This window comes from Chiroxiphia lanceolata, chromosome 3 (genome assembly GCF_009829145.1).
Source record: "Chiroxiphia lanceolata isolate bChiLan1 chromosome 3, bChiLan1.pri, whole genome shotgun sequence".
In the NCBI taxonomy this organism is placed as follows: Eukaryota; Metazoa; Chordata; class Aves; order Passeriformes; family Pipridae; genus Chiroxiphia; species Chiroxiphia lanceolata.
In genome coordinates, this window is record NC_045639.1 from 98530886 (window position 1) to 98792790 (window position 261905).

A 261905-nucleotide genomic window follows, 5' to 3' on the forward strand; every position below is an offset into this window, starting at 1 on the left:
ATGAGCAGATGGAGCAAGATGATACAAAAGGATCAGAAGACACCCATTTGCAGAGTCTCTCAAAGAAACTAAACTGCCACACATTACAAGGAAATGTTCTCACATACACAAATTATTTTTTAAATGATGGGGGAAAACAATCAGGAATAAAAGGCCAGTTACACGTGGACAAATTTCAGTAAGACAGTCTCCGGGGAGCTACAATAGCGCCTGCACTGCTCAATATACATGTAAATGGCCTGTATTAGATCACTGATAGTGACAAAGCTTCAGGATGAGATAGGTTCACTAACCCTACAACAAAGGCTTTTAAAAGATCTCCAGTCTTCAGCAAACAGGCTGTCAGCTGAACTCAACACTGACAAATGCAAAATCATCAGCATGGGAAAACCAGCACTAACATGTTAAAGGGTTATGTATTAACTGCTATTGCTCAGGAACAGGGCATAAGGAGCCTTTCTGAGCCAGGTCCAGCATAAAGTTCTGCCTGACAGAGGCCAAAACCAAAAGTTTAGAGAGAAGATTGAAAAGGCAGTTAATGGTCCTTTCCCAGTATATTCTCCCATCTTCTGACAATCTGTGATGCCTGAACATCCTGAACCAGCAACATTCCCTCAGTTGTTTAATAGCCATTGATCAATTTTTCTTTCATGGATTTAATTATTTTTTTTTTAATCCATGTAAATTTGTGGTATTTGCGCTATGCTGTAGCAACAAGTTCCTCAGCGAAATAGTGCATTTTATGAAAAGAAATTATGACAGTTCTCTGAAAATTACAGCTCAGTGGCCTGCAGTCATCAAATGAAGAAGCTGCTACTAAAAAGGGAATTAATTGGAAAAGCGTAGCAAGTAAAACAGGAAACATCATAAAGCTGCTGTGCTGATATGTGGTATGCCTGCATTTTGATCTCTGGACCCTGTACTGGTCATCCCAAGGAAGGTAACTTGGAGCCTGTAAAAGAAGAATGTAGGGCAACAGAAAGATTACCATATGGGAACTCTTTTATAGGGGGATGTTTTAAATAAAATAAGATACTCCAGCTTGTAAAGAAATAAGGAAAGAATATATCAGAGCAGTTTGAAAAGGAAGAATTCAAATATATCAGAGCAGTTTGAAAAGGAGTGAGAAACATCTCTTCGGTTTCTGAAAGTTTTCAGTTTTCACTTCTCCTAGGTAACATCCATAGAGATTAGATTTTTTTTTTTAGATTTTTCAAGAGGAGCTAGAATAAGAGAAAGACAAAGCTGCAAGTAGTTGCCTTTGACACTTCAGGTTTTACTGCAGGTGTGCTGGTGCATCCCTGCCCCCCACCCCAGGGCTGCACTTTGATCTGAGAAACGCTCTTTAGGCTTTGGCCTTGACAGCACCCGGTCTGAGCTCCTCCCAGCTTATCAGAAACACTGTCTGTTTCCAGGAGTTAAGTGTGGTCTAATGAGTTCCTTGCTTTTTTAATGAACAGCATTGGAAACTTTTTTTTTGTTTGAATAACAATCCAAGTGAAGTAATATTTTTTGTGCTCACACTTTGAAAGTGTGAGCACAAAAAAGTGCAGCTGAGATGAAAGGTTATTATGATTAAAGCTCACTCTCTTGTGACCCTATAAACAGCAGTCCAAGCAACACCAGTTGAGCTCTCCTGGGCTGCAGTGGGCTGCAACCACAGTCTCCCTCTGAGTGGGACACCTCTGAGAGTTAGCAACTCTCATGTTCTCTATCTCTTGGAGGATCCAGACCGACGAATCCTGGGCTGACATCTCACTCCTCAAGACTCAATCCTTTGCCCATTGAGAAGAATGTAAAAATATTCCAAGTGAATATTTCATGGAACGTGAGAGAAATTTTTCATAGCTACCTTGTACAGACTCTTCATGTCTGTGTGCATATGCTACAACAAATGTGCTAGGGATTCTGGTTTCCTAAATTCTTAATTACTTTAGATTTATAAGTAAGTTACTGCTATAGTACAGGAAATCATACATGGATCTTTTGTTAAGTGTTGCCAGGCCTTTTTGTCCTTACCCTTTCTGTGCTTTTGTCTTTCCTTCCTCTCCCCCTGTCTGCAGACTCCACATAGATAGTCTTGTGTTTATTTTGGTTCAGACTGATATTGATTTTAGATTTCTGAGTGCTTTTTCTTGGTATATTTTAACTGTCTAGTAAGTAGTAGAGTGAACCTTGCCAAGAACTCTGTCACGCTGTGCTTTTACTTAAACCTGCATTTGCTGATACCTTTGCTGGTGATTTTTGAGCGACCTTAAACCATTCATTTCATGACAGCAGGAACTGGGAAAAGTGGAAAGAAATCCCAGCTGTAGTTTCTGTTATTCCAGGAAGTTCACAGTGAGACACCTTCTGTGGCCTTAACAGTGTTTGAGACAGGCAACTGTGCTCTTTAAGTTCTTACATCCTGCCTGAGCAGGGAGGTTGGACCAGATGACCCATTATGGTCCCTTCCAAGCTGACCCATTCTATGATTTTGTTAAACCAATGCAATTTGCATTTTTTTATATGGCAGTTTATTTCAAAGAATTTGTACAGAGCTCAGTTCTACAACGGAGTATTTCCTGCCCTTGTTTTTTAGAGAACACCCTCTTGACCCTTTAGGAAGAGAAAGGGGGTTGGGAAGTGGAAAATGAAATACCCATATAGAACTGTGCTATTAAATAAGGACTTTCTGAAACATCTCTATAATTCACCTGTCCTTTAAACAAACAAATATTCAGAGAAGAATTACCTAAAGAATACTGTACATTAGTGTGATGTAGCAAGAGAAATGCTTATATATTTGAAGAATTTTTTTCAGTGTAAATTTAGTATTAAAGAGGTGTGTTTCTGAATCATTGCCATATCGAAAGCCCAAAGCACTTGTGTGTAAACAAAAGGGTTTTTTCTGCCCTTGCTAATTTAAATTGCAAATACATTTAGAATCTCTCTATAAGAGTGCAATATGGTCAGTAAAATACATAAGGAAACATTTGATCAGGATATGACTTAAAGATGTGTATGATGTGAATGTTGCGCATAATTTCTGATGTGTATCATGTGTGTGATGTATGATTGTGACTCTTCTCCAAAAGCTTACTCTAGTAAGTGTTACTTACTCCAGTCTCATTATGCTTTTCAAAATGATAAAGATTTGTGTTCAACAAAGAATTTGATTTTTTTATTAACCAACTGCCAATTGACTGAAGGTCCTTTTCATATCTGTAAAGGTTAGATTCTCCCCATGTGTGTGTTGCAAGTTACAACCTATTTTTATGTTTCACTTTTAACCTGCTGTTACTTGGGAACTGAAAGAAAAAAAACTGCTGCAGATGAGCCAGAAATGGCAACTTTGAACACCGGCTGTCATTGAACAAGCTATTCATGTGCTAACATTATAGCAAAGCAAGTAAGAAGAGTACAAAGAGAATTTATAATGCCCAATTTCCATTAACTAAATCTTAAACTTTCTATACAAGTCTAAAACACAATCCTAAACTATGGCAACTCAGCACGCCTCTGAACCCTTCTCTGTATTACTTCATCCTGACTGTGTGTGTTAGGATGGGGATGGTCACCATCCCTCCACATGCCTTGACAGAAACACAGGTGTTTAAGTCAGAAGCAACCTCTGGTCCACCAAGGAAAGATCCACCAAATCCAATAGGATTGCAGGATACACATTCCAGAATCCTTGAAGAGCTGGCTCATGTAATCACAAAACCTCTCTCAATGACTTTTGAGCAGTCTTGGGAATCCAGAAAGGTCCCAGCTGACTGGAAGCTGGCAAATGTGCCAGAAGGACAAGAAGGAGGACCCCGGAAACTACAGGCCTGTCAGTCTCACTTCAGGAGTGCCTGGTAAAATTATGGAGATGATTCTGGGAAGTACTGAAAAACACCTGAAAGACAAGTCATTGGTCACTGTCAGAATGGCCTCATGAGAGGACAGTTCTGCTTATTAACCCACCCAGTTGATCAAGGGAAGTCAGTTTATGTAATCTTTCTGGATTTCAGTAAAGCTTTCTCTACTGTCTCTCACAGTATCCTTCTGGACAAAATATCCACCATAGAGCTGGATAAACACATCATGTGGTGGGTGAGCAATTGGCTTATCGGTCAGGCACAGAAGGTAATAGTGAGTGGAGGAACATCACACTGGAGACCTGTCACTAGTGGGGTTCCACAGAGCTCCATCTTAGGCCCTGTGCTCTTCAACATCTTCATAAATGACTTGGACATGGGACTGGAAGGGACACTAAGCAAGTTTGCAGATGACACAGAAGTGGGAGGAGCTGTTGACTTCCCTGAAAGCAGGGAGGCCCTGCAGAGAGACCTCAACAAATTAGAGGACTGGGCAATCACCAACCACATGAAGTTCAACAAGGGAAAGTGTTGGATTCTGCACCTGGGATGGGGCAACCCTGGATGTATGTACAGGCTGGGGAATGAGAGGCTGAAAGCAGTGCCACATAAAGGGAGCTGGGGGTCCTGGTCAATGGTAAGTTGAATATGAGTCTGCAGTGCCCTGGCAGCCAGGAGGGACAACTGTGTCCTGGGGGGCATCAGGCAAAGCATCACCAGCCAGTTGAGGGAGGGGATTGTCCCACTCTGCTCTGCACTGGTGCAGCCTCACTTTGAATATTGTGCAGTTTTGGGCACTACAATATAAGAAAGATATTAAGGCGTTAGAGAGTGTCCAAAGGAGGGCAACAAAGATGGTGAAGGGCCTTGAGGGAAAGCCTTATGAGGAGTGGCTGAGGTCACTTGGTCTGTTCAGCCTGGAGGAGACTGAGGGGAGACCTCATTGCAGTCTACAACTTCCTTGTGAGTGGAAGAAGAGGGACAGGCACTGATCTCTTCTCTGTGATGAACAGAACCTGAGGGAATGGCCTGAAGTTGTGTCAGGGGAGGATAAGGTTGACTATTAGAAAAAAATTTTTTCACTCAGAGGGTGGTTGGGCACTGGAACAGGCTCCCCAGGAAAGGGGTCACAGCACCAAGCCTGACAGAGTTCAAGAAGTGTTTGGATGATACTCTCAGGCACATGATGTAACTTGTGATGGTCCTGTGCAGGGCTAAGGGTTGGACTTGATAATCCTTGTGGGTCCTTTCCAACTCAGCATATTCTGTGATTCTGCATATCCAGCAGACGCCAGAGAGACGTGGAGATAACCAACCCCCTGAAGTTATTTCTACATAACAATTACTACGAAAAAAAAGTAGAAAAGAGTCAAGACTTCTGAAATCTGGAAAGTCTGAAGTTCCATCATATAGGGAGCCTACAAGAAAGATGGAGAGTATGTACAAGAGCATGTAGTGGCAGAGTAAGGGGAATGGCTTCAAACTGAAAGAGAGTAGGTTTAGATTAGATATTAGAACAAAATTCTTTACTGTGAGAGTGGTGAGGCACTGGAACAGGTTGCCCAGAGAAGTTTTGGATACCCTATCCCTACAAGTGCTCAAGGCCAGGTTGGATGGAGTGCTGAGCAACCTGGTCTAGTGGAAGGTGACCCTGCCCATGGCAGGAGGGTTGGAACTAGATGATCTTTAAGGTTCCTTCCAACCCAAGCCGTTCTATGATTTTCTTCTATGATAGTAGTGCTTATGGTAATGATAGTAGTGCTTATGGTACTAAGCATTAGAACAGATATTGCTGTAAATTGTACTAAATGATATCAAATACTTAAAGAACTGACCCATAGAGACATCAGCATTTCCTTCTGAAACTTCTTTTAGTGATTTCTCACATTATATAGCAATCTCTGTTTCTCTCACCCCCAGCCAACCTTTAAAAAGAAATCACTAGTTATATTTATCCTTCCTGTCATATAAAAAGACTAGTCAAATTACGATGGTCAAACAGGGTATCAAGACAATATTCCAATAAGTCACCAACAAAGAAATAGATAGAAAAGTAATGATGATTGGAATGGAGCCTACTATTTTTCAAAATAATTACAATGTTTTTGTTTTCAAGCAAAGTAGAGACAGTCATCTAACATATATGGACTTCAGTATCATGTGGGAATTTGTTCTATAAATTGAATATGTATGTCTGGATTGCTGTGAAGTCTGTAAAGTTGGTCAACACAATGATTTTACTTCACCCGCATTTTCTTCTACGTTCATTTGAAAGGGATGCTACCAAGCTTAAAAGAGAGAGGGAACAGAATTCACTAAGGGTAAATGTATTTTAATAAGAGAGATCCTATTTATTATATTCATAAATGGCTTTTAGAGGAGAAAAAAAAAGGAAGATAGTGATCATCAAATTTGCTGATTAAACAAAGGTAACAGACACCATGGAAGCAGAAGAGGACAAGGAGTGATGGCTGACTGGCATAGTAAAAAAGTATAACAAAATGTAGAAGACTAATAACAATTTTTGCCATTAGCCCATCAGATGGATGCAGCAAAGAAAGAGCAGGGTAGTGATATACTGATTGATCACAGAAGTATGAACCATCAGATGATGCATTTCCATTACCTGCAATCTACAGCCATATTATCTCTAGGCCTGATGTCCACCTTCCTTCTCATCCCAAACAAGCCCTGACAGTTGCAAACCCAGTGGAAGAGCACGGAGAGACCACACAGGTACTGCACCATATTACTTGGCACTCTTCAGAGACAGAAAGAGATATGGGACATAAATTCTCTCATGCAAGCTAAAACTGAAACCAAGGCTTCACTTCCTTAGCAAGTTCCACATCTGTAAGGCTCCTGCTCATAGAGGGTGAGGAGGGCAAAGTATCTGAAAAGCATCTTTGTAGATATTTTTTCTCAGGCAAGGACTACAACCTGTCAATAGCAGCACAAGATGTGAATAGCAATAGCAGCACAGATCCATCCTGTTTTGCTGCATTTGGCCTTTCACATCGTCTTGGATGCTGTGTGACATGAAGATATAGAAGCAGTCTCTGTGCTGAACAGTGCCTGCAGCAGTACACCCTCCCAGCACCTACCTCACTGTGATATGGGACTGTGACATGGGCATCCAATTAATCAATAGGAATCATTGAGTGCAGGAAGAACTATCATTTCAAGCTCAATTCTATCTGGCAGACCTAAGCTGGCAGTATACAGAGACGTATTCAGAGAATTCCCTCTTTTGTATGGTCCACAGTACCTGTAATATCCAATTTATACCAGTTTACAGAATAACCTCCTCATTACCATAGATAACAGAGATTGATGATCCTTATGAGTCCCTTCAACTCAGAATATTCTGCAAAATTTCTGTGATGGTATTGTTCAAAGGACATCAAACAGGGTTTGAACTTACTGAGAAGTTGAAAAGAATGAGCATGGCAAAATTTGAGACACGTGATGTTAGGATATTATTTATTTCTACAGTATTGCACAGCTTTCCTTACCAAATTTTGGAGAGCTTATTTATTCCTGGTTTACAACATACCAGAAAAAAATGCATCTTTTAGTGTATTTGATGACATTTATTTGACTGATGAACTGATAGCTGGATTGTAGTTTTTAATACCAAAATAATTTTAAAAATCTATAATTTCTAGTTTATCTGAAATGGGAAATATAGAGCTCATATTTCATTTGATAATCTCTCTACTGCAGTTACTGTACAGAAACAGCATGTGTTCCAAAAAAGAACAGTGAGCATCCATTTGAGGTCTCTGCAAAGGAGATGCAAAAGGTGTAATTCAAACTGCTATAAACCACTGAGATTGCTTTTCAAGAGGAAACTTCTTGTTCAAGGCTTTGCTTTCAACCTTAGTTTTTGTAAAGTGTTGAGATTCCTAAGTAGCTAAAGAGAATCCTGGCCCTTCTATCCAAAAATGTGTCGTCAGGGGTCACAGTCTCCAAAGATACATAAAACCCTAATGATTACACTTCAAGCTGTTTTAGGACACACGGATGCCAGATTAACAAAGACACACCAACTTCTATTCACAGGGATTCACAGTTGATAGTGTGGTTTGGTATTAAAAATAATGGACCTCTATGACAGTGTGTCAGATCATTTTACATGCACATTGAGCAAGGAGATTAAAGAGAGTTCCCACCTAACTAACTGGTTTTGAAACTCCTCTTTAAGGCTGTAGATTTCACAACCCATAACAATACTCCCATAATAAAACTCTTACATTAAGTAAACCTCATGGGAACTTTTTTTCTCTTTTGTCTTGATGTAGAGGGAGGAAAAAAAGCAGATTTGTCAAACCTGGAACATTTTGCAGAAATCTTTCATTTTATTAAAAAAATTCTTGACCTTAGGATAGACTTTCCGTTCTTGTGGCCCAGAACATTCCCTTCGGAATGGTGTGGGCACTCAAACACCACAGGCTTCATGGAATCCCACATCCAAGTCCCTGTGCTATCAGATCATACCTAACTGAACTTTTTGAACATAAAATACATAGCTACTAATTTAAAGCTAAACAAGACTGACAAGAAAGATTTGGAAATTACACACGGAAAAAACAGAGATACTTCAGAGGAATGTTCCTCTGTGGAAATATTATTCTAATTATCTCATAGTGAGGTGGTAAACACAGACCAATTTTTAAATGTGCATTTTATTCCACTTCAGCACCAGTGATAGAGTGGGTGATTAGATTAGGCTAGATTTTTAACCAGTAGCCATCTTACTGATGAGATGTCAGTCTTAGGTAGCGGGATTTTTACTCAGTTTTGAATATACTATTTACTTTAACAGTCAGTTTTAGATGTCACTCAAATGCTAGACGGGGAGTGGTAGTACAAGTTTAATTTATTTTTGAGGTATGCCACAGCTACCCTTATCAGAGAAAATTTAAGTCAGAATCACTTGTTTTTGTTTAGAAACAGAAGTCTGCTTAACTCTTTTAGGTTTTAGAAGGCAGAATAGCTTCCACTGACACCATTTAGTCTGTTTTTAATCCATAATAGGGTTTCATTTAAACCGTTTTACCATCATAACCTTACATTGTAATGGCTTCATAATGGCACTGTCAAAAAGGCCCTTATAGACTTGCTGTGAAATAGTTTTCCCATAATAACTTCATATCTCTGACTTCATTGTAATGATTTCATCATGAGGTCATGGACTAGCAATGAATCCCTTTTGCCATTGAAATCTTATCAGTTCCTCATTATAGCCTCAGTCACCACAGCATTGTCATAGGGCTCCACTGGATAACAATGAAACCATTTCCTTGTGATACATTAGGCTTAAATAACATTACCACCCTAATGATACAGTCAGAGGTTAGGAAAGAGTGAGCCATCCCCCTGCTCATTTCAGCATTGCAGTTCAGCTTTTGATTCCAGGGGCTGAAGGTGTGCAGTGTGGCTACTGAACTGCCGCCCCTTCTCTGTAATTAATGTGAATGGTGGCTACACATCCTGCAGGAGTAGCCAATTTTAAAAGAACGAAAATAGTAAAAGAGCTTCTTTACTTCTTCTGGGCCCCAATTCAGCAAACACTTAAGTTCATTCCTCTTGAACAACAAGTCTAAGTATGTGATTAATTTTAAACCTGAATTCAAATCTCCTTAACTCCAGTGAGATCTAAATACTTGGGCAGGTGCTTTCTAGTATGAAGAGAATGGCAATGTGAACATTGTCTGCAGCACTGAGCTCAAGTTCTCACACGTCAGACTTCTCGACCTAGCTGGTGCAAAACAAATGCTGAAAAGGGATGCAGGTTCAGAACTGCTACCAGGTTCAGTGGAACTACCAGACCCTACAGATGTGAGTTTACAGGGTGTGCCCTGCAAAAGCCTCAGCTCTCCCATCAAATCCACAGCCCCCCAGTCCCACAGCTCTCCAGGTCTACAGAATTTGTACCTACTCTGTTTATTCAGATTTTTTATGGCAGAATGAATACTCCTGGCACAACTTTAATCAAGCTGACCTAATGAAGCAGACTATTCGTTCTAGCCTCTGTTTTGGCAGAACAGTCTATGTTCAGGCTATGTTCTGCCAGACTCCTGAAATCCTCACTGTCATTTTCCCTTCCTTGTGGACTTGGAATAGTATGTTCTTGACAGACTTGCACTTTAGGCTACTGAAACCTTGAGTTACAATGATTCTGCAATGGTCTCACCACAAGTTCTACACTGATTGATGTCCCTTGTGCTGCCAACTGCCATTGCTCAAAAATCCTACCTTCGCATTACTCGCTAAAGACCAGGAAAACCAATTTCCAAGTTAAAACAGAAGTTATCCATGTTATCTGCTCCCTAAGAGAATAAAAAAGTAACCTAGGGGTGCTGCTGCATGTGAAAGCTCCTTATAGCTAAGAAGGAAAATTGGAACAATGTCATTGCCTTAACATATCCTCAGCTTCTTTAAAACTGATGACACAGAAGCTGAGCAATGAGGGTAAGCATGAGCTCAGCCATTCTTGACATTGCCTCTTTCAGTTTGACACAGATGTACTATTAATGGAACCTATAATGGTAAATATAGGCTAGATGTTTTTTCTTTTATTATTGCAGCCATTTCAAATGTTATTTTTCTAGGTGTATACATGACTATGCAAATATGTCCAGAATAACTGTGTAAATCTGTGAATGCCTTTACAACTGGCATCCGCCAAGAAGTTATAATCTGCAGAAAACAGGTGAATAGGAAACTTTTTAGTTAATTGCAAATTGAAAAATAAAACAGACTCAGATCAACTTAAACTATCCTTTTTTTTTTTAACTGCAAACTCTTACTCAACTCTTTTCTTAAAAAAAAAGATAAAGCGGATATCCTACCAAATACCCTTATTGTCCCTTTTGCAAGTTGCAAACTTCCTGAAAAAAACACAAATTCATTTGCCAAAACAGTGAGTCACACAGATCTTCCAGAATAAAAGAAGAAGCAAGAAACTTAATATTTTTCTTGCGGTTTACTATGATCTACTGGCCCACTTATAAAAAGATTATTTTAAATAAATTGTATGTAAATCCATAAAATAAACAAAGCCTCTTTTCATGAGCTCCAGTCAAATAATCTGAAAATAATCCCATGAAGATTTTATTTAGAAAGCTGGGTACCTTTCTGAAAAAACTACACACTGATGCAGACAAGTGACTTTTAGTTACAAAGGTGTATCTACATGGTTTTAATATTTATATTGACTCTATAGATAATAAACTTAACTCTACCTTAATATTCAATAACAATAGCCAATACTCTTCATCACCACATGAAAATGATCTCCCTGGGCCAGCATCTACTTAATATAAACTCTTATTAAACCCAGTTACATTTGGCTGCATAGCTTTAAATATATATGGTTTAAATCTTCTCCACTATAATTTAGAGTCAAGGGACATATATATATACAAGTCAAAATGGCTATTACAGAAATGTTATCAGCAATGCCTAAAAAATTGGACAAATTAAGTCTGAAGTGCAAAATCCTTCTGATCTAAGTGAAAAGCACTTTCTCTTTTTAACTGTACACAGTTGTATTAACTCAGGTGCTAGCATTCTTTACCTCTGCCATTTCTATGGTTCAATATATTTTTGAACAACAACAGAAAGAATATAGCCCCAGCTGAAAAAAATCTGGAATGTTAAGGTTCAAAATAATGCAAGAGGCCCAAAATCCGGAAGAAGTAAAATGCATTTAAAATGGGGACTACAAATTCTGTAATATTTCCACATCTAGAGAGAATATAGAGCGCTGCTAGACAACAGCATCACCCAAAGAATATTACACAAATGACTTTACAGATAAAGCACCTGCACTGAGACTTCATACCTGCCTTTTCTACCCACTCCATTTTATTAGCAAATTGCGGGGGGGAGCAGGGGGACAGGAGAGGAGAAATGACCTGTAGGCCAGAGTACGGGAATAACTAGATAAAGAATAGTTAGATAAGCAAGACATCTTTAAATAAGCTGCATTTTTGCAGCAGGTTTAGGAAATTCCAGTGCCTTCCTTAGAGTGCCTGCAGGGAGTATCACTTGTGTGTAATTTTCCTTGAGTGTTTACTATCTCTGAGCAAAGCACGCAAGACTTACGAGCATCTCCAGGTTACTAATTTCTCAACCAGCAGAAGTTGCCACTGGGAAGTGCCCTTTGATATCACCAAGCAATGCTCTGAAAAAGCACATTCCAGAAACAGAAAATATTGGAGATGGTGTCAGTAGCTGACATAATAGTCCTGGAGGAATGATATACCAAAGCTCTGTTTCAATTTGAGCTAAGCTACCAGTGAATCCAATATAAAGAATCCAATATAAACAGGCATATCAAACATGCTTTAGCAGCCTAGAAGCACAAACTTCTCAGTTTTTCAGGGACAGCATATATCTTAAATCATGTAGTACTTTTAAAAATCTCAACTAAATGGACTTACTAGAGGTTTATATTGAGGTTAGATTTGTTGGTTTTGTTTTGGTTTTGTGCTTGCATTTTGTGGGGTTTTTTTCAAGCATAGGCCAAAGAAAGAACTGTTTTCTTAAATACAACCCCAAATATGTTTTATGCTTTTCCACTCTTCTGTCCATATATGTGTACTTCAGCACATTAAGTGTGGTCCTTTACTGCAAAATCGAATGAACTGTGTATAAAGTCATACCACAATGAATTGGAAAAGAGTTTACTGACCATATAGAAGTAGCTTATGGGGGAAAACTGACACTGTTGCAGGGATTTTGAGCTCCATATTGCATGTATGCACAGCCACCCTTAATTCTGCACCTTTTACTGAGAAAAGTATCACAGGGAGGAACAGACGCTGCAAACCAAACCCTCCATATCTCCCTTTAAGCTTAAGTAAAGACATGAATTTACTTTCCAAAATTCACATCTAAGCAGCTCCAGTTCTGGCAGGTTCTTCTATTCCATGATGGGTCACCTATTTCCTTTCTTCACCTCTGATTTCAGCACCCACTGGGATGAGATGTAGTGGACATGAGCAGAGGTTGCAAGGACAAAGTATGCTATGTGTGAGATAATTAAAAATATTCTCTCCTGTCTTTTCCACCTCAAACAATCCTCAACCTCCATTTTACAGACACTCAGTAACTATCTCTGCTCTGCTCAAAAAGATTGTTCAGTGCGTCCCTGCTGGGTGACCAAATGTGGTGCTATCTCACACATCTGAGAAGAAGCAACTTGAGGCATACATACCTTTCTCCTATTTTAGAAAGCAAAAAAAGCTGGAGGGGAAAAAAGTGAAAACTCTCCCTGGGCTGAAATTGCAGATCAGATCCCTTATCTTTACTGTGTATGCCATGTGAATGCAAATCGTTACTAGTAAAAGAGCGATCACCAAAAAGATCCCACCCCACCATAATATCTTAAGAGAAAATATAAATATTAGACAGAGTTGCCAAATCCCCACTGACATGTGGCTTTGCAATTTCTGTGAAGTCATGAAGTTTACCTTCTGGAAGGTAAGTGTTAATTACAGTATGCAGACAAAAACTAATGACTGGTTTTGGAGTTAATGTTCCATTCGAAAAGGATTGCTGTTGTTATCAACCACATCAAGCAATTAATGGCACCCATAATGCTTAAAAAATTAACAGTGGCAGCATAGCTGAATGACTGTTTTGAAAAACTGGTCATTCCTTGGATATTAATGAGCAATTTTCTGTCAGAGTGCAGGATGCACTCTAGTAGAAAACTGACAAAAGAGGCACTATCCTCAGGGGATTATTTTAACAATCCATTTTGTTGCACATATTTAAAAGGAAATTTGGTAGATATTGCTGCCATTCCAGAAGTATATTCTCATTTATTTTTCCCTTTAAACATTATAAGCCAGTATATGACAAGTTACACTAGACTGGATATCTAGAATCTAAACCAACTAATTACAGGAGAATAACCAACAAGGTATAAACCACTGCATAAGGATTTTTTTCCAACTGCTTTCATTTAGCTTTGTTAGACAAATAAGTATCAGCTTTGTAGGCAGTCAGATTTCACTTAAATCAGTCACAATTGATTAATGTGAACTGTTTCACTATTTTTGCTTAAGTATCTCTAAGCTGGTACTCTGTTTTAAAGTAAAAAGTTTCAGAAGACACGAGTCTGATTAAACAAATTTAATTAGAACTATAATGAGTGTGATTATTACCAGAAAGTTGAAGTGTGATTTTTAATAACATCCATATATTCTTTATGTTAAAAATTGCCCTACCTTAAATCTTTCATTTTTTCTAACCCAAAACTTAGCCGAAATTCTATTTTGTTTTCCCATTTATCAATTTAGTCATTGACTTACACCTGCACAGAGTAAGACTGATCAGGTGTGTAGCATCCAATGTAGACTTAGCATCTATCTCGGTTCACACTGATATTTCATATGAAAAAGCTGGCTGTGTACCACAGCTTGTGGGCTTACAGTTTAGGTCCAAGTCTGTCTCTTTTTTTGCCTGAGGGCTGCTCCTGCTCCTACCTTATTTCTCTCACACAGCTCAGCGAGTTCATCAGCTACAGCTCTCCAGTCCACTTCTAATAAAATTATACATTACCACCAAGGGCATCCTCTGTGGGCCTGGAAGAGACTGGCATATATAACCAGTTTATAGGTAGGAGGGAAAAAAGTTTTGGAGAGAAAATATTGCAGATTGATTTGTGTTGCACAGAAGTCTGCACAAACTAAGCTTCTCTTCCAGAGGCTGCAGAATTGTTACAGCTGTCCAGGATGTACCCTTGAGCAGATCCCATCCTGCCAATGAGCCCAGGCAACAGGTGAAACAGCAAACAACTCGCTTCTGGAGAAAAGGGAGCAAAGGTTGAAAAGGTGAAACAAAAAAGTCAGGACTCATTCCCTCAGATAAAATTCTGCAATGGTCTAAGCTTTCCTGAGAGTCATCAGAAGGGTGAAAAAAAATTAAAGCATATGGGAGCCAGGTAAGTTTTAACAAGGATGTTCAGGGCAACTTGGGTAAATGATTTTCTTTTCAAAGGACCTTTCTGAAAACAAGTAATTTTTCGTTCTTTCATTCAGAATTTACACATTGCAGTCTCTAAAAGTAACCAAGTGCAGGGTCCCTGAGAGCGCGTTTCTGAATAGGCTCCCTCCACCCCTCGTCTTGGCTGCCATGGCTTTAGCTGCAAGGCTTGGCAGTGGTCCACAGCTTTGTCCCAGTGTTCTGCCGGCTGTTCTCCAGCATGTGGTCTATTCATTTTTTCCCCAGCTGTTACTCAGCCAGGGAGACTGTGCTCTCTCCCAGCTACAGAACAGGGAATCAAATTTTCTTATTAAAGGGGCATGAGGAGCAGAGGGGAAGTGGGCAGGTATTCACATCAACCTTAGATGTCCCAAGCTGAGCGGTGGTACAGAAGCTCAGACTCACTGAATAGTCAGTCAAGCCATCAGAGGGTGACTCAAACTCTTTGGTGTGGAGCACTGTTTAGGAGTATGTGACAGTCAACCTCCTTCCCTCCCTGCTATTTTTCCAACTTATTTTATCCTTCACATTTTTCTTTCTTCAGGTTGTTCTGGAGGCTCCAATGACTCTTCTCGAGCTTAGATTCCTTATGCATTAAATTACATATTGCCTATGCCAAAATGTGTGCTCCTGGTAGAACTTAAAGGGACTTTTTGTGTCTTTCAGTAGTGGGTAACGTCAAATGACCAGAAATAAAAAATTGACTCACCTCTCCTTGAATTGTTGGGATGTGATTTGACTAAATAGTCAAGCTCAAGCCATGCAGAAATAGCGTTGCAAACTTATCAGACCTTACCTAAGAATTGCCTTAAGTTCTCTGCAAATAAGGACCAACTAGTTAAAATGCGTAAGACCATTCGACATGCGGAAAAGGTGCATTAAAAGACTGTCACTGGTCCACATCTCAGAAAACAAATGGAATAAGACTCCAAAGAAGAAAAGACTGGGGATGAGTTGAAGAAGAAGAAAAGGCTGGTGCAGCAGGGAAACCAGATCAAGTCTGGAGTAAAGGCGATTTTTACAAACTCCCAGTAAGGAAACAATTATCTACGTGGAAGAGAGTGTAACAAACAGATAACATACAAATACCAAAAATTATGTTTCGCCATTGTTTCTGCCTGTCAAAAACTTCCTACCACAACTTCTGTGTCAGTTTTCCACCAGGAGTTCTCACCAGGATTTTCCCACTGGAGTTTTCCTGCCAAAAGATCCTGGTATTGTTCATGGTTATCATATCTCTGTGAACATCTGAATAAGGCTACATGCCAAGAAACCACACACACCCTCCTTTGAATACTATAAAAGATGAACAGAAATTTGGGAAGAGCAGGGAAAGAGGAGTGAGAAAGAGAGTTGGCTATAACAGCTAAAAATCTCTTCTCCGCCTCGCCCTCACCTTTTCTTCTGCCGTAAGCTGCCTGCCCGAGACTGGACCTCTGCCGTCTTGAAGTGGACCGAGACCCACCGTGCCACTTGCATGAGTTTTTCCACCCTGACCATATTTCTGAGGGCCGAGAGGTGCAGACCTAGACCTCCGCACGGCCTGGGGCCGCCCGGTGTGAGCGGGCTCACGGGCTCACGGAGTGTGAGCGGCGAAGCCACATCCTGGCTGCATTCCAGAGAACTAAGATCCCCTGCAGCTAAAGAGATAACATCACATCGAAGGCGGCAGAGACCGGAGAAAAAAAAAGGCAAAACACTGCTTCTCTCCCCCCCCCCCCTTCCCCCGCAGACCAGCTCGGATACAAACGTAGTTTTTTTTTTGGTGGTATCTTTTCTTCTCTTCAAAAGTAATCTTAGCATTTTCCAACCTTTTCTTATTTTTTCCTCTTTCTCTTTGTATCTCTTAGCAATTAATAAAAACAGTTTTGGTATCAACAGATAACTTGCATGAGTTTTAATTTTGCTCAAGGGAATATTCGAATCTAAAAATTCTTTCTGCAATATTTAAGCAGATCGTAACAGACAGATATTTCAAGGCTTATACACTTGGCAGCTTGCTGCCCAATGACCAAGACTAGTAGCTACTGGAGTTGGAGCCTTTTTCCAACCAAGAACCTTATTGATTGTTTTCAGTTCCTTCTAAATAAAATAAAACAAAATGTGATCAAACACAAATAGCCAACTTAAAAAAAAAAAAAAGGCAAAATTTGCACACAGAGATGAATAGGGTGCTGAGCTAAGGAAGAGAAATTACAAGTAAAAGAACAAACCTCCTCCCTCTCTCAGCCATATAGGCAGAAAACAGAGGGTTCTAAAGTATAAAAACATCAAGAGACATTTTCATTTAGCACACTTTCCATGTCTTTTTTGTCTGGGACAGTGTTTTAAGCAAACTTGTACTTTAAGTAAACTTGTACTTCTACTCTTAAATTTTTCACGTGTAAATCTGTCTTGGGTTGTACATGGCAGAGGTTGAATGGGAATCAAAGGAAAAGCCCCTAGTATCTCCCTGCAATTCCAGCTGAGATGACCCAGGATTTAACAGTACAATAGTTTTTCTAGCACTTCTTATACTGATTACTTGGAAATGTTCCCACTCTTGCTGCTGTTGCTTCAGTAACAGTCACAAAGATAGTGGCAGTCTGTGACTTAGATTCTGCTACTTCTTTCTACCATAGATTAATCTTCAGTAGGTCCTCAGTATCTTGCCCAGTGTAACTTCCAGGTCATCAGATTATATTGGGTATTTTTCTTTTTTCCTTCCTCTTTCTGTTACAGGATTCACCAATTCTGACTCCAGACTTTCAACTGAAAGACAGAGCAACCCCAAAGTTTGTGGATGGGGTTCATGGAACACTAGGGAACAACTGCAAATTCTTGGTAGATGGTCAACTGCCAGACTGCCCCTTTGCTGCAGTTTTCAGAATTTACACCAACCCCTATCTCTTTTGTCCTGAACTAAATTGAAGCCCCTTTACCATCCACATACATTTGTGTGCTGTCACTGAATACATGACACTAGGCTTTGCTTTGAGAGTTCAGAGAGATAAAACAAAAATATAAGAATAAGAGAACAGGACAGGTCTGTGTGAGTTAAAGTGGCAGTGAATAAAGCAATAACTCCAGATTTGAGTGCATGCACTGAAAGGACACTTTGCTCTAGTTTTCGTTATTACAAGACAGCAAGACCAGAAGAGCAGTGACCAGTAGAAAGTCAGTGGGGAGGAAAAAAATCTTCTCCTTAGAGTGGTAGAATACTTTATATTGCAAGAATCACATCGGGGTCATGATTCAATAGATAAGGGGTTGTTAATAAAAAGTGTGCTGACCTTTTCAGAGGTGTCTTGAAACCCTTGGCAGAATGCACAGGGACAAATTTTGCCCAGGTCCCTACTTACTGAATTAGGAATCATGGCCTCATATTCAAGATGGTCCAGAGGACAACACAAAACATTTTGCTATGAAATACTCCGTGGGACTAAATCACATCAATTACTTTAATCAAAAAGTCCTTTCTTTCCCCCTGTCCTCTCTGTCACTCTTTTTCTTTTCTTCCCTCCTCTGCCTCATTTGCTGCTCATGTTCTTTTGGATTTTCTACTCAAGAACTCAGGCTTCCAACTCAGCTTTCTAAATTGGATGGCATAGATAAGATACTTCAGTATATGCTTATGTGTGCCTAATGCTCAGACTAATTTTGTCTTTCCTTCAGAGGTGAAAAAATTCATTCCCATCCTCTACCTATGAATATTATCATGACTGACTTAACAGTGTTCTGGTCAGCAAACACCAACTATAAACAGATTTTTTTTCTTTTTAAATTTCTGGGCTGAGACAGATTCTGCTGGTCAGATATGAAGCAGAGCATCTGAAACGAGGATTTAAATGGTAACCATACCCAAACACATATGCATGTAGTCTCTGGTGCAGGAGGAAGGAAAAGGGTGAGAAATTCTCAGATATAAAATAGAATTGGAGAAACAAGATGAGTTTCACTCACATGCCCACTACAAAGTAGATAGGCTAGAACTGTTCTTAAAGCACAGCACAGACTTTATCCTATAGCTGTGTCTGAGCAAATATGCCAATTTTCAGTGGACAAACAGGCAAGGATTTAAGGGGATGTGAATAGCAGGGTGGGATTTGGGGTAAATCTCAGATAAGAATGAGGATTTCACCTACTATGGAGGCATATCCATATGAACCATTGAGATTTCTCCCCTGCTGTACTTCGTTATGGCTCCACTCCTTTTCAAACACAATTAAATCTAACTACCCAAAGTGGACCAAGACTATGGAAGTCTCACTGAAATTAGTCAAGACTTTTTCAAGTAATTCCACTGGTCTTAGTGAATCTGTCTGCAGGAGCACGTGTTTGTTAGCAAGAGAAGGGATTTCATAATCTGAACTCTACTTATTGAAAATCAATCTGCTGCCAGGATTATTAGAATCCCTGCACTGAGGATACAGGACAACATTGGACCCTGGAAAATCCATTTCAGTTACAGAAACAACAAATATGCAAGTTCACAGGAGATATGTGAACCAACACAAAGGTTCCTTTGACCTCTTTCAGACCCAACCACTGTATCTTAGATAGTGGTTCAAAACTTTCAAACTTGTGTATCTAAATTTGGGGGCATATTTCCTGATTTTTCCTTGTAAGCTAATCAATTAAATTTATTATCACCTCTCTAACCTTCTCCCTGTATATCCAGATACGATGGATTAGTGGGATGGGGGAGACCTCCAGGCCTTAGGCTGCTAGCCCATTACCTGCGAGGTGAATACCCTTCCCCCCTGCCCCCCGGCACGTGGCCCTGCGACCCCGCAAGGAGCTCACACAGACCACCAGGGAGCAACGGACGAAAGAGGAAGTTTATTGTGGGGTAGGGGTTTATAAGGCTTTCAGGAGGGTCAAAAAGGGACCAATCACAAGTTCAGGGTCACACAGAAAAAACCATCAGGTAAAGGGTCAACAGCCAATAGGAAGGGGTTAACAAGGACCAATAAGAAACACCTCAGGACACCTTCCCAGGACACTGTGTATGGGAGACAATAGCTTCACAGGGGGTGTCGGGAAGAGGGAGACAGTGACTCTGAAAAAAGGTAAAAGTCACTTTAAAACCTGTTTAAACCACCTTAAAAACTTCGGTTTCTATAACATTTGAACTGTTTTCATTTTCTTCACTAGTCCATCTCTGACAGGACTTCTTCCATCCTGCATATGGCAAATCCATTGCCACATTCAGAAATCTCAACAGTAAATATACGCAAATGATCTGGAATTCTGCTTCATGTCCAGCAGAATCCATCATGTCTATGAATCCCGTATATTTCTACTGAACTATCAAATATCTGGGTAGGAAAACACATTCAGCAACACTGCTTGCTTTCATGCTCTACTTACAACTGCAGTTTGCCACGGTCTGTCTATTTGCTGAGGTTTGCTAGAGATATTCTAGACTAGGAATCTCTGACATATCCCTGTTTTACTGTGCACCATAATAGTATGCTACTATATCAGCTCCCTCCCCTAGTTCTACCATTCCAACCCAATCTCTCAGGCTTTAAAACTACTCATTGAAGACCATCTTGCTCATGCTCCTCTGGAGAGATTTCACTTAACAGATTGCTTCTCAGTTTTATCAGAATGAGTACAAACACAGGCTATCTCAACCCAGCAGCCTAGGTGTTCCTTAAAGTACTAAATTATCTCTGTTGTCCACTGTATCAGCAGCCTGAGAGATAGCAGCCCTGAGAAAATGAGTCCATCTTGGTATAACTTGTTTCCGTGAACTCTTGGCTCCTTGTATTTTGAATTAAATTAAAATACACTGATTGATACTGGCATACTGGAAAAAATCAATATTTGACCCACATACCTTCAACAGTAACATGTTCAAGTGTTAGTGATTTCCTCTTGAGAGAACAGATTAGATTTTGTATTCATTTAGTCCAGAAATGACAATATTAATGGAATATAAATGTTAAGAGTTGAACCCACGAACGACAGGTAGATCAGCAATAAAGTTCATGTCCTTGCTTTCTGTCAGATGTTAAGAGTCTGAGAGCACGTAACCACAAACCAGCAAGCATGGAGTTCAGCACAACTAACAAGCAATAATTGGTCTATCAAGTGAACCGGGAGAAGATATAGAAGTACTTCTTGGGCTAAACAAGTAAATTATGGTAGAACGATCCCTCCCTGACTGCCACATCATGTTGAAAATACAGGAGGAAACAAATACATCACAAGAGAGGGAGGATGGAGGTACAGATGACCACAGTGTGGAGAGACAGAAACAAGTCCATCCTTCAGTAAGGCTCTACAAAAGTTCTTCACCCCCTTTGCCTTGCTCTTCATGCTGTTTTGTCTTTGTCAGGAATTGTCGTCCTTTTCCTGGTGCCATTCTTCCTCTTTTTTTTCCCTATTACCAAAGCACACAGTCTAACAAACTCCACACGTGAATATGGAGTTTGGAGCACATATTTTTCTTCTATTGCTTTTGCATATTCAAAAAAAGGAGTTGAGTTTGGAGCTTCGGATTTTGAGTATTCAGCCCAAGTGGAATATGGATTCACATAGCATGTGATAGATCTACAATTTATATGCTTTCTCTGCCCGATACAGTCTCTCTCTCTGAAGCCTAATATGTATTCTATCACAGCTTTGATAGAAGACAGTGAGGGAAACCTGGTCTGCAACAGGAGCAGGTGCATGATTAGGGCTCTTGTTTTACCTGGTGTGCATCTCTAACTCAACCCAGAGACCAAGTCAGTCCCAGTCATCACTTTTCACACTCACAAATTGAAATATGTTAAATTTTGATTTAGATAAAGAACGTAATTTTCATTTTTTAAAGAAATTTAAAAATTAATGACCAGCTCTATTCACAGGAAGAACATAAAGGTAAATTAACTGTTCCTTTTTGGAATCTTGTCTGTTAGAGAAAAGATTAGTATAGATATCAACCTCAATGTTTTTTTTTCCCTAAAAATCCTCTGTGGTTGGCTGATGTGCTAGAGAATTGAGAACATCAGCCCATTACAAAGAGTTAAAATGGTCTTGAAGTAATAGTCTATCACACTGGTGAGAAAATCAGCCCATTATAAAGAGTTAAAATGGTCTTGAAGTAATAGTCTATCACACTGGTTTTGTTATCAGAATTACTTCACTAAATGTAAGTGATTACTTTACAAGTGATTAGTAAACTTTTCTAACATAATTAAATAAAGTCAAATTTCTTAAAAAGTTTAAGTTCTTCAAATCAAAGGTAGGCACAGACATCTTGTGAACTTCTACCCAGGCTGCTTCATTGAGGATTTCCACAGAATCTAAATGCTATGTGTGTGTATATATATATATAAATGATTGCATATAAACAGAAACATACATTACTACACATTCTATACATTACTACATATAGTATAGTAATGTATAGGTATGTATATTTGTAACCTTTATGTCTTCTAAAATGTTAAGTTTGCTCACATACTTATGCTCTGTTCGAGAACCATCCTATCTGTGGTATCATCTAGCAAACACACATTAGTTTGTGTCCCCTATAAAATGCATCACTGAACACTTCTTTCTTTTACAGAGTGTTAGGCACACAAGAGCTATTATTAATTTGCCTTTCTTTGAGATTCAAAGCCTGGCTCTGCTGTGATATGTTAAGTGAGCTTGGTCAAGTCATCTCAGCTCTCTGTGCCACTGAAAAGGAGGAGAACGGCATCTTCCTGTACAAACCGCTTGATCAAAGCGGTGTACAACAATGGGAATTTGAAAGTCATTGTCATTGGAAAATAAATAAGCAAATTCCACTTAAATATTCATTTCTTTTCACAAGAGCTGCTCCTCACCCTTTCATATAATGGCATGAAGCTGAGTCAGGGGAGGTTCAGGTTGGATATCAGGAAAAGATTTTTCACCCATAAGGTGGTTGGGCACTGGAACAGATTCCTCAGGGAAGCAGTCACAGCACCGAGCCTGACAGAGTTTGAGAAGCATTTGGACAATATTTTCAGGACAATATTCTCAGGCAAATTCTCAGGCAGGACTCTTGGGTTGTCCTGCAAAGGGGCAGGAGTCGGACTTGATGATCCTGATGGGTTCCTTCCAATTCAGCATACTCTATGATTCTATATTTTGGACTGTATTGTAGTAGTGCAATCTTTGGCACAACTCAGATGGTTTTCCAAAACTCCTGAAGGCTTCTTTTCCCTACTGCTGGGGTGATTCTGGCTTCTATCTGCTTCTTGACATTGTTTTGTCACCCTGCCCATTGCAGTTCACGATGATAGAAAGCCTAGAGCAGCGGCATATAAATGCTATTGGTGAATAGATCCCACCAATATGCTTAAGTGCATCAGTAGATCAATGCCAAAGTATCAGCATCCTGGGGGATCACGTTCAGAAGGCTTTAATAATGCAGGAATACTGGAAGCCCATGGTGCAACTGATAACAGGAATGCCTTCACTGACATAAAACAGACACTTCTGCACAATAGAAAGCAAAGGGAAAGATTTTGTTGTGTCTAAAACTGTCCTCTGAGCAGTGCATTACTGAGCTTCCTTGTTTTTTTGAAAGTCTTTACTCTTTAGGTCACTACTGCTTCTGATGCATGACAAGTAATGAGTGATCAGCAACCTATCATTTGTATATCTGGATGAGAAATAGCATCTTTTACCTCTTGATAACTTCGGGATTTCAAGAACTGCATTTTAGGGACCTTTATTTTTTCTTTATTTTTCTATGTACTCCTTCATTGCTAACAGGTCAGTGATTTAAGGGGATCACAAACTGAAAAGGGAGGGACACCAATATTTTGTGTCCTCAAGGAGATCTGGAACCTTCTATGAGTGTAGCGCAGCATTCACACATGTGCTACTATTCTGAACAAAAAGAACGCAAAAGACCTATTTGCATGTTTGAAACCTTATGGTATCAATAAAGTGTAAAGATCTCTACAGTTCTAATGCAATAATATTGCAAGTAGCACTTGTATTGTTTTTGTGCAATGTCAGTTTTTTGGATATTCCTGTAGTGCTGTTGTACTTGCAGTGACAGGCAATATAACTTCCTCTTTAGGAGTCTCTGAGTAAAAAGACATCAATAGCACCAGTCTGGCTCAAAAGTACAAGGTCATTCAGATTTTTTCCAAATATATTCTTCACCGAGGGCAACCACAACCCCTTTGGTTGTTAAAACAGCAGTTCATCTCTTATGATATGTTAGAGCTACAGACATTTGCAGAAGGGAAAAAAAAAGACAACCTTATTATATTTACTTGCATGAAAATCACAAGTCTTTCCTTTATACTTCTAACGGATATTTTTTCAATTCGATTAAAGGAATTGCATTTAGTATCTGCATATTTATCAACTGTTGTCTGTTGTCCCCTGTTTTAGAGACAAGGTAAGTACTCAGGGTTACTCCTAATAGTCCATGGAATCTTTGCTACCAGCTCACAAAATTATGAAAACAAACTATGAAATAGTATTATGAATGCTAATTATGAAAAAACCACCTCTTACCTTGTTTTAAGCATGTTTGGGAATCAACAATAGTCCTTCTTTACTTTAGTTCTTCCATCTGTAAAACAGGAAAATGAAAATTACATCCTTTAACACAGGAACTCACTGAAGTTATGTTAATAAGCAGCTAAGAAGCATCAGGACACTTGGTAAAACTACCATAGAAAGTATTTCTACACTGACAATACCAGTATTTCTACATTCAGGATTAAGCTTGAATCTTGCAAAAGGAACAAAAGGGAAGGTCATGCCTCAAACAAAGAAAACTAAAGTAAATATCAAATTACTACTCATTTTCTAGGTACCAACCATTCAGGTGTTAAATTAGGCAGGGACTGTGACAAAAATTATGTGAGATCTTGCCATTAAAGGCACTTTTGAATGACATACAGTGAACGGGGTCACATTAAGATTGCAAAGATTTCTAGCATTTTCTATCATTTATACTTTTCCTTTTGCATCCAAAGGAAATCTTTCATAACGCTAAAGGATTGTTTTATTCCACTTTTATAATTTATTTCAGAGTCCAACACAGTCAACTTTCTTCCACTGATGGAGATCCCAACTCTTCACAGGAAGTCTCTAAGCTCTTACATCTCAAAGTTAGTTGAGAGTACTTTGATATTCTGTAATGCATGCTCATCATGTTTTTGTCATAGAACTGAAACAACTCTGAATCAACAGGTATAAATATATTCCATCATAACATTAATAATTCCAGCCAAATTGGGCTTTTGTACTCTATTAAACAAGCAAATATACTAATGACAAAAGAGGTACAAAGAGTAATTTAGTGGAAAATGAAACTCTATAGTCTATATTCTCAAAAACATTCTAGTTTCTACTTCTCAATGGAATAGTTTTGCAGGGATTTTGCACTTGAATAACTTGGAAATTTTCTGCCTTTAAATTTTTGTTTTTATTTTGTATTTTATTTTTGAATGAGTAACTCAGACTATGAGTCAGGAAGAGGACGTTTGAGAGCTAACATACTGTTTTCTGTATGCTGTGAAATCAACATGTGATCAAATATCTTTTGTATCGGTCACCAATTTCCTTTTTGTTTACCATAAACTTTCTGGAAGGACAGAGGGGAGAGGAAAGCAACCAGTCTTGTAAATAAATGCAAACTACCTTTAGAGGACAGAGGGAATTAGTTGCCTAGCACACATGGCAATCGGTTACTTCCTGAAGGATGGTGTTTCATGCATTGCCAAGAAATAAAATAGTATTGATTGTAAAATTATCTATCCCTGTTACTCTTACTGGTTCTTTACCAGGCTAACCCTTTCAACAAAAATGGTCTAATACATTCACAAGTATTTTAAAATTGAAGTTTCTTTTGCACCTCTGCTATCTGTCAATGTTCTGTTATTTTAACCATGGCTTATGTCAGTAGTTGAGGGTCTTGCAATCTTCTGTTTCTAACATCCAAGAGATAAAAATATTTCAATTTTATAGACCAGGCAATAAAATATATTGAGAAGACCAGAGGAGCAAAAGAGTTAGGTGCCCTACCACTCATGGAAAATCATAGACCAAAATTTGGCATTAGGCTTCTAAACAATGCATGGGCCAATGTTGTAGTCAGAAGTCACTTTGAGCTAGCAGAGGTTTGGCAAGCCCTGATAACTGCATGTCATGGTCCCTTTGCCTTCTCCTAGAGTAAAATCATCCTTTTCTCAAAAATTCGTTTGGAAGAGAGGTGTACAGCCTCTTCTGCCTCCCTTACTCCAATGTCAGTGGTTAAAGACTCCACTGGCCTGTGAGAACATACTTGTAGTTCCATTCTCTAATTGTGAGGAACTTGCAATTCCCAGTTAATTATTTTACTACAAGGCTGCCTACTGTTGAAATTGTGACTTTTTGATTGGCAAAATACAGAAGGAAATAGCAAGCATGAGCATGGCTGGTTAGGTGCAATCATAGGAGGAAAAGCTATGAACTATTTTCTGCTCCTCTGAACACTTAATACGTGAGACTTAAGTATTCATTGAATTCAGATAATATTTACTTAAGCCACTAGTCAATATTTTCCTCATTAAGGATGGCAGGATTTGACCCATTCCACAATCAGTCCAGTGGCACCATGTAAATAACATAGTTTTTAACTCACATTTTTCATACAGAAGGTTTCCTTAAGCAAATGGAATGAAATTTACAGATGCAGCACACATAATATTTAGATGTAATATTAGCTCTATCAGGAAGAAAAAATCCTGAAAGTTAACAAAAATTGATTGATGTTCCCAGACTGGATGTGTCTGTAATTTTTTGCACGATAGCAATATGGAATGTGTTAACTCCATGAACACCAGTGTCTCCTTTACAACTGCTGTTGCTATTCTAACCACATTATCAACCTCACACATGTTTACCTCAGGGATATTTAGCCAGCCATAATTGACTTTTGCACAAAAACAAAGCTGTAGGCAAGGTTTAATCCTTTTGGGCTTGCCTTCTCACTAAAATAAACAAGTATCTAAGAGAATTGTAACTAGATCAAGTATAAAATCAGAGCATGGGGTGAACCTGTTCAGTCTTTTTCAATTTTATAATTCTTAAAATTTTAATAATTAGGATTCTGGAAATTAACAATACCTTCTCATGTAAGATATTACAAATAAACAGACAACTCAGCTTTTCTACTTCCAATAACAGCAATTTCTCAATAATTAAATTGGTTATTTTACCATGTCAGACTCCTTCATGAAGGTGGAGTTTAAAAAAGCCTCACTGCTATACTAATATCACACTAAACTTCAGCTGATAAGGTTAGTGCCAGGTAGCACTGATTGCACATAAACTCTGGGTGAGATTAATTTTGCTTAATAGGGCAGGTGGTGTCATGGTTTAACCCCAGCTGTCAACTCAGCCCCACATAGCCATCCACTCCCTCTCCTGCCCAAGAGGATAGCAGAGAGAATCAGGAGGGCAAAAGTGAGCAAAGGCATGGGTTGAGATAAAGAGAGTTCAGTTGGTAAAGAAAAGCTGTGTATGCAAGCAAAGGCAGGAATTCATTCAGCACTTCCCATGCTCAGGCAGGTGTTCAGCCTGCCAGGAAACCAGGGCCCCATCACGCGTAACAGTGACTTGGGAAGACAAATGCCATCACTACAAATGTCCTCCTCTTCCTTCTCTTTACCCCAGCTCATATGGCTCCCCAAGTTCATATGGTGAACATGACTCCATATGGTCTGGGATATCCCTTGGGTCAGCGAGGGTTAGCTGTCCCCACTATGTTCCCTCCCAGCTCCTTGTGCACCCCCAGCCTCCTCACTAGTGGGTTGGGGTGAGAAGCAGAAAAGCTTTTGAGTGTGTGTAGGTGCTGCTCATCAGTAACAAAATCATCTCTGAATTATCAACACTATTTTGGTCACAAATCCAAAACACAGCCCCATACCAGCTACTGTGAAGAAAATTAACTCTGTTCCAGACAAAACCAGCATAGGTGGCTTAGACTGGTGTTCAGGAGATCCTTTCACCTGATGCTACCATGGAAAGAAAGCAGGCCTGCCCTGCTTTTACTCACACTCCCTATTCCCAGTCCTGCACAGATTTCTGTCTTGTCCTAATACCTACATTTGTATGAATATATGGCAAATTGTTCAGGGAGCTGATCTGGCTGAAAACCAGCCCTTTTCCCCTGAGCTTAGCTTTTGCACAGATCCACTCACCACACAGTGCATTCTCACACTTTGTGATGAGCACATGAAGAGGGGGAAAGACTCCAAGACTGCTGCTTCTGACAGCAGGGCCAGCTTAAACTAGTAATTCATCTTTGTCCTCAGATAGTTGGAAAGAAGATTATTCTGGAGTTGCATCTCTTTTCTTCACTGACAGCAAAAGAAGCTCAAAAAACTAGCTTGAGCTTAAATTTTTAATTGCAGATAGTTGAAGTGAGAGGGATCTCATCCATGAGCACAGCAATCCATACTAGGATAAAAATCTAAAACGAAGTCAGGTCAATCATCTTAAGTGTGGGTAAAGGCAATCAGCCCTAAGCTGTGCAATAGATAAGATTGTAGGACACTTGGGATAAAATTGTTGCTTCATAAAAATGAACAGCAAAACTTCCTGTTGATGTAGAGTGCATAAGAATTTAATTCTCCTGTCCTATGTTTGAGCTTGTTTTTATCCATTTCTTGGCTCTTAACAAATCAATTAATATATCTCTCCTTTCTCCAGCTGTAAAATGGACATTTCTGGGACTGTAGGTAAAATGCTTTCTAATAACATATATGAAGGAATTATTTAAGTGTTGAGTATATTATTATCTACTGACAAGTCATCTGCTCTGCTAGGAGAGCAATTACAGAAAATGTTCTATATATTTATATGCAGAAAAATCTAGATTTAAGTGAAAAGATTGAAGGGGGAGAAAGAGTGATTTCCTTAATTTACCCTTTCATATTTAAAACTTTGTATAAAAGCTTTTGTAAACAGTCTCTGACCTATGTTACGAATTCTATTCCCTGCGAGAAAAAAAAGAAACACTTAACACAAGCCATAAGCTTACTCAGGTATATGGATAACTTTCATCACTACAGTCAAGTAACTGGTCCAGCTGAATGCATATGTGGAAACAAGTAGCAGGTTTTAACCAAAGAATGATATTCTACACTTAAAGTGATAGAGTTTGATTTTCTAAATATAGCAATTTCAGGTGTTCCTAGCAGATATAATAATTTTAAACAAATGTGTTTGTGTGTTGGGAGGTGTTGTAATGAGTTAAGCATGATATCACTGTTTTACTCAAAAAACAACAATCATGGTATGAAAGCCTATAAAGAGTTCATAGATACTGTGGCCTTTTCCTATTTCACTTGTTTTCTTCTGAAAATCTATGAAGATGTCATTGACTATGAGATCTTTGAACTGGACGCCTTAAAGTATTACTGTAGCTTTGAAGAATGAAGAACAACTTTGCTTTATCATTAGTACATTGCACTCACAGACAGTTAGAGCAACTGAGTAGTCTTGGGAGAGGGAGCAAAATGCCAGTCTCACGAGAAGTCCATGACAAAACTCTGCCTCCCTTTAAGGAATTCAAACACTACTCAAAGCAAGACAGGAAAGGATCACAAACATCTGGATATGTAAGGCTGGAGATGACTGAAACTAAGATGGAAGCAATAAGAAGAGTAATAACAACTGAACTGTTGTTCAGAAATAGAAATCTTTTCTAAAGGATGTAAAGACATATGAGAAATCCAAAAAGTGTAGAAAAAGAGTTCAAAAAACTCTTGTTCAAAAAATTCTGTGAGTACAGAAATCCATAAGAATGTCAGCTTTAAAAAAATGTGCACCTTCAATATGTAGTTAGAGCTGAAAGCTCAAAAAAGTACAAAGCTGAGTCTGGTTACATGTTAGAAGAAAATCCATGTTTCTCTCATTGACTGTATTCTGTAGTGATGAGAATCTCAAACAACCATATTTGATGAATAAAAATAAGTGTTCTGTGAAACATATATCCACACACATTGTAATTTCTGTCATCAAATTATTTAGAGGACAGAATGGTTGGGGTTGGAAGGGACCTCTGGAGGTCACGTGGCCCAACCTTCCATTCACGAAGGGTCACCTAGAGCTGTTTGCCCTTGACCATGTCCAGATGGCTTTTGAGCATCTCTGAGGATAGAGCAGGGAATTTAATACCACAGCTCCATATCTGTCTCTACAGATACATTGCCATACCACAGAAAGATGAGGAGGACTTCTGAAATTTCCTCAAAATCTTTTTATAGACCTCAGAAAAATCTGGAGCATATTAAACCACAATGTCAAATGGTGTTGAGACAAGTTCTTTCATTAAGGGTGCAACAACCCCTTCTGCAGACGATGAGTCTGGGAATAGAATGCTGTAGGACATATGTCGGAAATGTGAATATAGCTCAGTTCAAACTCTTGTATAAAAATTAGACTAGGTGTATTGAAACTAGAGGGATTGAAAACACATACAGTTGAGCCTGCATTGAAACAAACACTTCATAGAAAATATAAAGAGTATATAAATACATGCATTAAAGTTAAATACCTTATTATTCATCACCAATTTTTAATACATCGAGATTTTTCTCATATACTTCTGTAGTTTCAGACAACTAGAAACACCTTTTGCTCAAATTCTTAAAAGACAGATTACTCCTATATTGGAGTGTTATAGGCCATCACCAGGCTAAAATCATTAAGAGGTGGTCACCTGTTTCATTATAGTGTTTCTAAAGCAGCCCAGAGTACTTGCAAAGCTAAAATTTGTTTTCTTGCATATGAAAAGATAAAAATCTTTTCACTGTATTTTAAATCACATGTGAAATCAAATTGCATTTTGAGAATATTAAATCAAGTCACAATTGGTTGTACAAGTTCTCATTCACCACTGTTATTTAGGAATGCAAACGCAGAAAGCAGCAATTTAACTAAGTAACATCTAAGATGTTTTGGGTTTCAAAACAATTCTACAGGTCAGTAGGTTAGTAAATTCAATGTAAGCTCTAAACAACATCAGAAATTCATGCTGGTTGTAGCACACAGTGGCAAGCAATGTAATGGAGTGGAGTACTCATTCTACTCAGCATCCTCCAGCAGAGTAAGCCAGGACACAATAGCATCTAGAACATCCTCTGGAGCAATCCACAAGGCTTCCTCAATACTCTACTGAAGTCTATCTGCTGCCATGCCCATCAGTTTATTAACAGCATTGAAACTGAGGACAGCATGGCAGCCAGTTATTTCATATCTTAGGGAAATACACTTTTTAATGAGTAAATTCTCCCCTCTCCAAACCTTTCCACTTCAATTATAACATTTGTATTTTGATCTCACATAACCTATTTTCCATGTAGGTTGTAAAATGTCTAGTCCATTGGGAACTATTCAATGTATAAATAAATAATCAATGTTCTGTATGCTACTGTGAAGGAACAAGATTCAGGATGGGAGAGGTTCCAGGTGTGGAGAAAAACATACAGCGATTGACAGGACTTTATTGTATGGACCTTACAGTTATTATATGGACTTTACTGCTATTATGTGGTTTCATTGTATCCACACTACACATTGCACAGCCTGGGCATGCCTGGGCTTGCCACGAGTTTGCCTGCTCCCTGCTTCCCCGCTCCCCTCTCTGATAGGCTGCAGAAGCTGCAGAGAGGAGACAGTTACCACTTGCCCTTTCCTTCCCCGGTTTCTCCCACGTTCCTCCCCCTTTGCCTGTGTCCCTATCCCGATTTGTTCCCCCGTTTGTCTGTCTCATGCTCCACCCCATGTTCTAGCCCTTTCCCCGCCTAAACCCATAAAACCTCTGGACACCTCAATAAAGTATCCCAGTTGCATCTCTACCTTTTCTCTAGACCCGTCTGTGCTGTGTCACGGCCCCATCTCCCCTCGGACCATGGCGTGCTACAATGTATGTCTGTTAATGACACCACAAATATATTAATCTCAACCATCTACTTATCAATGTTGTTGTCCATATCAACATGTCTGTAAAAAATTGCAATGGACAATGGCTGGCTAACCATTTAGGACAGAGCAAGGAGAAACCTGTAATTCAAGATTGTACCAGAATTTGTATAACTACAAGCTTCACAAAGAGGTAAGTCTCCTGCCTCTGCTTCTCTTTTAAATTTCTGCCATGTAGCATGATCAAGAGGTTATGCATCTGGTTTCCAGTTTTCCCATATGCTAGCCAGAGTTTATCCATTTTTTTTCTGGGGTGGCTGCAGGCCTTTCCCTCCCCATGTCCTTTATTCTACTTCCAGCTGCCCTGAACTCTGATTAGTAAGTTAGCAGTCTATGCTGCAATCGGTTTCCTAGCTCATTTCTACTCCTACAAAAAAAAAAAAATCTTATTATTTTTAAATTTTTTATTACCCAGATCAATACAATCAGAGTTCTGCATCTGTCTCGCCTCCACTCACCAAGCCAGCCAGTGTGGGGACCAGCTAGTTTCTCAGTAATGTTCCTCAGTAACGTTCATGCCAAGAGAGTGATTTTTTTCCCCCCACACTAAGTTCATCTTAATGACTTCCTCTGAGATGCCAGGGGTAGCCTTGCTTCCCTTTGCCACAACTCTCTGTGTCTGTCCTGCTTTATAAAATGATGCCTTCCAATTTTAGGCCCATATTTTTCCCACAAGTAGTGAATGCTCTGTTAATCCTTAGGAATGAGCCTCCCAAGAAGGCTGTAACTTCTATTTTAAGGAAGATTTCAGTCTGGGTGAATGAGTTTTATGACCACAGCTAGTACTATTTCTAATATGCCTTTGTTATCTAAGGTTTGGTAGAAGGTCATGGAGGTTTGAATTCTGGACCACCTTACCAGAAATCATCTGCCTGAAGAGTTTTCAACTACCCATCCTGTTAGAGAGATGACCCTGCATTACTCTGGGTGTTTTCTGGGTTTACAGAAGTCCTTATATCAGTAAGAGAATTTTCTGTTAATATTTCATGTACTTGTCAGACTTGACATACTTCCTTCATCTCCATGTGTTTAGAAGAGCTACATTTTTCATTATTCCAATACAAGATTCTGCCTAATACATGACAACACTGAGAAATACACTTCTAGGCATTCAACCCAATATTTACACTGCTTTTTGGGGAAACTGTATAACTATAAAACCAGCTGAAAAGAATCCATGGTGTGTCTACTCAAAGTATTCTGGAATAAAATCTCCTCTTCCTCTCTTCCAAAGAATCCTAATATTCAAAGAATCCTAATATTAAGATTGGGAAAATTTATTTAAGTGTTAAAGGCATGTCCCAACAAACAGTAAAATAATCAAATAAAATAAGTTTCATTTTTGTTAAACCATTGTCAAGATTACTTCCACTAATATGAAAACCAAATTCTGAAATTAGAGTTGAAATTTAATCAGGAATAGAGAGTATCATTTTCCCTGGGAAAAAATGTGCATTTTCAGTCCACACTAAGGAAGGGAGGAAGTAAAGTTAAGATACCTACAAAATAAAAGGAATCCCGTTTGAAACAAGAATCCTGGATTTGTAGAATCACCACAGTTTCTTAAAATTTGAGTCTGATTTTTCCCAACATCAGCTTATTCAATTAATTATAATTCCTTTCTTGTATAGTACATTTAAAATCACTTGATCTAAAAAATTCATAAAAATAATATTTTTAAAAATGTTGGTGTTAATATGCCAATAACATATCAAACATATTCTGTATGTTTTTGCTTGCTGTATTCCCAGATTGACTATAAGGCTATAAAGAGTAAATAGCTCACTTAATGTTCAGCTTTTCTTGTTTAAACTTGATGAGATTTGAATTATATTTTAAAGAAACTCCTTGGAAACCCTACAACTATCTAAAAAAAAAAAAGTACAATTCAATGTCTAATAAAAGGCAGAGCACTATTTCAAGTTTAGGAGATTAAATCTACTGGACATCTGAATCTAATCCGGTATTTACGTGATTAAAAAGGATACCCAGAAAAAACAAGCAATAATTTAGGTACATAACTTTCGATAGCAAAGTTTGAAAAATTACCTAAAAATCTATGTAAAAGGACGAAAAAAACTCCAATCAGTATGCATAAACTGTGGCTGCCTCTGATAGATGACTGCGATAAAATAAAGGCACCGAGTCAGGAGAGTATTTTTGCCCTGAGCTGCCCACTACCAAACTGAAAGCCCAGGGGGTAGCTTGAGGACCAGAAGGACAATTTTTTTCCATGTTATGCAATTATATTGTACAGGTATTCTCATATATGTTAATCTAGGATTAACAAGTAATTGATTTTGAGATAAAAAGGGGAGAGTTACCTCTAGAGTAGCACAAGATCATTGTTTACTGCATGTCACTGTGAGCACAGGTAAACACAGTTCAAAAAATTACTCTTCCAAAATCACCTAGAATCAATCTTTGAAATCATGTCACAGGGAAAAAATTTCTCACGAGCAACTAGACAGAATTTCCTCTGAGATTTATGTAATGAAAAGCAACAACTATACCTATCTTCACAAAAGTGTATGTCACCATACAGGAGAAACCCACATCTAATTATTCACCAGAAAATGGCCTCTCTGACATAAACAGGGAAAATTGTTTCATAAATCAATTTCGTGCTAACCTTCTAAACAAAAATGCACCACACATTTGAGATGCAATTATTTTGCCTTGTACATCACAGGATAAGGTGACTTGCTATTCAAGGGAAGGAGAGGTGAGAGTTGCTCTTTGTTCCCTGCATTGTACGTGATAGTCTATTATCAGAGAAATTATAAACATTCACAACAAATACATGGTCCTCGACCCTCATGCACAGGCTCATCTGCAATCCCTCCATGCAGCATTTCTTCACATCAGGGTCGGTGACAAGCTCAGCACCATCCCACAGCAGCAACTCTTGTCTGTGCCTTGTTTATCCCCCTCCCACTGAGCACACCACATAAATAATTTAGACCCAGCCTTTTTTGTTGTATATATGGGGTTAGTGGACATTTACATCTGCTTTCCAGAAGCTTCTGGAGTGAGGAGTACTTAAGTCAGAAGCCTATTTTATTAATATTTTTATATTGTATCATCTTCTTCAAATAGGAAAATAATCATAAGGATGAATCAGTGCATGCTTCTAAAGAAAGAATGATGCAAGCACTACTATTTATACTGTCCTAATACTGCTGCACTATTTTCCCCACTTCCTAAGATTGCATTAGGGAGTTTACAAAGAGTTACCTAAATGAAAAGCTCTTGCCTGGATTTCAGGGAGTAGTATGAAAAGACAACCATGAATGGGAGGTGGTAAGTCAAGATGGTTTTGGTCGAGAGAGTTAATTTTCTTCATAGTAGCTAGTATGGGGCTGTGTTTTGTATTTGAGACCAAAACACTGTTGATAAAAGAGATTTTTTTAGATATTGTTGAGCAGTGCTTGCACAGGGTCAAGGCCTTTTCTGCTCCTCATGCCACGCCGCCCCAGTGAGGAGGCTGGGGGTGCACAAGGAATTGGGAGGTGACAGGTGACACAGCCAGGACAGCTGACCCTAATTAACCAAAGGGATATTCCACACAATATGGCATTTAAAGCTAGAGGAAAGTAGGAGAAAGGTGGGAGATATTTGGAGTGATGGTATTTGACTTCACACGTCACCATTATGCATGATGGATCACTGCTTTCCTAGGGACAGGTGAACACTTGCCCATGGGAAGTGGTGAATAAATTTCTTGTTTTGCTTTACCTATTGAACTGTCATTAGCTCAACCCACGAATTTTCTCACTTTTACCCTTCTGATTCTCTCCCTCATCCCATCGGGGGAGTGAGTGAGTGGTTGTATGGGCCTGGGGTTAAATCATGACACAAACTAATGGCTTATGGCAATCACACCCTTCAAAGGGGTCTGTAATGCTCCTACTTCTACATGTTCAGTTTAGACACACTTGTTTTCTGTGAGTGTGCTCTAGTCATCAGTATCAATTTTGCCCCTTTACTGTACTTGTTTCTTTACATCATACAGAAATTTTCTTGGCTTGGCCACTCCCCATGACAGGGATGATTTGGCTGAAGTTATTTAAAACCTGATTTTCTCTCACAGTACCAGGAGCACACAAGAGTAAATTCTTGAGCTGTCCATGAACCCAAGTGCAGCAAGTCCAAAGCTGCCTTGGGAAGAGGCTGCTTTTTATCAACATCTTTTAGTCAACAGAAGTGAAATAAGCTGCAAGGAAGTGTTTTCTTGATGAGACGACTATAAATCAATAAATAAGGGATTAGAGGGATATTCAAAATGAAGGTGTCAACATGGGAGCACACAGACAAGTCAGCATGAATGAAGGAAGCTAGTGGTTTTACCGGAGATGAGACCATTTGCATAATACATCAGTTTATACTTTCATAAGGATAAACATAAAGATGAAAATGTATTTGCTTAAATCTGAGCTCATTAAATAGTAAATATCAAATTATTAATAGTTAGCTTAGGCAATCTTTGTGGGGGAGGGAATAAATTTACAAAATTACTTGGCTTTGCCCTGCCAAATCTGACACCGACACACTAACTAACAACTTCTTTACTTCATTACTAATTTTGGTTTTAAATCCTGAGGCCATGGTTTCTTTAGTGCAGTGTTGTGATAAATTCACCACTGATTTAAAATATACAAGTCTGCATCTGACTGTAATATTTACAAGTTATAATATTAATACTTTAAATGCTGATGATAAATTAATAAATACCATTGCTGGCATGAAATAGGTGAATGACAGGGGTCAAAATATATAAATTGTGGCCACTTCATCATCTCATGTCAAATCAAAAATCATTATGCTTTTCTCCATCACATCATCCTATTCCACTTTCATCTTCATATATATTATTTTTGCTTTTTTCTGGCACGTGACTTGCATTCAACTAAGTAATAGCACTCCAGATTTGGTAAGTGGTCTGCTCTAGTTTTACATCGCAGCACAATATGCCACATATTAGCAAACTAGACAATGATCTGGTTTACAGTGTATATTACTCTAAATGTAAAAACACTGCTCATAAATTGTATTTTTTTTTTATATCACTTAGTCTTCTACCACTATTACCTGACTTTAAAAACTGTAGCAATTACACAGTGAAAACAATTTGAAAGTTCACAGCATCCTGCAGGAGATTAGATATTGTAGTGCGCATCCTTAATTCTTTGCAGGATTCAGCAGGCTGCAAATCTGTCAGGGCAGAGTCTGTGGGGAAACTGTACTTTTCTCGGTTGTATATAATCCACATTATACAATGCGATAAGATATAAAATTGTCAGAAGAGTCCAGAGTTGTTCTTAGTTTAAAATTATATGTGCAAAGACAGGAAGACTAAAATAGAATTTGTACATTTTTGGAGCTGAAATTATATTGACAACATGATGCATCATACATTTTAAATCATCAGCTGTCATGGCTAATCTTATGCAGGTGCTGAACAGTAAGCATTTGTGCTAAAATAACAACAGATTGTATATCACCTCTGGTAAGTGTTGGTCTGTGCTTTTATCTAGACACAGTAAACAGAAATAAATAAAAAAATATACAGTATTGTGAACACTCACATGTAGATACAATTTTAAATAAACACTTGAAAATAAAACCTTAACAATACTGACTCCAGTAAATCAATAAAGAACTTTACAGATCCTGGACAGATGGTATTGTCCTACAATATTTCTTCAGAAAGTACACCAGCACAGCAACATCTCCAGATTTTGGCAAATGCGCATTGTGACAACATCATCAGTCCGGCTGTAATTCAGATTTCCCTCCTTTCACAACTTCTGTCCAAAATCCCTATCTTAAGTTTTTTTCTGTAGGATCATCTCTCACCCTCCTTGGAAACCTCTCAAACACGAAAGCCCACAGAACAGCTACCCTTTTGTACAGTGGGAAGACAGCTGGGGGTAACAATTAAAGGAAACTGAGAAGTTAGATTAATATTCTAATAGTAAGGACATTTTAGGGTAAAATGCAGCTGCTACTCCTTGATGGAATGTGGTTGGCAGCTCCACAATGATTCTTATACAACAGCAAGCACCCGCTAAGGGGGACAGAACAGAGGGTGGATTGGAGTGGAGCCACAGCAGCCAGGCTCTGTGGAAATCCTTACAGGGAGGGGAACTCAATGGTACTTTGCAACTGATAAACTGCACAGTACCTGTCAACCAAGGGAGGCAGGAGATGTCCTGCTTCTGAGCCAGCATTGATGGTGAAATCATTCTCCTCAGATGAACTTGGTTCATTAAAGCCTAACTGTAATATTAACGCACACCTCCATCCCAAAGTTACCTGCCTCCTCTGTCAGAAAAAGAACTTAAACCTTGAAATAATGGGAACCACATGACTAAATAGATCATTAGAGGTAACCAACTTGTTGACAGGTGATACGGCTGGGGGAGATATGTGTAAAACACACAGAGAATGGTGACAGTGCATTGGTTTTAGTGGAGTTAACATATGTTGCACTTCAAATATTGAGAATTTAATTAAAGCAAGAGTATGCTCTTTAAGAATGTATTCTTATCTAATCGTGACTATGCTCCAGTGCAGAGGCTTTTCAACTTCTTTTTAACATCACTGAACAACAGAACTTCTCTTCAATGTATTTATAGCTTGACAGATGTAAACTTTTAATTTGATGACTTCACATTTTTGGTCGTTATTTGAGAGCTAAAAGTGCAGAGGCCAAAAGGTGACAACTTCTTTTACGTGGTTATTACCTGCAGCTCATGCTGAGAAAGAGTCTTCAGAAACGCAAACTTTAGGGCCATACCTCACACCTGTCCCTAGGATAGTTGCTGCTGCTCCCTCCCACAGAAATTTCTCATGCTGTTAGTACAGTACATGATTTATAATATTGGAACCAAAAGAAAATCTCTACTTCTCACTCTTTCCTTTTAAATGTTTAATAGTGAATTCAGTGCTTGTCAAAATTACTGGAATCACAGCCCTTGTTCTGGCTGCAGGACTCACAGAAACCAGGAGCTTCCACACTCTACCCCACTCACTTTGACCAGGTGTAAGGAATGGCCACAGGAGTAGTTGCTTTTCAGGCTGGTCCAGGATAAGTGTTTATATTCCCTGCACTGAACACCTTTGCCTTGTTGCAGGTCAAGGAATTACAAACTCTCTCATCATTTAAGAACTAACCTCTGATTTCACAGAAAGCCATGATTGTTTGTCTGCTCATGTAATAGGACCAAGGTTTAGTCTTAATAGATTAAGCCACAATCGTTAACTCACTGACATCCATAACAGAAAAAACCAAAGGATGGTAAGGCCAAGTGGGTGATTTCTTACTTTGATTTATTCACTGGAAATAGGTTGGAGCTATCACAAGAGTGAAGGAAGTAGATTTGTATTTGTAGATCCCCATCAATCCCATTGCAGATGAAGCTGTGCTGGCTGCATAGGTTGCTGATTCCAGCCCCACCTGCCAGTCCCACTGCTGCAGCCCACCAGCTCCTCCAGCCTGCTGGCAGAAGGGTTTGGATGGCCATCTCCCCACCATTCCTGGCAGATCCAGCCAGATTAGCCGATACTCTTAGGTTATTTGGCTCATTTTAATCAAGATGTGTTTGGGAGCAACTACACCAGCAACTCGGCAGCAGGCCTGTGGCAGAGGCAGCCCTCACATCAGCAAAGGGAGAGAGTTACAGGTAGCTGGGGCTGCCTGGAGTCATCACCTCCTCAACTGGCCCCAGAGCACCTGGAAAAGGGTGCACAGGCACCAGGTGAGTCTCACTGGGTGAGCCCAGTTCAAACTTATTACTTCACAAGCAATCAAATAATCATCAGCTGATAACTACTTTTGGATATCGTGGATCTGACTGATTCAGACAAGAGACCAGAACTGAAACTCTCTGTAGTTGATAATCAAAGCTCTAAGCCAGCTAATTCCCTTCTGTTAACACTGCCTACGCTTGCACACATGCACATGTTTTCTCTCTTTTCCCTTTGTCTACCACCCTGAGCTGTAGCTGCAGATCTGAGACAGGGCAGGCTGAGCATTCTATATTCACTGCATTCACTCTGACATGCAGTGAGACCCACTTCTAGCTATTAGGCCCTAGAATATCACTGATGGTAGCAAAGTGAAAAGGTTGATGTTATATTTGTTGACCCAGGCAAGGCAAAAGTGCTTCTACAGTAAAAACCCTTACAATATGTAGCATCAATGAGCATAATATATATTATATTGGTAGGCTTATTCTGTTAAGATACAAGCACAGGGGCTCTTGTGTGTGTTCATAAAGCAGAGTGCTTAGCATAAAAAGATTCTGTTTGTGCATGAAGAAATGAGCCATTTTTTACTTTCCTGTGGCATTACAAATTCCAGCCCTGTCTACCCCTTTTTGGGTAGTAAATCACTGCTTCTTTAGCAAAGATTCAGATCCACAGGCTTTTGCAGCTCCCTTTCAAACTTTCAACAGCGTATTTAGACTGATCTTATAACAAAAGTTACATCATGTGGTAGCACACAAGTAACAATAGTATTATTTCTATATACCCAGAAGTTTTAGAAAAAAAATTATTTCTTTTAGAAGGATCCAAAATTCAGTCGCAAAAGTGAACAGCAGCCAAGAGCTCCCATAAGAAAAGAGGGGGCCTAGATGATGACTATTGAAGTCTCAGTTGTGGACAGTCTAGGTAACAAGTACAGAGCTTCAACTGCTAGGAAGAATTCAGGCACCTCTCCAAAGAATTTAATAAGGTAATCCACTCCCAATTAAATTAAACTTAAACTTGTACATGTGAGGAATCCAGATTCAATACCTTAATAGTAGCAAACTCTTGTGTTGATTTTTCCAGCTTCAGCTGAAGTTAATCAGAAAGCACTCAGACTTGGGTCCCAAGTCTCTTGACCTGCAGACACCAGCTGGAATGCCAGAAAAGCTTTCAGCCAGGAACGCAGGAAAATACAGAGTATCTTTTCAGCTATGCTAACACTAGCTTAAATCCAAGGAAAATCAGCTTGCACTATGGTTACAGTTGTAGAAAAGAACAGAGGAATCCATGAGGTCACTCCCAACTCAAAGTAATTTTATCTGTGCAAGCTTAAATTTACTTTGAGTCTGTGAGTGACTCACATATGCATGTGTCTATAGCTTTGCAGGATGAAGAGCAACAAGTGTGATTCTCCTTGATTAAAAGTAACATGCAGATTTATATAGACTTGTACAGGAATAAGGTAGTCCTAAGTTAGTAAATCAGACATTAAAATACTTGCAAAAGCAAAAGAAAAAGACTCATTTTTCAAGGAAACAGCTAAAATAGCTATAAAAATAGATCAAAAGTTACCAGCAGCTTTGTTAAATAGAAAGCATTTTTTGTTTAAGTATGGATGCATCCACTTCCAGCAACGTTTCCAAGAGCATTTAAGTGACTCAGGAACTTAAGGTCATTACATGCTTTTGAAAAACTTCTTATTCTAAATCAGATTGCACAAAAATGTGAGAAAGTTTTAAGGAATAGACAGAGAGACAGACATCCAAATGGGTTTCTTTTCTGCATTCCTTGCATGCAGCTTCTCCCTCTGTTAGCTACCTTTTTTACTCTCACTTTTTTTTGGAAATTAAAAAAAAAAAAAGAAAAAAGCAGTACTCAGACATGCAGCCTGGTTCAAAGCTCTGGTGGGTAGCAGGGAAATACTTTAGAGATCAGGTGAAATGAATTCAAGATGAGTGAAAATGGTCTTTGGTTCTGCTCTGCTACCTTTTACTGAAGATTCACTGCAGAGACGTGAATCATCTCAATCCATGCTGTGCTTCGCTTCTTGCAGGCATTTTTCACAGATTCCTCCTGCTTCTTTTGTCTCCTAGTGTCAGACACTGTGATTTACCATTGGTCACTGTGGCATTAAGGGTTTACTACCCCTTAGAACAAGTGTAAAGGAAAAGGAACCTGCTGCAAAATAAATAAATAACATAATGGTAGACACTTTGCAATAAGGAATAACAATTAGGTAATAAAAGGGAAAAAATGGGAAAGCACAGCTTCTGTTGACTTGGCTTACAGCTAAAAACCAACCTTTTTTTACTTTAGATCAACTAAAATCTCTGCTTAAAGTAAACTGAGAATACAATTACATTCAGGCAACTGGGCTCTTTGTCTTTTTAGAAATGAAACTCCTTCCTAGATAGAATGAACAATGAAACAGAAATAGGGTAAAAAAATATATTTTATGAACCCATTAATAATCAAAAAGATGTAATCGTACAAGACACTAATAGAAACCATTGTTTAGGGAAGAACACAAACAGTTGATGATAAAATGCTGGGTTTATAAAGTATATGAAACTTCAACTCACTTCTCCAAGTTACCCTCTCAAAAATAAATAAAAATCATTTATTGAATATAGTAACTGTGATTCTATTTAGAAAATCTAAATCACTGTTTTTTAGAGAATTTGGAAAACCTAGGAGTGGTACCTGCATTCTTTAATTTTACTCCTTCCTTCAGAGACTGTAACTAGTTTTTGTTTATGATAAAATAGATGGCAGAAAAAATGAGGAATATATGGGAGAAATACGCATATTTTGAAGTTATGTACTTTACCTGAAAAGGACTTTTGTCTTCTTCATCTATGTGTAACGGCCCAGATATCCCCTACATGTTATTAAATTTTAATGCTAATAGTATGCTAAGAAAAGTGTGTACCACTGTTGCTATAGACACTACAGCAGAGAATTAAAGTCACATTTGAAGATCTCCCCATTTTGTCCCAACACTTTGTAGCTGTGTTAAAACTCTAAGACGTGTCTCTGAAGTCTTTTAAACTCTCCAAAAAGACTGCAGCCAAACATGGAATGTGCAACGGTCTGAAAGGAGCCTTGAGTAAAATAAACTTAAAAGAAAAAAATAAAAAAACCCCAAACCAAAAAGAACACAGACAATTATTTGAGACTTTTTTTTTTTTAATTCTGTTGGACAATAAAACTAAAACTACAGATGATAGTAGTTTTAGTTCTGACAAATATCGTCACATTACTGGACTTTGTGATAGTGTTTAAAATATTTTCTGATGTTTCAAGGAAGCATATAAGTAACAAGAGCCAGTGCTCATTTGTCATTAATAAGATGGCTGTTATTTTCAGGGCAGTCATTGTGCATGTTATGGTTTTGAAGTATATTTCCTCAGAGATATTCTCCATAATGTCAAGTGAAGAAACGTTGGATGTATGAAAGCAGCCTTGTCTCCCTAGAACTTTTATCACTCGTGGTTTGGGCTCTTTAATAAGCATGAATGACCCAAAGATTTAGTTTATTCTCTACCTAAATTAGGGGAAGAGAAAACCCTTTTATTATATAATTACAAGGGATCTCTGAGAAGAGATGTTGTACTGAAAGCCAGTAACTTTTGTTGCTATCAGACCTATCCTTGGCATACTTTAGCATGATTCAAGAGAGCATCACCTAGCCAGAAATTTTTGAGGCAGCCTTTCTGTTTCAGAGCATGAGACTTATTCCTTTTTTTTTTCCTCTCTTTTTTTTTAAATCAGCATGGACACAAGCTGCTACGGGCAGATGCTCTCATGACCAAAGAACAGTCCTAGGCATATCCATTTTAGTAGTACAGCCATGGCCAGAGGCTCCTACACACCACAGCCAAGCCTTTCCTCTGAGACATCCTTCCTGGGAAGAGGCTGTGCTGTTCCTCCCAATAACCACTCATTTCTTTTTTTTCTGTGGACTACAGGAACTATTGCTGAAGGCTACCACTGCAGGTTCTGCTGTGGAGACAGATCTGAGCCTGTTGATCAGCCATTGAATATACTGTTCCTATTTTAGGTAATTTTCAAATTATTTCTGAACAGCAGGAAAAGAAGAAGATGGAGACTGCAACACATGGCACGTGTATATCCACTTTCAGTCCCCAGGACCCCCTTTGCAAATGAGATCTTGTACTTTATAGAGCATTGTTTTCCCAGTAGTAAACTATTTAAATGGATAACCACATTTAAGCTACTCCTGGGGAAGAGCCAATTTAAGAAAAACCATCCAGGAATTCACTGCAAATGAGATGCTGCCTCTCCAAAGACTCTCTTCCTTACCATCAGAGTGACAGGCTTGGGATTGGCTTCTAACAGAGAATACCAGAAAGTTGGGAATTTGCCCATTATAACTTAAAATTAAGATGGCTGGAACAATATAGTCAGAAGGGGGTTCCCCCCAGCCTCCCCCTCTCCGCCCCCCCCCAAAAAAAAAAAACCTATGTATCTTTCAGAGCAAATAAAAAACAGTAACTATATTATAAATAAAGTAGTGAAAGTTAGTACAGTCTTTCCTTATAAAATGGAACCATGTGACTAAGGTGCAATTCTTTGGAGCAGTTACCTATAAGGGATTCTTAGGGATTCCATACTGCATTTCAGTCACAGAGAAGTGGTTGGTGCCCCAAGCCAGTCAGTGTTTCAGAGCCATTTGGATAATGCCCTTAACATGTTTAACTGGTGGTCAGCCCTGAAGCCATCGTGCAGTTGGACTAAATGATCATTGTAGATCCCTTCCAACTGAAATATTCTATCCTGCATTTAGCTTTCAGGTTTATTTTTTAATATTTTTTATTAGACAAGCAATCATAATGCTGTTATTATCATTATATATATTTATACTGCAATTGAAGCCACCCATACAACTGCTATTGATTCAGTATCTGGAATTCTGGGATATCAGCTTTAAGATGTGGTGTGCATCCACAGTGGCATCTATTTGCAGGTCTTCTAAAGGCATTGAAACTTCTCATTCCACTGCATAACAAAAAGTATGCCCGGTTTTCACAAAACTTTTAAAGGGCACTAATTAGTCTGGCCAGGATCTGTCCGTTCAGCTGTTTGAATCATTACAATACAGAGGAAAATGCCATTTAACAGAATCCAAAAAATAGTTCCAAGGAGTAACTTGGCTTTTTACCTTGGGAGAACAAATGTAATGCTCATGGTGCAGTACCTAGAAACAATCAATATGTACTTATGCACAGAAAAGTTTCTCTCAGTGGTCATGCACACCCACAGTTGCAAAATGTATTTAGCCTGGAAGTGAACTGATGCATAAATATCTCTTAGCAACTTATAGAAAACTCTCTGTTACACGATGGTTTTCATCACCTCTGTAGGTCTTGCCCATTCACTCCAGTTTCCTCTTACTAAGTGTGCACAGGCGTTATGCTACACAAGAAATGAGAATACTCCAGGGGTGAGATGCCTCAAATTTGCCCGATGGCTTAACTTTCTGTTCTGGTTGTTTTAAATTCAAAAGTCAACCACAATGAATGTGTTTATTTTTGATGGATTCAGTAGTCATTACCATTGCATTCATCAATTTGAGGCATTTCAAGGGCACTGAAGTGTATTAATTGCAACAAGTTAAATCAGCAGTCATCTCTGGAATTATTTCTTTTCATTTTCTTTCTTGAACTAGCTGGCCTTGATGTCTTCAATTAAATCACTTGAATAGTATTTTATTGGTATTTTTAATTTATGCCACTATTCTGCTAGCATCCACCCATAAATGATCAGGGCTAATTTCCATGTGTGGACATTTGAGAAACACTCCTTTATTCTTTACTGTTTGCTCTCCAAAGAATGAAGGTGCTTCTGTAACAGTTTGCTAACTCTGGAAGCTTGCCAGCCTTACTACAATTTTCAACACCATTCATGTGAAGAAGAGTTGAGTATAGTGAATAACTGTAACTGGCTACAGGTCTATTCAGGAGATACACTGAGATTAAAGAAACTTGTAGGTCAAATGTAAGTAGTTCAAAGAGTCCTTAATTTTTGCACTTTTGAGGTTTTGATTACAGCTCCCTTATCTACCAAACTGAAACCCCACTTGGTACAAGAAAGAACTTCAAAAAGCAGAGCTCCTACTTGGCATAGATATTACATTTTTCCTTTCCTGGGCAACTACTGACCTGCTGGCCCTAGTGAAGAAATATTAATTATATTCCCACTTCTAATCACATCAAGGGGAAGGTCAAAACTTAAACAGTACTATGAACAGCTTTACACAAATCAAAGCCTCCATCTTTTAGAATCTGTTAAAAATCTTAAGTAGCAAATTCACAAAATCTGTTTTATTGTGGTGGGAACTCAGGAATGTTGCTATATCATGGCACATTATTTAAAAATCAAAAGAACATAATTTTACATATGGAGTGGAGTGCTTGTCTGCTGGTATACCATGACAATTAGCTAAGGATTCACCAGCCTGGCCAAAGTCAAGAGCCACCCTTGGAATTTAAGAACCTTTTTGATGTTGCCATTTGACTGACCTTTCTTGTCTTCTTAATGTCATGCAAGCCAGTGAACTGAAGAGTAAAGTTCAGCTAAATCCAAAACTGTTCTAAGAGCACTACACACGCACTTCCTTCAATTTGCTTTTCTTCCTGTGAAGCATGACGAATTACTAGAGCACTCTGAAGTTTACTGATGCAAAGCATTCACTTGGATTCTCTTCCAAATTTAAATGAACAGTATTCTTCTCTAGATCTTTACAACACTTGTAAGAAATTATGAAATTGCCACCCTCCTGATTTCTCTGAAATAAAGGTGAAACCAATTCAGAAATACACTTTTCAGTTCTCTGTGCTAAAGCCATTCAGCCTCTCCTGCCAATCACCAAGATTAAAACTTATTTCCAGACCTCCCACGTCACATATACTGTAATCACAGCTTATTCTTTGTACGATATGGCATTGGCAGAGATATAGACTAGTAGAAACAACCCTTCTATATGAACCTCCCCGGTTGGACACAAACCGGCGTGAGTACGGAAGCCGTCAGCCTAGTTGTCAGCATCACATTATGCCCAGACTAGTAAACCTTGTAGAGCAAACACTGGTTTTTTTTACTGATCATGTCTTTTGAAGTATCCTTCAGAGGATAAAGCCAAAATAACTGAGTAAGACTAGAGAAATTAGACAGTTGGCTACTCTTTCATTGGGACATAACAGCCAGATATTGGATTAAGCTATGTAAAACCCTCAAAATGAATTCTCAGTCTGCAATATTTTTGCTGATACTCTTCTGATTCAGACATTTTAGGAGTTCTGCAGCATGAAAACTGGTTTGCTTGTTGTTTATTTTTGCCTTTAACAGGCAGGCTCGCAGATGTGATACATGGAAAATGTGATCAAACTTACTGACTATCCCATGGGAATCTGTTCTTTTGACAGTTCAGCCAAGGCTAAAGTTTACAGTCACCAAAGCTGCAAAAGGCTCTAGTCAAACCTTGTAGGCCATGCTTTAAAAAATATGGTCAGCACTTAGTACTTACTTTGTATGTTTCTTTCCCTGCAGAACTCTAAGTCCTAAATGTTGCCAGATATACAAGTGTGCTAAACCTGCAATTGTCCAGCTATAGCAAGGGAATCAATCCTGCAACTCTGCTTTTATTCAAGCTTATTCAGCTTGCAGTCCACCAAGACCCACAGGTCTCTTTACCAGAGCTGTCCCCCAGCCTGTGCTGGAGGTGTTCTTACTTTCCAGGTACAGGGCTTTGCATTTGTCTTGATTGAGCTTCAAAAGGTTCCCATCTATAAGACCAGTGAAATTTCCAAAAAACTCCCTAATTCATGAAAACCAGTTCACATTTTTTTTTCCTTCCTTCTGGTTAAGCTCTTGCTAATGTTGCACGCTTTTTCAGTTTTCATAATTATAAATTCTTAATTTTGAAAAAAAAAACCACCAAACTTTAAAATAAGAATAATCAACCTGTTATTCCAAAACAGTATTTCAAATAAAACCAATTCCATATTTATAAACTTGCTCACAGCTATTGTGACCTTATGCTAAGACTCGTGTTTAAGGTGGAAAGAATGAGTGTGACCCAACTACCTGTACACAAAGAAGGGCAATGCCAAATATATTACGGTTCTTATTGTAGATATTTAAATTATTTAATTATAAGAAAAACAAACAGTCAGAAACTTTCCCCTTTCTCAGTTCTGCTGCAGCAATTTAAATAACAGTAAGTTAAAACAGAAGACAAAGTATCACCAAAAGGTTCCATCATAAAATTACATTTTCACTTGTTTGGGGCTTTAGTAAAATCATCCAAAATGTCACTGTTTTATTTCTGCTTTATCTGTCTATACTTGGGTATTTGGACTTAAAACTGAGTTCTTTTGTGAGGTTGGAGAAAACAGGGTGTGGGGTGATTCAGTCAAGATATTTTGTTCCAGCTAAAGAACTTCCGCTATACAGGAGCTACAATATAGTGAAATATTAATGTCAGCATATGAATATTCTGATATTTAAGTGAAAGACTCACATTCCATCTTCTCTTCCACCCTGAAATGAGTTTAACTCCCTGCCTGCTCTCCCCCAAAAAAACAAACAAAAAATACCCAGCCCCAAACTCTCATGCATGAAAATGTAACCATTTTAACAGGAGTTAGTAAAATGTTCCAGCTCCAACATAATTTGCTGGCAGGGTAGAGATAATCCCCAATATATCAGATAGGTTTGCAAACCCTCAGAAAGAACAAAAATAGGAGCCCCTGTCTCAGCCTAGGTGGGAATTGTAACTGATAGCATACTGGATAAGAAAAGAGGTGTTAATTATTCCTCCCCTCTTTGAAAGATGGTATCTGTCACCTTCGGAAAGCATATACACTACCTGTGTTTCCAGGGGAGAATTCATGGTTCAGAATAACAAAGTCCACTTTGGATTTAGGTTTTGTCAGCAATCGCAGTTCTGGGCCAGTATTGGAGATCTCAAGTACAGGTCACAGAGCAGTCTGTGCCCTTGCTGATGATCCCAGACAGTAAGGAGAAGCCATCCAGAGGAAGAGCTGCGCAGAAGTCCATGGGCTTCAGTAGTATTGTATTGACTCAAATACCAAGTTGTAGACAACTCAGATTGGATGCTCAAAATTAGCAACTTTAATGTCAACCATTTATCTCTATTCCTCTTTATAGAACGATAACAGTAGCAACCTTTCACATATGAAAAGACATTAATTCTTATTTGAAAGACACATGAAACACAACAATGATAAATACCACTGAAAAGACCCAGGGGAATTAACAATTCTCTCTCTATAACAAGACTTGTCTATCCAGCAATGAGTGAGGCCTAAGAACATGTAACAGGAAAAGTTTTCAATAGCTACAGGACTGGTGGTTCTCACTGACTGAGAAAAAAATGGCCACGACTATGTAATTAAACACTCTTATCAGGATGGACATACACACTGAAACAGATTTAGAACTGCACAGGCAACACTAATTATGAGTTTTCCTGACTTTGAAATGACAAATGGAGAACTAGATGAGCAGTTTAGTGTTCCTAAACTGGTTGCTTAGGGGATACATCCAGCTTGCATGCTGCTTCCATGCAAAGCAGATGTAGAAAAGATGTTTGGGAGAATAACAGGACCCCGCTGTTAAAAAGTATCTTCTTCTGCATATACAACCTATACACCAAAGCCTATATACTTTCCAGCTCAAAGCACCAATGCTAAGGGGAACCAGGCGAGTGGAGTCAGAGGCTCCAATATCTGAATGTGGTCAACGCGGCCTATAAGGAGTCCCTAATGCTAGCAAAACTGGGAAAACAGGACCACTGTGGAGAATATGTACACAACCAAAGTGTGGGGTGAGCTTTATGATGTACCTTGTTGAAATTCAACAAGACACCCCCTCTGTTAGGCTTTTAGAACTACACATTAATGATGTGGATCATGCTTTCCAGATCAAATTCCCTCCATCTGTATATTTACATACTTATTTCAGAATTACCCTGGTTAAAGCCACTAGTAGATATCAGTCACGAAATTGTTTCTACAAAGAATCTACTATTTGGATATTTTTTTAGCTGTAGTCTTCCCAAAGCTTTCCTGGCACCTCCTAGAATAGAGTACTGCATGTCTCTGGGTGACAGATCCTCCTTCATATCTCTCTAAAGTCCTGATGATTTTAGAAACTTTTCTTTTAGACAGTTTAGTTTATTCTATGACATTATGAACCATGCTATTCTTTCCCATACTGAACCTGATTCTCTATCAGCAAGATTAAACAGCTGTATAAACATCTCATTTTTCAAAGCTGTTTATTACCTTTATTCATTCTTATTTGATTTACAAACTGGAACTACTTCACCTGAATACTTTGGAGCAGGGTAACCACCTACTGCTGGTCAAGCTTCAAACAAGTCTTGGTCACCAGTCTGTTCTTGGGGCACACTATGCTAAGGTAGCCTTTAAAGACCGGCAGTTTTTATTAGCTTCATATCTCAAAAATTAATCATTTCATGCAGTCTTTTACATCACCTAGCTATCCTTACTCATTATCTAACTATATGTGTTAACCAGCATTTCTTATATGAAATAAAAACGTTATTCTGACACTGTGGTTACTGTCTCCTAGCAACAGAACTTCTTAATAAGGCACTTATTGTTTTCAGGGGTCTGTCATGAATACGTTAAATAGCCTTAATTTTCTGTATAGATTCCCTAACCTTATCAATCATTTTCTTTATAAGTTTGATGACCTATGAAAATGTTTTATTATTACCATAATACCACAATAACTTGATCTCTAAAATACAAATCTCTTTGTACTAATGTTTCATTTCAACACTGTACTTAAACTAAGTGGAAGAAAGTTATTTCTCACATTAACAGGGATTTCTGTTTTGCCAGTTTTATAACCATGAGTACAGGTTCTCTTAAGCATCTCTGTAAATTATTACAGTAGATCACAAATAAGCATATCCTAAAAAAGACAAGAGAGATTCATGTTGTACTAGTTATTTTCAAATAAAAACAATGATCTTTCTGACTTTGATCAAAACAAAAAACCTGGATGATTAAAGTGACAGCAGAAAAGAAAGGAAAGCAAAAATCTGAAAAAATAACAGGAAAAGCCTGAGTGAAATTACTTAGCAGTTTGTTTTAAATTTACCAGACATCTAGACTGCAAGGCTAAAGTAACAGGACACAATATAATTGGTATCTGATGGATTATTTCTCTCTTGTAAACTTTTCCTGTTCTTGTCAATCTTATAAAATTATACCTTCTCAGGGTAATTCGGGAAATCATGCAGAAATAAGTACAATTCAATTTTACTTCTAAAGACAAATCATTCATTTGTGAGAAATGAGTTTGGAAAAAAAAATAATGAAGGTATTTATTACTTCCATAATTTTCAAAATTGGTCAAAGTGTTCTAATGTTCATATTTTGGTGAAAATGTAGACATCATTGCAATTGTTGCCTGCCAAAGACTGAGTATGCATCTTAAAGTTATGTATTTCTCTAGCGTACCAAGCTCCAGTGTCAATTTGCAGGCTGTCTGACTGAAAGTGTGTGGTGGTGGGAAACAGTTTTCCCCCTGAAGTTATAAAATGGTAAAACCCCAGGGGCTGGTGACCCTTGAAGGTTTGAAGTTTTACCCAATGAGCGCTTCTGCAAAATATAAACATATCACAAGCAGAACGGAAGAGAAGGTTAGTTGTAGTTGTAGAAGAAGTAGCCATGTTGTGAAAGCCACGAGGAAGGGGCTCAGAGCCCCTTGGGGCCTCTGGGCCCCCCCTAGCCCCCGGCAGGGGGGCTACAGAGACATGGAACAGTGTAAGACGGCTAAGTATCTGTAGGTAAGAGCTGGGGGATGTTTCTTCACTGTGAGCAGCAGCAGCAGCAGCAGAACTGCACTGACCGAAGAAACAGTGGCAGAGAGCCAGAAGAGATAAGACCAAGCAACAACGACAGGCAGGCAGGAACACAGAGAGAACTCCTGGAAGGAGAGCTGAGAGAGAGCCAGCAGCAGAGAGAGAATTAGGCTCTACAGAGAGAGAGAGAGGAAGTTGGGGTAAGAACTGAAATAAAACCCCATACCCCTCTGAGACCTCCAAGAAAGGAGGAGGATGATGAACTCTTACTTGAAAGAGTCTTGAAGTGCTACAGCACTGCAGAAAAGAGCTGTAAAGCTCTGAGAAGGAATGCGGAGGGGTTGACCTTGGCACCCCTGCTGCTTGAGACAGAGCACAGAGCTCTGCAAAGGGGACTTGAATCCCCTGAAGATACAGACCGTCACGAAGACCCCCGTACTTCATGATATGACGTGGTGATGCGACCGTTGTCTGGGTGAACACAGCCCATGGAAGATAAGACCCTCGCTTGAAGACGAGAGGCCGAGGGGCTTGGATACCCCCTCGTGTGTACTGGCAGAGATCCAGCTACAGCTGCTGCATGAGAAGAGGACAGATGCCTGCTGCCTTAGAGACATTGCTGCTCTGAGAGTAGAAAGGGATCTTTTCCTTCTTCCCTCCTGGACTTTTATTTGGAGGGGAGAAGAGATTTGATCCATTGTAAATACTTATGTCATGGTAGAGATAATTAAGATTGTATATAATGTATTGTAGTATTTATTTGTACAGTCATTGTAATATATTCCCTTTCCCCCATTTGAGTCTCATGTGGTGTCTGGAAAACCATCTCACACTGGGCTGAGATGTGGGAGGGGGTTTGGACTAGGGAATTGGATTTTGAGGCTCTCAAACCATGACAAAGTGTATCTTCACAGATGGACCTAAGGTACATCACTATCCCGAATGAGTCATCTGAAGAGACGGAAAAAGCAACTGGAGGAAAGAACTGAACTATGGTCTAGTTCAAAATGCGCTGACCTCCCACAAGGTTGTGAGAGCCTGCTTGTGAAGAGAAGGCTCCAGGGGCAGCTGAACAGGCAGGACATTTCACAGCCAGGACAGTTTTCTTCGTTCCAGTAGTGAAAGCGAAAAGATGATAAAGAGGGATTCCTCTGGCAGTAGCCTCCTTTGGTTGCCTCTGACACCTTACCAACCTGTGTTCCACTGATCCAGGAAGACTTTAGGCTGTTGGAGGAGAATATCTGGAAAGTTATGTCATGAACGTCCCTTTTCCCTCAAGAACAAGGAATTTGCTAAATATGTAAGGCTAGCTGTGGCTGAGCAAAAACGTCAGTGTGGGACTAAGAGGTAGGATTTTGGGTTGTGAAGAACTGAAAAGTCTTTAATGGTAGAGGGAGCTTTATGCTTCAGTTGACGTCACCCTTGTAAAATCTCACTCTCCAAAGTAATAAACATGACTGGGTAGCCAGAAAGGTTTTTCATTCAATAGACTAATTATGGCACAAACACTCTGTCATGTAAGCTTAGTTTCACAACATAAATACAACTACACTGAACTCTTCAAAGGACATATTTTTAAAAAAATAATATTTCCCAGCAATGAACATTATCTGCTTAAGTAACAGGCAAGAAAAATTGAAGATATTGGAAATATAACTGAAACCCAGTGGAATGAATCATAATACTAAGACAATGGAATTCAAGCTTACCAGTGACACAGTACATCACTGTGTCTAGATCATCCTTCCAGCAGATAATGTAGAATTTAGGAACTATAGCACACAAAACCAAAGATGGAATACTGGGGATCATCCACTCCACTCCTTTCAAATAGCAAGTATAATTTTTAAAACAGCAAACAGTAATTTGTTTAGTGAGCATGTGCAGCAGCCAACAGACGTAATGCAATACTGAGTTTCAGTGACAGAAGTGTTAAAACCTAACATAAAAACTTAGTGGATGAATTGAAAACCAGTTATTATGTCGTGTTTATTTCCTTCAAGCAGCATTTGGTAAAGAAAACACTAAAGAAAACACTTTACAATAAGAACTTGTAAAAGGGCCAGTTTCCTAAAAATTGAAGCATCTATCACCATAACTGTATTTTGGGAGCACAAAAGTATCAGAGAAGTATTAAGGAAACTAGGAACAAATTACACATTCATTACTAGAGACCTCAAAAAAGGCAATATTTCAGGTGTGACTAAGATGATACTTAAATAATAATTATAATGATTATTCTTATTATTCAAATTGCTTTGAAAAGACTGATGAAAGCCACAAATATATAAATGAGAAAGGAAAGATAATGACAGTACAATCTACTATTTTTAAAGGATACAGGGCTTTTCCAAATGTTGTTAATTATTGATAAATCTCTTGAAAAAACCAGATGATTTCTACATGATTAAAAAAAAGTAAATTTGGTTCCATAGTTAGAAGTCTGTAGAAAAAAAAAAAAAGTGGAGATGGTGCTGATAAGGATTTAAAGTCTGAGTAACCTGATATGGCTCCTAAGATATCTAAATAGATCATTCAAAAATAAAGACTATCAACATGAAAAAAAAGTAAAAAAAGAAAACAACCTACTATTTCAGACAACAAGTTCCATGGTAACTAGGCCTTTTTCAAGTGAATCACTAACCTTTTCTGACAGGATATGAGTTTGGATGTTAGTAACATTTCTGTTGATAAAATATTTGGATTAAAAAAAATAAATTATTTAGTACTACATGACATCTTGATTTTAAAATCTTACTGTTTTAAAAATGACTGTATAAGGAAATAGCAACATCCAACATCCACTGAAGCTATTAAAAATGGGTATTACAGGCACATCTGAAAATAAAGTGACTGGGAAGACATTAATGAATTGGGCAACTCAATACTGAGGTTCCTCAAAGATCATTTTTGGTCTAATTCCCATCAATATTTTTAATTGATGATTTGAGGATATTTTTGATGAAGGAGAATAGAAAATCTTTGGCAGTTAAACTTTTTAGTTGACAGGGATTCATGGAGTGGTAGGTAATGAGGGAGCTGGTTACTGTTACAAACAATCTGAATTACTTGCTTGAATGGACACAATTCATGAAAATGCTTTAAATAGATCCTAACATGCATGCACACAAAAAATTCCTCCACAGAGGAACAGCACAGGTTACACTTAATGGGTCGGATTTTCTCAGTTCACTCCTTTTACTGAGCAGAAAACAGAGAGGATCTGGTTTTACAGGGGTTTTTAATCTCGTTTTAAAAAACAATCTGCTTCTAAGGAGATTACATTTAGACAGACAAGGACAAAACAACCCTCAGTGACTTAAATCTGAAGGGAGAGAAATAATAACTTAATAGTCTCTGATTTTCAATGCAGTTTTGTGAGCTTCCCATCTTCCTAAGTCTAGTGATGTTCTGGATACTTTGCCTTTTTTTGAGGTGAGGGGGGCTGAGAGGTGGGGTGGGTGTGAGTAAATTGGGATTCTTCCACTGAAACATCGGTTACCTATCGCTGTATTTTTGTCACCTGCAGAAGAACCAGGAGCTCTTCAGCTGAGAACATGACTCTGCACAGACTTCCCATTCAATGATGTGCTCTAACCAGCCAGTCTTCAGCCTGAGACACAAGCTGAGAGTAGTTCAAACATGAATGCACAAGAGCCCACCATCACTAAAAGCATGCCACAGCAAGGACAGGATGTATGGAGGCCGAACACAAAAGCTCAGTCACAGAATCACAGAACAGTTTTGGTTTGGAAGGGACATTTAAGATCATCTAGTTCAAACCTCCCTGCCATGGGCAGGGATGCTCAAGAGCAAAAAAAACCCTGCAAGTGCACTAGGCCCAGATGCCTGAAGTACCAGGTGGCTGGGAAACAGTATACTTAAAATATTAACTCTGCCGTATTGTCTAATTAATTGCAAATACACAAAATAATCATATTGTGCATGCTGGCTTCAGTACTGTTCTTAAAAATATGTTTGGAAAGCAGAGAAGAAATTTAATTATGTTGAGAGACTTGAGAAGGTGGCTTTCTATATGTTTGAATGAGAAATTCACATATTAAGTCAGTTTTCAAGGTCTAATCATATCCCTAAGCTTAATAAACATAAAAGCAGTATCAACTGCGATAATATTTGGCAGCTTCCGTAAGCTGTCATCAGTTTTGAAGTCTTCAAATGAGAAAGAAATAGAAAGAAATCATAAAACCTAACCAAGTTCACCAAGAAAATTACTGGAAGGCATGTCTACAATGTCGGTGGATAGAACTTAAACATCCAAGCAAGTGCCTAACCATGCTCATTTACTTACTTTGCACAGCATCACAGAGGTGAACTAACCCTGGTCCAAAAGTGTTAGTGCAGCACTTCTCTTCAGCTAATAAACCTCCTCAGGCAGAGCTCAGTAGCTCAGGTGCAGAGCCCACTGACATGCCTATCTCACTTCTATCCCTGGTGCTACCTCAGATGTTGTTACCCTGGGTGTCTCTGCACTGCAGGAGATTTATTGACTTGATCAAGAGGTGCTGTGACTTACACTATTAAGCACTGGCTGTGAGGAGAAGGATGTGTTTCTAGTCCTCAACCTAAAACCTAAATCTGATTTCCTGTCTTTTTGTGAGCATTGCAAGAAAAAGCAGAGCTGTGCTACACCCATGTAACTAATATAATCCACTGGGAAACACAACATAGGCACTGATGGAAGCAGCCATCATTAGCTGAGCCTGAAACATTGTTCCTTTTGAATTAATGATAGTGTCCAATTTCATTCCTATATTTATTCCTTTATCTGCCTCAAAACCAAAATGAAACAACACCACAGATGTGAGAAGTTGGAGGCAATGTGGAAAAAATCTAGTAATTAGTTCATTAATACGAATTTGCCAAATAAGTATGTTACACTATAAATTTCTCTACTCTGGATGAGAATCAGTACAGAAATACTCATGTCATTGAGCCAGTGGAAGCTTTCTCCACCAACAACAGGGAGACCTGTTTAACTCAGAATGTCTGTTAATCACATGGACCGAGTAAGATTTATTGCATCTTTAATTTCTCACTTTTTAAGACTTTGGGATTAGTTTTTGAGGAAGACACTCAATTTAGGGAAGACTGTTACTTAGCAACCATAATCTGTTTTAAAACAAAGCTGTAGCCTGTGCTTTTTTTTTTTTTTTTTAGCGAGGAAATAATAGATCTCTGTCCTTACATGCTTCTAACCAAATTAATAGCTAGAGCAAATACCTAGACTGAACATCAGGGGAAGGCCACAAGCAAGCTACTTGTCAAAGCACTATCCTTACATAGTTTGACCCTTTCCTCAATTTTGCACTCTCATGGCAGAGAAAGCCTCAGTTCTTAAAAAAAAAAAACAAAAAAAAAACCAAAAAATTATTTGAGAAAAATTTCCTCCAGACACTAGCTGCTGGCTGACACAGAGCAGTCATATCCATGGATATGGGAAAAATTACGCTTTTAAAAACAAATGGGAAAAATAGATACCTGGTGGGCTTCGTTCTCTGCAATAAAAATCCAGAAGCTAGCAAGAAAAATCAGGGAATATGAAGTAGCTAACCCTCAAAATCAAGTATCAGAGCAGAACAGCTTTCTTACTATGCCCATTTAAGACTCAAGCCGAGACTCTACAAAGCTGCCAAGTATACTGGAGCTAAGCTGGCCCCAGTTGTATCCTCTGAAAGATTTTGGTGCTCATAATCATTATACATAACAGGCTGAGCTACCCAAAGGCTTCAAGAAAAGGACAAGGCAACAACATACGGCCTAAACAGACTGTTCATGTCTTCTCCTAAACAAGGCACAGCTTCACCTTAGACTGACCTTGCAATTACAGGCTACTGGGAGTAGTTATGCACTTGAAAACAGTCAGTACAACAAACGGCAGAGACGGGGAAAGACTCAGAAATACTGAATGCAGAGAGCCCTCAATAGGTAAGCTTTGTGTCCTGGCCACAGGGCCTGAGACAATCCTGCTCCACTCAGGCCATTTGCTATCAGAATCTTCAAAAGCAAAAGAATCCTTTATACTATCACTTCCTCTGCAGATGAAACAATGATAAAAGCTCCTCCAGAGGTGAGCTTTTACCAATTTCAGGCCAAGGTTCTGAAAAAATCCTCCCCAAAATAATAAATTTAAATAACTGCAAAGTAAGCAAAGTGGGTTAACGTACCAGCTTCCTCCAGCAGCGAGAGCAAAATCTGAACAGTTTTTGCAGAGCAGTTATTAAGTAGCTAGGGAAAAATTGCAGTGCCACCTCAAATAACTCATGTCTATATGACTCAGTTCAGGAATATTAATAAAATCCACACATCCAGAGCCTGTACTGATTAGACTTTAGGAGATACTGGATTCTGAGCAATAACCTACTAAGTTTACCATAACTATTCTGTATCTAGTGTCATTTGAGTGGGGTTAAAATAACTTATCAACTCTTGAAAAACCCCTAAATCTTAGAAATATGTTATTTTGAACTGTGAATTTGCTTTGGCTTTCTTAACCAGCCTTGAGTACAAAAGCTTAATAACAATGTCCTTGTATCGTTCTTAGACCAGAAACAGTAGTTGACATATGATTTCCTTTAAAAATGCAAAGACTAACATACCTGTATTTCATGGGCATCAAAAATAAACATAATAATTATCTATAAATATGCCAAAATCCAGATGAATCTTGTAATTTAGTGGGAAAAAATTATATACACTGATCAATCTATAGGACTACAACTAGCAACAAGTATTACAAATAATTTGCATTTCTTGTCAGAAAACCAATACCCTTCTTTTACCCCTTCTAAATCAGAAGTGGCTTTATATCAAGGTACTGGAGCTTACAAGAGGTAAAACATGTTTTCCCCTGTCTTATCCTTGTGTTTCATTGTGAAAGGGTTATTTCTCCCAGGAACATATGAACAGCTGCTGGCTCTTTCCTCCATGATTTCGCATGACACATTTCTCACTGGAGCTCTCAGCAATTTATTCTTAATGCCTTACTGCTTTGACTAATTTTTTTTTACAAGTTTAGTGTTGTATACATAAAAATTAGCTATGAGAAGCAGGCAGAAAATCCCTTTAATTCAACAGGCTGCATGAAATGCCTTTATGTCTGAAGATGCTAAAGCCGTGGCTGAGTTTTGGTGCAGGGAGCGCATTTATTTATTTCATTTTTTAAAGGTGCAATACGTGCTAGACACAGGGTTCATGTAGAGACTAGTGATTTTAAAAGTGCCATTCAGTTTTCCACCTCCATCAGATCAGGTCAAGAATCTTGGAGAATTTATCTCAAAGAGCCAGGAAAGAGGTCACCCCATGGGGGAAAGAAAGCCCTTAAGAAAGATTGCTACACAACTGCACCACTGTGTCAGAGCACACTGCTGCTAACAGAGGCCATTAGCCAGGGTTTGCTTACATTAGGATGGCTAAAAAACAAGGGGATAAAATTCAATCACTGACACAGTACCCTGATTTAACTTTCATGGGTTTCTGACTCTAAAAAACATCAAGTGTTCAGGTTTTTTCATCCTAAAATTAAAATTACATCAATGCATTACAGCTTCAACTTTGAGGACTCTGAGCTGTCACAGCCAAGACAAGAAAGGAACTCCCAGGAGGCCATTCAACCCTTACTTGTTCATTCAGAACATGAACACTAAATCTCATTGATCTTCTGATCACTACAAATTATTGGTAAGCTCTGCATTAAACCAGACTGCTGTAAATTGGAGTTGACAGTATTATCACTGAAAGAAATGCATGAACTCTGTGTTTGCCAAAGTGTGACCTCCTGGACTAGTGGTGTAGCACTGTATCACAGCAAGGACTGAGATTTCTAATCCAACTGCCATTCTCAAGCAAATTATTTCAACCACACAATTAACTTTGCTTAAGAATATTTCTTCAAGCTAGACATGCACGAATAAAAACCCCAAAAGGATATTGGTGCAACATTCCCATCTTCAGGTGCGGGTTCACAAGACTCACCTGCATTAGGACACTAATGCCCTTCCAGACAGCCCTCCTTCAGTGAAACCATCCTCAGCATTCTCACAGTAGTTTGCATGCCAGCAGGATAAAAGTTTGAAAGAATGAACCCAGAAATTAAATGTGGGTGTTAACACCAGAGAAGAAACTCTACTAACAAGGTTAGCAACAAGCATTTTCATATGAGGCAAAGAGATTACAGAACAAAACTGCCAACTGATTTGGGAAGTTGGCATGATTGCTGGGTTTGCTAACCAACTCTGTATGAAGACCTTTCTCTCGTTTTTGTTTTGGGGTTGTTTTTTGTATTCTTGAAGGTGACACATGCATATTGTTCCTTAGTCAGGGTCTTTGCCATCACCTCAATAGTGAAGAATTACTGATGAAAGTTAAGAAACAAAGGAGACAAAAGGAAAGAGTTACTTTATCCTTTGAAGGTTATTTGTTTACATGGACCATTGGTGACATTTAATGTGGGGCAAAATATTATAAAAAAAGAAAATTGCTTTGACAACCAAAGCTTTTATAGCAATGTGGGAACTGGCATACCATGTCTGAAAGTCTTGGGAAGAAACTGAGGACACCTAGAGGAGTTCCAATTGCAGAAATTTGCCAGTTTTGTACATTATTTTCCTCTTAAAACAGCTAATGGAAATGATGTGGCATACTTACATACAAACATGTTCACATGATCAGTGACATGTTTATGTTACATTATCTTATAATCAAAATAGTTTACTTGAGTTTGAAAAGCCAGAAGAAATTCTCTTGACAAGTAGCCTCAAGAAATATTTACAAATGAACTGAAGAATATTGTCTTTGGTTTATAATTAAGGGATAGACCCAATAAATGCCTTGGGAGTCTGAAAGATTGGCACTGCAATACCTAGTTATCTTGGGCACCTGTGTTACAAAGTAGAGCCGAGAACCTTGCCCTGGCCACATCTCCCTCCCTTCCTGAAGGATACCCTGAGCAAAGCCTACTACTCATCCCAAATGACACCCAGTGGCACCTGTGCAAAAATTATTCATCTTTTCGGACCACAAACAGAGCAGTCAGAAAAGAGGACATGACTCTGCAGACACAGAGTAAGAGGCAAGGTCTTATCTTCTGGCTCCCGCTGATTTGGGTCAGACTAAAAACCCACCTGGTTTAATAACCTGTTTCCTGCTAGGTCCAATAGGCCATAATTAGAGGAATATATAAGAAATGGGGTGAGAATAAAGTGACCCTTCCTGGCCATACAGTGCTGATTGTCCCAAATAAGAAGGGAAAGGGCTTTCTGAGTCAAAGGTTGCAACCATGGCAACTTTTAACAGCCAAAGTACTCTTCATGAATTCTTCATTAATCCCATTATTTTGGCTCTCAGACCATACTATGCCACCAAGTTCCACAATTTCATCTGTGCACAGTAACTTTTTTTTTAAATTTGGTTGCCTCTCCATTCTTCAAGCATGAATAGTGGAGAGTAACCATTTCCCCCCTTCCATGTTTTTTTGCAGGAACAATCTTGAGCACAGTAGCAGTTCCTTAACTATTACCCTTCTCTAGTTTGTGTTACTTCTCTTTTGAAGCAGGGAGACGAAAGGTGAGTGCAGCATTCCATATATGATGCACTGCAGATTTATACAGTGGAATAACGAGGGGTTTTGTTTTGCTTTTCACTCCTAGCTGAATATTTCATAACATTCGTCTTTTTAAGCTTTTCTGAGCAGTAAGCTCAGTTCTTAGGGTGAAGGAAGAAGTCCCAAATTCCCTTGTCTGTGCTCTCTTTGCCACACATCCCCTTTACATTCAGAAACCAGTGCTAGAATGAAAAGAAAAAAAAAAAAAAAATTGAACATTATCTTCATCCTCAAGTTCAAAAACTCGCTACTCAAATAATTAGCCCCCAAAGTCAGGAAAGCAAATAGTTCTGATAATTCCTCTTGGTCAAACTAAGGAGCAATTTATAGTGATAGTCAGATATTGTCTGATAGAGCACTTTTATGTAGTAAATGAAAACTCAATATTCAATTTCCTGAGGAAAACAAAACAGGGGGAGGTGATCCAACTTTCACTTCTGCAGCTCCCCAGCAGCCCATCCAGCAAAAGACTTAAAAGACAACACAAAGTTACCCCACATTTCCAGTGACGCTGGGTCAAAAAACTTCAGAAAACATTCAGTTTAGATACTTCCCCAATTTGAAAATAATTTTTAAAAAAACCCTCCTCCTTGTTGAAACTCTGCAGATCAATCTTGGGATTTGGGTTACAAGAACAAGTTTTTAGAAATACCAAGGTTACATCAGGTAGCTTGACTGATTCCTTTATGATGCTACAAGTCAAGCTTGAGCTAGATTCACAGTTGTACCTACAGTCAGGAAGCCATTTGGAGCACAACAACAACTTTATCGACTCGGCACGTTTCTGGACAACGCTGCGTATATGCCATATGTGTCAGTAGATGGCACTCTCTATATTTACTTTCTATGTGTTTTGCACACTTATCGAAAAATGCTTCTTTTCATGGAACGGTAGTAGTAGAACAAAGGTCCTTAGACAGCTTCCCCTAGAGGGGAGCTCTGTGCTTTACCTACTCTTTAGTGCAGATTTCAGTTTTTCCAGGGCTCACAACTGGTCAAGTTTGTTGATTAGGACCCATAAACCCATGGCAACATGAACTGCACATATGATCTGTACTTTATGCAGTTAATGGACAATCCACTCTCCCATCCACAGTGTAATAAGCCTCAAAACTGGCCCTTTCTACAAAGGCCAAAAAAGATTCAGCATTAACAAAGCACCTGCACGTGACACCAAAATGAGGTCTATGTTAAAACAGAGCCCTCTTTGTTTACCTGGTCAGCTCACTATCCATTTAGAGTCCTATCAACTTCATTTAGTTGTTTGTCCTTTGTATTGGAACAGCCAGCAGAGTCATGGGAAGGCAGACCAAATGCCTCTTCTGTGCACAACATGTACACTAAGTTCCTTTAAGTTAAAATTACTAAAGTTTTATTTACAAAAAGAACAATAACTAGTTTGAGGTAAAAGCTAACAGTTCCACATGACGAACTATAATCCAAAAACAGTTCAGAAGATATCTTGAGCTAACTGCTTGCCAGGACACCTGGGGAAGGGAGGCAGGTACAGATTCCCCGTGCACCACCACCCTGCTGTGCAGAGCACTACTCTTAAGATCTGGTCAGGACTGCAGGTCTCACGCTGTTGAAAGAGTGGGGGCGCTTGGTTTCTATCAAAGCCCACCTCATGCAGCAAGCTAAGACTCATGAATACTAAGCAAATCTAAACCCTTGTTTAGCCTCACAGATCAGATGAGATAACAAAGGAAGATGAGAATAAAACATGTTTCTTTTTTATTGTGCACTACTACAGTAAGCCACCCCATCAGCCCAATGGTATGAACACATAACACCAGTACAGTCCTTTAATACTTCCTTTTTTGAAAATGTTTCTAAACTATAATAATATATTATATTTAATAAATACAATTACTACCAACACTTAACTGATTCTTGATTAGAATCAATTATATTTCTGAAACAATCAAGCATCCTACAATTAAAAATAATTGATTCATTAGCACACCCCTACTAGACAATTACACAAATGCATTATTTATGTAATTAGATACATTTACAGTTCATTATTCCACTTTTTATTCTATTGTTGCAAAGCTACACATGTAAACCCTTATTTTATAATCTTCCTTGCTTTCTATTGATGTGGAGATTGCATTTAATTTATTTACTCAATTTCAACTTAAAAATCAAAACCTGAAAGAGACTCAATCCCTACAAAAACAATAATTAAAACTCATTTATTTGTCATATGGGTGAAAAGTAAAGGTAACAAAATATTTTCCAGGGAAAACCACAGAAAAAAACAGCTGTACAAACCAGATTTTTAGAGGTTTCAGAAATACAAATTAAAATTTCTACATGCCAGGCTTTTAAATGAGAATTTGAGGGTGAGCATGAAAAAGAAGCTAGTGAAAAATCACTGCCATTAGAACTGCTTTCAAGACCATGGAATGGTCTACTACAGCATCAAAACCAGTTCAGAAGTTTTGACAGTCATGACCATGAATTAAGGACCTGATTTTCAGATGTTCCAGTTCTCCACATATTTCACCACCTTTACTTACGGCTGTGATTCTCCAAGCTTGCTAAGAAAACATAATAAAATCCACCAACCAAACACCACCAAAACACCACTGCCACACTTGGTCAGACCAAAGAAGAAAGGACAGATGTGTGAGAACTGGAAGGGGAACCTCTGGCCTGAGAAACAGAGGACAAGAGAAAGGCATGCTGAAAGCTCAGCAAGCAAGGCATGGTGGCCTGTCTGCTAACTGATGAGAGTACTGCAATAAGTCAGGAGAGAAAACAAGTGAATATAGAGAAATGCAAAGACTTTTCGCCTCTATCAGCACACTACCAATGGCCTCAGTAGACTCCAGAAAACAAGTCTGTCAGACCTGTTCCCATGGTGCTCTGAAACAATTGCTATTAAGGCCTCCCTTCTGATCCCTCTGGTCTAAATATGGGGTGGCTGCCACACAATTTCAAACCTGGGACTCCTGAAGCAGTGACCAAACGAAAAACCCAAGTAAAAAAAGTCTGCAAACTTCTATGCTTAAGTTGCAGCAAAACTCATTTTTCAACAGCATTACACTTTACTTTCACTTACTTCATAAAAATTTTTGTAATATTTAGATCATTGCTTGTCATATACACATTTACTTTTTAAGATTAGAAGAGTGAGTTCATCTACCTGTTGCTGGTTTTACCTTTCTTAATGAAAGCTAATTATAAAGCTTACAGGGTTAATGGAGAAAAAATTACTTTTTGGGTAGAGTTCCCAGGCAAAGCTCTTCTCCCATCTTCCATGGTCCTGGTGCATTTCTCAAAGGACCTCAAAGAGGCTTCCACTCTCATTCACAGAACAAATGAGAACAGAGCAGAAGGATAAGACATTCCATAATTGCTTATGCTTGCATTCTTTAAAGTTAGATACTGGGAATGGCAGGGAGTGTAAAGAAATAAGTGATTGTTGGTCCATCCATTGATACAGTTAAAGATGTAGCACCACTGTGGTTACCTCAGGTGCCATCACAAGTGCTTCTTTCTAACTTTTAAGATGTTCCAATGATGCTAAATATTCACGTCTTCCTTCAAACCTGGGTGAATGATCTAGAACTTTGGTGTCCTGTGTGTTTCTTGTTTTATGACACAAGTCAGCTGGCCATAGTCAGAAGCAGACGCTTGGAGACAAAGAGCAGCAGAACAAAAGGTGAAGACGAAAAAACTGTGATGATAACTTAACTTATTGTTCTTCAGCAGTCTTGGTGCTGAAGGATATGTCCCTACTCAGTCTGACAGCCAAACATGACAACTAACATGGCAATGAGAATCCCACCAGCTGTTATTTCATTAATAACAATAACAGATCACCTTTCAGATCCTGGGAAATGGATAAGCTACTTGAAAACATCTGACGACTGGCCAGCTACATGCAGCAGAATATGTCCATATATGACATCCTTATCAGGCACTGCAACTCTAAAATAGTTGAGGTCAGGAAGGCAATTGAGAAAATCCTCAGGCAAAACAGAAGATTTCATGGGAAATCAGCTGCCTACATTATAAAGCAATCACCAACCAACAAAAGAAACCCCAAACAAATACTTTTAAATGATCATGCATTCATCCCTGAGTTTTCTGCATTGAATTTGACTGAAATGGACAGTTATACTGGATTTATGTTGATATATGTCCAGTTTTCCTGATTGATTTGTCTCCTCACTTTTTGCAAGTTTAAAAACTTCTCTTATTTAAAGTTATTAAAGGCTATCAAGCAAAGGAAGAAAACTATCTACCTCACTGCAACCTCGCTTTAAATCTAGTGTTTATACTGAGTAGAAAATCTGAAGCTCCACTGCGGTTCAGAGTTACACAGCTCCAATGAAATTAAAACACACTAGTCTACCTCGCAGTCCAACGTTATTCCTCATTGCATCTGGCCTCACTTACAAAACACTTCAAACTTCATCTGCAAAGAAGCACGGCTGCCATCAAAGTCATTAAGTCTTAAAATCTGAAGAAAGTTCTTCCAAGCGTGTTTATTTAATCCAAAACATTAACATGCTGACAGCTGTTGAGCTGCTTCATTTAGCTGTCACAACAGACCATGGAGCACCATACTGAAATGGACACTTCTGTGTATGACATCTGCCACTCTTCTGTTAACTGCTGCTTCACCACAAACATTTTACTGAATAATTGATTTGGCTAGGTGTATGCAACAGAGTATCTTTTTTTTTATGCATTAAAACATCTGGGGTTTTGCACTACAAGGTTCTGCCTAAAGTAATAAAGTCCAAATAGAAGATTTTTAAACTGCCATTTTTTGGCTATGACATGAGAAGGATGCCTATAGAGAGGTAACATGCCTCATCTGCTTAGGAAAGCAGACCTTCTGTAACAGAAGTTGAAAAGCATTACTAAAAATGTTCACATTGAAGGCTTTAATAGAAATAAAAATTCTTAGGAAAGCTTCATCTCAACAGTGCTGTTCTTGAATCCAAAGTATCTGCAACTCAGTGGGAAACGCAGCTCATACGAAAGCAATTTATATTGTGCCGCAGCAGAGGTAGAATAGGGTAGCTTTAATACCAAGGGGGGAAAAATCATCACAGTAGACACCTTTCCAAAATTTAATAATGAGAAATGTAGAGTACTCGTGACTCTCAGAAGTCTGTAAGAATGCTTGAGAATCAACAGTTCTCAAAACCAGGCTTAAAGTCTGGAATTCTCCTACTATCAAAAACCTGAAGTCTGGGTTTGGAACTGACTGAAATTATTATGACAAAGTCTCCTTGAACCAAATTTGCCAAAACTGCAAGGTAAATCACAATGCCACTGAAATAGTCACAAGTAGTATCTATAAACCATAAGACTGCATAGCAAGAAATAGCCTTTTTCTTTCATCCAGAGATGGAAAAAAAAAAAAAGGTTCTGTGTTTTTTACCAGCTTTGTAGAGAATATAACTGTCTCCCTAGGTTTAGCTGAGTATCTGAAATTAAAGTATTGCCCTTTAAAGACAAAAATACAATAGGTTGAAGGAATAAGTTCTCTGTTATTGTCATTTGTTATGCAATGGAGATGTGAATTACTGGTTCTGGCCTTATCCAAATGCCTGTCATTGGTCTCCAAGATAACAACCTTGCTTGGAAACAGAAACCTTTATACCTTCTACAGAAATGTTTAAATCCAAAATGAAATGAAAAACAATGAAAAGCATTCTTTCACAAGAAAGCAAAACATACATAGCTGGCAATATCTCTGGAGGGCATCCCTCAAACACTGCACATGATACCCCAAAGGTGCAGCCCCTGATTAGACTACTGGAATTGTATCCTTTGAGTTTGCAGTCAGCTCAGATGGTAATTCCAAAATGGGAACTCTGCAGAATATGATTTACTGTTATAAGATGGGAAGAAAAAAAGACAAAAAAATAATGAAGGCTGTGATTGCTGACTTGTACATCCAACAAATGACAACTGTTTTGCTCATTTTGGAGATGTTCAACATGCCACTGGACCTGAGCAATCTCATCTACCTTTGAAGTTAGATCTGGTCTGGGTGGGAGGTTAGGGCAGATGACCTCTAGAGCTCCCTTCTGGGGAGCATATCACAACAGGTACCACAGCCTGAGTTCTCCAAATAGGGAAGTTATTCTAGTTACAATAATACTTAAGTCTTATCGAAGTGCTGCTCTAGATCTAGAGTCATGCATCCTTTTAAATAATTTATGACAAATAAGCATAGCAATACTGGGATCAACACACTCCTGCATGTAGGTAGATGGGACTATTCCTTGATTACTGACAGCTTCCCATTACAATTTTCACCCTTTTTCATAGGCTGACATGATTGACTACTCTAGTATCTAGAAACAAGTACTTTCACAGGGCAATTCATCAACATCCTAAGATAGATGGGATGGCTTGCTCTGTCCCTTTCTCTCCAATGACTACAGAAGGTAGAGATGACTAGTCCAGAAGTCTGGCTTTTAGACAGACCAAATTCAACTACACAAATCCCATAAGTTACTGGCCAGGGAGGAACCAGAAACTACTCACTGGGATAAGGTTCTCCATCCCTCTCATTTACACAGCTCTGAAGGTGGCAAGAGAAACATAAGTCCCGCTCAAGAGCCATAACTAGCCTCTTCATTATCCAGAGGTGGAAGAAAAATGACTGTTGTGGATTCAACTCCTGAAGTGCTAAGGGCCAAACTATTCATAACTACAATATACACATCTTCCTTATGCACCTTGAAAGTGATTTTCAGGGTTAAATTCACCAGTGATACTAGTAGAGGCAACCATGAGCATACCCTTGAATTACAATAACTTAGAATGAACTTTGAAAATCTTCCTAAGCAATTTATAAGGGGAAGTTCCAGAAGAAAAAAAAGTTAGGTTTGTTTCTTAATTTACTGCAGAAAGGCAGTGCAGGTGTTGCACAAATCTCTGTATCTACCAACATAAGTCAAACCCCTCTTATTTTAGTGTTGTTATATCATCTGCTTTACTACAGTCTTGCAACACTTGTTACTGCCACTCAGGGACACATACAGGCCTAAGTTAAACACAGCATGGCAGGCTGCCTGATGCTAAGTGGACATCTTACCTTTCTTAGCCCTACCCTTCCCATAAATCCATGCCCATTTCAATGAACAAAACCACTGTTTCATGTGCATTGATGAAAACTCTTCAGTCAGCATGGAAATAATTCTAGGTTTATACAGGAACACATTAGAGTAGAATCTGTTCCAATGTTTGAATTTCAAAGATCCATAGAGCTGAGCTCTGCATTCACACATTTTCAAGGCTCTTCCTAGAGCGGGGGTTTTCAGCAGCTGCACAGTGCTGCAAGTTGGCGTAAGTTCTTGTTATACTGCCATGGGCTAAATTCAAAATCCTAGTTTAACATTGATGGCAAACTACAATTAGTACTGTTCCTACACTAAAAAAAAAAAAGAAGTAATTCATGAAATCCATCATTTTCATAGCCACATAAAATTTTATCAGTAAAATGTTCAGCTTTTCTGACTTCTGTTCACTCCTGCTAATTTCTTTCTCTGGATTTTGTATGGACTGCTGCATTTTATAAGAGGAAAAAAACCAGCCAGAAAAATGAATCAGTGTAAAGTTTTACACTGGGACAAATCTTTTGTAATTTTCAATTCCTCTACCCCTTCATGGAAATGTCAAACAAAATATACAGTCTATCATTCCAGATGACAACTAAGGTTCATGTAATTAAATATTCTGTCCTGGACATAAGCTAGCATCAGACATTCAGAGAACAATATAACGAATCTATACATTGTAAATATATGTTTTAGTCATTTGTCTCCTGACATAAAAGAAGGAATTTATCCAATGCAAATGTTCCCATTATTCCTACAAAAAATTAATACACTTCTGACCCCTGCTTCAATACCTTCCTGCAATGAGTTACATTACTAATATAAATATATTAAAAAAATAAATCACAGCAGTACAATATTTTATCTTATTTTTCTAAATTTGCCTCAGGTTATCTTGAGTACTCTCTAAATTCTCGGTAATTTGCCAAATAATCTTACACTTCACCACAACAGTGAAGCTAAAGTATTTTCAAAAGAAAAGAGTTTGCATTGTAAAAGCCTTTTAAGTGTTGCTTGAGTGTCTCTTAATAATTGAGGTGAAGTTCCTTATCATGTAATGCATTCTAGGTCTAAATATGTTCTTCTATGCTTGGAAATTCTTTTCCAAGATTACAAATGAACATTCAGAAGATAGTCTAATGATACATCACTTTAAGTCCTCTATGTCCTTCTTCACTGATACAGCCAGATCTTCTTTTCCAGTTTTTTGTTTCTTCTTGAAAATACATACAGGTAGGGTTCAGCATAACAGGGCTGCGTGTTTGGAGAAGGAAAGGTGGGAAATTCATTAGTTTACAACTAACATTAACTTATTATTAGTTTCCATAGCCTGATGCGTTAGAGATAAATGGAAGAAATTCCTGAGGGGACATAAAGAACAGTGAATAAATGCTATAATGCACAGAAGTGCAGTGACCACCCTAGTCAGCTATTTGTTCAGTGTCTACCTGCAGCTGTGAGCCATGCCCAGTTAGCAATATCTTTCCCATAGCCCTGAATTGTAGTTGAAAGAAGACATCTACATTTGCCCTCCAATAAAGGCTGGGAAGGAAACATCTGATTCAACGATACCTGTTGGCATAAGGAATTAAGGAGAGCTGAAGAATATGGTCAGATGTGATCAAGAAGATGCTGAAGGACACAAAGGCCATTATAACAAACCACTTGAACAGCTATACAGAACAGGACCCAGCTGTAAAGATTAACCCAACAACTACACAGGGAAGAAGCTGGTTGCTAGTATCATCTGAAGGCCAGGCAATGTTACAACCAGAAGCCATGAGTTTAAGAGCAAGTACTCTATCCTAGAGAAAGGTGGGACTGAACTTTATGAATGTATCTGACCTTTCACCCTTGAGATCAGGCATTAATGCCATTCTCAATGCACAAAAATCCCAGTAAAATAAGAGTTGGAGTACGGGACAGAACTAATAACTGAGGACACAAATGCTGCCCACTTCCTTGTAGAAGGACAGAGGTGTTGTAAGAGACTAGCCTTGCTAAATCATGACTTCCTTGACTTCCTCATTGACCTCAAACACAGGAAAGCAACTTACCAACTAGGTCAGATCATTAAGGAGCATAAAAGAATGGTGCAAGCAGCTGAAACACAAGGAAGGATGTCAAGACACAAAACATGGCCATAAGAAACAAAGGAACCCTATGATCAAAGCTGAGCAGAGACCAGGTCAGGTACCCTTCTAAAGCTGATCTGCCCATAGCCTGCCCTTAAAGTCAGTGCTCCAGAACACCAAAGTACTTACAATATCTAAACATGAAGTAGAAGAATATATTTTTTTTAAAGAGGCAAGTCTCAGGTTGGTCAAATAAGATAGATATAAAAAGCTTTGAAAACAAAGTTATTTTCTCCCTACCACATGTTTACATTTTTCCTTTTTAATTTTGTTCTAATCCAGCAGCCACTATGCCCCTCCTAGATGTATAAACACTACAGCTTGCTTCTGGCCCCTGTGTCTCTGTTACCTGCCTGTCTCCCAAGGCCCTCTCTCCTCATTTGATCTGTTTCAAAACCAAGATGCCAGTCTGCTTTCCAGAAATGTGTCACTCGTGAGCATGCTCTCAGGAAAGGACCAATTTCCTTCTCCAGAGATTTCCATATAGTTCCAAGTTCAAGCAACCTCAAGAAGAGAACTATGCAAGCTATTAAACATAACATAAAGTATCTATGCAGTAAGCTGTGAAAAAATAAAAAAAAGAGCAGATATTAGCTTTTACAACTAAAAAGACTACAATTATTCAGAAAGAACGTACAGAAGACGCAGAGAAAGCCAGAGGGCTTAATGACTTCTTGCATTAGTCTACACGAAGGAGATGTATTGGTACCAAGCAGAATTACAGCAACAGTCAGAGCTTAAATAGAACAGAGATTATTAATTACATTTTTCAAATTTAGTTGGCCTGACAAATATCAGTGAAGATATATAAAAAAATAGTTGAACTGACATGAGAACTGATACCACCTCTGTGATAACTCATGGAAGACAGGTGAAAGGGCAAAGTGTGTTGCTTGTGCTTAGAACAGCAGGAAAAAGGAGCTGAAAAATCAGAGACAACTCAAGCTGGACTTCAGATTCAAGAACATTTCTGGATGAAGCAAACCACTGTGTGCAGCTGTATGGTAACACAGACAGAAGTGACAATCAATATGAATTTGTTAAGGACAAACTGACAGAACAATCCAATTTCTTCCTGTGTGTGGTTAAAAGGCCTTTTTAGCAGAAGAGGAGTGATTGTCATACATCTTGACTACAGTAAGTCACGTTGAAATCTGAAAACAGAAATTAGATAATTGTACCCACAGAGGACCAATGTTTCACTGTCAAATAGAAAGATGTATTGCATTGTACTTCAAAGGGTCTGTCCAGGGCTGGCCTTTTTCAGCTTTTCTCTTAACAACCTAGATGATAGATTAAAAAAAACATTCCTGACAGTAAGAGAGATTGCCAGTATGTTGGAGGACTGGCAAAGGATTCAAATGTTTTAACAAGCTGAAGAAACAGTAATTACTCAATCACAAATATAAGACAAAAATAAGCTAGTTAGTAACAGTTCTGTTAAAAGAAGGGTGTGGGGGTGTCACCTGGGGGCTATTTCTAATGAATCACAAGCATAACACTGCACAATGATTTTGAATCTTTAAGGAATATGTGCACTAACAGGAGACATTTGAAAGAAGATCAACAAGAACTATCAGAGGTGAAAAACCTAAGGCACAAAAGAGGAAAAAAAAGGAAGAAAATAATCTGTTCTCCATACCAGTGATGGACAGGACAAGTAATAATGGGCTCAAATGCCAACCAGAAAGGTCCAGGCCACATTTTAGGAAAACCACTAATTTGGAATAATAATGAAATACTAGAATAAATTGTCAAGGATAGCTATGGATTTTTCCACCACTGATGATCTACAAAATAGAACTGACAATCTGATTCTGCTTGGGACACAAGGAGAGCTTCTCCAAGTCTCTTCCAAAGCAGTTTTCCAAAACAATAAACTACTGTCTCCTCTCTTAAGGGCATCCTGTTACACATCTAAATTTCCTTTATATAAATACAATTTATTGTACAATGGACACAGTTTCAACATTTCTTATTCTAAATCAGTCTAAATGTGCTAGTCACAAATATGAGAAAACACAGTTGGCATCTTTGGAAGCTAAAGTCAGAAAAAAAACTCCCAAGCCAAAAAAAAAAATACCCTCCAGGAGACATGTTTCAATTTTGATCTCTCATCCATTTTTCCCTTTCTAAGAACGTGTTTTCTAGTAAGGGTTTGGTTCTAACTGCTAAGTGTGAATCTCCAATAAGATTCAAAGTTTCCAGCCATAAGACAGGGATCATTAATAGACTTTACCCCAGATTTTTCCCTGATGATTGGCTGGTATGGAAGTCAAACTCCAGAGCAAAACTGTAAGAAAGAAGTCATCATCATCATCATCATCATCATCATCATGGCTAGCCTTTGCGAACGAAGATTTGGGAAAGGCTCTATCCACATTTGTTACAAGAACGCTGGTGGCTAATAAGGCCAATAAGAGACAGACATGTCCGATTGCAAAAGGCACAGCAGAAAGGCTCCTTAGGTGGTATATTCTGCAAGGCACGATTCTTTCTGCGTTGTCTTTTCTCGTCAAGAGTGATCCTGCATGCTTTCTCAAAGGAAGTTGCAGTGTTATAGATGGTGTGTCTCCAGGTCTCCTGATTTGAGGCCAGAGTAGACCAGTTATGTTGATCAATATGGCCAAGGCTGAGATGTTGCTTCAGGGAGTCCTTGTATCTTTTCTTGGGGGCTCCTTTCTTGCGGCAGCCAGTAGCAAGTTCACCATGAAGCAAGATCTTAAGGAGGCGGTGGTCCTTCATCCTTGAGACGTGCCCTGCCCAACGCAGTTGTGTTCTCAGCAACATGGCCTCAATACTTGTGACTGCTGCTTGTTCTAGAACAGATGTATTGGTCACATAATCTGACCAGTGGATGTTTAGGATTGTACGGAGACAGCATTGATGGAAGCATTCTAGGAGTCACAGGTGGTGACAGTAGATGACCCATGATTCAGATCCATATAAAAGAGTAGACAGCACAATGGCTCTGTAAACGCTGATCTTGGTACTTTCCTTCAAGAGTTTATTACGCCATACTCTTTTATGGAGTTTTCCAAAAGCACTATATGCCTTTGCTAACCTGTTGTCTATCTCTCCGTCAATCTTACCATCTGAGGAGATGAGGCTACCTAGGTAATTAAACTGCTGGACTGATTTGAGCTCTGACTGGCCAATGGTGATATGGGGATGATGGAAGACTTCCTGAGGTGCAGGTTGATAGAGAACTTCTGTCTTCTTTAAGCTGACTTCCAGCCCAAAGAGCTCAGCAGCATCTGCAAAGCAGGATGTTAAACGCTGCAGAGCTGCTTCTGTGTGGGTGACAAGGGCGGCGTCATCAGCATAAAGCAGCTCCCGGACAAGATGGTTTAAGGTCTTGGTGTGGGCCTTCAGTCGCCTTAGGTTGAATAGGCTTCCATCAGTACGATATCGAATGTAGATACCGTCCTGATCATCGAGGTTTGCAGTGGCCCTTTGGAGCATCATCCTGAAAAAGACTGTGAATAGAGTTGGTGCAAGAACCCAGCCTTGTTTCACACCATTGGTAATTAGAAAGGGCTCAGAAAGTGCATCGCTGTATCTGACTTGGCCGTGTTGATCCTCATGGAGTGAGATGCTCATTTTAAGGAACTTGGGGGGACATCCTAAATGTTCCAAAATCTGCCATAGACCTTTTCTGCTCACAGTGTCGAAAGCCTTGGTGAGATCAACAAAGGTTACATAGAGACCTTTGTTCTGTTCCCTACACTTCTCTTGCAGTTGTCTGAGAACAAACACCGTGTCTGTGGTGCTCCTGTTGGCTCTGAAACCACATTGGCTTTCAGGTAGAATTCCTTCTGCTATAGTGGGTATTAATCTGTTCAAAAGTATTCTTGCCAGGATTTTGCCAGCAATGGAGAGCAGAGTAATACCATGGTAATTTGAACAGTCTGATTTAACTTCTTTCTTCTTATACAAAGTGATGATGACTGCATCACGTAGGTCTGATGGTAGTTCACTTAGTTCCCAACAGCGCACCACAAACTCCTGAAACTTAGCATGGAGTGCTTGGCCCCCATGTTTCCAGATTTCAGGTGGAATTCCATCAACCCCAGCTGCCTTGCCGATTTTCACCTGCTGTATGGCCTCAAGAGTTTCTCCCAAAGTAGGGGCAATATCCAATTCATTCTTCACTGGTTGTTGTGAGATGGACTGAATTGCTGAGTCTTGAACTACACAGCTGGTACTGAAAAGAGTCTGAAAGTGTTCATCGATTCAGAATGGAGGTTTTATCTGTTAGAAGCGTTTGACCATCTGAACTGAGTAGAGGGCTTTGGACCTGGTATGTAGGCTCGTATGCTGTTTTCAGGGCCTCATAGAATCCTCTGTGATCACCCATGTCTGTGCATAATTGTGTTTTTTTCAGCTAGTGTCACGGAGTTTCTGTTGGAGCTTGCTGCATGCAAGACTAAAGGCTGTTTTTCTTACATGACAAGATGGCAGTGCAAGGTGTGCTTGGTGGGTGGTTCTCTTCTTCCTCAGCAATTCCTGGATCTCGATTGTTTTCATCAAACCAGTCCTTGTTCGTCTTGAAGGAGAACCCTACGGATTCTTCAGAGGACTGCTGGATGGTGTTTTTAATATGGTGCCAGAGTGCTTCAGGAGAGGGATCTATAGACTCTATAGAATGATTTTCAAGCCTAGTTTGAAGATTTGCCTGGAATAAGGAAAAAATACTATACCATTAATCACATCACTAATACAGCCCTAATAAACTGAGGTTCATAACCTGCGAATGCTGATGGAATCAGATAAACCTGCTCTGCCCAATGTTTTAATCAACTCCAATGTTTGCTGAAGGTCATGGTAGTGTAGCTTATAAATATATAGGTGCTTTATTCACTTTACAAGTGAAAACACAAAATAAGAACTGGACAGACTCAATGGAGAAACTTAACTTCAACCCTTGGAATGTATCAAAGCCAAAGGAGTTAGACAATAATAAGATGCTCCAGCAAAGCTTCTTTACTTGTTTAAAATTGTTCTGAAATAATTTCCAAGTATCAGGGAGATACAATATCATTCCTTGTTAAGCCTCAAGACTTCTTTTGCAAAAATTTCATGGTGTATGTCCAATTAAATTAATTTGGTTGCAGTTCAGTACATCATTCTTCATTGTGGCACCCATGGTGAGTACATCACAAACAAGCAACACCATGGCAGTTCAGAATAATGCAAGATAAGAATAGAAAGGAAGGCGAAAAATGAGTTACAAAGAAGACATGACAGGTGGAGCCCAACCTCCAGACAGAGATTCTCAAAACAATCACATTCCATTATTCACCCACCACCAATTACCTGCTGAAGAGCATAAGGGTCCTAAGGTAAAAGAATTGCCACTCAACACTTTCCTTATGTATCAGACTAGAACATGCCCTGTCACAAGCACACAGATATTCTCATACTAGTTTTCCCTCCCAGCACTGGTCTGACAGCAAGCTTCCTTCTGAAAACCTTATCATTAGACACCAAGTTTTTTGCTTTATGTTTTGGTGATAACAACTGAATTCCCTCTGGTTATTCTCTGTTTTGGTTTAAAAAAGAGGACAACTGTTGGTTTTTTTTCCAGAGTCAAAGTCATAATTATGAAATCTCTTGTTCAACTTACTGAAATAGAGAAGTAGTTATAACAAGCCTTTAGTCACAAAAAAAGCTTTTCATTCACAGTCACTGTCAGCTTCAGTGAATGTTATGTATTATTGACAATCTTGAAAACTATTAAGATACAGTTTTCACTGTAGGGAGAGTGTCAAGAGGATGGAGCCAGACTCTTCTTGGTAGTGCCAAGGAATAGGACAAGAGGCAACAGGCAGAAACTGATGCACAGAAAGTTCCACCTGAATATGAAGAAGAACTTCTTTACTGTGTGGGTGACCGAGCACTGGAACAGATTGCCCACAGAGGTTGTGGATTCTCCCTCACTGGAGATATTCAAGAACCATCCGGACACAATCCTGTGCAATGTGCTCTACAGTGACCCTGCTTGAGCAGCGAGGATGGACCAGATGATCCACTGTGGTTCTTTTCAACGTGACTCATTCTGTGATTTACTCCCCCAAATAACCAAAACTTAAAAAAACAAAACAAAACAAAAACCAACCAACCAACCAAAAAACCTCATCCAGTAGGCTATGTTTTCATACTGCAAGCTTTCTTTCTCAATCATCCCTAGCCTGAGAGTGTAATCTGGAAATAAGTCTTTGATACAGATGTGTTAAGAATAACAAAAATGATGTGATTATAGAGTGTTTATAAACAGTTAATAAATGACCAGGAAACTATTTCTCCTAGTCATTTTCCAGAGTAAAATTGCCAGATAACTGCTACCAGAATTGTAACAAAATACATATATACATTCGAAAGAGTCCAGCTCTTTTCCATAGCTATATAAATCTGGCACAATTGAAAATTACAAAAAAAATATTATCTATTGAGCTAAAGAAGTGTAAACCTAAATACACAACAAACAAAAGGAACAGGTCTATAAGCAGCTCTGTATGATGCCTTTTTCATCAAGAGGTATAGTCCAAAGTATTGAGTAATTCCAAAAATGTAGCTATACAGCTTTTCCATCTTAATTTTTTTATTAAGTAAGCTTGTTTACGAAACTAAAGATGCTTTTAAATCCCTATCTCCTGTTTCAATCTATTTTTTTACTTAAATGCTGTTAATTGGAATTCCTAACACTGCACTCAATTGAGGTCTTCTCTGAGCTTGCCTCTGAGGCCTCTGAGGAATGGAGGTTTTTAAGTTCAGTTAATTTACTAGATTCTGATCACAGGACAGAAGTAACCTCAGTTGCCCACCCATCCTATGTCTGGTGAAAAACAAGGCCATGAGGGAAAGACATTTATCTATACTGGGATAACAGGAAAGAAGCTAACTTCCAATTTCCCAATTTCCCCCATATTTACTCCTGGTTGCATTTAGGATCAGAAGAAGGAAGTGAACTTAAGATGTCAAGTAATGTAGTTCTAATTCCGAAGCACCCAAGGAGAATTTTGTTGGGCTGAATATGGTCTCTCCAGGTCTCACAGTAATATTAAACTGATCAAACAGCACAAGCAGTCTAATTATTCAACTTATTTTGCATTCAGTGTACACTCTCCTAATTGTTTCCAATTACTGCACTTTTTTTCCTGGAAACAGATAGTGCTTGTCTGTGCTTGGAACCTATTAACATTGCTGCCTCAGCCACTGGAAAGATAGTGGCTACATTTCTGTGCATGTATCTGTGGATGCAAGCCCTGATTGCATTAAAAATATGCTTGACTTGCCCAAAACTTGCAGTTTTGTTCTACCCGGTGAATGGACCTGGTTCATTTTTCCAGGTAATGAAGAATCACCCTCTCTCATTTTTCAGTGGCATGATGGAACTTTTCTCAAAAGCTGGTGGATGTTTTGAGTTTGCTAATCATGTCTTTAATGCCTAACCAGAAATTCTTATTTGCTCAGGACACTGACATCAAAGAGTACTTTTCAGATGTTAGTTATTTACACATTCATCATTCTCCTAAAACAGTCAATCTGCATGTTAAAACACACTTGTGGAATAAGTAAAGAAACTTAAACCAACATAATATCAAAAGTTCAGTCTTCAAACTACTGTCTATAACTTCACTCAGCATCACATTTAGAGACATGATTAGGAGATGTGATATTACACTTAGTTATATTGTATTTTTATGGAATTATAATTTCTTTCCCTTTCTTAGTTGGATGCATTTAAATGAACTTTTGAGTATATTGTGCTGCTACGCTTAGTAGAGCAAGCTCGCTTATTAAGTTTAGAAGGTAATCGGATTGATGCCTGAAAGCAGGTATTACAGAGATCTAGATATAAAAAGTCTCCCTCTCGTTGTGTTCATTTTCTCTTGGATAAAATCAATCATATTCCAGTCAATGTCTACTTGGGACTTCTGGAGAAACCTTTGCTCCCACGTATGGATTTGATTCACTTTAGCTTGTTCTTATAAACAGTATAAATTTTTGCTAAGCAAAAGCAGTCTATACAATTTTAACAACAGATAATGGGTTTATAGATTCATAGAATTGTTAAGGTTGGAAAAGATCTTTAAGATCACCGAGGTCAGTCTGACAGGCCTGCAACTGCCCAGATCCTCCTTCTGACCCTTCTTGTAGCTGGGCATCACATTTGCTAACTTCCAGTCACATGGGACCTGCCCAGTTAACCAGGACTGCGATAAATGATGGAAAGTGGCTCAGTGAGCAGTTCTGCCAGCTCCCTCAGTACCTTTGGGTGGATCCCATCTGGCCTCATAGACTTGTGGCTATGTAAGTGGTGTAACAGACCAACAACCATTTTCTCTTGGGTGATGGGGGCTTCAAATACGTACCTTCTGATGAAAAGCTGTACTCTTTAGCAATATGTACTGTTTGTAAGAGATCCAAATGCATTAACAAAGAATTGAGAACAGCAACCCGTGCCTTGTTTTTCTGTCCAAAAGTGATGCCTCTATTTTAAACAACTCATCTTGGCATCGAGATTGATTTACAGTGATTTAGGAGTTAAATGGTGGGGTTTTTAATTTCAAGACATTTAAAATAATAATAAAAAAAAATGCCTCACCAATACTCCTAATTTAACATACCTCAGATGCATAAGTACTCACTATACAGAACCCATAGATAATGTCACCTGTAAACCACAAGACCTTTGGCTTCTCCTGCACTGTCAGACATGCTGGATAGCTTTCACATACATACAGTGCAGCAAGGTTGAAAAATAGATTACAATGACACAGTACAAATCACCATAGAGTAGCACAGTGGTCAGAGTAGTAATAAATGTGCAATTGCTTTCACTGTAACTTTGATGGCCAAGAGAGCAGAGGTTGGGGAAGGAAAGGGGGAAAAGTCTCTATTACCTCGCTGAAGAGAGTCTCAGCTTGCTAAACAAGCAAACGTTACTTCTGTGGTTTGCTTTGCCCAGTATGGGATCTCAAGATATAATTATACCTTCACTAAAGAAACCAAATGAAGCCTGGTTGGACTACGAAAGTCATTAGGAGATTATTCCTAATTCCCACACTTTCTCATGTAAATTCAGCATCTACTTATTTACTACTGACAATTACATACTTACGAACAAGCAACTAATGCTCTGAAGCATGAGTGCTGTCTAAGAGGTGGGGAGCTCTGTGCTTTTCAGTAATGCAGTGTGTGCCAATACGCCACATAATTTGTTCTTTACTACCAATATTATTTTTTCACCATCTCTAGCAAATAAAATAGTTGCACTTTGAACATTTGCAGGAGCCACTGCCTGACACAGAGGCAAGACTTAACTGCTCAGCCCATTCCAAACAAACAGGAGCTCCCCATTCCAAGTATCTGCCAAGAAGGAGCAGCCACCTCATATAGGAGCAAGCTGGAACATTGCATGAGAAAGTACTCCTCAACCTGATACCGCACCTCTTCCGTGCTTGTTCCATCTTTAGCATGTAACAGATCACACATATTAACTTTCTGAGGAGCAAAACTTGCAGATACTGAACAGAACACGAAGAACTTGTTTACAAGCCTTTATTATTTAAGATGCATGGCTTCCTCCTCATCTCACCCTAGATTACAATGAAAACCTCTACAGTCATCCATGGAATGACATACCTTATAGGTAATCTCCAGACTCTTCTCAGAATTTTTTCTTCCATACTCTTTACACTCCATTTTCACCATATGATTGTTCACATTCCCAGCAGGATCTTAGAAAAGTTCCTCACTTAAACACTGTAGTTTCATATTTCATCTTAGATATTAAATACTTCTTTGAACACAATGGTCTTAATTTATCAGTGCTGGGAGTTTAAGCAGGGTAGGGTTTTATTTCCAACATAAGGCCAAGTGCTTCAATATTCCAAAAGAGTACTTATGATATATAGTAATATATTCTGTCTCTTCTCTGTTAATTGTTAAGGAAAAAAATTAAAGAATATGAAAATACGATGGTAATATTATTTATCGAATCAGAGCAAGAAAGCTTTAGGCATCCAATGAAAAAGGGCTTCACTGATATATGCATGTTTTACCACAGACTGCATGCCACATCAAACCAACTGTCAAAAGTGCACCTTCTCTTAAAATATAAAACTGCAAAAATATAAATAAAAATATAAATACAGCAAAAGTACTCCCTACTAATTCAGCCAGTCCACAATGACAGACTTTTTTTTGTGCATTTCTAACAAACAGGAAAATCAGTTATAGCCCCCAGAACTGGGAATTGCACAAGGAGAAATCAACATAAATTCAACCCCTTGGCATCAGGAACGCATATAAAAGACATTATAAACCCTTATATAAAGGGTATATTTTTAAAACTGAAAAAGAAATACAGAAAAATATAAGCCAGATTGTTTCTACATACTGGCATGATAGAAACTGACATGAAAGAAAAAGTTAAGCAGCCCTTTTTTAAGTGAAAACTTCCCTATGCATTGTCTCATAAGCAAATTCACAACTGGTGAGCTAGCATCTCCTTTAAGACCAAGAGTTGTAGACTTGGCATATCCCAGTTTGACCTGGATGACTTGGGTTTCAGCTTCTTTGCTAAACATTGGAATGAAAGTTTATTCACGACATTAGAAGTTCAGGCATGCCTCTTCTCAGCATCATAGAACAACTCATGAAAGAAGCTGACATGTCCCCCCACCTTAGGGGTATTTCCATCCCTAGTAGAATGAAACAGATTGGGAAATGGTAGACTTGGCTCTGCCTCCCACAGCAACACCCTCAGACCTGGAGTAGAATCAGCTACAATGGGAGCAAGCGGATATTGCAAATGCAGGGTAGTGAGGAACAGCAATGAACTGAGTTTTGCTTCCCAATCCTGAGGTGCTGGTTACTGACTGCTCCTACTGTGAGGCAAGAAGGACAGGAGAACAAAGAGTTAATGGAAATGAGGACCAAAAGCCCTAATGTGTCAGGACAAGAAACAAAAGCCCTTGTTGCTCTGCTCCCTGCAGAGCACCCCACTTTGGGCAACACAGGCCAACCACCCTACTTTGGGCAACACTGGACTTCCTCCTCTTAGTGCTAATAGCCTTGTCTCAACTCAGCTTCTGTTATTGAGATGAGATGCAGCAAGTCTGGGGCCCAGGACTACACAAAGCTGCCAGCCCTGCAAAGCTGCTTCACCACCCTCAGCAAACATCTGCCCCAGGCATTGCCTCAACACTTGTGTCTAGAGCCAAGCCCTGGCTCAGGGCAACAGGAAAGCACTGGAGTTCAGATTTCAGCAGTCCGGTGCTGGAAGTGAAAATGAAAGGATTACACCAAAAGGATTATATCCCTGTAGCCAGCTACAGCATCTGTAAACTTTTAAAGCTCAAATTGGAAGTGGAGGCCTAATATGAGCTACTGTGAATCCTTCATTATAGCTAGGGTGTAATTATATTGTTCTGCTCAACAATGTGACATAGAGGGGGCAATGAAATATCCATTTCACAGTGAGGCCAGAATGACATGGCTACTATGGATGGTTAGGCTACTTAATTTATGTCTCAGAACTCATCTGAATTCATTAAGCATTGCCTACTATATTCAGTCTTGCTATAGATAGCTGCTTATAAATGTTATAAGAAATAAACACTTTAGGCATGGGCAATTTATTTCTTCCTGCAACCTATCTTTTGTGAAATTGCATGCTATAGACAAATAACCACAATATCTAATTTATAGAAGGCACAAAACCCAAAGACTTCAAACTGTTGCAGAATGGTAGAGAGATGCAAATATATTAGAGGAAGAACGAAAACAAACAAACAAAAAGAAAACACTTAAGGCACTGAAGATGCCCCAAACAGTGAAGATTAATGTTTTACAATGTTTACATATCTTTCAAGAAAGCCACTTACCACTTTCTGTGCTTTCTGCATTTGAAAAATCATTAACCATGGGGTGGTATTTTTAAAGAAGAAAACAAGGCAAACATTTCCTGATTTCTTGCAAAGTGAGAAGGTAAATATGTGAAGACTTGACTGGAATGAAATAGAATCCCTCAACTCTGAATGCACTGTTTGCTGTCCTTTAAAAGCAGGTTAACCCAGTGTGCACTTCATTAGTATTCTAATTGCCAAGTAGTGCTCAGTGGTTGTCTCAGGCTGTCTGATTAAAAATTAAACAAAATTAATTTTTTTCCATTGCCAGATGCATTGAAGGATTTTTTCTTTTTTTTTTTTTTTAATTAAACTCCCTTCCCAACACTTAAGATCACATGCTATCATAGCAGAACAGTAACTGACCATACTTTGCAAGAGTAGATCATGATTTATTTAAATTCTGAACTATAATGCAGAGGTTTTGTTCATATAATGCACCACTGCTGTTCTGTGATCTTTGTGTTCTCCAAGTGTGAAAGAAAATCTTATGGGACTGACCTACAATCAGCTATGGTGCACATAAGACAGCTTGTTTTAATCTCTAAATAGACACTACGCTTTGGTAAGGACATTTCTGTGGATGTGATCTTGGCTATTGAACAGATGCAGGCAGTTAAAAGTAAGATCTGGACACTAGCTGTCAAACTACTGTCTTTCAATTATTCATGTATCTAACACAAAACTGTACCAACAGGTGTTTTCCTTAATCACGATGGCATTAATAAATATCAACAAAATGCAGTATTTCAATAATGCTAAAAAGGATGACCTAAAAAGTGAGTTTCTGGAAAGGACCTCAAGACCCTGGTGTACATTTTCAGGCATATCCACAGATATCTTCTCTTCAATTTAATCCAATAAATCACTTAAACCGTTTTGTGCCTTTGTTTCCTATAATTACAATAGGGATCCTTCTTTCTCTCTCAAAGTTGGATATTATGTAAACAAAATTAATTGTGTTATGTGTACAGACATTGTAGTTGTAGAGGACAAAACTGATTCTATATTCAGAATACTGAGATTAACAGGACCCAGAGCATTCCCAAGACAAGAAAAATATACAGTTATTATTTTAAGCTACAGTCAACTAGAATAACATGCCAATCAGTTTGATCAAGAACAAGAGAAGAGTCATGTTAGACTCAGAGTTTACTGAAAATTAGACTATGGTCCCTTGTTTCACTCCTGTTAAGTCAGTGACACTAACTATAGAATTTGTAAAACTGTTTCAAAAGACCAGGAAAAGTAGTGAACTTGCTAAAAAAGCTGTAGTGAACACACTAAGGTTGCATTAACAAATGTATCAAAACCTCGAAAAAAAGAAACCGGAATGAACCTATGCCAGTCTCTAGCAAGACAGATTTTCCTTTGTAAACAGGCTCTCTTGTGCTGGTAACAACATACAAAGGCAAATACAGACAATGTGACCAAGTAAGTTCTTTTTATATTTTGGAATTTTGATGGTTAAAAATTATTTTTGGCAAGAAAACACAGCTGAAGAATCACAGAATTCTTTTTAATACAACTCATTTTACACTATCCTTCATAAATCTTTGCGGATTGTCAGGTATTGCTGTGATATTCAACTTTCCTGAAATATTTCCATGTGCTTCTTTACTATCTTTAAGCCCAAGCAGGTAACATAGCCAGAAACACTAGAGCTGAGTTGACTATAATTTTTTGGGTAAGAATGAACTGAATTCTTCTTGCCCCAAGGAAATGTTAGTCTCATTTGCAAGATAATCCATAAATATTAAGGATATATACTAGGAAATTAAATTAAATCCCAAATTTGTTCCCTTGCAACAGGGGCCATATCCATATGAGAAGTAAATATGTTATCTGCAGTGGTGAACTGGAGCAGATTGAGAGGAAAGCAAGTGAAAGAATTAAAAGAAACAGGGCAACTCATTTAAAATTATTGAATCTAGGTAGGCAGACATCAGATGGGGCCATGAGTCTGGGTTAGCATGTATTTTCTCAAAAATCAATTTATTATCCTTTTAGAGTTGAACTGAACACTGTCAGACCTTTCATATTTTATACTTGATTGTTCAAGTCCTTTCTGTTTGAACACTGAAAGTGTTCAATTCCCAAACGCTTCAACTATTGCCCAGTTAATACAGTATTAAAAGGGATTGTATTATGCAACTATTATCAGCAATTCACACAGGATATAGTGGCAGTTAATACTTGTACTCTTACAAAATGCCTTAAGTATGAAAAGCTGTACTAAGGTAAATGTCAGAGTCTGGAGTTAAATAGCCCTACAAGTTTTCATATCCAAATTTAAAATATCTACTATAACTAAAATTCTGCAGGTTTTAAACTAAAAGGATTCTTTTCTGCAATGAAATAAGTCTTGGCACATTAAAATAAAATTCAGCAGCTTTAAACATCCCCAGTGTCACCTACTATGCTTTAACATCGTATAATCAACAGCTGAGTAATCAAAAAACCAGAATCCAACCATGTCAAAACTTAAACTTCACCCCTGTGTGACTTCATTCCCCAGGCTGTGACTTTGCACATTCTTTTTCAGGAGGTGAACTAAAGCGAACAGTGCTGGATTTGTAGTAAAGGGCACCTCTCTAGCATTACCATTTTTCACCAGAAACACCCACAGCTTCCCATTCCACCTATAAAGGAAACTGCCTACACTGTGGAGGAAGAACCAAGAAATATTGGCCTGCCCTGATGTTAAATCATTATGGCTATGACAGGCATTCCTACACATGATGCATGTGCAGCTGCAAATAAGGTCACAATGTTGTTCTCCTTGGCAGTTAACACTATGTGCTGAACACCTCTGCTTCCATTTTAAATTTACACTAGCTTCACTCCCTTAAAAATTAGACAAAAAATTTGCAAAGTAATTAGATTTCTTTGTCTAATTAGAGAAGACTTAATTCACCACTGATATATTTCACCTTTCTCTGAGCTAGTTTAGCAATGACTTTCACATATTCTCAGTTTACCATACTGCTGAGCTCCAAACTAATTTACAACCTTTGGATATTATTATGTGTTGTGACAATAAATAACAGAACCCCCAGATTTCGCAGTATGTTACATCCAGACTCCCCTTAAAACAGCCACATTTTCAGATAAAAATCAGAGCTGCTGGACTCACCACAGTCACCGTACGTCACATCTGCAGACAGCCCTATATTTCTAACAGCACACAGGCTGCATCAACAGCCTGGCACAGGTAACATCTAAGTGCTTCCTAACCATTACAATTACTGTGAAACCACAAAATACCTGGCAGTGTATACACACACATTTCTGTCACCAATTAGAGTAAATCAGTATGGCACTGATAAAAATCAATGACAATGGGCTTATTTAAAACAGAGGCCTTGTCTTGAAGAGCCTACCTTTACCAAGCACTGCTGTACTTTCTAAAAGAATCTCGTTAATACTAGCTTAGCATTAGCTTGGCTACATTTGGAAAATTAGGATTCAATTCACTTACTTATTGCAGTAGTACAGCCTAGCAAAGACAGGATTCACTAAGAACTACTGTTGAAAACAGCTTAGTGAGAATATGCTGATAAAAAATATTATTTAAATAATCTCATTACAAGACAGCATCTCTCATCATGGATGCTGGCCAAGTGCTTCCAATATTTTGTGAGTTAGTGCAGCCAGAGGCAAAAACAAACCCAATAGTCACCAGGAGGATTTGTGGGGCTTCCCCTGGTAGCTTCCCATCCAAGTACGACACATGCTTTCTGAGATCTGATACCAAATGTGGCAGGGCTGCTGCTAAGAGGGTCACCATGGGATTATTTTAATGTTCACTGAAATGGAAGCAATTTATTACATGCTGCAGTAGCATTGCTTTCATTCAAATTATAAGAGGTTGCAAGTAGCCTTTTAAATCTGCTTTGCCTTTCCCTCCGGTACCAGCTTACCTTCAAGCTTCTTGGAAGGATGATGCTCTGCGAAGCAGGCTTTGGAGGCTATGCTAAGAACAGAGGGTTCAGTAAGTACTCTGTTGACCTCCCAGAGAATGCAGGGCTAGAAACATAGATCTGCATGCCTAAATTCAGTTTCCCCAATGGCCTAAGGATGGGATGCATCTGTGGAACAAGTTTTGCACTTACTTGAATATTATCATAAAACATTTACATGATTTAATTAGATTATGTAAATGCTTTACCCGAATTTGAAGCTCTGAAAATCATAATGTCATGCTCTAAATTATGCAAATATTGAAAATGCTTTTCACAGCAGCAGAAACAAAAACACAAGTGAGACAGTCCTGCACATGCCATTCTGCTGTTCTCCACTCACCAAAGACCACACAGAATGCATTACTGTAATCCTGACTTTTTCTATTAACATCTTCTGCAGAGAATGTAGTTATTTCGTGCCCTCATTTTATGCTCAGCCCCAAATCCAAATTTGATTTGGAAAACGTTCTGTGGTTTACACCAAAGTCGGGCAGCTGAATTTTAGCAGGACTTTGTTATTCAGAATATGACTTATTTTACAACATGAACTGAGTATACCAGCTTCTTCTTCAATACAGCAGCTCGATGTGTCTGAAACACCGAAGTCTGATCTACCCCATCACACAGATTGCCATAATGAGCCTTAAAGCACATACCACTCTAGAGTCACAAATCTTTCCATACACTCAAAACACCTCACCCCCAAATCCTACTGGTCTTCTCATATTCTGAACATCCCCCTCTCTCCAAACTGATGATTATGGTAAGAATAAAAAAAAAAAAAAAGAAAATAAAGTTTAAGTTCATGAAAAATCCTAAAATGTTTGAGTTACAAGGCAAGGGAACTTTGGGAATAACAGGTCAGAGCAAGAGAGATTTCTTGCTGTGCAAGTGTATGGCTTTTTTTCACCATATGGTTAAAGTACCTACCCCATAGTTCTACAGCCATGGATGGCCAGACAATAGTTCACATGCAGGCCAGGTTATGTCATATGATCATTGGTATATCCATGCTGATACAACTATCTGGGCTAACACATATCTCTTGTAGCAGCCTACATTCCTGGTTCACAAAAGAATAAACTTGTCCATTTTTATCTTACACAGATTAGGACTCTTGGGAAAGCTGCTCCCTCAACAACCTCTGTTATCCATGGCATGCTGCCTAGCTATGTTATGACTTCTCAGAAGGCTGATGGGTTCTGAGAAAAGGAATGTCTATGGGGAAAAGCCACACAGGATAAACATAAAATTGCATAAAGAGGTAATCCTGTTGCAGAAGGAAACATTAGCTGCTGAAGGATTCAATAAGGAAAAGACACGAAAATGCAAATGTCTAAAATCCTAATAGAATAAATGAAGCTGAAAGATAGCAATCCTACAACTCTGTTCCAAGTAGCACAAAGGACAATATCTTTCTAGCCAGGAAAATTCACTTCAGGTGTCTTACCAGACATGAGGAATACACTAGTACTTGACTCAGCAGCCTGCTAGATTTTTCCCTGTATCCTGCTTGCAGAGTCTCTTTGCACATTTCAAAAGATACCTGAACTGACTAACACAGAGATCACCACATGCCACTGCCTTTTACACATACCCTCCCCTGCCTGCAGCTCTCAGATTATCATCACTATCTTGTCCATGACAACAGGAAAATACTTCTCTGTAGCATGCTTCACCTGTTCCCTTGCTCTGCTTGCTAGGCTTTCCCATTCTCTGCCGATCTCATCCAGTCATCACAACACTGTAAACCACTCACCTTCCGTTTTTACAGTGCCCTTCACATTCAATATTCTTTCTAGGACAATCCACCTGAAATGTAATTTTTTTTTTCAACTATGTGGGAAAGTTACAGTAGACAAATGATAAACTTGTAGGGACAAATTTATATTTAAAGTTTCATATAAAAATTTTCAGAGATGCATGGGTGCTTCCTTTGCTGCAAGGATAGAACTGATGCTGATCACTACTTTAGAAATAAAATCACAAAACCCGGAAGTGAAACACTTCATAAAAATGAAAATCATTTGCTACAAACAAATGTACAGAAGAATGTCCTTGCAACTGAACAGTAAAGTGGTTTTCAAACACTAAATAGTAAAACTCTAGCTACCCTTCCCAGCAGACATCCCACAATGCATACATAAACCAGATCTCACTCAGCCTCTGTCATCGGCAATACCACAAGAGCTCAAGGTACTTACTCTTCAGCTCTGATGGGTTCTGAGGCAGCTCATAAGGCTGTCATACAGGCCTGGCAGCAAAATTAAGTTGTTTTTATTCCAGGTTCAACAATGTTTTCCTGTGATAGGAATCCTTGAAATAAAACTCCCTATCCAAAATTGCACCCTCCTGTGGTTATCAGACAAAATAAATTGAGTACAGCTGACTGAAATTATTCTGATTCAATTATTTCATGAACACTTCAACTAACCACATTTATCAGCCTCCGAAACTCATAAATCATAGCAATCTCTGTTGGGAAATTCAAAATTGATGTGGCCCTGCCTGAATCAGAGGAGGCAGTAGGCATCTGACAGCCTTGAGGAGCAGCCTTGTGTGAGTTGATTGGAATTTCTAGCAGTATTAATCTTAATAACCTCAGGTAGCTTCCTCCCAGCAGCCAATGTCTTTCCACACAAGCGGTGACGGAGGGAGCACTGCAACAATTACCCCTCATTCTCTCCAGGTGACTCTCTTTTCTGATGAATATGAACACGTCAGTCATAATCAGACTTCATCCATACCCCTTCCCAGCTCTCAGTAATGACCAGTCCAAAGCCTGTAGAATTTAAATTGTGATTTGAGCCTTGAGGTATAGGACACAGAAACAGAAACCAGAATACCTCCTGATAAAGTAGCATGAAGACTTAAAAACAAAAGCAGCTTTTTTCTCTACCTTAGAAGAAGTGCCCGTGAACTGCAATAGAAAAATGTACAGCTTTTATCCAAGTCATTCACACAATAGATTGAAGATATTCAAATTGTATTAACACTGAAAATAGATGATTAAAACATAGATCAGAAATATGCATCCATCTAGGAAACTGAATCCAAGTAACTGTCATTCACAACTGACAGCATGGTCAGAACAGTTGCCGAAGCTCTCTGGTGTTTGCTTTGCGACAGATTAAACAGCTTCCACTGTGACGAAGCTTTCATTTGTGCTTTCCTTAACAGACTTTCCAATATTAAGACGCACCAGATTTCTCCCATTTCACCCAGATTGACTTCTAAGGAAAAAAAAGGCAACATCAAAGCATCTATGGCTCCATCCACCTACCAGCTGCTACTGGCAGACATGCACCCACCCAAGCCTAACTCTTTTGTAGTTGAAAATAAATGTGTTATACAGCAACTCTCACGACAATAAGGAAACATTCTTAAGAAGATGCTTTCCTGTTTGTGCTAGTATATCATTATCCTGAGTAACATAATTGTTTTTTTGGGAAGCAATTTTAGATAGGCAACTTCTGCTCAAAATGCTGATATGTATATACTGAGACATGGCTGGAAGTACTAAAATGAGTGCTTTACTCCACAAACTACATGCTGGAAAACAGATCATTCTTATTCACCATCTTTGCAAAGTCAAGTTCCAGGCATTCTCCCCACCTACTATTTTCCAGCCAGAGACAAAATTGGTTCATTACTTGCTTTAACAGAAACTCTTTCCAATGATGAAAAACACTTGCAGTTTTTTTTCTTCAAGTGTGTTTGAAGACAAGTTCAATTTACCATTCTATATGATATTCCACCCATCCTCTTTGGAAAACAGAACACTGTAAGGGAAACCATACAAACTGTTGGGCTATAATTCTGGCTACTTCGTGTAATAAAATGGATAATGCACACTTTGCTGCATGAATGGGATCATGTAAGTTCTGATATTTGCTAGTATTTTGACCGATGTTTATAAAAAGAGCTCACTTAAAAACACACAAACAAAACATTCATAATTTGGCTAAAATTTCCTCACTTTGAAACACATTTCCTTATCCAACTCCATGCACTGCTGTTCCACAGAACTCCAAATATCAGTACCATTTCTGCTATTTGCCAGTCTGTCTTGTCTTCTGAATCCTTCACAAATTTTTAGAAACTGGCAGGGCCTCAGCAAATTTGTCTGCCAAGTCTATTGCCACCCCAGGATTCATCTAGATTTACCAATTAGGATGTGGTATCTTTGGGTTTTGCAAGGTTTTCTACATTCTCCTCAATTCATTCTGTTTAGGAGCTTTTCCTTAGCTCCTCATGCCAAAATCCTGAACTCGGGGCAGCATTGGAATAAATGGACAATTTGCTGAGAAGGTACATTACAGGTCTTCCCTGCTCAGCCCAGCTGCTTGGCAGCTGTTGTTCTAGCTCCAGGGCAACAGCAACCACTTGCCACACATATCCACACCGGGAGCTTGACTCCTGGATTTAGTGAGACTCATTCATCTCTTTCTCCCCAGAGCTATCTTCTGTGCTGGAGCACTAAAACCCCTCTACGAAGTTGGAGCTGCCGCAGCACGAAAAGCTGTCGTGTCAAAACAGGTTTTCTCAAGAATAGCTCAGAATTCTGTAAGGTAAGTTAGTGTGGGCCTCAGATACTTTATTAATCACATCCGATATCTTGAGATGTTCTGACTACGACACTCCCTTGAAGTCATAAACAGGGGGATAAACAGTGTCTGTCATAAACAGATGCTTCTGCAGATTTAACTAGTGTGACTCAAGATTAACAGCCTACTCGAAATTTTCTTCCTGTCTCTCAGGTTACTGCTCCCTCAGGTTGATTACTCCATCTGACAACTGCACTGAAAGGGACAACCTGACATCTGCTAAAAATCCTAATGCCCTAAAACATACATGTTTGGACTAATAACTTATGGATCAACAACTAACCCATATGAACCATCTTCAATATCAGAACTAAAATGCTGCAACATAAAATGGCAATTCTCTAACATTTAAATCAGTTAACACAGAAAATTAACATGGCAGAAATTCAAGGACCTTTAATATCACAGTCAAAAGAAGCAAATAATATTGTTGGGGTTTTTTTACTCCTTACCCCGTACCCTTTTCTTTACTTCACTTACTGCCAATTTCTTCCATCTTTCCTATTTCTCTTTTCCAAGTGATCCAAATTTCCCTGATCCTTTTTCAATTCACTTTTCACTCTGTATTTGTCAGTCTTTCTTTTACTTTCTTGTCTCCTTTGTCATTTACTCCAGATCTCTGTGTGTCATTTTCTTCTCACTTCACTAGCTTCTCACTGACCAAAGTGGCAGGTGGAATGAAAAGAAGCAACGTGCAAATTGTTTTGGAGAATATCCACGGCTTCGCACCTTGCAGCTCCCCTTTATGGCGAGGCCAGCCTTCGTTAAAAACTGATTTGCAGTTTTCTCTCGGTCACTTCACAGGCTTTCTGCAGCCTCAGAATGACACTTATACCTCAGGCACCACAACAAAACTTAATGCACTTTCTTCATATCCTCTAGAAAAAAAAAAATACCCTGGACATCCTCTGTGGAGCCAAATGGAAGCTCTATAGCGTTACGAACTCACGTCCAAATGCTGATCTTAATTATCGTTACCTACTTCTCACTGCTTCACAGCTATGTCAAAGATGTATCTACCCAGTAGTTTCTTACCACACCAGACTACAGGTAGACAATACTGTTGAAGTCCATCTTAAACTAGCCGCAGAATTTCAGTCTCAAACACTGCAAGAGGTACCAGGCTGAAAGATTAAGAAATTCCAAATGAAGAGAAAAATACAGAACTAATGCTATCTGTTGTCTGTTGGAAAATAAAATGTGCTGAAAGCTTAATTCTTTACAAAGCACTGCTTTCAACTAATTTTAGTGTTGTACGTGATCCAGATCACATGGCTTCTTCTTTCCATTCAACTTTGTGAATCAAAAAGGTACAAGGTAAGGACAACTGGTCTAGAGTAAACATCAAGTCTATCCAAGCCATCCAATACACGTTCTTCATTCATTCTAATGTTGACAAGCTCTTCATTAACTTCATGGGCTTCAGTATAGGTCAAGCTAATTTTAGCGCTAACACCACAGGCAAAGTTCAGGTCCATACTGAGAGGTGTTGTTTTTTGGCATTTGGTGGTGGGTTGTGTTTTTGTTTTTTTGTTAAGTTTTTTTAATTTTTAAATTAGTACCATTTTAGTTCAAGTAAAACAGATTGTTATTTAAAGCTTCTTATTAAATGGCCAAGACTCGTATTGACTTGGATCAGTTTCACTTAGATCATGCTCAAAACCTTTAAAAAATATTATCAATTCCTTTCTTCTTCAGTAATTCACTTTCTGTGAAATAAAAATACCACATTTCGAGCATTTCTTTAATTCTACATCAGACACTTATATTAAATTGGTGACAAAAGATTTTCAGCACCTGGAATAAAACAAATTTTTAGATGGCAAGACTGACAATATGACATTTTTAAGGAATACTATAACTCACTTTTTCAAAATCAAGACCTATTAAAGTTTCTTATCTGGACACGGTCTGTAAAGAAAGAAAAGTAATTTAAGAAGTGTTTGAAAACACAACAATTTTGTGCTTACCGATGCTGATATGTGACTGTATAAACAACATTCTCTGACACACTGAAACAACCCACAGCTGTGAGATAAATCAGACCATGATTTCAACTTCCAAAGCAGAGATGGACTCCTTTATATACAGAAATCTGCTTGCCTTCACAGTCTTATTGCCAAGGAGTATTTTGCAACAAGATAGTTTCCAAAAACAACACTGGGATTCTGTAAGAAATTCACCTGAGGTATGAGTGTTTTCTGAAATTCCCTAAAACACACCTTACAACAGAAGTAAACATGCAGAGAGAAACATGCAGGAGCAATGTAAGAGACTATTGTTAACTTCTTTTTTCTACCTCTACTGGCAAATAGCCCATGTCCAGGGAGGTAATTAAAGACTGGACAAGCACACAGGGATTCTCTGCCAGTACTCTTTGTAGTGTCCAGCAACTGGATCTTCAAAAAGATCTTCTAAGCCAGAGATGCTGCCTTTATATTTAGCAACCTTTAATGGATTCATCTTTCAAGTACTGGTTCAGTTACTTTCAAGTCATGTAAACTTCAACATTAATGAGATTTTTTTTTCTCTTTGTGTAGTTTTTTTTTTTTTTTTTTTTTTGCAGGGGGAAGGGATTGTTAAAGAGGAATACCAGAGCTCACCTTCATGCCTGTGGAGACCACCTTATTTTGTATGCTTTGAGCCACCACATGCAGATTACATTCAATAACCTCTAGTTCTGGTATCAGGAGAGACTGAACAATCACTCCTATTCATCCTCTCCCTCTGCCACTTGTGATTTTATGGACTTTTATCATTCCCTCTCAACCATCTGCCTTTCAGTCTATTCAGTTAGCCTCATAGAGGTGTTGCATGCTATTCATCATTCCTGTCACTCTTCTCTAAAATCTTTCCCAGTTTTACTACATCGGGTTTGAGATGGAAGAACTCAGAACTACACACAGCATTCAAGATGCACATACACCACAGATGTATAAATATATGTATTATTTTGGGGATTAATAATGTTTTATTTTCTTTACTTGCTTGCTAGCAATTCCCAACATTTTAATTAAAATTTTAACCTCTATTAATCTGATGTTTTAGAAGATCTATAAAACCTCCAAGATCTTACTTCCAAGTAACAGCCATATATTGGTGGCCCACAGAATGTAAAATAACTATTCTCCCATATTAGTTACTTCACATTTCCTGCACTGAATTTTATCTACCATTTTATCATCAAGCCACTCCATAAAGTAAGGCCTTTTCATAGTTCTTCAGTCATATTTACTACTCTGAACAGTCTCTGCAAACTTTGCCATATTTCTATGCAGCCCTTTTTCCAAAAGGTCGTGTGAAACATGTGCCTAGGCACAGATCCTTGTGGACTTCATCAGTAATTTCTTTTTTGCCAGGAAATCTAATTTCTTCCTGCTTCCTATTTCCTATCTTTTAAGCAGTTATTTAACCATCTTAGAACCCTTTTTTCTATCCTACAGCAGCTTGCTTGCTCTAACAGCTTGGGATGAAACCTTGTCAAAAGCCTTTCCTTTCTGAAGGTCATTTCCATATTGCTGCCAGTGTTGTACATGTAGCTCAGATCCCACTTTACAGACACCTGAAAATGATTAAAAATTGGCCCTTCCTGCTCTCTTGATTCTACTGTAATGCATTTTCATTCAAATTAGACCTGCTAGTCCCTTCCTTTCGAGTGTTCATCCCCTCTCATCTTCCCTATTGAGTGATATACACATTTAAAATTAAAACAAAAGAAAACATTTCTCGGCATTATTTGTTTAGAGAGCTTTTCAGCTCATATAAGCTTACAATATTAAAGGAAATAAAGCCACATAAAAATTACTCTGAAATCTATCCTGCATTTATTACATGTTAAAAATCTAGTCAAATCCCACACAGGGTTATGCCATTTCCCTGTCACCTTCACACTGCAAGCCATATACATTGTTAGACAATAAAGTTTCAATAGATCTTTATTGTTAATGTGAAGAAAATTTTTAAAGAATTTCCCTGCATACCAAAGGTGTACTGCAGAAGTATATGTTTTTTTTCCTGGGGTGGGTGGGGTGGAGAGGGTGGTGCACACCCAACAAGGCTTTGTGTCTGAAGATTAAAAGCTCCGCAAATAAAGCACTCCAACCAAGGATTTCGATATTCAGACAACTGAAGCAATATCAACTTGGAAATGTAGTTTTTCTTACAGTATACAAGTGAATAGCTCATGCCTAATTACATATTGAAACAATTCAAAATAGCACAAGTTTAAAATCTTAACACAGAAAATCAGACCATCAGAATTTCCAACGAAGCATTAATTCTGGAGCAAACAGGCAACATCATAACACAAATACAAACAATAATACAAATGATTTAATTGGATTACTTCACTCCTATGAATTCTTCCAAGTAAGCTCTTTAACAAAGCCAGAAATAGAATTCAACAGTCATCTTTTCTGGCTGTTTTGGACTATACCAGTCAGTCATACTCTCAAAGCGTGATCTCACTGAAGCAGCTGTGTATGCACAACAAATCACATTTGGACATGTTTCGATCCAGCAGTGGGTAAGGACAAACAGAGGTGAGCAGCAGGCTGTCCCTCAACACTAACACCAACAGTTGCCATAGCAACAGAAGCAATCACTGTAAGAGGCTGGTATCGATCTTTCCATCCCATGTTCATTGCCATTTTTTCAGAGTGGTCTTACACAATGGTACCACAACCAACACCATTGGACATACCCAGGTTCTGAAGTCAAAGGGAAGTAATGGTGGTGAAAAGGTAACAGGGAATAATTAGTGCTGCAGTTAGGCTGGGTACACAAAGAGCAAGCAGCAGAATTTCTATCTGAGTGCAAGCTATGCCAGGGGAGGGGGGGTGTCAGTATGTACAGGCGTGTTTCACTGTGCCTTCCATCTACATTTCAAATTTCCTGCGTGATCTCCTACAGTGCAGCATCTGTCTCTTCTCAGCATTTGTAACAAGACAGTGACCAATGTCTCGGTCACATATTGCAAAGAGTAGGATATAGCAAAGGATATTTTGTGCTTAGTTGCAAGCCTGCTACATCATGTCAGCATATTGCAGATCGGCACAGAGCCAGAAGGATCAAAAAGAAAGTCTAAGTAGACAAATATTAAAGAGATTTTTCAGGGTAACAAAGGCATAGCTCCAGAACCCCTCACAGCACAACTAAATCGATAAATATAGGATAACATATTACATGAGTATATCACAGATTTTGGTAAAGACAAACTTAGTTTCCAGTAACAAGACATAACTGAGAATTGCATTTAGTTCATAAATTACAGGATGGTACTTTGTTGATACTACCATAAGGCTTAAATGAAAAATATATTCTAAAAGGTTTCACTATCACAAAAAACATTTCTTCTGAAGACATGCAAACATGGAAGATTATTAGACTGTGTTAAGGAAGCCTTTTAAGACCATTCCTAACTGTATTTGTGGCCAGAACAGTTAACAGAATGTAGCCCTAGTTAAGAGCAGAAGCCTGTTTATATAAGAAATATAAAATATCATTATTGTAAACAAGTAGATCACTTCTGCTACATGCACCCTACATTGTCCCAGTCCTGTATCAGCATAATAACATTTCTGTAATTCATTACAGTTGCATAAAGCTGATGTAATAAAGCAATAGTAGGAAAAGAACCCAGTATCTCCAGAAACTTTATAGTTCACAAAGTGATTAACCTCTCAAAAAAAAATCATCTACGTAGCACAGCCTTCAGAAAATGCACCATAGTTTCCCCAAGGCAAATACAAAAAACAAATTAGAAGTGTCTATATTAGTACAGACATTCTTAACAAAATTTTAACATCTATACTTAATAAAAATAGATCCTGAAAAAAACCCTAAACAATACCTACCGGTTGTGTACATCAAGATAACAACTCCATCATAATCCAAACAAATTATAACAGTATGTGATATTTAAGAGCTCTGGGAACCCTGTTAATAACAAGTCTCCCATCATAACTTAAAGAGGCAAATAGCCATGGGTCTGCTGAGGACCATTCAACTGCATATACGCTATCTTCATGTTCTTCATAGGTAGCTATTACACTGTCCTGAAGGGGTTCTTTAATCCTAAAATTGAAGAAAACAAAACAGAACAAACAAACAAACAAAAATAGTAAGGATTTGTGAATACACTCCATTTTAAAAGCAATATCAAGTGTCACTAACATCTAAATATGTAAAATCTCATTTAAAGTATAAGAATGCAGTACTAGGTTCTAGAGAAATGTTTTATACCATATGTTTGCATGTACCTATGTTTTAGATAGCACAAAAAAGTCAAGTCAATGCTAAAGACCCCATTTGCAGGTACAAAGTAGTTCTTACTCTCAACCAGTGAATTTCCAAGTCTCTCAGAACCTACACTAAGCATCTCTCTCACTCTCTAAAGCAAGTTAAACTACGCTGCATGATCTAAATGCACTTAAACACACCTTTTTACCAACATCTTTTTTCTCATCATGCTCCACACCCCTTCCTCTACCCCTTCACTGTTAAATGAATTCTTAAAATAATAGACAGTCTTAGAGATGTGTAGATAGGTAAGAAGTTGCAGTCCCTAACATCAGTCTCTCCTGCACTGCCATCCTGGACCCATTCCCTCGAGAGTAATGGAATGGGGATGGAGGCACCACTCTGAACACTTTGATTTTTATCTCCCATCGCTAAATTTATATCAGCACTGGATTATCATCCACTATTGTATATCTCACCCTCTCACTGCAAAACCCAAGCTCCTGGTAACCTACATCACCAAAGACAGACAGATTCCCTTTTGCATTGCAAATACTTACAAACAGATTCAGGGAACTCTCTGAAGTCCAAACCACCCAAGAGTCATTGATTGTGCTCTGCTAACTGAGCACAGCCCTTCTTCCCTCCATTCACAAAGCAAATCCCTCCTCTCAGAACACCACTACAGCACATTATTCTGTAGCTACAGGGTAGGTGACTTTCCAGAGGATGACCTTACAGCTCCTTCACCCACAGAGAATCGTCTCTGTCTGACAGGAATCAGTCAGCCCTTCAGTAGCATCCCTCCACCTCCTAGGAACAGCCTTGTACTACAGCTGTAATACTCCTCACAGAAGCAAAGCCAAAGAGCCTTGTGAATGCCATTCAATCATTTAAACAGATGCTACTACTAGAGAAATGAGGTGTTGTTATTGCTGTCTTTGCCCTTTACTGCTGGTGTCTGAAAGCAGTTCTGCAATCACCAAGACTACATGGTAACACAGTCAAATTGCTTGCAGGATATCCCTGCTCCACCTAGCCAGCCGAGCCAGCTGTGAATCTAACACTGCAATTAAAATTCAGTTGGATTTAATGAAGAAACCAAAAGCAGTCTCATATTGCAGAATAGCTTCAGATATGTAGTTTCAAGAATTTTTATCATTTACTTGTGCTGCGTTAAAGGTCAACTAACCAAAAAAAGGTCATAGCACAACCAACATGCACCCTCTGGTTAATTGCAAAGAGCAAGCTTGTTTTGAAATTCTCCTGAATACCTACTTTGATGCAAACCGTCTAACAATAGAGGGCTAACAAACACACACAGACACTTCACAGCCTGCAATGTGTTTTTCTAAGTTCCTGTTAACTGCCATGCCCTGTTAAGCGAAAGTTGGTCATGTCCCCAGACAGCAATGTGCTTCACGCGGTGCTCACCCACTTACCCACAACTCCATTATGCTGAAGGTTTCAGATGTCTCTCCGGATAAGCAGGGGAGTAATGCACAGTGCACATGGCTGTCAGGGGACACGACCAACTTTCAGTTAACCAGGAGTCTCAGTTAACCAATGGTTGGAAAAACAAGGACAAATAAGCTTCTAGATTATACTATTTTCTGTATGCTCAGAGTTGTTTCAGTGCTTCATTTAAATAACACAGCTCATCTAATTTAATTTACAGAAGTCATAGGGGAATGAGTGTTCAGGAAAGAAGCCCATAGATATACTTCTGTTTGGCATTTCCATTTATAACTATAGTTTTTAACTGTCTTTTGTTTATACACTGAATTTTTTCTTGGGTAGGAAAGTATATTTTGTGCCTTCCCAGAAAAAGAAAGCATGTTATTCCATGTCATTCTTCAGGTCACATGAGTTCAGTTTTTGGTGTTGCTTTTTTGTTTTAAATAGTATAGATCTGTGATAATATTATGCATAGAATACTTATGGAAGTGATCGCTTTGTGATCACAACTTGTGTCTCAGGAACAATATAGAACATCCAAAAGAAAACTGTCCATGAGCATCCTTTACAAACATGATGAATGAAAACAGATTCGTCTTTAAATTATGTAATGGCTAATGAACCCAGAAGGATTAGGCTAGTGAAATAAGGAGCAGAATTCATTTAATTTATGTGAAAGACTGCGTTAAAAAAATTTTAAAAACCCAAAAAACCCAAAAAGAGCAAAGTTGTTTGTGACCTTACCCAATGCTAAGATATTTCCAAGAAAACACCTCAGATTTCTCTACATTTTGGCTATATGTGTGCTTTTTTTGGTAATCCAAAAACAGGCTGAGGACACCATTTTTGAATCTATATGAATCTAGGGTACTTAGAATTGTTCCTTTTCTGAGTCCCACAATTATCTATTTACTCTCAATGAAATTTTACTCATCTTTTACACATTTTTACTTATTAAAGAATCAGGTCAGACTCTTCTAACTCCCCAGATTATACATATAATATGGTTAATGCAAGAAGTTAAAGACTTAAATAAATGTCAGTGTCATAACTGTTAAGGTAATAAATACCTTTTAAATATATATATATATATATATATATAAACAAAGTCTACAAAAATAGTATTTTCATCACAATACATACCAGTGGAACACATAAAAATCAACTTGTAAGTATCTTATGATGCTTTTGTCTATTTAGATATTTTAATTATCCTTCTGTTGGTATCAGTTACTACAATTTTATTTCTCCTTAATATACAGTAGGCCATGTCATAGCACTGACGAGTGTACTTTTTGTAATATTCATAAAGTATCAATGTTTAAAAGAATATTGCTATACTTTCATGTGCATTATTCCTATCTCAGAAACTTTCCATTTTGTACTTATCAACTCCTGATGAAAATGGTCAGGTTATTAGCTTTCTTAGGTTAAAGACGTAACACTGAACACAGAGGACTGGATACTAGGATAGTCAGGTATCTGTGGCAGATTTTGGAACAGGGAGGCGAGTTCAGGAACTGCAATTTCTTCCCAGTTTGAGAAGATCAGGAATAGGAAGAGTAGCTGTACAGAGCTGGATATGAAGTAAACTTTCTTCTATGCTACTTTAATATGTATAATTCAGGTTGTCACCAAAACAGATATATCTGTTTTTACATAAAACCCTCAGGCTGTGGGTATAACAATAGCTATGTATATATAGCATGCCTATATGTGTACAGAACAGCTATGTATAGCATGTATAGCTATGCTACAGCTAGTTCAGTGTACCACGGGTGTAGGTGCTTGGCCTATTGATCCCTTGATAGAACAGTCTGTGTAGACTGCATTTGATAAGCATACTTGGTAATCACTTGTTGTGCCTGTCAAGCTCAGTAAGCTATTTTCTTCCTTGCCCTGCACCTTACTGCCCTTTAAAAAGCTTCTCTAGTTCTTGTTTTCCCATACTATTTTAAAGATTTCATTCTGACCAGACTAAAATTCCTTTTATTTTCTTATATGTATTCTTCTATTGCACCAACTGACAGGGCATTACACTCTTATGCCACTAAGAATTCACAGTATGAAATGTGCCATCTCTACCTACATCATGCATAAATTTTAGACCTGTGCCCACAGAGAGCTGAAACTGGACTGCGTTCTCTTTGTAATCTTATTCAAATAGCACGACCCTGACTAGCTTCTATGAAAAGAGAGGAGCTTTTATTTTACCAGATAACTTTGAGGTTAATTGTGCTACAGATTTGAGAAAGAAGCCTGTTTGGCCTTAAATAATTATTTTCATGTAGAGAGCTGTTATTTCCAATTACTTCTCATGCTAACAACCACTTAAGTTTGCAGTGCTTGCAATCTGGTTTTGTCACCACAATATTCAATAAAAAATGGTTTTCAGTCAGCAAAAATCATTAATTCCTTATCACCGTCAAAATTAAATCCTCTTTAATCTAAAAAATCACTATGAAATAGAAGTGAATCAATAGAGCAGCAACAGGTACTGCAGCATCCAAAAATGAATCCTGAAGAGTATGGCACTGGATTCCAGAATAAACCATGTGGATGCCCTTTCCCTTTAACTTCAGGAGAAAATTGTTTCTGGTAAGATTAGACAACACATTACTTGCTTCTTCATTCTCTTAAGAAAAACTGAATTCAGGTATGTTTATACTTGAACACAATTTTTATAGATAATAATTGGCCATTCATACTATTCCAAGGATTATCATTTTTTTAACTCAAAAAAGAGCTTTCTGAACTGCTTCTACAGGAAAACATGATCTTTAAAAACAGGAAAAGTGTATTTTTATATAACAGGTTTCACAGATGTCCTAATATGCAAAATAAATTAAGGAATGTATACCTACTCATGAGGGTTAAAGAAAGAAATAGTACAGAAAAACTACGAGCTTTTAAAGCAAAATAGTCCAGAAACTGAAAAGTGCTGCTGCACTAAATTTGGCCCAGGTTCTTTCACATCCAATGAAGTAAAGTCCTGAATCCTAGCATTTCCCAAAACAGAAACTATTTAAGCTGTTTTAATTAACTGACTCTCTTGGTTGATTCCATAGCATAATCCTATGACTTCTAGATTTCTCCAAGACATAAATGCCACAAGCAAAATGGCATAAAAATTAACACTATTGACAGCTGTGTGAAAATATCCTGAAAGCCTGCCTCAGCATGTTTGGCAAATCCTTTTCAAAATATCAACGCTGACAAATATCTCTCCTGAAGTCACAGATGCATATACAAAGGTGTTATGTTAGATCACACAGTTCATATGTATTATCATGAAACCACATAACTTATTATTCAAAAAGCTCCAAACTACATTTCTATCACAAAAAGTAGAAACCACCAGCTCCTTTAAATGGAACTTGACCGAAGTCTCTTTCAATGGAGAGGCCAGCCACCATTTTTTCTGTGGTCCATTCTGACGGCTGAAGATTATTCTAATTTTAATTAAGAATAATTCTAATTCTAATTAAGATTTTAATGAGAAATCTCATTAAAACCTTTACAATCTCAAGTGAGATACTCTGTACTGGAAGGACTAATCCTTTACATCTCTCAGCTTTAAATATATAATGGTGAGAAGTGCTTGTGTTAGATATTGTTCTGTTCGTATCAAAGGACATTGTGCCTAACATCTATGGCGAAAAAGATGGAAACATAAGCCTTCAGGAAAAACTCTAAAACTGCATTTCCTAACATGAAATTTCTGGTACAATCTTCAAAAGATAACAAAGACAAGGATCATCTTAGAACATATTGTCAAAAAATGTAACATAAGAGAGAAGGCAGCATACTGACCTTAGTAATCAGTTCTGCTAGTGAAACAGCAGACATCTTAAGCTCCTAAACCCCTAAGAAAGCTAAGGGAGCTGGTAGCTCCTACTGCTGAATTAAAGTTTAAGGATGGCTTCCTTGCTTGGACTGATGTATAAGCTCAAAATGTTATTGACCATATAAATCTTTTCATTGTTATGGATACAGAATAGGCTTTCTCAATTAAAGAGCAAGTCCTCCATTATCAGTTGAGCCTTGTCACAAAGTTCTGGCCACAGAAGTCATGAAGTATGAAAACACTGTTGTAGATGCAGCATGTACGTTGCTGCTGATGCTCCTAAGACAGCAAATAGTCTTCTCATGCTACACATTTCCAGTATGCCAAACAGAAACCTAAATAGTTCAAAATTCAAACCTAGAAGGTAAATAAATATGTTGCAGTAACAGAAGAAAAGGAATGCTGACTGGTGAGTAAAGATGGCCACACTAAACGGCAAGAACTTAGTAGCTTTTTTTATTGTAGAATTAAAATGACTATCAGACTAGTTGAATACAACAATATATAGACTTACTTACTAACATTAGGAGTTTGGATGACCACAGACTGAAGAAAGGATATAAGACAGTCACCATCTCCCTTTAGAGGAAGACAGTTACCAGAGCTCTGCAAGTGTCTTACAGGCACTGACAGACATCTTCAGGAGATTTAGAATTCAGGCAAGTTCAGTGTTGCAGGGAGAAAGCAACAGCAGAGCACAAAACCATTAAAGAAAGAGGTCAAGGAGAAGCCTGACTTAACCAACTGCATTCATAGATGTGGAACGATCCCACTTAAAATGTTTTGTTCCAATGTGGGCATTGAAAAGCACTCCCTGTGTTCTTATCCAGGCATATTAGCTTTGCTTGGGGAATGAAACCTAAATGCATCCCAAGTACTCACACTCATCTGTTCTATTTTCATTTATTTTGTACACTTTTTTCTATCTCTGGATCAAGGTGCTAGAAATTAAGCTAGTACAGCATTTCATTCCCCATTTTTCAGCTGATTTTTTTTTCCCCATATTTGAACTGTGCATTAAATAATCCAGGGTGGGGACTTGACCAGCACACAGCACAGCTGTCCTCTGGCCACATGCCTATAGCTCTTCTCTGTGGACAGCTTGATCCTCATTTTCGACTACCTACTTTCAACAGAGGCTTTGGGCTTCCCAAACAGAAAGCACTGAAGCCTTTCCTTATTCAGTGCAAGAAAACAAACACAGTTGGCATATTACTTCTAGACACATTTGCACAGCTAACATGTTTCGGAGCAAACAAAAACATAGTTAGTGAGAACAGATAAACTCAAGAATATGGCTGATGACAAAAGAAAATCCTAATGGAAGAATCAAAGTCTCCAAAGATGATTCAGAAAGCACCAAATGTCCCTGAATGGCAAATAGTCAGGAGCTATGAGGATACACATGGGAAGTACATCTTCTTTTCCTGTTTTTAAAATTTTTCCTCCTGCCTACTATGAGACACATGATAAAGGCTAGGGAGACCTTTGATATGATAGAGGGAGACTGCCTGTGCTTACATTTCTGTGATTGATAAGAGAAACAACAGCAGCAGCAGTTAAAAAGTAGAGAGAAGGCAGCAAACTAGTTGCTCTGATCTGAATCAGCAGTTAAGAGAAACTGAAGGTAACTTGATTGCAACAAGAGACAGATGTTCATGCAATAGTCCTAGTTATATTGCTTATGAAAGCATGTTCTGGTCTCCAAGACAGGAGCATTATAAAGTCCCAAGATGTCAACACATACACAGACAAACTGAAAGGAGAACCCACTAACAACAAATCCTTAGGAAGAACAGAATACAGCAACTTTTAGTTTGTCTATTTGTTACGCAGCGAACTTGAATTCTTTTCCTTAGAAAAAAGTTATCTCCAAATAATTATTTCTCAGTTGTGAACTTTAAAATGTAGGCAGTTACCGCAGCAAATCTGGCAAGAATAAATGAGTGGGTAGACTCATGCATAGTTCTACACGGTTGAACCAGGAAGGGTTAAACTGACATACTTGCTTTTGTCTCCAGGCAAAAATACAATAAAAATTAGGAAATTTACTCTCAAATATATTAAAAATTAACCTGAGTCTTAAAGATCTCAGGAAAGAGTCTTAACTGTGTGGAACAGTATTACAATTCAATGTTTCTAAAATTTTTAAATTTTTAAAAAACAACAAACCCTTGAAGATACAACTGGCACATACTCTTCATTTTTATATTTAATACAAGGAGTATTTTTACAAGTTATTGTATTCAGGACATGAAAAATAGTAGTCCATGAGGAAAAAGCCTTTTCCCTTCTTTCCACTTTATATTTCAACCCTCTTTTGAGAGAGATTTGGTCACTCAGTCTGAAGGTGACTGGCTAGAGACATTAGTTGTACAGACACATGCTCTTTCTGGTGTATTTCAAGATACACCTGAAAAAGACGTTCTCTTTTTCAACATTTGTGTGCTGTTTAATAGCAAATCAGATGTGCTCCAAAACATGATAAAAATCAACCTCATTTTTTTCATTAGACTGGTAACATTTCCTAAAGGTTACAACACATACATAGAAAACACAAAAGCATATTTTCAAATTCTCACTTAACCCAGATTATTCTATGTGTTTGACTTGATCCAGAGCTCCCTTAAAGTGAATCTTTTCACCGATCCAGTGGACTTTAGAACTGGCCCTCAGCATCACCAACCCCTGTGAACACCACAACCCCCACTGAACACAGAGTGACTGTGCCAATCAGATTTAAAGAGTGTGTTCCACCCAAGACTCTGTGTAAAGAATGAAGTGGGAATTAAAACTACTTACCTGAAAGGCCTGTATACAAAAATCCTAGTCAGCAAAAAAATAGCATGTAAAACATTACAAAGAAAAGACAATTATAAGCATCTGCATAAAACTCAGGAAACTTCATACTTCTCTTCTTGATGCTGGTCCTCTTGGTCACTGAGTTCATCATCATCTACCATATGTCCAAATGGTTCAGAAGAAATTGATACCATATTAGACAGGATAACTCTGCTATCACTGCTTCCTGTAAGGATCAGCTGATCGTGAGAATGATTGTATCTGACATTCCAGACCCTAAAAAAGTTAAAGCAGAAAGAACAAGATTCTTGGTAGGTAGTGCATCAATGTTAAACATTTTCTTTTAAGAGCAGTATTAAAATTGATCTTTTAAACATTGTAAGTATACATAGAAGTAACAAGCCTCATTTCAAAGACTGTTTTTTGCCATCTTCATTTGGCTTTTAAGCTTTCATATAATCTGTTTTTTATGAGGTACGTTTAAAATTCAACAAATAAGTTTAAAAAAAAAAACCAACACAAAATAACAAAACATACCATTCAATGATATCATTCCTTGAGGGTACATGGCAGTTCATTGTTGAATAAGTCAGATAAATATTTAAGTTCTATATATAAAAATTTCCCCAAAGTGAAATATGGATTAGAATTAGCCTGTTAAACAAAAATCTCACAACATTCTTACAGTGAAGTTTAAAACAGATCCGAGAACAAAAATAGGATTATATCTCTCTTCAAATTTTACAGATCAATTTAACACAAACGTCTTAAGGTTCTTGTTTTATTCCTTTTCTTCGAATATTTCGGAAAAAAAAAAAGTATAAATTCTGCTTCTGTTAATTCACATCTTCATTCCCCTCAAAGAAGCTTCAGGGTCCAGATTTATTTTTCAATAATTACTCCAACCCAAATTTTATAAAATATTAACTGTTCATCTTTTCTTAACCACTGAAGAGTGCATATGTCAGACATCAGTCTCTCCTTACTCCAGCCACAGGCCAGAGCAGTAGATACAGATTCTAAAGGTTCTCTCAGAGAATAAAATTACTCACTTGCATATTCTGACTTAAGGACTTTGAAGAGCATGAAAAAAATGGGGCTGAATTACCAAGCGTTTTAACCATTCGACAACAGAACGATGGATGACAGCTGCTCTACTGCACATCAGGTGCATCAGATCAGCCTCCATTTGGGAAGGCACACCTGTGTCCCAGCTGCCCCTATCAGCCAAGTTCTGTGCTGTGCTTCTCAAAGGTGTATCCCAAATCCCAACAATGTTAACAACACTTTCTTGCCAATTAGACTAACATTTTCTTAACTCACAATTACGCAAGGAACACCGACATGTTGAAACTTTTCCTCTACGCAAAAAAATGATTATTCACAATAGCACAAACATAGTTAGTTTGCATTGTTCCTAAATGGTAAAATAATTAGGTGAATAAATTACATAAGCCATCCACCCACAAAACAGCATGCAGATAATTTGTTCTACCAGTGGGAATGCTCCTCTAGTGTCTTCACTGGTTCAGTGACATTCCTTGTGTCCCAGAATTTCACCTTGCAGTCATCTCCACAGCTAGCCAGGTAGTACTGTTTATTGGGATTAAAGTCCAGGTCTCGTACCAGCTGTCCATGTGCATTTTCTATGCAATATATCTGTCTGTAAAACACATTAAAAAAATTAAATGGTCTATAAAAAGCTAACTGCACTCCACTGACAGGAATCTGTTTCCCTGGAAACTTGCATAATCCCCTTAACATCCGTAGACCTAGAGTTCCCACTGCTAGTGCACAGTTTGGGGAAATCCCAGCTGTTAACAACAGTGACTTGTATAGATTTCTCAGCTTCCTTTGAAGCTCTGCTCTTTCCATGCTTGCATTAGGATCATCTGGAGTTAAAAGGAAACAGTAGTTCCAGATGATTCTAGCACAGTTGTGTAACAACTGTTATAAAATGTCTGCTACTAAACCACAACATTTTCAGATAAGAGCTTCTCCACTCCTAAGTAGTTACACTAATTCTCTATCTATGACATCTACTCCTCCCTATATGAAAAGCGGAGATACAAGGGATGCAAGAGATATGAACAACAGCTTTTTATTACTGCTCTATAGTGAACTTACCTTCCTGACCTGTGGCACTTATCACTAATTTACCTGTGGCCCTTAAACTACTCAGCCATGTGCATACTCATCCATCTGGACCACTTGAGAAAACATTTGTAGCACTGCTAACAACCCAGAATCTCTGCTCAAGCATCATGTTCCATTAGATTGTTTCCCTATCTCGCCTCTTCAACTTGGTTGGTTTTTTTATTTTTTTTCCACAGTTGCATTATCAGTTTTCTCAAAGCCACCATCTACCATCTAAAGCTCTGCTTAGACTTGACAGTCTCCTACAATTTTCCCTAGAACTTGTCAACACTTTGTGAGCTTCTTCCTTTCTTTAAAAGAAAATGTTTCTCTTCAGAAAACATACTGACTAAAATTTCATATTTCTTGTGAAAATTTCATATTCTTATTGTCTTCTGTCAAGATGAAACAGTCTCTTGCTGCTAATACCTACAAAGCAAAACAGCTCCATAAGGAGAGATTCGAAGTATACAAGGCTTCTACTAAGCCCTATCCTGATATCTACGGCAGTCACGAGTGAAGTTACCTCAATATCAATCATGAACACTCTTCTCTGAGTTTGAGAGGTTAAGGATATCCTTCAGGTATGCCTTTCTACCAGGTATTCTGGGAATCAAATTCAAACTTCCTCTTAATTTCTTAAAAAATGTCTATGGGAAAAATTTTGAGTCTCAAGCATGCTTGTAGCAGTAAAACACTTCTTTATTGCACCTTTCTTTTTTTTTTTTCTTACACTGCTCATAGCGTGTAAGGGCTTAAAAAGAAATCAAAGTCCACTGTGTATTCAGCACTGCTCACCATGAAAGCCTTTGTTCCAACTTAACTGTTATTCTGACCACTTAATCCCTTTCTTTCCCAAATATGAATATTCTTTTCTTCACCCTATCATCCTACCTACAGCAATAATACATGCACTGAATTTCCCACTTATAGATCCTAAGATTAATGCCAGACCACATATACATTTTCTCCAGCTGTTGGTTCTACCTTCTCAAATTATTCTTTGTCCATATTTTTTAGAATTTATTCTTGGAGTTTGAATTTTCCTCAAAATTCTCTCTCTAAATCGATTCAGCCTAGTGTCTGTCTCCCCTTCTTCACAAGCTCTTAAGACTGCTTCTTAGTCTAGTCTAGGAGTCTTCTTAACAATCTTTCTTTCCTCTCCTTCTTTGATATCTCCAAAATTATGTACTCCACCTATCTCACAGCTATCATAACCACACTCTGCAGAAGTAGCTATGCTGGCTCCTCTCTTTGCTGGTATAGCAGTTTTCTGCCCTTGATTCCTCCCTCCCCCCTCATTTTTTGCATCTTATACTGCCATAGTTTATACTGCCCTGACTTTAAGCTCCCACTTCTAGCCTAACTAATCATTATCAAATATTCACATAATTATAGACATATTACAGTGTAACTGCAGATGAGACTTATTCTTGCACATATTTTTCCAGTATACCGCGAACAGCTCTTTGGCATTGCCTAGTACTTAAACTGGTTTAAGGACTATCTAACCTGAGCTTCACTTAAACCAATCAGAATTGTGGGGTTTGTTTGTGTTAACCAAGCTACACCTTTCATTGAGGATCTTATTAATATCTGGACTATCTACCTTCATAGAAGTTACTCAGAGAACTCATTCAATGCAAGATAGAGATGCTTTTTCTAATGAGATAGAGCATGAAGCAGACCTCACAATATTTAACATTTTCTCTTTGAAACACAGGCTTTAATCTTAAGGTCTGCATGCTATATGTTAAAAATAGGATGATTATAAAATATCACCAAAAATGTAAATTTAATAAAACCCTTCTCCTTTGACCTCTCCTTCCACTTTTGTACACTTCATTTAAAAGAGTCCTTATAAACCAAAATATCCACATAAAGTTAGATTTTTATGTATCATTTCATAAGGCAAAGACCAGGACTTTCAAACTTGATGACAAACATACAGGAAGTGACTTTTAATTATTGTATTTGTATTTTTACCTTTCCTTTCCTTAATTAAATAAACCTTTTTGGTAAAAACACACAAAGCTGGCAAACACAGGGATTTATTGCTACACCTCTCAGTTGGCAGGAACCACAGAACTAAATTTAAAGTCATCCCCCTTCAAGGCAACAAAAGTTATTACAAGACATCAGTCTTCTCGGTTTAGTGATAAATTACTATGTGCTAAAGGGATAAAGTGTATTTTAAAAAAGCTTGCACAGGCTTTAGTAGTCATGGCAACAGATGTGCACAACATCACTCCTTTGCTTATCAAAATCATAACTGAGCAGGGCAGAAAACACCTTATTAGGTATATTCGAAGCTTTTATTTGGTTATGATTTTGATAGATTCAGTGGTTTCTTAAACTAGCATGCTACAATCTTTAGTACAGAACTCCATTTGTTAAAATCAAAATAGTAAAGAGTGAACTTAACCTGTGAATTGCCTTCAAAGATTAAAATCACCTTTAAATAGTATGCTATGAAGAAAGTTCATCACATGGTCAGGACTGTTGTTAAATCATTTTCAGGCTGAATTACAGAACAGCTTCATTAAGGTAATCCCTAAACAAATCATCTTGAGATTGATACATAGTTCGGTAAAACTCAGTATGTAAGTCAGAATTGAAGCTGAGGGGGAAAACCAGAGAAAACCCTTCACTAAATCATAAATATATCAGCTACGCAAGCACAACTACTCCTTTTATAAATTATAGGTTTGCCACATTCATTATCTAAAAAAAAAAATAAAATGTTAGGAGCAACGAAAAAAAAAAAAATCTATCTCCAAAGGAGAATGTCTTCTCTAGAGAACACGAGTGCAATTTCTCATTACCTCATGCTTCGTGTGTCCCATCCTCGAACAGTGGTATCGTTGGCTGTTGCAATCTGTGTACAATTGTGGTGTGGACTCCATCTTCCAGAAGTAAATTTTAATTGTCCTTTCCCTTCCAAGGCTGCAGAACTAGAGAGCTAAAACAACGAAACAAAGCTGGAAATGTTTCCAAATGTAACATTACAATGAAATTAGTTCCTCTGAAGACAAAAACTGCTCAATAGCCTATTGCTCCAAGTGCAGACTACCATCTCCTAGGATAAAAAAGTAAAAAGAGAAAAAAATTAAAAGCTAGAGCTAATATTCTCTCTCAGAGTAATTTTTACAAAGGCTTATGCACTGTAATGTCTTCAGAAATACGAGAAGTACTGTACTACTGTATAAATTTAAAAAACAGCTTTAGATCATTTGTTGAAACAGTAGATAGACAATATGGGCACATTGCAGAAATTCGTAGCTGCCTCACACACACACACACACACACACACACATGCATTTAGCTTTGTTAACAGTCTTACTAGACTTTTTCAATGTCAAAATGCCAAATTTTATCTGTAGGAACAGAATTATGGTGTCGAAGACCCTTGGATAAATATATAGCACTTTTAAAATTTTAAAAAAATAAAAAATAAGAAATATCAAGGCCTAGGTGCCCATGTCCATTGAAATAACAGTAGATACTGGATCACAAATCTACTATCTGTGATAATTAAAGGTTTCAGTTCCAAAATCGGGCTTACATCTCATTGAGCAGGCAGCTCTGCATCTCCACAGTTAATGAAAAGAAGGTCCAAAGTAATCAACTTTCTCTTTGAAGTTGTATAGCAAGTTATCCCCCAATTCCATGTGCACATGAGGGGAAATGAAGCTGCAGGCACTGCAAATTACTTTTACTTCTAATGACTTTCTGAAACTTAATATCTACATGGGTGGAAGAAAAACCAAAGTACTTGCACTTAATCAGATATTAAATTTATACAAATTTTGAGCAGTTAGGCAGATAGCATGACTTTGGTCATCTTTCACACAACTTCCATATTTCAAAACATTTCACTATGAGGTATTTCATGAAAGCTGTGCTGGATCTTGTTGGATCCTAATACAACATAAATATTCTATTAAATACTAGATTTCTCAGCAGAAATATTACACTTTGATGGATGAAAAAGACTAAAACATACAAAGTGCTTAAATAAACTTTAACTGACATCAACACAAAAATATGCTGTCAGTACAAGACTGCTTAAACCTATTTGCATATTGTTCCAATGTCCATTTATGTATTTTGTTAACTTTTTACTACTACAGCTCCACCAAGAATATCATATCTCTTTAGCATTACCATTAAAAATCTAGAAATTACAACTCTTCTATCATTGAAGTCTACCTAATGCTACCTAAAATGTGTTGCCCTCCAAAAATTTTTCTGCCTTTTTTTTTTTAAAGAATATCCAGCACGCAAGATCATATATTGCTCATGTGTTAATGAACAATGTAATAACACTGTGGCCAAACCTACTCCTCTAGCACCATTCCTCCTCCAGAGCAAATACTGTCTGAAGGTCTTTCTACAACTTGCAGGTTACTTATTGAAATAAAAGACACTGTACAGGACATTGGATGCAGGATAATAAAATGCACTGTTGATTTTTTGACAAATACTAGATTCCAGGCACAAGCGGATATGCATGGCTTGTGTGGGTCTTTTAGAATATTATACTAAGTTTCTTTAGTTAGCAGTCTTGTCCATACAAAGAACAGACTGGGAGGAGGGAAGGAATTAAATGTTAACACTGACAGTAAGACAGTACCAACAAAAAGAGTATCTCCTATCAGGTATTTCCAAAATCTGTTCTTGAGATGGAAAGCATCACAGATCCAAAATGTGACTCAGGGAAGAGGGTCTTTGTCAGCAGCAGACAATACATTCTCCAGCATTCCAGACAATTTTTAAGTCTTTCCATTTCAACTTTTATAATATAAACTATTATAAAAAGATCAAAGTTTTCTTCTTTTCAGTCAAAACTTTAGGGTTGAGGCCAGTAGACATACCCTGCTATTCCTTAACAGCATATGAATTACACACTTTAGATGGGCCAAGTCATCCTAGCCTTCCCAAGCAATTCTTAAGTACTTGCAGGAATTAAATTACATTTTTTCCTGTATGGATGTCCAACTACATATTCTGCCAAGTTCTCAATCAACTCCATGTTCTTTTACATGTCTTCTATGAACCTGAACTGTATGGATTTAAAGGACAATTAAGAGACAAGGGAGGGAAATTTTCATACCTAAGAAGGAATCCTGTAACAGAAGGAGGTCTACAAGTCTCCTTACTGGAAATACAAGAAATAAAAGAAGTAAAGTTGGTAGTTCAGAATAACAAATGAAGGTTCAAAAAAACCCTTAGTTTTAATTTTAATTGATACCTAAATATATGGACAGGTAAGCAAGCTTTCTTTTTATCTTGAACCCTTTCCTCCCCCTCTTTAAAGGTAGAAAAGTTGACTACAAAAGGAAAGGAAAACATGACAAAGGTGTATTTTAGACATTATTCTTGCGTGAAGATTTGGATCTGTGCTGCCCAGAAGATTAAGACATGCAGGTCTGAGGGTCTCCCTGGATACTGAAGGAAAACGATTTATGGTATTATTTTACTACACAAAATGTGACTTACATTAAGGAAAAAAAGAAAAGAACAGAGTAAGATCGAATGTCTACTTTTAGACAACAAAATTAGGTATTGCTCTTGCAATGTGCAAGGATCACACACTGACTTCAGAAAAAACGTCTAGAGGAAATGCTGAACAGTGTAAAATGGTTATCAGAGTATGGATGGATTTAACTCTGTTCCTAAGTGCTTAAGTGGAACAGTGAAAATATCAATTACTCCAACTTATTTTCATCAAAACATCAGTAAGGAATGAGATGGCTTTTTTTCTCCTTCAAAATTTGGTCTCACAAGGGCTGGCTTGGAAAGAGGAAAGGATAAGCAATGTCCTTCAAAAAAACCCAAAAGCCAATATATATTAAACTGTAAAGAGTACAGAGATTATGGAGAAACACCACAAGCAGCACGGAGACAGTGAACCAATTGTTGATGCTCTCTTCCAGGAAAAGATCTATAGGCCATCGAAGGAAGCCTGTACAAGTCAGATTCAACAGGAAACAAAAGAAAGCGGTTCTTTATGCAATGGACTCCTTGACAAGAGACACATGGATACATAAAGCTTACTTATGTCCAAGAACAGAACAGGAAAGTACTTGGAAGAAAGATATAGTAAGGGCTACACTAAGTAGACAAACCCAAGCAGACTATTTTGAGATTGATATTAAGAAGGCATAAGTGTCTTTCTGGTTTGTTATTGACAGAAACACTAATGCTGATGAGGACTTTAAATTCATTGAGTTCAGTTCCTCCCATTGCAGGCAACCATGCCACATAGTCCTTTCATAACTGTTCTTGTCTCCTGAACCATCTTACAACTATTTGCCTTTTCAAATAGCCTTATCATACTGGCAGTTCAGGGCTACTCTCACAATAGCTAAGTAACAGAATCCAGTTATTTTTAAGTGCTGAGTTTCTATGTCACAGCAAGAAAATATTCCTTAAACAGAAGTTTTCTGCTTTATACTAGAAAAATTAAACTAAACATCAAGTTCATTCCCTGAAATATACTGTTATTCCTATACACTGATGATTCATCCCATGTTCTGTCAGCAAAAATTTTCATTATTTCACTTCTACTTCTATTCCATCGTTAAGGAGACCATTAAATAAAACTGATTCCAACTCTTTAAGAGCTGGTTTCTATCCTCTTTCTGATCCAGTAATTTTCCTTTTATTTTTCTTCTGACAGTTTTTTGCCCTTCTATAATTAATCTATGTTTATGCTAGTTGCAGTAATTATGGGGCACTCTAAAAAAATTCTCCACTGAACTCCACAAGGTATTTCCTTACCATGAGAAACAGCAGCAATCTTGCCAAGAAAGCATCTCATGCTTATTCCTAACATCCTCCTATATTTGGATACATCACTTTTATCCAGATAGCCTGTGAAATCCTCCCAATATATTCTGCTTTGCCTGGAATGCCACCGTCAGATACTATCTGTTGTTCTGAATGAAGACCACCTATATCTTAATGCTGCTAAAGAATCCAGAAGGGACAAGAAATCCAGAAAGAATCTAACGAGTAACTTGGATTAAAATTACCAAAACCACACCTTTATTCATCCCTTCATGAAAACATATGAAAACCAGAAAAATATCTAGATTTTAATATCTCCATTTCATTTTGTTGCACTTATCTGCCATGCCAAACATATTGCATTTTCCCAAGGAAGAGTTCTAGTGATTTGGCAACATCTGACCTTAAGTGTATACACAGAAATATTAACTGTCATCTTCTCAGCAGACTCAACCCACACCTTGTGGATTGGCTGGGCTTCTCTTGGGTCCAGCTAATGATTATAAATGGCAAAGAACGGCTAATTTAATTGCAAAAGGTAATGATGCAGCGAGCATAAGATTAGTTTCATCTCAGAAGGTAACGTCCTCAAAACAAAAATAAAGGGAGTGATCAAAAGGAAAGGAGAAGCTTGTCTTATTGCAAATACAGGCAAATATTCCTGTATTAAATACTGTAATGAGGTAACATGTTAGCAAAAAAACATTGAAAGGAAATAAAAACCCAACCAAAACAAAAGCAGAAAACACCCCAAACAAATCCAGCGAAGTGTATAGTAAGTTATGATAAGAAAATGTTTTTTATAGCAAACTGACCAAATAATTCAGAGAACAAACACACCAATGATTCTATTACAAAGAAGCTGTGAATGTATTGGGAACCCTAAAATTCTAATTCTAATGAAACAATGTGACTTGTAAACCACAGGCAGATACAAAAGATACACCAAATAAGACTCAGAAGGTTTGATCAGTGTAGACAAGTAGAAATTTTGGCCTATGCAAAATTTTCAAGACATATTTTCAGTTTTTCACCTGTTATACCTGAATTTTAAACAAACTTGTTCATAAACATGAAAAGTCCATAAAGAGTAGCATTTGGTTTACCACTTACCATTAAAATGAATATTGCCTATAATATATATCTATCCAAAAAGGAAGCAACTGAAATGTTATTAAAACAGAAAGACCAGTTCTGCACCAATGTAATGAGTACCTCCTTATCTCTACTATCTGATACAGATACAGTGGACCAGATCTTACTTTTAGTTAACAATGATGATGTTAATCAACTTGAGCACCATCATGTTTTTTACAAAATAGGAAAAAAAATCCAAGATGTGGACATTTTTATTACCTTAATTCTAGGCTCTTGATTTATTCAGTTCTAATAATATATATAAACACACAAAGGTACATTGTTATTTCACTTATAAGTCTATAGCAACACGTATACTTTGTAAAGACACTCTCCCCTCAACAGTCCCTACAGAATACATGTTTACTAGTGTTGGGGAAAACATTAAGTGGAGGTAGCTTGGTGTGCAGCTGCAGTGCCAGCTGTACATTGAGCTCTGGGTGGCGGGAAATTATGGGAGCTCGAGGCAGGAGGCTGGGAACAGGCACTGACCCTTTGCACAACGAAGGGCAGATGGACCTGTGTTGCCCGCCACGTGACTGGACACTCACAGACACAGCAGGAGCTCCCAGACTTCCGAGGCATAGACTGTGAGGGTAAAAAAGCCAACAGTTTCCTTTGTTGGGGTCCCTCCTTGGCACCAGCTCCAGCTGTTATTTTCTTGTTGCACCCTGATGAAGTTACTAAAGGGAACCAGAGGTCTGAGCCTCTGCTCTGGGAAACCTGGGGTTGATCAGGTAGGGAAACCTCCTCTGATTGTGTGTGACTGTGGGATGTGTGGGGAGTCAAGCAGGGACCCGTCAGCTCAGTGGAACTGTCCACTGGGGAGGGGGCTTTGGTCCCAGCAGGGAAAGTCTCTGGCGGTGGGAGTGTGACTGTGGGGGCGACTCCTGGACAGTCAGACAAGGAAGTTTCCTCAATAGGAGCTACTTACTACTTAGTCACTGTCTGCTTGAACCAAACAGCATGATAGGTGATGAGATATCAGGTGGCTAAGAAACGGACAACTTTTTATCTTAATGAACACTAAGCACAATGTTTCTTGTCATTTACATAATCTCTCTGTGTATCTTAATATAAAGCAAATGTGTTTTTTCTAATTTGTTTTAACATGCGTCTTTTTTAAATGTAGCAAGACCTGATTTTTTTTTGCTGTAGGTGTTCTGTATCAGTTTTCTGGGCCCAAAAAAGCTCTGTTTACTACTATTCAAGAAAAGTCTTTTTATATTCTGATCAAAAAGCACTAAAATACAAATCACATGTTTTTCAGAGTTGTGATATATTATGCATTCAACAATTCCTTATAAACAGGATACTCACAGAAAGAAATCACTATTTCACCAACAGCTCATTGGTGACAAACACTTCTTGTGCACGGTGATAACCAAAAGGAAAATCTATCTACTGCTTACCCCTACCAATGTTATCTGTTTTCTAACCAACCTGTTCTCACAGATTTCTCTCACATTCTAAATACTATAGCAGCTAAGTAGGGGGTAGAGTGTTAATTTTTGGTGGAGGGTTTTAATTATTTTTTCTTTTAAAGAGAAAGCCATCTCTGTAATGAAACCTGGCTTATTTTTCTTCATTGCTCCCTGTAACTATCAGTCCTACATAATTTTTTGCAAATACAAAATGCTACATGGCTACAGAATAACAGTTACTGTTTTTCAGGCTTATATGGATTTTAATGGGGAGTTAATCTCTTAGGAAGGAGGTGATCGTCAAAGATTTCAGAAATATACTGCAGTTGATTCTAGTCCTGAAAAAGCCTACGATACTGGACTTCAGCTTGTCTTCATGTGAATTACTAGAAAGTCTATAGCAGGCATTTTAAAGAGATGCCCAATGCTTTCCTCAGTCTTGTCCAGCTGGACTCCACTTAGGAATCCACAGATGTGTTTGAGACAAATTTGCTGCAGAGAAAAATTCAACAGAATTGCAACAGACCCAGTCATCTCAGAAGAGGTTTACTTGGCTTAAGATTTTGAGGTGTGGAGATATGTCTGAGAGTCAAGTTTCCATGGACTTCACTTTAAAAGCATTATACACTGACTTAGTATTGAAGCAAATATCATCTAAGAGCAACTCAAAATTGCTGGAGCAGAAGACTGATTATGATAAACAGTTATTTTCAGGTAAAAAATTTTAATCACAATAATTCTCATTTACAGTGCACTCTCATGAGATACCAGATTATTTTAGATGGAAATACAGAGAATCAGTCAAATACTATATCAAGTCTCCTAAGAGCCTGACTGTAAAATCTAAATAACATTCTTAACTTCTGCAAACAAAAGTTGTTAACAAACATTTCAAAATGCTCCTATGTCAACATGTTGGCCAAGGGTTGATATCTACTTTCATAGTCTTAGCTTTCATGACTAGAAGCAGGGGTTTTTTTGATTCAGAATTTCACATTTGGTTTTACTTGTTTCCTTTTATCGAATATAAGCATACAACAAATGTCACAGGTTTAATCCCCTTAGTTCCTTTATCACTTACTTTGCCTTCTGGAGTCCTTTTGTGCCAACAATATTTGATGTAGTACAGGCATATTTTAAAACTAACAATAAAAAATATTCTACATAAGGAACACTACTTGAAATATTGAAAGGATCAGCAAGCTGAATACTTCTTTGAGGACAGAAATATTGATTCCCAAAATCATGCTGAAATTACATAATTTGTTGAAGAGTCTACTCCTCTCCAAAATTATGCAGAGCAGAATGTTAGCAATGGAAGGGAAAAGAAAATGGAAATCATAGTTATATGCACAAATATTTGTGTGATGGAGTGAGGGGTTAGTTTTGAGAAAAAGAATAGTATAAGGAAGAGACAAAATACCAAATTCTAGTAAATAAATCGCAAGCAAAATAAAATGAGGAATTAAAAAGGAATTTGGCATTCATTACAAGATTCCCACTCAGAGAAACTGATAAACACACTGGACAGCATCCCAAAGGAAATAATATAGAATCATAGAATAGTGTGGCTTTGGTGGGGCCTTAAAGATCATCTAGTTCCAACACCCTCCCATTGGCAGAGCCATTTCAGAGAGCTTAGGATTAGGAAGAAAATCGAGACAGTTATGAGAAAGTGGTTGGAACAGTGAAAATACTAATTAGCATTCAAAAGAATTATAGCAAGAGAGGACAGAACTGCCCAAAGACTGAAAGTATGAGAAGGGGAAAATGCTAAATTGTCTAGTAGTCCCAGTACTTCAAAGAGACATGAAGAGGCACAGCATGAAGCAATACCACCCTCAAAGTAGTTTTTCAACATTCTAAAAGAGTTTGTGTATTACGCAGGCATTAGAAAAGAAATACTAACTAAATGCAGGTGTAATGCAAATCCAGTGGATACAATGCCACAGACAAGCTCCTGGAGGCAAGCTGTCAGAAACTCTCAACATCAGTTTGATAAAAACAAACACTAATTTGAAGAAGCCTTGGAAGGCAACGTAACACCAATTGAAGTTGCAGGTGAAAAAAAAGCTGAAGTTTTCTCATCTAGTGAAGGAACCCAAAGGGCTTAATTATGAACATAAAGGATTAAACTATATTACATTACATTGATACTATGTGAAATCTAGCAAAATAATAACTCAAAATAATAACTGTGTGCATTTCTTTGCACACAGTCAGATGGTACCAACAAAGAAGAGCTTATGGACACATAAGCTCAATATCCTGATATTGAGCATTCAGGAAGAAAAATTAACCCTGACTTTAGGAGTTAAATCTAGAAATGGCAACATATAAACCGAATAATAATAATATCCTTGACATAATCAGTTTCCATTTTTAAGCACAGACACTGACCTAAATGATTCCATACAGAAACATTCAAAGTTTTCTATATACAATCAATGACATGGCATAATCAGACAAAAAAATCTATACCAATGACACTTTTTTTAATATATGTTCCTGAACAAGAAGCTTTTAACAATAACTGAAATAATCTGAATAAACATTATAGTACAAAATAACACTTATATTCAGAATTCCAAAACAGCACATAGCAAATAGAGAAATTTATATTATGCCTATGCATACAAGGGTTGTAAATTAAAGGGCTGCATGCTATTAACCAACATGAGTTAATATATCTTTGGCTTTTTCCCTTGTACACATTCGCCAAATGTGTACGTTATTTTAGATTACTCACTGCAAAACCAGTAGGAAAGGGGAAGTCTAGAACAAGGAAAATATTTACCCACTAGCTAGACAACTGATAGAATATTCATTTCCCCCCACACACATTAAAGGCAACAAGATATTTCTGAAGCAAAGTTAAAAATATCAGCAAATTCTAGGCTACTGAATATTGTTGTTTGCACTACATTCGAGTAGATAATGTTCTATTAAAAAAAAATTTCTTACCACAGCTTTAGCTGAACTTTCCTGCAAATCCCAGAATAATATGTTGTTATCAGCCAGTGAAATAATCTTTTTACCATCTCCCATTGGTTCCCACATAACACTGTAAAACAGAAACAGATAAACAAAAAAAACAATCCAACATTAAAACCAATCAGAATTTGAACCAGAAAGTCATTTTAATTCTGCAGATCTCATCTATTCCAGAACATATCAAACCATATTTCTTCTGGTTTCCTTGAGTTGAAAGCCATCCCATATTTTAAGTGCGAAATCTGCCATTAACTAGCAATTTGTAGCAGTCATTCTGCATACATACACAGAAAACCAACCAGAGACCTTGACGTCCACTAACTTTTGAATGCTTCAGCCTGACACTTCAAAGTTCTTGAGATGTAATGTCATGCATCCTTTTTGAAGGTGCAACGAAAATAATTTTTTGATTGCAAATCAAAAGTTTTGATGCAAATCTCTTCCAGTTCAGCACCTGTCATCATGACTTAATCAACAGATACTTCCAACCTGTGATTCACTTCATGTTATACATGAAAGAATGCAAGGAATTAGTCCTTCTCTCTTGTTCTGCCCTTGAGAAGCAACATATTTAAGCCAGTTGGTAGGGGCAGCACAGCTAAATATATGCCCTATAACCCTAATAAATTTGCTGGAGATAACAGATTAAAAGAGAGGCTTCCATACCCAACACTTTTGTAACAAAGTTGTGCAACCTCCCAATCATTTTACAGTAACAATATAGCTGAAGGTGGAGATCAAAACTTTAGTATCAATATTTTAATGTAGAAACTTCTTCCCATCTGTAGACTTAAACCTGAGTTATTTAAAGGCATTTGAAATGCTGTTCTCATCTTCAATGTACATTTGAAGTACCATCTCTCAAAATTGTCAAAAGTCCATGACTAGACACAAATTTTTTGTCTAGTCATTTTTTGTTTTGCTTTTCACATGAATCAGTTCAGTATCTGGATGGAACAGATAAAAGAAGGTTGCACAAGTAGATGCAGCCTTGGACAAGAGAGCCCAACATTACGCAGCCACTACCTTCCTAATTCTGTGCTGCACACTATGCATGCTTCTATTTTATCCCAGATTTTGCACTACTCCTATTTTCCTAAGATGGTGGATATAACCTGTCTGGCTTCAGATCTAAAGTGATGGAACTCCATCTAATCTTATGGTACAAAACACAAGGAAAAGAAAACAGAAAGTGGCAGGTAGCAGAAAGAAGGGACACAGTCATTTTTTCACACCATAAATAAACCACATTTATTCTCAACTAATATGTTCTTCTCAAATTCCTCTTGCTCCTTCTGTAAACAGTATCACTGGTTTTTACTCTGCACTTTTAGTAAAACAAATATTAGATATACAGGCAGATGACTGCACCTGTTTGCTGTTATAGAGAAGCCAGACTATGTAGAGAAAATAGAACTATGTCAAAAAGAAAATTAACACCAAGTAAATGAAAAAGCTGGAACTAAAGGGGTGCATTGGCTGACTTCTCACCCACTGAACTTTTCCCTAAGACAACATAGCAAATTAAAGAAAGGACTAGCTTCTGTGGCTATCTTCTGTTGGAACCATGACCTGCATCCTTATTATGTTGTTAATTCATGGAAATTACCTACTTATAAAAGTCCATTTGTAGTGAGCTGTCTTGAATTAGGACAAAACCACTTCATATTGCACATTAAGCTACCATCATGTTTTTAAATGTGTTTTAACAAGAACATGAAACTAGAATGATTCTACAATTTGCTTTAAATTGGGCTGTTTTGTCTGTAGTATTGATAATCTTATTTAAAAATAAATGAAATAAATAAATTGAAAATGAGTGTTGATAAGAAAAATGATGAGATGCAGTTTCAGTTACATGTTCAACCACATTTTGCCCATGATAATGAGAAGCAACCAACTGGCACTGCCACGTGTATTTCAAAATTTCATGTAGTTGTGCTGCACAGATATATCAAATACTCTGATCCTTCAAATAGATTAAAATATTTTATGAACACATATAACAGAATAAAAATTTAATGCACTGTAACCCCTATGTGATCACAGCTAACCTGCCACAATCCAGTTTTTCAGTGTGAAATCAAAAGACATCAGGATCATCACACAGCTTAATAGGCAACTAAGAAATCTTCAAGTTGATTCTGATCACATTTACTTAAGTCCATCATTTTACTTCCATATTGCTGAAAATATAATTGGCATTTGGTGTTGATACATGTAGATATACTTTAAGTATAGACAATGAAATCTGGTTGGACCAATTAACAATTTACGAGCTCTTCCAGCCTGAGACCAGTATTTTTCATGCTTGTTGACGTATCTGCCCCTTTCCTTCACCAATCACTGAACTTCCAGTTGTAAAAGCTAGACTGGAAACAATTTCTTTGATGTTTTCAAAGGTAGGAAGAAATTTCACATCTTTAAGTGTCATGGAGCTTCAAGGTGAAAGAATTTTTATAGTTGAATACAGTGTGTTAACTAGAGCCAGTTATAACCCAGCTGATATACCTTGGAACGAAAAGGTCTCCCCATTCACTCCATCCTTGTGAGATGTACATTTTATTTATGTTTAATTTTTATTTTATGAAAGTTCATTGTTTTATGAGTGTGGTTATAGTGATCATTCAGAGTTTATAATCTTAAGCAAAGGTTACTTAAAATACCCTTTGTAACATGTTCAGTTGTATTCTGTACTCTTGACTGAATGTTAAACATGAAACACCATGGAGAAGGAGGGGGGCGGGAAATACTGGGGAGTGAAAAGAAAAAATTACTTTTGAAGCAAGATACAAATTTTAGAAAAACTGAAGTTTTCATTCAGAACAGTTTTCAACACAGCAAAAGTGGTGACAATGGCTAAAACAGAAACCAGATAGACCAGGCAATACCATTTTCCTGAGTGGGCCAACAGTTGCTGATGCCAACAGTTTTCAGCAATGGACAAGACAATCGTCAAATTCACAGCTGCCACTCAGAAACTCAGTGTCAACTTCAGGGTTGCTCTTTAGATAATCTATAAACAGCAGACAAGCAATTATATTTGTTGCATTTTCCCCTATTTTGTTATCATCTGACTCATGATGCTTCAATTAAGCTTGTAGCTAATAGTTTTTCATATTAAAAAATTAAATGCTACAGAGAACACTTCCCTAGCAAAGAAATAAGAGAATTTAAAATATTCACTCAAATGCAGACATGAAAGGACTCTATTATCTGTGTTTTATGCTGAAAAGATTGTTAACACCTTCATTAATAAAAGCACTGAGCTTTTACAAATGAGCAATTCAAAGTCCTCCATTATGGACTAAAGAAGAAAAAAGCAACATGCAAAAACTTTCATAGATATGAACTGCAGTCAGCCACAAGTGTTGGACAAAGCAAGTATTAACTGCTACTTAATTGTAATTACAGAAGTGACAACCATTTATTTCTATAAACAGAAAAATTTTGCTAGACTGAAAACTCTCATGCACTGAAAAACAGAAAACACACCCACACATTTGGTAACTCAGCAGACCATCCTCCAACCTCAGTGTAGCCCATCAGAAAAATTCATGCATTATAAACTCAAACATCCTGCCTTCTTTGCATTACAATGATTCCAATTTAAAGGTGACTCTTGCTTATCAGGTGATCAGTACATTATTCTAAGAGGAAGGAGATCAGACCAAGGACAGCCCAGAACCTCATTCCCTATCCAAGTGCTCTACAAAGTGGCCACATTTCTAAATGGAATCAGTTCTGGCTATTTCACAGTTATTGAAGTCCATGCTGCAGGAATGCTTTGTCTCAAAATTCTCAGCCATTGAGATTTAATCTGGAGTCCAACTTCTCAAGATGCAGTAAAACAAGAACCACAGCTTCCTAAACACCTGTAAGGTATGGTGAACTTTTTAGCTAAAAGGCTGCTGAGAAATGAGAATTGAGAAATGAAGTTAAGGATTATTTTGGACAAGACCCCCAAAGACAGATGCGCTTTATTCTGGCTCTTAAATTATTTTTACATTCAGAAAAATAAAACTGCTTTGCAATAAATACAAGAGTATGCCAACAAGGAGGTGACACAGAAAAATTACTTACCTCTATAAAATTTTTTTCCTAAAGTTATCATACTAGAGTACTGACAACATTATAAAGTCTTTTTGAGAAATCATAGAACGACGAATAAAAATGGGTCATCCTTGACATTTGTGTTTACTTCGCTGCATCTCCCTGCCTACTGCAGCTGCAATTAAACATGGTTTCTAGTGAGAAAAAAAAATTGTGGTTCTTGCTTTATGGGCCCAAGTAATTTCAGCACTGAAAAGGTATTCATGTTCAGGTAAACATAATAAAGACAGTCTGAATCCTAGGAGCTCACAATCTAACAGTAAGCATGGTAGTGAATTTCTTACAAGAAAGCAAGATATAGGACTCACTGATTTTAAATGGGTGCTCCTAAATATCCATTTTGTAGAAAAAACTATTACATTCTTTTTGAGCTGTTCAATGATACAGGTCCCATCAGCTCATGGGTAAGGCTGATTCTGTGCTCAGAGAGAGAATCCATATGAACAACAGTGAGAAACCCATGAGTAGCACTAATTAGAATCCAAGCTACAAAGTAGTTTTGTAGTATGATCTTAATAAGGTCATCGGAGTTCCTCATGTTCATTTGGTATCACAGATAGGTCCTTACAGTAGATTAACAATATTAGGAGGCTTACTTTGCCTGTTTGTTGTCATATGTATTTATTCAAGACAGATTAGGAATATTAGTTCATATTTCCAGAAAAAACTCTGCTTTCAAAGATATAAAAGGTATACTAGATTTTTTAGGACACTGCTTTCTCCTCTAAGGTCTGTCTCTTGCTAACATATATGGCATATTAGATATCCTAGATTTCTGCTTAACTTCATACTTGTTGAGATAGACTGTTTTTGAGCTTGGAGGAGGTGATCTTTAAATACAAACCAGTTTTTTTTGATTTTTCTTTTTGGATACTTTTATTTTGGATCCTTCTTTTCTCTAGGGTACCTATCACATAGAACTTACTCAAGAAGATCGCTGAAGAAGCCCAGGGCTTTTCTCCTGAAGGAGAGAAGGTTGTTTTCACATGGGTTGTGAACTTGGGTTTTTCCCTGCTCCGTTCTACCAGGATCCTGAACTCCACCATCTCATGGTCATCACAGCCAATGCTGGCTTTGACCTTCCCATTCACAACGAGCTCAAGAAGTTATCGATGCTCTCCAGGAACTCCCTGGATTGTTTATGCCCTGCTGTGTTGACCCTCCAGCAGATACCAGGTTAAAGTTCCCCACCAGGACCTCATCTGGTTGTCTATAGAAGGCCTCATCCAATTGTTCTTCCTGATGAGGAAGCCTATAGCAGATATCCATTATTGTGTCACCTGTAGTGATCTGCTCTTTAATCCTTACTCATAAGCTCTCATTTGGCTTATCCATTCCTCCCCAGGCAGAGCTCTGTGAACTCCAACAGCTCTCAGAGAGAGGACAAATCTCCTCATCATCATCCCAGCCTGTCCTTCCTAAAAAGCCTCAGGAGTCTTAGTCTTTCTGCAGCTGTTTTGTCCATCCAATCTGAGAAACTGACAAATTAATTATCACATACAGCAGTACATTTCCTAGACTTTTAAATGCTGTTAAATACATTTATAACAATATCAGGATATAAGAAGAGAATACAACAGCAGCTTCCCCCCTTCTGGTGACTACCATCAGGTTCAAATTTAAAGCACTAGTTTAGTTTGACCACAGTAATACTGTTAAAGACTCATGTCTTTCAATTAAGATCAAAAATGTACTGCCACAGGATATTTTCATAACGTCTCTACTATATAAAAGATAGCTTACCAGCAGATCTCACCATTTTTGGTGGGTTTTTTTTTTTGCTTCTGGGTTTGTTGTTTTGCCTTTTTTTTTTTTAATGGGGGGCTCTTCTCCCTTACTGTCTTTTCAAGGGAGAGAAAAGGGAGGAGTGTGTGTGTATAATTAAAAAAGTTATACACTGTTTATGACATTTCATGAAACATCAAATACAGTCTAAAGAATAAAACAGATGAATATAGTTAGCATTTCCTCAAAGTAACAAATATTGGATGACTTACAACAAAAATATATAAATATTTTGACAGAAACATCCACAAATAATCCTCCAAGGCAAGAAGTGGCTGGGACTGCCACTATTGTGGTCTCACTGATCTACCTCTCCATCACCACAGCTGAGACTGAGCACTGGGATGGATGGGCTGTGTGAGGCTGCAGGGCTCCCCTTCAGGGCTCACATACATTTTACCACATAGAGGCACTCAATCACAAATGTACAAGGGTCACTTTTTTCAGCCAATAGACACCCAAAAGACATTTCAAAGCCCTGAATTTTTAACTACTATGTAAGCAAGTGTCAGCAATATTGCTACATCTATAGTCATCCCAGAATATTGTGTTAGGAAAGAATTCTACTCAGAGGAATATATATTCTAAATAATAAATGCTTAATGGGGTTTTGGAGACCGACACCAAGAAAACAGGGGTACCTGTTCAAAGCTAGTTCCTCATGAACATATAAAATTCTCCTGCACAACTGATTTTTTCCACCATTTTTTTTTAACATTCCTCATTAACATTTTAAGCAATTCAATTAGAACTGAAAATAAAAGCCATCCAGTGTCTGTTTAACCTGCAAAATCAGATGATGCAAACTTCAATCCTCACATTTTAGTGCTAAGAATAGCTAAAGTGACATTATAAAAAGGAAAAAACCCCACCTTTTAAAAATAGATCAATTTTCTTTCAGTGGGGAAATATCTCAACTAATTTGTCAGTAAAAGTAGGCAATATAACAGCACGGTGAGAACAGAAGCAAAAAACTACATTCAAGTTGGGAAGAAGAGGTAAAAAAGTACTCTACAAGACCATTATTTTTTACTTGTAGAGTAACACGATTTCTGCACTATTTTCTGTATCGTGATTTATGAATCCAAACAACTACAAAGACTTCATCAAAACTAATTTTCATTTTAAGCATATGAAATCTGTTGAAATTATCAGAAGTGATCATAAGTTCATAGAATCATAGAATCTTCTGAGTTGGAAGGGACTCACAAGGATCATCGAGTCCAACTCTTAAGTGAATGGCCCATACAGGGATCAAATGCACAACCTTGGCATTATTAGCACCACACTGCAATCAACCAAACTAATCTCCTAAAGTTAAACTAATACTTTATATAAGTTCACATAAATAAATAAATAAATATTTTTTCTTTAGTATTTGCTTCAGTGTCAGATTTTACTTTCATTAAATTTTCCTCAGCTTTAAAAGATTAGAGTCAAATAAACTCTAATCAAAAATTAACATAATAAACTGGGCACATCACACAATGTTTCATTATTTTGGTATCCAATTAATGTATCGCATTTATTCCCTAGTAAATGTGATTACACTGAACAGCTTAAAGTTTTAAACTTGCACAATACTAACCACTCGAAATTACCAAAAACATTCAATGGAATGAAAAAGAGAGAATTAGTGTTATAAATTACTGTGCTGGTTCCAGACACATTTGAGAGGATGATAAAAGGAGGGAAAAGGAGAGAAAATATGAGAAAGACAACTAATGGTTGAACATTGAACATTTGGATTTATTTACAATAAAGAATAATCAAAATTCAAGAGAGCAAAATCCTGTGAATAATTCAGGATCACACAGAATTAAGAAGAGAGCAGGGAGAGAAGTAGAACATATGATACAGTTTAAATTTTTATCATTTTAGAAAGGATCAAAATATAAGGGGTATTATCAGTACTGATAAGCAGCTGTTAAAATACACTCCCAGTGAAAACACTTGTCATACAGTAAGTTTTTAAAAAAAAACAAAAAAGTTTCTCTATACTTCATTGTTGTAATATCAGAGGCAGCTGATGAAGAATATAAATGTATGGAATGAGCCAAGTGTGGAAGAATTATTCTTAAATGCTGACAATTTCAGATAGCTCTGAAATTTTGTGCATTATGTGAAGATACAATTAGTATCTGCTGGACAGCTGTAACAAAAAAACCTAAAAAACCCCAGAGTTCAGTTTATATACCAGCATATGGAACTGACAGTCCTGACACTCTCAAAGAAACCTCTACACAAATATCAGAGGCATCTTTGCCCTCATAATTATTTTTCTGATACTGGGACATGCGAAGTGTTAAAATAAAATTTAAGAAGTTATGATTGCATTTATTACATGTCTTTGCTATAAAACATATATAACAGTTACTATGCCATATATTCAAGACAATATGATCCTTCTAAAAGTAGTGTTACTTTCAGGTTTATATTCATTAGGTACAGACTATTAAATTGTTCTAGATTTCTTTTTTTATTTTTTTAATGAAACACTAAGCTAGAATTTTAATGTATATATCTTGATGCCTAACAACTGGCAGAGAAGACAAAACGTCACCAACATCATGACAGGAAACAGAATTGTTACCGGAATATCATGTGAAAGCTATTAAAAATCATGTGAGCTATTAAAAACACCATTTTCACTTTTCTTTAGAGTTTCAGATTCTTTTACCTCTTGATCTTTTTACTTGAAAATGTTTTGGGGTGGTTTGTTGTTTGTGGGGTTTTGGTTTTTTTAATACTATTTAAAGGCCAAAAAGTAAATCTCTACTCAAGTTGAAAGGACTATTACAGCAAATTTGTACTTCCGTAGGAAGCCAACCTTAATGAGGTTGCTTTATACTGTGCAATCACACAGCCAAGGAAGAGATGATACTTCACAGTACTCTATTTGGAGACCTTCGATGAAATACCAAGTAAAATCTCAGTACTTAAAGTCTGTAGGAATAGCTCATTTATAGTAACTTTCTCCTTTGTGAATTAGAAGTTCTAGTTTAATATTTTAGTGATAAACATCCCAGAGTTCTTGAAATATCTGTGACTTTAGAAAATTTATAATTTCCCTTCCTCTCTAAGTTCTCTTAGATGTGGCAATATTTGCACATGTTTAGGATTGATTGAGTGGGATACACAAAATAAAAAAAAAAAAAAAAAAGAACTTCAGCTAGCAGAGAAGCTTAATGAAGTCATCTATCATTATTCCTAACATATTCATCCCTTTCCAAATTATTAGCAGTTGATGATTGTTTTCCATACAAAATATGAATTCTTCATTCCTCATCTTTTGGGTTTCCACTTTTATTGCCTCTGTAATCTCCATTGATTTTCCCTTTACAACTCTATTTCATTGTCCATATAACACTTCCCCTTTATTTATTTCCCTTATATTTTATTCCAAATTTACTCCATGGACCACCACCCAACTTACTTCACTTGTTCCCCTCTCTTTTGAAGTACACAGCTTGCTACCAGGCAGAATCTACCCTTTTTTATACCTGCCACATTTGGAAAGCAAAAAATAGGATGTTAAGGAGATACAGGCAAACCTGCTTCCAGCAGATACAAGAGGAGAAACTCCCTGCTGTGTTATGAATTCAAGATCCCACATATTACACTTTCTCTCATGGCCTGCAGTATCCTTCTTCTCCAAGGACTATCTTGTCAAGTCTACTACCAACAGTCTCCTCCAAAACCAAGGAAGAAGTAGAACAGTAGGTTACTGCTAAAACGTAAGTCTTCAGGGTTTCAGACACAATTCTCGGGATTCCTCCAAGCTGCACTCAGAGGAGTAATGAAAATGTCATTAACTGCTGTCCTATCCTGTTTCCTTGGCCTCTCCTATGTAGACTGTGCAAGATACTCAGTGGTAAATTCCTTTAACTGAATCTTAAAACATTGCATAGAGCAATATACCTATAGTTATGCGTGTTTAGCACTGTATGAATACATATATTTATCTACAGAATGAATTTTTTGAAAATGCTTTTTTTTTTTAAACACACAAATGTCCATGTGTATCTGGGGTTTTTCACACAAAGTAACTCACTTGGAAATTTTGCACTTGAAGTCTTTCCACTTTGGTTTATATGAAGAACCGTAGGCAAAGGATGAAAATAACCCTCTTAGGCTTGACCCAAACAGAGTAATTAAAAGGCCTATTTGTTTGCCTAATTTAAGCATCTGCTTAATTTTCTGAACTCTCTTTATGCCATTCAAGAGTTTGAGTAAAAATTTTGATAAGTCCCAAATTCAAAGCTTAGAGGCAAGTAAACAATCTCAGTAACCGAAAACAAATTGTTATGCTTAATTTTTAAACACAGTAACTCATGCAATCCAGACAAAATGGAAGTGTAGAAAAGCAATTTTCTTTTTTCACTTGCTTGTAATGTCTTGGAGATCAGACTTTTGCCAAAAGTTCTGTCAAGACTAAAAAATTATTTCAATAGATCTTGAGCAGGAAGAACACAGTGTTCAGTCACACGTGAGTAAAGTTTAGGATTTTAGTCACAATTGATTGAAAATGCTCTTTTGGTCTTGGTTCACAAAAGAGAATTGGTATTAAATATGTCCCTGCTGTTTTTTAATAAGAAATTTCAGAGACATTTGAGCACAGCATACCATAAAGGAGATGAGATGAAGGTAAAGAAACACAGTATCAGTTCTTAACCTCAGTGAAGAGTTGAACAAAACCAATACCTGACACATAAGACCTGGAAAAAATCCCCTCTCATGTTTCCTAGTGCATTATACTTGAAACAGAAAACTTTGTTTGGTAATTTTCAAGTATAAGGCTTTTTAATAGAAGAGAAAAACAATGCAAGAAGATAAACGTTAAAGAAAATATGTTAAGAAATAAAGAAAAGCGGGGAAAACAAGGAAAAAACTACAAGTAAATAAAGCCCTGAGGCAGGTGGTAGCTGCCAGAGCACATAACCAGTTCCATTTTCAAGATAGTTGTGCTTTTTTTCCCCTCTTAATTACAGTCAAATCTCAATTACTTATGATCTGCAACCAGATCCATGAATATCATGAAGCATCTATGCTGTGGAATCAGTGTCACAACGGCTGAGACCAACATTACACTCTGCACCTTTAAACTGTACTGACTACTCTGCCATTCTTCTGGGCCAAGCACATAAAAATATGATAAAAGCCCAGTTTTTTATCTGATTTTTTTTTAGCATGCATTCTGACTAATAATATTCAAAATTAACTTTAAAAAATTAAGCCTGTATCAAATCATTAGTGGTTGTGGTACACTGCTCTACTGCACCTTGTGAAGAAAACAACTTCCTCAAAGTGCACATAGTCACGGGTTCAGTGTTCAGCCTGTGCTTTCTGAGTAAAATTTAGAGGGTATGCTCTAATGACAATGCAAATGAGAAAGTCAGAATAAGCATTGCCCTTCTTACTGCCAGCATGTGATGCCAGATCATCACTGATCTCATACCAATTGTGGACCAGAATGCTGGTCTTACATTGAGGTTTGAAAAGTATTTATACCTTGCACTGAGGAAAATCGCTTTTCTGATTTATGTTTGGTTCTAACAACAATTGTACCAAGTTTAAAGTAGTTTCAAGTTTTTCTAAACATCCAAAAAGTGAAATAGAAAAGAACATTTAAGTTGCTATTCACAGCCAACCTATCACTCAGTGGGACATGGCCTGTTAAGTGAGACACACTTAGCACAAAAGGCCTAATTTACTCATTTATGTGAGCTGTTTCCAAAATGATTGTGACAGGAATAGAAAAGCCTGCTCTAGAACAAGATCCTCTATCTCAGCTGTGCTTGCATGAGATGATGTGAGTGGTACTAATGCCAAGTATTCTGTTTACACCTTTTATCTCTCTGTAACACTGGACATTTTCAAATCTTTATGCATACATATATATATATACATGCACATAGATAATGGGCATTAAATGGTAGCAGAGCATTAAGTGAGCACTAAGTACTGAACAGAATCAGACAGTATGTGACACAAAGTAGCACATGAAGCTGTAATTAGAGGGAAAAAATTATGTTGGGTATTCACATAAATTCACAGCCTGATGTAAAGCAGTTATATGCTCCCTATTCCTCCTTTAGTGATCAGGCTACCATACAGAGTTCTGGTATTCCAGCATTAAATAGAAACAGATTATAGAAAATTAAAATACAAAAAGGACAAATCTTAAGGTGTAAAAGGTAAAGATTAAAACAAACAAAACTCACTTTCCAATATAGTTGGGAATATTAATTATCAAAAGGTGAATTAAAAGTGAATTAAAATAATACAAGAGATATAAAGAGGAGTATTCATATGAAAATGTGTAGCAAAGAATTAAAACATACTACAATGAAGAAATTTAACATTCAGGAAGCCTATACTTTAGAAAAAAGTATTCTACACAATACACTTTTGAATGCACTGATATGTCCTATCTTCTTCAAGAACCACTCATATAAATATTACCTTCTATTTACCTTTTCTTTTTTTCAGTTGAAATTTAAGATACAAGGGTCAAACTAGGAATCTGTGGCTAGAAATGGATACTTAAAACTTATGATATGCCCTGCATCTGTTCAGGAAGCAGTGGGAACATGTCACATATACATCCAAGCAAAGAACCTGCAAATGGACAAATTTAACTTTTTTAAATATCAGAAAGGAAAGGGAAGGGAAACAAACCCCTGTTAATAACCTCTGCAGTATGGCAGCTCTCCTTTTTCTGTCTTAGGCAACACATAAAGAGTAGTTACACAGGCTCCACATAACACAATGAATTCTTATCCTTAACAAAGAATAAATTACTCACACTTATGCCAAATCAGTTGAGTGAAGACTAAAAAAGAAAGACTGAAGTGTAACATCAAATTTATATTCCATAAAAAGATTGAAATTTTACCTTTGTGCAACAAAGGTTTTAGATGGGGGCAGGTAGGGGAAAACACATTAAAACAGTACACAGGCTGTTACTCCATGTGTTTTTGCAGGACACTAATAAGTGGTTTTAATATATGAAACATCTGGTACTAAAAATCCAATTTGTACCTTTTTTTTAAAGATGGAATAGTTTTATAGTGCATAGCATAGCTTCTACAAAAATCTGCACAAAACTAACAGCATGGGTCTATCCTTTAGGCTTTTTCTAGGAGTATAAAATATGCAGAATCCTACCAGGCCATATTGCCATGGGCTGTGTTGTCAAGGTGACAGAGTAGCTCCAGGGTTTGAGTGTTGCTTGATGAATCATCAGGGGATTCATGACTGCCTGATTCCAATTCCTTCGGCATCCTCCAAACAGCAGCACATGTCATGACTTTAGTGTCTGAAGCTAAGCAACAGAGAATAATGTCAACAGATCATTGTATGGAGACGTATTTTGTATACACTGCATCAACATTTACACAAATCTATAAGCAATGCACATCTGCTGTTTGAAATATTTAAAAATATTATACCAAGATGAATTCAATGAGCGCAGAACGTGGTTACAGACACAGACCTCAAGTTAGCAGTCAAGTTGCTGCAAAACTCATAATTAGCACACATTTAATGTGCTTCTCCCTGAATAAAGGCAAAATTAAATGCTCATGAAAACTCTTTGGGAGGCAATTTTTCCATGCTTCATTCCCCATACCAGCATTAATGAAAAAGACCCACAAGTTACATTGCACGATTCCTTAACAGTAAGGATGTAGACATCATTTTTCTTTTAAGGGCTAGCTTCAGTTCAATCCAGAGCCTCATCTCATATCCTTTACTACCAATAACTGTTTACTACAAATTAGGTTTCCCATGTAAGTATATGCCTCTAATCCTAGCAAATAAAAACAGCAGAAGAATAAAGACAAAGTGAATTTACATGCATACAGCAAAATATTACAATGTATAAAGAACAGGTCACTGTAGATTGAGGAGAAAATACCATATGCACATATGGCATTGCCCATCACCCAATACAGCACTTTGTAGCAGTGCAGAATGGGAGGAGCACTGCACATGTTCCTTCTGCTCCAGCCACTGGTCCAGGGTTGGCCTAAAATGAACAGGTTGGGATTATCCTCTACAGCAGAAACAAAGAAACCAGCCACAGCTACATTAAGCAAAAGCAGGGGGAGCGACCACCTGCTGAAGGATGTGTTAAATGAGAAGTCCAGACAGGAAGCAGCAACGAACAACATGTTTTCTGTTCTGAGGTCATTTCACCTGCCTCCTTCTCAAAGTTCTACCTCCAAGAACATTTCAGATGATTTTAGTCGAGTGTCTCATTATAGAGCCATGAGTAAATGTGACCAACTTCCATCAGTGGAAAGGAAAACAGGAACAACTGTAATGAGAGTGTTTTCTGGAGGAAGGAAGGAGACTGAAAAAGTCTTCCTAGTCTAAAATGGCACTAACAGGGGGGAAAAAAGGTGTCTCTCATAATGGTCACCAATCAGGGTATTCAAAGAGGAAAAAAAAGCACTCGACACAGAATAGGACAAAAAGGGATTGATACATAGTAAATAGTCCCAAATGCAAGAACGTAGACATGTTTAAAAAGCAGGCATATGAAATAAATTAAAAAAAGGTAGTTAGGTCAAACCTGTGAGAAGGAAACAGTTATAGGAGAACGACTTTATATGAATTCAGAACACACAAGCACTGGGTACTTGATTTGATCAAAATGAATATAAAATATATGTATGATGCACATAACTATTCTACAGTAATATGGATCTACAAGTTGAATACAGTATCAAGAGATGGATAATCCCCTATTTATTAACACTTAATCGAACCTTTATAACTGTAGAGCACGGTAACTAAACAGCTATTTCCAAATCATTTCAGGCAAATGGTTTACTCTAAATCCATGTGCTACGTAAGAAGAGGAGGAAGCAGCAGCAGATGGCTGTCTTCCCTTAGCAAAGGGCTAATCCATGCTGTGTATGTCATGCAAATAATAAATAACCTAAACTCAAAGTGCAATATAGTTAAAGAAGGTGAGATTTACCAAATGTTTCGCCTCAATATGTGATGGAACATTAATGAACACTGCAGAGAAGCTCCTGGTAGATTATAATTACTGAAAGGCCTGTGCCGCACATATAAAGCATGAGCTTTTCCAGTATCATCAAGATCTATGAAGAGAAACACGAAAGCAAACCATGGAAAACAAACTAGATGTTCCTCAAGCCATCCTTCTTCTTGGCACAGCACCACAAGTCTTAAGACTTGCTCAAAATGTCAAGAAGAAACTTAATATTCAGGAAACTGAGATTTTAGGAAAAAAAAGTAGTCTAGACAACACTTTTGAATACACTGATAGGTCCAATCTTCTCCAAGAACCACCTAATAAATATTACCTTCCATTTACCCTTTTCCTTTTTAGTTGAAAATTAAACCTACAAGCCTCCAACTAGTAATCAGCGGCCAGAAACAGATCTGTAAAACTTGCACTACATAACTGAAAATCGAAAAAAAAATAATCAAGAATTAACTATCATTTCTAAAGTATTTTTTTATCAGCTAGATAATAAATAGAAATATTTACGCAAAAGATTTTGAAAAGAACTGAGACTGGTTTTAAGTATTGTTCGCTTTTGATATAATTTTAAATTACCCCTACTAGAATATATTTAAGTATAATGAGATTATGATGGATACCTTACACAGCAGGTGTCTGAATACAGAAACCAAAGAAGTCCTTTCCACTCCCAGGTATGAAATTTACAGCAATATCTGGCACTGATGTTGCATTATCCTTGTTCAGTTTCAGATCAGATTTGTAATTTCATTTACAAAAATCTGCTGTGTTATTTCACATTTTTTTCCTTGAAACTCTCTTATAACTGTGAAATGGCCTTTAAAGCTTGCATAATAACCTTCTATTCCATATTTTTTTCTGACAAATTACAGCAGACCACATTCTTATGGTTTCAACTTCTTCTGCTAGTAGATGGGTCAGGTGGTCCCAAAATTACATCAAACAACACTGTAGTTGGTAAAACACGGAGTGAATGTATTAACATTTCTTTGCCCTGCATCTGTTCAAAAAGCAGTGGGAAAATGTCATATACACACAGCCATAAAGCAATGAACTTGCGAATACACAATGGACAAATCTAACTTTCTTTTGAACAACACAAAAGAAGGGGAAACAAACTCCTGTAATAACCTCTGCAGTACTGCAGCTCTCCTTGTCTTGTCTTAGGCAACAGAAAAGAGTAGTTACACAAGCACCCTGTAACATAATGAATTCTTAACCTTAACAAACAATAAATTACTTGCACTTACGCCAAATCAGTTGAGTGAAGACTGAAGAGCAATATCAAATTTATATTCCATAAAAAGATTGAAATGCTAAATATTTTACCTTTGTGCAATGGAAGTTTTAAATGGGGGCAGGTAGGGAGAAACATTGTCAAACCATCTTTCCTCTTAACACAGCACCACAACCTTAAGACAAGGCCTTGAAATGACATTTTAACTTCTTAAAACTGGAACATTAGTTTCTTGCACAATCAGATTTCCAGATTAAAAACTCAAAACCAACTAAATAAGCACTATTTGGAAGACTGAGGGAGGTCAAAGCATATGCTTGTATGTTTGTATATGTATAGAAATCCCCCTGACACTTGACGTGACCCAGGCTCCTATAATATTTTGGTGGTTTGAAAATTGAAGTACAGGTTGGTGCAGAATTTCATATGCATAATTTTGTACCATTCCATGCCTGTTTCACTTCACTGGGACTAGTGCTGAGGGATAAAATTAATTGCACATCAGGAAGGGATAACATTAAAAGCCAACACGCACAAAACATTGACACTTGGCACAGACATCACCCTCTGCTTTTAGCTGGATTTGATGATGCTCAGGGAAAGTGACAGATCACTTTCCAGCTGTTGAATGACCATCCATCATGAACAACTGTATGTGCATTGCAAATATTCCAATTTTAATTTTAAACTAAGGATAAATGCTGGAATTAGTTACATGGCTGAAATATGTAGAAAAAGACTGTTCAGAGCACTACTAATTTCTCCTTTGACTTTTTATGTACTTATCTACAGTTCTGACACTTTATTAATTCCCAGATGTGTGAAACCAAAATGGAATTGCCACAGCCACCCAAAGAAGTAATTCTAGATATGACTGGCCTTAAGGTAGGCTTAATTTCCCTTTATATATGGAACTTTTAAAACATACCATTTTCTCCCTTGTAAAAGAGAGGGTAAATGTAAGTGCTGAGTGAAAGTGTCACTCTTATGACAGATGAAGTAGAGCTTTTTCTGGGTCACAATTCCTCTTAATCAAATAACCACTGACTACAAACCTACAGAAACACAAACAAAAGCACTAACTCTCACTACATTGAAATCATTCTTACAACAAACTTCTCATAGCCATATGACAAGTTTACTAACAGTATGCAGTATCTGTGGCATTACCCATATAGCTTTATTTCCCAAGTGATCATATTAAAATTTGAAAATCCAGCGCTACTAGGTAATTTCACTACCACCTCTGTAGTGTCATTGCTTATCTAGAATGCCTACAGGCAAAGAGAAACTCCAGGTTTCCCCATTTTTTACTATATTCACATCACACTACTGCACATATGCATATAAAATGACAACGTTTTTATCTACCAGCTCTCATTTCTTAAAAATGTTGAGACCAATATGAAAGTAATATTTAAATGACAATGCCAGTTATTCTGCAAAAGAAAGAAAAACAAGCTAAACACAGTGTCTCTACATCATGCTTCTATGCCTTCCTTAGTACTATAAACAGAGTTGGAAACCACTTTTGCATCCCCACTTCATATTGAAACCAGAATTTTTATTAGTTACAGCACCAATGCAGAAGAGAATAGATAAGTTTAAGCTAGATTCTGTTGCAGTCTTATCACTGAGTGTATTAGGAAAAATGTTATTGGGTTAAACTAAGCACTACTGAACTTTCAGAGAGAATAACTGGAAGGTTTGCAGAAGGGTGTCCCGTTGTATTCCTCAAGCACTGTTCACACAAAATGATCCAGGAATGAGACAATAAACTGTTGAATCATTGTCACATTTGTTCCTCCTCACTCAAGAGGAATTCCTTATCTAATTCATCATGCAACTTCAGTATACCTTTTGTTAGGTATTGCTAAGAATGGAGCTCAATGTACTGTTCCAACAGCAACAACCCCCTGCTAAGCACCATTTCCACAAATCCATCAATACTATCTCCTGGGCAGAGGTTACCATCTGCTAGAGTGACTGTACACGTATACCCGGTTCTGTTGAAATGATCCAGGCTTACAACCAAGCAAAACAGAATTTAAAGAATAAACAAGTAATCCTACACTTTGACAGTACTGAACTAGGAACTAACTACACATGATGCTGGTAGCAATAAGGGTACAGTAACCAACTGTAGGAAACAAACTTTGGTGAGTTCAGCCAAAGCCTAAGAGAGAGAATCATGGCTACAGAGCATGAGGCCATCTTTAGATGAGTCCTTTACAAGTCAAGCAAGTGAGAAAAACCCTCTGCATGCAGAGTGTACAATTTGGAAAGGGTCACAATTTGGTCAAATCAATACCAATTTTCATTGCAGCATTGGACTTCTCAATGAGGACTATTTCCATGATAATTTTCAGCTTTCTACTACCACCTGGTTCCAACACAGGAAAAAAAAACGGAGAAGCTGTAGACAGGTGGAACATCCTGTTTATCTTCCTCCAAACACTGCCCTTGGAGAATTGCTCCAGCTTAAAGTCATAGCCTCTGAGAAGGAAATAAGTGTGGGAAATATATCTATCTGAAAGGTAAACATAAAAGGAAGTTATTAATGAGAGTTTAAAAAGAAACACATATGCTATGCTAACTACAAGTACTCGTTACTCCTTTAGAGAGTTACGTGGCACACCACCCATCAATTCACTGTACTGTTGCTGCTGGAGCACAGTAGCCAGCAGACATTCCTTAACAACTATACAATTATCTCTGGACTAGATGCAAAAAGAAAAAATGTGGATATAAGAACACAGACTGCTGACTCCAGATGCAATACATTTGTTCAGGACATCGGAAGTCATTCCTGCCATTGGGGAAAATTACAATTTTTTTATGAATTTACAGTTTTTTAAGTTAGAAGGGATGGTCTATGCACTTCACACAACCCTTGATTTTACATCAGCAATTTCTACAGTTGAAGACTTACATAATAAAAGAAGTGAGCTCTGTCATGTTTCCAGATTTTAAGAGAAGAACCTAAAATTTCAAGTTATTCAGAATTATTATAAAGATTCCTTCAGAAAATGCCACAGACTCCAAAATTACAAAGAATGCAACTGAACATCAGGTGTCAAAATCTGTTCATACAGACTTCTTAACTTATCCTCTCTAATAAATAACAGTTTTAAAAAGGACTTAACATGCAACATACTAAGTAAACATACTAAGAAACCAGCTGATATCTAGTTGACTTACATAATAAATCAGAATAGATGAACAAGACACAGTCTAGTTTCTCATCATAGAGAGTAAGTGTTCTCACTTAGACCTCTATTTGTTTTTATATTATTAAGAACAAAATGTCATACTTATTATGTTGGAACTGTGATTTTTCAATTAAAAACAACCCAGCAATTTCATTTTCTCATGCTTTATTCAAATGTTCTCTCCTCAAATATGTTTTTTGTAAGGAACCTAGAGAAAGAAACTATTCTACTTAAAAGTTTAGTGGTTTGAGTTTTAACAACAACAACACCCAAAACAAAAACAAAAGGCAAAAAGACCCACCTGAAACTACTTTGGAGACACTTTCGTCAAATATTACTAAAACAAATAGAAATACGAAACATCCAAAAAGAATATATGGAATATAAAAACCAAACCCTCAACATGGATACTAACCAACACTCCACAGTTTCAGCAAACAAGAGATCCGAGTACATGCAGAAACACACCAACTCTGTTTGCTTTCCTCTTTCAGCTGTGGATTGACGCACATCCACAACTTGTTAAAAGTCAGTAAGTATTATGGCTTATCCGTGTTCTGCCTGCCAACAGAGTCACTTCTCCAAAAGTGAATCTATTATCTTTTGCAGGCAGTAAATGTACGTGTTATAAAAAATAAAGGAAAAACTTTTTTTAAGAGGACTGGTTAAAAACAGTATCAACCTTTGTTATGTGATATGGAAGTTTAAAACAGTATTTTTTTAAGAAGTTAACTCCCCCCTTAAACAAGCTGTTAAGTAGGTGTTACAATGACATAAGGAGAGAAGTGTAAGAATAGAGTTAAATGGACATACAGGAAGCTCTGCCATCTGCCCTTTCCACCCATCCACTCTCATCCAGCATACTCAAGTGGATCTAGATCCCAATTATACAGGTCCACATCAGCCAACATTACAGTTCACTACTGTTCAATCATCCACCTTTCATTCTTCTGGCGCCACTTGCTGAAAAAAACTCACCATACCACTGCAGTCCTGACCTGACAGATGCTTACATCAGACCAGATCTAGGTCTGTGTAGTCCTCCATAATTATATCATTTTACAAAGCATTTTAATCTTTGTGTTCAATCATTCCTTATGGTCTTTCTTAATTAAACACCTATGATAAATCATCCTTGATTGTTTTTCCTTCTCTCAAAATTCAAGCCAATTATTGCTAGTCTCCCAGTCTCTTTTTGAGTAATTCCAAAAGATGTTTTATACATACACTAGTAATTCAGTATTTTAAAATTAATTCTCTATCATCAATAGCTATAAACATCTGACTGCAGTATCTACAGGAACAATGTTTTCATTTTATTTTCTGCTGCCATTCTACTTCATTCCCCTGTGTTTAACCTTGAAACCTGAATGACAATGCTTCCTACATCACTGCCTGCAGACATTCACACTGAAGCTGAAGGAGCTGAAGTATCAGTGCCTGACAGGGTTTGCTCTTTGATCAGCTTAGGTGGTGCAAAGCCAGCTGGCTGCAGTTATTCTGTTGCCCAGGGAACAACAACTGAAGTGTATTCTTCCAAAATCTGCACAAGAGGCCCTTCTGCAGCGTTGCCACAGCAGCTCGTGCTGAGCAAGGCTGAAGTGGTGAAGCTGCTATAGCTACAGCCCAGCTGGTGCCCATTAATGCTCTCAGTATGACAGGAACAAGCTCATGTTCAGAACCCTCCTTCTTTCCATTGACAAACATTTATCACTCTTCCTTATAAATCAATGTAAACATCCTTCTCTGAGTTTAATAAAATGAAGAAAAAACAAATTGCTCAGATATGCATATTATTTTTTAAAAAAGAATAACCTTGTAGCCTTTTCAGTCAGTTCATAAAAAGATAAACTGTATTCTATTTATCTGACATCATGTCCTTCCCAGGCAAAAGGAGAGGGAAACAATGCATGATTCTTTTTCTGGGTTAATAATTTCATCTTTTGTCCTAAAAGCCTGTGTAGTCTTTGATTTTACATTTTTCTGAAATATATGGGGTGAGATATATGTAAGAATAAAGAGTTATAGGTGGTTTGACTTTTCTCCATTACTTAAATGCACTTTTTTAGCTACCAAAAGACAGCCTTTGATTTTCAAAAAAAAAAAAAAAAAACACAGAAATATAGCAGCTCACTTTTTATCCTGATAAAAGTATGTTTTCATTGGAGATGAAAGTAGAAATTATTAGTAGAAAAACAGTAACATGCAACGTAGATAGAATGATCTAAAGGTGTGTGAAGGTGTTGGGTATGACATGGAGAGATGGCTAAACCCATCATTTTCTATGGAAGAACAGAAGACATAATGTGCAGAAAGCAGGTAGTTAAATTGGACAATTTAATATTGCATTTTTTTTTTATAATCTGATGCTTCTTATGCTATCTCAAGGTGATTTGAGACAACCCTCCAGCACAGACCTTTTTTGATTACATACTCTGCAGATATACATCTATTTGAGGGAGCTCAAAATTTACTGAGTGCCCTTCTGGAACTGTGACATATGAGGACAGCCCAAGCAAGGAACTGCAACCATCACTGTACTGATGAGCTGAATACTGCTCTTTGGGCACAATTTGGCTGCTCAGCAGCACCAACAGGCATGCTTTCTTTTGGACACTTCACAAGACCAGTTCTCATAACTCACAGCAATGACTTATGGATATATCCCTCTATGTCTTTTAACACGGCAGAAAAGAATGGAGACCAGCACTACGTGCTTTGGTTTGTTTGCAATGATCTTTCTGGTATTGTTACCACCAGCAAACCATAATGCAACAGTGGAAGACATACAAGCAGTAAGGCAATGGTTGGCCATATAAAAGTCATTTGTGAGATTTAACTTTCTGCTGAGGAGAGCTGCAATAAAAGTTAATGAACCATATTTACATGTTGGCTTCCATCATCACTAAGATGAGTGAAGCTGAACAGCATTGTCCATATTGATACTTTTACACACACAAAAGGACTCTCATGAAGGCAACTCATTTTCATCACCAACAAAGCCATGGTAGCTGTCAGTGAAGTCAGGTGAGATGATATCAATGCACTAAGGTTCCCACTTGATGTTTCATGAGGTATTAAAACACTATACTCCTTAACAAGTTAATGGGAACTGCAGATCACTTATCCGGCCATTGAATCAGGCACCTTAATAAAGAGAGGCATAGTCAAGGTTTTAGCTAAATAACCTTAAGCATCCCCATTCTATTCTGTAGGAGTTCCAATGACAAACAGAATGACAGTTCATAGAAATCTATCTCAACCAGGACAAATGCCACTACACCCAACACGAGCAGTTTACATGGCTGCCTCAAGCTTGATGGACCAAGTTCTAAACACTAATTTGATTCCAAAATAAGTTCATTACCCCTCATACCACCCTTTTGCAATCTCCCCTTGGTACTTCTCCTCAACAGAAACCCAGATGTGTGGCCACAAACTTTCTTCCAGCAATAACTTGGGATTCAAAGCTTAGATCTCAGAATCACAATCTGCTTATATATCTTCACATTATCTAGCCAATTTGGGTAGCTAGAGTCCAGATGTGTTTACACATGAAGCAAAACTAATTCATGGAAGAAAATTATTATAAACAAGTGTTAGCTAGATGCACTATTTTGAGATACACGCAATATTCTGTTTACTAAGTCAGTTACAAATGCTACAATTTAACAAAAAAGCTACTTTTACTAATACAAGAACAATGTATCTAGTTGTTTGGGTCTCTTCTTAGTTAAATTTCACTTACCTGACATCTCAAGATATCAACAAGCAAAATATTATATGGAATATAAAATATTATATATTTTAAATTATAAAAGTATATAAAATATAATATAGAAATTATTAATATTCGATTGTCTTTGAATGGTCATGGCGATGGAGAGAGGTTCCTGAGGACTTTGAGAAAGTAAATGGCATTCCTATATTTAAGATGGGCAAGGAGAAGGATCTATACTAAGGTTGAAAACTATCACCTAAAATTAGGGAAAAAACCCTCAAAATATGATAGTCCTCAAAACATTTTAATGCAGTTTCATATGAGGACATGGAGATAATAGAATACACTACAATTTGATGTCATCAGATAACCAGACTAACTCCAGATTTGCTACTTTAGCAAAAAAATTATCAATTAGCTAAATATTTAAGATATGGCTAGTATTTGAATTCTGATGTTGATATAAGCCAGCAAGAGGAAAAAAATAAAAAAGAAAGAAAGAAGAAAAAAAATCTTTACCACTCTCTTTAGAGTAAGCAAGATGACACTCCTTCAGCCTTTTAAGCTTTCCAAGAAAGACTGGATATCAAGAAGCTAAAGCAGGCTATCTTTCTATGGTAGAAAGTAGGCCACAAAAAAAGGAATGCAAACAATGGTGAGATTGCAAAACACCTTAATATTTACTGGAAGGAACTTGCATAGTATACTTGGTTTCACTTGCATGACTCTGGAATAACTCTGAAGTCTAATACAAACCAGAAAAAAGCCAGGCTCTAACTTTAACCTATTTAGCAAACTAGTTGGATAAGAATGCCTGTAAGACTTTATGTGCATCTGCAAAATGTTTTTTACTGCAACAATAGCATTTACTGGAGATGATGAAATAACACATTTTCTTTGTTTATTATACCAGTTCAGTTCAATATTTGAAAATGGAGTTAAAAAGTTATTTGAAATTAGAGACAGAAAACCACTTCTTTTGTTCTAAGTCAAACCAAAACCAAAACAAAAACCAAACCAAAACAAAAAAAACCACAAAAAACAAACAAAACCCCCCCAAAACAAACAAACACAAAACAAAACAAAAACCCAAAACCCAAACAAAAAAAGGGGGAGGAGAATGAAACCTTCTAACACTGAAGTGTAGAGCAGCCTGATAACTCAAGGGATTATCTTTAGTGACAGTTCTAATTCAAAAGCATTTTTCCACTTTCTGTATTTAAAGCAATCTTTTCAATATCATGACCATCCTGTAATACTTGCATTTCAGTAATTTTCTCTCCTCCCTCTTCTTTATGACATTAGTTCTACTTTGCTTCGTACTACAAATGTTACAATTATCCCGATAATCGCTGTCAAATAGAGATGAAATCCTAAATCAAGGGATAACAAGGATCTGTGTTTCAAGTTAATTATATTACATATGGTTACCCAGTTCTTACACTTTTCACTATGTGTCTGCTCTTACACATTGGCTGAGACACTACTGAGCTTGACTGCACAGCAGTCTTACATATGAATAAGATTATAGCAGAGACATTACCTGTCATTTGGACAGAACTTAACATTTGAACAGAAATTAACATGGAACAACTTCTCAAACTGTTTACCGCTTGTGTAGTATTCTTTTTCAATCACATGGATCAGAAAGTCAACCATTTCACTGAAAAACTTACTGAAAGGAACTTGTAAAGGAACACTACAAATCACATGTAACAGCTAGAATTCCTAGAAAAAGAATAGGTACAAGCTAAGAACATTAGGAGAACACCAAGCACATTTATTTCTTCCCTCAAACTATGGGAATAAACTTTCTTCTGTACATCCCACCACTACTGCTGAGAAGAGCAATGGGGAAGATTAAGAGAAACATTCAACTTCCCTTCCTATTTTAATGACTCATGGCCATACCAGTGATTTCCCTACATGGAGTGTTTCTACTACAGCAGAGGAAAAGTGTCACCTGCTGTCTTCAATACTAAGCAGCTGAAGTATCACCAGCAGCATTATTTCCAGCATCCTTACTGATGAATTTTCTCTGCAGAAAGGCACCAGAGAGCCATAACTCATAGCAGATTTAATGTTTTGAAATAACAGATTTTAAATACAAACTTTATTTTACTTTTCAACAAAATTAAGCACCAGTTTTGTGTTTGCATGCCTATATGTCCTGGATCTACAAACCCAAGCTATTTACACAGAGTCTTCATAACTGCTGCACCAGGGCACCTATCCTATTTGGAGAAATAAAACTGAAAAATGAGATGTGTGAGTGCATACGTGCCTGCCTGCACGTGGAAAGTTGCAGATAACAGCCTTCTCCATTAGCACTTCCTTTTGCCCTCTGGTGGCTTTCTATGTCCCTACACATAATGGAAGCTCAGACTCTATTTTTGTCAGAGTTTCAAAATCCATTTACACTAGGAAAATAAATCTGTGTCCCCATATATTTCCATGGATTTGAATAAGATACTGAATTCTTAAAGAGAAGCAGGGGCAAGCACAAACACAAAAGACAACAGCAACCTAGAAAATTATTATTATGCTTCATAGAGATTCTGCTTTTAAATGTAGTTTTTCCTCTTCCTAGTGAAAGGGATTCATCCAGTTTTATGCCATGGATTTAAAACAAAGACTTTTCTCAAAGGCTAAATTTAAAACCAGAGGAGGTATTCCACTGTGAACTCCCCAAACAGCATTATTAGTGTCATGGTGTCAATTCCTAGTCTTACAGAGCTGACACACTACACTCAGGTAATTCTAACTGCATGCCAAAGGTGAGAACAACTGAAGGACTCAAAGAACTTTGGTGGTCAAAAAAGCAAAAGATGAGCTTCTCTGTTTATGAAAGTTTGCTGATGTATGTAGAAGGAAATAACTGAAGCCATCCCCACATGATGCTGCACTCTGAACTGGTTACAACTCAGGGAAAAGCTCTTTGTATCAAGACTGACAATTCTGAGCCTCATATGCAGTAGTAGCTATGGAAGTCAGCAAAGCATTGGGTATCTTTACGAAGGGCACTGAGAATAAAAGAGAAGTGATTGTTTCAGAGCCCCACGAAAACTTTATAAGCCCATATCTCAGACAGAGAGTGCAATTCTAGAATTTGCATCTAAAGGAGGCATAGCAGAGTCAGAGAAGGGTGATATAAATTAGTCCACAGAGCAACTGCCATATCAGATGTCCAACAGGTTAGGACTACTTAACTTGGAAGGAAAACATCTTGGGAAGAACATTACCTAAGGTTACAAAAACAGAAAAGCAGTGGTAAGGTGAAAGAATTGGTATTACAGGCCAAATCTTGAAATCTTAGAACTAAGTGACACTAACAGAAATAGTACAAGTCTTAAAGAAAAGGTGTGGAGTTTGGCCAGTGAGTAGCTGACAGGAAATTGATGTTACAAAAATTTCTGGCAGAAGGCAGTCTCAAAGAGAGACTAGAACCTCATCTGTAGTTCTGTTTATGCTGTTCTACATATCTGCTGGTACTGCTGCAGGAGTCACAATACTGACAGAGATGAACCAGTCATTGGTCTGTTCAACAGGCTGGTACTATTTCCTTTGGAAGGAAAACTTAAGGGTAGTTCTTATATACTTACAAGGTTAACTCTCACAGAGACAGCAGCTTGAAGGTAAAATGACTTGCTCCACCTCACCATCTACTCCATAACGAGAATAGTTCACACTAACAAATGAAATCATTGTATCATTCCTTACTTTTTCCCATCTCTGGGGAACTGATAGTTATGTCCAAGAAAATTTATACAGTCAAAGGTTATGCTGACAATCAGACAGGACACCTATGTTCCCCTTCTTCCTGACCAATTTTGGAGATAAACAGGAAATCTCAGGATTTCTTCCTCTGTTCAGACAGCAGTGGACATTTAAACATTTTAGGGCTTAAGCTCCGGTTCATACTTTTCTTTTTTCTTTTTCTTTTTTTTTTTTTTTACACATTGTTGAAGCATTTCCTTCATGAACTACTTGTAGCAGCCTTTCAGTACCTGAAGGGGCCTATAAAAAAGCTGGAGAGGGACATTTTATAATGGCATGTGGTAATAAGACATGAGGTGATAGTTTGAAACTTAAAGAGGACAGGTTTGGATTAGATATTAGCAAGAAATTCTTTATTGTGAGGGTGGTGAGGCTGTGGAACAGCTTGTCCAAAGAAGCAGTGGAAGTGTTAAAGGCCACACTGGATGGGGCTTTGCACAATGTGGTCTTGTGGAAGGTGTCCTTGCCCATGGCAGGAGGGATGGAACTAGATGACCTTCCTAATGTTTTAAAGACCTGTGACTGTCATATTATTAAAAAAAAAAAATCTATGCAGAAGACAAATTCAGATTTTTCTTTTCAGCCTTGCATTTTCATGTCTTGTTGTACATGTCTCTCATGCTCTGTTCCCACAGGAATTTTTAAGAAGAAAACCCTTTGAGAAATAACTGATGAGCAAACTTCTTCAAACAGCACAGGATAAAGAATTGTGAAGAACTTCCTTGCTTCAAAACAGCTGTATTTTTTTCAGTTGTCCTTACTAAGACTGCATTCACATATCTCAAGGATGACAGAAGTACCAGACAGCATGTGACATTAGGATCTTTCCTCAGGACTGCCTATGGTCTCAACGTCATCAAAAAAGAACAATTTCTCCTAAAGTTCTACTGAAGATCACTCTGATGAAAAGCATGAGTGAAAAAAAAAAATCACAAGCAACTCCTGAAACAATTCTTTAGCATATTCTATATGATAATATATTCTATATGACTTATTAACATTATTTAAGAGTTTGAATTATTCCCTTTTAATTAGTCAAAACATGAACATTTGTTAAACCTCAACTCGGAACCTTTCTATAAACTCAAAAATCAACAAGCTGGTAAACAACTCTGGTCCATCATCTGATTCAGCATTTGGTAACTGAAAGCAGCTAGGAAAAAAAAAGTACCCTCTTCAGGAGCAAGAGCTGTACAAATTAGCCAATTATCATCGTTAGGATTTATTTTGCCTCAATGAATATGTGCACCTAATACCCGGTAATTAAACATTCCCTTCAAATTGAGAAGGATGAAGCTTTCACTTTAATTCATCAACATTCTTTAAGACATACCTGCACAATATCTTATGATTCCAATCACAACACAACCACCCCATAGCACTAGACGTTGTATAAATGCTGTACAAAAAAGGATACCTCTATCAAAATATCTTCTTCTCTAGAAAGACGAAATTTTCTTTAAAATGATTACTCTTTATTTTGTGGAATAAGCTGCACAAGAGAACACCATATCATTGAGATTAGCAGAACAGAAATTCTCGACCAGATCTTCATACATTAACGTATTTCATATATATATTTATCATGTCTTTTGTCCAATTTCTGAGGTACTTGTACATTTCCTTGCAATCAACCTGTGTATTTTATATGTCTGCAATGAAGAACCATGACAGGTATGATTTTTTTTGGCAACTTACTTAAAATAAAGTCAAGTACAGGTCTCCAGCCCTGAGACGAGCTAGCATAGTTAAGTTCAGATTTTTACAGAGTAAGTTGAAAGAAGGAGGCTACACTCCAAGTATTCATGACTTTCTTGAACTACCTCTGAGCATCATTGTCTGAGAGTGCTAGGTGGCCCACACTAAAACTGCTCAGGGAGCATGTTCACAGTTTAACAGCAAGACCTACTGCACGTTAGTCCTTAATTCAATGCCGTGGCCCTGTTCAAGTTATTGGAATACATACGTAACTTTAAAATAGTCTAATATCCTGATACTATTTATTTTACTCTGTGGGTTAAAATTTCCAGCAAAAACTATGACTACAACAATACCGCTGTAAAAAACCCCAAAAAACCCAAAAAGCCAAACCAAAACACTCCCCCCCAATAACCCACAAGAGCAGCCAGCTGACTGATATCAAAAGCTGATTATGCAACATTAAGACTTTTACAGTGAGCAGGTTCTATCCCTCACAAGCTACAAGCTAGTAGGTAGGGGTTGTTTTCTTCTTAAAGTGTTTTCAGTGTTGATATAGCTCACACATGCAGTTTCCACACCTGCTTGACAACATTAAAGTAAATTATTGCAAACATTAGACTTTAATGCTGTTATTTTTGTGGCCTATATTGTCACATGCTAATTTTCAAGTTTTCCATTACATAAAGGTACTCTTGTGGCTGTGAAAATACCCTTGCAACCCAATTCACAATTGCGTAAACAATCAGCATAATAATTTTGTTTAGTTTGCTAGCACAGTTTGAAACAGTTAAAAGAGAAGTTGAAGTCTCCAGACCACTGTTCATCTTACAGTAGCATCAAAACTAAAGGTTCAGTTCAACAGTTTAAGACTCAGCAAAGTATTTCACTGATCATTTCCGTAAACTGCTTGCAAAGGAAGAAAAACAAGGTCTCAGGAAAATATGGGGAGTTGTGTGAAAGACTGAAATGTTATGGTTAATGGCTTAAACATTGTCAAAATCACCAGACTTTTGTCCACTGTAGCCAACTGCTCCTCTGCGACCACTGAAGCCCACTCCTCCCCAAATATGCCTCCTGACAGGAGCTGGACCCTGAGTTAAGCCACCTGACAGGAACTCGATATAAGATAAAGGTGGTACTATTGGCCAAATATCTCAGGTCTGAGGAGAAGTAAACAAGTCCGGGGGGCAAAGAATGTATCCACAACAAAAGCCATTCTCAGCAGCTGTGTTGACAATCAGCTCTGGCTGGGTTCAGCAGGGGAGGCCATAACCCACAGACTCATCTGAATGACTCAGAACACTGACCCTTTTGTGAAGGCACCAAGGTGCTTTGCTGAGGCCACCTTTGCATCCCCAGAAGGACAGGCTACCCTGCAGAGATGGGATGGTGCTTTCTATCATGGTAATTGTCCTCTGTTCAGCTGGAAAACTTCCCCCGCACCTCCCAAGAGAAGGTTTGATGGGGCTCAACAGCGCTGAAGTGAGAGGTAGCTGAGAAAGGGTCATAAACAAAGACCCCCAGAGCACTCACCAGACCCATTCCTGAGGCTTTCCACCAGAGGACTGCATGTGATCCAAAACTGCTGCAACAGATCCAGAGTCTGCTGCAAGAGACAGTGTAAATTCCCCTCCCCACCTCTGCGGAGGGGTTGCTTGGGTGATCCCACCTGGCCTGAACGTGTATCAATCCACCCAACTCTGTCTCATGGGCTTCTTTTCTCACCCCCAAAGGATCAAGACCATCACTTCAACCAACAGACAACTAAATTGCAATGATCAAGTCTCATCTTAGATCCACAGTTGGTGAATATGAACTCTTATCCCCTCTTTCTCTCTTTTCCCTAATACCTTTTCTAAGGAATAATTTTATGCTTTCATATTGCTATATTACTATAGATAATAATAAACAAAATGGCTACATACCTGTTTTCCATCGCAACCAAACTGTTCTAAAATAAACCCTGCATATATATATTTACAAATATATATATTTGTAATCTGATCACTCACTCCAATCTGCCCCAAGGGATATATTAACAAGAACCTGGGTTACCCTCGCATTGTGGGGTGCTTGTAACTAATTGTCACAGCGAAAGAAGAAACAAAATGCAAATGAAAAAACACCAATTAAAAAACCCAACAAAACATGCAGACATTTAGCCACAGTAACAGATTTTTCTACTGAGACACTAAATGGTACAGAAAGCCTCTAAAATGCTAACACCTAAGGGCTGTATCTCACCACTGTAACATTTCTCTACCCTTCCCTAGAACTGGTCGCCTAAAGGCTACGTTACCACCTCATACCTTCCTGTGTTCTCACAAGTGGTTGCAGCCACACACTCACCCTTTACGTGATATATCCCTTAGTTGTTTTTGAGATCTCCTTCCCCAAGATCTCCTTATTTCTCCAACTATACTAGCGCCTTAATTTCCTCACTTTGCCTTTCAGGAAGCATCTTCCCCATCAGACCTGTGACACTTAACAGTACAATTGTCTACAATTATGCTCTCGAGACACGGTCATTCACTTTTGTCCCCCCAAGCACATCCATTCCCTGCAGACAGGAGACAGGCTGAAGTAGCTGCACACAATCACGTCCTGAAAACTAACCTTTACAGTAATGGAATCTGCTACCTAGATCCAATTAGAGCTTCAGCAGGTGAACTGCATTTTCAACTAATGCAGAATTTCCAGTCTGGATCATTTCTCCATTTCCTCCTCTGTATCTCCCCATCACTTCCTTTGCAGAAGTTTGCCTTACTCCTCAACTTCTCAAACGTTGTCTGGAGAACATCTACCAGAACACTAACTACCCAAGTAACTAGCCATTACACAGTATTAAAATTCAAACAAAACTAATTTCTTGCTGACATGCTAAATAGATCAATCCGTATCTCAGAACAATGCATAAATCTGAGTTTTTATTCTGGCTTATAGGATATAATGAAAGCTATATTCAGGTTTTGCAAAGAATAAAGCAGAAACTTATCAGATTAAGAGTTCCCTTTATATTTCTAAAAGTTATTTTAGAATGACAGTTTTTCTCAAACATCACCATGATCATTCACCCTCTCTAGTTAGTATTCTGTTCCACAGAGATCAGACTCAAGACTCACTCTGAAAGAAGCCATCCATTGCTGACAAACTGGCATTGCTGCAGAAGTCTTTAAAGTCTTACAGAAAAATCCCATTCCTTTAATGATGTAGCTGAAATTTACTTTATTAGTCCACAGAAAATAGCCTGCCTCCATTTCAACAGTATTCTAAAATAGCAGGTGAGAGAAGGGGTGGGATGTATAAACAAGACAGCAGATTAAGAAGTTCTATATGAAACAAAGCATATGCAAGGCACACATGCACACAAACCCCACATACAACCTGAACCTACTGCTGTGCATCCACCTCACTCAGAAATTTTCCAAACACCTAAAGACAGTGTATTATAAGATGGAATGACAAAAAGGGTATCATCAACATATTTCCAAGTATTACCCAACATTATATTAATCACAATATTAATCCAGGCTCCCAATTTTTTTTAGCCAACCCTAGAGCTGAGGCTCACATCACCTACTTTACATACAAAAACTGTATTAGACACACCCTGGCCTGTTGCCTGTTGGTATTTCTCTGTGCCTCAGAACACAATTAAAAGTCCATTCAAATGGCTTTTTGATTTCTCCTCATGTAGCTTGAAACTTAAGCAATACTGAGACTGTATATGGATCATATTCCAATGGGGTCTAGGGCTTTGCCAGGGTCTTCATTGTTCTAGTTCCCAAGTGACTCCCCTCTAGTGCGATCTGCAGGGTTTTAGTATTTCACCTCTTTACAATGAAAGTGTATCCTATAGCAGGCTAGGATGCTCTTTTGAATACCAAAGAAAGCTTCCTTCAAACTTTAAGTAGTAATACACATGTGAAACGATTTCCCCCTTAACAGCTGAAGAGAGCTCTTGGATAGCTACCCATTTCTTGAAGACTAATTTATCTTCATTTCTCAACTTATATTTAGTGTATCATTATTCTCATTGGTTCGTATCACTATTTGGAGGGTTCATTCTTGACCCCCACCTCATCATTCTTCTTTTCTGACATTTGAAAGTGCATTTCTACTAAGAAATGCTATAATCTCCTTAATTACTTTGTCACCTCTCTTATTCACTTTTTAGAAGTGTCACTCCTGTCACATTTTAATTTAAAGAAAGTCGAAGGACTACAGCTAGTCAGAAAAGCAAAAAAAAAGGCAAGGTGTAATGTTCCTAGAATTGTTCTGACAGGGATTTTCCACTAAATACAGCATCCTCCATTTTAATTCTGGGCTACTGTAGAGTAAATTATTTGATTTCTGCTTTGCTGAACATACCTTTAGGATATTAATAAATATCAGAGGCAAATAAGCACATGTAAATTTTCAGAGATTAGGCATTAAACCAATTAAAATGCAACTGTGGCACTCTAGCTTATTGCCACTTATTATTATCACCCAAACCCCTCTGAAAATTGTGTCATTCTCTCAAGAATTCATACTTTTAGATTTTTTAATCCTAATCTGTATCATATTGAATTTAAACAATCTAATTTAACTTCTAAAGCTAGAAGACTACTAAACTCATTTCCCACCTTAATTTTTACCTACTTTAAAGCTGTCAGTAGCAATCTTATCCTGTTCAAGAGGGAAAAAAAACCCCTATACCCCTATTTTAATTCAGTTGAGTTGCCACAGTAGAGGAGAAAAATGATGCATCAGCATGTCACAACTAACTAATAGTGCATGAGTTCATCTAGATACCTCAAGTATTAATTTTATAAAGCCTACTTCCTCTGTCCCCCAAGATATTTAGACTTAAATCCTTCTTTTCTCCTCTTATACCTTGCTTCTTCCACATATTTATACACTTTTCTCCCTTCAGTTAAGGCATCTGGGATAAAATAAAACATCCCTAATTCTCATGACTTGAAATAGCTGCCATATGCACTTGGAAAAAGAAAAGTTACTTCTCAGTGTCTTCTCAAGACACATCTTATCTATCAGCAATGCCAGTTACACAGGAATGATGTTAATATATTTCTAGCACAAATATTGCTGAGTATGTTAGAAATATGCAGTATAGGCAAGTGCTGTGCCTCCAGCATAGTAAATTCATGATCTTTTCCGAAGGTTAGGCAAGAGTATACATAACCAGTAAGCCTATCAATTGATAATAAAATCATCTTCCTATAACATGTGTAGTAATAGTATAAAATTGCATAAGCAATATATCCATGATTGGTGAGAGGGGGGACCACCATAATCAAGGCAGAAACTGAGTCAAATAAGTTCTCCCTTTTAATTAAGTCAGTATTTTTAAGATGTGTGCATGAGGAGGGGTAGAGAAACCATTCCACAATTTTTTTCTTTGTATAAAAACAAAATGTCCTAGAAAATGGAATTTCTGGTTAATATACAAAGATACAATTGTTCTAATGCTACTGGAACCATTATTATTCTAGTTAATGTCACAATTGAGAATGAAAAGATACAAGGGTTTATTAATGATGCAATGCCAAAATTAGACAAAGAAGTAAATACTTGTGCTGGCAAGGAAGAGTTTTCCTTAATTTTTACTTGAGAGTCAGGAAGTATTTTCCTTATAAAAACCTAATTGTATACTGATACCCTAGCAAAGTATCTTGAACAAAGAATACAGAGCAGCATTTAACTGAATTCTTCTCAGACACACAGACATGGCTTAAACTTTCCATTTGATTCTTGACCCCACAAATAACCAGCTGTTACCAGCTGAATATGCATGTTCATTCCCCCATAAAATTCTTAGCACTCAGCAGAGATTAACAAAAAGCTTTGCCTAGTACGCTGTTTTGCTAAGTTTTATCCCTACAAGAGAAAGGAGAAGCAAACTACATCAGATCATCTGTATTTCAAAACATACAGCAAGATTGCTAGTGTTGTCTGTGACTTTGGGGCAGCAGAATTAACTGTCAAGTCATTAAGAAAAAAGTAAACAAGAGTCTAAATGTCTTAATAACATTACAGGGAATGATAACAACTGTATACTACGGAAAGATTTCACTGCATTTTAATTTTTTTTTTATATTCCCCAAAATTGCTATATAAAAGGCAAGTTCCTCTTAACAAAAAACAAAGAAGAGCTGTGAAAAAGTGCTCTTCTGTTTGCATCTATTATATCTTCTTTCCATATAGTAACATAAGACCTTATTCATACCTCAGCTATGCTAACTATCTGTAAGTGTGAGAAAGGAAAAGAAAATTCAGTATCTCTCCCAATACAAAGGGGGAAATTTCAAAGTTTTTTCATGAGCATTTCACCCTATTCCATTAGCTTATTCAGTGACCTAGGAAATGTAAAATGTACATAATTCCACTTCTCTTCAATGCCACATTTTAAGACCTCTTTAAGCAATTTGTAAAAACAGCTATTAATAATGTGCAGTTTTGGTTACCACAATATAAGAAAGATATTAAGCCATTACAGAGCATCCAAAGGAGAGCAACAAAAACGGTGAAGGGCCTTGAGGGGAAGCTGTATGAGGATCGACTGAGGTCACTTGGTCTGTTCAGCCTGGAGAAGAGGAGACTAAGGAGAGACCTCACTGTAGTTACAACTTCCTCATGAGGGGAAGAGGAGGGGCAGGCACTGATCTCTTCTCTGTGGTGACCAGTGACAGGACCTGAGGGAATGGCCTGAATCTGTATCAGGGGAGGTTTCGGTTGGATATCAGGAAAAGGTTCTTCAACCAAAGGGGGTTGGGCACTGGAACAGGCTCTCCAGGGAATTGGTCACAGCACCAAGCCTGACAGAGTTCAAGAGGAGTTTGGATGATTCTCTCAGGCATGTGGTGTGACTCTTGGGGATGGTTCTGTGCAGGGCAAAGGGTTGGACTTGATGATCCTTGAGGGATCTTTCCAACTCAGCATATTCTGTGATTCTTTAGGGAAGCATAAGGTTTATTTTTCTGCTTTCCTTAACATGAACGCAAAAGTTGACTTCTAACCAAGGTAATGTAAGGATATGACACAAATGAGGTATAGGTAAAAGTACAGCAGATTTTTTGAAAAATGCCTGTGTTGATAATTCAAATTTAAAGTGTTTCCACATAGCTAGATGTTCAAACTTTGCACATTCCAAAATATTGAAACACCTTAACAAGTTGAACATGTTTAAAAAGGACTTACTTTTATTGTAGCAGGTTGCTAGTACACCTTTATCTGCAGGACTGGTACTAATGTGCCAAATTTCACCCACTTGATGAAGGAGAACGTTTTTGTTTATAATGTTATTTTCATCATCAAAATCGATTATGTGAATCTGCAAAAACAATAAAAGAGAACATCAGGGTTTCAAATGTTTTCCTGTGGGTCTTAATTATACGTGATGACTATATGGAGCAATTTAATGAGATTTTTATAACCGATATCTATTTTAATTAATTGTTATACCAACAATTTACTATATCACTGATTTCATGCAGGATTAACTTTTCCAGGAAAACACAAGCAATTTCCCTGTTTTGAGGAAATACTATGCTTATTCTCAATTTTCAACTTCAATCTTGAAGGTGATTTTTCATTTTATGGCTAATAGTCAATAAGCCATTCATATTACAATTTAACAATTCTTAATAGCAATAAACAAAAATAACATTACAATTCTTAGTCTAATTGTCTGCACCAATTCTGTACCTAAGTCATGGAACTCAAACCAACTACAAGAAAGAAGGAGAGAGAGGGAAAGAATTCTTCTTTCAAACAAACACTCTAAACTCAGTAAGAAATTTTTTGAGAGTTCACCTCAGCAGTTATGTACCTCTAACAAGATAGAAATTTGTAATCTTTTTATACTATATGAAAACATAAAATATTGAACTGAAAGAGGAAGAAAAACAATAATATTTAAATAAATAGGTAATATTTTTAAAAGACAGAACTAAGTTTGATTTTTATTATTTTCATTTTTGGTTTTTTGCTTGTTTGTTTGCTATATTTTTTTAAATAGGTCTACATTACTATAATTTTTTCGTCCCTATTTTTAGTTAGTTGTTTTTCTATAGTTGCCTCAAAAATACAAAAAATTGAGGAAGATTCTAGCCTGCATAACATACAGAAGTAAGTTTACTCAAGGGACTAATTCCCCTAACCTCAATAGTGAACAAATACATTTTAAAAGACTCACAAATTTTAGAGAACTGTATCCTCATTAAAAATTCATTTTCAAAGTTGGTGAAAAATGAAGAGGGGAAAAAGCCAAGAGATATCCTATCATCGTGACTGAATTAAGTCTACTTATTTAAGTACTGAATCACTGTAAAAATCTTAGCTATGCAGAACTACAGAAGATTTCCTTAAAATAAAGAAGCTACTAAATACATCTCAACTTAATCTAAAGTGGTAATATTAAACACTGTTATTTTTAAGGGGCTGAGTTTACATGTTATCTTTTTCTTTATTGTCCAAACAGTTATCAGCAACTCCTCCTTCAAATATAATCCTGGAACCTCATCACCTGTATTATTCTTCCATTTTGTCATCCAAGGCATGTAAGAACATCTGCAGTTGATTAGCAAGTTGCCTTTTCAAACTTCATTTCTTGCCTTGAATCTAGGAATCAGGACACTATCCATCTACCCCAACAACTGCATATCCCTCTTAAAGAGTAGCCCTCCTGCCTTTCAAAAAAAGATCAATTTAACCTTATCTCTTTTTTTTCTTTCGAGACTCCTTTGGCAGCTCAACCTAAGTCCCTCACTGAGGGGAATGAGGCCACTTCCTAGTCCTGTCACTTGTTACCTGGGAGAACAGACCAATCCCTACGTGGCTACAACCTCCTTTCGGGTGGTTGTAGAGAGCCCTTCTCTGGACCTGCTCCAGCACCTCAGTGTCTTTCTAGCAGTGAGGGGCCCAGAACTGAACATAGGATTCAAGGTTTGGCCTCACCAGTGCATTATACAAATCATGGAAATTAGAGATGAGAAAAGAGTAAGTGACATGCTTTGGTATTTCCAATGCATACAATGAATGCATTAAATTTAGCAACAATGAAAGTACAGGGAACAAAAGTTCTAAAACTACACAGTACATCAGAGAAACTACTTAAACCATTCCCAACAAGTTATAAGAACCAAATGCCAAGTACTACACATTATTAATATGTCAATTATTGAGAGAATATAAAATCTTATAAACATTTTCCTTGCCTTTGAAATATTACTGTTAACAGGAAAATATTTTCACCTAAAATATATTCTCCTATGAATACCTAAAATTGCTTCATACAGCAATAAACCTCAACAAGGCAAAAGTTATCATGCCAGCTGTACAATCACTGGTCTTTCAATTGCACTACACCTGTCCATGACTAGAAGGGAAGAAATATTCTGCACATGATAAAACTTCTCACTGTGGAGTACTTGGTAAGTTCTAAAGGTTGCAAGCCAGCTCATAAGTTTGGTCAGGTAACTAGAAAAATTTTCAAGCAAATCTAGAGAACCTAGTGCTGAATTAAGCAATAATGAGCTGAGGCCTAGGGCACTTCTTGGGGATTAGCAACTAGATGAGAGGAAATGATGGCCTGAGGCACAGCTAAAGGCCAATAACCTCCAAACATCTGTTAATACACTAGGAATGGTCCTGCATTTCTATTGTTAATGTTATTCACTGGAAAAAGAAAAGCGTACTCAAAGTTGTAATATACGTAAACATTTCTAAAATACACAGTATATGCCCAATAAACTTACCTAAATCAAAACATCTAAATTATTGAAGAGCTGCTGGATATCAACTGATAAGTAAGAACCATTCTTTAACTAAAATTTTGTATCAGGATTTAATTAGTTGACCCAGGTAGTAAAACCACCACAGAAATCACAGTAGAAAGACACATTATAACCAATATTTGAAGAGCATCAGAAACAGCACAATCAAAAATATAACTGAGTATACATACTTAGTTAACTAAGTTTGTCTGCCTCTTCTTTTGTTACTGTTCTCATAAGTATTACCTGAAATGTAAAGAATCTGAATACTCCATCCCCCTTATGCCTTGGAATAATTTTTCCTTGAGTCTTCAGTATTACCATTAAGTAACGAACTCAAAACTTCACTGGGAATTGACAGCTCACTTCTCCCAGAGCTACGGCTCTTGAGTTGGTTTTATGCAGCCCATTACAGACCATTTTCAGAAAAATTGGTCACTCTATCCAATTCTAGGAATTTCTGTGGTGTGTTAGGCTTGGCTAACAGACTCCCACCCAGATACCTGCTCTTCCCAAGCATGACAGGGGGAGAAACCAGGAAGAACAGGAGTGAGAAAGCTATGTGTCAAGATGAAGACAGGGAGCTCACTTACTAATTACTGTTCCAGGAAAAACAGACTTGACTGAATTAGTTAATCTACTGCCTCTTAAAATAAACAAGTACCTTCTTTCCCTCCTTTCCCAGTCTTAACTGCACCCCAGACCCCTGTGATCCCCTTCAAATGGGGCAGGGGGGTCTGGGGCAGTGGTGGTTATGGGCAGTACATACTGTTTTCTGTGCGACGCTCTTTGCATCTCACTCATTTCCTCTGCTTCAGCATGAGACCTTCATGGGACACAGTTCCTTCAGGAATACCCACCTGCTCTGGCATAGGTGTTCCAGAGGCTGCAGTGGATACCTGCTACAGCATGAAGCATCTTCTGTTTCTCCTGACCTTGGTCTTACCTCTGTCGTTTCCTCTACTGCTCCTCCTCTTTCCATCCAGCATTTTCTCCCCTCTCTTAAACATTTTCACAGAGATGCCATCACACTGACTGACTCAACTGTGTCCTGCAGCAGATTCATTGGGACCAGCCACGCCTGGCACGGGCAACCGCTGGCCTCTTCTCAGAGGTCACCACTGCAGCCCTTCTGCTACCCAAGCCTTGCCACCTGCATTCAGTACAGCCTTCTAACTCTTCTAGCCTCAAGCACTTGTTTCACTATGAATTTTACTGCAATTTAGTCACAGAAATTAAAATTGCTGTACAATTACAAGTCTTGTACTCCTAAGTGCAGAGGAGACAGCCCAATAGAAATCGAGCCATGAATGTCACTCAAATTTTAGTTTGAATTGTTAAACTTATGACCAGAAAGGACACAGCTTATTGTCAATAACTAATGATGAAAAATTCAGTTTATGAAGCTTCACATACACTTAACTGTGCATGTAGCAGTAGTCTCATTACAGGCAATTAAGGCTTAAAGACTTTTGTTTTACTTTACTTCTCTTCTGCGGTTTAAAGATAGCTCCAGAGAATCTATAGATCCAATGCAACAAAAATATTTTCTTCACTAAACCAATCTGATTTAGTCATAAAATTTAGAAGAGTAATTTAATTTTCAGAAAACACACACAGCTTTCATTCGACAATATATCTTACCAATATCTTCACATTTTACTCACAGAAGTCTTCAACTTGACTATCACAATGTTCATATTCAACGGGGGAAGAAAGGAAGAAGAATGATTTTGGAACAACATTTAAAAAAAGAGGGAAAAATTACAACTGACACTTGACAGAAAACTTACCTGATTATCATATCTAAGTGACTGTGTTCCAACCAAAAATCTTATTGCATCTGTTTCTGCTGTTTGAGGTGTTAAGGCTCGTGCCTAGGGAAGAAGAAAGCCATTAGAAAAGTTCAATTAATACAATCCATTAATTTCAGCAAAAAATCTTGAAGCTTATATATCAATTATCATTTTAAGCATTTACATTCTTACAAACTGCAGACTTTCCTGCCCTTTGTCCATTTTGCTTAATACACTTTTTGTGCAATTTCTCACGTTTGTGAGGTGTGAAAAACATGCTGGTGCTAAATAAATTACCTGGCCTTCATTATAACAGTGATAATATTCAATATAGCAGTTCTTCTAAACTAATTCTCTTTTATCAACTGAAAAAACTTCATAGAACAGTGGACAATTCTTGAATATGCTATCTACAATATCCAAGAAAGAGGTTGTTCTTTTAGAATTTTTCATACCACTCAGGTTGAAGATGCCTTCATTAAAAAAAAAAATCATTAACCACCAAATTTAGAAAAAAGTTAAAAACCAAACCCCTTCTTTTCCACTCCAGACCATTACAGATAAGAATTGTCTGAATGATGGGAGAAATAATTTGTTATTTACATATCAAAATTTAGTAATAATCTTATTAGTTTGTTGTATTATGTTAATGGGAATCTGAGACTCTCTGCCTTGCATCTTCAACTTGCACCAACTGCAGTCTTGGAAGAAGCAAAACAAAGCAGTTAAGGACCACAGGAGACACTGAGAAATAAGGTATAGGTTGAACTAAACCCACAATTACTAGCTGGTACTAGTCATTTGCAGAGACTCTCTTGGCTAATTTTGAGTTAATGGGAGGTAAACTAACACTCAAAGGCACTTTTGGCAACCATAAGTTAACTATGAGGAATATCCACTACTTCTCCATGCAAAAGATATCCTAACAATATTGTTCAATATGATTTTTTTTATCCAAACAGAAAATTTAATTTTTGCAAATCACATCCTATTTGACATAAAATACTTCAGATCTCTTCAGACACTAAAGCCTGTATTACAAGCAAATATTTCAGAAGGATTCAGGTAAACTGTTGAATGGCCCTTCTTATTGCCATCCTTATTGCCATGTCATGCAGCTTAGTTACATTTTGGATTCAGGAACACTTCAATATAGTCCTATTTGAAACTTGTTGTTTAATTAATGTCAAAAAGCTGCCTAGAAGCTTGGAAGGGACTATCTGGAACACATTATATCATAATACCTAAATGTAGAGCATTTTAATTCTAGAATGACAACTTGAAGTTATTTGACTTCACTTAAATAAAGCAAAGCCATCCAACTCATTATCTGGCTATAACAGTAAGAATCAACTAATTTTTCAGAATCATCTCTGAACTCCTACAAAGCAGATCCTTCTTTTCTGGCATCTGCAATGTGTGATTCAGACAACGTAATATTTTGCATAAGATGAAGCATAAAAAGTTTAAAAATGCAATAAGTTTAGTAAGTATAGGCTAATAGCCTATGCTCGCATTTATACATTTATAAAGGAAAAAAAGCACTAGAGAACGTAATTCAATGAGTAGTTTGTGTTCAAAACACTCAAATACAGATTAGAGATCAGTGTGAATCCAAACCAATTTGTCTCTACTCTCCTATTTATGCAGCTCTTACTTCCAAGAAGCTTAGTTGTTTCTGTCAATCAGAAACACTGTCTAAAGTCCACCGAGATGACTGCAGAGAAGCTTTTATTTTGTCTTGAACAGAATTTACATTTGCAGATCTTTGGCAGAGTTCCTTTTCACTCAAAAGGCCTGTTTTCACTTATTTTGAAGAAAACACTAGAAATAAGCCAACAGCTATGTATCTCTTTCAATCAAACAAGCTTCTGTTGTTTCTGTAAGTCAAAGAGAAGACCTCCAGGATGTTTAATAAAATAAAACAAAAAATGGGTTGTCACCCCTTTTAAAGCTTTTCAAGTAAGTCTTATCATGCTGCTTTCAAAGGTTGGACACCAAGTGCCCAAAATAATATAAATACCTAGTAACATTTATGCATCAGCTTCTCTAGCTCTTCCTTAACATATTTTTAAGTTATTTCCCATTTTGCAGGGTGGGAGGAGGTGGGGAGGGGGAAATCAAAGGCCTGAGAAAAGTATTTAAACACATTTCACAACAGGAAACACACTACTGTTTATTTCCCAACATAAAAAACTACAACATGCCTACATACAATACAAGGTTCAAACTCATGAAGTGTTCATAAATCAGGAAGATCTGATTCATAAGAGCAGTATCAGTACAGTGGACTTCCATTTGTCTCCTGCACAAAGATACGGATAATTTTGTCTATTCTGAGTTACTTTTAGAGAACAGGAAGTCATTTCAACAGATGAAGACACCAAGTAATCATTGTTATGAACAACATAACCGAATTTGGAGTGCTGTCAGGATCAAGGAAAGTGCCTTAAGTTTGTCATCTTGTACTCCAACATGTCAGAGCAGGTTGCAAATTACATCTTTCACAAAGCTTCCTGCCTCATGACTGCAGCTACTACATAGAAAATAAGCAAAAAGCATAATATAATGAATATGTGTTAAATTTAAACCAATAGAAATTATTATTTTTAAAAGTCTGCACCTACAGAACACTAAGCTGCATATAGCCCAAAAAGAGTTGACTACAAGGCTTTCAAATAGGCTGGAGAGGGACTTTTCACAAGGGCACATAACGATAGGAAAGACGCAAACAGCGAGAAAACAAGTAATCCTTACACACACTGTCACAGCAAAATCCCATCTAACTGATAGTGCCAGACAATGCAACAACATACATAGTTAGATCATTTCATTTTTAAAGAAGGCCTAAGACCGGGAAAAAAATACTAGCAAGCAAAAACATCACGAACAACAAAGAACTTTTTGGTTCCACGTCCAAATTTCATATTTATCAACAGCCCTATGAGGAAATGTGCCTGGTTCAAATCAGGCAGTTTTATAAAACAGGACAAAGACCTAACTGCAAATCCACTACAAAAACAGGTATGCAAAGGACATGCAAAAGCCTAGATTACAAGCGTGAGAGGCAGTAGCAGAAAGATAAAGCAGAAGAAACAACAATCATTGTACCAGAAGTCAGGTAAGACTAACTGGAGACTGGGCATCATGTCCATGCCTACACCATGTTCAGTGTGATGTCAGACAGAGATCACCTTCTACCTTGCCCTTGACCATTTAGGCCACTTCTAGAATAATAAAAACCTCTGAGAGAAAAAACAGAACAGAGTCTGCAAAGTGAAAGGTCCTTGACAACAGCAACAGGTGATCTGGAGGAACACAATGAGAAACTTCAAAAGGGTAAAGAAGGCTGGTTTAAAATAAGTGCATTATGGAACTGCAATGCACTAATTCTCTACACTTCAGTCATAAGTTCTTCTGAAACTTTCCCTTCTCAACATCTTTTGCAATACCAGCCAAATGCACAAAGTTTTGGTGGTTTTTTTTTGGTTCAGTTTGGGTTTTGGTTTGATTTTTGGGGTTTGTTTTCGACTATTATTATTTAGGGCAGTAATAGGCAAAGAAAAAAAAAAGAATCAGTACTTCTCCAACACAAATTTTCTCTCGCTCATGTATTGAACTGGTTTGGTATCAACAAACTAGAAAACAGACCCCAACATTTAAATATTTGTATTACTTTTAATACAAGCAGAATAATTCTGCAACACACGTATCATTTGAAATTCATACAATCAATCTGTACTAACAAACTGTGAACTTGCAACACAAAATGTAAGGACACAGTATTTGCAGTCCCTGAATCTGAACTTAAAGTTATTTGACTATCTGCTTATGCTGAAAACCAGAACTAGAATACTGCTACTTGGGGGATAGTGGAGGGAAGCTGGATTTGCTGATGCCTCATACTAGAGGGAAAATACAAGTTCCCTGACCTCCCAGACAAGCCCAGACTGCTAATGTCAGGAATGTTATTTTTCCCTTCTGGCATAATTTCAATTTTCAAGTAAGTATACTTGGATTTTTACTTAGGTAAGACAGCCTTGTTTCTCCCACCACAGTAGGAAACCCTCTCTCAGTGATTGTAATAAGCTGCAGTGATTCTATTGACGAAAGTGAAGAGGTTGGCAGCACACATGCCCAGGTGACCTTCAATGCTGTCAGACAGCTGCCTTCTCCAAGTCTTTCACAGCACAAGAATTCCCACCACTGACGTATTTAGTGCACTGACCCTATTCAAAGTCTGACAGGTTCTGTAAACCCTCACAGCAACAAATGCAACCCTCACATAAAGCCTGGCATAGCACAATCCTCCTCACAAAACCCATTCATTTATCATGAACCATAAAAGTAACAATCACCATTTAAGAGTTCCTCGTAGTTAACTGTATCTTCATATTGCCACTAGTCTGTACCATACCTAATATTAGCAAGATCTACTAATTGCTTGAGGGCCCTAAAAGAAATACTTTTCACCTGATCTACCTCATGCATTATGAAGATCTTTGGGGGATTAGTTAAGAGAGCTTTGCCACTTAGCTACTTTTGTTCCTCTAGTAAAACTTGAAACGCAAAAGGTTCAAAATATAGAGGATTGGCAGTCATGAGGTAAGTAATCTTAGAGAAGAAAGAGAACTGACACAAAAGGCAGGAATTTCAGTAAGACATTATCATGTAGTTTCTTGAACTATTTTAATTTTCAAGATAAATCCTCCAGAGACAATGCTAAAGCTGTAGCAAAATCATTATGTACATTCTGTTTAGGCTGCTCTCTCTGAACCCATAGGAGACCACAAAAGCTCTCCCAGGGAAGAGAACACCCCTGCCCATAGGAGCTATAGGCTCCCACACTGGGAACACAGCCAGCACAGGTTTCCCTGGATAACTTTCAAGTGACACGCATCTTGTTAGGAAGTCCCCTTTTACCCTCTCAATAAATCTATACCTGCCTTCGGCTCGATCACAGGTAGGTCAGCTGAGCTATTCTCAGTACATACTGATGACATAAGTATACACACGTTGTAGGAGACCCGTGACCAATATATTTTAGTTGGTATTTTGCACTGCTTGAAGTTTCTTATTTTAGAAAATAACATTTAGCTTTAGGGAAATTAAGTTACGCCTGCAAACAGGCAAGTCCTAAAAATCAATAGTCTGTATTCAGATTCATAAAACCTGTTAACAACTAAGAGACAATATAATGCAGGGCAAGTGTTGCTTATTCAAAGAGCAGGACAAGACCACAGTGCATTACACAAACTCTGACAAAGCATTACTGCACTTTTTCCAAGCCTGCTTCAGCCAGAGCCCACCTCAGAGTGCTGCTGGAGCTGTCTTTGTGCAGTACAGCCCTGTGCTCTGCTGTCCTTGCCTCCTGCTCATTATCCTTCTCCCTTGCAAGTCCATGTGCTTTTGACATTTAATTATTTTGACAATAGGAGTGTCTGGCATGCTGAAATTCAGCTCAGTGTTGTGGTATCCCCAAAATCCATTACATGTGCCAAACATGCTCCATAATCATCACTCCCTGGCACAAGCAATGTTCCTCTTCCCTCACCCATGCTTTTAAACAAGAAAGATGTAGTCTTGAGCCAAATACCTATCCCCAAAAGCACCTCTATACATTGATCATTTCAGGCCTATAAGCATCATTCAGTCAAGTTTAAACTAAGGCAAATACAGTATTTTGAGACATTCAGTATGTTTACACACCTGCTCAAAACATCACTGTTTAAACCCTCAATAATAACATGGGGAAAATCGTGACTCCCTGAAAATGAAAGCTAATTCAACACAGGGTAGACATACCAGATACTCCAGGTTAGACAGTAAAACCTACATCAACTTTACACCGGACAAGAAGCACATAATTTCAGTGACAAAACATAGCACTTAGCGATACTCCTGGGACCTCATTCATAATATTTTTATAACTGAGAATATTGATGAATACTACCAAGGTTCATTTTAGAAGAACAACCTTTTAGTATTCTTCAACATCTTCATAAATTACTTGGACACAGGACTGGAAGAGATACTAAGCAAGCTTGCAGATGACCCAGAACTGGGAGGAGTTGTTGACTCCCTCAAAGGCAGGGAGGCCCTGCAGAGAGACCTCAACAAATTAGAGGACTGGGCAATCACCAACCACATGAAGTTAAACAAGGGAAAGTGCTGGATTCTAAACCTGGGATGGGGCAATCCTGGATGTAGATACAGACTGGAGAATGAGATGCTGGAAAGCAGTGCCATGGAAAGGGACCTGGGGGTCCTCCTTCACGACAAGTTGAATATGAGTCAGCAGTGCCCTGGCAGCCAGGAGGGACAACTGTGTCCTGGGGGGCATCAGGCAAAGCATCACCAGCTGGTCGAGGGAGGGGATCGTCCTGACCTGCTCTGGACTGGGGCAGCCTCACCTTAAATATTGTGTGAAGTTTTGGGCACTGCAATATAAGAAAGATATTAAGGTATTAGAAAGTGTCCAAAGGAGGTCAATGAAGATGGTCTAGAGCCTTGAGGGGAAGCCACATGAGGAGCTGCTGAGGTCATTTGGTCTGTTCAGCATGGAGGAGACTGAAGGGAAACCTCATTGCAGTCTACTATTTCCTTGTGAGGGGAAGAGGAGGGGCAGGCACTGATCTCTTCTCTGTGGTGACCAGTGACAGGACCTGAGGGAATGGCCTGAAGTTGTGTCGGGGATGTTTAGTTGGATATTAGAAAAAAGATTCTTCACCCAGAGGGTGGTTGGGTGCTGGAACAGCCTCCCCAGGGAAGGGCTCACAGCATCAAGCCTGACAGAATTCAAGAAGTGTTTGGATGACACTCTCAGGCACATGGTGTGACTCTTGGGGATGGCTGCGTGCTGGGCTAAGCACTGGAATTGATGATCCCTGTGGGTCATCCAAATCAGCATATTCTGTGATTCCGTGAAATGTTCTGCAGCTGCTCTTGTTGCTCTGTATCCATCGTCATGAGCCACAGTCACATCACTCAGTCCTCAATTCAAGCAGCAACTCACATTTTCATTCACCATCCATCCGTAATTTTCTCATTTTCACTACAGTCAGATGATCAGAGCAAATATGGTGGGATATTGTCTTTAAAAAAGTCACAAAAAGAACCACACACCCTAAAGTTCACATATAATTTGTACTGTCTGTACAATGCTCATATAGCTCACAGACACACTCAAGAGATGAAAAAAACACTCCTAAAACCTATGTTTTTGGGGTTATATGAGCATTCAAAACAGTATAAAAAGAAGTTCCAGATGTCAGGTAAAACAGGAGGAACTAACCAGCTCAAAAATTTAACTAATCATGCAGAAAACTATCACTAGTTTTATTCTTGTTTTGCTGTTAGATGTTTAGCTTCCCCCCTATCTCCACCCCAGACAAAAGCAAATCAAAATTGTTTCTCACTGTTACTTGGTAAAACTTTTTCCACAATACTTACACTTGCTAAGTAGTGATAAACAGTTGTATAACTGCTCAGAATATCTTTACTTTTCATTCTCGAGTGTTAGAACTTTCTGTGAGTGACATGGCCCTAAGTAAGACTCTCCTGTTCCACTAAATATTTTTTTTATGAAAACTGGATTAAAAAAAAAGGAGAAAAATGTATTTATTCATTACTCTAAGTTACCTTACTTATGCCAATACATCAGAACACATTCTGCACATGGAAATGAACAGAAATGATTTTAAGTTAATTGGTGGATAGCACCCTAGTAGGAATCAGCTTTAAGTTCTTATAAACCCAGCCACATCAGATCAGATGAAAAGCATATCTACACTTTGTCAGTGGCCAAAGACAGATTCTTCTTGACTGCTGGAGATATGTTGCTTCTCAGTCCACAATCCCTCTTGTAGTTTCTACATGTCACCGTTTAGTGAAATATAATTTTTATTTGCAACAAGAGTAAGAAGATCCCTTCCTCCTTTTAATTACTTTGTAATTTCAAAGTCAACTTTGAATAAGCTTGTCATAGAGCTGAAGTAAAGACTGGACATTTTTTAAAAAAACACAAACAAATCCCAACCCAACCATAAGAAACAAAGACAAAATTTTTTAAACTTGGCTGAAAAATTAGTCTGAAGAGATGCTTTCAGACAAGAAGCAGCAATTGTGATGATGCAGCTAACCATTATTATCTAGCAACACAGAAGAAATGAGGCTTAAAAAAAGAAATTATCTTTCTTATTAGACCTGGAGACACAAGTTAGAAAGACCAGACTAGTTTTAGGTTTAAGTCTCTCCATTAAAATCTCTCCATTTTCAGAAAGTACAGAGATGTGATTTGTTTTAAAGCTACACTGGGAGTTAATGGAGATCAGAAATAGAACCTTCATGTCTATGCTCCTTTTCCAGCTTACCCATAAACCATCTCTTCTTTCCTCACCTTCTCTCCAAGTGATCTGTACTAACAGTAATTTCCTTTTATTATGGTCACTTTCTTCATCCATTTTCTTTAATCTTCCTGCCAGACAACCCTGTTTACATACCTGGCAGAAGAGGTCTCTAGGAGATACATGGTTTGCTGGGGGGCTGGGGTGGGGGAAGCACAGGTCCATGGAGGTTCCAGACAATACACAGACTATCCTTCCAAAATTTCTGGAAGACTCACTATATATGACCTACTAGAAAGGAGCTAGGAATTTTATTAAGTACAGGATAGATATTCTGCACTGAAATCTCTTTTGCAGAATAAGTTTTATTAATTTTGAAGTAAGAGTTACAGCTATCTGTAGACAATCACAAAATGATAGCGTATCATCAGACTTCAGTACATTCAACATTTAGAACAGGTGAATTTTACATACCAGCTCCTATACAAGAGGAAACCAAACAAATACACAATTTGCAAAGGAGATCTATTGGTGTAGTCTGACTACAGAGTACATGGCTCAGTAGCCAGGACACCTGTTACAAAGAACCTTTGTGTACTACTTTCCACTAGCACTTTAGTAAAGGTGCCTAAAAAAAAAGTGCTTGTGTAGATATTTACGTTACTACATCTACTGTAGAATGAATTGTTCTGTTAGGAGGTGCTGTGTTTTTTTCTGCAGCTATTACTCTATATTACAACGCTGATAAGCCAGCTGTTGCCAAAGAGAACATGTAACAGCTGGGTAAAGCCCTTATTGGGGGAATCATGAGTTAGGGTCCCACTCACCCATCCAGTTACCTTCCTGTTTGTTTTCCCAGAACTTGTAGGAACCTTATTAAACACCTGTGTTCCTGTAAGGAGATGACCAATAAATTCCTAAGCTAGACAGTTCCATTTCCTTACAGCCATAACCACTACCATGATGGACAGATTTGTTCCATGGGACAAATGCACAGACATGGAACTCACAGCAAGAGATCGCACAAAGATCATGGAACTTACAGCAGGATGTAACCAACTAAAATTCGCAACTTACTGGAAACAGTTTCATGATCTCTCCTTACAAAAGCGGTTTTAGTAATTTTTTTCTTTCTGAGAAGGCAGAATGAACTACAGGGATCTCTTCGAGACTGACGGTGTTTTCGTGCAACCCCAGAGCCCGGCAAAGGTTTCTCCAGCGGTGGACCAGGCGCGGTGACAGAGCAGGATTCCCCCCAGCGCCCTCGAGGGAACGAGTCCTGCCCTGGCCCCGCAAACAGCGGTTTCTGGAGTGGGGACTGGCTCCCGCCCCCTGCTCAGCCACCTTTAAAATACCCAACGCAGCCTCCGAGAGCCGGCGGTGCCCGCGATGCTGCTCGGGGGAGCGAGGGGACGCCCGTGTGCTCTCCCCTGCCCCACCACACACACGCGACCCCGCAGCCACCGCCTTCCCGGAGGCAGGACCGGCACTGCCAGGCCTCCCTCATCCTCCCGTCCGCGCTCACCTGGAACTCCAGCCCGTAAATCACCGGCGCGTCGTCCTCCATTGCGGCCCCTCAGCCGCGCCGCGCACCCCCGCCCGCGCCCGATGCTTTCTGGCCCTCGGCGCAGCCCGTTGCCAGCCGCTTCCGGGAGCTGCGCGCGGCCCGGCCCTCGCGCAGGCGCCGTGAGGGGGGAGCGGCGCCGGGGAGGTGGCGGCGGCGCTGAGGTGACAGGATGGGGTGGAATGGGATGGGATGTACGGGATGGAATGGGACATATGGGACGGAATGGGACGGGGGCGGCCGCGCGGCTCCCATGCTACCGGAGGGCCGTCCGGGTGGGCGGGTGTCGCTGGGGCTGCTCCAGGTGGAGGCTGCGCCCCCGCCCCCGCAGGGCGGCCGGACCAGGGCACCCACGGTGGCACCGGAGGCAGCGCCGAGCCCAGCCCAGCTCGGGGCCGCGGGGGTGCTGCAGCTCCGGCGGGCGCTGGTCCCTCTTGTCTAGCCCCGCGCTGGGGACAACGCTGAGACTGCGCTGCCCTTCGCTGGAACGGGGACCGAGCTGGGCTTACGAGCTTTGAAGCAAATATGGAGGCCCTGTAACAGGTTGTCCAGGGAAGTTGTAGATCCTCATCCATGGAGGGGTTCAAGGCCAGGCTGGATGGGGCTCTGAGCAACCTGGTCTAGTTGAAGGTGTCCCTACCCACGGCAGGGAGGTTGGAACAAGATGATCTTCAAGATCTCCTTCCAACCAAAGCATTCTGTTAAATTGTTTTGCCTGTGTTCAGTGGAGGCCTTTGCTTTTCAATCCCAATATAGTTGCGATGTGCAGAAAGAATGGAGAGAATATATTTTCAAAATGAATTTATTCTGTGGTTAGATGTTAAATGAAAGATGTCATTTAGTGAAATTGCTATATTTTTAAAGCAAGAATTTCAGCGTTTATATGATTCTTAGGAGTTTCACTGTGACACCTGACCAACACCAGAGAAACAAAACTAATTCTTTTTTTGGTGGGGACTTTTCCCTCTTCAGGTACCATGGAGAATAATGAAAGTAATGCTAAGGATGCAAAGAGCACCTCAGATGAAGATGATAACAGAGACATAGTCCAGCAGAAAACTCAGGAGGAAATTCTCTTTCATGAGGAAACCATTGATCTTGGTGGAGATGAATTTGAGTCTGAAGGGAACGAAACTGTATCAGAAGATTCAAATAATTTTGTAGACAAACTTAATGAGCAAATGATGGAGAGTGTCATTATTTCAGATTCACCAAACAATAGCGAAGATGACACAGGTGAACTTGGTTGTCTCCAGGAGATTGTAGAACAAATGGAAGCTAAAGATAATAAAAAAACAGAAGCAGAAGTGGATAAAGAAGAGTTTTTAAGTAATGAGAGTGAAACTGAACATGAAGAAACACCCAAAGACATTTCTGAGATTGGAACAGATGATCAGGCATCTTTGAAGGAAGAATCAATTCAGGAAGCAGTGAAGGAGGAACCAAAGATGGAAAACAACATTTCTGTTGATGAAAAACCAAATAATATTGATGAAAGCAAACCTGAGGACCAAATATCGTCCCCCAGTACTAGCAAACCATCTTCTGAGGCTGAGCCTATTCCTGTGTGCACCATCTTTAGCCAAGCAAACAATGTTAGTACCCAGCCACAGTTGTTCCTACCTGATGGTTTTGAACCTCAGATGGTAAAATCTCCCAGTTTTGGTAGTATAATTGAGACTCCAGTGAAGTCTAATCCACAGGTGGTTCAACCAAGTCCTAGTCTGAGCAAGTTTTTTGGTGACACTGTTAACACTAATACTTTAGCTTCTGATTTTTTTGATTCATTTACCACATCCAATTTTATTTCTGTTAGTAATCCCAATGCAAGCTCTTCAGTTCCAGAACAAATGTCCTCTCTTGCTAACAGTGGAGATGGTTCTTGTGCTTCATCTAACCCTACTTTCCCTGTGCGCAATGGGAGACCTGAAGCAGGTGGTCCTCCCTCATCTCTAGAAATAACTCAATCCCCCAAGCCATTCTCACAAATCCAAGCTGTTTTTGCTGGGAGTGATGACCCATTTGCCACAGCCTTAAATATGAGTGAACTAGATAGAAGAAATGATGCTTGGCTTCCTAGTGAAGAAACAAGGAATGTTCTCATTTCAGTTGCCACACAACAATACAGCACCGTCTTCATAGATAAAGAAAATCTTACCATGCCTGGATTAAAATTTGATAATATCCAGGTAAGAGCCTGCTATTGCATCTTAGTCTATGATTATATTTTAGAAATACTGTGTAAGAGCTATCCAGTAATGTGTATATCATAGTGCTTCATATTGCTGATGGTCACCATGTGTGTATTACTTCAAACCTAATAAAAGTCAACGTCACTGCCTACTCATACGTAAAAGGGATAAAACCAGATCTAATTTATTCATAGTGGCATTTGTTGGGTACATTGAAAACCAGTGTTGACAATTTCCTTGGATTCCAAAGCTGGTTGTATTTTTAAGTACTTTGTTTCTGGTCCTCCTAGTTAGTAAGATAATGCTTGAATTTGGAATATATACAAAACCTCTATGCTGTACTCCAGTCTGAAAGCAGACAGCTTTGTTTGTTTGTGGAATTCACTGTTGCAACCAACTGGGAAAAAAGATTTTTTCACTCATGTTAACACTAACTGAAATTGCATCTTTTCTATCTTCCCTAAACAGTGGAAAGGTATAACCTGTAAGAAAGATTGAGTGCTGCAGCAAGGCAGTGGAAAGAGATAACCCCAAAACTAAAGGCAAAACTCCAAATGATATCATGAAGCAAAAAACATAGCAGTGAAAACTCAATCTTTTGCTTCTGTCAGAGTTTCCAACTGCTGAGAAGGCATAAAGCTTTTTTTTTCCAAATTTGAGAAATTTTACTCCGATCTATTCAGGATTTCTAATGAAGCAATTTTATCCTGGCCAAGACTAACTATCGTAATGTTTTGGGTTTTTTTCTTGAAATAGGCTAATCCTACTCTTTGATATCTATGTCTCTGGATAATAGAATTGTTGTTTAGATAGATGGTGTTGAGAGTTTGAATATTTTAATCTTTAATTGTGCGTAACAAAGATTATCAGTCAGTAGTCTAATGCAAAGCAGAGAATAGTCTGCAGTAACTTCCTAATCTGCAGGAGCTATCAGAAAAGTTTCTGGAATGAGTCAGGTCCAGATTTGTAGCTAAATTAACTGACAAATCTTAGTTTTCTGTCACAATCAATAAATTATACTAGTTTTAGACATATACCATGCTGCTGCTGCTTCTTGGATTAATTTTATCTTAAAAACGTTTGTTTGTGTCACAGAGCCTGAAAAGTAGCATGAATGAAAACATTGTGATAGGAAGCTGCTACTCCTCCTGTCCTTCCCACCTTGCCCAAAATATCCCTTAGACCTTGATGAGTTATTCAAGAGTGTGTGCTATGCCTCTCCTGACAGCTAATGGGATGGACAGAAGGAATGATCCCTTCTGCAGGCTCCAAGGATGAGGGCTTCCTTATTGCAGGCCTTCTCTTTCACAATAGTTCTTGCTCACTTTCTTCAGTCCAGTCATCGATTAAAGGCTTGTTTGTGCTGATGATTCCCTAGATCTGGCCATGTGCATATATGCAGATATACCATTTAGTACATAATTTAAAAGAAGATGTTTGGCAATATCCATGTGATTTATTTCTACAATAAGACCTGATGTAAAATCATCAGTGGAATTAAGGGGCATTCCTGCTGCTTTCTTCATTGATTATAATTTATAAGTAGTCTCATAGATATGTCAGCAGGGACAAGTTTTGAAGTGCTTTATGTTTAGGCAACTTTCCTCACTTTCAGTTACTGCTTTTCAGTGGCCTGAGTGCATGACTTGACTGACTTGACATCCCCTACTTTGGTACATTGTTCCATACCCTAGTAGTATGCAAACTGTGTATTTAACTGAAACTATAATTGTAGAGTACTTGAAATGTCAACTGAAACATTGTGGGAGGCATGTTTTCACTGTTAAAGCAGCTTCCAACAATAGTCACTATGGCTTTGGTATGAATAGTTTGCTAATGTAAACGTTAATCCAAGATGTTAAACCAGGCTGCATGCAGTGGACAGAGAAGTTGGTTGTAAAATGCATTTACATTGAGTGAACTGCAAATGTGCTTCAGGGAAGGATTGAAATTTTGCATGATGTGTATCGAAGAGCTTGATCCTTTACTCTTTTCCCTGCTTGCTCAGAAAGTGTTTGCATAACAAGTGTATTGTCTGAAAATTTTTTCAGATAAGTTTTATATGGATAACTCATACCAAGAAAAATACTGAATATTTTTTTTTATTTCAGCTGCTTTTGGTGATCGTTCAAGAAGCATTATTTTTAAATTATCTTGGATTGTGAATGGTACAGATTGTCTGCACCTGTGTTCTTCGAGTGTCGGAACGAGTCTGAGTGCAGCTTTTTATGCTCTTTCCACTATGCCTTTTTTCATGAGTTGCTGTCTGCTGTCCTTTGTTTCATTATGTTCATTTTTACTGTTTCATTCTCCAAAGTACTGTTGGGTCCAAAATGCTATTGAGGGAGATTAGGAATTCTTCTGTATTCATGTAATTTTGCACACAGTCTTTTCTTAATCCTTTGGACTCTTCTATCCGAAAGATGGATATCTTATTTATTCATAGGATAAGTGACAGCATTAGAGGTAAAGGATTTCCATGTAGTGAAAGAGTAGTTGCAGTCTCATTCCTTAAACACAAATATATTTCCCATCATTGTCCATGGGGAAAGTGCCAACATTTAGTATCAATTGTCTTTACATAGCTGTATTTTATTAATTTCATCCTTTTTTTTAAGCAAAAAGCTATTGAGCTCAGGTAGCCCAGTTTCTCTGACTGATTCTTGCAGTTAGTTCCTTTGAAATTAAGAACACTTATTGAAGGATTGCTGTTTACTTTGTTTTGTGATTTCTCAAGTTTATTTTCTGTGGGTATGTAAAGCTAGTTTATCCTGTGCATGTTTATCTTTGATCAGTAGCTTGCACCTTTCAATGTTAATAGACATTGTGAAAACCCATAAAACTGATTGTGTTTCATAAGATCTTTGAGGAATATTTTGTAGGATCTGTGAGCAATAATAATATGAGAAGCAAATAAACCCAAATGTGTCAATGCTAACTGAAACCGGTTAGAATATACCAAGAATATACCAAATTACGTGGAGTAAATGTAGAAGTTTTCATTACAATGCTGTAAATACATGTGCAGTTGTATTTATTTCACACAGAAAGTACTGGAAAATAAGTGTTTCTCTAGAGGAAAGAACTATGTTGCTCAGCTTTAATTCTACATCTTATTTTGCAAAAATAATGTTTAAAAGAGTCTTATGTGTCTTGTTTCTGTTCCATGAACGCCAAGGGCGATGCAGTAAAAGAGTTAATGCTTCGCTTCTTGGGGGAGCAAGCTGCAGTGAAGAGACAAGTTTTGAACACCAGCTCTGTGGAGCAGTCATTTGTGGGCTTGAAACAGCTAATTGTAAGTAACAATCTTTGTAATTTAGTATGTATTAAATACTATGCTTCCCTAAAGATAATTGGGAATTACTGAATGTGTGGAGAAACTGGGGAAAAAAATCTACAAATCTACAAATCAGTCTATCCGTGATCCTGCCATAATACTCACCAAACTACAGTAATTTTTAAAGGGAATGACGCTGGGATTTAAATATTTGGTTTTAAATCATGCAGTAAACATTTTTTTAATATGCAAAAGTTAGAAAAAAGGTTATCCTAAGTGACTGTAATTTTTTTTTGTGTTGTAAATGGTTGTAAAACAGATTTTAATCTCTTTTTTATTTATCTGCATATGTATTTATGTTTTCACCTGAGTGTTTTACAAAAGGCAAGATGTATAAGTTGTAAATGGTAATGCCTAATTTTTTACGTCAGTGCAGGAAAACTAAAGTAAATTGCTTCCGAAGGAAAGCTTAATTTAATCCTTTAATTAGTGTAAATATTTCTGTCCTGTAAATAGTTGCATCTGGCAGCCTTGTGAACCTTCCTTCTACACCTGTGTTCCTGTATGAAACTCATTACTATTACATAACTGAACCTTATTTAATCTGGTGACATGACAAGGTATTTTTGACTCATTTTATTTTTGAACAAAATGGGTGAAAAATTACTGAGGAAAAGCTGTGAGGAATTACAAGTGTTAGGACAGTCTGTATTTGATATTTAACGTCTTTTAATCTAAGTGTGTGACTTGACTCGTAAAGCTGCAAAAGAGACAACTTTTTTGTCATGTTAGGAATACTCTGAGAGGTTTCAGCGAGCACTGTTAAAGGAATTCAGCGGTGATTTTGGAAACTAAAGCTGAAAAACAGATTGTGATCTCCATCCTAGAGACAGATATTTTTCAATTTGTCTCAATGTTTTGCTTAGCTTGAGAGTTTGGAGGGGAAAACAAAATCTTATGGGGAAATCTTGTACCCATCAGTGTCTAAGTAGGACAAGTGTTTTTTCTGCGCTTTCTTTCCCTCTTCCAGAAGGGGAATGGGGAACATTTTTCTGCTTAGCCTGGTAGTTGGTGTCTATGCAAGATGTTCTGTGCTGCAGACAACCTTGTAGCTTAAATACAGTGCTGGTGCTGATACTGTTTTAGTTTTGAACATACTCTTAAGCTCCAGAAGAGCCGTGTTAAGGTTCTTATGCTCAAGGCAGCGAAGCTAAGGAGGCAGTATGCAGCTGTAGCATCTTTTGCTACCTGTAGATCATTTTTATTTAAAAACTTGTCTTTAGAAGGGTGCAATTATAAAATTGCAGCCATTCAGCTAGAAGTCAGAATGTTCTTCAATTTTCAAGGCTCTCAGTCATTAGCTGTTAATTGTTTTTTACGATACCATATAACTATTTCTCAGTTTCATTTGCAGAATTTTGTTTCTTTTTATGATGATAATTAGTTGGTCAATTTTTTCCCTTGCAAACATTGCTGGTTTTTTCTGAAATTCTAAATGTAGAAAATTTATTTCTGATTGGCAACAGTCTTTAATGTTTGAAAGAGATTTCAGACTTAGAAACACTAAAATCCCATACCAGATGATACTAATTAAAAGTATGTATACTTTTTAATACATAGACCAAAATGACATATAATAAGTATTCTGTTACCAATCACCAATTTTACTTTGTTTATGAGTGAATTCCTGACCACATATGTGCAGTGAATAAATCTTTTGATGCAAAGGACCACTTACAGGACGTATTTTCATTTAAGATCTGGTTAAAGACTGATGCACATTGGCAATATTGCTACGCAGTTTCCGTAACATTACAATTTTTTTCCTTAGGAGTTTATTTGGTATCCTTGAACTACACACGAACATGAGAATTAGTGAGATTGTTTATCACTCAACTCAATCCCTTGCAGCAACTCAAAAGACTGTATTTCACATGGGTCCACAGTACAGAAGAGAAATGCTTGGAATTAGGATGGACTTCAGCTTCAGACTGATACCTGTTATTTAAGAGTTTACCTGTGAGCTGATGTCCAAACCCTGAAGTCTATAGAGGTCTAATAATACAGTCACTGATCACATCTAAATTTAGTCTCAAGAATTGTCACATCTTGTAGGAAGACACCGGTGGCAGGTGAAACAAAAAGTGAATGTTAGGTTCTGTTCTGAAAAACTTGTTAGGTTAGAATTCTCAGATGATCTTGGGTGGACTTCATTGTATTATGGAATGGAAAAAATTTAGAAAAAAAGAATGCTATTCCAGGTTTGTCTGCTTCAGAGGAAACCACTTAATTAGTATCTGGTTACTGTTTTAATCCTGTGTGGGTGGGAAAAACATACTAAATGGCTCACTAGTATCCCAAATCTTCATACCAAAGGTCTTCAGCTGCAATTCTGAAGCTTCTCTATTCTACCATACAATTGCTTCTCTTTTCCTATTTGTCTATTTTAACTAATAAACAAAAAACCACTGCTGCTACTTTCAAAGGCTATTCCAGAACTTCATTCCTTTACTTGCTAATCAAAGGAATTCTAATCAGTCCTCTCTCAAAATCTTTCTTTCTAATCGAAGCTAAAGTTGTTTACAACAATTTAAGTGTTTTGGTCTCATGTTGCTTTTTAAGTAATTTTCTTTTCTCAGTATTTACTTCCTCTCCCCTGCTACTTTGTATGGGTAAACAGCAGTGGCAATTCCAAAAATAACCCATCTAGTCATGGATGCCTTCACAAGCATCTTAGAAGCTCTTCTCAGAATCTCTTCCAATTGAAGCCAACATCTTTTTGTTATCACTGCCCAGAGTGCACATAACATTGTAAGTTACATGACTTTGCAGGTTAAAGATCTCGTATGCTGACACTGTAAATCATCTTATCCCTCTTTGGTGATGTGGTCCTTACATGTAGTGACAGTACTTCCTAGATTACATCTACAAATGCAGATACCAGCTCTTTTCACCAGGGTCACAAAACAGTATCTTAAATTTGATTGATTCCAGTGTGCATGCTAGAGTAATAACTTTTCACATCCATTTAAGTTAAAAACAATTCTGTGGGTAGGATGAAATTTCTGCTTGCAGCAAAGAATTTTGGAGGCTGATGTCCTTTTGGGGGAATCAGAGTGCAAAGTCTACAAAAGTTTCCTGAAGTACAATTAGTTGTTAGAAAACAAAAGTTACCAAGAAGTTAGTAAGCTGAGCTTCCAGAGGTGCACCTTTTCTGATGAAACCACCACCAGCAGCATCATGCCTAAGACAAATTCTTGTTCAGCAGGAACTGAACTAAGGTTGCTAAACTTGGTTAACAAAATTTTTTTGGTCTGTAGTTGTTTTGAGTGAGATTTGTACCAGTAAACCAAAGATAGTTTATTGAACAACTGTACTTTCGCATTTTGAATTTCTGCTATTGAATGGGTAACAGTGAATTGGAAATGTTTTACTGGTAGGGTAATGGTGTGAATTGGTGTAGTTGAATTAGTTTTATAACTCTGGGGCTTGTAAGAGATACAGGAGTGCTGGAGCAGTTCAGCAAAATAATTCTGTAATAACTAGTGAATAGAATTATAGATCTGTACAGGGAAGGTTTTTATATTTTTCAACTGAAAGCAAAATATCTTGAGTTTTCAGTTTCTAAAAAGTTTTATCAATCTGGCATAGGAACATGCATTTACGTCTAGAGCAAATAAATGTAAACAAGAGCTTGTCTTCACAATGTTGCTTTGTTTTACAGCAGCAAATACAAGGTGCAAGCTGCAATTATGTTAGTTCCTGTTATTCCATATTTTAGATTAATTGTTTACACTCATTTTAAGAAATAGCACAGTCTGTCTTAATAGAGACCCCTCTGATGTTTTGATTTGTAAGCCTTAAGAAAATTTTGTCTTAGATAGTTATTATACCTAAAAAAAGACTGCTATATCTTGCCACTATAAATGCACAGTGTTTGCTTTAAACATACAATCATTCTTCAAGCTGCTAGGCCAGGAAAGAGTTACTAACTACATTTTCTTAACTGATGTGGAAGTGCTCTACCAATGTAATTTACAGGGGAGAAACATGTCATAGCTAGTGGAGGAGGACATTTTAATCACTTTAATGGTGTTACATGTAGAGTTAATGACTCCCTTTGAGTGTATTTAAAAAAAGTCATATACTGCTACTTTTGCATGTGATTAATGTTGTGCTTTTGCATATATTTTCAAATATAATAAATCTGGATACAGTGGTATGGCATACATACTCACTTTAATAAGTTAAAAATTATCCTTGAAAATAGGGGAGGGGATTGTTCTTTTGTTTCTAAATCAGTGAGCAATTTCTCATGTCGCTGATTTGAGAGAAGATGGAAGATACAAGTAGCACAAATAGTAGCTGGATGCTTGTGGGAAAAGGTTGCATTTCTACTTACTGGATAAAATTTCAGTGCTTTTCCTGAGAGACTGAATAATGTTATAAATTGTGTATCAGTGGAGTTCCCTTTTTATCACTGAACACGTTTTTCACAGACATCCAGTCTTCATGACTTGCTTTGCTAGACAGAAGAATTGCATTTGAAACCTGTTTTACTATGCGGTTTCCCTGTCTGTATGTAAACCTCCCCCAGGATTTCTGTGTTTTTGAAGAACAGAGAAGTTCTGCAGGGAATAGTGCATTGTCTGTTGGGTGGCTGCTCTGCTTGGCCCAGCTTTGGTGTGTGTACGTCAGTCACTACTGACATGTTTTTGTTTTAGTTCTTTTAATTTTTGGTTATGTATATGGACCAAAAAACTCCTTTCACAAGATAAATACCTGGACTAACAGTGCTCAAAAAGTACAGAAATACAGACTGGTGGCTTTCATTAAAAGAACAACTTCATATTTCAGGGGGAAGGGGGGCAGAAAAAGATAATACTAATGTTGTGTGGAAAGAAGTTCTCTGCTGCCAGCTGCTGCTGTGTTAGTGACCTAGTTGGCAATGATATTTGGTTGACAGTATTTTTTCTTGGAGAAATTAATGTTTTTACACAATAGCAGATAGGTGACCGTGTCCTGATCATCATAGAATAATTATTTTTGTCTTTGAAGATAGTCTTCAGTACTTTTGATGCTGTATATGAAGCTGTAGTGTCCATACTTGCTTTAGGCCTCAACTTAGGACTTACAAACAAAATTCAGTAACAAGGGATGCAGACTATTAGGACCGTGTGCTTGTAGACCATAGGAAGTGTGAAAGTGACTGACCTGCAAGGTTTTGAGGGGTGTTTGAAGTAACTGGAGAAAGATTTCTGCTGGACTGGCAACTCTAGGTTTGGTGCAATTTGCCAGAGAAAATAATGTGTCCAGTTTGTTTCAAATTAAGTTGTACTGCCAGGAGCCTTTTATTAAGCTTCCACAGAGAATTATGCTTCATGATAAGCAGGCAGTTCTAATTTTGAAATCCTGATGAATGTTATGTTTCATTTTCCAGCAAAGACTGTTTTCACAATGACTGTCAGACTTGCTTTTCCTGGCTGTCTTGTTCTATAAAGAAAAAGTATTTTTTGTCCATGCCCAAAATAGAATTTAAAAAATTGTAGCAACTAAGTTTGTCATAAATGATCCATTATTATTTTCGGATCCTAACTCTCATTTGGGAAGAAAAGTTGTGCAGTTTTGAGTCTGTGTTTGCTTCTATTCTAAGGATAATAAGAATTTAATTTGTCTCTCCAGAAGCAGAATGAATTTCAGGTAATCCATGTCAGTATCTTTCTGCTTTTCTAAGTTGATACCGGTAGATGTTGAAGGATGTTGTAAAGGCATTATCAGTTCCTGCTCTTCCATAAGAGCATAGGTGTCTCAGATTCTGCCATGCTGTTTCATGGTCTTACTGTCTTGCTTCTGCATTTCTAGTGGAACTCAGCTTTTTATCTGGCATTTGACATTGCAGGGGAGAGAGATGAGGTGGTTAGTGCATAGTGGTCTCTGTAGTGGCCCTTTGAACTGTATGGCTGCAAAATGGAGGCCAGAAAGTATGAAAACTCTTCAGTTGTTACTACTAATTTTTGATGTAACTGTTTGCTGTATCGACATGTTTTCTAAAACATTGGAGAGGATTTAATAAAATACCAGTTCGAGGTTAGTATCTGAACTTGCAAGCACCAATATAAATATATTTTCTTTCTTACCGTTTCATCAGACAACATGACAATTTCTATTACCTTTTTTTTAATATATTTAAGAAACTATTTGAAAGAAATATAACTTTCAGGAATAAGATATATTTATTTCAGAATGACCTGCTGGATATATGTCTCTTGAAAAACCCTTCTGTATGACAGAAAAGTATGACAACTTAAAACTTGTGAAACATTAGTCTGTGTGTTAAGGTCTTGGTATGCTGCATCAGGCTATACAAGGCTATACATTAATGGGATGGCAGTGTAACAGGACTGTTAACTAAAAATAGTTTTGTTTTATGAATAAAAAAATAAATTTAACATTTTGAAGTTAGTCATGAAATGGAAATTCAGATGTTTACATTGTATAGGTGAAACAGTTGTTATTGTTCTGAATTTATCATTTTATGCATTTTATTGTTTCTTGTACTTTGTTCCTGATTGCTAGGAACGTTCTGGGCAACGTTAGGAAAGTTTATTTTCATTAAATGAACTGCACTAGGGGTTATAATCTGAAATACTGAAGTCAGTGAGATAAGAATAGACATTGAATACTTTGTAATAGTAGAGTAATTTGACTGTGATTATTGATAATATATGGCTGGGAATTTTTTTCTCCTTTTGATGAGAAAACAAAATTATGGATATTATAGTATATTCATTTATATTATCAAATATTATATAGCTTTAATTTTAGAATTCTGTATGGGTTTGTATATTCCTTTGGTTTAGTGATCTGATAATATTAAAGCTTGATTTCACTTTTTGCCTAATTAGATGTGCAGCTTTGACAAACGACATTCTGCTTCTCACTGGCCAGTTCTCCTGACCTTGTCATTGTTACTGATGGGTACATGTTGCTGCTTCAGGCGAAATAAGCAGTTGTGCATTTTAGGGGCTTTATGATTTTGCTACTTACTCTTTTCTTCTTCCCAGAGCAGTAAAAACTGGAGGGCAGCAGTTGACTTGTGTGGGCGGCTTCTAACTGCCCATGGTCAAGGCTATAAAAAAAGTGGACAGCCTGCTAACCATACAACAGATTCTTTACAGGTATGTTTACAGATACACCCTTGTCACTGTTTTCCATCAATATTCACAGTGGCATTTTTTTTAACATGATCAAACTTCTTTTCCTAATTGTAACCTAAAAACTGAGCTTACTTAAGCATTGGAGTAAGTCACTTTCTCTGTTTGCTTAAGGAAAGTAGGTCTTCATTTAAAACAAACTTATTTTTTTAAGTAGAATTCGATCTTAATTGTATGCTTTTAAAGGTAATCACACTAGCAAAATGAAATGTTTTACTGTCTTGAAAGACTTGCTGTGCTAGAGTTCATAGAACTATCTAGACTGTGAACTTTGTAGTAAGATTTCAAATGGGAGAATGTGTTTCATGTTGATAAGAAAGTAGAACCCAATTTAATAAAATATTAGAAGTGGTTCAGATGTAACCCAGATGAGAACTCATGTTTTTGGCCCTAGTAACTATAAAGCTCCTAAGAGATTTTAAGAATAGCATAAAATTGGAAAAACAATATATCAGATTGATAATTCATACATGCTAACTCAGGGTAAAGAGAGATGTTCTAATTTTGAAGCAGGCTAGTTTTTAAACTTCATCTTCAAAATCTCACTATCTTTACAAACAAACCATCAGTCCTCTGTGTTTTGTTTTAATGATCTGATGAAAAGTATTTTGTAAAAGAGCATGTCAATATAAATCCCTATTCTTTTCAGTGAGTAACATAGAAACTCTTTACTCAGCTTTTATCAGAAGAACTTAGAAAGTTGAAATTGTATTTGGATGTGACTTGTGATTGAACCTAATAACAGACTTTCCCCCTTTTTTTTATATGTATTAATTTTTAGCTGTGGTTTGTGAGACTAGCACTGCTGGTAAAGCTGAATCTATTCCAAAATGCAGAAATGGAATTTGAACAATTTGGAAATTTAGACCAGCCTGATCTTTATTATGAATATTACCCTCACGTATACCCTGGACGAAAAGGTAAAACACTTGATTTATAAAATGCTTTTTATTTTTGCTGATTTTACCGGTCATTATAAAATATTAGTTGGATTCAGTTTTTTTTAATCCTAAAGCATTGGTGAACTTTGGATTATGTTGGTTTTGTTTTGTTTGTTTTTCCCAGAGGAACATGATTGATTACTACATTAAAGTATTGTTCACATTATGGAGGTTGCAATAAGGAGTAACAAGAAGTAAAACAATATAGGTAGACAGAGTATTTCATGATGCTGCTATAGAGGAATGTTTTTGACAAGTAAATATAATAGTTTAGATTACAGTATTGAAATTAAAAACCACCAAGCTTAAATATTATGTTTTAGCCAGAAACAGGCTGCGAAAGGTGGTGAGAGAGTTTATGGAAACAGAATCTATAAGCTTTTCATCTTACCATCATCCAGGTACTGTCAGTATGCTATTTTTAACCCTTGCATGCCCATGCAGACAGGTGCTAATAATGCAGATGTTATTTCCTGGTTCCTAAGATTAAAAGAAGAAATTTAGAGCTAATTTAATAATTCTCCTTAATTTAAGAAATGGTTGAGTGTAATATTATTTGCTTAATAATTGAAAGTAAATAAAAACAGAAGTTTACTATGGATCTCATTGTTGAAGAGGAAAAAAACACCACCAGCCTAAATTCGTTATAAGCAGTTTATCTCAAGTTACAGATGCACTACTTCCCACTACTCCAAATAGCCCATAGATTACCCACATAGTTCCTCTACTCAGGGTATCCTAGTCCTCTAGAAGCCCAGGTTTGAAAAATTGCTAGTTTTAAGAGCAATTTCTCTCCTGTTCAGGCTATTTTGAAATTTTATTTTTTCTAAATCTGTTATTTAGAAAAAATAACTCTTTGGTACAAGTACACTGTTGAGTGTTGTTAATGTTCTTTGGCTTTCGTATTTGAACCACAGTGTATAATAAAACGTTTGTAAGAAACAGTTGTTATAGCCAGTGCCACTCTGAAAAATTATAGTCCATTTTACATGAGATGCTGGTAGTCTTGATGGGGTAACATAGAAGGTACTGAGATTTTGGGGTCACTGAGGAAGGGAAGTTGGTGTCAGAAAGTTTGGGATTTTTTTACAGAAGGTAAATGATGCAAAGGATCAGTTGTGGCCCATCAAGGCCAATGTGGACTGCCTAGAACAAGTCCCTCTGACGTAACTCATCGTCTTTCAAGCAATCACAGGCAATCCACTGAGAAGGAACTGTGTAATTTTCAAGAGTGAGAGAGGTCTTGGTCATCAGGTTGCACAGCTCCTTGAATCTGGTTATCTTTGGGCAACTCTGCACTTGATGCAGTGTTGCACAGGATTAGTCTTCCCCAGGCCATATGTATGTTTCCACATCTTTTTCAATACTAAAAATAAGTTCTTTTTGTCAATGAAAAATCCTTGCAGGTCATGTCAATATTTGAGGCATTTGAGTCCTCGTACCACAGATCTTACAAATAGCAACAGCTCTGGATAGTCTGGCTGACTGCTGCAGCTGGGACTGAACTTTAAATCCAAACTGTTCTTGCAACAACCACTGAGCCACTGTGGCTATTTCATACAAATTATGAGGGTATCGATGAGGTATTCGTGAGGATGTAGGAGAAAACAAGCACTTCTTTTCTGGCTGACATTAAACTACACTATGCTGGATTATGGACAAAGAGATCTGGTATAAATGCATCATTAACTGGCTAATTTAAATAAAAAATATAGATAAATCATTCATAAATCTATTAGTATGAATCCACAATCCACTGCTGTTTGGTAATTTTGCATATCATTTTGTGGTGTAACAAGCATAAAAGAAAAGGTTTTGTTTCAACATTTTAGTTTTGATTTATGGTATATAAATGGAGTAAGCACTTAAAAGTCAATTTAAGAAATGAGAGTATAGATATAAATAATGTACACATTAATTGTAATACATACAATATTTTGCATAATTTCTTTGTATTCAAAATATAATAAAAAATGTAATAAATTAGAAAGTTTTCTGGGGTTTATGCTTGAAGTCGGGAAAGCTTTGAACTTCTAACAGCAGTGAGAATAATCCCTCATCCATTAATCTCGGAGAAATATACCTCAAAGAATTTAAGTTACAAGTAACTCTATGAGGAGTGGAAGATGTTTTTCCATTAATTTTACTTGACATGGCCAACACGTTCCTCTTAATTTCCTTCAAAAGTTCTTTCCCTTTTCGCTGCGCTACTAATCTCCGTTTCATCCTCATATTTTGTATGGCATTTGCAGCCATGCTGTGCATGGATCCCATTACTGTTGTTTTCTTCATGGCTGTAAAATCTAGTCTTTCTGAATTCTTCCTTTCCTGACTTCTACGTGTTCTTTCTTCAGTCATCTCCATTGCTTGTAGGTGTACAGCCTGTCAGGGAGCATAGTCTGGGATCCTCTTATCACTCAGTGGAATAAGTTAAGTCACTCTTAGATCATTCCTGTTTGATATGGGGCAGAGAGCAAACCGTTTCCATTTTCTAGTAAAATCTTAAAATTATTCAGTTACATATCTATTTCTTTTAAATTCATCTGTGTAAAGAAGCTAGAAAGTATGATTTTATATATCATTTTTTTGGTTTTTAATAGATAGGTCCTTAGGTCAGGAACTCTGTTCCAGATTGCTTCCTACACATCTCATTGTACTCTGTGGGGTATATAAGGCTGAATTTTTGTCATTGTTCTCATGACTAATGAATTTCAGGATATTTTTTTAGGATTTTGACTTTGTATATACACAGTCTGACCCACTTCTATTCATATAATTTGTTTCTGTGTTCCTCGTGATATTTAATGAACTCTCATATGATAGATTTCCTAACCTGAGATAGCCTTTTGCTTGGCCTATGTGTTTCTGAACAAGTGAGAGCCAAAAAATAAAATGAAACATTAAAATGCTATTTCATGCTTTTATGAGATAATTTGGTCTTGTTTCTGGTTAGTAGATCAGGAAGTTACAGAAAAGTTAGTGCTACCAAGATCAGTGTTCTAAAGCTACAAAACTTGAGAACAATTTATTTTGTATTACAAAGAAAAGAAACTTGCATAAGCAAAAATTGGACTTTCATTCCCTGACCAGAGGTTTATATAACATGGGGTGGATTTTATTTTTCCTCTCTTCTTTTCATTCTCCCTGCGAAGAAAGAGCATAATCTCTATTCCTCCGAATGAAAACACTCTCTGTTCCCTGGTGGAAATTGCCTAAATGAGGAACATGTCATTAAATATCTAGTTGTATGTGTTCTAGAAACAGATTTCATACTGTACACCTTCCCATGAACTCTGCGACTAATTCTAGGACAAGTTGTTTTGAAGTGTGGCTGTGTTGCAACTCTAGGGATACACTAGTGTGTGCTACAATAGGCTGACACTTTTGGATGGATAGTGACAGTTTAAAAAAATAATATATAATATATAAAAATATATATATTTCTATCAAAATAGTGTGACTCTAGACATCATAACTACTGCTTTAGCATATTTTACTAGGTCTATATTACTTTTATGACTTTACTACTACCCCTCGTAGTTAGATGTTTTATCAGAAATACATGAAAAAATGGATTGAAAAAATAGTTGTTGAAGATTTCATTTTTTATGTGTCCTTATTTACTCAAGTAGTGCTCTTAATTTGTTTCTTTTATTCAGTTTTGAAATTCAGATCCTCCTAAAGGAATCGTATCATATGTGGTCTAGAACTGTCATTCAAGCCCATATTGTAAACAGGTTTTCAGTGCTGACATCAAAGGTGAACTGTAATAAATTATTATTGTTATTACATTTAATAACCTTATAAAACAGAAAAATGTGTAATGAGAAACTTGTTTTATGTCTTAACGCAGAGATACTGTGTTAACAAGGGAAACACACAGAATTATATCTCTAATACCCACAAAAGACATTTTACAGACACCTGCACTGTGTGTAGTGCAGAGGACTGTGTACAGCTCCAAGGCCTACCTGCTCTCAGAAACTTGGTCCTGTTTCTGAATGTCAGCCTATGCCATAAGTAAGGACAGACTTGGACTGGGGAAATTATCTCCTGTGTATGAGGCCTCTGTGGTGCTGTCTGGCCATTTTGAGTTTACTGTCTTCCTTTCTTCTTCTCTCTTACTTGTCTATGCTAGTAGGAGGCAGCCTGGCTGAAGCTTCTTTTTTTTTTTTTTTATCCATGGGGTTTGATGGTGCTATAAGTAAAATACCCTTTTTTTCAGCCATATCAGGTTTTGGTCAGTGGGAAAACTGTAGCAGGATGGGAAGTGGTGTGGGCAAAAAAGAAGAATAATTGTGGTAGGTGAAGAGACAAGAGGGAATAATCAATGTAAAAACAAAGATAAGAGGAGAAATGCACAGACTAAAGAAACTATGACATATAGAGTGCTCCTGTCCATTAATAATGTCTGATTTTTTACCCTTCACTTCCTTCTTCCATTTATCATTGCAGACCTTAAAATTTTGCAGGAAAGCAGAAGAAAAAAGTTACTCCCATCACTGTTACATGTGGCGCTAGTTTTCTCATGTGTTACCACAAATGGTGCCTGACATTAACGCTCTCACATCAGGCTGATTCAGTCTTGGCAGTTGCTTGGGAGAGTTCTTCATTCAGGCTCATTTTGGCAGTAAAAAAACATATTAAAGCCTCTAGTGGAACTGGTTTTCCCATTATTTTCTTTACATTACTGTGTATATCTCTGTTGTGTCTTTAAATACACTCTCCATTCATTTGCTTCAGAGCTACCTTCTATCTGTGAAATCAGCTAATAGGCCTTGAATAAATAACACTCAAGTGTTGTGGTTCCAGTTGGTTATTCAGACTACTCAGATGTGCAAATACAAATTTTTCAGAAATAACGTAGATATTTTAGTTAAGAAATGTATGTATAATTTTAAGGGGGGGTAGAGTGCTGATGAAGTACTCAGTTGAGCTTTCTTTCCCAAGACTACATAGTCTCATTGTAGACAGTACCAGCTTAATATAGGATTTCTTAATACTATGAGTAAGTAAGTAATTTCTAAATTCTGCCTTACTACAGCTATCAGTAGATAAGATGTAACGTGATCTCTTTGAGGTAGGGCAGTTGTTGTAGGGTTTTTCTTTATTCTTTCTCTTATGTTTTTTCTTGTTTCAGTGCAAGTAACTCCAAATTACTGAAAAAATAATTTTGAAATCTTTCAAAACTAGATCTAAATTGAGTCTGTGTTCTAAAGTCACTTGCAGTTAAATTGTAAAAAATATGCAAGCATGAAAGTTCAGGATAAAATTTTCAAAACGTTTTCCTTAAGTGTTTACAAACATTTAGGCTCCTATCTCTTCTTCAGTCTCTCTGGATTGAAAAGAATAAACAAAAACCTGGAAACTAGTCTGGAAACTAGTGGATTTTTAAGTATACTTCTAATTGCTAGTCAGCAAGGCTAGGATTCAAACTTACTACATTATCCCTCTTAAAAATCTTATAAATTATACACATATGCTGTTGGTAAATATATGTGTGCATATAAAGGCAAAGATATACATCTCTGTATGTATATGTATGTATAAAGCAGAATATTTTTCTGAAACTGGATTTTCTGTATTTCTCTTTTACTCAGTGAAGGAAGGATTTTTCTTTTTTTTTTTTTTTTTGTTACTGTCATAAGATCCCACCTTATACTTCTAGTAATTGGTATCTGCCCTTCTGCTGCTCTTTAGTATTTAAGATTTGTTGAATAAGCTGTAGAAGTCAGATCAGAAAGCATTTCTGGTTACTGAGTTTGCAACAATAAAATACGAAGATACAATGGCTGGCCATTGGAATCCTCTCTTTTCTGCTCTAAGAGGGCTGCAGATGAGGGCTGCATTTTGAATTTGATTGACATGGGGTGATGTTTGTGTTTTGACAGTTATGAAAATGTGCAGCTGTTCATAAAGAAATAGAAATTGAAATCTGTGGTCTTAGAAAATTAACCTGATCTTACTATTTATTCCATCTGTTCCCTTGCTTTCACAGTATCCATTTTCCTTTCAGCAGACCTTTTTTTACTTTTTAGTTTTGCCTTTTGTATGCTGATAATACATATATGTATACGAATGAGTAATTCATACAAAAGTGACAGTCAAAAATCATATTCTTGGAAAAAAATTCTTCAATGTATTTAAAAGTGATAGCTAAGAAAATTGTCTTAAAATTAAACCATTTTCCATTATAAATTTTTTATAGCTTATTATGAAACCCCTGAAGAGGAGCAACAGAGGTCAACTGTAAAACATCAAGCTAGAATAAGACCTATTTAACTTAAAATTTCAATACATGCCTGTAATTGTAGGGTGTTACCTTTTGTTGAAATTACCTTAGCTTAGCTGACATGGTTTTACTGTGTAAGAGGGCATTATTGTAGAAATCTGAAGCATGAAGTAGAGAGCAAAATGCATTCTCTTATGCTCCTAAGCAAACATTTTAATCATAGGATATACTATTTGTTTTAAATACTTCCTTGACATGTTGCCCTGTTAAATTCAGTACTGAGTGAAATATAATAAAGTATATGGGTTTAATTCCAAATAGTTTTGCAAAAGACAGCATGCGATTAATTCAGAGTTTGTATAAAATTTTCTTATCCCTAGGATAGGAACCTGTTACAAATAAATGTCTTGCCCTCTATGCTTTAAGTATGTGGCCTAACAGTAAGTGAACAGACAATGTAATGTAATTTTTAGTCTAACAAGCACGTATATTTTTGTTACAGCTGAGTGTTCATGTAGTTAATTTTACTTTTTTGTTTTGTCCCTCTCCCCCCCCCCCAGTGTAACCATGTTCATTGAGGGAAGTATAGATTTTTTTCCCTACTAATCTGTTTTTATCGTTAAGTTTTATACTCCAAATTCTGGAACCTGCCTTTCAGACCTTCCTTACACTATTATTATTGATCTGCTAGAGTCAACAGATGTCATTTACCTCCTCCCAGTTGTTTTCTTGTTAACCTAAACAATGTAAAATGAAAATTACAGTGTTTTCTAAAATCTCAGGCACATCATTTTAAAGTCTCAACTCTTGCCAGTTTTTACACAGCTGTTAATCAGGAGTTACAGAATTGTTCTTGTGAACAGATCTCTTCACATGCATTTTCAATACTGCCATGTAGGTCTTTCTGAGAAGTGTATGTAAAATGTATTAGCACTTTATATAAGTAGCACTCATTGAAAACTTTACCAAATCTAAATAAATTTATGGCCATTTTTTTATCCAGAAAGTCAGTTTGTTAGTGAAGGAAATTAATTAGATATATTATGCACACCTCATATCATTTAACTAAAGCGAAGTTTACTTGTAGACAGGAACATATTTTTTATAAGCACAGTATTTAAGGTCTGTATTTGGATGAGTGGCTTGAATAAGTGCTGCTGGTTTTTTTATGAGCAATTTGCTCATCTGATTTGACCTGCAGTTACACAATACTGTTTACTTGGACTGGTAAGAAAGTTTGTAGGCGAGCATGTTTGTAGTTTTGTACTTTCTTCAGAAAAAAAATAAATCTTCTATTCAGAAGGATTCCAAGGAAACTGAGGAAGAGGGCAGAAACAGTATTTCTGATATTTTAAATAAAGTTAGCAGCCTGTTTAATAAGCAGGAAGTAACAGAAATCCACTGGATGGATTTGCTGGATTTTTACAGTAAAATTTCTTCTATTTATGTCATGAGTTTTGAAAAGAAATAGAAGAAATAGATGCTAGAGTTTTAAATCCTCCTGTGTGAAATTCTAGTACAAATTCTGGTTTGACAGGTCTGTCCTCTGACTAACCTTACACCCTGGGCCAGCTTCCATCTAGTTTTGTTTGAGAGATCGGTCATCAGACTTGATATAACACTGAGGATCACACTGGGATGTTTTTGGTCACAAACCATGAAGGAAATGCTAAGTGGTTGAGAAATAATACATCAGTAGAGTATATTTTGAAGTAATATAGTTCTAAATGCCTGTTACAACTGAGGTCTTAGTTGTGATAGGAAATAAATCAGATTCTTATGGAGTCTAAGTTGACCTGGAGTCACATTCATCATTCTGACATCCTCTGACACCACTTCTGATGATGTAGATTGGTAATGGGTTCTTCTTTCCCCTGACATGGATCTTAGTAGCATGGCTTCATTCAACAATACATAAGATCAACACTTACATCACAAAATATGCAATCCCAAAAAAATGTTTTACAAAACATTGTATAAATTTTATAAAAATCTGGAATGTGAGATGTTTCATCTCTCTTTCATTAAATACCTGTCATGTACTTGTACACTGAGCTGTTTTGGTACCAATCCAGATTTTCTGTATGATCATTAATTGACTTGACCTTTTGCTGCATTTTACAAGAGGATGTAGTGATACAAAGTTGTTCAGAATTGACAATGCTGCAACACAGTCATTAACCAAAATGTTGCTAAAACTCTAGATTCCTTTTTTTTTACCTTTACCTCACTAATCCCATTGAGTGCAGCAGAGTGTTCATCAACAGTAAATTAAGACTACTTTCTTGAAAAAGAACAGTACCAAGCTAGCTGGTTTTAGGCAGAGCTCTTTTTTTGGCAGAATTCCTCTTGCATAGTGGAGTTGCAACTTGGTTGCCACAGGGGTGGTAGAGGTACACCAGCTGGAGTTCACATTTGGTGAACTAAGTTTGCAGTACAGCTCACAACGTGTCTACAAAGCAATTTTTCCGTGGTGTTCTGGCACGGAACTTACTCTTAAATTATTTTCACCTTGCTTTTCATTGTTGTTCACCCCCTACATTGACTGTGTATCTTCACTTGTGTCGTGTTAGGTACTAGTCAGGATATACATAAAATATTTCATATATTTTGTTACTGATTGAATAAACTCTTACACTTCTCTTAATAGAATTTTAAAGGCAGTTTTGTTTTCCTAATGTCTATTCTACGTATGATGGTGCTTTAAGCTGATGTGTGTGTCCATTACAGGAACACAGCAGTCACGGAATCCATGGGGAATAGTTATCATTGGGAAAAGAGAATTTATGTAGATGTAAGTGGCTTACTCTGAAGGTCATAATTAGTGAGTTTTGTGATTAAAATTTTGTCAACCTTTAAAAAAATTGTCTAGAGGCAGTGACTCATTCTATATAGCATTTACCTTTTTGACATACAAGCCTGTTAAGAACAGGTGCAAAAATGTTTTTAGAAAGTCCTTGAGTCCTGTTTTTGAGAAAAGATGAGGCAAGAGGTGACTTCAAAGGGAAATCCCCTTAGAATATGTCTAAAGTAAGCAAATGTATATATTAAAATATTAGAACTGTAGCACAGTATTTTGCAAGGCCTACTTCTCCTTTTTCCAGGTCTGATTTGGTTTCAATAGTTTAGTTTAAGTTCATTATTGTCATCTGTGTATCAGGATTATGCACTTATCTGAAAGCAAGGTGAGTTCTGTTAAGCTCCTTAAACTGCCCTTGAAGTCAGCCGGGATGCTGATAAACTCAGAAAATTGGGTCTTTGGTAAATGTTGTAATAATAATAAAGATAAGAGTAAGCTAATGTGAAAATAAAGACATTTTTCTCCCCACATATTACTTAAATTTCTTTCCCTATTCTTTGATGTTATGAATGAACCAGAAAATACACAAAAATATGCCAAGTGGTTTTGTATGCCCTGATTATATAACTCATTCACAAGCATACTTTTAAGGCTAGTAATTTTGTATTATTTCTTTTGCATTGATTGTAAAATATATATAATTATTAAATGTTAGGAGTAATGTTGAGTAAACTTCATTTTTGTTTATCCTTTGTTTTAATTAGTTTATAAAAATCTTTAATGAAACATTATACTTCCTTGCACAGCCTTGTTTTTGAAAATCTGAAGTAGGTGCACCTGTTTCTTGCCTTCGTGATTATGGTTACATTTGTTTGCCTATTTAAAACATTTTACAACATGTCACATAGTATGAGAAAAAGTTTCCTATTTTCTCATCTTTCACATCTTTCATCAGGAGAAGAAAAAGATAGATAGGCAAAATGTACTTTATGACATACACTAGTGAGAAATACCTTGTTTAATGTAGGCAAATCACTAACTGATCATTATAACAAACACACTTAACAAAATTAATTGTGTTTCTAGGTTCCATGGTTCCTTTCTCCATGCGGATTTTACATGCTGAACTTCCTCAGTACCTTGGTAATCCTCAAGAATCACTTGACAGACTTCATAGTATGAAGATAATCTGCGCCAAGGTAACAGCATCTCTATGCGCTAACATTTCTTAAGGTTTAAGAAATAAATTTTGTTGTCCTTAAAAAGAACATTAAGTTTCAATGATGACTTGTTTTACTCCCATCTTGATGCAAATATGGAGCTCGCTTTTAAAAGTAATGAAGTGCCTCTTTCCTTTTAGGAGACACCCTTCTCTACTCTGTGGTAGCTCTGACTCAAATGAGTAGAACAGGGGACTTCTGTGCTTTTGCCAGACAAGATGTGGAGGACAGTGAGCAGATGTGTTAAAGGGCGAGTAGAGGAGACTTCTTTCCTTCACTCAGCTGCATCCAGCTGAAAACAGTTGTTAATGACCTTGATTCTTTGGAAATAGTCTTGATTTTTCAGAAATAGTCCAAATAGCTGGATTTGGAAACAACAGTCATTTGGGAATATAAGTACAACCAGCTGAGTTTGTTTTGGGGGGGTTGTTTTGTTTTGTCGAGTAGTACAATACAAAATTATGGCCCGAATTATAACATGGGATTTGCCGGTGCTGGAATTGGAGTCATGGGGTTGTGAGCACTTTTTCCTCTAAAGCCAACATGCTGACAGTAAGCATTTGTCCTTAAATGTTTTTTACATCTTTTCCGGGCAGTCTAATGCACCAGTGATTATGAATTGTTACCATGTGATAAAGTCTAGAGGAAATGCAACATTATTGCTTTATCTGTGACACTTGAAAGTTCAAAACTATATAAGATAAATACATGCAATTTATTTTCAGTATTCCGTGGAAGTTTCCTATATTTACTCCTTAAATAACTTGGATAAGAGAAGTGAAGGGAAATGATAATTGCCAATTGTGTAGTTATATGGCCTTACATATATGAAATCAATTTGCTTCTAGCCCAGCAATGGCTAGGATAACCAAATGTTTACAGTAAAAAGTCCAGTTCTTTGTATTATGAGAGGAAAAATGAATGGTTTAGGTAATAAGAAATGAATATGGCATTTGTTACAAAGTTGGAAAGAATTGATTTGGAAATGGCTGAGAGATGTATCTAATTTGGCCAAGAAGTGCTACTTCTTAGCACTTCATAAATACAGTTACCTGTTGATGACCATCTCATCTCATAATATTCCTGGCAGGCTGTTCACTCCAGCCATTTTCTTTATAAACGGTCCTCAGTTTGAAGTAATTCTGTTCCTCTAGGAAATGCTATATGCCTCTGTTGCAGGATTTCCTGGTGCTTTACTAAACCTTTGCCTACCCTGGTCAGGAGCAGATCAACTGTTTCATATCTTTGTTTTATGCAATCTGGTATTAAGTGCTGTGTTATCTGCCCTCAATCATGAAGGTGCCACTAGATTCCAAAAACTGAACTTGTTTCTAAGTTCCTTCATCTTGTAACAAAGAGAGAAAACTGTATGAATGTGAATGAGGGAGCAACTGCTGAACAAAGGTGTTCATCAACCATCTGGCAAACTATTGAAATGGCCACATCTCAGTTACAGTGTGATTAGCCAAGATTCTCCATAGATTAGAGATTGTTGGTAAATAGAGGAGTGAAAGGAAATCAAGTCCCTCCCTCCTCCCCCTCCACTCCTTTATAAGACCTTTAAGTCATCTACAACCTTGTGGTGTCTGCCTCTACTCTTTTCCTTTAAGTGCATATCCTTAGAACCTATCCAGTGTACCAAGGAAGCTTTTAAACTATAATACAAGATTTTGTTTGAATATGAACGAGGCTGATTATTTGTTTAAGTAAGGGAAATTAGATATGCTGGAGAAGATGAAATAGAAATAGAAATAAAAACAAATTACAAATTATTATATACATATTTCCCTCCCTGCTAAGTTCTCACTCCATCAACTGCTAGTTACCTAGGTCACTACAAATTATCCCTTTTGCCCTTGGGGGAAGCTTTTTGAGTCTGATTATATGTCTTCTGCAAGCTCTTCTGAGTAGTCCCCTGTTCTCTGCACTTGATGTTGGTTCACAGATTGTCACCTCTTTGTCTCTGCCTTCCTGTGTCTGAGTTTGCAAAGTTTCTCGCAGGATGGTGTGTTCAATTGCAGCAAGAAAAAGAATGATCTCCCTTTGGTTCTTTCACTTTCCACTAGAGTTATGATACAGTAGCCAGGACAAGCCATTGTCTCTGCCGATGGATGCTCCTTTTTAAAGTGCAGTACACAACTACGAAAAAATAAAACACACCATCCTTCTCAGAGAAATACTTCTGATCTGTTATTCTAGACATCTCATTGCAGATTACTTCATTTGTTTGCATTCAATTAAATACCTTGTCTTTTGGAGCAATTCAAAGACTACAAGAGTATGAAAGGTCAGCTTGTACACCTAACTGTTTTTAAAAGACAGTTGTAAATTGGTGATAATTTAACCATTTGAAGTTAGGGTTGGCTGACATGTTTTGCTTTTTGTATGGAACACTATTTGTCCAACAATCTCAGTCTCAATTGGACCATTCAAGAATAACGTTTATAATGCTTATAAAAACCCAAGGCAAAACCAAGAAAATAACATAAAGGATGTACACTCATTAGTCTTAATATTTCCATGTGACACTTGGGAACCATTTGGGTTATAACAGAATTAATTGGGGAGCTTTCAACCAAAAGCCTCTAGTGTTTTACTTCCGTATTTTAAAAAGTGGAAAAATAATCTTTGGTCATCTGTATTTACAGAAGGGCATAGGAATAGTCATTATGTAAATGAGATGAACTTGGAGTCATAAAAGCTAGAAGAAAGAAAAGACCTATTAGCTCACCTAGTCTGTCTCTTTGCAATGCAAGGTTGTTTTCTAGTTTTTAATGAGCCAGCCTATGGAGCTGAGGCCACATCCCCTGGGAGGCTATTCCAGGGTAATGCTAATGCATTCTGATCATAAGAAAATTTGTCTTTATATTTCGTGCCTGTTCCTTAATGTAACTGTGGGGTTTCTTCCTATCCAATACTTGCTTTTAATCTGCTTAATTCCTTCTTGCTTTTTGTTGTATGTATTCTACAGATGCTTGTCAACTTTAGATTAGCTATTCCAGTTAAACATGTAATCATATTTATTTTGGTTACTTGGTCATTTCAGCCCCCATCTACTTACATATTCTGGTACCTGAAAGCAGGATTGGAGGTTGGGTGCCAATAATTTTCCATGTATATATTTTTCCACATATCTGTATATATTTTCCTGCAATGATGTTTTTACCTTTTCCAGTATTCCTGCAAATTTCTAATCAAGGTCTGGTTAGATATTTTACATCTTTGTCTATAGGTATGACATTTGGGAAATAAATTATCTGTAGTGCCAAATGGGCGTTATAGCTTGGGGGAGGAATCCCATGAAATTGTTACTGCTTCTGTGTTATTACTGGTCTTCCCAACATGAACTGCCTCAATGAGTTGTTGCCTCTGTAAGTCTGCCTTGAAATAAATGGTCTCTGAACAGGCAGGCAGTAAGATTAACAATAGCAATTTAAATCACAAAAGGGTTTGTTCTTTTCAAGTGTTCATTTAAAAACATAGGCATGATCACTTTAGTGCTAATAATACTGAGGCCGTGCTACGAAATGCTTACCTGGAGACCAAAATGTGAAAAGAACAACAGTTGGGCTTAACCTAAACTCTTCCCTTGTTTGTGCTACGCTTCCTAGATGTTTGAGGGAGAGCTCCTGAAAATGCTCACACCTCCTAGTATAATGTATTTCACTTTTAAACCGTAATCCTTCAAGTGCCAGAGCCCTACTGGGCTCTTCTACCAGGTGGGTGGAGCAGTGGCAAATGGGTTAACATTCCTGCTTCCTAAAAAAGCCTCTGCCAATTGTCACCTCTGCAAAACTTGTCAAAAATACTTTGTGCCATTTGTCCATCAGCCACTCTGTAGTTCCACCACTCTCATTCATGAGGAGTTATGTTCCTCCCTGGCCCTTCCATACACACTCTTCATATCTCCTAATCTTCTGTTTTACTTCCAAATCAGTGAACTTTCAGCCTCTTAGCTACTGATTATTTTGGGCTTTCATTTTCATTCAGCTTCCAGTTCTGGCTCAGTTTCCTAGGTGACATAAGTATTCTCTTTGTCATATGTTATTTAAGTCTAGAGGGTATTTGTCTTGACACCTTGTTTGGTAAGTTTGTAGAAACTACAGTGATCCTTGTACCAGTCTGAGTACTCAAAAAGCCGGAATTCCAGAAGCACCGAATAAGGCTATTTTGACTAAAAAACTAGTGCTGATGAAAAGTTGTGGAAGAAGGAATAAGGTATTAACAAGAGATACATAAGAATAGCAAACTAGGGATGCAAATGGTGGTATGAATAGATTAGTAATTCCAGCATACAGGCGATGGATAGGGAATGAAACAGAAGACTCAATGAAGTTATACTAGCCAGTGAAACTAATGTTTGTGCATTTATAAATATTCAAAATAAGAAAAAGCATAGATCATATGTAAAACTGATGAAGTAAATTACAGACGTGTTCAATCATATTTTTGTTTATAATAGGAATATGGGTGGTTAGAGCTATCTCATATGATATTGCTATAATATACTTTACCAGCTAAATATTTCATATCAAACTAACAGCAATAGCTTACACAGAGGAACTGTTGGAATCATTAATGTTATTATTAAGCAATTCTTGGAAAACTAGGGAAATGCCCAGATACTGGAAAACTGCAGATGATGTTCTTATACTTAAGAAGGGCAAAAGAGATAAACCCAGGGAATAAAACAATTAGCCTCAAATCAGCACGAAGCTCTGTTTTAATTACGTTAAGTTGAGGTGAGGGCTAGATATCCCCAAGTAATGTCACAGAATGGTTAATGCAATACTCTAATTTTATGCGAATATCTAATTCTTTTCTTTTTGATTATGTTAGTGAGTACATTTTCAGAGAAACTTGTCTTTTTAAACAAGACAGCCTGTCTCCTTGATGAAGGCCCTTTGTTATGTTTATACCATTTCAAGAGTAGGAACATTGAGCCTTATTGAGACTGAGAAACCATCACTAGATATTTTACAGGGGAGGAGAAAGATCATGGGGTTTAGACCACAGAAAATAGATTATAAAGTGGTTTGGATTTGTGGGAGAGAAGAAATTTTTTTCTCTGACAAGGTGCCTTATTGTACACTAGGCTTTTAACACTGAAATGTGCCCCTTTTGTTTCTAAGTGATTTCTAGGTGGCAACACTGCTTTTGAAAGTGGGACTGAGAGTCAATCCTGCAGCCATGCCACTGCCATCTCATAAATTGCCACCTATCAGCTAAGCTGCAGTATCTAATGGTATATGCTCATAGTCTCTCAAAATCTGAGATAAGGCAGTTCAGTCAGCCCTTTGTGAGCAAAGTTTACAATAAATCATACTACCTTGTGTTTGTCATGGGCTAACAGTTCTTATTAGCTTGGCTCAGCTGGCAGGTGGTAACTGCTCTGCTTTCATTGTCTCTTCTTGCTCCTTAGTTCTTGTAGCTAAATTTATGGCATCTAACTTCAAGATTTTATTCTAGTCTGTGAAAAGAGCTTAGTATCTCATAGGGCAATTTCTTCCAACTTTAAGATGTCTAAAATTGGTGGCATGAGCTGGCATTCTGGTGGTAATGATTATCTTCATTGGCGGTAGAAGGCACCAACACACTTTCTGAGACCAGATTAATTCTACCTGCCTTTGTTTTGGAGGATTTCCTGCAATGATTTTTAAGTGTTCCCTTATGAAGCACTGAGCACAATAGGAAAGCTTTGTTGGTGTAGGAAAAGACATTTACTTTTTATACTGACAGAAGCCAAAAGCTCTCTGTCTGGAAGTGCAGTCAGTCCCCAGAAGAGGCAGTACCCTGTATTTCCCTCACTGGCAAACCACAGCAGCTGGTTAAAGAGCAAGTGACCTTAATGTTTTTTGAAGGAAATCTCAAGCATTGTTTTACAACCAAAGTTATAAATCTGTAACAGGAAAAGTGGGGTGATGTGTGGGAACTGAAAAACAAATTTGGAGAAACTGTAATGGCATTAGGAAAAGCAAAGTTGACTTGCGTTTCAAGTGGAGCCTTCCATGCATATTTTGAAAGTGCTTAAGACACAAGCTTCATTAAATATACGTTTTCATTCTTCCAGTGAAACAACAAATGTTTCATTCACTCAACAATTTACATGATTTAAAATCTATGAAAAATAAAAAGAAGCAATAAACCCCAAAGTTTGAGAAGGAAATTGCAGTAAGAACTAAGCGGAATACTTCAATAAAGACAAAAATATGGAACTAGAGCCCATACTTAGGGTGGGGGAGTCAGGAGGCAGTGGCTTTCTGTGAAAAAATCAGTTTAACTTGTGTTGTGGTCATTAACATCCATTCTCTGGTGAAGCATATTTCGTATTTTACTTAACAAAATGTGAATGTCCCTAGAGTGTGCTGACATTTAATGTTCTGTAAGTATCATAAGTCAGAATTCTAACATCCTTCTACTGTACAATGGCTTTCTTACTTTGTGCACTTGATCTTGCTATGGTAATAACTAGTAATCTTGAACTGTACCTAGGTGAAACATTCCTGCATGAATTGGTTTACATGTAGTCTGTCAATTGTGGATAATTTGCATTAAATATATAGTGCTGTTTAAACTCTTGTCGGTTACTTTAAAAAATTTACTACAGATATTAGAAAATTTGGAACAAGGCTTAGCTGAAGATGGAAGTATGACTAACATTACACAGGAGAACAGACAAGGTAGGTATTCTTTAAACATTTTTTTCACAGACAGTGTGTTTTTATTGCTTGCCTAAGTATGCCAGAAATTTTCACAAGAGTGCCCCAGAGTGGTTAAAACAGTATTTTTGTAATCTCATCATCTACTCAGCCTCCAAAATTATACACTTTGTACTTTTATTTGCTGGAATTAATTTTACAGTTTTGCCCTTGATCGAACTGATGCACTAAATCAATTCTTTTTCCTACTTAGAAGAAACAAAGAACATGTCTGCTATCCTTTAGTGATGAATATATAAGTGTATTGCTGTTGCAGCTAGATGGATGTTTCATCTTAAGCCTTGTCTGACCAACTCCTCTCAATCCTTATGTCTGACATCTACTCAATTTTTTCAGATTGAACTGCCATCATACAATGGCTATGCTGGCCTAGGGTGCTGCTGCATAGATGGCCTCGTCTCACTGTAGCTGCATGGTGCTTAGACTCCTGAAGTCACTAGAAGACACCTAAGGCACTAGAAAAATATTTAGATTATGTTGAGCTACATCATCATTTTCATGATTTTGTGTCCAATTATGTTTTCTCCTATTCCTTCTATCTTAGTTGCGTAGCTTCAATAGTATAGGGTACATTACTGCATAAAAAGGGGTGATCAGGACAAAGTAGTTGTCCTGCATTTTTTTTTTAAACGGAAGAAGTCATTTGAGTATACTTGACAATTGGACAAGAGGTGACATTTCAGGCATTGCTATGGATTATATGGACCCTTCATAGTGCCTGGCAAGTTCAAAACATCACATTAGAAAAACAAAAACCTTTTAGCTTCAGCTAACAGTCTAAGGAATGTTACCAACTTCTTTCCAGGGTAACATTCACCTGGAGCCTGTGGGAAGTAAAAGTCTGGCTCTGAGATAGGAAGAAGCCAAGCAGAGTTAGTAGCAGAGTAAAAAAGTTATTATAAAAAATTCCTTGAAACAGTGTCTCTATAGAAGGGTGCAGACCTGTGTAAACTGTTCTTCTGCCTGGTTTTCATTTTGACTGGATGTAAAAACAGCTTGAATGTTTCACTGTACTTGACTTAATACACCTTCTATATGTCCTAAGAATATTAACATGTGAGTAGACTATATTACAAAAATGTTTGCAGATACAGTTGAATACTACTCTTCTCAAAAGGGTTAGGAAAAAGGGAAAGAACTGATGTTGAAGATTTATCCACAGCTCTTCAGGAGTTTGTGTTCTTGTGTCTTGTATCTACAATTCTTTTTGCCTCTTCTACTTACTTTTCCCTGTTAGCCCTTTCTACCAGATTTTTGTCCTTATCCCCATATCTTTTCCTTTTTACCACTTTATAACTAGGATGTTGGTCCCCCATTAAGATACAAGGACTTCTTCCTAGATGTGTCATAATCCTGTGTCCTGCATTCTGCCTCGCTCATGAGTTTCTGGCTCCTTGCTTTTCCTCTCTGCTGCTGCTTCAGAGCTCAGATGGCCTCAGGAGGAGGCGTAGTTAGAAAAGCAGCAGCTAGTAGTTACCAAGGGACATGGCTGCAGAAAATTTGGAGGGATCTTTGCATGTCTACTATGCAGCTGCCTATAGGTTTAAGACTGCCAAAAGCCCACGGGACTTTTGCAGAGACTGTTGACTGCTACTGTCGGTAGAGGTCAGCCAGGTCTGCTCCCTCTCTGCTTCCTTGCTGCATTTGTAGCTCCAGGAGGCTGATAATGGGTTTGCTTTCTTCCATCTGAGACTAGCTGAAGCAAACCTTATTAACTTTATGTGAAGACAGCCCTAATTCATTATAGGGATTATGCTTAGCCTGTAATTTCCATGCTGCGGGTGTAAGGAGGTGCAACACCAATCAGCTTACCATGTACATCTCCTCTAGTCTGGAACAGAACACCTCATTTGCCAGCTTTTCAGCAGGCAGAGAGATTTAGCATTGCACCACTTGCCTGCACCACACGTTCTACAAGATGCCAATTTTGCAACTTCACAGTGCACAGGACACCTATTGAAATGAATGGCAGTGTGGAGTACAGACTCCTTGATGAATAACAAGGAAAAGGAAGTGCTTAGAGTGGAAACATGACTGCATGGACCTGCTGAGAGGGTTTCAGGCATCTCAGTAACATACAATGATCTGCTGGTGGGTTTTTGGTTTTGTTTACTGCTTTGCAGGTTTTCTTTAACCCCTTTCTGCCAGTGCTAAGAAGCCTCATCACACAGGGCTACACAGGAATTTCCAGACAAAGTTCTGTTCAGTTTATATCACAGACTGAACACATCTGGCCTGCCTGCTTTGAGGTCCTTTTTTGAGAACTGTAGCTGGTGCTATCTGATTGTTAACAGAAAATCTAGATGTCTACAGTGTAGGAATCAACATGTAACTTGTCACCTAAGTCCTAAAAAGCTGAGTGTGGTTACCAAACTATGAGGACATGCAAAAAGGGAGGTATTTGCATAAGTGAAGTAATAAAGGGGAGTTATTTAATTATGTCCAGGTTTTAGACACACCCACAAGGAAAGAAAAAAGGAAATGTGTCGTAAGGTATTTGTTCATGGTTTACAGCATCCTCTCCATTAGTAGCACTAGCGTTCTGTGGTCAAGGGGGAATTCTAAAACAAAAAGCTAGGACTAATTAATGATTTTAAGTTTCAGTGGATGAAATACTGGATTCAGTGTTGAGCCCCATGATACCCCTCTTTGACAAAGATAATTTGAGAATATTCATGAGTTGGGGGGTTTTGTTTTGTTTTTGGAGAGGATTGAAGGATTTTTCTTTTTCAGGAAGGAAAGTAGACATTTCACCAAGCTCTTCTTATTTGTAATGACATTTTTGTTTGCTGAAAGAATTATCTGTGTAACCTGCCATGCTTTCATCAGAGACTACATTAATGACACAAACAAGTGGTCTCAGTTCTCACAATTTCGTTGAAATAGCCTCTTCTCCCTTCCCCCCACCCTCTTTCAAAACATTACAGTGACTTTGACAGCTGATTGACTGAGACACATTTCTTTTTCAAATGTTCTAAATTAATAGTCCTGGTGTTTATTTTTGAGGATTAGAGGAATATTTCTAGCATTGATCTGGGGTACTGTAACACAAGAGAAAATAAGGATCTGTGTGAACCGTTCTCTTACATCAGGAGTCTGTCTGCAAAGCGAGAGGGAGAAATCTGCTGCTGCAGCTTTTAATGCCTGCAAGCTCCAGGAGCGTGGGGAAAGCAGACAGGCTTGGCAAATTTTTTCCAGCATATCTCTAAGCCAGAGGCAAGCACAAACAGTCCCCCACTCAGACATTTCTCACTCTGCATGTTTTGGCTCTGAAATTACATTCTAGCTGTGTTTAATTTTTGAATTTATCACATTTAATGCTGTAGATTAGGTGTTTTTAAACTGATGCTCATTATCGCTTGGATCCTTTTATGCACCTTTTGTTCTGATGTTGGAAAATGCGTGGCTTATTTTGGTGTTTAATATTTGGCCTGAGCTGAAAGCTGAGTGGCTGTCTATTGCTCTGCGTTGTTGCATCGTGTTTGTTACCCAGAGCTGCTTGAGCAATTCCCTCAGAGAGATGCAGAATTCTCTGATGCCGCAGCATGGCTGGGAATTAAAAATTCTAGGCTAAAACCCAGTGGTGTTAACGAGAGGGACCTTTCAAAATCGTAATTCATAGGACCAGTAATTGATGGCAAGAAAGAACCTCTAATTTATTTGTGCAAATTCACAAGCTGCTCTTATTTTGCAGCCTCTGTTCAGCTGTGGAGGTCACGTCTGGGCCGGGTGATGTACTCCATGGCAAACTGTCTGCTAATGATGAAGGTACGTGGGTGGCAGAACTGCAGAGGTACCGTATATTCCAGAAGAGGATGTCACAGAAAGTGCAAGTGAATTACTGGTGCAGAGATAAGGGAAGACTACCTGACAGTACATGAAGGTTTTGCTGAGTGAAGTATTAATTAGACTTAATAATGTCTTATTTAATAGATAGCTATTTGCAGTAATGTTCTTTGGGAACATATCTGTACTTATTTCTCCCCAAATCATCCTAGAGAACATGCAATAACAATACAGAATTTGCATTTTTAAATTGAATTTTTCAAACACTTAACTAAATGCTCTAATTAAAAGCAATTATGTGCTCTATCTTTTTCAAACTGCATTAGGAATGTGGCTGTTTGTGAGGATTAATAACATTGTAGCTTTTGTAGCTGATGAAGATCCAGAATATCTAAATACGTCCTCCCCTGTCAACCGATCTCAGTTGTAATATATCATCTTTCAAGTTTAAATCCTCACTAGTGGATAGAGGTGGAATAGAAAGGAATAAAAGCAAAAGTGACTAGCCTCCACTGTTGGGTTTTTTTCCCTTGATTCCTCCTTACTTTTTTCCCAATTCTATTCCATTTGGTACCACCCACTTAGCTTTCTCCTTGTATTCAGGAAGTAGAAATAAAACAACTTCTGCCAATCCCCTTGTGGCCAGGGAAGCAGGGCTATGGTCATTCTTGCAGCAAACTGCTATTACCCTGAGCTTAACTGTACTTCACAAATCAGTCAGCACAACAGCCTCAGAGCAGGGCCATCAGCAGTATAATCTTCACAGGCCAGGACTTGCACTCCTGGCTCCCTGCTCTTCAATTGCCAAAGGTCGTGCCAGATCTGATCCTTTGATGTTTACTAAGGTACTTCCCAAAGAGGGCTCCATTATTAATATTATAATAGCTCAAAAAGTATACTTTTCTTTTTTTCTAAATATAAGAGCCATTTATCCAGCTTTACATGAAATGGAATATCCTTGTTATTAGAATTAGGGAAAACATACATTTGTTTTCATAATTATATTGCGATAAAAATACTTCTGTCTTGAATAGAAATAATTGTCCATTAAACTATGAGATATTTTTAAGAATTAGCAAACATTTGTGTTTTGAGGTAGGTACATGACACAGGTTCATTTTTTAAAGAACTTCCTTTTTCAAAAAACAAGTGAAGAAAAGCATGACTTGCCATCCCAAACAAAGTAGAATATATAAATAAGAAAATGCTGGTATATATATTTTCAAGAAGTTCACTTTTCACTGTGAATTGTTCTTAACTCTTTCAGTGTTTTTCTTCTCAGGTACACACAAATCCACATGCATGCACACTTTTCACCTTCCTCTGGTTTGGTCTAGTTAGTGCTATTTTCTTTGAATAATAGAAATGTATTTCTGAGTACCGATTACCATCTTTTTGAAAATGATACTTCAGAAATACTACAACTCAGATACTTCTTAAGACCAGTTGTATTCAGGGCATATCTCACAGCTGTTAAGTTGTAGTCCCATAGTAACTTCTAGATTATCCACAACTGCATGTTGCATTTCAGTGCATTGGCTATAGAGTAGTTGTGAGTCTTTCAATTTTCAGAAATATCCCTAGATGATTCTAACATGCAGCAGTGCTGTAATCATCTTTTCCACTTTGCATAGTATTCAGCAAGAAACTATTTCTTCAAATAATTTTTAAACACACTTTTCTAAGTTCTCCCATGAACAATTATATTAATTGAACAAAGTTCCACCTTTTTTTTTGCTGTTCTGTACTGCATTTGTTTTTATTCAAGTATTTCAAGTATATGTAATTTAAGAAAAAAAACCAATTTCATTCTCCAAGTCAGCGCCATCTATTGCCATCTAGTGACCACTCACAATATTGCAACAGGGTTATGCTTGATCCGCAGGTACTGTTCGGTGATAGAATACCTTGTGCTAGTAGTAGATTAATAGTAATAATTTATTGAAGTAAAACTATATGACAACAGTATGAAAAAAATAAACATTTACTATATTTCTTTAAGTAACCTCTTTGGGCAAAAAAGCTACAGTAGTATTTAATCTTGTCAGGGCTGATGCTTGAAAATTAAAAAAAAATGCTTCGATTAGATATTGGCATTATAACTATTTAAATCTACTTTAATTATCCTCAACTCTAATTAGGTTTATTTCATGTCATGTCTCTTCTGCATTACTTCTCTGAATTAAGGAGTTCTGTTTATATAGCACAATGATTTTTGCCTTTTTAAATATGGCATCATTGGTTTCATAGTTAAACATCTCATTAAATTATTGAGATGGTATATTATTTTGAAGTTAGTGAGTGAAGCTCAAGAAAGTGATTCACCCAGACTTGTGCAGGAAACCTGCAGTGGAACAGGAAATCAGTCACGTCTCCTTTATCCTGGGACTGCCTGTCCAAGGTACTGAATTCTGTCTGCTGTGTCCCTTTATCTGTGTGACCAGTGATAGTTCAGTAGAAATTTAAGGCAGTCTTAATAAGGTATACCTTATTTTTCTGATCATCCCCCTTTCTTTGTACAACCTTTCTTCAATGGATTCCAGCTTCCTTCCATGCACCACTATTGGACCTAACCAAATGATGAAGAAATGGTGGATCTCACTCATAGCAACTGATGTCAAACAGCTTTCCCATTTCCTGTGAACAAAGGGCAGCTTAAGGAAGGATGTGGAAATACAGCAGGAAGAGAAGGGGCGACCATGTAACCTGTCACTGTAGACTTCCATTTATAAGAACTGTGGGCTTAAGTCACTATGAAACCATATCCTGAACATAGCAGCCTGAGGAATATTCATTTAAAATGCAGCTGATGATGTGCATTGCTTCATTTCAACTCTAATTGCAAAATGTCTGTCACTTTACTAAATCACCATGGAAGTGTCTTGAAAACTTTTAAAGTTCTTTTCATCTGAGCTAAAATCGCTTTTGACATTATCTTACCAGGCTTTTATCTCTCTAAGGAATAAACACTTAAGTATTTTCCATATATATTATAAATGCACTCTAATTAAAGGCACATTTTGTGCTTTTCAGTTTTTTTCAGTGTTGTCTTAGCTTTTGTAGAACTTGCCCTTTGTAAAACAAAAGCATTAGAACTGATTTTAATTTGGGTCTAATACAATTAAAATTGTACCAAGAAGAATTAACAGCTTGTGCTAGTAACACAAGGAACTGATGCTGAAGGACTTTGGTTCCTCTATGATTTAAAGGAGAAAGACTGCATGAATCATCATGTCTTTTGCCTAACTGTGCTGCAGTACAGCTCTTTGGATTCACAGCACTATGAATCTCTGCTTTCATAACCTTTCCACAAATACACTAGATAGAGAGGAAGGGTAAGGTATCCTTGTCCTCTTTCACCTAAATAAAGTATTTATGAACTATACGCTTTGTAGAACTAAAGCTGATTTTTAATCTAGGGTTTATTGAATCTACTTTCAGACTTCTACACATTGTGATCATTTATGCTTATTTCTAAATATTTCATAATTAATATTTTAAGTAGTTAAGGTGGTGATGAGGGAAACATGAAAATGTATGATGCAGTGACCAAGAAGGGAAGTACAGTTATACTGCAGTGCTTGAAAGGAAAAACATAACCTCAGCTGAAATTTTTGTGCAAGTAGGTCTAGAACTATTTTAGATTAGTATAGGTAATGTTAGCCCCAAATTTTTATAATAAAAGAGTTATTGTATTATAAAACAATAGGTCAACTTTCATTCATATCCTGAATTGCGCAATTTCAGTCCTTCTCTTGGGATTTTTTTTTATGAAGGTGTGGAAAATCTGAAGGCTCTTAATCTTTAGAAATGAAATACCGTGATAATACGTCAGCCCTACCTTTAAGTCTTAGTATCACAAAATGTAGTCATTGGGATTTTTGCTGGCAATACTTAACGTGTTTTACTCCTCACAACTCTGCCTTGTATCAATCAAGACTTAACTCCTCTGAGGCACTGTGTATTTATCATTCTATCAGACAATTTCTGTTGTATTAAGTCACATTAGCAAAACTGGGAATGACAACAGTCTTTAGTAAGTGAGATTAAATATCACCTATTTTACAATATGCCCCATCAGAAGGAACTGCCAGATAAGATGCCTCTGTAACTGGCCACAGAATAGTATAATTCTGTATCCATTACCAATAATAAGTGTGAATATGTCATGGCACATTAGATTTGGAATAAACTCTAAATGTTAATAATTAATTGTTCAGAATTAATGATTATACCCACAAAATACAAGTTGTTTGCAAGGTCCTGCAGAGTGCTTCCTGGGCTATTTAAGTCAGCTTCTACAATTCTAGGACATATAATTCCTCTCATATACAGATCACACTCCAAAGACTTGTCTTGATTTTTGTTTATAAGAGACTATTAATATGTTCCACATAGAATGGTTTGGGTTGGAACAGACTTCTAAAGGTCATCTAGTCAAACCTCCCGCTGCCATGTGCTGGGACATCTTGAACTGGATTGGGTTGCTCAGAGCCCCAGCCAGTCTGACCTGGAATGTTTCCAGGGATGGGGCATCCACCACCTCTCTGGGCAATCTGTTCCAGTGTTTCATCACCCTCACTGTAAAAACTTTCTTCCTTATGTCTAGTCTAAATGGACCCTTTTTTAATATAAAACCATTACCCCTTGTCCTATCACAACAGGCCCTGATAAAAAGTTTGTCTCCATCTTTCTTATAATCCTGTTTCAAGTACTGAAAGGCTGCAAGGATGTCTCCCCAGAGCCTTCTCTTCTCCCGACTTAACAACCCCAACTCTCTCAGCCTTTCCTTATTGAGAGGTGTTCCAGCTCTCTGATCATTTTTGTGGCACCTCCTCTGGACCTGCTCTAGCAGGTTCATATTTTTCTTATGCTGAGAACTCCAGAGTTGGATACAGGGTTTAGTACTTTGAAGTGCATCCTTAGGAAAAGAAACTCATTACACCTGGGGAACATTGCTTCCTCAGACTAAGCAGGAAATGAAGAAAAACCACCTTTGCTAGTAGCTGTGTTCACATTAGGGAAAAGTTAAATGAGTACTATATTTTGACCAAGAAAAATGGTAGGGTACAGAGTATTCCAAGATGTCCGTGTAGTTTTGAAAGATTGTTCTTTGTTGTCTTTTGCTTCCTAACATCCACCACAAACTCATGTATTAAGTTGAAGGGCAGGACTGTCAGGAAGCACCAAATTATTAAAACACGGAGAGTCTTCTGCCTTTTCCTAGCCTGGCCTCTGTAAGTGAAGGCAGGCACTTCCTGCCTCTGCTCGCGGTCTCTCCAAGGAGCTGTAGCTGAGGCTGGCACAGGCCTGTGCCCCATGAGTGTACCCACAGCGTGTCCTCAGTCAGCACAGAGCACATGCAGTGTTTCTCACGTGTGCCTGCCAAACCCTGTGTAGCCAGGCTCTGAAAGTCAGGTACTGCCCAGATCATTGAATTACTGTAGTTTAACCGTGAAACAGCTGGACTGCAGGAACCAGTCACAAGGCCATTTCTTTCCTGTGGGAAATGGGACCATGGTTTTGTTTAATATTCTGTCACTGGTCGTTAGCTGGAGGGTACAGTGGCACTGCATCTTGAGTAGGCAGATCTCAGAGCTGCCCCTTGCCAGCACAGCCTTCATGCAGATGGGGAGTGGTGTCACTCGCAAAGCTTTCTGGAAATCAGACCCAGCCCACCCCTCACTTAGTTTTAGCCCAAGTCAGTTTTTTATTTAGATTACCTGCTTTTATGCAGTATGGTAGAAAAAATCAGCAATTTAGGTGAAGAGACGGAAAATGTCGTTTCCCTTGGCAGTAGTGCTAGTTTGTGATCTGAATATGTGCAGAACTGCAGTTTCTGTCGTGCAGTGTTGTTCACAAGTCTGTGCACAGGCAGTTCCTAAAGCTTTGGAATATAGTTTGTTAAACCATATAAATTATACATATATTTGAAACATGAGACATTTCTCAAGTATGTATACCCCCAGTCACACAGAAAGAGCTTGACTTTTATCCTAAATCATAATCTAAGCTGAAGAGTAAATGTTTCAGTTTTTGGCGTTTAGCTACTGAAAGAATATGATCCAGTTAAAAAAAAGGGAAAAAAAGATCCCCTGTGTATGCTGTTCCCATATAACTGAGAAAAGACCAATAGTCCCTACAGCGATTGACAAAAATTTTGTCCCACTTACAAGTTGCAATTACTTTAATTCTGTTTGAGTAAGTCCACATAAAGGGTGAAGAATGCTGATCTTAAATACCTGATTGTGTGCTTTTTACCCTTAGGACTATGTGCTTGCTGTAGATGCTTACCACACCGTCATCAAATATTACCCACAGCAAGAGCCTCAGTTGCTGAGTGGAATTGGAAGGATTTTCCTTCAGGTATGTATTTTATTCTAAATTTGCTAGGTAATATTGCTGTTGATACCTATGTAGAGAATAACTGTTGCATTTAAAACTATAGCTATTTTTATAGGGCACATGTCAAATTGTAGAGGCAGTGGTCAAAACAAAACTCTTCTACTATGTGATATTAGATAAAACCAGGAAATATGAAGCACCTCTAGTATTAAAAGTGTATTAGCAAACAAAGAAAATGCTGTGGAAAATCATGCTGGTAATTTAATCAAAAAGTAACATTCTGCGTTCTCTAAAACTAGCAGTAAAGCTCCACTGATGTCAGTGAGCCAGAATTTCCCTAAAAATCTCATGTCTCACTGCCTCAGACTGCATGCAGCTCTCAGTCACACTGTGTAACTGCCATCTTTATCCTGAAAAAAATCTGAGTGTCCTTCTTTTGTCCAGATTATATCCCTGAGAACACAGGAGAGGACACATTAAAAGAAAAAAATAGAACAGTACAAGTATAATAAATGTCCGTGTAACCATACTTAATGATTATAAGTAAAAATAGATGTCTTTTTGTTTTTCATAGAATTATTCATATAAATAGCTATCTGATTGTTTTAACTCTTAATATCTCGCAAGTTCTTTGCAGTTCTTCCATATTTCTGATACTGATATTCCAAACTTTTTTTTCTGCTTACTTTTTATTATTAGTGATAAATCTAATTTTGAGTTGTCAAGTATTTACAAATTATCTTATTTGTGACATTCATGTTCTAAAATTATATTGAAATGGAGTAATTTTCTCTTGATAGATAATTGTTAATATTGTTTGCTTGAAATCATAGAATGTCATTCAAATTCAATTAGGGATTTTTAGTTCTCAGCAGGAACATGCTTTCACAGTGTGGTAGGCATGTCTGTCTTTAAAAGTATCTTGTTTAAAGTGGATCTGCATCACTATAGAACAATTTTAGAATATTGGCTGCATGCATTAATTATTATCTAAATAGGCAACCTAGTAATTATGCATATTAATGAACAGTACTGTAAATATGCATAATACTATTGGAAATGGAAGTTATTAATAGTTTTGGTCTTACTGAGAAAATGACTAGGTACATTACTGGTACTGCCTTGCTGACGAGAGTGTCTGCCCTAGTGTCACACTCTCCAGTCTGTTTGTAGCTCCATTTGCTATAGAAAAATTGTCAGTCCCAGGAGGAAAACGTCTCCTGACTTACAGAGTCATTTGAAGGCATTGACCTCCTTGGTTCTAGCTGTGACAACAGGGCTTTAGGGCTTAGTGGTTCTACTGTCATAACTGGACATATCAAAAGGGGATATGGGGAGTCCTGGATATTTTCATGTGATCTAGATAGAAGTTAAAAATAATCATTTCTGAATGCAAATGTTTTCCTTTCTTCTAGCACCTTAAGGAGATAAGGTTTTATTGTTTGGCATGTTGTCTTTTTCTGTGACACAATCTTCAGCTCTGTCTGGGTGGTACTGTTGCAACAGATGCAAGATTTTGATATATTAAGAGGAATAGGCAGTGTGCAGGGAAACAAAGCCAAGTTCAAATTAAAGAAAGACAAATGTGTTGCAGGCTTGGGCACCATCATTTTGGTAAGATCACTCTGTGGTGTGTGTGCATGGTTGACATGGCACTCTCTGGAAAACAAATAATATGTCTTGCAGGTAAAATGGGAAAGCAATTTTCTCATGTTCAACTGTTACAACTTCTCAAAAACAGGTAGTAATTTCCAAATAACCACATATTGTGCTGATAACTTTGAAGTTTTTCCAAGAGAGGCGTAAGGGAGCCAGATTCCAGTTGCTTATCAGCCACAGATACTGTTTGACAATAGACATCACAGATGCGAAACAAAACAGTAATGTAGAATGAAGTGTAATTCAGGAGTTGAACAGAAAAAAATTGTAATCTTTTTCAACATGTAAAACTTTATGTGTGATTTACTTTTTCTTAATTAAATTGAGCTTACTAGTTTAAGGCATCATATCTTCTTTATCTTCACATGTAAGTGGAGCATAAAGAGGTCTAAATCTGATGTACGGCCTTTAGCTGTTGCCTTAAGTAAGTGGGAAATGAGGATGAGAGAAGTGAAGAATGCAGGAAAAGACAGAGACTGTCACAGAGAAATTTTCAGAAGCACTGTAATTCTGTCAGCAATCACCTGCCCAGTAAAACAGAAATTCACATGAAATGAGGAAACACATTTTAGTCTCTAGGATTACATTGTGTCTTGCTAATAGACTCTGCTTATTGACCAACCTATCCAAGTTTGCCGTCTAAATAACTACATTAAAGAATTTAGAAAGTAGAAAACTGCCTGACCCTACCCTCTGTAACAGATTGCTGCAAAACAGAGTTAAAAGCAATAAATACATCCTAGGAGTATGTAAGAAAAATAATCTCAGTTTCCAGACAAACAACAAACTTAAACACATAATATATTAGAGGATCCTTGTTAGAGGATATGATTATTTGAGGTTAACAATGGAACTTTCATTTTTATTTGATATGCTAATTATGAGTAGATACTGAAATCACACTTTCTGAACTAAGTTAAATAAAATTAAATGATGAAGACCCCTTTAAACTTTAACATTTTAATGACTAATTAAAACTAATTATTTCTTTAACTGGTCTTCCCCTCCCCCCCCAAAAAAAGTAAACTGTTTCCCCTCTGTGGGAAAAATGAGAATTAAGAGTTTGACATGTTTGTTGAGAAGATACAAGATGCTGCTAAGAAATGAGAACTCTTCATGATCACAAATAATGTGTGATTAGTCTCAAAGCATATTAGATTTGGACTCATCAAGCTCCCAGTGGAACAAACTGGTAGCTTGCTTTAGAAATTGATTATTCTCATGGTTAAGGAATTCCTTCTAATTTTTAAGCTAAAAATACTCAAGGACAGATTCATTTACAGTTGTGCCAGCATTATCCTCTAGTTAAATGTAATTATTTTCTTAGTGATTTACATCTTTAGTGTTATTTATAGAGGGAAATTGTATTCTTTGACGTTATAACTGAATGGATAAGATTTTAGAATGAATGTTTGTTTTGTTTGAGTCCAATTACATTACACCTGGGAGAAATGCATCTGTTTCATGAGATAAAACTATTAATGGCTATTCCAGAAATGCTTGGTAGATGGACAGTTGCATCTTTAACTGCAGTGTTCAACTGAATCATCTCTTAAAGAAGAATAATTTCTTTATGTTGACAAGGGAGAACTCTTGTGGTTAGAGGAAAACCAGTATCTGTTTAATATTAGTGGTGTTAGTAGGGCTTTGGATACTTGCCACTATGATATTCCCATAGCCAAATTGGGAAGAAATCTAGATGAAACCTTCAGGTGGATGTTTGCTGTCTCTGAAAAGTGTAGTTGGAAAGTCATTCACTGATGACTAGGGACTTTCTAGATGATCTTTTCCACAAGGATGTCTGTAGGGTTTGTAGTGCTTGTATTTTTTGGTTAGGTACTTGTATGATGAAATAAAAAGCATGTTTGTAAAAAGTACAGATGATGCCAAGCCTGGTGTGGTACAGACACTAAGAAGGGCATGATCAGAATGCAAAATAATCTTGACAAGTTGAGAAACTGAAATGTTAAATTGACTCTGATTCAAACAGCAAAAGGCAAAATGCTTCCAAAGGCTGGGAGTAATGTACAAAATGGGAAGCAACAACAAGTTACTGTTCTGTAGAAACGAATTAGGTTAAGGGTAAGAAAATACACATGGGTAAACCAGTTGGACTTCAAAATACCTGGTGTAAAAGCAAACTCCATATTCACATCTGAAATGTAATATGATTCTTCCATTCTCACTGCTGGAGAGAGATATGTTGGAGTGTTGTGACCTCTTAGGTGAACGCTTGGGGAGCATGTGAAGTAACAGGAGAGAGTTTAGAGAATAACATCAAGAATGATCAGAGAAACCAGAAAGCATTATCTGTGAGAAAGGAGTGAACCCTGATTTGCTTGAAAATGAATTCTTATTCTAGAAGGAAAAAGTAAAAATTTTCAGATATGTAAAAGGCTGTTAAAAAAGAGGACTTATACCATTCTCCCTGACCACTATGGACAGGACAAAAAGTTGAGGTAAAAACTGCAGTAAGATAGAGTGTATTTTGTAATACTGAGGCAATTTAAGAATTCTGGATAAGTTTCCTAGTAAGACTCAGATATGTAATACTCACTGTCTGAGAACTTAAGGGAAACTTCAACACATTTGTCACAAACATTTTCATAGTGTTGTCCTGTTCTTGAACAAACAGGTGATCTCTTAAGGGCTCCTGAAATCTCCTCACCTGAGGGCTGCCTGGTTTCCATGGCTGTATGCTTCTGAACTAATTTAGTTTTACTCCTTTTGATAGATTCTGATGGATTTATTTTACTCAGTACTAAGTTGTCGTCTTCTTCCATCTCTCCAGCCTGAAAGTACACTGCTAATTTATTTTCCAAGGGGGCCTTCTTCAAATATTTTTTTTTCATCTCAAATAGCAATGTATGTGACATACTCTTAGGTGAAATACCCCATCCTTTCTAGAAATCCCTTTGCTCATCCCCTCCTCCCATAAAATCTGTACTTTTTTATGCTAGCTTTCAGATCTCTCCTTTCAGCCTGCACGACCCACTCACCAATGTTTCTTAGTCTGCAGATGGACTGTCTCCCCAATTACCTCAGTGCCCCATTGCATTGGGGTTGTTTTCTGGCATGTTGTGGTGTATGGCCCCTGGCTGTGACCCAGAGGTTGTGGGTTAACCAGCTGTGGGTCCTGTGCTAGCTACAAGGCTACTGTATTCCAGTTCTCCTGCCTTATTGACAGCTTCTGCCTGTGTCCGTCTTCTTGCAGAGTAACGCCCAGTCTCACTGGCAGTGGCTCTGACCTTGTCTCATTTTCAGCTACTTTATGAACTCTGGAGTTGGTTACAACAAAAGAGCCAAGCGAGGATTGTGGGCCCTCCCTGCCCTACAGTCCATGAGTGCTCCACAACCCCCAGCTGAGGTCTTAGGCAAAGTGCACATGACTTTGGGATGCTTTCTGTGGCCTTAATATGGCTCTTCAAATACATTGTTTGATAACAAGTGTTACCTAGTCGTCTTGGTGCCAAACAATTGATAATAGACTTTGATATATTTGCTATGTTTTGTGTCTTACATCTTTCTTTGTGAAAGATATAATCAGGATGTATCTCTTTTCTTTTTCTTGTGGTAACTTTCTTATGATTTTTCTGTCTAGATTGGAGACATAAAAACTGCAGAGAAATATTTTCAAGATGTTGAGAAAGTGAGTCACAAATTGGATGGACTCCAGAGCCAAATTATGGTTTTAATGAACAGGTAGATAATTTAATAGCTAAATAAAACATTTTAAAATACAGTTTTGCAAAGTATGCAAGGTGATCATTAAACCACCCTTGAAACAATCCTGTTCTCTTTCTCTCTTTTTTGTAACTACATCTGTCGTGAGACTGAATGGCATACAGACCCAGGAGATCTGTATTACTTGGTACAGTCATATTATCCTGCATTGAAATTGTGATCCTTCAGTTGATTTTACAAAGCTTTTTCTCATTCTTCCAGACATTGCATATTTTCCCTCTGCTTTTCCTATATACATTTGCATAAGTAACTCTTAGGAGAGGAGAAGCTATTTTGGGCCGTTATCCTACAATCAGATCTGCCAGGAAAGTTACCGCCTGGTAGCTTCAAAGCATGCTTGAATACATTGTAGTAAATGGAGCTGCGTGATGGGGGCTCAGTTTGCAGTGGTTAGCACATGGGCTTAATATATTTAGAAGATGCTATTCAAAAGTGCTCTGAAAATGATATGGCTAATTTCATGAAGAGAATAATTCCAGGAAGAGAGTATCTGCATTTAAAGTACTAAAAACACGATGAAGACTGTTGCTTTGGTAGGCAGAATATATAATAGCTGAGTGATCCAAGTTGTCATTCCATTTGTCTGTAAATCAGTGTCTCCTTCACACCGTGAAGAACAAATGTCAGAAACTTTCACATCTAGAACAAGAAAAATAAAAAATGGTGTGCATTCTTTTTTAAATGTATTATTACCTTGGGTTTTTCAGGAGAACTCATTTATATGTCACTTACTTTCTAGAGCATTTCTCCACCTTGGTCAGAATAATTTCTCAGAAGCTCATCGATTTTTCACAGAAATTTTAAGGATCGACTCATCAAATGCTGTGGTAAATCTCCAAATTGCTACGTTTATAATGAACACCTAAATTATTCTCGTAATACTTCATGCATGGATTTAATTAGTACCCAGAGTATGCTCAGAGCTTTATAGAAAAATTGGACGTGGCATGTGTACCAAAGGGTTTTCAGTATACATAAGGATAAGATGGAAAACAGGATGAGAAATTAAGAACCAGTCTATAAGAAGGGCATGAATACTTAGGGATGCATGTAGAAATTCAGAGACGTTCTGTTTTATCGCAAAAGCACTTTTTTTATTCGCAAAAGCACTTTCTTTTTTTTGCAGTCACTGTTTTTAGTGTAGACATGCATGTCAGGAAAAGAAATGGCAGTTCTCAACATGTATAAGATTACCTTGATTTCACACAACATTGAAGGGATATTTTAATTTTAAACATGACATTTCTAACACATTACATATCAGAGCCTTGGGCTACCATCACAAGTGGACATCAAAGAAGAGCTATTTATTTACCTCTGGGTTTTCTACACCTGGCAGTTTTCAGTGCATGGTCATGTAAGAGTATTTCTAAGAAATCAGACAGCTCACCCCCAGTAGTCTGATCCAAGGCCATTTAAAGGCTGAGGGGACTGATTTTAAGAAGCACATGAATTGCATCATTTTGCAGGCTGTAAAATAGTGTCTATTATAAATCGCACAAGATCTGTAAGGTTTCCTGAAGGGAGAGAAAAATATTTCTTTTAAAAGGCCGTGTTCTTCCTTTATCTCCAGCTTTCAGAAAGTGCGAAAGTTTCTGCTGCTAAACATGTTATATGACTTTGTACTGTTAAAATCTTTCGGTAACTCATAAAACCTGTTTTGTGTGGTAAGGAAAATGGAAGCTGACTTGATCATTTATGATGTATTTAGACTGCCCTATCTGCTGGATTTACTTGAAGTCAGTTGTAGATGCCTTTGTGATAAGATAATATCTTCCTGTTGCTTATGTGGATCTTCCATATGTAAGCCAGAGAGAAAAACGCTTCTGAAGATATAGTGAAGTCATTAAAAAAAACCCTATGAAAATGACAGTATGCAGAGGCTCATGTAGTTTCTGAAATCTATTTCACTTGGCTTCCAAAATTAACTGATGTTCTATACTATTTATATTTCAATTTAGACTTTGTCTTTTAGAGTTTCCGCTCTTAGAACTCAGCAGGTCCTAACTGGCACAGGGTGGATCTTGAGAATAACAAGAAGAAAAGGACTGCATTGTATAATTGATAATGTATTTTAATTTTTGCACACACACAAAAAAAAATAGTAATTCTTAGCATACAGTAAATCTGTTGTAAATCCAGATGTTAGACTTTTTTTCTTTCTCTCTCATCGCTTGTAAATACATACATATATATATATATATATCTCCACACACACTATTTATTTACAATATATTTCTCTCTAGGCGAACAACAATGCTGCTGTTTGTCTTCTTTACCTGGGAAAACTGAAGGATTCCCTCCGGCAATTGGAAGGAATGGTTCAGCAGGACCCTAAACACTACCTACATGAGAGTGTTCTCTTCAACTTGACCACTATGTATGAACTCGAGTCGTCTCGCAGTATGCAGAAGAAGCAGGCACTTCTAGAGGCTGTAGCTATCAAAGAGGGTGATAGCTTTAATACCCAGTGTCTCAAGTTAGGGTAGATCATTTCCAACTAATTTTTTCCAGCAAAGAAAAAATTTAATTTTTTTTAAATTGTATATACTCTTGCTGATGTGTAAATGTGAAATAAAGTCTATTCAATTATGAATATTCAGTGGCATTAGTACAGAATCTGTTGGCTCTATACAGGCCTGTGAAGACTTTGTGGTGACCCAGAGCCTGCTTCATCCCTACAACTCTATTACTGTTCAGTTATATATATATATACATATACAGTCAGCTACTCAGATTCTTTTGTAAGAAAAACTGAATTTGACCTTATATTGTCTTGATGATTTTTCAGTAGTTAGTGAGCAAATCACATGAGCTGATTTCATCAGCTAAGAGTTACTGACAGAATATCAGTATGTGTATTACAGAAAGGAAATTCTGAATGCAATTCACTTGCTTATACTGTGTGTGTCTCTTTTGTCCCCATCAGACTCCTGGGTGTTGCACCTTTGTGTGTCCAAGGCTCTCAGAGGAGGTTGCTCAATAACCACCATCCAGTCACAGCATGGCTGAGGTTGGAAGGAACTGCTGAAGGTTATCTTGTCCAAGCCCTCAGTGGCAGGGTTGCCCAGGATCACGTCCGGAGAGCATGTGAGGGAGTTGTACAGTCCTGCATAGTATCAGTTTCCCACAATATGAGGGATTATAATAAGTGGTCTACCTGGGTTTTGTGTTGCAGTTAAATCTTTCAGATTAAAACATTTGGATTCTGGAAAGCTGCTCCACTCTGGCATTCTGCTGGGCAGAGAAAGGAGCACTGTCAGTTAAAGCAGAAACTCAACCCCTTTCAGCGCAGTTCCTCTCCTTTCCTATTATCAAAAAAAACCACTGTGCACAAAGTATTTCCCAGGGAAAATGATGCAGAGCCTGAGGCAGAGGTATCTACGAGTTAGGCCACACAGAGTGGAAGCAAATGGGGTGCAGGACACAAGGCAGTTATCAGTGAGGCAACAGTATCTGCATACACTGATTTTGACATCCCTTGGAATACAGATTTTTTAGGAATCACAGTACCACTGTGGTATCAGTGTATTTCACATCTCTGCCCGTGTTTCTCCCTTCATCTCTATTGTAATGATTCAATGCAAATATTCCCACTCTTTGTACATGAATACAATATATACATCTGTTCATTTGGGGGTTTTATTGTTTTGAGATTTAATGTTTAGCAGTTGGAGTAGCTTCTTATCATAAATCACTGCCATGGGACAATTCTGTAAGTGTGTTATATTTTTTAAGACCACATCCATCAATTAATACACACTCTTTTTAAATACACCCACTTGTATTTTTAAGTAACCAGTAACTCATTTTTATGCTTGTCCATCTGGAGATACTGTACGGGGGCCAAAGAGTTGTCTTCAAAAATCAGGTTGTTTGAAAACTTCTACAATCTAGACATGCATAGAAATAAGATTTGATCGCCTCAAAAGACATAACTTGCTCGATTTTTACAGGACATTTATGTTTTACAGGTCATATTTGTACACTGAAGTGACAGCTAGTTATGTACCAATCAACTGAAAAAAATATTTAGTCAGTTGGTATTTCTGTTTCTGGCTTGGCTTACAGGTTCCACAGCTGGATCTGAGCTGTGCAGCACCTGGGTAGACTCGTCCTAAGGTACTACTACTAAACTAAAAAATAAAATATTCAGCACCACCTGCTTCAGCTGGGTTTAAACACCATTTACATAACTTCAGTGAGTATTAAAATAGCAAATTAAAAGTAGTTACATTTGCATTATTATTTATGAGGGTTTACATTTGTTTTAAATACTGCTATGATTTTAGACAAGGTTTAACAGTAATTGGACAAATTCTCCATTTATTGTGCTACAAGTGAGTAGAAATCACTTGTAGTTTTCATTTGTTACAGCTGTTAATGTGATCTGGTATGTTACTCACTGTATTCATTGTTAAGTTATTTTAGTAGTACGTTTCCTCCAGCATAGGTCACTTTTCTTGGCCATGGGGTTTCTTAGGAGATAAAAAGAAGTCCTGGTATGTGACCACCATTGTTCTCAAAGACTTTGAGACCCCTAACAATTTACCAGGGCATGTAGTGATAGGACAATAGTTTTAAACTAAAAGAGGGTAGGTTTAGATTGGACATAAGGAAATTATTCTTCATTATAAAGTTGGTGCAGTACTGGAATAGGTTGCCCAGAGAGGTTGTAGACTCCCTATCCCTGGAGGTGTTCAAGACCAGGCTGGATGGAGCTTTGAGCAATCTGGTCTAGTGGAAGGTGTCTTTGCCCATAGGAGGGGGTTGAACTAGATGATCTGCAAAGGTCCTTTCCATCCCAAACTATCCTGTGATTCCAGTTAAAAATTTTTATAGTGACATGTAAAAGAATACAACAGAGATTCACACGCTTTTAGCTGTTGTATTATCTTCTACACTTTCAGGAAGCTTCATTTGTTTCTTCCAATACTAAGTGAAAGTAGCATGATCCGTTATCATCCAGCATGCTGAAGCCACTTGCCTCTGTACAGTCAAGGAGTTAAGTGCTTCCTTTTTTGATTCAGTAGTGCATGATACTGCACATGTAAATGACAGCCTGTGTTCTGATTGACGGAGAATAAAAATTTATTATCCTAGTCAGAGTCAAATAACCATTAAAAAGAAACACTCTGAAAATATAATCCCCTGTTCTCCAAGTTTCTCTACATTCTAATTCATGTGTATTACTACATAGGTCTCACTTCAGTATGTTTGCTGTGTTCTTATTAGTAGAAGCTTTTACTAGGATAAAAATGCCATTAAAGGAGACTTGGACTGGGTGACCTCTAAGCTCAGTGAGCCATTAAACAAGTGACATCCTGGTAGACTTGCAGAATAATTAAAATTTAAATGCAAAGGCATATTGTCACTGCTGGATGTATGCAAATTGTTAACTGTTTATGAAATGCAGAAGAGACTGTCAATGTCACTTTATGGTTTGGATTTAACATATATACAAGTTAAGTGTTTGAATTCCCTATATTCTTCCAGTAACACATCTAAATGCTCTATATGATGTTAAAGCATTAAAGCTAAGGACAAAATTTGTCCTCAAAACATTAATTACAGCAGGCAATTCTGTTAAATTCAATGAATTCAGCTGAATTTAATGAGGGTTCCTGGTGTAAATGAGGGCAGAGCTCAGTTCTAAAACACAGCATGCATGTGTCATCTGGCTAAGTGAGAAAGGCAGTGGAAAGCAGAGCCTGAATGAGCTGATTGTTGTATTCAAGTCTTAAAGCTTAATGCGCTTTAACAGAAGTTTTGCATTTAAATTTCCACTTTTATTAAAAGAGGAGCAAAGAAGCTGTACTTCAGAGATTCAGATAATTGCATTATGTGCAGAGACCCTGATCCTCAGAAAGATTTGAGCATCTATCTGCCATTTCTAATACTTAACTGCAATTCAGGTGATAATGGCATCCCCTAACCAGCTGGTCATTTACATTTCCCTGGTGCCTCAGTTTTCGGACTGGACCCATTAAATGTTCCCCAAAAGGCATGTGCTGATGTGCCTGAGACTGTACAATAGACTTCGGCTAGTGTGCTGGAAAGGATGATGATTCCTCCACCTACACCATCCTTCATGTCAGCAAGAGCACTCGTGCACAAGCTGGATGAGTTCACTGACCCGATGGAAAAACTCACCAAGCCAACAAACACCCTCTTCAGATTCATCTTCATCCTGAGGCTTTCAACAAAAGGATGTGCTCGGAATTGCCACCCTGCCTGGGTAGGCTCCTGTTTTTTCTGCGCTATCGGCCTAATATGAAGTAGACAGACAACCCTTCTCTGAACCTTTTGTTGCAGGTGTTCTTCAAATCAGAGAGGGGGATAAGCGGGGTATAATCTGTGTGCACAGCTAAGCTACGTCTCTCTTATTTGTACATCAGCTGATGCTCTTCATGGACCACATGCGTTGTAGGTGTCCAAAAGAAGATTGCAGGATGGGTGGTACTGCCATGGCCAGTTGTATCTGGCTGTAGTGAGAAATATACATTCCCTCTCTTGCTTCAACTTGCAACCGAGAAATGTGTGAAAACAGGACTGAAGCATCAAATACAGATTTAAATGTATTTCAAGTAGGCAAGAACCACAGCAGCCAGGGCCAACTGCTCTGAGGTTGCTCAGGTAGCAACCTGTATTGCTGCTGTCCTGAGCAGAGGCCAAGGAGACTAAAGATGTTAGAACAAGGTGAGTTTTATCCATTAGCTCATACCTATAATATGAGTTCAAAGGAAGATGCCATCCACCCCTTCCACCCTGCTTTCCACCCACCTAATAAAGTGTTGGGGAAAAGTTTATCTTACCAGTAAGATAAAGGTAGGAACCTGCACAGAGTTTCTGGCATTGGAACAGCAATTCTGTAGTGCTGAATACAAACAAGCTCCAGCACTAACTTTCAGACAATGATAGCGGAAAGCTGCTTTCCCACTTAGTTCTCCCAGTGAGTTTGAGAATTACAAATTTAAGCAGTCTCATGTTCAAGAGGTGTGAAAGATGGTCACAACCCTGGTGTCAGGGAGGAAGAGGAAGGTGTGGGTGGGAGAAGGACCTAGGTGCCACCTTTCCAAACTGTTTGGGATCAACACCTGATCCTGTCCTACATTTCGGCAGTCATCTGCCGATGTTTATTATGTATGAGAGTCATTAAAATGAATCCACCTGAAAGCCAGCAATAATGGCTTATAATTTTCCTACAACGACAGAAAAAATTGGATGTTACTTGTTTGAGGCATGGAAGAAAGGAGGGAGAAGTTTGCTCTTTGGCTTTGAAAAACTATCAAGACTATCAGTGCTAAATTGAAAATACTGAAGTAAAAAGCTGCAGAATATAATTACTAGGGCTGTTTATTAATAAACAAACAAAAAATCCAACAACAAAACAAAACAAAACAAACAACAGAAAAAAAACCCACACAACAAAAAACCCCCAAAACAAGTCCAAAAAACAAACACTATTTGCAAGGCAAGGTGTGTAAGCAAGTACTCCAGATTCCGGGACGAACTCCAGTGGCAGGCTGTAAGGATTGAGCCCCAGCCCTGTGGTAGCAGCCTGTGCATAACCCAGCCACAACTTTGTGTCCCCTTGTTACAGCATCACCAAGGACAACTTGCCTCCTTCCCATGAATAGCAGGTCAGTTTTAAGTTGCCTGAATCATTTGGTGGAAAAAAAAGCCTGAGGGTGAACCCAAATCAAATTCTCCCAGCTCAAATGCCTGTGATCACAGGGGAAACCAGAGCCCAGAGCTCAGCTTGGCTGCTCTGAGCTGTGTCCGTGACCAAAGGCAATCCCAGAGCATACCCAGCCCAATTTTCTACCAGCCAATATGGCTCATTGACAGGCACAACAGTTATTAATTGGCACCCTGAGAAGCAGCACAGACAATGAAACAAAATTAGCGCAGGTATCCCAGAGAGAACTGCAGCAGGGGAAGACAGAATTGAAAGAGATTGACAATCCTTTAACTGCTGAATCTTTCCCCAAGCGCTCTGTTTTGTCAAATTTTGCTTCTTTGCCTTATCTGGGTATTTATACAGTTAATAAATAATGAGAACTAGTGACTCAGTCACATAAAACCAGATTTCTCAAATTGCAGGTATAGCAGAGGAGTATCTTTTTGCAAACACACAAAATGTTTTGGGAATCAAGCTGTAAAATCACAATGCATACAGCAAATCAGATCAAATCTGGATCTTTGAGCCAGGAATATTTAAATTGTAACACTAATTCATCCCCCAATGAGTTGATATGTTTATTTGGCTTGAGGAAATAGAAGACAAGTGGTAGTGACCCTATTCAGGGGAGAGGGGAGGGAATCTTGAGAATTTCTATCATTTTCACAGGGAAGACTCTCAAACAGATGATGTCATTTTTGAGCAGAGCACAGGTCAGGTCCACAGCCTCTGCCTGGCCAAATATCTAAATCCATGATTTGGCTACAAAGGGATATTCTTTCAAGCATTTCTCAGTTTGTACCTCAGTCTTTATGTGCACTGCTGTCTGCCAGCTGATATTAAATGACAGCCTTTGTCGGGAAACTGTCCCTTCTCATAAGTTCCCAGTTCAAGCTAAATCCTGTAGCCAGAAACCAGGCAGGAGAGTGCCTGTTCTGCCAGTGGGACCCGATGCTCTGAGCGCATGAAGATTTATATTTGTCAAGTTCAGCAACCAGGACAGGCAGCTCCCAGCTCCTGCAGCTGCAAGAAGCAGCACAGCTCCTGCTCCCAGCAGTGCAGGGCAAGACACCAGCAGCATTTCCCTTCACCTATTTTTAGGCAGCCCTAAGTGTCTGATATGGATGTTACTAGTTAACCACCAACTGGCTGTGAAATGTCTTTTCATGAAAAAATCCAGCCCAAGAAACTTGCCCCAGGACATACAACAAGGGAGAGCAGTGTCACAGATTTTGCAGCCATTTGCCCACCTAAATTATTAAAAATCCTACTGTCCATCCACAGTTTGCATTGAGTCCACTCCAGAAAAGCCTCTCAAGATGTTCATGAGAAAATGGGGTAGGTGCCACTTCGGAAAAGTTTGGATTAAAGCAGAAAATAATACCTAGGTATGAAAAAAGCTATCTTCAAATCTCTGCACTCAGTACCTTTTCTCCTAATTTTTTTTTTCAACTCTAATCCTGGAGGAGTTGAAATATTCCCCTTGCCTGAGTTAATGCTGCCAACATGATGCTGCTGGAACTACTTACATAAATTTTCATACTACATCAATATACCAAGATTTTCCACTATGAGTAAATCAGACTGATGTTTTTGGAACAAAAATCAATTTCACTTTGCACTTTTAGGTATATGGGGGGGAAAAAAAAGAAAGAAAAAAACCAAACACAAAAATTGCCATGAAAATAAACTGCATTTTCCATCTGAAGGAATGGCATGCTCTCCCTCCCACCTCTACACATTCTGGAGTGTTTTCTATTAATGCTTTTTTCTGCCCAGCTGTTTCCTCCCTCTGTAGTCTCTCATGTAATCTCTTTGCAGGTGTGGAATCTTTATACCAGCACCAAATTGCTTTTTTCCTGACTGACAAAAAACACTTTCAGAGAGCAAAGCTTTCACCCTTTCAAAGACACCTATAGCACTAAAGGGCATGGACTCAAAAGTGTTGACTGTAAGACCCCACAGCCCCCACCACCTCTCAGCAGCAGAATGCATTGTGCTGTGAAAATGATGAACGATCTTCAGCAGGGTGATCGTGTGTTATTTTGACATCCAGGAGATGGAAGCTGTACCAGGTGTATATATTCCTCCAGAGAGGCAACAAAACAAGGTGGCTCAGTCCTGCTTCCCAGGTCACATCCTACATCAGCGAGCTGTTGAAAGCAATTGCTGTGGGCAGTGGCTTTACTGTCTGTCCCTCATCACTGCTGCAAACTGTAAATCTCCCAAGGAGAATGCATTACCTGGTCTTTCTTCCTGGTCACTCCCCCAGTCTGTTAGAGGATAGCTGTGCTGTAAGGGGCAAGTCATGAGAGCCCATCCTGCTGCCTCCACTTCCTCTTTGGCAGAGAGATCAAAATGGAAAGGCCCATAGGAGGAAAAAAGTCTCACATTGGCTTCTGTTAAAAAAAAAAGAAACAAAAGCAGAAGGGGGATGAATTAGATTGGATACCAGGGACTGATACCAGCACCAGGAGAAAGCTGTCATTTTACTTTACATTCAGAAACACAATTTTCTGTGGCATATAAATCAAAGGAATAAAACCTGCTGCAGGCAGTAACTGTCATTTATTCCTGTAGCTGTACCTTGAAAAAGCCCCCAAGTTTGTTCTGGGACCAGGAAGCCCCAGTGTGCTGTACAAGAGAACACTCAAGTGCTCCCTCTAGACCAGCGGCACACAAATCCCCGAGCCAATGGGGCACATGTAACAGCACAGCACAGCACAGCATCCATGCAAGCCTACCTGATGTGTGTGACTACAGCTAAACTTCCTATTTGCTAGTAACACTGATTTTTCAGACAGGCTTATGGACCACCACACAAAAGCCAGTACGGGCTGAATGGAGCACTGGGTGGGCTTGCATTTTGCAAGCGTGGGTTGTGCCTGCACCCCCTGTCACAAACTGAGCCCTCACTGGCAGGCTGAAGGTCAGCTGTGTCCCTGCATCTCATCTAGCTTATAACACAAGACCCTAAAGCAGGAAACATATGGCTTTTTTATTTACCCTTTCCAACTTTTAAGATAAAGCTTAGCACAATTTCACTTCAAAATTGCAACTTCACTTCCAGAAACAGTTAAAGAAATAAAACACCTAGAAATGGTTAATAGTAATGCTGCTACAAAGTGAGGAAAAGGCTTGCCTACTGAAGAATGACTGTGTACATGCTCAGAGGGGAGAACGGTGGGAAAGTTCAGTTATCCATCATCTGCTACATTGGGAAAATCCAGGTAGGCCCAAGTAGCAACTTATTTCTAGAGTCAAGTTTATTCAGGAGACTGCAAAGCAGGAGCTTGTATTTTATCTGTCTGAATTCACCACAGAGGCTGCAGTCAGCTCATCATCCATTAAGAGCTGGAGCAAGCAGCACATCTTCCCAGCTGACATAATTTGTCATTGAGAAGAGCAAATTCATCCCAAAATACTTCAATGACCATTGCTGAGGAGCTGCATGTCCTGCATTCCACAAGGAATTTACTGAAAATCAGCTCAGTGTGCCTAAGTCTACTCTTCTCCCCGCCACAGCTCAAGAAACTGAGGCACACAGTGATTTATCCCGTGTTACAGAACAAGTCAGTGTCAGCACAAAGAATAAAAACTGATTAACAATTCCAGTAACACTGTTGCTCATTGTGTCCTCAATATCAGCAAAAGGAAGAAAAAAACCGCACAAAACCAACATATGCAGGTCAAAGTAATTTTATTAATAACTCACAAAGAGCAAATTGCAACATTCTACTGAGAAAACCACAGCTTTTTGTACCAGGGCAGAACTTGGGAAGCTGCATACTAAAATGCCGATTATGCAAATTTGTCTTATGAACATTTTTAGACAAGAATGAAGCAGGGTTTATTTTCTTTAATTAAAACCAGAATCCTACATAGTTCATTAGCATGGATTCAGAGCAAAATGAATATTAATGTAGCCCACCTCTCCCAATTCTACCTGCCAGAAATATCAAGGAAAAAAAAAGGCTAGAAAATGGATTCCTGAGCAACTGTAAATGCAACTAGCTAATGTCACTGCAAGGCTGCTGGCATCTTTGAAAGGTCACAGAGATCAGGAAAAAGGCAAATAATCCTGCCACCTTCAAAAAGGCAAGAAAGAAGATCTGGGGAACCGCAGGCTTTTCAGCCTTGCTTCAGTCCTCAGGAATGTTACAGAATAAGGCATTGTGGAAGCTGTTCCAGGTACAGTCCCAGGCGATGTGGAGCAGTCAGTCAATGCCAATTCACCAAGGGTGCATTTTGCCTGACCCCCAACTGACTCTGTGGCAGAGGGGAGACAGCAGGTGCCATTTGCCTTGACACCAGCAAGGCTTCCACTAGCGTGTCTCACAGCAGCCTTGTAGCCAGACTGAGGATACAAACTACAAGGTGGGTGAAAAACTTCTGGGCCACTGGGCTCAAAACAGTCAGTGGTTCAAGCTTAACTGTCAGGTGTGACAAGTGACATTCCTCAGCAGTCAGAACTAGGACAAAATGTGCTGAAGGGAGCCTAGCCAAGGGCACTGGTTTGTCCAGCCTGGAGAAGGGAAGGCTTAGAGGAGACCTAACTACAGTTTCCCACTAGAGCAGGGACTGTGGAGAAGACAGAGCCAGACTCTTCTCAGGCATTAAATGAAAGGGCAAGAGACCATAACTGCAAACTGCCACCAGGGAGTTGGCCATGAAGAAAAAATGCTTGGCCATTGGAGCAGCTAAGTGCTGAAATGGGCACCCAGACAGCAGTGGAACCTTCACCACCAGGTTTGGAAACCTCAGGGTCTTGAGCAACTTGGTCTAGCTTTAAAACTTGCATAGTACTTCACAGGATTGGATTAAATGATTTCCAAATAATCTGTCGATCTAAATTTTTCTATGATTCTGTGATTCCAGTTGCCTGTGTAAATAGAAGTTTAATCAGTGAAAAGCCACTAGGCACATTTATTCTGACAGGGCTTCAGGCTGTTCCACCTGTCGGGTCTCAGACACCATTACTGTGCTTCATCAGCCAAAAATTTCATATACTGTTTCCGAGCAGGGAAGTCATCAGCCGGCCTGTTGTACGCTGTCCAGACAGGTTCTCCAACAAACAGCCTCATTGCCTTCACATAGTTCTGTCAAAGAACAAAAAGTGACAAGTAATTTAAGAGCTCCTTTTCAAGGGATCTTCATTCTGGAGTTAAGGTTTCGCTTGCACTTCTGCAGAAATTTTTGAAACCATTTTACGATGGACTGAAAGCTTCATACATTCCAGAAAATTATACCACTACACTGCTGTTCCTGCTCCCATGTACTGCTGTGATATATTCTGTCATGACCAGTGCCTCCAGTTCAGGCAGGGACAGTACTTCTCCCTGTTTCAAAGAAACCAAAAAAATCCTGTCTTATGCAAACCTTTTCCCGAGGATCCACAATACTGAGCAACGCAGCATCTAAATCCTATTTGCTTAGATAAACAGCAGCGATCAGAATACCCAAGATGGATACACAGTGCTTTTGGGGAATACCAGAAGCTTTGAAGTCAGACCCATAAAAACTGAATGGAGCCAAAAAATAATGCTTATGGGAAATGAAAAATTCTCCTGATTCCACGAGGAAAAGCAACAGCCTCTACCACCAGCTAACCAAAAGTACGCCTGGTGCAAGGTACAGCTGTGGCAGCAGAAAATGGGATTTTATATCCTGCAGAAGTGCTCCAACCATAGAGTTATGAGGAACCCTCCTCTTCCGTCCTCGATGCTACACATTTAGACTCTACCTATTCTGTAAAACTGATGAATGCTTGTCTTGCACCCAGGTGCTCAGCAATGGCAAAAATAAAGTTAGATACCGAAAGAACTTAGCTGCAAAATGCAAGGGTCTAGAAGCACTTAAAGAATTTACTTTGAAGATGGCACTTCTGTACTAAAGATTCTGGAGTGAACAAACATTTAACACTTCTTGTGGATTCGACCATAACCCCTGACATTTTGTCTATGTAAAGAAAAAGTCTAAAAATAGTAAATGTAGCTGATTCACTGTGGATCTCAAGCTGCAGATGGGAAAAAATCAGGTTTTTCATAAAAGCAGCATCTCTCTTTTTTGACATGTATGATAACTGCTATCTGGACAGCTGATTAAAAACAATACCATTCTCAAGACTTTTCCAGAGATGGGATTTTGCCAAGCAGAAGACAGCACATGTTTCCCCATTTTGCAGGGACAATTCTGAGGTTACAGACAAGTTTATAAAAGCCCACAAGAACAGAAACACATATCAGGACTACATGTGCCAATCTCACGCTCCCATTGCCAAAAATACCTTCCCAAAGCAGGTCACCTGCTGTGAAGCCAGCATCCACTTTAGCACACAGTAGCTGCAAGTAGTGGCTCAGGATCCTTAAATCCTTCTTTCCCTGAAGGTGAATGTAACACTCATGAAAAGTGCCACTGCTGGACACAGATATGCTTTTCTATTCCCTCAAAAATACGCAACAAGGCAACACAGAAGGATCTATCTATACCATCTCCACCTCAACAGACAGCAGGGGCAGTTGTGGGAGGGACAGCCGCAGGGCTTGGCCGCTGTCACGCCAGATACACTACAGATGTCACGTGGCAATGACTTGCAGTTACAGCTGACTAGAAGCAGCTGGATTTGTGACCTGGAGATGAAAGGTTCAGATGCTGTAAATTATTTAGTATTTTTCACACTCCTACTTCATATTTAATATGTTTTCCTAATGAACTGCAAGTCTCAGGGCATGTAGTTACTAATGTGATATATACTCACATGGATTTGTCATCAAAATTTACGGTAATCTACAACAACATACGTTCTCATCCAGTGTAAATCGGTGATATATGCCAGCAGGGAGGGTTATCATGTCTCCTTTCTCCATGGAAATCCGGATCCATTTGTCATCCTTGTCTCGAACATCAAAATAGCCAGATCCATCTAAGATGTAGCGAATTTCATCGTCTAGGTGTAAATGTTCTTCATAAAATGTTTTTATCTAGGAATAGCAAGTATTTCTTAAAACTACTGAATGCAGGAAAACCGCAAAGAAATCTGCTAGAAACACACAGCAGAGCAGAGAAAGGCTTTCAAAGGGTAACTATATTTTAACTAACAGAGGAAACCAACATTGTTAACATGGCCAAGCCAGCCAGCCAGACCCTATTCCAGGACACTTCTAAGCAGGTTGCTGCATTTCCTTTGAAAGACAGGAATTTCTGACATGAAACAGCAGCTCTAGCTGCACATAACTATTCGCTGATACCTGTTTCAGAGAGAGATGGGTAAAACTTCCCACTGCAGGATTTGGTCTTTGCACTTGTTCAGTTTGGTAATTTTGTGCCTTTTTATTCCTAACATGCAAAGCCAAAACAAAGCTACAGATTATCCCGCCTCTTTTCCACTTGTGTAGGGCTGAATTAGCTGCATGGGGTACTACAGCTGTCTGTGAAAATGCAGTTATTGCCAAACATGGCCCATCTACAGCAATCTGATGTAAACAGTATGTCACACCTGCCCACACACAGTGAGCCCCATCTCCAGGCACTCTCCTCGCAGGCAGCAGCAGCAACATTCTCGTTTTCTCTGGTGAGTTCTTTGTACATACATAGAATACAAAACGTGTTTTAAGGGTTCAATTAACAGAGACCTGAGTGGGTTAGTGCAGAGAGCAGTGCAATGCCAGGTACCATCACCCCCTCCTCAGGTCTGCATGATATTTAGCCACACTTGTACAGGTATCCTTGAGCCAGAACTGATCCAGCATGGCAAGATGAGCAAAAGTCCCTGTGTCCAGTAAATAATGGCCGATCTTTGCATCAGGTAATGCCTTCCCAGCAATCTGAGTTACTAATTGACTCACCTTCTCATCAATTAAAAAACAGTAGTACACAATGGGCTTAAAACAAACTGGTAAATGGAAATTTAATAAAAATATTGAAGTGTCACTGGGTTGCTGTCCTCAGGTCAGAGCAACAAGCCAGCATGTGGTGGCTGGGATGAGAAATCTCCTTCTAGGAGGCTCACCTGAGAGGCTGGCACCCTTTGCATTCAGCTGAACATGAAATATGAATATGAAATAGTCAAGGTACCAGCTTCCCAAGGTAAAAAATCTTCTTGTATAGGGAATGTATCCCTCCAATTTCACGGGATTGACATTTACTTAAAAAGATGTGTTATGCAAGAAGCCATTAGGATGTTTTAGCCTTCAAAGTCTATGCCCAGATGGTAACACTTGCTTTCATCCCCGAGAGGCTCTCTGAGGACAGGTCAGCATTGGGGGGGGGGGGGGGGCTCTCCTAAGTAGGAATCTTAGTTTTCAAATGAGAGTGATGGAAACGATCCTTAAAAGGCAACCTACAGAAGCAAAAGGCCTCTGCTATCTTTATATAATATCAAAAGTGCTTTGTTAATGTAAAGGACTTGGGTACAGGATGTATTTTAGCCCTGGAAGTGTCATCCCAGTGCCCCGCTGGGGTGTGCCGGTGTCAGAAGTTGGCCGCACACTCCAGCAGCAGACGCGGCGAGGAAACCCGCACTGAAGCCGAACACCCGCGTACCTTCTCCTCGTAATTTGGAAGCTTGTCTTTATGTATGGTCACTATATCCATCCAAGAATAATTTTCTGCTCTCCGGATCTCTTTCAGGCATGGATCAGTCTCATAATTATCAGCATCCAACTAAAAACCAGGCGAGGGGAATGAAAGACAAAAAACCAAACATTCGGACGCCATTGCTCAAAACGCAATTCAGGGCACTGGCGGGACCCCCGAGGTGTCTTGAGCGCCTGTCGCCCTAGGGCGGGGCTGCCTCACAGACACTGGGTACCTGCACCCGGGCCTCCCCTCCGCCGGGCGACACGTCCCAGCGGCCGCGCTCGCTGCCCGATCCCCGCCGGGCCAGCCCCGATCCCCTGGGGCTCTCCCCGTCCGTACCCGGCGGTACACGACGCCGAGGCGGCGCAGCTGCTCCAGGCTGACGGCGCGGTTCGGCTGCTGCCGGTGGGGTGCCCGCTGGTCCTCCTGGGACTCATCCATGTACCAGGCCTCCACCATCCCGCCGCCGGAGCGCTCCGCCGGGCCGCGCCGGGATAGGGAAGAGCCCGCCCCGCGGGGCTCCAAGGCCGGGCAGGGAGCCGGACGGGCCCGCCCCGCGGCCTGTGGGAGAGCCTTAAAGGGCACCCTTGGCAGCTCAAAACACACGGAATAGGGTGCACTGCGTTGCGTGCAGCTTTCGTTTTGGTGTACAGCTTCAGGCAGGGGTAGAAGAGGTCTCCCCGAGCGAGGAGGCGTCTCACCAGCCCCCCGGGGTAACGTGCTGGTTGCAGCCCCGACCCAACAGTGACCGTGTTTGCATCTTGTCTGTTCTGGCTGCAATCTTCTGATTTAACTTACTGGTAAGACTCAAAGACCTGCATTGCAACCGCACAGCATGGAAAAATAAAAAATTAATCAGGAGGGAAAAAAAGGAAAAAATGGTAAATAAACCAACAGCCAGCAAAACGCGATATAAGGATGGACAAACAACTGAAAAACAATGCCTCCTTGGTATTTTTTCTTCCTAAAATGAGTCTTATACTTACAGTGTCTTAACCACTACTATTCAGATTCTTATGAAAGGTACCAGATCCTTTCAATGTATAGTATTCATGCTTAAGCACCTCAGGTTGTTAAGCAGGTCCTCCTAGAAGCTGTGCTAAGGCACATGGAGGACAGGGAAGTGATTTGAGACAGGCTTTCACCAAGGCAAGTCCTGCCTGACCAACCCAGTGGCCTCCTGTGGGGGGGTGACTACATCAGTGTACAAAATACAGATGCCATCTATCTGATTTCTGTAAAGCCTTGGACATGATCCTCCAAAACCTTCTTCTCTTTAAATTGGTGAGAGATGGATTTGAGTGGTAGACTGTATTATGGATAAGAAATAAGTTGGATGGTTGCATCCAGAGTAGTGGTCATTGGCTCGGAGTCCTGATTGACATCAGTGACAAGTAGTGTCCCTCAGGGGTCCATAGTGGCACTGCTGTTATTTAATATCTTCATTAATTACATGGACAAACGGATGAAGTGCACCTTCAGCAAATTTGCAGATGACACTAAGCTGAGTGGTGCAGTTGACACACCTGAAGAATGGGAGGCCATCCAGAGGGACCTGGACAAGTTCCAGAACTGGGCCCATGGGAATATCCTGAGCTTCAACAAGATCAAGTGCAAGGTGGTGCACCTGGGTCAGGGTAACCCCTGGTATCAATCTTCAAAACAGAGTAGGTTTAGATTAGACACTAGGAAGAAATTCTTTACTGTGAGAGTGGTGAGGCACTGGAACGGGTTGCCCAGAGAATGTGTGGATTCTCCATCCCTGGTAGTGCTCAAGGCCAGGCTGGTTGGGGCTGTGAGCAGCCTGGTCTAGTGGAAGATGTCTCTGCCCATGGCAGGGGGCTGGAACTATATGATCTTTAAGGTCTCTTCTAATCCAAACCATTCTATGATTCTAGCAATTCTGGAATAAATTTAACTGCAAGTCCCATAACACTACAGATAAGCTGATCTAATGCTGGTATTCCCAACATTTTTAGAAGCACATACAAATCCAGCCAGTTCAGTGTCAATCCACTGAATGTCATGGCTGCTAACTGCCAATATCCTACTGAAGTTCTAGTGCCCTGAAAAGAATATCTTGAACTCCAATATCCTCTGTGGGCCCTCAAGCCCCTGTTAAGAAATACCGTTTGCTTTCTATCCTTTAATCAGCTTAAATCTTGTAACTTTCTGCTTGGCTTTCTTCTGTCCTGAATTTCCAGAGTAAGAAAAACAACCATTGGTATCAAATTAATATAAAACTCTTTCCTATTAGATTTTCTATTAGAATCTACCTATTAGATTCAGGTAATCAAGTTGCTTGAATTCAGTATTACACAGTTGTAATGACTTACCAACCACTACCTACATTTTTTCCAAAGCTTCTCTTTCAAAAAAATAAATTTCCATACAGCGAATAGGATGTACATGTTTAGCTAAAGATGTATGATAGGCAGGTTATTAGATCCCACCTCTTCAGTACACTGCTTGTCACATTGTTCTGCCTCAACTGGAGATCTAATATGGGGTAACAGGGTATTTTCCTTCAAGCCAAACTTTTCAAGTAAATGAACACATAACTGTGTGCATACACATGAAAGAAGCAGAGGGGAAAATCTAATGAGTGACCTCCTTACCCCTAGATGAGCTTTACTGTGCAGGTTTGGATGACAGAAAAAAAGTAAAAATCCTCACTTATTTCCTAACTACTAGCTAGCCAGTTTCTGCCTTCTACCACAATCTGTGTGACTGAATACATAAGACCTCATACTTTGCCTCAATAGTTCTCTTGCATTATCTTTACTAAGTAACAAGCTTCTGCAGCTCTAACCATTCTGTATAGCAATTAACAAATACAAATCCACTTCAGTGACTTCAAGCTTTAAGCCCTACTATTTAATGGTACAAAGGTACTGTACAGAGAAGTTGACACAGGTAACACACCAAACCTGTTTGCTCTTCCTTCTATACTTGCACAAAAAATAAAACTATGTTGATTACTGGTAATGACTCTCCCGTTCAAGTGCATATTAGCCATTCCATTAATCTCAGCATTGACTGGAAAAAATGAAGTCAAACACTTGACATCTGGTAGATCTGGAGAAGCTGATCATCTTCTAATTCTATTTCAGATAAAATGGCCAATCACTACCTTTGGAACAACACTGAAGAGGAACTAACAATGCTAATATGAACCAGTATGCATACAAAAACCTACTTAATGAAACAGAAAGCCAGAGACAAAGAGCTTGGACATGAAGCAGGTAGAGAGAGGAGAACAGTAAAAATTCATTGTCCAAGTTTTCTTGTGACCTGGCTTTTTACTTTGTTCATTCTATCTTGCAAAGACAAAGAAATCTACAGGTGCTGTAACTGATGTTACTGTGAGGCACACAAAGGTGAGTGTTACAAGCCCATCTGTGAGGCAGATGCTGCCACACCAGAATGCCAAAGTGGATCAGTGGACATCGCTGTGTTAGGTGACCTCTTACCAAATCAACCAAAGTCCCCCACCCCCAGCTATTTTGGGCTGCAATATATATGTCTGTACAAAAAAATAATTTATTTCACTAAGAGAAAAATACAGAACACTTCTATTTAATATTACTCCTTTAGAAGTCTGTCTTCATGGTGAATTCATAAGTCTACAAGAACGCTGACCCCATAGCCCTTTCCATAAAATGAAATAAACCCAAATATGCAATATCAATTAAATATTGTCTCAATTGTAAAACAAATGCAATAGAAGAAAATGCATGTTTTTTCTTCCCAGAAGTTGGTATATATTTAGTGCTTCAGGCCAGAATAAAGTACAGTTCAAAGTTCAATTCCGAAACAATTACGGTAGCTCAAGCTGTTGCTGTCATGTTAGGCCTTTTCCTCCCACTGCAATAGTCTCTAGTCCCAGTACATCAGCACTTTTGTTTACAAGCTCCTTCTCTTGCTAGTCTATCAGCTTCTTCATTTCCTTGGAAGCCAGCATGGCCAGGAATATGCATCTGTCAGGACAAAAGTATAGGAATATTAGATATGCAAGAAACCAAGCAGAAAGTATATACATGAAATTTGATCACACAACATCCTTTCATTCATAGTACAGCACCACCTCCCCAGAGGCCCTCACCTCACATTTAGCCCTTAGGTGTTCTTCCCAGGGATTTCCATAGTCTCTCTTCCTGAAGGAAACTCTTGCCAAATTTTGAAGATCATCTTTATGAGAAGTAATGAATTGGATAAGGACCACCTAACTTAGCCTTTAAGAAATGCAGACGACAGCTGCAATTCAAAATTCCCAGTTTTGGAGAGGAGAAAAAAAGCTATCAGCATTCAGTACTTAAACTGAGTTAATCTTCCCCCAAAAGCCAGGAGATCTCTATTCCACTAACAGCATTGGTAATCAGCACTCACTTAGGATACAGAAACGGGGTATTAAAAGAATCTCTCAAATTTCAGATGTTTTACCTGTTCATCCTTCAATTAGGAACTCAAAAAACTTTCAAACCTAGGCCCATCCTTGTCAGAGCTAAGGGTGGTGGAGGAAGGTGAGAAATTAAAATCAAGCTTGCTATTTGACAAGATCTGAGAGGAGACAAGCATGAAGTGTGTGTGAGATGGTATTAGGTTTACATGGTAGTGTTTTGGTACCAAGTGGGTACCAACCAGGGGTTGGCTTCTGTGAAAAGACACCTAGGGCTGCCCCCATATCAGAGAGAGGCAGATCCAGACAGCTCCAAAATGAACCCACAGTTAGACACAGCTGAGCCCACCTGCAAAGCTGGTGGCTCTTCTGTAAAAACATGTTCAAGAAATAGCAAAAATGCTTCACACCAGCCAGAGAGGAGTGAGAATACGTGAGAGGAACAACCCCGCAGACACCAAGGTTACTACAGAAAGAGAGGGAGGAGCTGCTCCAGGCACTGTAACAGATTCCTCTGCAGCCTGTGATGCAGCCCATGGTGAGGCAGCTGTGCCCCTGAACCCCTGGAGGTCCTTGGTGGAACAGAGATCCACCTGCAGCCCATGGAGGACCCCACACCTCAGCAAATGGATTACCATAATGACGAACAGGCACACAGTGCTCCTCCTGAAACAAAACCCTTCCTGAGTTTAAGAGATTCAGGTTTAAGAAGTGTACATAAAGCAGTATCTTTTAATTATGTAAAATACTCCACGAGCAACTGAACTTAGTTGGTCTTAATTAGTCTTAGTTTTAAATTTTTACACTTTCTTCTCCTCAACAGCTAATAGGAGTAGTTATATAAAATCTAGTCAGCCTTAAAATTGGAGTCACCAACTCTGTAACAGAAAACAGCGTGAATAGAAGAGTATCTGCAGTAGATTTCCCATAGAAAAAGTACATATTAAAGATCTACATGATCCTGTTTTCTAAAGGGTAAAGACAGAAGCCCAGTAAATATTCAACTAGTAGCTGCAAAGTCAATGGTACACAGATTTATTTCTAGAATCAGTGGTCTTATACCACGTTTAGGCTAAAAGTTAGAAGGAGAAGAGGGAAGATATTTCCTACAATGTTAAGCACTGATGTTAAAAGGTTACAGAAAAATACATTTTACCAGAAATACCTGTATGGAAGTTGGTTTACTTCTTTACTGGAGAGCAAAACAATTTAAAAATAGTTATTTTAAAGAGCTTTCTGTACCAATTTTTCTTAGAAGAAACACAGTTAAGGTATAGAGTTCTGAAAAGCAAATCTAGAAATTCAGCAATGACACAAAAAGACACAGTTATGTTTTAAGGTTAGATTTTCAGGAAAAGAAGTTTCATCTGCTACCAGCATTAACAAACTAAAAATAACTATGGCAGGCATTTTCTAAGTAGTAATAAGAGACAGAAAACAAATATAAACGTTCCTTTAAATAAATGAAATACTGGTTCCAAGAGTCTAGAATATGTTGCTAATTTGCTTTAAATACAAAAAGCAGCTTCCCTGTATTTATGGTTTTATCTGTGGATATACAATATTATGCTCTAGAAAATTCTTAGTTATAGTCATACTTATAAGGTTTTAAAAGACGCACGTTTAAGATGTCATTAAAAGTAAGAAATCAGGAACTTACCCATTGAATTTCTATGTCTTTTGATAGCTTATCAAGTCTTTCAAAATCTTCTTTATTTATTACACTTCCTCCTGAACTTGTTCTCCAGCCATTTGTCTTCCAGTTGTCAACCCAACTTGTAATACCTATGGAAAGGGAGCATCACCATAAAAATGCTATTAAGGAAGCCAGCAAGGATCAAGATGGAGCCAATAGCCTTTTAATAAGACAATAACTCTGTAAAAGTCTCAGGCAAAGACAGTGAAGATAGAAGATATTCTTGTTTGGTTCTCTATTGCTGTCTTTCAGGACTGTACTTTTCCATTATTAATTGAATTACCGAAACATGTTTTCCCAAATAGGTATTTAATTTAAAAACTATAATCTTATACATGCACTACACCAAAATTATCTCATGAACTTCAGTCAACTGAAGCTAAAGATATGCTTAATGGTACAGTAAGCTAGAACAGATCTGCTGCTTTGTTTGTTTAGAGAAATTGAGGAGACACATGCACAGGGGAAAAACAGATGGCCAGCTGTTTTACAGCTTGTGTACACTAAAAAGAATCCTTCAGAGAAGGACCAGGTAAGCAGAGTTCTACAGAACTTAACATTCTGTCCATCCCTTTCTGGCCAGAAAATTTACTATATTACTACTTAAATAAGGATCTTTTTTTATTTTTCTTTAAGATCTTTGCTGGTGTGGACAATGTAAGACATCCTTACTGTTTTTATGACAAGCTGACCTGAACCAAATAGGAAGTCACCAATCTTGCAAACAAAACCTCCTAAAAACCAAACCACATCCATTTGTATTTAACCACAAGCCTCCTTCTCCAGCATTTTAAAAAATAACTCTTAGACACATTTGCAGAATAACTTCAGTTAAACAAGAATGGAACCTGCACCTCAGTGACCCAGAATGCAAGAGCAAAAACAAAGAGTAAAAGCACAACATTTAATTTTTAATCAAAAGTTTTTGTTTAATGTTATTTCAAAAAAACCCCACAAAATAAAACCTCCAAAGTGATCTGAAAACAGAAAAACACATGTACTCCCTTTGTAAAATTGTGACATACAAAGAAAAAATACATATGCAGTTCAGATTATCGCGGGAGCAAAATCTGAAGATCTCGAGTATAGACAGAATATAGAGGAAAGAGGAAGAAGTTTTATTCAGAAATTAAGTCTTATTGGCTGCTTCATATGGTATTTATAAGGAATAAAATTAAATTTTCCAAGTCTTTGGATAAGGTGAAACTTTCAGTACCTACTCTGAGCACATATCATCTCTGGTTAGTCTTCCAGTGTAGCCTAAAAGCTTGGAAGCAAGGGAACTTCAACATGCATGTTAAGACAGCCTCTCCAATCCAAGCAAAACAATAAGAAACCTACAGGGTTACTACACCAACTTCCAAGTAATCTCCTGAGAACAGCCTTAACAGTGTATACATGAATGACATTTTTTCTAGACCTTGTGTCATACTGAACATCTCAAGACAAAAATCCTGTGGCTACTTCTGTCAGCCTTTACTGTAACAGGCGCTTTGACGCTACTCGTAATTCACACAGGCAATGCCTGAGGACTCTACGTATTTCCCCAAGCAGTTATGAGTGCTAAGTTATACATTCTGTCCTTATATCCCTCTCTCCAGGACTCAGCACGTTCCATGGGCCTTATGTAATGAAAGAGCAAGCAGTGTGTCTTTAAGTATCAGGAAAAATAAAATAACTTACCATTAATAGTGAACTTGCTATCAGTGTAGATGATCAGTTTCTTGATGTTTTGACTCTTGGCTTGCTCTATCGCTTTGCAGGCTGCCTTAGGAATGTTTCAATACAGTCACAGTTGAGAACAGGATTTTGACCACATGCAATTAAAATACCAACAAAGTACCTGATGCCAACATAGAACTATGAAGAGTATTACTGCAATCTCCCTACCAATGGTTACCAACATGCTTTAGAGTAGAGGATCCAAAATTATGCATGCAGATGACACCTTTATGATTCAGGTAAAGAGGCAGGTTTTTAAGTTGCACTGGCAAAAAACCCACAAAACATTCTGATGTTCAACTCTGTGCCAAAGGAACAGCTCTCTGCTCCATTTTCTAACACCTCTATCAACTGCACAGCAAGTTTTAGGCATTTTCTCCTTAGCTAGGAGGAAGGATTCGCATCCGTTCCAACAGTCTGGAACTCTTAACAGGCTGGGGTTTTATTTGGTGCTCTGAAATATAACAGGGAGACATGGCTGGGTGAGGATGTAGAGGTGAAAAGCTCTTTAGTGATAAGTTTGACTGCTGGCACACCAACACCACCTCTACTTGTCTCTCACTAAAATTAACTTCTTGTACTTTTAAGATCAATTCCCCATTTGAGTTCTTTCCCAAACTTGTAGTGTGGAATAGTAGCAGTACCATAATTAAAAGGAGGTGAGAAGGGAAGACTAAATCCGCTGTTGCCAACAGAAGTTAGTCAGAAGCCTAGAATTGTGTGTTATATTTATCTGAGGATTATGACACTCTGATCCTATCATCCTCAGAAGCTGATTCTCCCCTTAACCTCTACTCAGCAGCCCTTACTCCAAAGTCTGAAACGTACACATTAAAAATGAAAGGCAATCTATACATATTTGAGCCAGGCTTTCCTGATGTAAGGCTGTTTTAAATAGCTGTGCTTGATGGCATTTGGGAATTCTCAAGGTGAATTACCTTGTTCAAAACCAATAAAGACCAATAAAACTTGAAGAGAACTATCTCTTTCAAGTCATAACTCTGGATACTTTGTGTACTTCCCTCGCCACTCCATAACCAGCTTCTGATGATCAGAGTTGAAACAGTGATGAGTGTGCTACTGCAATCTAATGTGGAGAAGCATTTCAGAACATTTACTACTTACATGTATTTCTGCTCTTTGATTAGTCTGCCGTCCAGGAAGTCTTTCACTGGTATTTCTGTGTCCAAGGAATGAATAGTAGATTAGTTACCCCAAATATTCACAAGAGTGGATAATGACTACACATTAAAAAAGTAAATACAAGAGAGATACTTTTCTTTTTGTAAAGGAGGATGAATATAGTCTAGCTCTAGCTTCCACCTGCACAGAGCAATCTGCACATTTGGACCTGCCATCAATATGCAATTACATTCACAGTCTTCCATGCACATGTACTTCTATTTTAAAACTTTCTCCATTACTCAAATTATAGCTTCAGCCCCATAAAATATTATTTCCAGTTGATTTTTCCCAGAAAAGATGATTTCTCTTTTCCCCTCAGCAACTCATTAGTCTGAGAATACTGCCATTGAGTCTCAACAGCAGAGTTTCATATTTAAAAGGAGGCTAGTATTGTAAACTACATAAAAACAAACAGTAATATGTTCATTAAAAAAAAAGAGAATCTATCCAGCTACTTACAAAGGGTGGCCTGGTCCCCAGTAGACACCTATTCCAGCACGTGCCCTATTACGTCCATTACCTGAGCAACAACCATCTGTATAAACAACTACAAAGTCACCTACAAAAAAATTACCAAAATCAGAAGTTCAAGCACCTCTTCAAGGACACAGACTCTTTAAGCTGAAAGAAATGTCTGCTGGCACATTAAACCCCAAAAGTTCCCTTCCCAGAGAGCCCTTCCGAAAGTTAACTACAGAAGCCAGGTGAATTAGCAGTGCAGAACATCAGAAGTTCCACTACAGCTTCACACCCTCACTACTGTCAAACCAGTCAGCCTTAAACCAGCTTCTGTCCCAAGTCCCATACTTCTCACAATAGTCCCTGTCTTCTTCAGCCAACCTCAAAAGTTCCAAGCTACATCTGTATATTTAAATACAGTCTGTAACCCAGACACACATAAGATCACATCTATAATGATATAATTAAACTGTATCTTGATTCCAGTTGAAGTCAATTAAAATTACACTGAAAGACAATGTGAAATAGTAGATTATGGTTCACATTTCCATTTTAAAAAGAAACAGTGGGCCTAATGCTGCCATACAGAAACCTCCCTGAAAGCTTTCTAATAGTTACACTTATTGCTTATGAAAGAGTGCAAAGAAATTAAAAGAATTAAAGGACTTATCAAAGACCTCACCCATATATGAAAATTTATCTTCACTGACTGTTGGTGTTGAGTATGTTGAGAATAATTCATCATGTTTTACACGCTTAGCAACCTGTTCTTCATTTGTAGACTGCTCATATGGCCTTTTGCATGTACTGCAACACAAGGATTTTAGTTCCTCTCTCTGGCTACCATTTTCCTGCGTTACAGCTGGAAGACAAAGTGCACCTTCCAAAAAACAAAAAAGATAGAAAGTTCAACACATACAAGATGCAGTTTTATTTGGACTAATTCTAAAGACAACAGTGGTTATCATCTCTTAGCAATGTTACTCTGTTACCTGACACCACCCCGAGCTATTAGGAAAAAAAGTACTATAGAATACCGCAGTCATTCTTCATCCTAGATCAAACTGAAGAGGAGACACACACATGCAACGGCCCTTAAGACGGACACGGTACAAGCACTGTTGTCCAAGCAGCCACAGAAACACCTTCGCTGCACTGGCACATCCATCGCCGTGTCGGTACCGCCAGTGACAGGACGAGCAGGAGCCGGTGCCCGTCCCGGCACAGCGGCCGTGCAGCCCGGGCGGGCCGGGCCCTGTCCCGCTCCCGCCCCTCCCTCAGCCCCGGCAGAACGCGGTACCTGCCAGCTCGGGCTGGGGCTGCTGCTGCCCCGAGAGCCCGCCGCGCACGAAGGCCCAGGCGTCCTTCTCGCTGGCGAACTTCTTGAAGCTGGCGGAGGGGAACTTGTTCACCTGCTCCTGGCATTCCGCCCTGAAACAGAGCGGGCGGCGGTGAGGCGCGGCCGGGCCGGGCCGGGCCGGGCGGAGCGGGCTCCCGGCGCGACCGTCGCTCACCAGGTGCGGTAGACGCCGGTGCGGCGGCCCGAGCGCACCGCGTAGAACATGGAGCCGGCCTTGGTGGCGAAGCAGGGGCTGAGCAGGGCCACGAACCAGCGCAGCATCACGGCCCCGCCGCCATCCGCCCGCCCGGCCGGCACCGCCGCGCCTGCGCGTCACGGGAGCGCTGAGGGATCCTACGGGCCGGCGGGGAGGACAAAGTAGCGGAAAGGCCCAGGGCGTGGGTTTTGCCCGGGCTTGCTTTTTCTTTGTTTTTGTTCCCTCCCCCCGACAATGGCTGTATTTTACAATCCTAAGTCAGCTGTTCTTTTGGAGGTGGGTCACGAGGTGTGTGAGATCGCAGCGGTTTAAGCAAACAACCTCATTCTGGAAGTCCCAGTTGTTAAAAGGCGAATGGGATCTCACAGGTGCGTCAATATGCGTAGCGTGGTCCAAAAGTCGGGGGCTGAACAAAGTCATTAAGCGGGTTCTTATCCTGCTGTTCAAATCAAGGGCTCCAGGAAAGCGTGTTCCAGCCGAGTCTTGTGCCGAGATGGCCCCTGAAGTGAAGAGAAACACCTTCACAGAATCACAGGATCATTAGGGTTGGGAGGGACCTCTGGAGATCATCCAGTTCAACCCCCTGCTGAGGCAGGGTCTCCTGGAACAGGTGACACAGGAACACTTCCAGGCGCGTTTTGAATGTCTCTAGAGAGGGAGACTCCACAACTTCCCTAGGCAGCCTGTTCAGTTCTCTACCACCCTCCATGTAAAGTTCTTCCTCATCTTAAGGTGAAACTTCTTGTGTTTTAGTTTACAGGCACTGCTCCTTTTCCTGTTGCTGAGCACCACTAAAAATGGTCTGGTACTATCCTCTTGGAGGATGTGAGATATTAACGTGCATTAATTGAGATGCTTGTCCAAGCAAGTTGAAGTTCAACTGTGGGCAGCTGCAACCCGCTGCCATGTATCCTTGTATCTGGAGTGTAGTGTGCCTGGAGACCAAAGTGGGCAGGTCTGGGTATGTGCCAAATTCAGCGTCTCAACTGAGCTGCTGGCGAGATCAAAGTAGCGAAGATGGGGCACTGGGCACTGGTATGGTTGCCTCCAGAAACAGGCCAGTGTATATGTGCGGCTGGATTTCCCTTGTAGCCTCAATAGAGATGCACTAAAAAGCTGACCACAGTGTGCCAGAGCTGCAGAGCACTGTATTCAGATTTACAAGGGTGGCCCACTAAAATGCCAAGAATGTGAAACACTGGCCTGGTTCATTTTGCCTTCAGTTGTGAAAACAGCAAATGGGTTCAACATTACTGTGTGTATCAGCTGGATGACGCTTCTTTAAAAAAAAACAGCAAAAAACAAAACCAAAGAGCTTATGCGTTTGAGAGGCCTTGGTGGAATACCGAAACAATGTGGTCAGGGCTGTATCTGAATATAATTACTGCATTTTTCTTGCTTCCTCCAACATGTTCATGAGACTTCATATTACTCTTACGAAATGTTTATGTCTGCTTTTCTCAGATCAAGATTATTTACACCAATTGTCTCTGTAAAGGTCTCCACTGAGACTTCTCACTACTTCCTGCCTGTGATATTTTTATTTTATTGCTCTTGGTTAGCTTTTCTTTTAATTATGGTTTTCTATAATAGAAGGATTTTTTATTCCTTACAGGTTTGCACATTTTCATTACTCGTAGTTTTCTTTGGTTAACACGTACTAAAGGAGCAACGAGCAGTAAGTCATGGGAGAAGTAAGCAGAAAGAAAAGACTTTCTGTTACACTCATTCTCTGTTTACATGAAAGGACTTAGCAGTAACTCTCCTACTGTCATGACCAACATGCAGAAATCAGATTCAAACTGGGAAAAAAAAAGAAGACTTTTGAAGTCCACTGAGTACCACACCTCCCCTTTCATTGCTTCTTCTCCCAGCTGGTAAAACTGAGGCTGCATAGGGTCATCCAGCCCTACCTTTACTGTTGCATCTCCATTGCTGATTTTTTGGGGCTGCTGTGCTGCAGTGGCAGGAGAGATGAATTCCTTTCCTCATGTGACAGGTGGCATTTTTGCTACAGTGGCATTTAGCACTGCTAGGCTAAGCCATACCTGTGCTTGCTTTGTGGTACTTGCTCTCTGGTTGCTGTAGCACCGGTGTACTTGGGGGTTTTCTAGTCAGCCTGGGTCAGAGAGGATGTTTTGAGCTCTCTAACTCAGTTTTTTTGAAGTGGGTGTGAAGACTTGCCAAGAAGTGAACTATTTAGTTCCCACCTGCAAAGCTGAAGCACTCAGTCACAAAAAGTCTCATTTGAATATAGAATAATGTAATTATATGTACGGATAGGACTTTAAGCAGGTTTTGTAAATGATTTAACATTTGTAGTCAATGTCACACTAACACAGGGCAACCCTGTGTAGCCACTGCAGAATAAGCTAATCAGATACACAAATCCAGCCAATTTTTGCCAAATCAAAGTTTACACAAGCACTTGTGCTACCACAGCTTGAGTGCTGCAAATGAGTGGCTAAGGGAAAAAAAAGGAGAGCAAGTGCCCCTATTTTGGTGGAAACATGGTGGCACCATGTTGAATGAGAGTGGCCATTGAGCTATGCATGCCAGTCATGTTTTACAGTTTATAAGGGTCCCATGTTTCTCTCCCACACTAAAATCAAAACTAGTTTATTAATTTATTAACAAATTTTCTTAGCAGCCATTTCTGTATTTATAATAGACAGTCTGCAGGAAAAAAGGAGGACTTAATATATGTATACAAAAACACACTCATCACGTTTAAGTAGGGGTGTGTGTCTGTAACAACATTTTTACTTAAACTCATTGTAAATCTTAGCTGATTACTTTGTCCCACATTAATGCATGCAGTGTACACATTAGCAAAGCATTTTAATCTTTGACAAATATTTTAGCTTGAAATGTTTAACCATAATGTTGTTCCCCACATACAGTTTTAAAGCAAAATTTGATGTGACCTGAATCAAGCATTTCCTATTTAAAACTGAGCTTTCAGCTGGGTAGGTCACTAGGTAGTCACTTCATTTAGCACACTCTGCAAATGTAAGTTATATTGCCATCTCATTACCTTGACTGAAAATATAAGACAGGAAAATAAGGTGCTTTGTCTTCCTTCTCAGAACTGAAATCTTGCAGAACAAAATACGTGCCCATACTTCAGTGTAAAACTATGTGTCAGTGAAGCTGCAAAGCAGTAATCCCCCAGCATGATCCCAGCCTTCAGTCAACCCTCAGAGGAACAGCCTGTCCATGAGCTTTAGAACCTGTGTGGTTGTACAGGCCTTGTTCAGAGAAGTGAACTAGTAATAGACTCAGTTTTTCTTCCAGTTCTGGAGTTACTATGACCCCAACAAGCCTTGCCATCTTTCTGTTTCTTCCATGTATTATATTACTTATTATTATATTCATAACATCACAAGACCTTATCCTATTGTTGTTGGGATACTTTTGTTACACGCCTAATTTATTCTTTCCACTTCTTCACCCTGCCCATTCTGAGTCTGCATGGCATAAGAATCTTATTAATTATGTTACTTTGCAGTGACATAACTTTTTTTTAAAGATCACATGCCCACAGTGATTCTTGAAAATCACTGTCAGCTGCTTTGGGTACCAGGCATTGTTGACCGGGTAAAGCCCACACAGACCTTGACGCTGCATCCTTCTCCTAACGTAATTTCAGTGTCTGAAAGGGAACATCTCTTTACACCTTCTTCTGTCATTGGTGTTTTGCAGCATCCTGGTCTATTCAGTAGCACTAATAGGTGGAGGTGGGAAGCTATAGGCACATTGCAACTTCATTAATGCTCTGAACAGTCCAGTTTTGATCTATTCACACACCAGCTATTCTTTCTCCCCCTCGTTAATGATTTCACAGTATAAACTGAGTGCAGACTACTGGACTGCTGAGATTATTACTTGTTACCTTTCTTATTTTTTTACCCTTCAATCAGATCCTGATCACTACTGTTTGGTAAATTTCCAGTCTCTATAGGTACTAATCCTGGCCATCAGTATGACCTGGGCAGTTTTTCCCATTCATTGAATTCATGCTAGCAGAGAAGAGCGGCTTGGGAGAAAAATGGGAACTGAACAATCTGCTTTTCTAGCTATCAGAAATTTAACAAAAAGCCCACAGATGTTAGAAAACATGACAGAATGTTAGAAATGTTAGAAATGTTAGAAAATGTTAGAAAACATGAAAACTACTTCATATGGATTTGAGCAGGTCTAAGAAACAAGGAGAAAGCAATCCAAAAGGTTGTCTGCAAGTCACCCAATGAAAAGCCACTCACATTCTGATGGAGAAGGGAAAGGGGAGCCTTTTCTGTCCCGTAATAAGATGAACTAACTTACCCTTTATTAATGCTCACCTAACTTCAGTACTGGCACATTTTTGTAAGGGCAGCCCGTGTAGGAAGTCCAAAAAGTGTGCACACCACAGATATTTCTCAGCAGAAAAGACGGACAGCAGATGCTGAGGTTGCTTAGCTTGGGGTGTTGGTGGTCTTTGTCAGTTTTTTGTTTACAAGAGCCTATTACTCCATTACTGCATTTTTTCTTTTTAAGTAACAGACTTCACACACACCATTACATAGTAATAGCAAATGTGATATTACAAGCTAAAGTTGACTGCTCTTAGGGTTATCCAGGGAACCTGATCACAGAACCAGTGCTCTGAACCCCACCCCTGGGTCTAACCTCTCTGGACAGCATGTGCCAAGAGCTGCACACCTGCCTCTGACTGGGGAACCCTAAATCAGCCAACAGGGAAGTGCCAAGGTGGGGATTTTTTGTCCAGGCAAGGTTTTAGCTTCACTTCAGATGCACAGCCAGGCACTTCCACCTGAATCAACATGCAAGTCACTTCTTTTGGAACTACAGCTTGTGTGCAACCCAAGTGTTATTAGAGCCTTCTTTGTTAGATAACACAGTAGATAATAAAAAGTGCTTCCAGTGATGACAGAATACTTCCAAGCCCAGAACTCTCACAATTAGTACCTGAACGCACCTGAAGATTTAGGCTTTATTTCTTGTCTAATGGCAGTCTAGTAACTGATTGCTGTGACGTTGCCTTAGCAGAAGCAGCTGAGAGGTCGTGTTTATAGAGGTAAACCAAACCAAAGCCCAGGCACGGCCCTGTGCTGGCACTCGATGATCACCCACACTCCCTGGCTGCCATCACATCGCGGCTTTGGCCGCGTGTCCCCAGCACAACGCCCCGCTGGGGGCAGGGGTGACTGCACCAACACTGTTCCAGCAAGTGTCCTCTATCTGGAAAGGCATGAGCATCCGGGGTGAAGTCCCAGCCCGCCGAACTAACGCGGAACGATGGGACGGAGAGGGGAGGACAAACACCGCCCGCTCCCCCGCCGCTGTCAGGGCCGGTGGCCGCCGCCCTGCACAGCCCTTCCGAGCCGCTGAGAGCCCGGTGACTCTCTACAGGAGCAGCATCTCCACACCGCCAGCTGGGAATTCTGCCACCTCACGCCGCCTGGGCCCACAAATAAGCAAGTGGCGGCGAAGGCTTGCAGCAACAGCGAGAAACAGGCCGGAACAGCCTTTTCTTGCCCCTCCTTCGCTCCCTGCCACAAGGAAGCGCATCCCCAAGAAAGGCTGAGGGCAGCTCCTGCCGCCCGACCCGCTGGCATTGCGCATGTGCCAACCCCGGCCCCCCGTGCCAGGACTCTCAATGTCCGCTCGTGCTTCGCAGTAGCGGAAATTGGGTGTGCTTCCAGGACACGCGGCTCTCGCTCTGCCCTTTTTCCGGGTCTGGCTTCACCCCAGTGTGGGCGGGGCGAGCGCCTTCGCGGGCCGCGATCAGCGCGGGTCTCGCGAGAGCTCCCCCTTTTCCCGGCCGGCGCGGAGCGAGGTGGGTGCCCGGGCTGGGGCTGCCGTTCCGTTCCCGGGGCTGCGGCGATACCGGGCCGGGCACGGAGCGGAGGCGCCCGCGACACCCCCGCGGGGGGATGCGCCCGATTACCGCCTCCCCGGGGCCCGATGGCTACCGTGGCGCCCGGCGCCGGGGTGGGGGCTGGCGGGGTTTTCCTCCGCCCTCCCCCGTTGGCGACCTGGGGGAGGCGGGAGGAGGGGGCTGGAGCTGGGAGCGGGGCCCGGGAGCGCCGCCCGAGCACCCCTGGGGACACGTGGGGCTCCGGGAGCGGCGGGGCCGCCTCCCTGGGGCTCCCGGGGCCTCGGAGCGGGCCCGCGGTGGTCAGGCCCCGCTCCCGGGACGGTGTTCCTGTGTCGTGGTGGCACCGCCTGGAGCGGCTTGCTGGGGCTGGCGTGGGCCCTGCAGCACTTTGCCTTCGCCCTGGAGCGTCTGGCTGCGCAGCGGGATTGCTGAGTCCTGGCTGTAGCAGGTGACATGTGCCCGGTGACAGCCGAGATGTACTTTTGCGTTGCAGAAAGGCCATGTTCAGCTCTAGCGCCAAGATTGTGAAGCCTAATGGCGAGAAGCCAGATGAGTTCGAGTCTGGTATATCCCAGGTATGTGTGTGGCTTTTCCTTCTGCGGTTTGGTAACTTACTGCAGGTTACGGAGATAGTTGTCCAGAGCCTAAACTTTGAGGTTGAGGCTGTCTAAATGTGTTCTCTTTCCTAGTTTTACTTGGGAAACGGGCCGGTTAGCCTCTATTCCCAACAACTGAACTTGTTGCATGTCAGTGTGACTTATAGGAAGTTAAATCTTTGATATTGAATGTGGTAAAAAGTTCATAGCTGCTCCCTGGCACTGGGAGCAGGTTTCGGGCTCAGGGCTTTTTATGAATTAAAACATATGCAATGGATTATTTTGCAACTTCACTTTTCTAGGCTCTGCTGGAGTTGGAAATGAACTCTGACTTAAAAGCTCAGCTGCGGGAGTTGAACATCACAGCAGCTAAGGTAGGTGGGACTTCTCCACAGAGACCTGCATGGGACTTGCTCTGTGTGTGTTTAATTTTTGTGAATGTTAACATAGTAGATGAATGTTTTCAGCCCTTTCTTAGGGCCTGTGGTGGTTTTATTGTCTGCTGTTGTGGCTTATCATCTTCTGGTACTTGTTGTTAGCACATAGAATTCTGTAATAGTGTTTTTCTTGGTAACTAGTCTGAAAAGTCATTATAAAAACTCAAGTAGCAGTTTGGTATGTTAAATAAAAGTGTTTGAAAGTGGTTGTTCTGCTTGCTGTCTCTGCAGACTAGGTTTGGGGTCTGAAACTGATTTTTTGCATGTGGATATTGGCTGGAAATGTAGATGTTGCAGAAACTTCATCAGGAATGTCAACTCTCATACTCTTTGTAAGATCAGTTTGTTGTGAATTTGTTATGCACCAAGTAATAGATGGTAGGTGGATTAGTGTGATAGTCTGACTTGATCATGTAGGTTAGCCTTCTTGTACACTTCAGTTTTAGTTCATACAGGTAACTGAAACTTAAAGGAAGAAAAGGAAGAAGACAACTAGTGGAAAAGGAAGAAGAAAATTAGGGTGGGTCAGCCTGGGAGACTGGATGTTATCAATGAAGCTGGTCACTGCAATCAGAAACTTAAATAAGCTGCTTTTGGTTCTTGCCCTGGCCCACCAGTACAGACACTGGGGCATGGCTGCTTAGAGTGGAGTTAAAGAATCTGGCAGTGCAGAAAGCAGCTTGGGGTATGAGTTCAGGGGCCTTGCCTTCAGAAGAACCACATCCCTGCTGATTGAAGTACAGCAATGTGAGCTGTCCTCAGAGAGGAGCTTTTAGAAGTGTCTCTGTTGTTTACTTAGGTGCTTGATTTTATTTGTAAGAAATCTTCTGTGGGCATCTGAATTGGCCTACGTGGGAATGTAGCTGGTGAAAAACAATCCATCTTTCCATTCTATTGGAGAATGAGGATGCCTCTGCAGCCAGGTTTGTGGGAAAAATGCTTTGTAAGCTATACAAACTTTAGGTTTGATCAACTGTTGGAGAATAAACTAGGGGAAAGGTAAAGTGTTGGGGTGTTGTAATCCTGCTGGCATTTGGAGGAGAAAGAAATGTTTTGATTGAGTAGTGATGCAGGGGTTGGCAAGTGGTGGACAGGTGATTTCCATGAAGCAGTAGCTCAAAAATATGAGATTTGTTAAATTAAGCTTTGTCTGCAGTCTGCTTTAGAGGCAAGTGATTTTTGAAGCTTTTTCATCTGCACGTAAGCTCTGTTGCAGATGTGATTGTAAGCATTCAGTGTAGTTATTCTGGCATCTGAGTTTCGTACTAAAAAAAAATGAGCTTTGCTGTTCAGAGGATGTGACTCTGAAAGGAGTGGTGGCACTTATTGCCCAATCACTCCTTTACAGCAAAACAAGTGCTCTGATAAAGGTTTTTCTATTTGGTGTTTTGTCTTAAATGCATTAAGGCAGTACTGCTGTGTGATGTACTCCACACCCCACAAAGTCGTAAGCAAGACTATCAAATACCTGTGCTCAGAGGATTCACCATCAAAGCAAACATTACTTTTCGGCCCCCAGGTAACATTGTACTTCTGTTTCAGGAAATTGAAGTGGGTGGTGGCAGAAAAGCCATCATTATCTTCGTACCAGTTCCTCAGCTGAAGTCCTTCCAGAAGATTCAGGTGCGGCTAGTTCGTGAGCTGGAGAAGAAATTTAGTGGAAAACATGTGGTGTTCATTGCTCAGGTAAAACATTTTAGAATCATAAAAATGTTGATTTGAAGGGATCTGTGGAGGTGATCTAGTCCAACCTCATGCATGAGGTGGGATTGCTGCCAGCATTTAGATCAGGTCAGCCATGGTTTTGTCTGAGTCTTGAAAACATCCAAGATTACCCAGCCTCTCTGGATAACCTGTTCCAGTGCTGCATTACCCTTCTGTCTTGCCCATTCAAGGTAACAATGATACAATGCATATTTTTGTTCCAGCAGGAAATGTTATGTGGATGTTAGGTAAAATTATTTCAGCTGGCAGCTGAGGCTGTGTAAACTTGGTGAGATGTGAAGCTTTTTCACAGGGATAGAACTTTCTTGTTCTGACCTCTCTTACTCCAGATGTTTGAGAAGCAGAGTTTGAAAGTAAATGGGAGCAAATATTAATAGGTTCTTTACTAAACTTACATAATCTAAGCACTCAAAATTCAAGTTAATAGGAGAGAAAGAAAAAAGCTGACTTAAGTTCTAAATCTATGGAGGAGCTGAGGTGTGAGAAGGTGATGGAGGGCTCTCTGGGCAGTACTGAGAGGTGGACAAAGTGGAGAGCTGTCTGCAGAGTGGACAAGCTGTTATTAGTGAAAAATACTTATTAATATAGTTTTAAGAGCCAGAGAACTTTACCCTGAATCTTCATGTGACCAAGAAGGTTTATTTTAATGAGGTGTCTCTAGCTCACTTTACCTGTGTGCTTGAGAATTCCTTGTCAGTTCAGTAATACGCGTTTTAGAGGGGACCATGTGCAGTTCTGCTGTAGGTGAAGTGTTCTTGAGTATGACATGACCCAGTTGGGATTATGGTAGCCCCATCATGAATGCAGTCACAGAGCAGCTGTGGTGTGATGGTAGAAAATATTTCAGGTGGCTACAGTTGCAAGTAAAACTCAATGTTTTAAATCATCTACCCTTGGAGTAGGGAAGTAGAAGATAAGTTTTACTGATCTGAGGTGCTATAAATTCCTTTGGAGACTACTTTTGGAACAAGTTACATTTTAGCCAGTTTGATCTGAATTGTGCAATACATCTCATTATTCAAACTAATGTCACCTAGCTGTCTGTGGGACTGAGCTCACTACACTGGGTTGCACCAGAGGCTGAGTCTCACAGAAATTGTAAAATTCTCTGGAATTCCTGTTCCCAGGGAAGTGCGTCCACATTGCTAATGAGACCCAGTAAACTACTGTGGTTGTATTTATGGGAAGAGGGGATGAAGTACAAAACTTTTATTTCAGTGCACTGAATACAGGATTAGTAACTGCAAAATAAAGAAATACAGCACTTCAGCTTCTGCAAGTAACCTGATATTCTAATGATGATGTAGCTTTGAGTATCCTTAACTCTCTCTCTCTTTTTGATTTTTCATGCATTTTCTGGTTGGGGGGAGAAGGTACATGTGTTGTTGATGTTTTTGAGTATATTGCAACCACTAGATACTGAGAAATCCCTTTGTTGTTGTTTTATTTTCCTTAACAGAGAAGGATTCTGCCTAAGCCAACAAGAAAAAGCCGCACAAAAAACAAGCAAAAGCGTCCCAGGAGGTTAGTAAATAAAACTGATTCAGTATGACAACCTTCTTTTGTAACTGGTAGTCTAGTCAAATAATGGTTAGTTGAGTTTTTGAGAAGTAATTCAAATGTTTAAGTGGTCTTGTCCTTTCTCCTACTGCTTGAAATAGTATCTGCCATTTGACTGCCAAAGTGTGCAGTAGAAAGCTCATCTTTGGGTACTGTGTTGCATTTCTTAGCACTCTATCTGTATTTCCAGCTACAGCTGTAGCTGATTTTTAGCCAGCAATGCTGACTTAAGAAACCCCAATTTGCTGTCTGTTATCTCAGTGTGCTGACAAGAATTATTTTTTTCTAAGTTGTAGGAAGAGCCACTTCCACTTCACATGTTAAACTTGTACAGAAGTCAAGGCTGGCACACTGAAGGGGATACAATGAGGGAGAGAATGGCTGAGGAGGGGTATAGGTATGAGTAGTAGTCCCTCTGGGTATGAATTTATTAGCAATAGTATAGTCATTTGTGTTAAATGGCCTCCCTTGCTCTTATTTAATCTCTTGATTGCTAGACATGCAACACTGCTATGTCTCTCTGGATGTCAGTGCCTCATTTATGCTGTTCTACATCTTGCTCTGTCATTATGTAGTCTGTCTTAAAAGTTTATCCTCTTTATGAGTTGTGGCATGTCCTGCAACTTCTCCCAGCCCCAGTATTACACCTCTGTCGTATGTGTTACTGTGTTTTGCCATCTTTAGGCATAGATTTTAAAATTACAATTTCATAGTACTCATCTGCAGTCCTGCCTTTGGAGGACTCTGCCTGTGTTCTGTTAAAACTAGTATTGCACAGTGGCTGGAGAAGTTGGCATCTGTGTCTGTGATTAGCATCCTGCCAGTTTCTGCACGAGGGAAGGCAAGTGTGCAGGACTGTCCCTGTCTGGATCTGAGAGAGGTCAGGCTGGTAGTGTAAAACTGCTGTATGCATTGCAAAGCATAGAAATGTGATTGATGTTGGTCTCCCTTGGCTATCCTAATATTCACAGGTTTCAAGTGCTGCTGTAGACACAGGTCTTAGTTACTAGTGGTACTGCCTTGAAACTGAAGATGGAGATGCTGGAAATCTTATTAGTCCTCTAGACTCATGCAAAATAGCTTGGGCTAATTTTTCTCCCTTTGGCTCGCTTCTGGACAGTTCAAGAACACACATGTAGACATCAGTCTTCAAAGTGTGGACTAAACTTACTAGCTAGTCTTTTCCTATAATACATTGGAGTTCTAAGCTGCTTGGCCTTAGGCAGATGAAGAAACCATTGTTTTCAAAACTGGGTCTGCTATGAATGTATTCTGTGTAGCTGAAGATATTCGCACACTTAAACTCTTCCAGTAAGTGTCTCTGGCAGAATTGCAGGTGGGACAGTTTGGCTTCAATTTAAATAAAATATTCCTTAAATAGGTAGAAATAGAAGAATGTTTCAGGGCTGTTACAAAGCAATGTGTGATCTAAAAGGCCAGAAACCCGGCTACTTTTCCCCCTTGTCACTAAGTTCCTGCACTCACTGTAGAATTTGGCTTTTATTTTTGCATAACCTGTGATAGTGTGGTATTGTCACACTGTGGCATTAAGGAGAAAAATGCTACTGAATTTTCAGCTAAAGCATGCTTGCAAAAGGCTTGACAAACCAAGGTTTTCAAGAGGATGTGTTTTAATGATACAAATGTGGCATTTCAGCCGTACGCTTACTGCAGTGCACGATGCTATCCTTGAAGACCTGGTCTTCCCGAGTGAAATTGTGGGCAAGAGAATCCGCGTAAAACTGGACGGCAGCAGGCTTATAAAAGTCCATCTGGACAAAGCACAGCAGAACAATGTTGAACACAAGGTAAATGTAAAAACTTACTTTCTCATGCAGGTCAGGATGGCATTCTGACATCACTAAGAGACTGCTTAGTGATACAGCAAAAGAGTCCCTTTTGGCTTTTGGCAGTAGAGATGCTTCTGTTTGTGTCTCAAATAGGGTGCTGAAGATGAGGCAAGATAGTTTTAAACTAAAGCTCTAGTTCTACTTGCTAAAACCCCTGGATTGTAAAGTAGCTATATTGGTTCCTTTCATGGGAACAGACTGTGTTTTGTTGGGGGGTTTGTATGTTTAGGAGTCAGTTAGGTTGTTTGTTTTATTTAGTTGGTTTTATTGTTTTTCAAGTGAAGCACTTAGTTTTGACCTTAAACAGATGTGCTCAATACAACCTGCGCTTTGCCTGGATTTTTTCTAGAGGGTTTGTTTGGGCCTGCTCAGCTCTCAAGGTCTCCCATGGTTGCAAATCAAAGCGTTTCCAAATACTCTTCAGAAAATGTATCTTCTGTGTAAACGCTCAGCCATCTTCATCTAGAAGAAAATTAGCCTCAGAGCTCATGTCAGAGTGAAGATGAAGTGGCAAATAGTAGAGTATATTAAGTATGTTAACTTAGAGTTACTTTTTTACACAGCATGTATAAACAAGATTATTTTTCTTCACAGGTGGAAACATTTTCTGGTGTCTACAAGAAGCTCACAGGCAAAGATGTGGTGTTTGAATTTCCAGAATTCCAGCTGTAAAGTGCAAAAAAATGGCTGAATAAACAACTGTTCATATAACAGAGTAATTTCATTTAAATTTTGAATTCCATAAACGCAGATGGGGATTGACTGGTTCATGGGACTTCTCTACTGTCTGGAGAGTGACACTTGTGTACCCAATATTAAGTCCACCAGCATTTTAACGATAGCCCTCTTAGGTTGTTCTTGGCACTGTTGCAGCACAACTCTGGACAAAAGAGTCCAGAGTCTGCAAAAAGAATTGGCAGTGAAAAATCTAAGTATTCTGAGACTCACCTTTTGGGGAGAATGTGGAGAATTATTGTAGAGCAGTGGAACTGCTGAGTTTTGCACACAAGAATACCAGTTGGAGACCTACATGTTCCTGACACAGGAAGAAGTCTACATAGCAGGTGATGTGTGACTTCTGAAATACGAAGCAATGACATCTGAGTAAGGGGTTTGAATTCTTAGGAAATGTGTTGGGGAAGGTATAGGTTGAATTTGAGGTAACTTAAATTGCTCTAAGTGGCAAGATTGCCTTCTAGTTCTTACCTAAAAGCAAGTCCTGTACTTTCTGAACTATATCAAAAGGAAATGGGGAGAAATTTTCAATTCTGAGTGCTTGACTACATTACTGGACATAAACTACAATTTTGTAGCTATTGATCTTGCTTTCAGAAATGTTTGGGATTTTTTTTTAAGTGATGTTTTAACATGGTTCAGCACATGCTTGGTGGTGCAGAGAGAGGTAGGGAAGGACTATGTGTTTTGGCATCCAACGGTAGGGTCCCATTTTTACTTCAGAATCTTTGTTTAGAATCACTTTACACAAGCTCAGAGGGGAGCATGGAGTTGGGCATGTAAAGTTCTGAGCAAATTACATGAATTATTCCTAATAGCCTGTTCAGTACAGTCAGTGTTTAACGCAGTAAAAGACAACTAGTTATGGAGTCAGTCTATTTGGTGGAGAGCTATTACACACAAGAAGTTGTGTAATAGGAGCTCTTAATAACTTGCATTTTCCTACCTGAGAGTAAATGAAGGACAAGTATCTTTGTATCTTTACTTCCTTTTCCCATTTACTGTGGTTTTGGTTGCTTCCATTTGACACGTCTTCTTTAGCTGTGGAGAGATAAAAGGTTAAAACAAGTTCTGTGTTGCTTTTGCATTGAAAAAGTCAAGACTTTAACATAAGTTATGGCATGACTTAGTAGGGCAGGACAGATAGCTGTGTGCTGTTAACTTTTGGTTCAGAGAATGCAAAGAGAAGGAAAATATGTGCCCTGATGCAATTAGTGGGTAATTTCCTGCTACTTGCTGACAAGGCTTGAATGTTTGCACAAAAAGCAGGCTGTATCTTTGAAGAAGTTGCCTTGCCTTAAAGCCTTTTCCTACCTCCTTTTCAAACTTCTGTCTCTGGAGGATAATTTAATTCCTTCTTTATTCCTTGACTATTTGTTTGTCTTGAATGATTCAGCAGAAGAGAATTCATCTGCTTCCTTTAGAATTAGATGAGGGGATTTGTAGGTATAGAAGAACTGCAAATCCTGTCTCCTTTTGTGGAGAATAATTGTAAAAGATCTTACACTAGCAGTGCCAGAACTTTTGAATTTTAAATTTTCACTGCTAAAATGGGTATTTCTTAGGTTGGAAATGCCACCCGCTCCAGTCCTCCCAAAATAATTCCAGTCTTGAGTCAGACATCACTAAGCTTCCTGCTACAACAGTCACAGATGGCAACCTGTGCAAATAGATCTTTGCTGGTGTGGATTGGAAGAAGGAGTCTGGGGAGTATTTGGAGGCTTACCAGATGTTAACTATCTTTAGTTATAGGTTGGTGAGTCTGCTGGGACTGTGTAACCTCTGCAAGAAGAGGCGATTCTCAGCAGGCTTTGGTAGACAGCATTTCCTATTTCTTGGTGAAATGTAACTCAGATTTGATCTCTTCATCATAATAAAAATATCATTAGAGTTTCTTTTGAAGTACTGGGAGGGAGTAGGTGGGGGAGGAGAAATCTAGTAAACTGAATGTAAAGCTTGCAAATGTTCCCAGGCACTGCCAGCTGGCTATAGATTTTTCTTGGCTCTTGTTGCAAGCCCTTTTGAACTTTATGAAATGCAAAGGCCCATGATGGCCCCATAAGCAAATTCTTTGAGTGAAAGGATAACACTGTCAAAGCCCTTTATGGTTTTTACATCAACTAAGCTACAAGTAAAGGTGGATATTTGTGGCATAAAAATACGAGGCTGTGTGCTTTGCAAAAGACTTTAGTCCTAGTTTACCTTCATTCACAGACTCCCTCGTGTGTTTGTGTCAGCGATCCAGTCAGACAATTCCCTCTGTCCCTTGACAAGCATATGAAGTGCATGCCTGCAATCTGGAAAGTCAGTTGATGCCATCTGGTCAAGTGCTAATGAGGCTGCTGGAATGCTAGTGTCAAATGTTACCTTAACCTAAGCAGACTCCATGTGAGATGATGCTAGACTTTTTCCTGTATCTTTCATATACTGGCACAGTTGAACTCTGAACGTGTGATTCCTCACGGAGTTTTATCAGCTGGTCTGGGTGAAAACGGGGGGCATTCTGTACTAAGACCCTGTGCAGCAGTAGTATGTGAGTGGTATCAATGTGAAGAGACAGCCATATATTGAACAGTATGAAAAGACCAGTTCTTTCCTATAGTAGCCCCAAATGAGAAGCAAGGAAAGCCTTTACATCTGTTAGGTGCTCTTGAGCCTTCCACCCGATACTAGAGCTTTAGTTTATTTCATGTGCAGCCTTTCACAAATGTCTTCAAATATTTTTTGTCTATATGGAAGCCTGTGCCCTGGTGATTTTAATTTGAAAAGGTCTGTGGGTGTGTCACAATTCTAGTGTGGCAGAACTTACTTGAAATTTTGGGTGGTAAGTGCTTAACCTATCTTGTATTAATATGGTAATATATGATAACATCATGTTTGAGTAGCCGCTCTTGAGTGCAAGTGGGAACAACTGGTGAGTTTTAGTGTAGCAGTACTCCCAGTAGTGTGTGAAGGAAGTCCTATCACTCCTGCATTGTGGACTGAAATCTATTTCCTATGCTTTTGTTTTTTCTGAATTTTTTAAGTGGGAGGCCTGAGTTTGATTCTTGGTTACATTTGGAAGTCAGAGCAATACCCAAAGCTAGGCCTTTTCTACTTTGTGGGATGTGCTATCTCGGCCACTAGAAGTGTATCAGAATGACAGAGATAAAGGTACTGATTACAGAAAGTCATGAAGCCTCACAGAAAGAAGACTGTGGTGCCAGGCTGTGGGAGCGTGAGTTTTCCTCTCCTCCATAGGGCTCTGACTGCAACATTGATCAGTACCATTGCTTGACTGCTTTTTAATCAAGTGACTTTGCTCTGCCCTTTGCTCCCTGCCTTAAGAGTGCTCCTGTGAAAAACCTGCCTTCTGCTGAGAGCAAGAGAAAAGTGACATGAAATCTCTTTGTACTAGTGCTCTGTTCCCTGCAGAGAGCAACGTAAAGGATCTTATTTATGTCTTGCCTTCAAGAGGATAAAGTTTGTTGAATTTGTTACAGTCTGTGACTTCAGGTATCTCCTCCTCTACCTTCCAGTTACTGTTTCTTGTTTTCAGGAAAATCATTCTTATCTTAACAACACGCACTTGCTGCTAGCTGTTGCTAACTGATGAATAGCTAACGTTTTTCATTATTGAATATCGAGTTAACATGTCTGGCTCAGTTGTGTTCTGCCCCTGGAGCAGCAAAGATAGAATTAAATCCAAGAACTGAAGAGAATTTCAGTTTGAGAGATGAGGACTAACAGAAAAAGCACTACTGCTGCAGTGAATGCTGCTTATAAATTTTGTGCAAAAAAAAAAACCACATTAGCACAACATCACTAATGAAGTTGAAGGCCAGATTTTACACAGCTGCAAATAAAATTAATGCTGTATTTTGCTGTATCTGCACTGATCTTTCCCACTATACATCTCACGTATTGCACAGCAGAGGTGGTAAGGATAGCTGCTGGTGTCTACCTGCCCACAGAGGTGCAGTGGTGTTGGGGCTGTGCCAAGGAAAGTGATTCGGATGGATATCTTCAGAGGGATTGATCTACAGACAGGTTTTTACCAGACAATGTTTATTAAAGTTTCCTCTTTGCATGGCTAAGCAGTTACTGTTATGTGAAGCCAGAGGGAATGGGACACATCATTAATTGTGTCGAGAGCAGAGGAGGGTTTCCACTCCATGTGCTTGTGTGCAGGTCTGTACCATGGAGGAGTCCTGCATCTTCTTGCCTCTTCTGGGAGTATTTTGGGAGTGCCCTGGGAGGCCTACTAAGGGCTGGTTAGCGAGGCAGCCCTTACTTTCAAGAACGAGAACAGCATTTTTGATGACCTGCAATAAACTGAGCTCAAGCAATTGAGCTCAGATATTGATTTATTAAGGAGTTTGGGCATTGGAAATTTTCATCCCTTGGGAATATCTGACTGGGAATGTTGCTGATACTGTTGGATGCTTTGCTAAACCCAAGGGAGAATCAGGTGTGGCTGGAACACTTACTGGTGAAGACTGAGCAAAAAAGTTGTTGAGTACCTTGGCCTTCTCCATGTCCCAGGCAAGCAGGTATCCTATTTCCTTGCCAAGGAGGACCCACATTTTCCTTTTATCACTGATGTACCTAAAGAAGGTTTTCTTGTTACCTTTGACATCTCTGGCCAGATTTTAATTTTTAATTCTCTTGGGGCTTTAGCTTTCCTAACATGACCCCTGGTTACTCAGACAATCTCTCTGTATTCTTCCCAGGCTACCCGTCCTTGCTTCCACTCTGTGTAGGCTTCCTTTTTGTGTTTCAGTTTGTCCAGGAGTTTGTTGCTCATCTGTGCAGGCTAGTATACCATAGCCTCTGGAGGCTGTCCCTCTTCATCCAGCAAGGGCGGCTGAAAGTCTTTTGAATCAGCTCTTAGGTGCTACAGTGTCTCAGGCAGGCATGTTAACATAATAAAGAACTTTAGCCTAATTACCAACAGCTACTGCAGCCTGCTAATGGCCTGAGCTGCTCCCGTTTGGTCCATGCATCAGAACCCCAGTTTGCACAGAGTAGCCTGATTTAGATGATGTAAGCAATATGGCTACACAGCTTCCACTTGGTTTTCAGGGTGGGCAAAAGTTATTTATGCCCTTCTGTATAGGGACTGTGCCTTTTTCTCTCTTACGTGAAAGAAAACGATGTACTTACTTATTTTTCCCTTTCCTGGAGAAAGCACTTCTACTGCATTTATAGTGTTTGCCCTTTCCTTTTGAATTCCATTAATTTATGTTTGTTTTCACTTCTTCATCCCCAGTGTTGAATCCTACCTTTTCTACTAACTTTTCCTGAATGGCTCTATTTCTCCCTTGAATTCTTTTTCTGGCCTCAAAGTTATTTGCATATGTTTACGGAGAGAGTAGATATGTATGTAAATGGAATTGTCTTTGCCATGGTAATATGATCTTCAAAGGCTTGGACTGCAGTCACTTTGCTGCATTCTTTACATAAAATGTTTGTTTTGGCAAGTTGCTGCCAACAGAGTGCTGCAAGGGCCCAATCCTGCTAATTGCCTCCTGCTCCCACTGAACTCATGGGGCTTACATGCAAAAAAAAAATCCCCAAAACTTTCAAATTAGAGCTGTGTGTTCTTTACACAGTTATGTTCGTGTTCTACCATTTTGTCCTTTCTTTGGACAAAAGTGATTTGGAAGTGATCATTGGTTCTTAACTTTTCATGACCATTTGGTGTGTGTTAAAATACAGGAGTCTGTAGCAATGGAGGGGGGTAGCTAGGTTCCAGTCCAACATGGAAACGGTGGTTTAGGAGAGGTGTACCTTTATGAAGGTAGTCCACAGGGAGTCCTGAGTATGAGACATCACTACCTCTTTTTGTGTCTATTTTTTGTCTTTACCAGCAAAGCTGGTCAGTGTATGCTTTGCTGTGGGCTGCAAAATCATGAGCTGTGGTGGGTAAGGAAGTTGCACACCCCAGGGCTGGGAAGAGAGGATACGTAATCTTGTGAGCAAAGCAGGAAAAGAGTGCATCAGTACTATGTGTCATCAGCTTGTATTGCAAGCCCCACCACAAAATTCTCAGTGGA

At 38.4% G+C, this 261905-nt stretch overlaps 5 protein-coding genes across 10 annotated transcripts; 2 read left to right on the forward strand and 3 right to left on the reverse strand.

Moving 5' to 3' along the window:
- Positions 1-24367: 24367 nt before the first annotated feature.
- EIPR1 (EARP complex and GARP complex interacting protein 1) lies at positions 24368-169766 on the reverse strand. Of its 2 annotated transcripts, XM_032683728.1 has the most exons (10): positions 169635-169766; positions 159762-159845; positions 155393-155525; positions 132687-132843; positions 119589-119688; positions 110094-110230; positions 106628-106795; positions 105241-105408; positions 96641-96860; positions 24368-24390 (listed from the first exon to the last, which is right to left on the reverse strand). In XM_032683728.1, exons 1-9 carry the CDS (start codon positions 169674-169676, stop codon positions 96686-96688), a joined length of 1164 nt encoding a protein of 387 aa, XP_032539619.1. In that variant the 5' UTR covers positions 169677-169766; the 3' UTR covers positions 24368-24390; positions 96641-96685. The 2 variants fall into 2 exon arrangements, with proteins under 2 accessions (XP_032539619.1, XP_032539618.1); XM_032683727.1 differs by lacking the exon at positions 24368-24390 and having other exon boundaries at positions 94591-96860.
- Positions 169749-218413, forward strand: TRAPPC12 (trafficking protein particle complex 12). 3 transcript variants are annotated; one of them, XM_032683725.1, is made up of 12 exons: positions 169749-169837; positions 170646-171862; positions 175044-175160; positions 182207-182320; positions 183138-183276; positions 193416-193528; positions 200157-200229; positions 203963-204036; positions 210322-210420; positions 215660-215760; positions 216542-216629; positions 218049-218413. In XM_032683725.1, the coding sequence occupies exons 2-12, from the start codon at positions 170651-170653 to the stop codon at positions 218289-218291; spliced, it is 2373 nt and encodes a 790-aa protein (XP_032539616.1). In that variant the 5' UTR covers positions 169749-169837; positions 170646-170650; the 3' UTR covers positions 218292-218413. The 3 variants fall into 3 exon arrangements, with proteins under 3 accessions (XP_032539616.1, XP_032539615.1, XP_032539617.1); XM_032683724.1 differs by having other exon boundaries at positions 169837-169867; XM_032683726.1 differs by lacking the exon at positions 169749-169837 and adding an exon at positions 170197-170216.
- An 8756-nt stretch (positions 218414-227169) lies between these two features.
- On the reverse strand, positions 227170-232609 carry ADI1 (acireductone dioxygenase 1). Of its 2 annotated transcripts, none has more exons than XM_032683840.1 (4): positions 232403-232609; positions 232028-232147; positions 230287-230466; positions 227170-228585 (listed from the first exon to the last, which is right to left on the reverse strand). In XM_032683840.1, exons 1-4 carry the CDS (start codon positions 232520-232522, stop codon positions 228463-228465), a joined length of 543 nt encoding a protein of 180 aa, XP_032539731.1. In that variant the 5' UTR covers positions 232523-232609; the 3' UTR covers positions 227170-228462. The 2 variants fall into 2 exon arrangements, with proteins under 2 accessions (XP_032539731.1, XP_032539732.1); XM_032683841.1 differs by having other exon boundaries at positions 228472-228585; positions 230244-230466; positions 232403-232580.
- A 2977-nt stretch (positions 232610-235586) lies between these two features.
- RNASEH1 (ribonuclease H1) lies at positions 235587-243217 on the reverse strand. 2 transcript variants are annotated; one of them, XR_004356268.1, is made up of 9 exons: positions 243039-243217; positions 242825-242955; positions 242207-242404; positions 241525-241624; positions 241006-241060; positions 239842-239926; positions 238123-238247; positions 236169-236298; positions 235927-236043 (listed from the first exon to the last, which is right to left on the reverse strand). XR_004356268.1 is itself a non-coding variant. In XM_032683831.1 (8 exons), the coding sequence occupies exons 1-8, from the start codon at positions 243143-243145 to the stop codon at positions 235957-235959; spliced, it is 888 nt and encodes a 295-aa protein (XP_032539722.1). In that variant the 5' UTR covers positions 243146-243214; the 3' UTR covers positions 235587-235956. The 2 variants fall into 2 exon arrangements, 1 of the variants encoding a protein (XP_032539722.1); XM_032683831.1 differs by lacking the exon at positions 236169-236298 and having other exon boundaries at positions 235587-236043; positions 243039-243214.
- Positions 243218-248793: 5576 nt separating this feature from the next.
- On the forward strand, positions 248794-255847 carry RPS7 (ribosomal protein S7). Its single transcript, XM_032683839.1, has 7 exons — positions 248794-248922; positions 249458-249539; positions 249863-249934; positions 251540-251683; positions 253182-253246; positions 254940-255090; positions 255727-255847. Exons 2-7 carry the CDS (start codon positions 249465-249467, stop codon positions 255802-255804), a joined length of 585 nt encoding a protein of 194 aa, XP_032539730.1. The 5' UTR covers positions 248794-248922; positions 249458-249464; the 3' UTR covers positions 255805-255847.
- Positions 255848-261905: the final 6058 nt, after the last annotated feature.

What these genes read in the sequence shown, in the direction of transcription:
- EIPR1 (XM_032683728.1), bottom strand. Translation starts at nt 169,676, where the DNA reads ATGGAGGACGACGCGCCGGTGATTTACGGGCTGGAGTTCCAG. An exon ending in GCCCATGGCAATATGGCCTG is followed by an intron (nt 119,689 to 132,686) that starts GTAGGATTCTGC and finishes TCTGTTTTACAG; the next exon opens with TGTTATGTGGGAACCAATGG. An exon ending in TGGGACACACGAAGCATGAG is followed by an intron (nt 106,796 to 110,093) that starts GTAATGAGAAAT and finishes TGTGTTTTACAG; the next exon opens with ACAGATATATTGCATAGAAA.
- TRAPPC12 (XM_032683724.1), top strand. Translation starts at nt 169,846, where the DNA reads ATGGGGTGGAATGGGATGGGAT. An exon ending in TACACAGGAGAACAGACAAG is followed by an intron (nt 200,230 to 203,962) that starts GTAGGTATTCTT and finishes CTTATTTTGCAG; the next exon opens with CCTCTGTTCAGCTGTGGAGG. An exon ending in TTGGAAGGATTTTCCTTCAG is followed by an intron (nt 210,421 to 215,659) that starts GTATGTATTTTA and finishes TTTTCTGTCTAG; the next exon opens with ATTGGAGACATAAAAACTGC.
- ADI1 (XM_032683840.1), bottom strand. Translation starts at nt 232,522, where the DNA reads ATGGTGGAGGCCTGGTACATGGATGAGTCCCAGGAGGACCAGCGGGCA. An exon ending in TCGGCGTCGTGTACCGCCGG is followed by an intron (nt 232,148 to 232,402) that starts GTACGGACGGGG and finishes CCTGGTTTTTAG; the next exon opens with TTGGATGCTGATAATTATGA. An exon ending in GATTTACACTGGATGAGAAC is followed by an intron (nt 228,586 to 230,286) that starts GTATGTTGTTGT and finishes GTTCTTTGACAG; the next exon opens with AACTATGTGAAGGCAATGAG.
- RNASEH1 (XM_032683831.1), bottom strand. Translation starts at nt 243,145, where the DNA reads ATGCTGCGCTGGTTCGTGGCCCTGCTCAGCCCCTGCTTCGCCACCAAG. An exon ending in ACCGGCGTCTACCGCACCTG is followed by an intron (nt 242,956 to 243,038) that starts GTGAGCGACGGT and finishes GCTCTGTTTCAG; the next exon opens with GGCGGAATGCCAGGAGCAGG. An exon ending in GCCCCAGCCCGAGCTGGCAG is followed by an intron (nt 242,405 to 242,824) that starts GTACCGCGTTCT and finishes GTTTTTTGGAAG; the next exon opens with GTGCACTTTGTCTTCCAGCT.
- RPS7 (XM_032683839.1), top strand. Translation starts at nt 249,465, where the DNA reads ATGTTCAGCTCTAGCGCCAAGATTGTGAAGCCTAATGGCGAGAAGCCA. An exon ending in TGAACATCACAGCAGCTAAG is followed by an intron (nt 249,935 to 251,539) that starts GTAGGTGGGACT and finishes CTTCTGTTTCAG; the next exon opens with GAAATTGAAGTGGGTGGTGG. An exon ending in AGAACAATGTTGAACACAAG is followed by an intron (nt 255,091 to 255,726) that starts GTAAATGTAAAA and finishes TTTTCTTCACAG; the next exon opens with GTGGAAACATTTTCTGGTGT.